Below are 288,328 nucleotides of genomic sequence, written 5' to 3'. Positions count from 1 at the left end.
TTCCTGTCTAGTGGAAATAAGGTCAGGCATTCCACCAATCTCTGTTGCTTTCTTTGGAAATGCTACTATAGTGTTAATGTTCTCATCTTTTTCGTCCTTTTGCTGTTCTCTGCCTTCTATTTCTGCAAATACCTTGTATCATGGTTCCTGGGGTTGACACAATTTGCAGACACAGACAGAATATCAATATATCAGAAAATAAATAAATACATAAGATACATTATACACAGTAAAATAAATGAACAAAATGATGAATAAATGATTATTCAAAGAGGAAATATAGACAATAGATTAATGAATGAAAATTCAATAGTAACTAACAATGGACTTACATTTTCTGTTTGCCTGTATTTCTTTTATATATCATATTAGGTGCATTTTCTTGGATATTGGATGATGTTTTTTTGAGTCATTAGTTGATGTATTGTTATTGCCAGTTTTGACAGGAACTTTTCTCCGCGTACCCTACAGACTTAAGATTTGCTGCCACCTAGAGGCTATTCTTTTAATAATTCAAGTTTGGTGGTCTTTTGCCTTTGCATATAGCTAGCTTTACATCTTTATATACCCATAGATATATAGATATAGATATAAACACACACACACACACACACACACACACACACACACACACACACACACACACACACACACACACACGCACAATTGTTTCACCTCTAACCGTTTATCAGAAACAAAAGAGGAGACTCCCTCACTATCAGCTGTCACAGCAGGGTTGGCGCTCTGTTATGCAGGAGGACATTAGGTGTGTCAGAGTTTGCCTGGAGGAGAGGAGACTGTGGTAGAGTGCATTACATGGTAAAGCGCTCATTACAGGCACCGCCAAGTCAACTGGATTAGATGTTGGGAGTCCCTGCAATTGATTTCAAAATAAAACACACGTATTTAGCTTTTCCATAATGTTTGACGTTTACGCAAATTGTTGGGGAGCCTCACAGTTTAATTAAAAAAAACAAACAAACAAATAAAAAAAAACAAAAAACAAATATTCTCTCCTCTTAGCATATTACATATACTTCACATGCACCTGTTAAGAGTTTATGATTATTGTCTGGCTGTATAAAATGTTAGCTGGCAATGAGAAAACCAGTTTTCAGTTCTAAATTTAATGTAATTTGTTTATAGATTTTATAGTGCTTAAAAAAGAAAAAACCGTACATATTCCGGTTATTTAAGCCATCGCGTTTATAAGTTGGAGCCATGACACCAGCATTTATTTTTCTGTGCATTTCTTATTGCATTTTATTCCGATATTAATTCTGCGTTGTCTGTTTTAATTTGAAGCAAGAAAAAAATTCTTTGTTAGACTAAAACATTTTGAGACTTGAGTCTTGTATAAATGCTGCTGTGCAAATATTATTTATTTGTTTGTTTGTTAGTTTATTGTTATATTATATTTTTATTTTTTAAATGTTATTTTGTAATTATTTATTTTTGCTTCCACTCTTTGGTCCCTCAGTAAAATGATTCATGGCTACTTTTATTCCGGAGGGGTGCGCACTTCCGCTCATGCCTTCGTTATTGGCCAGCTGCTTGACGCAGCTCGTCACAGACCACCAGGCGCACCGGCAGCCCCCGTCTCTGCTGACTCAGTGCCTTACCAGCAGTCCCTTCACCCCGAGATAGCATCCAGCAACTGACGCACACTCCTCCGGTCAACCCGCCCAGGCACTACCGTACAGAAATGGCTAAGACCGCGATCGGTGAGTTTTGCACTTTATTACGTGTGTGCGTTTTAGTGACATTACAGCGGATTCGCAGTTTGAGGAGGATGAGAGGCAGTGGCGACACCCATGGCACAAAAGGATGCTGAGGGTTGTTGGGAGGGAGCGGCCAGACTCCTCCGCAAGTCGCTACTAAATATGTGATGAAGTTGTAAATCCGATGCAGCATTTTGAAGATTCATTATTATTATTAAATATTATTTTGGTCTTTAAAAGTCTAATCGATTTTGTCTAATTGTAAATCCAGTTCGGTGTCAATCAGTGAGGGGAGTTTGAGGTTCAGTTTGCCGTGTGAATGACGCATATTTATTTATTCAGCTGAAAGAAAAAAAACATATACATAAATACTCCATAAATGCAAAAGCCGGGCTGTTTTCCCAGCCTGCACAGCATCATCTTGTCGATGCCTGCCTGCCGCACCTGCCTCTTGTTGCCTGACTCAGAGCCGTGCAGCATAATGCAGCGCCAGCGACCCCACCCAACATCTACGGTCCCTTCAAAGCAACCCAGCCGCTCTCCAAGGGTGTGAAATATTTCCCCGTGACAAATCTCATTATTAAAACTGGGCCATCCTATGTAGCTGCGCTGTCTAAAGCCCGCTGAACCAATTTTGTGGTTACCGCCAAAGACGTGAATCAAAGAGAGATAGAGAGGGGGAAGGAAAAAAAGAAAGAAAGAAAGAAAAGGAACTGCTTCGCATTCCAGGGAAGAATTTACAACAAGGACGGAAATATTAGACATCATTCCTGTTGGCAAGGTTATTGACAGTAATTATATTTGACAGCTATTATATTTGATAAGAGTTTTATGATCGGGCTGCAAATGATGCTTGAAGGCAAACATGACGGCATTTGGCATAAATATTCGGGGGGTGGGAGGGGATAAAATGGGATGCATGCTGTGGCAGGTGGAAGGCCTTGTGTCAGTAAATGCATCTCAACATCCCGGTTTCATTTGGGCTTTTTAACCCATCTCCTCTTCAGACCATAAACACTGCATGGGAGCTGCAGGGTTGCTAAAAAAGAAGCCCTGCCCACCACTAACGTGTGTGCGTGTGTGTTTGAGGAGAAAAAGAGCAGTGTGTGTGTGGTCAGTCTAGGGGGTGGTGTGTTTGTTTTCTGCATGGTTGACATGCTGATGGATGCAGGGGCACGCTGAGGGACAGCGGTAAGGGTCCTCGTGTCTGCACTCAGTGAAACCAGCAACTAAACCCTGGCTGTTACATTTATTCCCCCCCTCCTCCCCCTTCTCCTCTTCCTCCTTGTCCTCCTACGCCTTCTCTTTTTTCCTCCGTGATTTGAGCTGTGGACAGGCAGACAGGAAGGGATGGGCATGGAGCAGACACTCCGCCATCATGCCAGTCAGCTTTCATTGGGTCGCTGAGTTCATGTAGGTTGTGCAGAAGCGCAAGAATAGTCTTAATGTTTCAGAACCAAACTGCTGTTTCACGTTGAAAATTATACAACTATATGTAAGGACAGAAAGGGATGATAAATGCCACCAGAAACATGTGATTTTGTTGGTTATCTTAAATTCTTGACAGTATAATATAGATCAGGACCACTCCTGTGTGCTTTAAGGCTTCTAAGCACTCTTCCTGATCCCTATCAGGTCCACTTGTCATATCCAATTAGGTGTGGTTATTCAACTAGCTCCATAAAATCTGTGCACACAACAAAAGCAGCTCAGATAACGGCACATCCCAAATCTCATCTTCACATGTCTCTCAGGTTTGTTTGTCTGTCTCCATGTCTGCCTGCCTGCAAGATCACGCTAAAAACTGCTCTGCGAAAACCTGACGGGGAGGCGGAGCACAGCTAAAAGGAGAAGCCATTAAATTTTGATGCAGAGCCGAGTCACTTTCTTTAAAATTGCGAAATAGGGCACTGGCCTTGGAGGAGGATGCGCTCGCTCTGCCCTTTCCAGTTCATCCTGATTAATCACTCCATCGATCTATGCAGCACACTCCCATTACTGGTTCAGATGACTGTTGCTTTTTAAGATAGGCCGAGAGGAAGAGGTGACATCAGTCCAGTGGTGATCCATGATGTGGTCATAAAAATTTACATGTGGGTTAAAGACAGTTCAGACATTTTAACATCCTTGGCAAGTCTGGTTGTTCTCTACAGACTCAAGAGTATCTTATAGACACAACCTCATTATTTTAAACATGCATTAGAAACCGAATTTTCCCTTTTAATATTTCCTGGCACAGTATCCGCATATTCACCACCTTGATTTAAGCAGTTTGTTGATTAATGATAGTATTTGGTGTATGCAGTTAGTTTGGGTTTATATTACAGATATTAGAGCACACTAAATAACTACGTCACAGCCGTACAGCCTGTCATCATCACCTAGGGGAGCAGCATCTACCTACAAGTGATTTGTAGACATCCATCACACTGTCAGCTTAGCGAGATGTCTATGATCAGCTTTCAAATGACAACATTTTCTCCCACTTTGTATACTCATATACTCGGTTTCTGTATGTTCACGTGTCCATACCTCTTTCCTTCATTTCCAGGGAACAGTTGTCAGCATTTTTACTGATATTTTCGCGCATTTGAGCACAGACTGTCATGTTTCAAGCAAAAGTGCTAAAACATACTAAAATTGGGGGGATTTGATCCTCTTTGCTTGTGATGCTCAGCTGATGATATTAATTGTGGCTGTTAGCTGCAGGCTCACATATTGATAGCTATTAGAAATTTTCCCTACCTGCCCTTCATCGTCCGGCTGCTCTAATATTTCCCGTAATGGCTAATTTTGCTCTTAATAACCTTGTGATTTTATTGCTGATGGGCGATTTGACTGTAAAGGGCTGGTATGTGCCGAACAGGAGCGCCAAACTCGCACTGCTGTGACTCTACAGCACCCAAGAGGGCAGTGGAGATTTGATGCACAGGGTCATATTTTGTAGGGCAAGTTTTGTAGCCAATTTCCTCCTAGTGCTGCTAAGAGTGTCATTTCATTTGTTTTTCCACCCCGTGTGCCTTTTTACTCAACGTGACTATCCCATAAATTCTTGTAATGGTGTTTTTTAAGACTGCATGAAGAAGAAGGGAGGAAGAGTGTGGCTGAGGGGGGGGGGGAAAGGCTCCAGGAAAAATACCAAGTAGGGGTGTGGCGGTTTGTGGCAACGCACTCTCTCTGAGGAGATGCTGGGAGCGTGGGTGAAAAAATAGAGAAAGAGAGTGAGAGGGAGAGTGCACCAGCGACAGATGAGACGGAGGCTTGGGGATGCAGAAGGTGCTGGGGAAGAGGGATGCTTGCGGGGGTGGAGGTAGTGTGGATATTGATGATCTGCAGTCTTTCGGCTGATGGATTGGAAGAGGAAGTGCAGTTTGATGGCTGTGTCTGTGGTTGTGGGACGGGAGGAGCAGCTCTGACTGGTTGGAACCAGCCTGATGGATTGGAGTGGGAGCAGTAAAGTGTTGATGTCCCCGTCTGAAATTACTTCATCTCATCTTAAACTGACATATATCGCTTCAGCACGCCTGAAGCTCTGCCAGAAACCTTTGTTTGGAACGCCGTAGCTAGCCATTTTAATGTTTGTGATCCTCTGGGAATGACCATATTATTACACTGCTTACAGAAGGAATTCTCTCAGGAGGAATACAGTAGCACTTTAATGTTTCTACATAATAGTGACTCTCATATATTTTTGATTATGGAAATGAAAGGGGGGGGGGGGAAATGTGGGTTTCAGACATGGAGAGCTGTTTCAGTTCACAGCAAGCGGTTCTTCTTAAGAGAATCAATTTAATTTAACAGTCATAGAAAAGCAAAAAAAAGTTTTTGCACCTTTATTAATAACCAGGATAGAGCTGCAATCATGGGCGAATTTATCCACTCGTCCATCAATACAGATAAAGTCTCCTTTTTTATGTGATATGCTGCTTTTTTCCAGCTAAAATGAGATACCTAACAAGCTCCTCTTAACCAGAGACTTCAGTGATTAACCAATTTGTCAAGAAAATCACCATCGAATTAACAGATTATGAAAAAATCATTAGTTGCAGCCAGAACTGCAGAAACTGTAGATCCACAGGAAAAAAAAGGACCCGCCCAGACTCAGCAACCAGTAAAGAGGAATATCTACTGATCTGCTCCATTAACCCAAATTATCTGCTCCACTGAATTGTTAACTGTCTGAGTCTTTAGCTGTCAAGTGGAGTTGTACGTACGAGAACATGGCTGCTGGGCCTTGACATATACACAGCCCCGTAATGAGCCAGTGACACCCTCCCCCACCCCCATCAGCAGAAATGGTGCAGTCCAGTAATTATGAGTTTAAGTGGCATCCACCTGACTTGGCTCCTTCCATTTAGCTGTCCTGAGGGCAGTCAGCGGTGGAGGGAGCTGATAATCCTTCCGTCTGTGATTTCAGTTTAAGTCAGAAAGGCGTTGGCACCATCGCAGGGCTACACCTCACCACTCGAGTGTTTTCTCCCCCTCTCACCCCTTTTCACTCTCTCTCTCCTTTCATCTCATAGAAATTGCACTCTTTTCTGTTTCTTTCATCTTCATTCCTATTCTCTCTCTCTCCTTTCTTCCAATAATTCTCGTTTTTTTTATCAGCCTCCCTCCTGCTGTGCTCTTACTCTTTCCCTCTTCCTCCTCAGGGAAGGGGCTAACAAGGCCATCGGAGAATAGCAAGAGCTACATCTGAGAGTTTATCACATTACGGTGGCGTCTGCCCGTCTGCAGGGCAGAAAGTGAGACGCAGGGAGTGAGAGTGAGAGAGTGAGAAGGGAATGAGAGAAAAGAAGCGGCTTGTATTAATCACACTGTACCCCACCACAGAGAAGCTCTTTCCCAGTAAATCTAATTTCAGACGTTGGTACTGTGGCCTTCTGCAAATCATGAATCAATGTGCCACATTTCAGCCCTGAAGGCCTTGTGCTCTGGGTGATGGATTATGCCATACAATGACAGTTGGCATGCAAATCTGCCCCATGAGGCAGTGCACCTTGACAGATGTGCAAACGCAGAATATTTCACAACCTGCAGCGTGTTGCAGATACTTTTGCCTTCTCTCTGCTGGGACTGCTGCTGAACTTAAAGCACAAATTACAAAGGAGTAGGTGCCAAAAACACAAGAATGAAAAAAAAGAAAAAAGAACAAGGTTACACAAGGTTGTTCTTTTCATACTTTTATTTTCTGTCTGCCCTTCGGAGTATTTGTTCCTCCCTGCAGGGGCGTAGGTTGCCAAACACAGCAACTATGAATTGCTGCCAGCTTCACTTCAATGTTATTAAGTTTTTGGACTGTAAATGGACCATGGGATGGACAGCCATACGGCTGTGCTATGCTGATAAGCTAAACCAGTAGCTGTTAGCCTCCTCTATCCATAAGCCACAGTCTAAGAAGATAAAAAACCCAAAGATTATCTGGCTTCTAAAATTACCTGAAAACCATACAACTAATCGCTGATTACCTACAGAAAAGCTGTGGAGCACAAGGGCGTTGGTCTGCCGGCGTTAATAAATAATAGGCCGAAATAAATGCATAGCTAATGATGTGTGGAGAATCCTGTGGGGATGGAAGCATCTTGACTGTTGGGGAAATTAGGTCAAGTAAGGACACATCCGTCATGCTCCCCTCAGTGGAAACAAAAGCCTCAAAATGTCTGCAAAACCCTGAGCAGTTCAGCTGCAGCAGACATCCTTTGATGAGATTTCCTTTTGGACGTCTTGATGAATAATTATCCCTCCAAAAATGTTAATATTTACATCAAAGACCTCCCGTGGAAGTAGAAGTAGGTTACAGATGTTTCATCTTTTTTCTGTGTTACTGGGTTAATATTTTGCCTGTGTGCATGTTAGAGGCGCGGCCCTAAGTGTGCACGACAGCAAAGTAAGCAGAAGTAATATTTCACATTTGTATCCGCAGCTTACAAAGAGAAGATGAAGGAGATTTCAGTTCTCTCGCTCATCTGCTCCTGTCTGTATCCCGAGAGCCGCAAAAATATCATGGGCGACTATGAAGGTAGGGTGGATATAAGCCTCCTGTTTTATCCAAAAGCACCTGAAGGAAGAAAGAAAGGCAGAGAAAAGTGAGAATTGTCTTTCTTTTGTTCGTTTTTGTTGCACACGCATGCAGATATGGACATAAAGCCCATTAACAAGCGTGCCTCAGGCCAGGCCTTTGAGGTCATCCTGAAGCCGACCTCCCCTGTATCTGAAGTGGCCCACTGCATCACCAGTCCCCCAAAGAGGGACATTTCCCTGGAGGATATCCAAAAGAAGCTGGAGGCAGCTGAGGACCGAAGACGGGTAAGGATTTTCCCCCCACAGAGACACAAAAACATCAAGTGTAAGAAAACAAAATAATGCCAAACAAAAGCACAAAATCATCTTCGAGCTTACAAAATATTGCTGCTATGATGTTATAATCGGTTGGCTTCCCTTGAAATCTAATTTCACATAAATGTGCATCACATTGGCTGCTGCACCCTCAAGCCTGTCATGAAAAATCGAGGCTGACATCGGCTAATTCCTGCATCCCATTGATTCGAATGTCAATAGAGTGAGTCCAGCACCTGACGAATCCAACAAACCAGCACCAAATCAATCAACCAATCAATATCACTGATTTTTTTTTAACTCCGACTACCCAATACTGTCAGGAAATATAAATTATAATACATAGTAAATAATTCATTATAGTTTTTAAAAAAATTAAGCCAGTGAGGAAAGACCTTTTCCTAGATCGTTTAAACATCTGCATCTGTTGCACCATCTCTGACTCACTCTCAGAGACATAAATCAATGAGTGGTCAGATTTCAGTAAATCACATTTAAGAACAAATTTAGGAAGACATCTTCTCTCTTCTTTCTCCTTCTCCTCTTCCTCCTCCAGTGCCAGGAGGCGCATGTGCTTCAGACCTTGGCTGAGAAGCGAGAGCACGAGCGCGACGTGCTGATGAAGGCCATGGAGGAAAACAGCAACTTCAGCCGCATGGCTGAAGAGAAGCTCCAGATGAAGATGGAGCAAATCGAGGAGAACCGGATGGCTTACCTGGCCGCCATGATGGAGCGCCTGCAGGAGAAGGTGAGGAGCGGAGAGAGTCCCATCTGAAAATTATTCTTCTTATTATCCGGCTAATAATAAAAATTATGTCACTGTGAGACTTTGCAAACAGGCAAATAAATATTTTAGTTGTTACTTCATATTGTGTATAATACATACTGATGTCAGTGTGAATAAGAAACGGTCATTCTCGTTGTGTTGCTCCAACTACAAAATCCCCAGACAAAATATTGACGGTGTGACCTCAGAAAAGCTGAGAAATCTTAAAGAAAAGCTACCTTGTGTTGTGCTTGTATTCATAAATCTATCACTAAGTCAAAGTAGTATCTGCTATTTTCTGATTCGCACTATGAAAACTTAATAACATTTGTCTTTGCTATAAGAGTCCAAAACAAACAGCTGAACAAACTGAAAGTGACTCTGCCGTTACACACAGTGACATAATTACCATCAATGTTTTATTACAGTTATGAATCTGACAATGAAACAAACCAGTAAAGACAAATGTGTTTTAGAGCTGAAGTACTGGATAATATTCTCATGTTCATAAAGACAAGAATAAATAGGAACCATATTATTTAGCAAGCTAAGGACAGTCACCACCAGTTGGGAGTTAGTTGCTTATTCAGTACTCGTGTTCTCCACCATCATTTTGAAAAGTCTTGCACATTTATCAAGTTATCATTAGCAAAAGACAGAATGACATTTAAACTCAAAATTGCCTTTGGGTAGTAGGTCTGGAAATAGATTTTACTGCACAAACACACATTCGCACACACATACATGGACTCGAAAGAGGAAAACAATACAAGCCGTGCTGTCACGGCTGGTAAATATAGCAAGAGGGGAAATGAAGTCCAAGGGTCAGCATAGGGAAACTGTTGCTGTGAACAAGGGGGAAAAAATGTCAGGAAACGGCTGGCAGCAGAGAAAAACGTGACATCCTCAATGTGTGTGTTTATGTTTTTTCTAGGAGAAGCATGCACAGGAGGTGCGCAGGAACAAGGAATTGAGAGAAGCACTGACAGCGTGAGAAACCCCAACTGGTTCCATGTCCCACCTCCACACCCTCCACCGCCTTCCCCAGCCCTGAGGAACGCCCCACCCCGCTCCTTTCCCCACCCGTATCCCACATTTCCCCACCTCTCCACCCCCACCACCATACTCCCCCCTACACTAGTACAAACCACCACAGCCTGAGGTGCCACCCCGACACAGCGGGAGCTTCAAATGGAGTTGGGGGTGGGAAAAATGCAAAAATGATTAAAAACAAAAGAAAGATCAATGTATCCTGTCCACTCTTCCCAAAAAAAAGAATGTTTTCGCTCCGTTTCAAATGAGAGGAAAAGAAAAAAAAAATCAAATTGACAAGTGACAGTGGTTTTTGTAAATACTTCCTTTTTTTGTTATATACAGTACGATACAAGCAGCAAAAGTATTGATTGCAGTGTGCCATTTTTATATATAAGTTTCTTCTCCTTGCATATATGGATGTAATAATTTGTTCATTTTCATGTTTACTTTTTTTTGTTCATTTCAGCCTGAGAATGTTTTCTCTTTTAGATTTCTCTTGTGTGATTACAGGCTTAGGTGTTTGTTGTGAGTTTGCCAGCTAGCTGATGGTTGGCGGTGACTGCTTGCGTCCTCACACGGCCCGCATCCTGGCTCAGTTCCCTTCGCCCCTGCAAGTGGCCGCTTACTCATCTGACCCAGCAGATCTGCGAGGCAAAATTAGATCCATCCGGTTTATGCCAGTATTCAATCAGTGAGGAGCAAGTGCAGGAAAGCTGACAGAGGGCAAAGGGGGACAGTTTTGCGTTTATGTGAGGACCGCAAGCCGTCGTCGCACATCCACTCCTGTGAGGTAGGGTAGTGACTGTACCACAGGAGGCCACTTTAGCATTTAATGAGCCCATCCTCATCCTTCTTCCTTCCGTCTGCAAACTCTTCATCTCTCCACATACAACATATATATATATCTACTGTAAAAGCACTCACTCACATGCTCTCCACACAGGCAACCACAGAGCTCAGGCAGAGCGTGCTAATTTCTGTCCATCTGGCACCGGAAAGCTCATCCCTGACAAATGGCGGGCCTCTTATATTCCTCTGAAAACAGGCTTCCAGTCACATTTAAATCACATGTTACTGTAACGTACGACACCACTGGGGACAAAGTGCATCCTGAGAATGCTGAAGTGCAAAAACAAAATAATAATAATAAAACCTGCTACTGTGAAGCTTAATTTGGAGAAAAAAACAAAATAAATCCCAGTTTTCTCCATTTCACAAAGGCTAGAGTAGTCCGCGACATCGCCATCACCTACTGGGAACCATCGCACTTCACTCCGAGACACTTTAAATGCCACTGTAAGGTCAGCACAAGAAAGACTTCTAAGCCATAAAGACAGGTATCACTGCAGCAGCGATTCACAGTATTTCCATCTGTAAAGGTGTATATGAGTGTGATAAAGTATCCGAATGGTTTGTAACCAGGGTGTTGAAGCCTGAGGTTGAACCCTGTTGGTCACGCACGCACAGTTGACCCATAAATGTGTGTGAGTGTGTGTGTGTGCAAGTGTGTGTGTATTTCAGAAACGGCGGGTAGATAAACCAACCCTTGTGCCATATGATATTGATCCGGTTAAATATAAATAAACACCATTACAGTCAGAAGTTCAGCACAGACAGCGACTCTCCTACCTGCCTCTCTCACTCTCTCTCTTTGTCTCCTCTATCCATTTGTGTGTTTCCCCCTCTCCACATATATCTTTGTGAGCAAGCAGTGGTTAATAAAGATTTGGGGTTCAGTGAATGAAACCGGCTCTCAGACTGACTTCTTTCCTGCACGCTTGTGTTTCCAGTGGACTATTTTCTTTATGTAACTGAAACAAAATGTCAGGTCAGAACAATGCGTGGATAAACACGTCTGTAGGTGAATTATTCAGCTTCAATAACTCTTTGGACTGTACAACAATCACCACCTGGATTTAACTAAGCAAACATGTATGAGCCTTTCACTGGATAATTACTGCAATGATTAACCTGTTTCGGCTGCCAACAGGTTATTTAACCCTAACCGATGCAGTAATTAGTTTCTCATTTCTTAAACCAGAAGGTGCTAAATATTAACCGGCATCAAGCAAAGAAAACTACTAAGGAGACTGCTGAAACTGCTAAAGAACTGTACAATGCATTATGAAAATGTGGAAGGACAGAAGTGTGTTAGCGGATACCCACATGCTAAGTGCAAAGGGAACTCAGGGGATTGGGACTAAACAGCTTTTAGATTTAAGAAAACCACTTATCATTGAGGAAAACTGGGAAAAAAACATGCTTTAATTTGGTAGGGAGAATGAAGATTGGACTGGATGTTGAAGGAAAAAGGTCGTGTTCTCAGATGAATTCTGTTCCTGATGAGTGTATGAGGGTAAAAAGAGAGGTGGATAAGGTGGTGCACCCATCGTGCTTAGTGCCCCCAGTACAAGCCTGTGGGGCAGGCTTATAAGCTTGGGTTGCTTCAGTTAGTCCACTCCAGATTCTTCCATCAGTGTAGTTTTTCTTCCTTCATGCAGTGAGGATATTGCAAGGTGACAGCGTCAGGATTCATCGGGCTCAGACTGTGAAAGAGTGGTACATGGAGCACGAGGCAGACCATTAACCCCACTGAGACTGGAGAAGTCGTCTGACTCTCTCATCGTGAATACAAGATATCAGTGAAAAATGAATACAGCTGTGCAGGAAATAAATGCCATGAGGTTATCAAAATGCTGTGTTTTGTTTTATATACTTTTTAAAATTATTGTTGATTTTATTTTAAATATTTAGATATAAATAAGTAACAAAAAATACTGATTTTTACTGACTCTACCTGTATTATTTTAACATTTATCATGTATTTATTTGTTCTGCAAAACTTAGCATTAGTGTGAGCGAATCAGAGAACAGCTTTATATTGTAAGGTAGACCCTACAATAATAGATACAGAGAAAAACCCAACAATCAAATGACCCCTATGAGCAAGCACTTTGGCGACAGTGGGAAGGAAAAACTCCCTTTTAACAGGAAGAAACCTTGGGCAGATCCAGACTCAGGGAGGGGCGGCCATCTGCCCGACTGGTTGGGGTGAAAGATCAATACCTGAACCAGTTTAAGGCTACTAAAGTAACTTCTCTGGCATTTGTTATGGGCATAGTGCTGCAGTCAGCTGTTTTACACAAACACCAAAGAAAAAGAGACACAAAGTCATAAACATAGATAAAACATTACAGATTAGATGGTACCTAACTACACATAAAATCATGAAGAAAGAAAAAATCACAGCCTCTAATGATGAATTTGATTGAGCGCCTTTTGTTTTTTTAATAACTGTCTGCAGATTTTGAGTTAACGTTGTTATTTGATCACAAAAAAGCATAAAGTGAAAATCTGACATCAGCCCCAGTTATAAAAGGAAAGTGAGAATAATGAAGGCCGTATTTGCACATTAGCTTTTCCTGCTATGACAAGTAGAAGGGCAGTTTACGAGGCTTTAATTTGAGTTGTATGGTTCCAACTTGTTTATTATACATGACCAGCTTTTTAAAACGTTCATCAAGATTATATGGAGACATAGAAGTACAGCATAAATGCCTGTGCATTTCCATTACATCTATAGAGAGTGTTTATACTCTTATCTGTTTGTACTATTATCTGCTCTAAAACATTTTTAAAATAAACTTTGAAAATGTACTTTTTCAGTGGATTAATATAACAAGAAAACATTCTAATGCTATTAGAATAATGTGCATTTTTGCTGTATTGCTTTAACCTAAAAAATATAAGATTTCATTACGCATAATAGGTTTCCTTAACTTCTTTCAGTCCTTTTCCTTGTGAAATATTCCCATTTTGCTGTGATTAACAAAACATCCTTTGCCCGCGACGACTTGAAGCACCACTTATGACCAGTTGAGGGCGACAAAAGACAAGCTGTCTTCGCTCCACTTCACTGATCTTGCCTTTCGGCTGCACAGAGAGGCTTACATCACTACCTGGCTCTGCATCATCATCAGGAAATGAAAGGAGGATGACTAGACAGAAGCGGAGAGAGGCGACAGCAAAGAAATAAAAGAGTCAGAGTTACGCAGGCGACCGGGCCGACTATTTGGGCCACTGTGCTGAGAACAGAAGGTGCAGCTGGTGCAAGCTGAAATGATGGCAAAGAGACAAAAACCTTTGATGCACACTTCCTTTCTCACAGGTTCCTGCTCCCTCTCTCCTTTGACTCTGCCACCCCTCCCATTGCTTTCTTCGCCCTTTTCTCTTCATCTGCTACCCAATACTCCATCCCTCCTTACTTTCCTCCTTCATCCTCTTCCAACCTTTCCTCCCTCCTTTTTCCCTCCTCTAGTTCCCACGGAGCACATGGGGCCAGGCAGGCTGCTATTGTCCAGGATATCCCCTCCTTGTTAATGGTTTCCTGTGCACACACAGAGGACTGCTGAGAGAAACAAGCAGCCTCATCTGATACCAGGCGTCGCCATGTACTGCACACACACACACACACAAACAACTGGAGGCATCAACAAGCAAACACACGTACCATACCACACCAAAGCACATTCACACCGCAATGAATAAAATCCCAGCACACTTGAACAAATACGCAGGTGATTTATCAGAACTCTTTTTTTATTGCAAGGAACTTGTCGTTACCACCAGCAAGACCTTTGAAAAGCAGGCAAATCTGATTTGTCAGCGCTTGCTTGTGTTTTGTACAACCATGAAATGCACACAGTCACAGTGAGGTTTGCTAGGAGACACCAAAACATCACCTGGAAATAAAGCAATTGCATTTAGAAATCTGTCTACAGGCTTTGGAAATGTAATGATGTTATTTACTTTTTATTTACTACAACTGTTCTTACAGACGGAGATGAGCTTCCTGTTGGTAACTTCTGACTCTAAACGCTGATGCAAAAAAACTTTTGAGACTAGGTGATAAGAAGAAAAAAAACAGCCTAACATCTTTTACATTAGGAAGAAGCAGGAACTTTGCTATAGCTGTTAAAAAGCTGTTAATCAGTTGATTGTTAAGGACAGGATTTACTGTAGAGAGGAAGTTTAAGTTGAGGGAAGCGAGTTTAAATAACAACGCTTTACATGAACACTGGAGGCTGTGGGTAAATCACATTTAGCTTTGTTTTAACCAAGCTGGTAGCTGACGTCTGCTCCCACTATCAGTCAGACGAGCACCTGGTTTTGGTTATTCCACCCCATAAAATGTTGTAAATAGGGGGTGACTCTCAATCCCCTGTAACTGTGGTACCAACACCCGAGTTCCAGGGTGAAAGTGTCCCCCCCCCTTTCACCCAGGAACTCGACAGGCTGCTTGACCATCTGGAAAAGCCATTCCTGATAGACTGACTACAGTGGGTGAAACTTCTAAAAGGGGTGGGCAGGAACAGAGATCAATCAACATAGTAAATCACACTTGTTGCCTTTTAGTCACGGTCTCCCTCGTCACTGATTTTTTCTTCTCTTCTATACAAAGAACAACAACAAAAAAAAAAAAAACATTACAGATGATTAAAAAAAAAAAGAACTATAACTAGGTATATCCTCTGTGGGATGTCATCATCATCATCATCACCATCATAGAAAAAAATAGCACTTTCTTAGCAGGAAAATAAAGAATTTGAGTCCTTGAGTCCAGCTCAGCTGGGAAGTGAGTCGAGTCTGTGCGCAGATTGAGTTTTCATTTTAGTCAGAAAGCTCCTATCTCCATACCCCAGGGTCTGTAGGGTTTGGCCACGCCGGAGTTCTGGGTCGGGGGGCTGATGGCAGTAGTGGGTGAGATGAGGGGGAAGGTGCTGAAGGTGAAGGGGAACGCCGAGAGAGAGGAGAGGAGTGGAGGGGAGAGCTTGGAGGCCGACGAGGGGACCAGAGCAGGATGCAGGACGGTGGTGGGAGCGGCAGTGGTGGAGGGAATCCTGATCGGACCTTGATCGGAGTGTGGGGTGACGCTGCCGCTGCGCCTGCCCGGGATGTGAGTCTCTGCAACCAGCGCGGAGGATGACGGCGAGGAGGAGGACGGCGATGAATTGGAGGTGGATGACAGAGGAGTTTGTGGGCTGCTGGTGGTGCTGCGGGGTAGAGGCGCCAGCGGTGCACCCTGTTGGTGCTGGAGGAGGAGGGGGTGTGCGAGGTGGGCAGCGGGGGATCCGAAAGCAGAACCCCACGCCAGGTGACTCAGGCCGGAGTGAGCCTCACGCTGACTGGCGTAGTTGTTGAGGTGAGAGACTAGACGGATCCGCAGAGGGTCTGCGCTGTCCAAGCCTTCGATTATGCTCAGATAACGAGCCGTCTCAGCCAGGCACTCCCTGAAACCCAAACCACGGTAGTCCATCGCGAGGGCGTGGGCGTCAAAGTAACCTGAAGAAGACAGTAAATTAGATTCTATAACCGCCAACTCCTCTGAACTTTAAAAAAGAAACCGTTATGAACCATTGAGCCCTTGCTTTTGGGATAATGACATATCAGTCACACAAAAAGAGACTACTTCCACTGCTGATCTGGTCAGACCAGCTATGTGTGTCTCATTTAAACATGTTTAAAATTAATAAGTGTACCTTTGCCTCCAGCAGCATGAAGCATCTTCAGATGATCAACAGTCATCTGCAAAATCTCTGCTTTCTCCAGCTTGGCTGAACCCTTCAGGGAGGAAAGAAAATGGAAAAGATAAGATTTTAACAATCCAACAGATTTTAGGTAAACAGTGAGCTTTCCTGAGTGTTAACTGCTCATTAGGCTGGGAGACTTCGCGTACTTGTTTCTCGTAGGCGCTGGGAACCAGCCTGCGGAGCTCGCTGAGGCTGTTATTGATTCTGTCACGGCGTCGCTTCTCAATAATCTGAGAAAAGATCATTAAAGATTAGAGATGAGACCTGCTAAATGTGACATTTGGTGACAAACAAGGTCAAGAAAGATAAATTCACTTACTCCTCGACGCCTTTTCCTCGCCTGCACCTGAGTGGATGTTGAGGGAGACATGGAGCCGAGAGGGGAGCTCATATTCCTGAAAGAAGGTGGAACGGGGAGGTTTGGTCAATATCCGCACAGTAAAGTTTTACAGAGATATTCACAAACTTGAACCACTTCAGAGGAAGGAAACACTTCAGGGCCAAATGACTTACCCATTCTCATCTGCGCTCTCCTTCTCCACTTCAATAGTTTCATCCAGCTCGCTGTCCGAGGAGCTAAAATCGTGATTCCTCTTCATTTTGATTCGTGCGCAGTAGTTCCTTCAGTGCGTCAGCTTTGTGAGCCAAACTCGCTTCTGCCCAGGTTTGCCCGGAGCGCCTCTGTTTGAAGCGCTCAGCTTTCCCACGGTGTCATTTCAACGGTGCTGTCGGGCAACGGGGGCGGTGACCCGCGCCAAATCAGCCAATCACAAAGCTGTCTCGGGTTTGAAAGACAGCAGTTAGCCCAAGCACGTCTTCGTGCGCTTTGAGGGCTGGGGGAGAGTTAAGATCTCCCACTCTGAGGCTGTTTCGATGCCCTGAAAAACCTTCAATACTTTTCACCTGTAACGGAAGCTTATGTAAAAAAGAGCGGTGGGTCATGACTTATGAGCGTTTGCAAATTATGAGTACATTTTAATGACCATGACTGCGACTTTTACTTTTCACAATAAACAAAACTTTAAACCTTTTATGTATTTTAAAAATTTTATCTATTTAATTAATTTTTGAAGTTTAGTGATGTAAATGTGCCTGTGAACGTCTGTTGTTTAAGTGTGCTATATAGGCTATAAATTAAACAGACGTGACTGACAACATAAAAAGATTCAGATATTTTTCATAGTGCATGTTTGGGATATATTTTATATCGCAGAACAGTTCAGTCTGCTAAATATTGAAGATTTGGGCCGACCTGCCCTGGGACTACAGATGGAAATCAGCAGTTTAGTTATAATCTTTACATTTAATATGTTTGTTACACTGATGTCCATTAACACACGTTGTTCCTGTTGAATCGATTTAATAATATTTTTCTTTAAGACCACAGACAGCCTTTGTTACCACTTTATGTTCCCCTTCTTAAATACTTTCATGCTTTTTTCTTTTCATTCGGCGTCTTTTTTCTGAAATCACAGCTGAGTTTTTAAAGAAAAACAGGTTTCACGACGTGATTTGGGATTTTTTCCCCCCCTCAATTTCAGAGTGACTGATCTTGGCAAACACGGAGGATCTTTGGAGAAACTTTGACATCGGTCCAATGGACTTTCGGTCCATGACTGTCCACCCCCCGCCCCCAACCACCCTGCTCCCGCGAGTCCGCCCCCTCCTCCCCCGTGTGTGTCCCCGGTGGTGATGAGGAGTGGCTGGCCGGCTGTCAGCACGCGCTGGCCGTGGGAAAGTTCCCTAACCGGCGCTGATAACCAATCAGAGGCCGACGGCCGGCTCCAGCGCTGGAATGAATGGAGCAATTGGTCGGGGCGACGGGCGGTCTGCGAGCGAGCGTGTGAACCTGTAATCCAATACTAACTCAGCCCGGGAGGAGAGACAGGGAGCGCTGCCGCAACCAGAGGAAGCCACCAAGTCTAATCTTACCCCACAGAGAGACCTCATGCACGGTAAAGACTCCGTGGGCACTTCAAGGGCTTGTGAGAGCAGTCAGCGAGAGGCCCGTAATGCAATCAAAGCGGTTTGTCCGCTCTCCCTGGAGTTTCCATATCATCACCAGCGCACGACTGATGGCTCCTATAATGGTCACACTCCCCAAATAATTTGACAAGAGCTGCTGCTGTGTGTTTGTATATGCGTGCAGCACTCATGTAATGCATATGGAGCTGGAGCCCCTCAGGCGACGGTCTCCTGCAGGGACCGGTCTGCGGCATATTTAAACAACAGTGCGGTGTTTTAAAGAATAGTGCACAGTGATAGACATGAAAAACGCCTGAATCATTAACAGTATATAAGTAATCATCTCTCTCATAGGCTGCAGTGGCTTTTCACTTCTATTTCATTTCATTTGAGGAACATATTAAAGCCAAATTTTACTCCACGGTTTTATTGTTGTTCACATTTAACACCTCTTTCTAATAGTCTGTAAAGGGCATTAATAAAATGACACCACCTCAGTTTACATTAGGTCTAACCTGCCTGGTATAGTGTTAAACTCCTCAGCTATTAATGTTTCTGAGGCCTGATAATGATCCAGTAATATAATGGTTATCAAAGATGGGGCTCAATTTATTTAATGAGTATTTTTTCTCAGTATTTTACAAAATGAGTCTGCTATGACATCGAAGTCTGGTGATATAAGAGTTACAGCAGAGAAACAGAAAAGAACTAAGTTTATTTTGCATTCAGCAAAAAACTTAAAATAAATCTGTCGACCAAAACAGGCGAATCACAAAAGAGCTATTTGTTTAAAAAAAAAAGTTGCAGTGCCTTTGATCATTTCTGAGTAAGCTGTATTACATTTAATAAAAGCTCACCTATAATTAACAGAGTAAACAAAGAGCAACCTGACGTAAAATTAAATAATAAAGAATAAAAGAATAAAAATACTAAATTATGAAAAAGCACACTCCCACTGCCCAGTTTGCTCACTTTAAACACGATGATGTAATGTTTATGTTTCACTGCATTTATAAGATAATCCTCAAAGACTCCTGTGTGTGATGTCACTGCAGAGGTACAGCTGGAATTATGGGAACAAACTGGTGGCAAACTGACATTTTTATCCCGGCTCGCGTTAAAAAAAAGAGAAGCCAAAATTGTCACTGAAGGCAGTTTCATTTAATGCATCCTGCAAAATATCTGCACCAGGCAGCAACAATGAAGGGCTATGAATAAAGCGAGGAAATGTGCTCTGTGAGGATGTAATGAGGAAACATAAAACCTCAGTTCATCAGACTTTTTAAACATTTATTGTGATATATAAGATCGTAGTGCACCTCCACTCATTCTCCGAGGGGCTGTGGGATTGTCGTTTTAATCTTACGCTAATAAAGAGCAACAGAAAAATCAGTCATTAGGAGCATGCCTGCACAGACACACACACACGCACAGACACACACACACGCACTCAGGGTAATATGGAGATCCTTATCAGTGGGAGCCGAAGGCAACCCGAGGCGTAATAGTCATCTCAGAGAGAAGGCCTGCCTTGTTTGGTTTATATGAATGAGAGGAAGCACTTAGGGCTGTTTTCATCTTATTGTTGTTGTACAAGGCTACGCTTATATCAGCACACACACACACACACAGACAAGGTACAACCTTTTGCTGAGCTGATCAGCGGTGAGCTGGTGCCTGTGTGAGTGTGTGTGTTGGGAGTGGGCGAGCGAGTTGCGTTCACACACGTTCCGAGTGCATGCAACCTGAAGCTTTTGTCACAATAAACACAGGTGTGCGTCCACATTAGTTTCTGACTTTGTGTGTGTGTGTTTGTGTATTGAGCGTGGAGGGAGGAGGAGGTGGAGGCGGGGGGTGTGAGCCCTCTTGTTGTATTTCAAGTTCACCCAGAGTTCCCACGCTGTTATTTTCTGCCCGGCTGTCTTTGTTCTACCGGTCTCATCACATGTTGTGATTAGTAGGGCCTTTCAGAGGCCGCCCTTTGAAGGTGAGGGCCCGTAACACCACATCATCAAATCCACCCCTCCCCTCCCCTTCCCCACAGCCGCCCTCCTCTTCTCCCGCCGCGGATCAGGCCACCAAATCGAATTATACTCAGGCCCAGGACTCGGTGACGGCTCACCTCCGATGCCCTTTCTGTCTCGTATTCGCTTCTTTTCTCATTTCATGTCTAATTTCCTGTTTTCACATATTTTCCTCCGTCTCCTTTTCTCCAATGATAGCCCCGCTTTGCATGTCCTCTCCCTCAGACAGTCATTTGGTCTCTGCAAATGCTGCAGAGCTGCCAAATCCTCTCAAACGGCGAATATTGATGCACGTGGTGTGAGCTCAGTTCAAAATGTGAAACGTTAAAGCACTGATTTAGAAATTAACTTCTTGATTCCACGTCCTCTGCTGACTTCTACTGTACAATCATAAAGGGTTTTGAATTCCAGTTTATTAGTAAGCCACAAGGGTTTTTTTCCCTCTTTTTTTGGGCTGCAATTACATATAATCAGTGCAGACATAAATTGAGTCTAGACTGTCTTACCAGAAGGAAATGTTTGAAGTATTTGTGCACATTCGGGCTTTGAAGTTGTTTTAAAGGGAGATTTCACCAACAAATTCAGCTCGGTGCTGCATGCCGCCTGTATTTTCTGCATTACGCTACTTTGGCTGTAGATATTTATACAATGGTCCACATGTCATCGGGTTTTTAGTTGTATTGGTTTATTTAGATGTGACTTCCTGAACAGAGCTTATGTGGCTGGGAGCGTAAATCAAGCAGGACTGCAGCGCTGACAGACTGACTTTGATGAACGATGCTGAACTCGCATTCAGGAACTCTCGGTTACTCCTTAACAAAACAAAGTCACGAAAAACTGTTAATGTGCTAAAGTCTTCCCGATGTTCTGCTCGAACTTTGCCAGCAGATGCAACGGTGAAGGTGAGGTCTGTTTCCCACCAATTATATTAATGCGCACAAAAGTCATAAACACAATTAATTAACAAGGTTGAGTATGAAACAGTCGCGCTATTCGAAAAGGGACAAACTGAGATTACAAAGAAATCTCATGAGGTTTTGAGGAATTTACGAAAATATAAAATAAGAATCTCCTTTAAATCATAAAGCCGCAACAAATCATCACTTCTTAATTTAATTTCAAGCTGCTCATCATCTTCTCCTTTTGGGAAAAAGAATAAAAATAAAATCCTGACTCACTCAGCTGGTGGCTAATAATTTAATCTTTACGTCTTCTCTATCTCATCCCATCCCTGCGTTTATAAAGCCCTAAAATAAGCTTCATAAGTGGGAAGGTCCTGAGAAGAAACAGAGGAGCGATTGTTCTCGCAGGATTACTGGTTGTCTTGACTTGATTCACTGGAAGTGCTGTAAACATATTTAAAGCCTTAAAATGAAATAAATAAAAATGTTAAAAGATACACATACAATGTAACTTTACTGAGAGGAAGCAATCCCTCAACTAAGGCTGCGTCCTTGGAGTCAGCTCGAGTCATCAGAATGAATTTCTGTATAAAACTGTTGCTACCTAATGAACTTCACTGTTTATTTTTTAAACGTGGTCCTCCTAGAGACCTCCTGCCATTACCTAACCAAGTTATGGACGGGAACTGGCTGTGGCTCAGTGAAATTAGTCACACAGAAGGTGCGTCACCAAAAGCCTCTCAGTGATTGCTTTGGTTGCTATCAGATTGCTCCAGCAACCTGCTAGCAACTAAATCAATCTCAAAGCTTTAGGTGTGGCACCGTATACCAGTTTCACACAAGATCACTGCCAGCAACTTCCAGCAACCGCTTATAACCCATTTGTGAAATACACAATTTCACTGGCTGGGCTTGAGGTCTGCCTGACTGGGGCTCTGAAAATCAATCTCCCAAACTGTCAGTGAATACATATTTTCTACCCAGTGGCAAAGGGTTGCCAGACGGTTGTTGAAATGTCTAAAGACCGATGTGACTGAGGCCTTTGTTCAAAATGGGAATGAAATAATTCTAGTCTAATGTCAGGAATGGAGCTGGACAAAAAATGAAATTAGACACAAAAAGTAAAACAAAAATGCAAAAGATTTATTATTTCAGAAAATGTCTGAAAAACATCATTTTTGAAAGCAAATTCATTTTAGAAACAATATTTCCTTTACAAGTTAAACTGCTGGATGCACGGTGCTGTTCTGAATCAGAAGTTTGTGTAAGCTGCGTAGTCGACTATGACTGACTTCCATTTGTGATGTCACAAAATCCTGCTTACAAATTAAATGCCAGTGTTATTCTTTCCTCATTCGCAAGTACACGAGGGTCTGCTGTGGTCCGCGGGGTGTAAGGTTGTGTCACAGCTGCACATGTGCTGCACAGCAAGATTGGATGCTGAATCTGAGACTGTGGGGGGGAAAAGTCAGTCGCTACCCACATCTCTATAATTTATCTTTAAAATTATATAAAGGAAATTAAATTGAAATAAATCAGGAATGGAACTTGGCCGGACTTTGGGAAAAGAAGAATAAGCCTTTCTGTAGACGTGTGACACATCCTCAAAGCAGCCTGGAGAGCAGTATGAGAACACCTCGGTGTCTGTGCTGTCTACAAGAAAGGCTTACAGGAGCCTTAAACCCAAACTTTATGTGTGCCAGAGAAACCCTCAACACATGACAGCTGCAAACTTTATACGTTCATAATTCTAAATGGAGCTCAAGCATCCAAAAAAGTGGAGCTCTAAACGCGTTAACCTGCAGGACTTCTAGGTAAAACTAAGTGATAAAGTTTCTGAAGGTGTGCCCCTCACTGACTCAGAGCTGAGGATCTGCGGCGTCTGCACATTAGCCACAGACAGATGTTCATCCGCTCGAAACAATGCGTGGAGCTGCTCTCTGGTGAAGCCCTGCAGAGGGTGAGCCTTGTTATTGTTTATAAATAGAGCTGCGCGGAGCTCTGAGGAAGGCTAACTTTGTTTCTCCTGACAGGGAGAGGAAGCAACGGCTAATTCTGCTCCAGACATGTATGACACCCGACTATTGTCCCTTAGCGAGACAGGGGGTGAGAGCGAGAGAGACATTGTTAATGAATGTGAGTGTCTTTAAGAGGGTGGGCTGTTTGTAAGGCAGGGGTGAGGGCTGTGTGAGTGTGTGTGAAACCCTGGCATTGTCTTTCAGGAGGGTGGGGGTTTGAACGTGGTCGCATTGTTTGTGCGTGTCAATCATTGTTAGTTGCCCTGTGAGTTTTGTTGACGGGCCCTCTCGTTCACCCCTCTTGACTCGTATTCTTCTCCCCTTTCCGCAACGCACAACACATCAGTCAGCGTGTGTGCGGATTGAGGAAGTGAAGGATGTGTCAAAGTTGACCCACTGACACTCATCACTGTCTTGCTTCCCCATGGGAAGCGTTGGAGGGCCTCCCACACTCTCTCTGTCACACACACAGAAACCGAAACACACAGAAGGAGAGAAAAACAGAAAATTTCCTAATTCTTAAAAATTGTTCTTGAGGTCCATAAGATTGATTTTCTCTCAATCTGAATAAACACTTGTTTCAGATGTAGAGCACCACTCGTAGAGCAACATATTGAGCATTGCTGTGCAGCATCATTTATTTATATTATTACCTTATTTATGCGCTTAGTTCCAGGAGTTTTTGGACATTAAAATATAATTTTTTGTAGCTTTGATTCAGTGGATTTTAAATCACATGATTATTATGGGGTTCAGGTTGACTGAACAAAAGCAGCTGGGTAGTTGACTTTTTTATCTGGTTTTTTTGTTTCCCTGAATACTCAGTTTGAGGTCCAAAGTCATGTCGATGCAAGTGAGGGAGGCTATCATTAGGCTGAAAATAGCAGCATGATAGCAAAAGCTTTAGGAGTGGCCAACTTAACATTCTGGTTCATTCCTCAAAAGAATGAATGAACAGGCCAGCTAAGCAACACCGAGAGGCCTCGAAGACCACAGAAGACAACTAAAGTGGAAGATGACAGAATCTTTTTCCATGTTTGAGAGAAAACAGCTTCGCAACGTCTCACCAAGTCAAGCACACACTCAAGGAGGTAGATGTATCATTGTCAAAGTCTACCAACATCCAAAAGAGCATGAAGAAAACATTTGGACAGATGAAACCAAGATGAACTTGTACCAGAATGATGGAAGAGAAAAATATGTCGAAGGGGAGAAGCAGCTCAGGAAGCGAAGCAAACCACATCATCTGTCAAACATGGTGGAGGCAGTGTTATGGTATTGGATATAGAAGTTGCTGGAGGAACTCTGAAGAGTACAGAACTGTACTCTGTGCTCAGATTCAGCCAAAGTCTGCAAAAAGTCATGTCAGCCACCTGATCTCAGTCCAGTAGATTTACTGAGGACAAAACTGAAGCCAAACAAGCTGAAGGTGGCTTCAGTAAAAGTCTAGCAGAGCATCTCAAAGGGGGAAACACAGCATTTGATGTTGTTCATGGGTTCTAGACTTTAAGCAGTCCGTGATTTTTATCCAAGTATTTTAAGAAAACAACAACAACAATATATTAAAATATTGTGGTGCGTTTGTTTCCGGAAAACTTTCTACTCATACTCACTTAAGTGCAGTGGTTGGGGGCTTTTTTCAGCTGTAAAAAAATACATACTTGATGTTAGTGAATATGCACCAACATTTACATACATAGACATTAGCATGGGGTGGACTCACATGAAGAGCATAGCAGTGACAACGCAGCCGGAGAGTCAGTGACATACACATATCCACTAACCCACCACACTTCCCACGCAGCCCATCATCGTTCCTATTACAGCCAAACAAAGAATTCAAGACAGGCCGAAGTTCAGGTATTATATACTGATGTCTGCAAGCGGAGTACAAAGTGTAAAAGTGAGATTTCACCGATGAGTCTAAACATGTATTTTTGTTTCCTTATCCTCCTAGTAAGTGATTGATATTTGTGCATTAAGTCTATGTACTCTACGCTTTTAAACTTGTATGTGGTGTTGCTCTCATTTTTACAGCAAGAACGAGTTGCTGGTGGTGTTCCTCTCTTCCAGTGAATCTGAAAAATGAAGGCGGAAGAAGGAATAGCTGGAAATGTACAAGAGGAAATGGAAGCACGAAATTCCAAGTTGAAACTTTCTCCACAGTCATGATAGGAGGATTGGTCTTATTGTTAGTGCAATTGTTGGAAAAGTACAAATACAGCAACAATTCTTCTAAGAAATAGAAAACATGTAGGATATTCACTTGACTCGAGTAGTGAGTTTGTTCTGTTTTAGAAAGAGTTCCCGGAGAGCTTGAATGTGAAGGCACCTGCCTCAGATCGGGAGCTAGTGGACATATGTTACAAGGATCAAGTTTTTTTGCTCAGGAAACACAGACAACCTGAACACACCCCTTCATCTGCAGCTCTCTGATGTTCTAGCTGGTGCTCTAATCCTCAGTCTGGAACATTTGATATCTAAATTCAACAGGTGGGTGGGATGAAGAACTCCGTATATTTGACTCCCATTTGTTGCATCCTGTCAAGTCAAATCAAAAAGTACCTGCTGGTCACAATCGGCGCTGTGTGACTTTAATCTGGAGACAAAATGGGAAGTGGAGTGGCTGGGTTTTTTTTCTTGGGGGGGGGGTTGGGTGTGACTCATGTCTGGAATCAGTGAAACTCCTGGTGGGTGGTCACTGTGAGAGGAGACAGTGAGAAAGAAAGTCGAAGAGAACAAAGGCAGTTATTTAACTTTCATCTTGGCCTGAGGTGATTATTCGCTTTGAGTTTGACCCGGTCACACTTTCAAACGGGCCCTGTGCCCTTGGCAGACAGTTAATCTTGACCTGTTTTGACATTTCATACACTGTGGTAGCTATATATATTATAGGAATACGTACAAGAATGACAGCTGAGATCAGAGAAAGGACAGGCTGCTAGCATGTGACAGAAGTCGGGAGTAGCCTGAGAAGTTGATTGTTTGTGGCTGGATATGACTAAGATCTCATCCCCTGATGTGGCTCACATGAAGGTATGTTGAAATGTGAGGCGGTGAACAACACTGGCTTTCACACATTTCACACACACACTCGCACACACTCCTAATGCACACAGACTTCTAATCACTCATTTCTACTCGCTAATTCGATAACAAGCTCGAACAGTCGAAACATGTTTTAACGTTTGACATTTGACCCCGGGATGAGAAAGCGAGAGAACTAAATGGGCCCCCTCCTGTATGTTGGCAGTGTTTGGATGGAGCAATGGAGCAGAGCCCCCCCGCCTTCTCCTGCTGCAGCGAGGGGTTGCTGGTCCTCTGACCCCCCGTAATGATGGAGGGTCAGGAGTCAGGCTGTGTGAAGAAACCGTCTGGGTCTGCAGACCGCGTGAGCAGCGCCTGGGAACCGGAGCTCGCTGTGCGATCCTGTGAAATTGATCTCTCCAGAGGGGGCCGGCGGTGTGTAGTTATTTGTGTTGTGGTTGTGTGTTATGTGTGTAGGAGGGGAGCGACTGCGACAGGAGGCACGCCAACGGAAATGGTAGATCCCAGCGGTTGGGCGGTTGGGCTGTTGTGCTGCGACCAAGGAGTGCTGCCTGCCTGCCTTTCAGCATCAGCAGGGGAGAGCGTAGGGAAAAGACTCAGCTGAGATGACTCAACCCATCACTGGTAATAAAGAGAAATATATGAAGGGGCTCCTTATGCTTTTTTATGCCGGACACCTTTCCTGACGCATCCCCAAAGATCCCTAAACCAGGGATCTTTTGCTAGGTGAATGTGTAAAGTATGCCCTGTCATGCGTTTAGCATTATCGGCACATTTCTATTACACTTGATGGTGTAGGTGTGATTAAATCTTATTTCACTTCAGCTCCAAGCCCAGGAGAATCTGGCTCTCCACCGATGAAGAGCTCAGTCATTCAAGAGGGACTCTGAGTAGAGTCACTGCTACTCTACATTAAAACGAGCTAGTTGAGGTGCTCCGGGCATCTGACTGGGACATGCCCGAAACAAGACCTACCAGGAGGAGGCCCTGGGGCACACCCAGGACTTGCTGGAGTGATTTTATCGCTCGGCTGGCCTGTGAATGACTCCGTATACCCCTTGGTGATCAGGAAGAGACTTGTGCCCTCACAGCCAAACCTGGATAAGCAGTAGAAAATGGATGGATGGCAGCATAAGTGCAAAGCACCTAGGCTGTATCAATATAAGTGTATGACTGGTTAATTGAGACTTGCCACAGAAAATGCTTTGAGTGCTCACCTGTAGGGATGGGTATCGTTTAGGTTTTATCCGATACCGGTGCCAAATCGGTACTTTTGAAACGGTGCCGGTGCTTAAACGGTGCTCAAACCAGTGCTTAAAGAATGGAGAACACAAACTTTGTCCAAAAACCTCTCATGTTCAGCTGTTTTTTTTTGTAAAAAGATAACAATGTGTGCCTTTTCTGCAGCTATGTGGCATATATGGTATCACTCTTGGCTGGAAGCAGTGCTTAATCAATGGAAAAAACACAAACTTTGTCCAAAAACCTCTCATGTTTAACTGTTTTCCACTTTTTCTTTGGTCATTTTAGCCTTTTTGGCAGGGTGAAGGAAGTATCTGCCATCAAACAAGAAGACAGCCGCATGTAGCTATGATGATGTTTGCTAGTTCACCTTACCTGCATTAATGTAATAACATGGTTAGCCTACTCAACGTAAATTACACACGAACATTAAGCTACTCACGCAGAGAAGAACGGCTGCTGCGCATCATCATCCATCATCATTTCTGCTACACTGGCAGGGCTAGGGGCCAGGACTCTATTCTTCGGGTTTTTGGGGGATGTTGCTCCGGGTCCGATAACTGGCAACCCACCCGACGTGCACGGTGTGAGGTCTCGCAGCAAGCTATCAAATGCGGCGCATTTCTCGGCTTTTAAAAAAAACGCTATGCGTCGCCAGCTGTTTAATCGGATTCTTGGTGTTACCTCCTTTGACAGTATCACAGTATCAGCTTAAAGCACTTGTTGCAGGCTGCTGAGTTTGCATATTTTGCTGTGAAGTACAGCCAGGCTTTTGACCGCTTCGCCTTGGGCATTTTTAATCTGTAGCTCTGCTCTAATGGAACGTACGTACCTGGCCTACTATCCTCGGAAACGTAAAATGATTGGCTAGAAGTGTATCACAGCTCAGGAAAAAAAAGCACCGAAATAAAGCACCGAAATGTGCGCTGCTTTTCGGTCTGGTTACTACCGTTTATGTCAGACACCGGTACCCATCCCTACTCACCTGAGAGGAAAGGTGCTATGTAGGTACGAGCTGATTGTTGGTAAATGTTTAAGTAACACTTTAAATGAAGGCTTGCAGCATTCATTTTTCATTCTCACATTTGTAAGCCAAAAGAGATGAGAATGAGAAGGACTTACATGTTTTCAAGCAATTTAAATTTGTTCACACCATCATGGAAAGAAATTAGCTTGCAGATTTTTACCTTTTTTTCTAGACATCACATAAAAGACGGGCATGTAAGAAAACAGCATTGGGCATTAAGCTCCCAGCTCCCCACATCTGTAAGACGTGAGAGTCATGCATGATAACGGTCCAGTACTTTCACCGTTAGCAAGTGGCTGCCATGTGTGCCGCCTCCTGCGTGTTCTCTCGAGCTCCCATCAGCTAAACCTCACAGAGTTATCCGGCAGTGAGGTTTCGTTCCTGCTGTGTGTTACATGTGAGCAAGGAAAACTGTGGAAATTCTGACCGGGTTCTCTGAAACTGCTTTAAAGTTTTATGATTGAAAGCTACAAACGGGCTATGTGGTGAGATTGTTTTATCAAATGGTATTTCTGCATTTAATGATGCAGAGAATCGGCGTATTTGTTGCCGCACTCGAGTGGCTGCGCAGATCCGTTACGCGTGCTTTTATGTATGCTAGCGCATCGTCTCGTTCAATTTAAACAGACTTTAAACACATTTCAAGGGAGAAGGGTTTGCACTGAAGAAAGCAAAACTCATGCAGAGTGCGAGTGTGTATATGTCTCAGACAGACCCCCTCCAGTGAAGGCCTGGCGGTTCTTTCATCTTCAGCATCTGCTATTCTTCTTATAGCGCTCTCTCTCAGGCCAAACCTCCGCTGTCTGTCTGCTCGGCCTATTCAGATGCGACCACTTCAGTCATATCTGCAGGCTTGTTATGGCAGCTACAAAACCAATCCCTTCTTGTGCTTATTCAATCACAGAGGGATCTCGGGAGCTCTTTTGTCTGTCTGCCCACTCTCAGAGGCTTTGTGCAGACATTTTGAAACAATCACATCTATTAGTTGGGACTTGTGATGTCTGATCCCTTTGCTGTACATGGGGGCTGCATTAAAATGTGGCACACCCCATTCAGAAATTCCTTGAGGTCTGCTTTAAACGGAGAAGCATTTTTTTGAGAATCCGGTCACAACGTACCTTTGAAGACGTGCTATGAATGTCTCACAGAACTGATTGTGAAGGATGGTTACGGGGTTTCATATCAAGCGAACAGATCTTCACGTTGCTCTTAAATTAATCAAAGAGGCAGAGAGGTATGCGACGAGGCCGAGCGCTTATTTGGAGCCAGAATCTGTTCAGATTGGAAAGCTGGAAACACACAAAGGAAGTCAATTTAAACAAACCGTGTCTCACTTTTCACTGGCTTCTTATTATTTTTGCACATTTTGCAGTAAGTCCTTTTTTTTTTTTTTTTTTGTTTTTTTTTTTAAATGACATCAGAAACAGCAGTATGCGACATTACGTGATGGCAGAGCTTCAGTTCATCCTTTGTCATTTTTTTTTTTTTTTTTTTTTAATAAATAGGACAGGGGGAATGAATGAGAGAAAGAGGGGGAGAGAAAGAAAGAAAACCAAAGGGGAGAAGAGACGGTGAGAAGGGGGGGGAAGAGAGAGAGAGAAAAAAAAAAAGAACTCCTGGGTCACCTGTATGGAGAGAGAAAAAAAAAAAAAACAAACAAAAAAAAACAAACAGAGGAGACAGCAAACAACAAAGAGCAACATAATAATAGAGAAAACAAAGCACCATCACAATAAACTAGCTAGTCATAGATATCAATATTTACTAAATAATAAATGATATTGTGCAGCACGCAAGATAGACAGCGCACAGTGTGCTTTGAGGTAGCAGCCAAGAAAGCTTTAGTCCGCGTCTGTGAATACCCATGTGTGCATACCTGTGTGGATCAGCATGCTTGCATTCCAAAGGTTTCTCCATGTAATGATCTGCTAGGGAGTGTGGGGGGGCCACAGCCCCGTCCTCCAGGGTGTGAAGCGGGTATGGAGGAGATCAAAACTCCAGACATCCAGAGGCCCCCAGAACACAAGAGACCATGGAAGACCAACAGAGGGGCAGCCGCGCCACTGTTCCAGTAAGAGCTGAGGAGAGTCCCAGATGAGGGCTCGCCCAGCAGCCGCGGAGCAGAAGTCAGGGGGAGTTGCAGTGACGCGCCCGTGAGCTCCGCCGGCCCCCAGCTGTGCCTGAGTGACCGAGCCCCAGGCCGAGAGGCCGGGGGCACCCCACCTCCAAAGGGGCCCGAGCGAGCCCCAGGCCCCGACAAGCGGCCGCCAAGGAGTGAGCCGGTGTGTACCCGGACGCCCACCCCCAGACACAAAGAACCACCAACACACCGACACCTGAGGGAGTCCGCCACCGGCAGGGGAAGTGGTGGTGGGTGGAGATAGGCCTCCAAACCTTGGAGGGCCTGAGGTGTCCCCAGAGAGGTGGCGTCTGATACCCAACCTGACATATAGACACAGACATACAGGCACACACAGACACAAACATCCATTCCCACCCTCATGCTCTCATATGCACTCACTCCACACTCAACCAACGTGGAGACAGACATAAAGAGACGCTGTACACACAATCACACTCCCCAAGCGTACTCTACAAACCGGGTCTAGGTACCCTTGCCCCTGGAGGGGGGAATTGCACCCAGACCCAGGTGGTGTTACCCTTTTCCCTGCGGTGGGGAGAGGCAGACCGCCCCGACTCCGCAGCAGCAGGGAGGCCCCACACCCCAGACCGCAGTCGGACGGCCAACTCCTCCTACTAGCCCTCCCGCTCCAGCAGGCCGCAGAGAATGGGGGTGGGAGAAGACTCCAAACCTCCCTCCACCCGCTCATTGTAGTGTTGATGCATATGTGTTCTAAGGTGCAATTAAAACCCAGGAGGGCATGGAGCTACCTGCCAAGGAGCAGCAGGTAAGCGCATAGTCCCTCCTGCTAGCCCTCAATGACTAAGTGTATTTAAAATTGAGAGGTGGGCAACGACGTCAGGGGTGGGGTGTACACCCTGATGGTAATTTGGACTCCGTGATTGTGCCCACCCCCAAGATCCTATATGTATGTGTAATGAGAGTGTGAATAATGTGAATGTCTAAGTTGTGGGATAAAATTGAGGCAGAGGCAGCCAGAAGGGGACGGGGGGGGGGGGGGGGGGGGTAGCCTCCTCTGCACCCTGGTGACATACCCCCACTCCAAGGCCCTGCATGTGTGGGTGGTTGTGGAGGAGCGGGAAGAGGGAGGCAGCTGGAGATGGGGAGGGAAGGAAGGGAGGGGCAGGTAACCCCTCCCTGGGGCCAGCTCCCCCGCTGACCCCAGTAGGCACTCCCACCCTCCGCGACCCGCCAGGGAAGGGGGGCCCAGGCCCATCAGACCGGGGCCCAGTGCAGTAGCGCCCTCCGGCTCCACAGAGGACTTATTTTGCAGTGAGTCCTAACATTACTTAAACAGTACATTAGATTGCCATTTCTTGCACTGAGCCTAATATGATGCATATCATAAATAGAAAAATCGATCCACTCACTCAGGGACTGTTTTCGTTCTTTGATGACCTCAACCAGGTGAGGAAAGGTGAGTATAACTGGTAATTGTTTGAGATGGTGTGGTGTTTCATCTCTTTTGATCAGACAGTCGTTTACAATCAAAACTGTTGTCGCCTTTTCCACCATGCTACTATCCATTCATCATCTGGAGGCAGGATGTCCACTTCTGGGACTACTATAGCACTGTGTTAACACCAGAGATGGGCACTAACTAAAGTAATCCGATTACTTTTTAAAGTAATGAGTAAAGTAAGGGATTACTATTGAAAAAAGTAATTAGATTACTGTTACTCTGCGTTACTAAACCTTGATTTTGTTTGTGAGAGTGTCTCATTACAATGACGTGGCAGTACGACTGTGCAGCGTTTAAGGCTTGGACGTACTAACGTTACTTTGAGTTTGATTCGTAAAAAGTGACTGAACATTAGCATCTGATGTACACGCTGCGTGGGAAGAAAACGTCTTTCTACAGCGAAAAATTACGCTTTAAATCTGAGCAAGCACCGAGCACGCTGCCACAGGAATGTGAAATTCACAGAGAAACCCACGGATCCCCCCACTGACATGACTGCTGCGGCACCGAGCGAATCTCCACCGGCCTCACTCCTGTTGGTCTATTGCTTTATTACTTATTCAGGTTGTAAATCATGTTTTTAAAAAGTAACTAAGTAATAAAGTAACTAGTTAGTTTTGAAAATAAGTAATCTGTAAACTAACAGGATTACTTTCTTGGAGAAGTAATCAGAAATTAGTAACTATTTACTATTTTCAAGTAACTTAACCAACACTGGTTGTTTGTCTTCCTATAAAGTAAAAATAACCTGTATTATGCACGGGTGCACTGTGCCGACATACAGGTTTGTATTGTATTTCTCTAATTTCTTTATATTTTCACATTGTGCACCTGAAGTTACTTAATGTAAAATGGCAAAAGCAGTGATACTAAAGTGCATTGCAGTATTTCTCACTGACCTCTAGAGTCACACACAGACAGTAAGGTAGTGCAACCCACATGAAAGATAAGTGTCTCTTCTTGACAGAAAATCTGGATTATATAAACCAAAAATCTTAAAACCATAATTTTAATGTTTCTTTAACCACCTGCAGATTATCATGAATGTCGCAGGTGAGATGTTGTGGGTGTGTTGTACCCACTGGAAGTCAAATCCAGCTCTGTGGGAAGTCACACGCTCACTGTGCTGAGAGCCTATGACTGCATGACTTACGTGTTGTCATTACATCACTCAGAGGCCAGATTCAAAACATTAATTAGACAGACTTCCCCGGCTTGTTTGCTTTTGGCCTTGTGAGTGACGTGTGTATGCATTCGTGTGCATGCTTGTGCTCGTGTGGATTTGTGTGTGTGCACATAAGCATGCCCTTCTGTGCAATGCGTGTGGTTGCTGTGTTTGAGCATGGCTTCGCTCACCGAGCTGTACGGCTTGCAGTGTGTGCGTGTGCGTGCGTGTGTGTGTTTGTCACAGAGCAGTTAGCGCAACGCTGATTGCTGTTTATTTGGTCTGTGGGTTGACACAGAGCCTAGCAGTCAGGAGCACTCCTGACAGCTCTGTTTTTATTGGGTCCCTGTGGCAGCACCAACACTAACACTGGGGTCGCGCTCTTCCCTCTGTCCCCCACCCCGAAGACTCCCACACCAAGCTTCCCGTCTGTGCTGCGAAATAGCAAGCAGTTAATGGACATTACTGCAACAAGAAATGTGCAAAATGTAGAGTCGGGGTAGCAATGCTGAGACAGATGTGGTGTCAAAGGGAGATAAAAGCTGCTCTGCAACTACTATGAACACAACCATTTTTAGGCAATAATTGACCCCCAAAATCTGTATGGGGCTGCAAAACTTGCCCGAGCCTTAAAAGATCTACTTAGTCAAGCCTTAGCAGGGTGTTTGTCCTGCTTAACTTCCTTTTTTTTTCATTTGCCATGAGAAAATAATTACACAACGTTGTCATAAATGAGGCATATCTTCTCTAATCCTAGGATATCTTAATGAGGGATATAAAGCCTGTTAAGTACAAATTAGCCTATCAGTATTATAGCAGCAGGATATTGAGAATTATGCATTTATGAAAGAACTGTATATTATTATAGAACTAAAACAGTTTACTTAAGATTTACCAATAAAATGGATCAACTGTTAATGTGACAAGTAAAATTATCTATTAGTTTTTGTAGGCTTTCTTTTTGTGTGTGTGGAGTGTGCATGTTCCCTGCGTCTCTGTGGCTGTGGATGTGGGTGTGAGTGTGTTTGTCTGTCTCTCTGTTTTGGCCCTGTGATGGACAGGCAACCCACTGGGCTCCTTGAATTTAATACACGTTTACGAAGATGGATTGATGGGTAGCTATAAAATCATAAGCTGTCCAGGCCACTTTGAGGGCCCGTCCACATGTACACAGCTATTGTTTTGTCTGCGTTGTTTTTTTCCTGAGTTTTGGCCTGTTGTCCACACATAAACAGTTTTTGTATCACTGAAAACAGATCATTCGGAAAAGTCCAAAGATTCAAGAGGAGAAATTGAAGAAATTGAGAAAAATTCAAATTCTGTATTTAGGTGTGGACGAGGAAAACGGAGGGTTTGTGTTGCAACATCAAACGTCTGCACCTTTATCTCCTTCTTTGACGTCAGAGAGTGTGCTGTGTTGTTGTATGTGGGCTTTTGATTGGCCAATATTTCTATACACTCATGGTTGTATCGCCACCTGTTCCACTGACAAGCTGTTGATGGTACTCGAGATATTTTCATAGCAAATGTGGAAAAAATCCTCCTTTTATGTTTAACTCACTGGATTGTACAGGTGAGCAGGTGAGTCCTGCCCAAAGGCCATTTACTGTATGTTTTTCTCCAAGCTTTCCTGTCCCGAATCCTGTTTATTGCCAAAGTTATTTTAAAAATGGGAACGTGTTAATTTGATTTTGACTGAAGTCCCCTAACAACTCAACTATACCTGTAAGCAGCCAGCGGCACTGGCAGTGACAAAAAAGTCTGTGAAATTTCAAGAGGCCTCTTCTTTCTTCAGCTTTGAGCTTTTGGTTTTAATAAAGTTTAATTGTTTAATTAAAGTTTAAAGTAAAAGGTTTGACTTTACTTCCTCCTGAGTGTATTATCACCACCTGTTTGACTGTCTACTGGTGCTGCCCAAAAAAGACTTACAACTCAGAAACAATCAGACCGAAGAAATGCAAAACAAGAATCGAGAAAGAGAATAAATGTGACTTTTTTAAATTGTTGTCTAAACTTTGCTGACTGGACCCTGTATCTGTATGCTAGCTTTTTATCATCGTAGCTCATGGTGTTTCATGGTTGAACCCCTGCCCACACAGATGCAAGATAAATGTACACACACACACAAACACACACACACACACATGCTGACATGTACAAGATGGTAAATGGTACATGAACACTTAGTCAACCATGTAATGTGACCCTGTCTCAGCCAACACACCCACACATACACTTGGAAAGAGGTCACCGCTTTGCCGTCTGGTGGTCATACCCCCACCACACACACACACACGCTCGTACAATAACCCTTGAAGTCTGCAGCACCATTCTACATACAGGAGAACCATTTTTTTCCTCTTTACCCGACCTAACAAATGACCTGGTTACGTGTACACAAACGCACACATGTACACACACAGTGATCTCCTTGGTCCAGCTGACATCTCCCTTTACAGAGAAGAAGCAGTGATTAGAGTATTAGGGGAGGAGAGGGTGGGATAGAGTTGGATGTCGTGATGAGACGGCTGTGTGTGTGTGTGGGTCCTTGCTGTAACGGCTGCTCCCGGCCGTCCACACAGCTGTCCGCTAAACGCACTCACACACACCACACAAACGCGCGCACACTGAGCGGCTGTGAGAGATCCCCCCCACGACTGCTTCCCAGGCCTGTGACTGAGCGAAAGGAAAGTAGGGGAAACGGCTGGAGGGGATTACACACACAATCACACACTTGCACACCAACAAACCCACATGGAACATGCGCACGCAGCGGATTTGGAAAGCCCCCAGACCTCCAGATTTAATTTTAAACTGTGTTTTTCACTAGACTCAATAACCCTGATTGACAAAGTAAAAATATGCTTCGCAAAATGTTCACAAATTTTCTCAGGAAACTTGTCGGATCCATATTCAGGACGGTGAGGCGGAACCTTTGGCAGCCATTACAGCTTTGAGTCTTCTTGAGTATGAGTTTTGCACACTTGGATTTGGAGGTTTATCCCATCCTTCCTGCCAGATCCACTCAAGCTCCATCAGACTGGCCCTTGATGGCACTCTGGAGTTTGAGTCCAGGCTTTGGCTTGTCCTGGCTGAACGCTTTGGATCTTCAGCCTCTGATTGCTGAACTCCAGAGCAGATTTCCTTCAATGCTTTCTATGTCTTCACTGCATTCATCCTTGCTCAGTTCTGACCATCGATTCTGTTTTTTCTTTGAGGAGCACCCCGTGGTTCTGCTGCTACCATCCATTGAGCCTGGGATTAGCATTGGGGAACAAGTACCTGGAGATCTGCCCAAATATACTCATCATACATGGCCTCAATTTCTTGAGGACACCGTGCACGTTGTGTCTAGATACACCGAGCTTTTAGCTAATGGCTCTTTCAGAATCATATTGTCATGTTCGCGTACCGGCAGGCAAGGAGAGAAGGACCCAAAATGCAGGTTTCAGCGTGAGGCGAAGTAGAACTCAAAGTAACCGCTTTATTAGCAGGTTGTCGGTAAACAGTGGACCAACTAAACTGGGAAAATACAAACTAACAGGCAGATACACACAGGCGGAAAACAGAGTACAGAATGAAGGTGAGTAGACATTAACGATGCGACAGAGAACAAAGGTAACACAGGGCTAATATACACACGGCAGTAATCAAGGGATGAGGCACAGGAGGGGAACACACCTGGGAGAAATCGCAGCTGACGAGACAGGGGAATAGTAAACCGCACACACTGACACCAGACATGAACCTCTAAAGTAAAACAGGAAACCAGAAACAACTTACGAGGAGGCAGAAGACGCTGCACTTAATCTAGAATAATAATCAACACTATAGAAACATACCAAAATATAAAGAACTGAAGACGCTGGGTCAGAATTGTAGTATCAGGTAAATGTTAAGTGGTAGGAACGTTTCTGCTGGGTTGTTGTTGTAGGGGGGGATGGAAAATAATAAAGGACACTCATGGAGTAATGGCGCGTCTCGTGTGTCTGTGAGTTATGCCTCCAGTCAAATAACATCCATAACCTCAAATAACGGAACATGGTGTCAGAAGACAATTGGAAACGTTAGTTGGGCATAAGTGAAAGGTTTCGGCGTCGGTGCCAGGTTAAAGGTCGGCCATAGAGGAGCTGCGCGAAAAGAGACGTGGCGTCATGAGTCAGTTTCAAGTCACCCCGCCGGAGAAGTTCACTTTTAGGTCCGACGACTGGACCAAATGGATAAAGCGTTTTGACAGATTTCGCATCGCGTCTGGATTGGAGACGCAAGCGGACGAAAATCAAGTGAACGCCCTTATCTACACTATGGGCGAGGAGGCAGAGGACATATTGGTATCCCTGCACCTGACTCCCGAAGAGGCGAGCGATTATGAGACCGTTAAAAGGAGGTTGGATGCTCACTTCGTAGCCCGAAGAAACATCATATTTGAGCGAGCGAAGTTTAACCAGCGCCAACAAGAGACGGGTGAGTCAGTTGACAACTTCCATACTGCACTGCATTGTCTGGCAGAACATTGTGGATACGGGACTTTGCATGACGAAATGGTGCGAGACAGATTTGTCGTGGGTCTGAAAGACAAACGATTGTCAGAACAGCTACAAATGGATCCAGAACTAACGCTAGAGAAAGCGCTTAACAGAGCCCGACAAAGTGAGCTTGTAAAGAAGCAACAAGAGATGCTAAGCACTAACTTTAAAATGGATATTACCAACTCACAACTGAACCGCGTCCATGCTAAACGGCAAGAAGGGCCACGTCCCAAGCAGCTGACACCGCTACATAAACAAACCGCCAAAACACAGAAAGAAAAAAAGACACAATGCAGAAGATGTGGAGACATAAAAGGTCACAATCTTCAACAATGCCCTGCGAGGGAAGCCACATGTAATTACTGTAAGAAAAAAGGACATTTTGCCAGGATGTGCAGAAACAAAAAACTGTGTGAAGTCAATGCTGCAACAGTTTCAGAGAACAGCGATACAGATGATGAGGTCGCTTTCTTGGGTTCCCTCTCTGCGGACACCAAAGAGAGTCCATGGGTAACAGAGATACATGTGGACAAATGCAACACATTCTTTAAAATCGACACCGGAGCGGATGTCACAGCAGTCCCAGAGACTTTCTACACACAGCATCAGTTGGGGAGATTGGATAAGCCCAAAAGGGTTCTGCAGGGCCCAGGAGGAACACGTCTGAAGGTAAAAGGCATGTTCACAGCCACTCTCAGCAAGAACAACCACAAAACCAAAGAAGACATTTATGTCGTAAAGGGTTTATGCACACCGCTGCTGAGCGGGCATGCTGCAGTGGCACTACAGCTGGTTGCTAGAGTTAATCATATTAGCTTAGACTCTATTGACGCTGTCAAACAAGAATTCCCCAAGCTTTTCAACGGCTTAGGCAAAATGGAGGGGGAGTACAATATTGTTCTGAAACCAGAGGCACAGCCGTTTTCCCTCTCGACCCCTAGGCGAATCTCTCTTCCACTCTTACCAAAGGTTAAAGAAGAGCTGAACAGGATGGAGCAGCAGGGTGTCATTTCCAAGGTGGAGGAGCCCACTGATTGGTGCGCGCCTATGGTGGTGGTTCCTAAGCGCACAGGCAAAGTGAGAATATGCAGCGATCTCACTGAACTAAACAAATATGTCATGAGAGAGAAGCATCCACTCCCTTCAGTAGAACACACACTAGGACAGCTTGCAGGAGCAAAAGTGTTTTCAAAGCTGGATGCCAATGCAGGATTTTGGCAGATTCCCTTATCCAGGGACTCTTCTTTGCTCACGACCTTTATTACACCTTTTGGTCGGTATTGTTACAATCGTCTGTGCTTTGGAATCTCATCAGCCCCAGAACACTTCCAGAAACGGATGGCACGCATTCTTGAGGGTTTAGAAGGAGTCCTCTGCCAGATGGATGATGTGCTCATCTGGGGGACGTCACAAGCAGAGCATGATGAGAGACTTCAAAAAGCACTGGTTCGACTGCAGGAGGCTGGAGTAACATTGAACGACAAGTGTGAGTTCTCCAAGAACAGGATAAAGTTCCTGGGGCAGGTCATTGAGGCATCGGGGGTTAGCGCAGATCCTGACAAGACGCATGCCGTGAGTTCCATGGATGAGCCCAGCAACATAAGTGAGGTGAGACGCTTCCTGGGCATGGTGAATCACCTAGGAAAGTTTCTTCCTCACCTGGCGGAAAAAACGCGCCCCCTAAGAGATCTACTGAAGAAGTCCAACCTGTGGTCATGGGGGCCACAGCAGCAGCAGGCTTTCGACGGCATCAAAAAAGAACTGACAACACCCCCAGGGCTTGCTCTGTATGATCCAAATGCTGAAACGTGCGTATCAGCTGATTCATCTTCGTATGGCTTGGGAGCAGTGCTTCTCCAGCGGCACGCCGATCTAGGGTGGAAACCAGTAGCATACGCTTCAAAAGCTCTCAGCGCGACAGAGCAGCGATATGCTCAAATTGAGAAGGAGGCCCTCGCTTCAACATGGGCCTGTGAGAGGTTTGCAGAGTTCCTAATTGGGAAAACATTCCACATTGAAACAGACCACAAACCTCTGGTCTCGTTGCTTGGCTCCAAGGGCCTGGACGAGCTTCCACCTCGTATACAACGTCTACGCATGCGATTGATGAGGTTCTCTTATACCATATCTCATGTTCCTGGTAGAGACATTGCAACAGCAGATGTACTGTCCAGAGCTCCTGTATGTGACACAACTGAGGGTTTGCCGGAGGAAGAAATCAACTTGTATGTGGAGTCCGTCATAGCAAGCCTGCCAGCCACAGAGCCACGACTCAGAGAAATCCAGACACATCAGGACAATGACAGCATTCTAAGCCAGCTGAAGAAGTTCTGTGTGGAAGGATGGCCAGATAAGTACTCCATCGGAAGGGTTTTCCAGCCTTATCTGCCATTTTCAGGTGACCTCACAGTCCACAATGGTTTGCTTCTTTATGGGAGCAGAATAGTGATTCCCACATCGCTCAGAGCAGACATTCTGTCTAAACTACATGAGGGACACCTAGGAATAACGAAATGCAGAGAGAGAGCTAAACAATCTGTTTGGTGGCCAGGCCTGAGCAGTGAGCTGATAAAAGTGATTGGGACCTGTGACACTTGCTGCCGTGAGCGGACTAACCACAAAGAAACCATGCTACCTACCGGGTTCCCACAAAGACCGTGGGCCATGGTGGGAACTGATCTGTTCCAGATAGAGAATAAACAGTACCTGGTCATTGTGGATTACTTTTCCAGATTCTTCGAAGTTGCCAAACTGACATCTACAACATCAGAGGCAGTGATCGAGCACTGTAAATCAATCTTTGCACGTCATGGCATACCAGAGCGGGTTCGCTCTGATAATGGACCTTAGTTTTCGTCTGATTCCTTCAAAAGATTTGCACAAGAATGGGGTTTTAGCCATGAGACATCCAGTCCCCACTTCCCTCAGAGCAATGGGGAGGCCGAGAGGGCAGTCAGGACCATCAAAAGTCTTCTTAAAAAGTCTGGCGATCCCTATCTCGCCCTTATGGCATACCGGGCCACTCCATTGGCAAATGGCTACAGCCCAACGGAGCTTCTCATGGGTAGACGGATAAGGACAACTATTCCTGTCATCCCATCACAGCTACATCCAAGAGGTACGGACACAGACAAGCTCAAAGCTATAGAACAATCGTACAGACAAAAGCAAAGACAAAACTACAACCGCAGACACAGAGCACATGATATGCTACAGCTCAATCCTGGAGACAAAGTGTGGGTCTCAGACATGGATACTAGAGGGACAGTCGTGTCCATGGCAGGCTCACCGAGGTCCTACATCATCGAGACAGCAAAGGGCACGCTGAGAAGAAACCGTTACCATCTTACATGGACACCTGGGGCACCAGAGATTTCTGGCGATCCACCAGAGGCTTCACCTGAGAACTCTGTTCCAGCTGCACAGATTGTGTCGGTTCCAGACACTATCTCACAGGAGGCCAGCCAGCAGACTCCTGAAGCTGGGAGCCAAATCCAACCCAGGTCTAGGAGGCCTCCAGCATACCTAAAAGACTATGTTTGCTCATAGGGCTTGGAACTGAGTGAGCACTGGGGCAGAATAATCCCCACACTCAGGCTGAGGGCTGGGTAGTCTACCCCATCCCTCATAGAGACAATGAGAAATAAAGCAAATGGTTGCACTGTTTAAACATGTTGTTTGTAGCTGCACTGAATAGTTCAGAAATGTGCACTTATGCTTAGTGTTCAGAGTTGTATACTTTGAGAGTTTATTTTTGGACATTCTGAGTAGTCTGGTTTGAAACCAAGCGAGTTCAGTAAACAAGCTGTTACCAGATAAAGCACAAGGACATAGTAATAGTATACTTTAAAGCGTGCGGGTCTAATCTGTTTTCTTGGTTATATTCCAGCATCACATCCTATTTAGTAGGGGGGATGTAGTATCAGGTAAATGTTAAGTGGTAGGAACGTTTCTGCTGGGTTGTTGTTGTAGGGGGGGATGGAAAATAATAAAGGACACTCATGGAGTAATGGCGCGTCTCGTGTGTCTGTGAGTTATGCCTCCAGTCAAATAACATCCATAACCTCAAATAACGGAACAAGAATGACCCAGAACCGTGACACTTAATTTCCTGGTACAGAAATAACTTTTTAGGCTAGTCAAGTCAAGTTGACATTTTTTGTTGATTCAACCAAAGAAACTGAAACACATGATGTGTATTTGTGACATGCTAACAAATTCTGTTATGTGTAGACAAAACACTGGTTCATCCCTCGAGTTAGGAGCCTTTTTTATTCTCGAATGATTCATAGGTCAGCGGTAAGTAGCTTAACAAATTAACAATCCTTTGACCAGATTAAGGCGCCAAGCAGTGTTTTTGCCTTCTGTTCACATTTTCTGGACAGCCTCTGTCAGTTGAGTCAAATGAGGACAGAAAACAGTTGAGTCACCTCCACGTTTCCTAATAAAATAATACATCGATAGCTGTCCGGTGATTGCCAGCACAGAGTCAGTGGGCTCTCCGCTCTGTCACCAGGAAATTGTTCATAGTTAACAGGAAGGAGGACCATAGTCTCAACAGGAAGCAATGGGCAGCCACTTTGGAGAACCTAAACCTCTCCAGAGCCTAAAGGTGAAAGGTGCATTTTTGGAAAACATATGTCACTTGTACAAATCTTCTCCTCAGCGGATACGAAAATGTGTCAAACAGTATGTTTTCTTGAGTGTGTTTTGGTTCGCAGATGCGTGTTGTCCCAAAAAACACAGATTTGTTAAGTAAATGAACACTTCCTGTGCGAGAGTGTAGGTTTTTAGTCTCGAAATGTTTAGATTGAAGGAACTGTGCTATTTTAGTTATTTATCGAGGGCTTGATGGCATTTCGGACATGCCCTGCGAAAACACACGGCGGACTCAGGAATATTCCCCGTGTTTATGTTTTTATCAGGCGCTTGACGCTGTGTTTGTTATCCCTGCTGATGGAAATAGACAGAAGCTGGAGGTTCACAGGCACAGGAAAGGCTTTGTTGGCAACCAGAGCCCTCAGCGCTTGTCACTGCAGGCGTTAGCCTCTGGAAATCTCCACTGATACACTGTAGCCCGAGTCCTTGATGGTGGTCGGCTTCAGCTGAGGAGGTATTGTATGCATTTGGTGGGTTTTAATTAGAGACTACTGTTAGAAACAAAGACAATGAAAAAGACAGAAAAAAACAAATTCAAATGACTTGACAGGATGAGGAAAATCAAAGTTGTGACATCCCTGCAAATGACTGCAGACCCCAGATTCAAAGCCTGGCATTCACCACACATATTTGCTTTGTAGCTTTTTAGCGATTCTCATGAATATTTGCGAGCATGCTGTTTGGGCGACAGAGGGATCCGCTCTGTGTCTGTTTGCGTGTGTGTGGTGTGCGTGAGCACTGTTGTGGTTATTGATGCATGCTTCTTATGAGGCACGACATTATGAGGTGGCCAGAAGTTAAAAGGGTGGTGGTGTGTTTGTTGTGTGTGTCGAGAGTGTGGGAGCGAGACAGAGAGGAGAGACAAAGACACAGAGGGAAAAATAAGGAAGCAAGACATACTCGGAGTAAAATTAAAAGGGGTCAGAGGATGATAGAGAGAGAGGCACTCACGCCAAAACATATCGAAAGCATGTGTGGCTTTATGAGGGGAGGGGAGTCGTAAAAAAAAGAGTTGTGCAAACGGGGATAAAAGCAAGAAAAGTGTAAATGTGCATGCATGTGTGTGTGTGCGTGTGTGATACAGTGGCAACCTGATCCAGTGGGAACGTGGGTTAAACGTGGGCCGCATGGAGCCATAAGCATAACAACAGGAAACCCTGAGTACAATCATGGTCTTAACCCGAACTTAACCCAAACTGTTCCGTAGTGCAAGTAATATGCGTATGTTCGTACTGTGTATACATCTATTGTTATTCCTGATTATCACTTGCAGTTGCACGTAATCAACCCTGTCCCTGTTTACATGCAGCAAATTTGCAACATCAGGTAAGCAGAATTTTGGAGAATTAGCAATCACGCTTACGTGAAATAGTCACCCGCTTCGCTTTTTAATTTGATTTTGGAGATTTTGTTGACAACCAAAGTAATATTATGCCTTCTCATGGCCGTGGCAGTACTTGGCCAAGGTCGGGGGATGATTATGGTCTTTGTCAACACGCAAACCGAAGAGCTTTTGCCGCTTAAACTAAAAATCCCAGTCACTTAAGTCAAAGTCTTGTATTCTGTGCAGCCACGACACTGGGAAAGTTCACTGATGTAGGTAGGTGCTTCGCCATGCAAAGTCCTAGAGGTGAAAAGCAGAATTCTGAATTGAATAGGAAACCAGTTCAGTGAGATCAGCAGAGGTGTGACATGAGAACATCTGGAGGATCTGGTTAGGAGCCTAGCAGCAGCATTCTGTACAAGCTGCACATGATCCGAGTAGGTTTTACTGAGGCAGGTAAAGAGTGATTTACAATAATCCAGGCAAGATGAAATCAAAGCATGAACAACAATCTAAGGATTAATAATTTCTTTTTATCTCAAAATTTTCAAACTTTAGTCCACAAGCCAATGGTTTAGGTCAAGCTGGCCATATTGGTCTTTTGTACAATCGATGCCTCAGTTAAACTGTAGGCCTGCAAAATGCATATAATACTTACATAATCATGTATGATTGAGTAATAAATTATTACCAAACTTGTTTATTTTGGTCCATGTGGCAATAAAAAAAAGAAAGTAAGGGAAATAAGTGCAAAGAACAAATGAATCATCCAAACCTGATAAATATTGAATATTTTGAAGCTTTAGATCTACAAATGAAAGACCCTGACAGGACTCATGGGTTCAGACCAAAACAAGTTTTGTTTACTCTTTAATTCATTATTTGTCATATTTGTCAATAAATAAAGTGAAGATGAAAAGAATAATGGAATATGCACCATGTTCTCTCTCACTCACACTCACACACACGCTCATCCACACTGCAGATCTAAATCTTGTTCTCATACAGACATTTGGCCGTGAATCACCATTGCTAAAGAAATTATGTTCAATTTAGAAAATATGTTATTTTAACAAAGCGGACTGTTTTTAAAGCACATCTGGGTTCTCACACTGATTTGACAGTAACTCCTCTATGTGTGTGTGTGTGTGTGTGTGTGTGTGTGTGTGTGTGTGTGTGTGTGTGTGTGTGTGTGTTAATGGGTGTGGGATCTGCAGCAGCAGCTGGTGGATTATACAGAGCTGATGTATCCCTCATGTCCTTCAAAAGCTTTCGTCATGCTTCCTGTATTTTGGCCAGTGGTACATGATGTCACTTCCTGTGCTGGATAGCGTATGTGTTTGGGTGTTCGAGGGTGTGGACCATACTGAGACCCAGCTGTACTCGACTGTCCGTCTGTCCCAAATTGATTTTAATGACAGAACAAAGGGCAGATATGATTACAGGACTTGGAGTGAAATCAGGTAAATTTCTTATAAGCTGAAACTGTTTCTTCAGACTTAGGAAATAAATGTAACCACATACTTGTGTCGCAGCATTTCTAAACTCATATATGTAATGGAAGGTTTTTGAGCTTTAGTAAATGGACTGGTGCTCATATAATCCTGCTGTGCTCTAACTGAGCAAACAAAGCACTATTTACTACTTCATTCATTCCCACACAGCTTTATTTTGTCCCTTTAAGCACCTTTAAAGGCCTTTTAAAGATGAAAATATTTTATGCATTTAAAGTTTTTTCCAGACTGATCTATTCTGAATGCAGATGTTCACACCACTCACGTAATTTAGAAGGATACATTTGTGGCCTTTGTCATTTCAGATCAAGCTTGATTTTTCTGATTTTTCAGATGTGAATAAACAGATCTGACCAATCAGATCACTGCACCTGGCAACAACCATGCTTGTAGCTCAAAATGCTCACTGGTATCGAATACACAATGATATGGAAATAGTAAAATAATACTATTCTAACTCAGACACACTGATAGACGCTGCTCCGGGTCAATCAGTTTGCTGTAGTTATTCCTCTGGCTTCTCAGATGTAGCCCCAACTCTGCCAGCAAGAGCTCAAACTGTCCCACTGACATCCTGAAATATTTACGAAAGTGGTGGTGATCCAGTTTTGACTCAAACCATGAAGCTCTCTCTTCAGGACCAGCTCATCATCGCTTGATGTCAATTTGATTTTTTCACAGTACATTTTTTGAGGATGATTTTTCCGACTCTTTCAGTGAGTATTTACCTTACACGACAAATTCGCATCCAAAAAACTCCTTTGTGCCTTAACTATCACTCACACTGATGGATCCATTGAGGAAAACTTTGAGTTCAGGATTTTCCTGAAGGATACTTCAACTCAGGGGAGGCAGACGAGGGTTTAAACCACCAAAATGTCCAATTATTAGGAGACCTGCTCTACATACAGAGTTGCAGCCGCCTGGTTAGCTCAGCTTCTGGGTTAGCTGACAACACAGTTGATCCTCATCTTTGCAAAGTCTCCACCACACTTCCACCTTTCATGTTCATGTTCATGTTTACTTAATTGGGATCATGTCTGTTGTCACCGATGTCTGCTTGGTTTGTTTCTGGCCTCTCCAAAACAAAGCTTTGCCAACAAATAATAATGGTTGCAGATGAACTCACCCTCTTTTCATCACAGAGGTCTAATCTGAACTTTGATCTTTTCATTAAATGGGATACTAAACAAATAGAGTTTGCATATAAAACTCGAACATTGTTTGAACTCTGTGAACCTTGACTAGGAGCCGTGAATGCAGTGCACTGCGCGTGCTTGTCTGCACGGGTTTGTGTTCTGACAACGCAGCCCCGCTGAACCCAGTCTGCATGACCACTTGACGAAGTTTAACGAGCAAATCAGTGTAGAGCCTGATGGAAAACAACCCACATTTTAATGCAGATTGTACCCACTAGGCGTGACAAAACAAGTCAGTATGTCAGCCGCATTGGAAAATAATTTGAAATGTTACACGGAGCTGAAGCATCCACCCAGTCCTGGTAAATATCTGAAAGTGACTGATGACAAAAAAGAAATCATTACCAAAGAGCAGGACTATGGGCCAAGAGCCACACGAGTTTCTATAGAGATGAATTAGCGCTGTAAACCAATCTGTTTTTCATTTTTTTCTGCTTTATGACACATTGTTTAGTTAGTGAAGGCCATAGTTCGCATTTTCTTCATCGTAGAAAATGTGATGCATTACTTTTACAACAGCAGAATAAACGTGATATGATTACTTTAAGTTAAAATTCAAAATTATGAACACAGGCTGCGTGGAGTTTGCATGATCTCCCCGTGTCCAGGTACTTGGGCTTCCTCCAAAGACATGCAGTTAAGTGGGGTTAGGATAACTGGAGATTCTGATTGACCCTTGGTTTGAATGTGAGAGTGAATAGTTGTCTTCACTCTGTGTCAGCCCTGCAACACAGCAGGCTGGTGACCTGTCCAGGGTTTATCCCACCTCTTGCGCTATGGTAGCTGGGACAGGTTCCAGTCCTCCTTCAACCCTGAATTGGTTAAGTGGAAGAGAATGGACGGATGAACACTTGCTAGTTCATTTCAATTTTCCTCTCTTTGTAATCACATCTTCATCCATAGTTTCACGTTTACAAACCGTCCCCTGTGAATCCATCTATTCATTCCTCCATCTCCCTGCTCTTCTCATGTATGTTCCCTCCACTTCCCCTTTCATCTAACTGTTCTTGTTAGTGTGACCCCATTAAGGAGTCTATGGTTGGCAGCCCGGCTGCTGGGACACGTGGTTCATTGACTGGAACTGGCCTGGTCTGGCAACACACTCTGTCTTTTCTCTCACACCATTTATTATCTGTACTGGGATACTCCCAGGACCCAGGAACTTGTGCTCACATGAACGCTGACGCAAACACGCACACTGAGACAGACACTCGCACACACTGGAATATAAGCAGCTCTCTCGCTCTCAGTGTGAGAACTTCGGCAAGGTCTCTTCACCCGAGTCACACAGATGTTCCTCTTGGCACCTCAGCAGGTTGTGGTGTGGCGGCTCCGGGGGCCTTTCTGGGGTCTGGAGGGGGGGGGGGGGTTGCTGAGGGCCAAGCAGGGCCCCAGAGCCTGGATGATAGCTTCCTTTGTGGGACACAAAGCATTGTCTGTGCTGGGAAAGGCCATGGGGATGGGAACACCGCCCAGAGCTGGACACTGAGCAGCGATTTGAGCTTTCTGTGTGTGTGTTTATGTGAGAGTGAGACACAAGCAGTGAGTCTGAGTGTGGGAGTGAGAAAGTGTGTCCTCGCACATGACACGCAGTAAGAAGAGTGTGTGTGTGTGTGTGTGCATGTGAAAGCCTGTCTGAGAAGGTGAGAGAGCAGTTGGAAGGACAACATCAGAGTAGTTCACTACTTTTCTCTTTGGGGTCTCAGCTCAGCTGCCCCCTTTTTAAAAGATGTATTTCCAGAGACTTATTGTGTGTTGGGACACATAATAGACCGCTAAGAGCATTTGCTTTTTTTGCCTCACATTTAACTCTATTAGGATCACTCGACTGTCGACACTTTACATGTTAAAGATTGTAAACATTAAACTCAATTTAATTTAGTTCACTGGAGAAACATCTGTCTTAAGTCCACATACGAGGTGAGGAATCACACCAACATGAACTTCCTCATAAAAATATAACAACTTACACAATTTAAATGTGTTTAAAGGCAAGTCCCTCAAAACCACCAGTTACAAGTGTGTATTCCCCAAGTGCAAGTGTTTGCAGGAGGTTGCTGGCTGTTGTTAGGTGAAATCGGAGGATGCCGAATCAGAAACTTGCTTGAGATTGATTTGGTCGCCACAGACTGTCACGGCCACCCACAGTTTGAATGGATGACAACAGCTTTTCTGTTAACACTCACCATTTACTCTCTGAGCTGTAGTGAAGTTTGCAGTGAAGTGCAGAGCAGACTGGAAACAGAGAATGTTCACCTCAAAGTAAAAGTTCTTGCCTTTTACTTGAGCCTTGCAGCTGCAACCAACAGATCTGGAAAAAGTGCAACTTTGTCTCCGGTTTGCGTCACACGTCTCACAGGCGCACTACAGCTCGGAAAGTAGTTTGCAGGTGTTTGCAGACAAGTTGGCAACTTCTGTGCAAACTACTGGTGATCAACCAAACTGCTCGCAACCAAAGCAATGCCATGCAAGTTTTCAATACAGATATTTGTTGCTGGCAATTTTCATGCAACTGCTCATCCACCAGTTGCAAAATGCAAGCTTTTCTCTAACAATCGGTGGTTTCCAGAGCATCACTAACTGGACTCTTATCATCTTTGACTGAAGCCTTAGACATTCCTCTCAGACGGTACTTATTAGTGCTTATTTTAACTCAAACTCAATTCAAACTCAAACTCAAACTCAAACTCAAACTCAACTCAATTTTAACTAAAGTCCTACTCTGATCACTTTGATTAGTGTGTTTGTTATGCACACTGGATCCATTGCACCAAAACATCCAACCATCAAACTCAAATTTAATTTCTGGTAAAAGGAAGAAGAGGCCAAAAGACCAAGGGTTGTTTTTTAGTGTGGCCATAAAAAATCCACATCAACAGTCTTAATGTGGGGGACTAATTTATAGCAAGTACCACCATCTATCACCAAAATAAAAAAATACTTTTGCCTTCCTTGGGCTTGGACACCTCTCAGAACCAGTGATGATCCCTAACATGTAAGGCATTTGAGTTTAACACAGGAGTTGATGTCTGGACTAGTTTGAGGTTTTTGGTGAAACTGCAAACTCACAAGTGCTTCCAGTCTGATCTGAAAATAGAAACAGCACTCCAACTGATCCAAAGCTGCACAAGGAGACGGTTTTGAGAAATCGATAAATATTTTGATAGTTTTTATTATTCCATTGAAAACTAACACGTGCCATAAATAAATGTATCGTATTAAGAGTCATTTTTTCAAGTTTCATTTATAAAGTGACAAAAAAATAACTTTTACTGCCCTGTGAGCTTTGCAGGAGCGGGTGGATAAAAATGGGAGCAATACTGCGTTTTCAAACAGAAACAACATCAAGGCAGCATCAAATTAACCCAGGGATAAAGCTGTTACCATAACAACAGTCAGCCTGACAAGCAGTCCCACCCAGCTTTTCTTTCAAATATGATAAGATATGGTGCTGATGAAGGACCAGGAAGCATGGAGGCTATTTTAAGACTTTGGGAACTGTCGCTTGCAAAGTAAAAAGAGAAAGAGAAAAAAAAAAGCTGGCCTGAGCCAAAAGAGTGAGGTTGCATGTGTGCGTGAGCGTGAGTGGGGGTTTCGGGGACGGTGGGAATGGATGAGGAATGTCAGAAAGCCAAAGAAGGGGAAAGAATGAAAACAAAAAAGCAAAGAAGTGGTTTATGCCCACAGAACAAAGATGGAGAGAGGGGTTTTTTATAATTGGCCTTTTCCTTCGGGTCCCAGACTCACTGGCTGAGAGGAGGAGACAGGGGGACAGAGGAGTACTCTCTCTCTCCAACACACACACAGACACACACAGACCGCAAAGACAGCTCAAACTGTGGAGGAGTCCAGGAAGACACCAGGAGAGTTTGGGACCGAGGTGATGTGGAAACCTCGATAAACCATCGCCGTCTAATTACTGTCGCCACGGTTCTTTCCTTGGCCAAGCTCGTTACACCAAAACAAAACACGCACATGCACTGACTCACAAAACAACACACAACCACAGCTGTTAGAAAAGCTTCTGAAAACACACACACACACACTAAAACAGTACGCTCCACCGCTGCACATGTGACCATCAGAGCAACTTGGCCTCAGGCCATGACGCTCTCTGTGGGTAGCTGTGTTTTACATAAGACAAGCGTGACCCTAAAGCACCGCGAGGAACGTGTGTGTGTGTGTGTCCACTCTGCAAACCACCTCGGAAAGCCCCGCTCCTTAAAAGCCATGTGGGTCTACAAACCCTGCAGAGCTGCTGTCTCATAGTTTATTCAGTTATTTCGAGTAGCAGAAGATATTCCAGCATTTAAGAAAGAAGGAAACCTGAGATGATTTGTGTGGTGGTTTGTTCTCTCACAGGGAGGTGCAGGAAAATTGGAGGTTGGTGTTTTTGGTATTGTTCTCCGCTGTGTTGCTGGGATCCAAAATCCCAAATCCAACACTTGGACTTTGATGAAGTGTGCACAAATCATGTTTAACATAAAATAATGTTTAAAAAACATAATTTGAATGCACTGGGTGGTGAACAGATTTTTTAAAAAAAGTAAAAATCTGCCCTAGAAAAACAACAAACGTGATTTTTTCCACATTCTCGCACATGAAAAAACCTCAAAAGAGGAGGAGGAGGAAAAAAAGTGGGTGTTTTTTTTGTTTGCTTGTTTGTTTTTCCTAGACTTTATTCAAAAACAGCACTCAAAGTCTTGGCTGGTATTTTCTGCATCATTTCACAACAAATGTGATTGGTTGGTTTGGGTCTGATGATGAGTCGCACTGGGAGGAGTCTTGCAATGCGATCGAGAACCAGACTTTTGAGCTGGTGATCAAAAAGTGAACCTGAACAAGTAGATCGACGTGTAAAGGGATAAAGGTTTTCTTTTAAAAGCAAACCTTTCCCCAAACAGGAACATGTGTGAGTGCTGAACAGGTGCTCAAAGTTCCTGTTAACACAAAGGTTTGGTTACTTAAATTTAAGAAGGGAGACGAAATGCACATGATTGCCAATCAGACTGTGTGTCTTCACACACACTCAGGCAGTAGTTCGGTGGATGTTGGCAGCGAGCAGGCTGCAGTAGCTCTGGTCGCAGTGTCTAGTTTCCACATGATGAGTGCGTAATCCTTGCAGGTTCCTGCCTGCTGCTTTGTTTTTCCTCACTGTCTGACTCATCCCTCCAACCTGTGGGAAGGAGGGAGGGATGGACTATGTCACTGTCATAATATGGGATTACTGTCTACAATACACTTTCTCAAAAGGATGGGAAAGATGCCCGGGAGGCTTTTTTTTCTCTCTTCTGTCTTTCAATTGTTCTCAAATTGCAAATTTTGTTCAGTTTTTTGCTCTTTTCCTTCCTCCTTTATCCTCTCCTTTCTTCTGCAGTTTTCTGAGTTGCATTCAGTTTCTTAATAGACACACAGTTGGGTTTTATCCCTAAATATAAGATCGCCCAAATCATCTGGCGTCTTTCAGATTTTGTTCTTTAATCTTGTTTTATTTATGAATTCTTAATCCCCCCCCAAAAAAGACTGGTTTTAATTCCACTTTATCCCTTTAAAGCACACTATCACTTTTCACAGTGATTTAATAACACAGCCCTGGAAATTTAATGTCTTAGAATTATGTCAAAGTTGTTGATCACGCTGCAGGAACTAAATCTATCCGAGAGAGACCCTGCTTCAGGTTTCTGTCAGGACATTTAGTTTTGATAAAAGTGATTAACGGGGCTGATATGGGAAAAGGAAATGTGCTTGATTATGGAATAATTTGCTGAACAAGTAGTTTACAAATCACTTTGGCTGGTTGGATTTTAATTGAAGTAAATATTATAGTAGGAATTACACTTAGAGTGTTTTTAATGAAGTGAAGAGGCAACATTAAGACTTACTTAGTGCACGAGTAACTTTCCAAAGCAACTCTTAGGTGACTAAAATATCATTAACTCGTAGATGGAGTGAAGCGGCTTAACCTCGTCTAACTTCTGGGTATTTACGGAAAAGGAGACACAAATTATACTGTACGTAATTTTAAGTAGTGTGTAATTATCTGGTAACTTTGCAGAAAATCTATGTTTTCCCATCTTACATCATCTGTTCGCTGTACTTTTCAGGAGTCAGGCTGTATTATGGAGTGACTTAAGCTTGCATTTTTACATCTCTATATTTATATTGTTATTTAATATTCATTATTGTTCAGTTTCATTGGGGTTCTGTTTCACTTAGGCACAACGCATTTACCATCTAAGAAATGAGGAAATATATTTCCACTAAATTACCGGGAAATTATAAAGTACTTAAAATTACTTACAGTATAATTATTTCTTTGTTTTCTGTCGACCTGGTGTACCCTGCATCTCACCCCATGACAGCTGGGATAGCTCCGCACCTCCACAGCCCTGAATTGGATTATCGGAAAAGGATGGATGTTTACGGTAAAAGCCTGACTTGTTATCCTTTATTCTAGTGTACCTACCTGTAAGTATTTGTATGATGATTTAATTATAATGGAGAGCATACAAGATTTATAAGCTGTTTAGTAAGTGTTTATGCACCTTCATGTTTACAAAATTAGTTAGGAAATTATTAAATGCACATGTTTACACTTATCAAAGAGTTTTTGTGTATATGTGTGTGTTACCAGGTAATAGGAAACTGTCTGAAATGTAAAAAACAAGAAAAGAATCCTGGAAAAAGAAATTATGTGGCGCTGTGGAGAAATCATAATTTACTTTGGCCTTGAAAAGGTGGAAATTAATAGCAAGCCTAATAGTGCCAAAAGTGATATAACATAATGCAACTTTCTCTCGAGTCACTCCTACTCCTAGTCAGTCCCATCAATCCCAGGTCTTATCAGTCGGCACCTGCGCCACTGCTCAGCTTTAGCTAACTAAATCTATCTGGATCAGGGTTAAACTGTGTGGGATTACAGCTCCGTTTAACACTGACGCAGAGACTGAATGCCTCTCTGAGTCTACCTTCCAACACTTTAACAATCGTGCCTTTTCACACCCGTTTGATGTGAGGTGACCTGCCAAAAGCCATCTGTCTTTCAGCTTTTGATAATGTAACAAAGCATCCATTTAACCATGCACGCCCAAAACTTTTTTTTATTTCATACTGTATCAAAGAGCGCCCTGGCGGAGAGCAATGAAGCAAGTTTCATTTAATGACCCTAAAGCGGCCTGGGGCATTACATACATTTATATCAGAACGTTGACTTGAGTTTCAACAAATTGACAGTTCCAAGGAAAACAATTTCCACCTCTTTCAAGATCCTACATGCAGCTACAATGGATCTGAGATGCGTGCTGCAGAGGCTCGATGATTTGCCCTTTGGGTGGAGTAGCAACATCAAAAGCTTCACACACACTGCTTTCCTGGGTGCCAAACAGGCTTAAGAAAATACACTTGAGCTTAAAGCTCATCTTAGACAATGCTAGCATACGGCCGTCCACCTGGCAGGAAGCACAGAGCCAATAACGAAAGATCACCTGCACCTGTGCTTATTACCCAACCTCAATGTTTCAAAAAATCCACCCCAAACGAACGGAAGGAAAAGTCAAAAGACTTCAAGTGGTTCGTGTCAAGGCTGAGCTTGACGTGTGTTTTTGAACTTTGAGGTCTGAAATGATTTTTTTTTTCCGCCCCAGGAGTGGAGATGGGGCACCTAAACAAGGCTGGTAAGAAAAACAAATGAAGGTCGGGGTATTTTTGTCTGGAAGAAAAGGAGGAAGCTTTGAATTCCGAATGCCAACAGTTCAAAGAGCTGCACTGGTGGTTAGGAGCATATATGCACACACACACATCCATATACATGTAGCCATTCAGTTTAAAGAAACAGGGTGCCTCTTGGATCTTCACAAGGCCATGTTCATGGTTACCGTGGCTGCCAGTCACACACACATATAAGACAAACTTTCAAACTGAAACATCCACTTGAGCAGGTTGCATTAGGTTCACACATGGAGATGTGGGCCATCTTCTTCCCTTTAAGCCATCTTAGACCAGTAGTGCGTACAGACACACACACAGGATGGGCCTCGTGTGCGAGAACTTGCAGCAACTGTGGCGGTAGCTGCACAGTGACCTTTAATCCCTGACCGCATGGGAAAGTGGCTGCTCTCAGCTGTCGGGACCCTGGGGGACCCTCTATAATAGTTAAAGGATGATTAGGCATCAATGGAAAGACATCCACAACATGCAGCAAGGAATTCTGCATTCACAGTTTAACAGGGGTGTAAAATTGAGATGTTTTGCCAGACAAAGAGACCCATCTCCACTGCCACTGATGTACCAGACACATCAATTTTATAATAATTTCAAATCTAAAATGATATATCTATTAATATAGAATAAAATGAGATCATCGATGAGAGTTCACAGCCTTGTTTAAGAGCAAGAAAATTCAGGAAAGCAGTCAGGAGACAGGAGACAGGAGACGTGGTGTTAATCACAGGTTTGTCAGCCGGGAGCCTGCAGTGTGTATACTGTGTGAGACATTTGTGCTTTGTTTTGCCCCCTGTTTAGTTTGGCTTTGGCTCGCTGTTTAGTTAGAAGAAGAAGACGTACTCTGAGAAATTACTGTTATAGCAGCAAAACATGAGACACACTTGGCTCGATAAAGTCGATGCAAAATTACAGAAGATACAGCTCAGAAAGGTGAAAACTGCATTGAAGAAGAAGCTCAATAAATAGAAAAAAGAGAGAATAAATGAAGTGAAAAAAATCACTGAATTAAAAACTAACAAATAAGGGAGTTGAACTCTATGGACAAAGTACTGGGCAGCCTGCGGGAGCTGCTGAGCCACAATGTGAAGCTCCTGGAGAATAACTGTTGTGCTGATGTTAATGTCAGAGGAGGCTTGGAGGTCTGACGTTAGCTGAGATTCATCAACTTTTACTTGCAGTAATGAATGTTTAAAGTGTTCCTATTTCCAAAATACAGCCATTTATGTGCCTCAGTACCCCACTCTGTAATTTTACATGAGGTGATGTAAACGCTTCCACTTTGCAATAATGCCATTTGCAGTTGATTTGTGGAACTAAGAGGGAAGAAATTTCACAAACGTGGCTTGTTTCCCAAAATCAGTGAGCTCTTTAGAATGACCCTGTCTTTCACCAGTGTTTGCATAGGTAGACTGTGTGTATATACACTGTAAATCTAAAATGAATGCATGAATGCCCACCCACCAAAATCTGACAACACCAAATTCTGTTTTTTGTGTGCCACTGCAATATTTTTAGTGGGCCCCATACCGCCACCCCTATGGAAAAAATTCTAGAGGCTTCCCACTTATAGGCTCCACAGCCATCATGGCGAACAGAAACTGTCTTACACGATTGTTTTATTGTACTTTTTATATTTTACATTTATATTTATTATTGAATCTTGCACCAAGGGAGTGGCACTCCAATTTCGTTACACACAAGGTTACGAAACACGACCAACACTTTGCATGTCAAGAGTTTGGAGAGATGCTTCTGTTTTGTTTTTAACTCTTCAAAAGCAAAACAGAAACATTGTGGGGGTTTTTGCTTTCACACAAACTGCAATCATTATGATTTCCATTCAAATAACTTTATACACACACTTGTAACCAATTTACTTCAGAGGCTGAGGAGCACATTCTTAACTTACCACACTAGTTTTGGGGGTTATGTAGGAAAAAAATAAAGCTCAGTTTGATTCTCGCACTTCGACTGAGTGTCGTGAGGATGTGCAGAGGTCGCCCCAGGATGCTAACAGAGTTTGGGCTGCTCTCTCTTGGCTTTGGGCAATTTTTACACTCCAACAACAAGAGTCAACACTGCACACGATTATACAGGCATTACTACATTTAGACATCAGCATGCGTCTGCACGCACACACACACACGTACACACACAGCAGAATTTCTTTCCAGCCATTTAAGACCTAAGAATATTTCTTGCCATGTCTTTTGGTTCTCACAGTCCTCAGTCACTGTAGGAATGCTAAGTATCCAGGCACCCCCTCTCCGGTTGAGGGGACCAGTGGTTAGGCCCATGATTTAAAACAACTCGGGTTGTTCCCATGTCACACGCTGTGACAGGGGGCACCATCTATGCCACGGCCCTCAGCAGTCAACTCTCCATGTGCAAGCTACACATACTTGGAGTGTTTCTTCTGGGTGGAGCAGAGACATCCACCTACAGTAACTCCGTGTTGGTGAAATACAGCAATTTGTTTCTGTGCATTCAAGCTTTAGCCTGTTCAGCTAAAATTAAAGCATCATCTCCTTTTTAAGATGCAGATTTCATTTCATTTCTGGACATTTTTAAAGACACCTTGCATGACTTGCAGCAAAGCACCAAAATGCTTAAACGTCCCATAGGAATCCTTAACACCAACAAGTTTTTCATTGCTGTAAAAGGACATCTGATCAAAGCTGCTTTTGCCAAAGTTAAAACAGCTTTGACAGAAAGGTCTACCAAAAAAACCCAAAAAACAAAATGAAAAATAAATCTTAGTGATTAATTATTCTTCTAAAGGAAAAGCCCAAAGCGATGGCTCTGAGCAAGAGAGGAACAAAGCACTTATGGCTTCAGAAGATTTTATGAAATGGTTATCAGTTATATAAATAATGTGTAATTAGTGGTAAATAAGAAAAGCCTGCAGACCCATGAGATGGGTGTGGTTTAAATACCAATGAGTATTAACAAGCCTGTTCTGGTGCCAGAATAACTTCAGTGGTTAAGCACAAAGTAAACATAACTTCTCTGGATGCGGAGTTTTGCTTTTATTTTAATAAACACCGGGTGGTATTCATGTACATCATGAAATAAATGTGGTTTTAGTCCAATCAGATTAGCTATGAGTGGTCAATGACCATGCAGACCTCAAGAATCACCATCGATTGTTACAATCCCTCAGACAGCTGGGACCCCAGGATTCACAGATGCCCAGGCGAGAGAGGTTGGAGATGGGACCGTAATTGGGTTGGGGGTGGGGTGAGTGGGTGGGGGTCTGGAGCTGTTAAATATACACATGCAAATGTGTCCATGTCTGTGTGAGGCAAGTTTGACATGTCAGTGACCGCATGCGTGTTAAAAGTTTCGTGCTCTGAATCTTTTCATTGTCAGCTTGGCAGCTGATTGTGATTAATATTTTACAGCCGACAAATGGAGAGCACAGGCAGGAGTGTGTGTGTGGGTGTGTGTCCATATGACAGCAGTATAATTGACATAATTACCCACCCCGACAGACACCGTAACACATGCACATGAGCAGCGTCCTTCGCTTCTCAGCCCACATGTTTAAGAATCAGACATACGTGGAACCGGCTCATGCAGAGAAATGAGCACACTGTGCCACTGCGTACACACACGCTAATGTGGTGACTTTGAATCTGTGATGCTTTGTTACAGTTTGGTGAGTTTATTAACTGTACTTCAGCTTAGATAAAGCTTGGCTTCATTTGAAAGATGGATAACATTTCAGTTGTGGAGATAAGTTTACATCCACTCATCATGGGCATGAATGTTGTGGTAATTTGGGGCTTTTAAGGATTTCTTTCCATTATTCTTTATCCAGGGTTTAATGATTGTACTGCGTACATCTCTAATGTCTTTGAACAAGTTGGAATTTTCTTTATTCCACAAGATCAAAGCACAGCTGTCCTCAGAAACAGCTCTGTTACCATTAGTGGTGTGAATACTGCAAATTATGGCATCGATCTGATAGCAAGTAAATACAGGACCTATAAAGGCAACTCGTGTAAGGGAGCAGTGTGTCATGATTTATGAGATTAATTATCGTCAATCTACAAATTCACATTTATTGAACAGCAAACTCAGACGATAGAAACAAAGCATCGATCCAATACCAACACCAGCGTCGGTAAAGATACTATCGATATTTGGATTGATCCACCCACCTCTATAGACAGGGGTGCACATAAGTGGTCTGCAGGTTCGCATTCGCTGTCAAAATAAAAGACACGCACCAGACACGCGTTGCAACTTCTTATCTGGTGCGCGTCTTTTATTTTGACAGCAAATGCGAACCTGAGGACCACTTATGTGCACCCCTGTCTATAGCTACCATTGCTGCTGTGTTAAACAGTTAAATCCATTGTGTGGCTGCTCTGTGATGAAGGTTGGACAAAAACAAATGTCAACTCCTGCAGTGGTGGGGTTTTTTTCCAGTTGTTCAGCTTGTGGAGGATATTTCTCCATCCTCTTTGTAGTATTTAACCGAGCGAGTGAGCCAATCATACATATTTAGGGGAGCATTCGAGTTGTGGCTCCTTTGTACAGCTGTGCAAGCACTGGTATAATGGTGGCAAGTTTAGTCAAATATAACCAGCAGCAAGTCTTAGAGTGGTATGTATATTACTCAAAGCATGCAGTGATGTTGTGAACTTGCAAAACAGAACTTAGTAATTTATAACAATCTGTTGCTTTTTGGATCCTCCTCCAAAACATTCAGTGAACCAGACTATGAGAAAGCTTGACTGAGTGTCATCATGGTGTCCAACTTTGCTGCATTACACTTTGTCTTTCAGACACGTCGTTCATAACTAAGATGCTTCATGAGTCACTTTTTTCTTTTCTCTTCTTCACTAAAAAGCTTTGTGCATAAAGGTCCTGCTTGTGTCTCATTTTAATGACATAATGTATTTATGTGGTATACCCCTTTAACAGGCGCACAACATTGTCACACATACAGTTTTGATTTTACTTATTTTAAACATTTATTATAAATTTCAAAAATGCATTTATTTTAAAAAGAAAAGGCTAGCCAGAAAAAAAATGCCAAAAGTTTGATTCTTTGCTCTTTTTATTTTTTGCAAAGAGGGCAAAAAGCTTCCATCAGGCTACCTTGTTACTGGCTCTTTGGTTCCTCTGACCGTCGGCCTCTTTTTCTTTGGGTAGGTTGAGTTTCCACTTTCACTATGGCGGTTCCAGAGTCCACTACTCAAGTAACCTGTGCTAATCAAAAGCACTAACATTTGTTTTCCCAGGAAGCAGACAAAGAAAAGTAGCACTTTAAAGCAGTGGTGTCAAACATAAGACCCAGGGGCCAGAATCGGCCTGCCAAAGACTCCAATGTGGCCCAGTCATGGAAAATGTGAGCGAGGACATAAACTTTATACTTTTAACCCTATTTTCATAAGTTTTACAAGCCTCCCATATGGTCATTCAAACTACACTGAACTAAATAAGTAACAATACCAAAGATTTCCTGTTTCTTCATTATCTACTAAGAAATTTGTGATTTTTACAGTTGGTTCATATTTTTAAACAAGAACATATAACCTTCCAATCTTCCATTTTATCTACAGCACAGTCAACATAATGAGATAACAGAACTGTTTCTGTAATTTTACACATTTGTTTCTTACAATTTAAGCCCCAATCAGCATTTCTTTATCATGTAGAAAATTAAGGTGTATTGTTGAAAGTATACTTCTTGTTGTTACATTAAAATATCCCAATATCTCAAATATGTCTATTTGGACTATACATTTCTGTGCCTATGGTACGCAGCACTTTTATACCTTTGCTTGAATGGCACCTGTTTTGTGAACCAGACTATAAACATTTCACACCCATAATGCATAAAAAATAGCGTACGTGAAGAATAACAAACCTTCCAGCCCTTTAGTCTCTTTCTTCTCCAGCGAGTAATCGCTTTACAAATGAGGGCGTCACATGCTTCAAACAGCAGATAACTCATTTTGGAATGAAAATTAACGCCAAAGTTAAAACCGTTATCTGTGTTGTTTGCTGTTTTTGTACATGAAAACTTCAAAATAAAATCTTTATCCCATGTGAAAGTTGTCCCCGATGAGACTCCTTTGATGGGGGCTTTGAAGTGGAAGAGTCGTGGTAATAATGGCGATGATGGTAATTGATAACTGTGAGCTGAACAGTAAATGGCTGTTCATTGGGGATAGGAAGTGCTGAATGCGAGCCAGACTGGATGCTGCCTAGCCTCGGGCTGTGTGATAATAAAAGGGAGGAGCTGGAACAGTGATGATAAGGAAAAGTGGTGATTGCATGTGTGTACTTGTTTTTCTCTGTGTCACTGCATCTATGTGAGAGTATGTCCGTTTATGTGCTGAAAAGCATGTCCGTGTCCGTGTCGCCGTTCTGTGTACGTGGTGTCAGCTGGCGGTCGTACGGGCTTGTTAGGGGAGCGGGTGTAAAGGTCAAAGTTTATGTGTGGGGAGCAGATGGTAGACAAACCAATGCATGCTTTCATTCTGGGAAAGAAGAGATTAGCAGAGGTATTTAAAGAGAATATGATAACATGAAAATATGATTGAGTATTTCTGAAAGGTTTGAGTATTAAATGTATAACCCCGCCACGTCAGGGTGTCTGAAGAACACCACATATTGGTACTCTTGTGCTGAAGTGTCATTCCCAAGCTTTTATCAAAGCAAACAAAACAGTTGCTTGTGACTTTGTGTCTCAAATAATATATAAATGTTTTCTGTTCTCATGTACAGAACGACACAATTTGTCAGTCCTTCCAAAATCTGTACAAATCTCTTCAGGAGAAAGGAATAGGCAAGCAACTGCTTGGGTCCGGAGGCCCCCTGAGGGCTAACAAACTTCAAACTGCAGCAGTGGCAATGTGTAAAGTTTGCAATGACAAGGAGATACTTGACCCTCCTCAGGGACCCCACATGACTCCACTCACTTCACTTCAGCTGCAAGTGGCATGCATAATTCTGTTGAAACAAACCAAATGACAATAACAAACACCTCTCAGTGAAAAAGGAGGGGAGTTATCCATCTGGGAGTGAAAGTAACAAAAGAAGGAAGAAAAAGCAAGACAGTAGTAGTGCAGCAGATAATAATGATTTATCATAATGCTAAATACTTAAATGCTGTTTGTCAAGGCTTTACTGTGAGAGAGAAACATTTGAATAAAGCCCTTTAGCATCAAAGAATTCCTTGGGGGTTTTTTTACTTTAATTTTTAACATTAGTTATTTTCGTAACTAGAGTAGCATAGTGAGTCCAGGTCTGCTAACCGTGATGCTAGCAGACCTGTTAGAATAGCTAACAGGAAGCTATGTTAGTATAGCTGCCAAGAATAGGGGCAGGGATAGCTCAGTAAGTAAAGTGGTTACCCCATAATCGGAAGGTCGGCGGTTCGAATCCACTTAACGGCTACCCCGAGGTACCCCTGAGCAAGGTACCGTCCCTACACACTGCTCCCCGGGCGCCTGCTTAGTGGGCTGCCCACTGCTTCACTGAGTGAATGGGTCAAATGCAGAGAAAAACAAGTAATTTCCCCATGGGGATCAATAAAGTATCCATTATTATTATTATTAATAGAAGCTAGTAGTTACAGTAAAACTTCACAACCAGTCAGCTTAGCCTTGGTCCGTATTACAGCAATCAACATGGCCTCTTCCATTTTTAAGCCAATGTTTTATCTGTTGTTTTTTCTTTGGGTAATTTGGAGGGGAACTCAGCAAACTTGGGCAATACTTTTTGGTACTTAACTGCTGAATGTTATGTTTGGAGCAGGTTTGCATTTTTTTTCCCTGTCTTTCTCTCTCGCTCTCTCTCAGGTAGAGTTTTGTGCCAGAGCTTTCTAACTAGCAACTTTTGCTCAATAACCAGTCGACTTGTGGCATTTAAGGACCGCTAACTGCTGGTGCTGCTACTCTCTGCCAGATTGTTGTTGCCATAATGAAGGTAATTAGGCCTCCCTTGTTTCTTACAAGTTTTCGTGTTTTCCGCCCAGTAATTGCATCCTCTCCCCAGTTGTCATCTCGAACCTCAGCAGATCATCCGGTCACAAGCAAAAGGAAGAACCTACAACTCACCTGCCTGCACATTCTCCACCGGTTCTCTTTGTGCTACACTGGATTACCACCTGCCTGCCAACTGCCCCTCTGAAACACCTGTTCAAGAAATCTACAAGTAAGGCCTCAAACTGTAATTACAAACTTTGCAGACTCCACTTGTCTGCTGTTAACACCAACAGAAATGCCACCCCAGCTCCAGCACTGGTTATGTAGTCCATACCACTCACCTCTTGCCCCAATAACTCGTTAACATTTGTTATTAAACCTTTCAAAACCGCTGTAAGTTGCTTCCTAGCTCCAAATTGCAGTTACAAAGGACATAAGTTGACTTTTAGATGCAAAGCTATATTGACAAGAGTTCTATGTTTACATTGTGCCTATCAAATAAATGGATCCTATGCTATCCTGGTTGGAGGGGGAACCTATGAATTTATGAATAGAACTCCAGCAAACTCTAGAATTGCCACTGGGTGCTAGGTTTAGGTACAAAAACAATACTCGGGTAGAGAGTTATTCACGGTTACAGTATTGGAGCTGGGTTCTTACAACTTCTCAATAGGGAAGAACTCCCACTGTCAAAACTCTTCAGTGAACTGGGGCCTATGGAGCTGTGGAGTAAAAGAAAAACAATCTCAACTCCCGTTGTTTTTTCTTGGGGGGGGTTGGATAAAAGGTTTGGTTTAGATTTAACAGCAGTAAAACATCTTTAGGATATTAAGTATTAAGGCTATCACAGCACCAGAGCCACATTTGCTTTTTGATTTCACGCATCAGCAAGGCGCCACCGTGCAGCAGTCACCATCGACCATGACAACCGGCAGCTTCCCATACACAAAATGCTTCTGTTTTCCAGGAGCATGTTGTAGTTATCCTTTGAAAACTGGTGCCCCTGTAGGACGATATCCTGTTGTCATCAGTGGCAAATCCTTTGTTTTCTTTTTTATTTCAATTCTCACACTTAAGTCATACAATATTTAGGACACAAAAAGTAAAGATTGGGGTAATATCTTATCTACCAAACACTGAATATATTGTTGGTTCATTTTCATCTCAAAATTGCATGGGCAGTTTAGATGACGAGGAGCGGGTTTTCAAAAAAGGTATTGTTGGAAAAAAGGAAACAAACATACAAATGAGAGAAAGAGATATGAGAGGCAAAGACAAAAATAGTCTGAAAATAAACAAAGAATGTTAAAAAGGCAGCAGAGAGCTGTTCAGATAGCTTTTATCTCATCTTGTGAGTGTGTGTGTGGGTGTGAGAGTGTGTGCGTGCTGTAAACTCCTGGAGCCAGCAGGGCGGAGTCAGTTACTAACGAGTACAGATTTTCCCACAAGCTCCAGCTGGTTTGAACACGCTTGCTCCTGCACGCGTCTGTATATGTTTGTGTATATGTCTGTGGCAGTTATCGGTACATGTTTGTGTACATGATGGTTATCGCTATATGTTTGCATATGCAAATTTGTAGCTGTGTTGAAAAGTTAACTTTAGTCCTCACAATTTTGTTGTTCAACACCAGCTTTGTTAGTCATTTATTGATTTTAGGAAAAAAGACAAAGCTTTATTACTGGCTTTTTATTTTATTCAACAACACTTCATAAATAAATCAACACCACATGCAACACATGACGATACAGATGGCAAAAGAATGAGTTCCAAAACCACAAATTCTAACAGAGGGAGGAGGATTAGCAAGACAAAATGCAGATTATATTTCTGAAGACATTTTTTGACTGTAAGATTAGTGACTTTGCTCAAAATTAAGAAACGTCAACAAGACACTTGTTTTTTGCGGCGTAGGGGTGGAACAAAAAGTGATATATTTGGATAAGCATTAACATGTTATCAGCTAATACTAACAAGTCTGGTTAGCAAGCTATATCCATACACCACTTGACTGTCACAACGGACACATATATTTGTTTAACAGTTATAACAGCCTAAAAACAATTCAGTTTTTAGACTTAACAAACAGCTAACAGCTACTACTCGATATTTTAGCACACTTTTATAAACTGAGGTGACAATTTGGGCCAAAGGGAAGAGCAGTAGAGGTGTTACCTAATGTTAGCGCTGGTTAGCAACTAGCTTGTTTAGCATATTCTAATTCAGTGGGAGATTCTAATGTTTGTTGATCTTAAACATGTACTAAACAACGAACTCTGTGCTTTTTTTGTAAATGACCATGTCCTTATTACACATAACTTTAGCTACATATATAAGAGCACTTTTTTGTGGCCAGCTGTAAATTTATTTTTGTTTTTTATTTTAGGTTGTGTTTTTTAACACCAGTGCTAGCTAAAACTTATTAGCATATTGGCTTAGTATTGGTCATTTTAAACAAAATGGCACTTGCTTGGGTTGAAAAACAAAGTCATTGTAATGGAGTTTGACTTTATATGCAAAGCCAACATTGCAGAACCAGAGAGGTGGGCTGTCTAATTGGTTCAGCATATTGTGGAGATGGCTCTGCCTGTTAAACAGCTTAGCTTAGCTGTTGCCTCCACTGTTAGCTTAAAAGTGTAACATGCAAACCCACCATTCGACCTTTGTTCCTTTTGTATCGACTGCAACACAAATACCAAATAACTAAGCAATATTCCCACATTGAACAGGATGTGAAAAAGAAGCTTTTCAAGTGACTTGACTAGCCTCCACTTTTCAAGCTCCAGCATTGAAAATAAGTAGTCTTGGTATTGTACTTCAGCTCACTGCCATCTGGGCCTTAGGCCACCAAAACCAGCAGTAACCCTGCTTTAAAAAATGCAGCTCCCTCATTCATTTGAATACAACTGTGGCGCCAAGCTTATTCTGCAAACAAGTTGTACCTGGCTCTTTTCCTGCAATAAAACTCTTTCTAGTAGGAAACTGCACTGGTTAGCTATATTTATGTAACTGACACATTCCTTTTGGATTTATTTGTAATGAAAACTCTGTATTTATGCTGTTTACCTCATGATTGCTGTGATGAAAATTGAAATAGATGCCACTGTGATAACCCTCTGATAACTGACTATTACAGATCATTGGGAAGTGGGCTTTTTGGCTGATAAGCCTTTTAACTCTCTCCATAAGAGTCCTTAAATCTGAATTTCTTAATTTCTAAAAGACACAGAAGAAACTTCAGTCATATGTGTTCATGTCGTCTGTTCTGTTTGTTTCATTGTGAGAAAGCTCTCAGTCTCATGAACGGGGCGTGAGCACACTGTCGTATTGTTGTTTACTCATGCTTCCATTGTGTTAGTGTGTGTGTGTTTCAGCCCCATGCGTGCATGCTGTTGGCTCGTCTTTGATTGTTCTATTCAATATTTGAAAAAGTGTCTGCTATATTATACAGAACAACTGCAGCAGGAAGCAATGCCATGCACGATAACATCGGCCTCAATGTAGGGTTTGGTTACCCAGGGGATACCGAGCTAGTGACTAGTACACACACACACACACACACTCATTTGCACAACACCTACACCCACGATTGGGAGCCAATAAGGCTGGACAGCATTCTCTTCAGTGGGTCTTTCAAAAACCAATCAAGCAGACATCTTGGCTCTTGTCATTGTTGGCTGCTGCAGCACTGTCGCCTTTGTCACCGGATATAACTACAAGTAGCTCAAGACTGTGTAAATCTCAGGATGTAGGCTGTTGTGCCAAAGTTGTATACAGAGCGCAGGGAAGTCATTTTGTCTGAACACAAATATGCTGTGCAAAAGCATTTAAAACTGCCAGAGGTGGCAGTTAATACTCTTGGGTGTGTTTCTTTGAGTGCAATAAACATGTTAATCTATGATAAGAAACACAAAGCTGGTAGGTCAGTGAGTTTATTGATGACTATTGAATGATATGATAGCGCAGAGCTGCTGCAGATGATATGAGCCTCCCGTTCCACCACATCCCGAAGGTGGTGGAACAGCTCCCTTGATTTGAGTACAGTGAACTCATTGTCATGTTCAAGATGTCTTGAGCTTAGTGACATGGTGTGTTATCTTGCACACCACATCTTGTAAGCTGTTGCAGTCACTTAAATCACATTTCAACCCTGTGATGCTTAGTCTGAACTTAAATGATCTTGACTACGTCTGCATGCTCCAATGTTATTGGCTGATTAGAGATGTGTCCCAAAACCTAGGCCGCATCCTTCAGACGCCGCATTTGTTGACCAATTACTCACAGCCAGGCGACAAAGGCTGTACCAATTCGAAGGTTGCTCCAAACGCGTCCAACAAATACGTCATTCATTTCCCCGAATTTGAAGGATGGGTCAGGTGTGTCCTTTGTGGCCCATCATATCCCAGAATTCATAGCGTGGCCCAGCCACTTCCAGTTTCCAACAATGGCAGCAGCTGCTTAGTTTTAATATTACTCTTATTAATCTTTCTGGGTCACAAAATAATGTTTTAACATATTTTCAAGCGAGAATGTAGCTGTGTGAACTTCAAATATCTGCTCGGTTTATCAAAACATCGCATATTTGCAAAAGTGCTCCAACATTTTTGGAGATGTTACCCACCAGATCGATAGCTAGCCGGGGTTCTAGGGTCGCTAGAGCCGGCGAAAACAGCGGACTTCCAGCACATCGTTTTCAAACCCCCGTGGTCTTTCGCTACTCAGATTAAATATGATATATAAGTCACTCACTCATGTTGTTGTTTGTTTTTTTTCAGTGTTTCATTTGTTCCTGATTAAATCAGTTTGGCTGAGATAAAAGTTATTAGATTAGATTAGATTAGATTAGATTAGATTAGATTAGATTAGATAAAAATGTATTAATCCCTCTGGGCTTCCTCTGGGGTTTTCACACAGGTCAATAAACATCAAACAGAAAACTGATTAAACAGAAGTGTGAGACAGTCGAGAATTTACTCCAGTGTCCTGTTATATTTTAGATAGCAAGGAGCAGACGGCTGAGTTTATTCAACTCCACCGAGACAGCGGTGACGCAATTCTGAAGGTTAGACCGTCCAATTTCACAATCTCGCACTTCCGGCCTTCTCGGTCTTCGAAGGACCCGGCCCACGTAGACTGCGAAGGCCGGGTCGTCCGAAGGATGCAGCCTAGGTTGTGGGACACAGGTTAGATGTTTGCGTTAACCAACACTTAATAAAGTGACTGTTGCAATGTAATTAGAAGAGCTTTGTTTACCTAAATTCAGTTAACTGTTGGTATTACCTGGAGTTTGTCTATGAGTATGTATGTATGTATGTATGTATGTATGTATGGATGGATGGATGGATGGATGGATGGATGGATGGATGGATGGATAGATAGATAGATAGATAGATAGATAGATAGATAGATAGATAGATAGATAGATAGATAGATAGATAGATAGATAGATAGATAGATAGATAGATAGATAGATAGATAGATAGATAGATAGATAGATAGATCAGCATATATTATTCTACATACTGCTATATATTATTATATTATTACTCTAAATCAGGGGTGCCCAATCCCGGTCCTCGAGAGCTACCGTCCTGCAGCTTTTAGATGCATCCCTACTCCAACACAGCTGAATCAAATGGTTTGATTACCTCTTCAGCATGCCATCGTGTTTGGCAAAGGCCTGATAACAAGCCATTCATTTGATTCAGCTGTGTTGGAGTAGGGATGCATCTAAAAGCTGCAGGATAGTAGCTCTCGAGGACTGGGATTGGGCAGCCCTGCTCTAAATGATGTACCTAGAGCTTCTTTAGAAATGATTGAAAATGCACTTTGCAAAACAAGGACTTCTGTGTCGTTGTCATTCTTTGCCTTTCTTTGACCTTTGACATTTTCAGATGAAATAATGATTACTTGTTGCCACGTCCTGGGGTGAAAATGAAGTAAATTAAGGCCAACGGGGTAAAGTCTGAATAGCTGATGTCACAGTTCACTGGTCTGTGTGTTAATGTGTCAGCGGGCATTTTGTTGTGTTTGGTAGCGAGAGCCATCGTCTTGCGTAACAAGTAAAAAAGTGTGTGTGTGTGTGTGTGTGTGTGTGTGTGTGTGTGTGTGTGAGAATAACAGTGGAGTTGCTAACAAGACATCAGTAGCACCTTTAGCCACGGTAGGATCTCAACCCTCAGGGCTGAAATCACACACAAACACACACATTCCTTTTGCCTGGTGTACCAAACGCTATTCAGCCAGCGCACAATATGCACACACGCGCAAAGACATGCACACACACATGCATGAATACAATAACAAAGTGCTGAATGCACAGCAGTGACTGTATAAACACTTGGACATTAAAAGTCTCAGGGCACCAGCATTTGCATGAACAATGGCACACAAACACACACACTTTTGTTTTCACACAAACACTCCCACATGTTCTCAGCCGCTCCCACACACACACAGACACACACACACACCCTCCTGGCTGGCCTGATCCCTTATGATTTTTTTTTTTCTCCCAATGCTCACAAACGCAAACTCTCACACACACTCGGCGCTCCCACAGTCGTTCACATCTGTTCGGATTTGTTTTCTGTGTGAAGCACAATCCCACTCTTCTTCACTCCCTCCTTTCCTCGTTGCTCATCTCCGTACTTTGTTTCCTCTGTAGCCGCAGCAGGCCAAAGGAAACTTTGCACAGCTTACACTCTCTCAGCTGTTCTTGTGTGTTGGGCACAAGCATGTGTTTAAGGCACATACCCATAAATTTACCCCAGGCCTTTCAGCCTGACGGGTCTCTCGGCAACAAAAGTCACACGTCGGTTAATAAAAGGTATTGACAAGAGAGCGACAGTTTCATTCATTGTCTCTCTATTTTAAAATGGGTCCAGTAGAGTGTTTATAAAGGTCTGTGGGTTTTTTTTAATGTTTTAGCTCCTCTAGCTTTAAGACCCGCCCACATTCAAGGCAGCTTTCTTCTGATTGGCAGCCCCTCGCAAACAGAGAAAAGAGAAACCCCAAACTGTCTGAGCTGTAATCCTGTCTCACCTACATTTCACTCGTGTAATTTCCTGTGAGAAATTCTGCACTTTGGTGGTAATGTTATACTCCATTTCCGCATTTTCAGAGAGAAGAACGTAGAGACACAGCGTGATCACATTAATCTCTTAAAATGCTTTTTGTTCATCTCTCACACTTTCATTTCTAAATGTGTGATATGCTTGTTTCGATCAGCAGTGATTTATGATGCTTTTAGCACCAGTTTAGACACTCAGGTGAGCTGCTATGTGATATGCGAGTAGGAAACAGTGTCCGACTTCTAAGACAGCAGGCAGTTAGGTCACTTTGCATTCAGACGATTAAAAAAAAAAAGAAGACAATTCTGTGCAATATTTTCTCAAATAGATAAATAAATAAATGCATGAATAAAAATAAAAGATTTGCTCGTCAATATCGAATACTGAAACACGAGAAGCAGGTGAGTCTGCTGATAAGACTTTTATGAGGCGTTTGCTGTGAGTTTAATATCCTCATGCTGCTCTTAAATTGTTGGAAGGACATGCATTGTGTCTTAGCCCCCCGGAAAAACCAATGGCGATATGTACACAAACACACACACACACATGATCAGTGTCCCTTAACCTTCCAGATGTCTGAATGGTAGGTGTAGGGTGTCTGATTTGTATATGTGAGCGCGGGTTTGTGTGTGTGCGTGTGTGAATATGACTGCTGCTGCTGCTGCCGTCAAGCTCCTGGCGTTGACACAGTAAACTGATCCTATGGGGTCTGAAGGGAAATGTCTTCCCCACCCCACACACACACACACACACAGATGTATATACACTCACACACACGCACACACACACAGAGTCCAGAGGGAGAGGAGAGCACTGGAGGAGCGACACTCACACGGAGATTGAGTTACAGATGAATTAGATCTGAGCTGTGGGAACCAGCACCTTCTCTTAGACACACACACACACACACACACACACACACACACACACACACACACACACACACACGTGTTGTCACTTCTTGACACCATAGACGAGCTGGGACACACGCTGCGATGATACGGTATGAGTACACATTCTCACACACATGCTGTCGCACACACACACACACACCAACAGATGCTAATAAACAAACAGAGAGTCATGAACAGATGCAGGCGGACCCTCAGGAAGAATATGACATCAAAGAAAAACACTATGTCACTCGATAAATATACCGCAAGTACGAACATGAAATGACAGTGTGTGTGTGTGTGTGTGTGTGTGTGTGTGTGTGTGTGTGTGTGTGTGTGTGTGTGTGTGTGTGTGTGTGTGTGTGTGTGTGGATTATCAGACAAAATCACAAACAGAGATACTCATCTGTAACTATAACGGATTAAAAACACAAACACACATTTCTCTCACCCGTGCACCAGAGAAAGGGAAGCCTGAGGCAGCAATGTTATATCAGGCAGAAACACAGCCTAACACAGTTTTTGTGCGTGTGTGTGTGTGTATAAATGATGCAGGCCTTGACTTGGAGATGGTGGCCCTAAATAAAGCTCCACTGAAAAGAAAAGGACAGAAGAGAGGCCACAACACCACGAGCCAGTAAACTCTCCACGTCTTAATTGCCCTTTCGTTTTCACATGGTAATTCCTTTCCTTACGTGTGTGTGTCTGTGTGTGTGTTTATTTGTGCGCCCCTGCCAGGTTCACACAGCAAAGCCCGCCAGACCAACTGTGTGTGTGTGTCCTCCTGACATAAACACACACACTGTGTCGCCCCGAGCTCTATTGTGCACACAGCCGGATGGAAGGATGGATGGAGCATTTCCACCCACACATGCACACGTTTTAGTTCATCAACCAGTTTTTCCCACCACCACCACCACTGCTACCCGTCGGCTCAGAAATTTGAACAATTATTGGCGTTCTGAGTTTTTTCCCATTTCCTGAGAAAATATAATTAATAGATTTTTAACAGTCGACTTGATTTGCTGTGATTTACACGCTGTAACAAAGGTTTTTATTTATTTTTTTGCTACTCTAAAACATGAAGTTTTTTTAAAGCACATTTTACTTCCCGATTTTTTCCCAAACAATTGTGGGATATTTTCACCTTCTAGATGCTGCCACATACTTCATTACTCTAAATAGGATTTTCAGGTATCTGTACTTTACTTAAGTATTTATTTTTCAGATGAATTTTTGTTTTTCCTCCCTACATTTTCACACACATATCTGTACTTTCTACTCCTTACATCTTCAAAACAGGCTTGTTTTAAACTTTAGGTTTAATGCGTCTGAACGAAGGCTTTATTTCACATCACTGCGCACCAAACAGAGGGAACAATAACACATAAAAACCAGGATTACTGCATACAAAGAGCTGAAAGAGGTAAAAACATATAATTTATGCATCAGTTATAGCGCTATACTCAGGGGTCAAAGTGGGCCAGAATGATGGGGGACGGCGTTTTTGGTGCAGTGTTCATCATGCTGAACCACCAAAACCAATCTTGGGGTTCTCCCACCTTCTGAATCCCACTGTACTCATAATAATATTATTTTAATATAATGTTAATATAGCTTAAGGTTCAATTACATTTGCACAAAAATAGCTGGTAGAAACGTCCCTTTGAGACCTTTTTTACTTTCCTACTCTGAGTACATTCCAGAGCATGCACTTTTTTACTTTTACTGACTGTCAGTATCTGTCCTTCTACTTAAGTAAAGAATGGCTCTAAGTTTGCCAGCTCTTCAGGACACTGTGGAAGAAAGTGATCAAATAAATGTTTCATCCTTTTAAAAACAGCTAAATTATTGAATGTGATTGGTGCAAAATTCATAAAAACCTGCAACAGTTGGAAAATAAGCATTAAAATTTAAACCCTGTATCTCTAAAAACGGTACTCCAGTACTCTGACTGGAAAAGACTGGTTCCACAGAGGTTCAGATTCCACTTTTAGAATCTTGTTTCAAAGCTCCAGAAGCACCGAATCCTTTGTTTTCTATAACGAACATAAATCCAAATCATATCTTTCATTTCCTTGATAAATGATCTAACCCGACCAGGAGATACAATAAGTTCTTTCCATACAAGATCTTCATAATGAAAAGAAAAGATACTTGCTCCAAGACATCAAAGTGGTTCTGAAGCATCAGTGTAACTGCAGGTCACGAGCTGCACGGTGCTAAACTGTCCTGCACATGAGAACCCGATTCGTCCAGAGCAGGGTCACAGCAGGTCACAGAGGAGATAATGGTGATCAGGGAATAATCTTCTCCAATAATGTCTTTCCCCCCTTTGACCTATGAGAGGACAGCTATGGCCTGATACATCATGACGGTCAAAAACACACCCACATGCACACACATGAACACGCATGCACATTTCATGCCCACACAATGTGTGGCAGTGGGGTTCCCCTGCAGCTTGGACCCTATGATTATCGGCCGTTCCACTTTATTTTCATGTCCAAGCTACCACGCATGGGCTACACACACACACACATTATAAACATCCCCTTTACTCACACACACACACTTCCACTACGCTGCCATCCATTCAGCCACTGCCCTGTACACACAAGCTCCAGGAGCACCAGGGGAGAGAAAGGGGAGTGCAAACAAACTCTCCCCAGGTCCAGAGCTCCGGTTTCAGCCTTCCGTCCATCGTGGCTGGGAGGCCATGGGAACATGAAGCGCCAGGGGCCCTGTGTCAATAAGGAGCAGTGGTTCAACACAATGAGGGCCTGCCTGCAGACAACACTGCTGACAGATATACACACAAAAGAGCCTGTGAATGGGAAGGAGGCTTGTGCACACATTCACGCGCGTGAACACACACACACACAGGATAAAGAATAGGGCAGTGTGTGGTTGCCCACAATGCCAGTGTTTGATGATTACTTCTTTGTGTGTACACATCGCACAGCAAACAGCAGTCTTGATGCCCACGAGGAAATAAACACACTTATAATAAACGTTTGGCTCGGCATACACCGCAAAAAACGGCAACAATGCACTCTTTGCATTTTGTCCGTTTCAGCGTAAGCATCAAGTTTGTGGATTTTAGTGCTGATCGCGTCATTTTCATGTGGTCTAAAACATGCACACTGAATGACTGACATGTGCTAAAAACTTTGAGGGATATTAAAATGAGAAATTTAAAAAGGAATGATGCGTTAAAGCAGGGATGTCAAGATCATTGTACGCTGTGGACCACATGCAGCACACTTTGATTTTAAGTGGGCCGGATCATTTCACCAAACACTGAATCTCTGAGATTTTTTAATATAAAAAAAAGAAGAAAGGAAATATAGAAAGATAAAAAGAAGAATTTCAACAATACAGCTCAGTTTCTGTACACGATAAAAGTGTAAAAGAACAGAAAATGTTCTGGTAGCTCACTGTCCAGACTGTCCTGTAATTATAAAAGTTTTTTTTAAAGTAGACCCACAATAATGAAAACAGACACTTCTATAGTAGATAGAGGAAATCAAGGAACTTTTCTGTCATTGAGCTGTTTATTTATTGCTTAATTGCTTTAGCGTTGTGTGAATGGCAGTGGGGTGGGAGTCTTTATCAATAGGAAAAGCTCTAAATCCTGTGAAAATACAGCTAGAAGTTCTAAATCTATACTCTCTTTCACATTTTCCAAAGCCTTCCAGTGTGCCGGATTGGAGTCTGTGATCGATTCAGGCTCCCAGGCCTTATGTTTGGCACCTCTGCATTACAGACTCACTGCATCTCCTCACTCAGCAGCACAGCTACCGTGCTGTTCATGATCAGTATCACTGCGTAACTGGAACAGAAGGATGACTTTTGGCCAAGAAGGAAGAAATGCACAGAGAAGTGCTGCCACCTGGTGCCAGAGGGGGGAAAACTTAAACTTCATGCTCAACCGGATCCTACCAGCAGGTGGCAGCACTTCAACTTCAAAGGTCAGAACATTGCAGGATAAAACCATCTGTGTCCAGCCTCTGATAAGACTCCAGAGGACTTCTGGGCCGTGCTATCAGGCAGTAAAATTAAATAACACATGTTTTACTGATGATGGATTCTTCCAGGTATCAGCTGACCCCACTGTTTCCTGTCTTTAATGAAGACATTATTATATTGGGAGGAAAATGTGACAGAAATAAGCACACAGTAAACTGCTGACCGAACATGACCTGAAGCTGTGCAGGGATCAGTAAATCTCTGAAAATATCATGTGTTCACCAGAAAGGAGTTACCCTGACTGCCGGCTTTCTGTCAGCTGTTGTTATCCCTTAACCACAGGTGTGTCACTCCTGCTCAACCTGCTGGTGTTCAACAGTTAGAGGAAACTCATAGTTTCAACTGCTGAAGCATGCTATCTGAAACACTGACAAACCCGGCACAGCACAAGGAAAAACATAACATGTTTAAAACAAGGAAGGTCTTCCCCAGTCCCGGGCGTATTTTCCTCCCGTGTATGATCCCTCTATGATCATAACAATACTAATATCACCACAGGTGGTGCACAGTGTCCATTAAACAGTTTCTATCAGCTGTGACAATGCGCTTGGTTTCGTTTGCTCGCCTTGTGTGGGTGTCATCGTGACACACGTGTTCCTGGTGACACCTGCTGTGGGAACTACCACAGAGGCGGCTCTACCTGTCTCTGGATAGCTTTTGTTAACATGATGGCATCTCATCTGTGAAAAATACAGAGATAAACCTTGACGTGAAAGCTGGGTGTGGCTGACCCACGGCACTGGAGGTCATTGGCTCCTCCACTAAAGGCCACGGCCTGGTTCCATGTCGTTCTTGTTGTTTATTTATTTTTTATTCTTTTAATGCGTTTGTTATTTCCCAAATAAGTTATGTCATCATCTTATGTTTAAAAATACATTCACTGGCCACTTTGTTAGTTACATCTATTCAACTCCTCATGAACACAGATATTTAATCAGCCAATCAAATGACAGCAACTTTGATCACTTGCATCAATCCGGCGTGGTCACCATGCCAGATGGGCTGGTCTGAGTATTTTAGAAACTGCTGATCTATGGGGACTTTCCCACACAATCATCTCTGAAGTTTACAGAGAATAGTCTGAAAAAGAGAAAATATCCAGCGAGCAGCATGTCTCTGGGTGAAAGTGCCCTGTTGAAGCCAGATTGCTTTGAGTTGATAGGAAGATGTTTCTTTGTTGGAAGGCAACAGTAATCCAAATAAGCACTTATCACAACCAGAAAATCATCTCTGAATGCACAACATCAGAAACCTTGAAGAAGACGGGCTACAGCTGCAGAAGACCAACGGGTACCACTCCTGTCAGGTGAGAACAGAAAACTGAGGCTACAGTTTGACAACAGAAGGCATGTGGATGGCAGGGTTAGAATTTGGAGTTAAAAAATGTTTCCAGCATCTTGTTGAAAACCTAAAGCACAACTGTTGTACCTAATGAAGTAGTGAGTGCATGTTTGCTAGTGTAGCTGATACCGTTCATCTTGTGAGTCAGTCTGTGTGTGCACGATTATGCCACAGTGCGGTTCTGGGGAGCAGGATCTACCATAGAGGCTGTGCAGCTTGCTCTGGTACAGATTTTGTAAACACAATATTGTCACAACTGTACAAGATGATTCATTTAGAGGTAGTAATTAACATGAAAATTAAGCTTAAATTTGAGCGTGGGTGTAAGTCTGAGAACTCCAATGTATCCCACTGCAAGACGGTCCATCAATTCATGAAAACTAAGGTGAAGCAATCAGAAACTGATTTGGTTGGGCATGTTTGTCTTTGTTGTTCAGCGCTCTGGGTTTTGAATAGATGGAGTTCGGTTTATTTCTCCGAATAGAAAAAGGATTTGGGAGGCCATCATCAGAAAACCGTAGGGGGCCGCTGCAGGAAAGAGAAGCGCACAAAGAGGTTAAAGCAATATCAAAGTTTTATTCTTAAAATGTAGTATAGAGAGGAACAGTAGTACAATTCAGACAGAAAAAAGGAGAATGTAGTTCCATCTTTGAAAACCCTTGATAAAAACGTAAAAAGAGTAACCTGAATCTGCTTTGTGTTCGGAGGGCACTGAGGCGGCGGCCCGAGTTTTGCATCACTGTTAAAGTTCGAGAGAAATTGAAAAATACAACCTTTTGCAACAGCGTAAAAAAATACAGCTGGGGAAAAAAAACCTCTGCTTTACATCTGTAGTGTTTTTGCTCTGGTTTTTTTTTTCGTTTTTTTTCTCGTGTTTTTTTGGTGTGTGGTTTTTTTTTGTTTTTTTTTTTAATGTCCATATAACAAATACAGCATAAAATCTAAAATGATACATCATAGTTTTGAGTTTCATTCATTACAGTAAAATCAGTAGGATGGTAAATAGTATCAAAAGAACAAACAAGACAACAGGATGGTGTCATGAACAAGCACACGGCGTGAACAGAGCGCGCGACAGAAAGCGGAAGGTTAAAGTTCACGGAAATACATCGCCACAGCAGGTTTGTAGCCGACTGTTAATGTTCCATTAAGTAAATCCACTAGTTAAATAATATATTCTTCATATATATATTTATCTCATATATTCTCAACATTTTTTTATTTATATATATATATATATATATATATATATATATATATATATCCGTAATATATCCCCTCCCACAGTGATTTGAAGGTAAAAGTGACACGAAGAGTATGAATATCTCTAAAATATATCATCTTCCACTGAGTGTGAAGGGAAGTTACACATCTTCTGTATCATCAGCACTTCAGTACTATACTGTATATTCGACTGCATACGAACAGATACTGCTGTTCCAAGGTTTTAACCCGCAAACAATCCGTGTTTCTTTAGAAAGTATGTGCTTAAAGAAATAACCAAAAAAAAGGGAGAAAGCAAAAACATCTGTGGAAAGGAGTAAAATTAAAATATGTTTCTAGGGTAAAGTGAATGATTCTGTAGCATTAAAAACATTTTAAAAAAAATCTCAACAATTAACAGACACGAGCAAGGATTTTTTTTTTCTTCTACACTAAGCAAGTATTCACCTGGCTTTTCTCATACATTATATTTCATCAATAATTACAAACAACAATTTTGGTTGGACAAATAGAAATTAACAGTCTTGATTGCATTTTGGAGTCATATAATATTAAATAACAAAAAAAACCTAAAAAAAACCTAATAATAATAATAATAATTAAAAAAAAGTCGCACATTGGAAGAAAACAGTTCCATTCAGACCCGCTTTTGGGGAGAAAAAACAAAACAAAAAAAACAAAACAAAACACAGAAACATAAAAAGAAAATTATTTAATGAACGCAAAAGTAAGTGCATGTCTATGAGGCGCCATAGAGCTTCACTTTTTGTGGAACAAAGTGTTTTCTACCTGGCAGACCTTAACAAAAAAAAGACATCAAATTAAACGATGACATTTCTCTATCATATGAAAAAAAATGGAGTTCTTTTACACTTAAAAACATCACACACGATGATTTCTACACGCCTCCCTGACCCCCCCACCCTCACAACCAACGTTCAAGTGATTCAAAATATATAGATATACTGTATTTACTTTATACCTCAGTACCAAATATAAACAAACGGGTATGGATGTCCACTTAGGTCCTCAAAATGTCAATTGCAAGTACTGCCGGTAGTTCTACAAAAACGTTGTACATGTATGTGTGGATGTGTGTGCGCGTGTGTGCATTAAATAAATTTTTATTTTTTTTAAAAATAAGCTTAAAAACAATGGCAAAGCATACCTGATAGTCGCTGTAGCACAACAGTGTTTCTATAGTTTAAGCTGATTACATATGCATAACTGAGTCAGTTTAAGCTTTATGATTATAAACATCATATATAGCCTGTAGGTCCAGTATTCTGCAACAAGCATTACAGCACCAAACGTTTCGTCATTTGGCAAAATTCAAGCTTTAAGTGAAATTCAAATGCTTTTGTATTATAATAATAATAATAAAGTGTTACTGTGACGCCGTGATTTGTGTAAAGCTAGCAATAACATTTCCCCTTGTACTTTCTTTTTATTTGTTTTTTTTTTAAATCATCTTCCCCCACCCTGCCCGCTTAACAACAAACCTAACATCGTCTTTCTCTCACTCTCATCTTTTTTTTTTTCTCTTTTTTTGTTTAAATTCAGTAGTTTTTGTTTCCTGCTTAATCTTGGTGTGCGGTCTGTTTGGCACAATATCACAGCCCTCTTAAATTAATCATAAATATGGCTGTAATACATTAGAGTCGCAAAACAGATTTTTTGGTTCCAAGATTTTGTGCAGGGAAGGAAAAAAAACAAACAAACATAAAACACAGAAAAGAATAATATTTAGCGCATATAAGAAAAGAAAAAAAAAATCTACAGAGCAAGGTAAAATCTTCCTGTGGACAGTAATGCTCTTCTTCTGTGTACTTCTACAACGCACACTCAGACGCAGCAGAGAGCGACGGCTTACTACGGCTCTGCTCGCAGACAAGGAAAGAAACAATAGAACAAAACAAATTATAGAATCTGATAAGACCATAAAGACCTCTCTTCATAAATTAAATAATTAACATTTCTTTGTTTAGATGATTGGCCTAACTCAACTCAAAAACGACTTCACCCTACCAGACTCCCGCCCGCCCGTCCCGAAAACAAAAAACAAAACAGGAAATAAAATACATCACCAAAGACCTGATTCATCACGTTATTCGTCATTAAATCGTTCTCTTGTGGGCGCTGGGCCCAGAGTTGGACACATTTGAGCAATAATAAAATCTGTACATCTTGGAGTTCCCGCAAAGCTTTTCTTTAAAAAAAAAAAAAAAAAAAAATCAAACTCTTTGTCATATACTCGCACAATTAAGTAACCTCAAGGTTTGATAGCACTTTGGAGTTGATTGTTTACCAGCTAGATTTCTGTATACATATATATTAAACATCAACTGTTATTCATTTTTGTTTCTCAAGCTTGTTAAAAATGTATTTATTTTTTTTTTAGTCCTCTTCCGGGGCAGCACCAGCGTTGCCCTCGCCCCAATTTGATTGGTCGTTCTCAGCAGGTTCTTCGCCCTCCACTTCTTCCCCTTCCTCCCCGTCAAAGTCTTCGTCCCGAGGAAACTCGATGCCCTCCAGGCCCTCCTGAGTGGCCTGGTGCGAGTCGGCGCAGTCTGCACACACGCCGTAGCGCCGCGAGCCGTGGCGGATACCCACGCTTGCTGCGAGCATGAAGATCTTCTTGCATACCATGCACTTGTATTTTTTGTCCTTCTTGTGAACCTAGAAGGTAGACAGGGTCGATGACATGGAGTAATTCCAGTTAGTTGTTGTGTAAACGATGCGTTCACTGGTAAATCTAATGTGGACTTATGCTACTTTTCTTTAGTTTTAGTCACAATACAAGTATATTAAACATGAGCAAAGTTAATGTTCTCCTTGAGATCACCGTTGTTGCTAGGAGATAACCAAGGTTTCCCATAGGTCACAAGTGCAACATTCGCCTTCGAAGTAAAAGTTGTGGCTTACCACAAAAGTTTCAAAACTTTTACTTTGAAGGTGAATGGTCTCCGTTTCTGGTTTGAGCTGCACTTTTCATGACTCAGTGTCTTTGATGGAGACTAGGCAACTGCAGGAATCTGCCAGCTTGCTGCTAGCTGGACTAAAGCTAGCGCAAGGAGGTTTTCGGTGCAGTGGCATACATCTCAAGCAACCACTTGCCAACTGGTTGGGGAAACATTTTTCTCGGCCAGGAGGGCACTGACCCATCTTTAGGCCTTTGGGACTGGTGCCTTAGTGGCTCATTACACTTGCCACATTGGTCATGTTGTTCAGTGACGCCACTACAGCTCTGCGCTGTTTACAAAATCCTCCACATCAGCGCTTGTAGAGGAGGGGGAAAAAAAAGTGTCAAAACTGGAAGCAAAGACTTTACTGCAACATCTCCCTCTGTGTAACCTGCTACTCTGAGCTTCTGTACTGAGGATCATTAAAATGGTAGTAAAAACTGACACAATTGTAAACTTGTGTCTGGTCAGCACCGGCCACATCAAAAACACTGAGGTTGTGAAAATGAGGTGAGATGTGCACGCCTGGTGCCTCTAAACTGAGTTTCGGCCACTAATGTTCAATCACTTTTGCTGGACGTGACGACACAACAATGAGGATAATGGGAACTTTGAATGGAGAAAAGCTAAAACAGCTGAGGATCTGCACCCAGGCCAAGTTAAAAAGACTGATTATTTCTGAATTATGAGTCATGCAAAGCTCTTCTATTGGAAGCTATGAATAAAATATGGAGCTGAACCATCCACGTTAAGGAAAGTAATATTCTGGTAATCTCGGAGCTGATGGGAGGCTTCAGACTAATCTAGGTTAGACATTTATACGTTTCCAGTTTCTATGCTACGCTAAGCAGAGGTAAGCAGTAGCTCAAAATCTACTGTGATTAATTGGATGTTAGCAGAATCAATATTCCCATCGGACTTGAAGCAAGAAAGCAAACAGAAGTACACCCTTCAATGTCAAAGTCTTCGTCTCAGCCAGTGATTCTCAAACAGTACCCTGATGAAGGAAAAACAGACCAACACGTTTGCTGATTGTGCCATACTAGCCTTTATTTTACCAGTATTGAACTTGAATCCTTTTTTTTGTTGTTAATGATTGATAAAACCGGGGTGTGGGGTTTGGGCATTTATTTTCCAGCTACTAGGAGTGGCTCACCAGAATAACTGCTTTTACCACTAGTGGAACACAGAAACATTTCCCCTTCTTTTTTCACTACATGGAACTGGGATAATCTTTCTCAACTGACTAAGGAGTAAAGTAATTATGCTCCATCTTTAACGGGACGATGCCAGGACAATGATTAACTTGGCCTCCTTATCTTTAGATGCAGGAAATGAGGGACGATCCCACAATTCCATTTGTTTCGAATCACTTTGTGTTTGACCCTACAGTCCTCCCACCATTACAAAGTAAGATATGCAGCCAAAATGTTCTACTTCTGCACTCACTCCCTTTGAGCAAAAGCTACCAGACACAAAACACAAGGTGGAGGTGCACTGATGTGAGGGGGCGGCCAAAACGCTGTGGTGTTTGCCAGAAATTGGAGGGCGCACGTCACGTGGTAGCGCGAGAGGATCCAGTGCATATGCAAACTCACCAGGGAATGTCTCTTTACATGCTCACGGCGGGTGAACAGCTTGCCGCAGATGTCGCAGCTGAAAGAGCGCACACCTGAGTGGATGATCAGATGCCTCTTGAGTGTGCGACGGTGCTTGGCGATGTAGTTACAGTGGGGGCACTTGAGCTTATTGAGGGCTAGGTGTGAGGACTCGCCTGCGTAGAGAGAAAAACAGAAAACATGCAGATGCACAGGAAGGTCAGCAGGAGACAACATTTTGCTCAAGGAAAAGAAAGTTGCTTTAAACCAATAATGGTGAGATGGAGCAAGACAATTATCGTAAAAGCTGCATTTCCACCGAATGATGACAGAGGGGTGTGCCAGCAACCAACATCCTGTTTATCAAATCACTGAGTTAAAATGCATTACAAACCACAAACTGTAATGCAGACATAATTTAGGCAAAGCTACGCACACTGCTAAATGTGACAGATTCGCAATCCCTCTCTGTAGCTGCTGACTGGTCTGCAGGTTAACTTTACGACAGAGGTCACGCTATGGCGATGATACAAAGATCTACGTTAGGCATGAATGTAAAGCAGCACCATGGATCTATGGATCTACTGCTTGGCTCATGTAGTTCAGTCGGGGGAGTGGGTGGTGGGGTTTATACAATTACCAGAGCACTGCAATTGAAACGAGGAGGCAAGTGTTAGCGGGCTACTAAATTAATGAGTCTCTTTATTAAATAATAAACTGAATAACGGTATGGTAAGGATAGCTACACGCTAATAACGCTCGTTAGGAGCATTAAGGCAATCTGAATAATCCATAGACACTGATCTGCCTAATGATACAGAACACACGATTAGCAAGCTAAATAAATAAAGCCTGGCTATTTTATCACTCAAGGACAAAGTCTATGTATCAGCATGTTTATTTATTTCTTTATTATTTTTATTTCAGTGTGTAAATCAATAATAATGCAGATGTCCTTGCACCCTCATTTTCTTCATTAACCCTGTGGGTATGTTTACAAGCCAGCGAGGACAGCTGGGTTTGCAAATAAATAGACGATGTATTGATTTTGAAAAGGCTCCAAACGGGCTGTCTCCACTGAGAGTGGGGTAATAGGGCTGATCCTTTTGTTTGAGCCAAGGAGCGCACAACAGAGTCGTCGTCAAGGCAGGTTGCTAAGGGGAGGAGGGGACGATGGTTGATGAGAAGCAGGTCACCTGTGTATTCACTCGGCCTGCGTGTGTTAAACACAGCACAGAAGCACCTCGGGGAAGTGCAACACGCTGTGAATTTAAGCTGCACAGATTTTGTGTAAATTCACAAACTGCCCTAAAAGTGTACATTTAAATAAATGCATTTTAAATGCAGTGATTTTTTTTCTTTTAAGTGAAAGGTCACATTCAGTAAGGTTACATTAAAAAAAAAACAAAAAAAACAATCCCTATCACACCTTTTCAGCTGATGCCACCTGACTAACCTGCCTCTAAATCATTAATCATCTATTTAAAAACAAACAAACAATCAAAGCAAAATCAAAACAGAAGATCCGTCTCAACTTTGGGAGCAATGGGAAAGAATCTAATTTAGAGTGTGCTGTGGATTCAAGTCAATAACACACAGCTCCTATATGGAATCTGGACTCTGATCTAAACTCAGTTTAGAGTCAGACGAAGTTGAAGGGATGAAATGACGGCTTCAAAATGGCTTGACAATCTTTTCCAGTTTAAAGGGAACATTTAGGAAAATGCAAAAAAGTAGTGTATACCCACTGACCTACCATTTCACACCCGCTGTATGAACTATATATACACACACACTACACACCCTGTCACTTATGACTGTAAGCAGTACTCTCCCCTCCTACATGTATGTGACGATGTCAAGTTATTTTGCATGTGTTAACCGTTCTGTCGACTATTCTGGTTCTCAAGAATATACTGAAATCAATTACAGCTTGTTGTACCGTTGACTGTTCAGTACTGTTGAGTCGGAGCACTGGCCATTTTCATATCCTTTATAAATAGACTGAAAGTAACACATAACCTTGTCTAAATTTGTCTTCCCATCTCACGCCTTGTTGAACACTATCTTTTTTTTTTTTTTTTAATAATAAAAAAAAATAGAAAAAAAATTGTGCTCTCTGTGTCATTGTTATACATTACCGTTTTTAAAAAAAAAAAAAAAGCTTTGGTTATAGCTTTAATTTAGCAGCTTTATAGATATTAACCCAAAGGACCAAATTAAACACCAAACGTTGTTGCTCATTTTTACAGAGAAAGAAGCTACATGAGACAGTCTTGTTTTCCATATGTCAGTCTAATTTGCTTAAACTTGCCCCAGGCTTTCCACATACTGTGGAAACTCAAGTCCCAATTCGGTAGAGGAACTTTTACCCCTTGGAAAGTGCCTGGACATCAGCTGATTTGAAATTCCAGGAACTTTTGGTGGAAAAGCACCTCACAGAGATCACAGGTCAGCTGCACCTTCTAAAACCAGTTGAACAGGAGTTCCTAAATGAACCCGGTTGTTTGTCTTCTCACTTGTTAAAAGAAAACATGTTAAATAGACTTCCCACACTCATTTGAAATAATGGGCATTGCACAAGAGTCACTAAATTTGCCTAAGCTGGTAATTTAGCAGTAGTCTAGAGTGTGGCATCTTACCATTCTCCCAGGACTCCCCTTGTTGTAAGTCTTGCATGATGCTATACTGGATCTGATTGGCCAGCTCTGGGAAAGGGGGAAGGGACAAGAGAAGGGAAAAAGACAGATGAGAGGTGGTTGAGAGCTGGAGGGTGGGGTGGGGAGTGGGGGCGACGCACACCTCACAATGTCTTGTGTACACAACTAACCACCCCCACATGAAACAATGGAAGTTTCAGTGAACAACATAGGCAAACACAAAGACACAGGCCCCTACTGTATGTAAAGCAGTGTGTTTTCCACCAACCAGCGCAACAAGTTCAGGAGACTCCAGCAGGAAGGGGGTTAACTGGAGGATGACAGAGTCGAGCCCTCACACGGCTCATCTTACACTCAGCTTTTGTAAGCACTAGTGTGAGCACCTGTGTGTGTGTGTGTGTGTGTGTGTACGTGCACGTCCGGTTCGTAAAGCATCAACGCTTAGAGCCCATTAAAGACACACCCCTTTGTGTGAGTGAGTGAGTGAGTGAGTGAGTGAGTGAGTGAGTGAGAGAGAGAGAGAGAGAGAGAGAGAGTGTGTGTCTCCATTCTCCCTGGGTCAATATTTGGAATAGTGAGGACAGCCCCAGTGCATTAGAGTGGATTAGGGAGAGAAGGGACTGCCCCTTGCGGCTTTGCACCTCGCAGGGATTGGGGGTAGGGTGAGCAGTGGTGGGTTGTTTCTATGTGTGGGTGTGTATGGGTGTGCTACAACAGAGACCAGTGTGCATGCAAATACATTTCACCTGCTCTTTGTGCCTTTGCAGCACCCACCCTTTAAACAATCCAACAGTCTTGTTTGGCCAAAGAATTTACTGGCCATGAGTAATGGCTGTGGGCTTGGTGTAGGAAGAACAGGCAGCACCAGCAGAGTAACATAACCTTGAAACACTCTTCACTTTCAATTGCTCTTATCCTATTCAACACCAACCTTCCTTCAACATCAGCCGTCTTTACAACTGAACCACTGCCAAGAATTAATTGCTGCTTTTCTGAGCTTTCACAGCTCATAATTAAATATTTGAATAGTTTGGGACGTTACCTTTAACGCTAAAAAACTGACATATTTCACTAGTCAGCCCAATTTAAAGGCCAGACTAATTATGAAAAACAGGGAAATAATTGACAGTTGTTTGCAACAACGAATAATCTAAAGCACAACAAGAAGAAGACTGATAAAAAGTTACAGTTTTTATTATCCCTTTCAAAAACTGTAACAAACAAAGGCCTCCATTTGTGCTAAAATGTTTCCATCCTTGGAGCGCGACTACACAGATCAAAATGAAGCAAAATGAAAGCCAAGAGCGTGACATCACTGTGGGAAACTGGGACAGCTAGTATTGCTCGATGACTATTCACTCAAAGAGAAATATGCAAGGCAGCTAGTGCGAGAGAGCTGTGTAGTTTAAGCCAGCAGAAGAGTTTTTGTGGTGTGTACTTGTACTAATGACGGAAATGGATCATTCTAGTATTTTCTATCCAAGTATATGTAGATTTAGAAGATCATGTGACACACAAATCAAGACTGAATTACAACAATTGAGCACTGTATTCAGTACATGGCTAATCAAGGCTAGACTGTGGGAAATGCCGTCACCAACCGACCGCTCTGACAAGAAACTTTTTGTCCATAAATGGCGCTGGACAATCGAGGTGAAAAATTGTAATGGTACGGATCTTTCAATCAGACAACAGTGTATCTAAACCAATGCAGAATATCTACCATTGTGGCTGCTGCCTGTGTCTAAAATAACTCACTAGAACCACAATTTGCAAAATGCTGGCTCCAGAGATCTGATGAATTTTTTTTTAGTAATACATTTATAATAAAATGAGGGGGGGAAAAAAAACACACACAAAAAAAACCCAAAAAAAACTTGAGGAAGCCAAATCTACTTATATAGAATGAGGACAAAGGTTAGTGATCTTCTGCAGAGTGGAGAAGTACACTCAGGGTTTTTTTTTTTTAGCATCGTCACCTCCCCAGAGACAGAGGAAAACTCACCAGCTTTGTACCATTTATTAACCACTTTTAAAGATTACTCAGTAGTACAAGGTACCATTAAACAGTCAGAAATAACAGGGATATGGAGGTTTCTGTCAAATAATGTCTAACACACTTGTCTTTATGGCTCCCAGAGGTCAGTCTACAGTCGTTTTACCATTAGTACCTACCAGTGTTGGGTAAGTTACTTTAAATGAGTAACTTAGTTACATTACTAGTTACTTCTATCAAAAGTAACTCATTTACTTCAAGTTACTCATTACTTTCAAAGTAACTAGTTACTAGGGAAAGTAACTTTGGTTTTACTCAGAATTCTCTTGTTAATGTGTTGCTTCCATAACTTTGCCAGTCTTCTAGCTTGCTTACTTGCCACAAGTGCACTGTGCCACCTACCAATAGAAAGGAAAAAATAATGTGCATATTTCCACGAGAGAAATCCCACGCCTGGACCGTCATTGACTGCTGCCATGATTCTAGCCTACGTCACAGCGTCATGTGTGCTTTGTACATCCAACACGAAAACTGCAGTTGTGGTGCTTTCGATTGTACTCAGAACTCGGAAATTCTGCCTTCCGAATAGGAAGATGTAGGTAACACCAGACTGCAGATGAGCTGCCTGGGACAAAAAAATAAATAAATAAATTTTAAAAAAATTAAAAAAAATAAAATCGGTCCAGGCGTTTTGACTAGAGACCGGCCCACCATTATAGGAAAAATCATAAAGCCTTTGAATGAAAACAAATGCTATTGTGACAGTGATGTACACCGTTTTGATGGTATATATGCGTCAATCTATCAATCGTTTGTTGTAAGATTCAGATAATTTTTTTTTAAGAGCTAGATATTTTAAATGAGAATAAGAAAGAAAAGTATTTCTTTGTGCCCCCCTTTCCCTGTTAATGCCCTACCTGGCTCCCTGGCAAAACTTTGCTAGACCCGCCCCTGCACAGTTACCAGCTGTCAGCTACCTAAAAAAGGATCCTAGTGTTATTTGTCTCTCAGAAACAGTTCATAACTTCCCTTCAACTCATCCATGTCACCTAAAAGGCAAACCTGTTTCTCCATCACCTGTTCAGCTCTGATGATTCAGTAAGGACATCTCCTGGTTTCATCTTCATGCTTCCCTCTCACCACATATCCAAACCATATCATGATCAGCAGTGTTTATGGCTGTGGTTCCAGCAAACATCAGCTGATACTAGAAAGTAATATTAAATAAATTCTAACAACAGCTGATCAAGCTTAAACGTGCTGCTGTTGTTTAGCGCAACATTTCCTCTTTCTGGCACAAAGTGAGCGATAAACAAACGAGAGAGAAAAGCCGATCAGCTGATCATTGATCAGTTTCATGATTGAAGTAGCAACAGGAGAGTGAGGGAGAGAGAATGAGAGAAGAGACCGCTTTGTGTCTTTTTCATTGTAGCTGAAGTACCGGACAAACTGCATTCCTTTTCACCTCAATACGAAACGCGTAATATTTTCTCTGAATATGAGACGATTCCGTTTTTTTTAAACGGGATGGTTGGCAACTCTAATAATTAACCTTATGAATAAAATAAAGTTCAACATCAGAAACATCATAGCACCTACCCAGCTGTATAGAAACTCCGTCATGCTAGCTAGTACACTGTACGAAAAAGTCAGCATAACGAAAATAAACTCCACCTAAACTTGGTTTATATCTGACCCGGATAGACTGCAGGTCATAACTTCTTACCTGAAGTTCAGTTCACCTGACACCAGCGGCCGCCTCGGTCCGCCTCGCCCTTTCCCTCATCCACCTGCTGGCCTCCACCACTTGCTAATGCTACTGAATCTGTGGAAGCTCCACGATAGCCACCACACGAAGTAACGAATAACGACCCTATCTAAATCCCAGTAACGATTAACGCGTTCCTGATTTTGGCATAATAACTAGTTACTAGGGGTGGGGGAAAAAAATCGATACTGTGTAGTATCGTGATATTTTGTTTGCTAATAATGTATCGATACAGGGACAGCAGAAATCGATATTTTGTTACAAAAAAAAAAAAAAAGGTTTTTGTGCTCTGACTTCAGAGCATGTTGATCCTTTTTCTGAGCAAGAATCCTGACATTCCTTCACTGTCCAAATGTGTTTAACTTTTTTTTGGCAGCAATAAACATGACAGTTTACTTATTTTAACTTAATTAAAATAAAACATGTCTTAAATTAAGTTTAAAACTTTTTTATTTTATGTAAAATTATATTTTGTTTTAATTTACTTTCAAATTCTTCAGTTGCTGAAGGGGCTGCATAGTTTTCATATTGCATAGTTCAGAACAGCTATAATTGTACCAGATGGTTGCATTCAGTTAAGTTGGACTAGACTGTAATACAAACCGTTCAGTTTTTCAACAATAAAACTGACTGAAATGAGAGAAAGACTGAGTGCGAGACTTTGATATTAAATAAAATGAATATTGATAAAGTTTACCTTTATGTACAGAATCTGAATATCGCAAAATATTTTAAAAAATTGCAATAATATCGTATCGTGCGTTAAGTATTGTGATAATATCGTATCGTGGGATGTATGGTGAGTCCCACCTCTACTAGTTACCGTGCTCGTTACCACAATAATAACGTAGTTACTGTAACGCGTTACTTAATAACGTGTTAGTCCCAACACTGGTACCTACTCAGATCAGCTTGACGGGACTCGAGGCAGTACGACTCATTTTTCACCACAATTAAGTACCACCTTGCGTGGGGTCGTTATAGCAATGCGGCTGAACATCCTGTGACGTCATTTGTATGTGACACGAACACCACAAAGGTGGACGTTGAGATGACATATTTAGACTTGTTCAAAACAGCTGATGAGATCAGGATTCTTTGCCAAAACTTTTGTAGTTTCAACCTCAGCTCTAATCTTCAGAAGAAGAAAAAACCCTCAGCAACTTAACTTAGTCTGCACTCTGTAGCACTACTCCAAAATGGGAACTAACACTAATACACACACAAAACAAAAAACCCCCGCTTAGAATACACCAGAACCAGAGAAATACCACAAACGGTACAATTTAACCTTAAATGAACGTTGTATCACATGTTTAGCGCACAAGCGGGCTACATTTCTTATGACCTAAAAAGAGGTGAAGCGCCCTCCTCTCCAACATCAAACAGCAGCAGCATAATGTGCTGCACATTTTAGCCTTAAATTCTCTAGACACCACCACTCGCAGATATTTCACAAAAGGCCGGCCATTAGTTACAGACGTTCAAGGTTCTTGACTGTAGTAGTTAAAGGGTTTAAGCGTCTGGATGAGGAGGTGGTTATATTTTGGTGAGCCGATCATTATTTACATTGAAAACGCAGCACATACTGCTCGACTAAAAATCTGGTAGTTGAGGTAAATGTACTGTTGGACAGAAAATATAATTTAGGGGTAAACAGCTGCCTTAAAACCTTTTTCATGTGATTGATATCTTACACAAAGCCATAAACATCTCTTTATTTGGAAAAAAGCTGTATATACTGAACAGAGACATGGAGCACACATGTTAAAAACTAACAGCTTTAAGTGAACTCTCTCTAGGCCAACACCCAGCATCGCTACACGTACATTTTAAAAGAGGCCTTGGAGGCACAAAGAGCATTCAAGTGCATTTAGGGAGGTCTGCGGGAAGAAATACTTCCCCTGCTTTCTTCATTATCCCGCATCAGGGAGGGCTTCTGTCTCTCTCACACCACACGTACATAAAATGTAGTTCTCTACTTCTTCTACACACAGTCTTCACATCCTCTTCCCCCTATCCATACCACTCCACTTAATATGTGATATCATTATGGTTAGATGGAGAGCCATGCTTAATGGCAACAAGAGATGGAGAAGGCTGGATCTAAGAAGAGATTACTAAGAGTGCTACAACGTATGCGGACTGGATAGGGTGGATGAAGGAACAGACAGAGTACAAATGTAACCAGTGTTGAACAGAAGAGAAAAAGACTGAAAGGACAGAAGATTTCAAGAAATGGAATACATGAAAGTCTCTTACAGAAACAAAAACGACCTCAGCGTTAGAAGGACAGACCTGGCAACATTAACATATCTAGATCTCTCATCTCTTAACTTTTATGAGCCCAACGGTCTGGAGTATTTGGTGAAGCCCGAGTCCAGGATTGGCTTAATTATTGACCATTCATGGCAGGTTAGATGCTTGAAAAGCACAGATTGGACTGCTTTGGGTTCAATCTGTGCTTTTATTGGGTTAGCAAGTAGGAAAAGTTTGTTACTTGATGATAAAGCCAACTGAATGTTGCTTTTGAACCACTCATGTTTCAGGGCTCTACTCAGTAATCTTCACTATATTTTTTAAAACCTTTTTGGCCGACAAATGTGCAGCTACAGACTCCTTTCAAGGTTGGAATTACTTCTAAAGCACAGTGCGTTATTCTGCATTTGGACAAAAAAAGGGTTCGTTTACATTATTCACTTTAAATACAAGGTTTTAATGTGTCATGTGACTACCAAGAGTGCAGAGATGCTTTACAGCGGAGGACAAGAGCTCGGTCTGAGGCTCCACTGTGTGTTGTAGGAGTTTCTGACAGAAGGAGTTTGTCAGGCATGATGGGGGGAGGGGTAAAGGAAGAATATAAACACTTACACAAGAAACAAAATTTCTTATGCTAATTACTACTTAGCATTAGCTATAAAGGACAATCCACATATTCTCACATCTCATAGCAAGACTGTTGTAAAGTTGAAAAGGCGTGTTAAATGTGTGTCTTACCAGCATTTTCGGAGAGCGAGGAGAAGTCCTCTCTGGGGTAGGAGGCTGAAGGCTGGATGAGCATCCCCTCATCAAATCCCTCTTCAGGCTCTGGTGGGAAATTGTAGACAAACCGCCGTGTTGTAGCTTGTTTTTTCCTCCGTCCACTTCCAGCTGCAGCATCTGGTGCCTCTCGCTTTATTGCTGCGGGTGATGCGGCCGTGCCGCCTGTGGCTGGCTCGTTCCAGACGAAGACCCGCGTCTGGCCACTCGTCGCCCGCATTTCATTGGTCTCTGCTGAATCAGATGAGTTGTCGTGGTGGGTCCAGCTACCAGAGGCTCCGGGGGTTACCAGGGCACAGCCCTCACCCCCGACCACTGTCACCTCTATATCACTCGTCTCCTCTTTCACGCGGCCATTTTCGTCATCTTCTTCCATTGCCTCCTTCCCTTGATTGCTGCTGGCCTTGATTGATAGCTTTGACAGGATGCTTGTCGCCCAGAAGTTACTTGGCTTACGGTCTAGCCCCCTTTGCCCCTCTTTGGCCACCATCTGCCTCTTGTTGTAGTCCACCACCACGGAATCGGGAGCTTCTTGCTTGATGCTGATGTTCAGAGCATCCTTTATAAAAGCCCTACAAGAATGTACAACCTCTGTCATCTGGAGGTAACTAGCAACTGACATCACCTCAATGGCATTTTGGCTTGTGAGCAGCAGATTCCCAGAGTAGAGAAAGTCGAGGATGACCGAGAAGCCCTGCACAGCAGCAACATCTAGGTGTGTGACCGTGGTCTGGTCCTGGGTCTCGCTCTTGGTCAGACAGTAGAGGGTTTTGAAGTAGCGGCTGCCTGCGACCAGTATATTTTTGTGCGCGCGGAACACCTGGCCCGAGACGACAATGTTGACGTCACAGAGGATGCCACTTTTGCGTTGCTTGTCCAGCTCTTGTAGAAGCTGGTAACAGTAGGAGTTCTCGTTGGGCTTGTTGCGGTAGTCTTCCTCTGTGCAGTTAGTGGAGGGGCTGGTGTTGTCCGAGGGCCTCAGTGTCTCCTTTTAAGCAAGAAGGAAGAAGAAAAAAAAATTTTTTTTTTTAAAAACTGTGTGTGCCCACACAAGTAATTTGCAAGCGCAAGCATAAATGCAATCGTACACAAATGTTTTCCCTTCCTGTAAGTCCTGTCTTTACAAAAAACAAATACACCCACTGGGTTCCCAACGACACTGTTGCACCTGTCCTGGGGGTGAAACTGGTTTGACAGGCTGCTGTTAACGGGGAGGTGGGAATGACGGAAGGCAAGGTCCAGTACTTTAAGGCTAGGTAACACACTAATGTCAATGTGTTTTCTAAACCAAATTCCACAGCTGCAAATGTAAACATAAAACACAACCACATATTAATAAACACGAGAAATGACTGTATTCAACCATCACAAACAAAAGTAACACATCTTATTCTATGTACCAATAGAATGCCTGCAAAAACCTGAACATGACGCCATATTTGAGCACGATGGCATGTTTGTTCAGCTAAAGCAAGCGTTACAAAAACTTAACACGTTTCTGAGGTAAGCATTAGTGACCAATCAGGCACAGATCAAGTCAAATATCTGACTGATTCAACTCCTGCCAGATGTTGTGTTCCAAGTAAGCGGAAAACTCAAGGACTGAATGAAAGTGCAAATAGAGAATACAGTTCCTTGAATGGCCACTAAAGACTGGCTCAGTGAGAGAGACACACGTTAAATGCCTGTATTAAAATGTTGACATGTATGGAATGAATTTTCTTTTTAATAACTTGAATAATTTCATATTGATAAGGCTTAAAACCATGGTTATAGTCGCCATGACTCCCAGGTGTTAACAATACACCTCCTGAAGTTCCCCTCCTTAGGGTACGTCCCCACTAGCTAGCCCTGATAGATTTGAAAACTGTGTTTTCATCTGAAAAGGCTCCGCGTCCACACCAGCGTTTTCAGTCATTTTCACAGAGTTGTGCGTCCACATTGAAACGGCCCAAAACGCTTACGTTCCAGTCATGCGCAAAAGCCATTGAGAATTAAAGAACTTGAAGAAAAGCTATCTGGAGCAATCAAAACAACCGCTGTATAACGCACTCTGCTATCTTTGTTTATTTGGTCACGTGACTGCGTCACATGACTAAAATGCGTCATCGTTTTAGAAAGTCTGCGTTTTCGTGTGTCCACACTGCGACGGGACAGCTGCGTTTTGAAATGTATGCGTTTTTGAGAGTGTTTTCCCTTGAGGAAAGCGCCATCTTAGTGTGGACAGGAGGTCAAAGCGGAGAGAAAACTGGACGTAGCCTCAGTCTTTTCTCCTTTTGGAGATTCTCAATGCAGTCATTTCAAGAATTAACATGACTTACTTAACAAGTGTGTCTCAGTTTTGGTAAGCAAGATTCTACCCTTCTGTTGTAGGAGATGTGTCTCTGCAATGAACCTACACAATCTTTGAAATCAGCTTGCTAACTGTAGCATTAGCTGATAACTTATCAGTCCACCCTTTCACCTAAACACGGTCACTCCCGGCCTCAGAAAGAAAAAAAGATGGCGATGGCTATAAAAGAAAAAAGAAAAGTAGAGCCTTCAAAATGCAGAATCTACAAACCGATGGGTGAGATCACTGCTGCTACATTAGTCTTTTAGATACAGACCGTGGTTTCAAAAAGGGAAGAAAACAAACACATAACATTAACACTACACAGAATGAAACAAATGGACTTTCAGTGACCCCTATATACACTCGCATGGATAAGAATAATTCTGGATTAAGACCTCTATCCATTTGTATGTCCTGATAACACAGTTTGAGGCACCATTAAGAAACTAGCCATAACTGTGCTAGGAGCATTTTTGAAATGTCTCAATGTCTTGAGTTTGTTTTATTTTTTTCTCCCCCTTCATTAAAACATGTTTTCTTTCCATTTATATTCTTTAGTTAGTTTCTACTACAGATTCACAGGATTCAACGTTTTGCACATATTCTGTTTCTAAACAACTAAATTCTGTCACTTGATGAACAGGAAATAGGCCATAAATAGACCAGGAGGCCTGAGAAGTATCCAAAACAAGCATGGGAGGGGTACAGGCAAAGGCATCAAACCCCACTCACCTGGAAAGAGTTGAAGGGCAAAGAGCCCGACTAACACAGAGCAGGAGAAAGAGGTGTGTATAGAGATGTGCATGCATATGCTTAATGCAAACATCACATAACACACAGTCTGGGGTGAAGTAAATGCATATATACTCACAGACAAAATACAATGCGCCCCCCTCCCCCCAAAAAAGTATGTATGTATGTATGTATGTATGTATACACACAAAATCATAAACCCAGAACATGTATGTCAGTTTTCCCACATGATGTACACAAGCAGGGCATATATCTCTGGCTCATTTTAGAATTGCAGAGCAGATGTCCTAATCCAGAATAATTCACATTGCTCAAGCCCTGCATTTTTGCCCCCACCCATCACCATCTCGCCGGCGCGCGTGCACATCCACACACAAACACTGCCTACACGTACAGCTGGGGTTTCAGCTCGAGTAATTCAGATTAAATCCATTTCTCTGAGGTCCCCACCCAGCCCCCACCCACCACCCCTACTCGCTCCACACTGCAGCTCTTGTCCAGGGCAGCCTGGTCACAGTATAGGGGAGCTTATCATCCTCTGCCACAGCTGGAGGGAGAGAGATGGGATGGAATAAAACGAAAGGCAGAATGAGGGAGAGATAGGAGGGGTTGACTTTGCAGACCACATAAATAAATAGAGGATGCACAGATAGAGCACATTAGGAGACAAGAAAGCTGCACTGCACCATCCTGGTGGGGAAAAAAAAAGCAAAAACGTAGAAACAGAACTGACAGAAATATATGAAAAGAAGCTGAGAATGTGCTGATAACACACACTCCAAGAAAATGAATAAGAGGCTGAGCTTGAGAGAGCAGTGAGAGACAGGGCGGAGGAGAAAATGTCGAGCAGAGGGGGACAGAAAGCGAGCGTGATAGAGAAGGAGTTGGGTCACCCCATTTTAGCCTTCACAATAGCTCGTGTTCTCCCCTAGGCTTATTGTCCACTCACTGTGGGCCTTTGTGAAAAGGCTCGGCACTCACTCTCTTATTACACAGCAGCTCCCACTTGCAAGCATAGAAAGGAGCCATGGTGCATGTGGGTGAGGCTAAGAGGATGAGGAGAGAGGGAGAGAAATTATTCCATGATATACACATCAAAGCCTGTGGAGGGGCACGGTTATCATGTTGAGTACTATGGGTGGGGTGGGGGTTAATATAGCGTTGTGGTGACAGGCAGGAGAGCGATCGCAACAAGGGGAGTCGGATATGCTTTCAACTTAGGTTGTCAACACTCATGCTTGTTTGTTTTTGCCCAGAGTTTTCAATTTTCCACCTAACAGCATGAAATAAAATAACCTTAATGACAACTTCAGGGCTCAACAGACTCAGAAAATAAATAAATAAAAACAAATACATCTCAAATACCACAAATAAACCAACACCCACAAACTTGCAGACTGCTTATCATTTGCAGCAACTAACCATCCCGCTCCCAAACACCCTGACTCCTCTCAGCTTTTATCCGGGCTAAGTTGCTCCATACTGGCTTCATGAGCAGCATCATTCTTTCTCCAGATGTGCCATGTGTGAGATGGGAGCTTAAGAGAACCAGCAGATCAACCCTGCACAGCAGATGCTGGAGGCAAAACCAGCTTGAGCCAAAAGAGAATGTGGGGACAATATCAGCCTCCCCCAGTCATGACGTGGCTGGGTTTTTATTTGAGCCAGAGATGCCAGGGGTGGAAGAATAAAAGGCAGAAAGAGAGCACAGCATCCAAGAGGGTGCTTTGATCTAGGTCAAACATGAATGCTTCAAAATCTTACAGTGAAAAGCCAATAACTGCTGATTTACAGGTGGATTAAACAAACCAAGATGGTCATAAACCCGAGCCTTGATGCTCTGACTGCTTGTAGAAAAGAATACTTCAACAAACTCAACCACAAACCCAAACAAACCACAACGCCCCCAAGGCCAGCAGATCCATGGCAAACACTCAGACACACCTCCAACAGATCATGTCATACAACAAGGTCCCCTTGAAACATAATAACCCACTGGAGCCAGTTTTTGTTTACCTTTTATGCACACATGTTTGCCTCCGTCCCCTCACTTATACCCCACCACCCTCCATCTATCCAGTCCCATGACCAGCCCAACCCCGAGGCCATCTCCACCAGTCTTTCACTAACTCCCTCCATCTAGTGTATCCTTCACTCAGCCCCCCCTTTCCTCACCCAACCCGTCTGTCCCCAGATGCTAGAACAATACTGCAGTGTGCATTTGGCCCAAGGTGTGGGAGGGCTGCACTAAGCGAGTCCCTGCCTCCCAACAATGCTAAAGAGCCGGGGGTGTCACTGACAGACTCAACGAGAAGAATTCTCCCTCCGGCTCCTCCCCACCCATTCCCCTGACCTGCGTCCCCCAATAAACACCCCCCTCCCGCGTATCCACCCCGGTCTATCTGCTAGGCACCAGGCTGGCAATAGGCTGGACCCCTTATCCCTTGTGGGAACACTCAATCACAATGAATATGGTGTTTGTCTAGGGCTACAACAAGAATTAAAATCTGAATTTTTCAGGCCAATATTAATGTCATCATTTCTCAGACACTTTGGGAAAAAAGCATTTCCTTCAGCTTTAATTGCAATTCAACAGAAATTAAACAAATAATGAAAAGAGAAAGAAATACGACCCGAACTAAACGTGTCCCGGCCTGCAGGAAGGGAAAGTGGGCTTTTAGGGAGCAACAAAACTAAAAGAAAGTGTGTGCGGTTGAAACACAAGCACAAGAGAGACACTGTCAAATAATCATTTTATCTCCGCTCTTTATCTTATTTCAATAATCGTTAGAAGCCAAAATTATAACTGAAATTAAAGTTTGATTAATGATGCAGCCCTATGTTTGTCTCTACTAAAATGACAGGATGAAAATTACATATAAAAAAGAAGCCTAAACATATCTTAATTTCCCTTTTGGAGAATTAAGTGTAGTGATATCATCTTACACCCTCATTTAGACCAACACAGTAGTGTTTGTTTGGCCATCAAATCAAATGGGTCAACATACATCATCTGACCTGACTACAGCCGTATCCTGAGCTGGTTCGGGCACATATCGCTGATCTCTGGTGAACAGGCGAGATGGGGATTAAATTTGTCATTTATACTCAACAACAACAAAAAAAAACAAACAACGAAAACAAGGAAGTAAATGAGGGGTAAGAGAGAATGGCTGTCAAAAACTTGGTGTGACAAATGACAATTACACATCTCTCTGTGTCATCATGTTAAGAGGAATACCAGCCACATAGTCTCTGCACACAACCATGACAAGGAACTTTCTCTATCACTCTGTAACATCTAGAGTGGGTTTAACACACCCTCAGCCGCCCTCCTTTAAATACGTATTAAAAGAAGTGTATGGACTGCCCATTTTTCACCATAAAAAAATAAAACTTTTCTGAGAATTTAATTTAATTAAAATGGTCGTACATATGTGACTTCATATCTAATCTCAGAAAACCTTGTCTCCTTTTGCCTCCGTTTACCCTTTTTTTTCCCCCTCTAGTGAGCACGGGGAACAATCTGACCATAAGACAGCATCTAGAGAATTAAGGACAACGGCCCCCTTCTCCAAGGATACCCACATTTAACACAGCTGCCCTGGTGTGCTACAGATAATTGAATTAGGTTTAACAAATGCAGCAGAGGCCTGACTAACATCAGGAATGGGTGAATAGAACAAGACCTTGCCTCATAACACCGTAGTTCCCCTTTAATGTACTGCTTCATAATGCTGTCTCGCTTACACTGCTGCCTATTATTTCAGCAGTACTGTGTTTGCTGTTTTGTTTACTTTAAAAAGGCAGACCAAGTTGAGGAAGCATAAAAACAAAAGATAAATAGTTCAGAAAAAAAGAAAGAAGGCTTTAAGCTTTAATTCAATCTTTATCTACTCAGCTATAACCATTTATGAGGAAATGGCCTGAAAAACCTCTCAAGACAGCGTCTGGGGTCCTTGTTGCTAGGGAAAAGCCTCACCAAGCCCCTAATCCACTCCTAGTGCTCTCCTTACCAATTAGAGATGTGTACAAGTTAGTGGATCACTTTAAGTCATTCTGATTAGTGATTGCGTGTACAAAGGAAGGAACTAAATGTAGTAGTACAATCCTCTTCACTCACAAATCACAGACAAATAGCACCCCGCTCTTAATTCTCGTGACAGCCCAAGCCATTCTCTGAATATGAGGTAGGATGTGGCAATTTAAAAAGGAACTGAGCTCCCCCCCTACTGTAGGACTAATGAGAAAAATGTCCTTTGACACCGAACTGTACAGACAAATCTGCCCTCCCTGTTTTTATGAGGTCACTAAAAGAGTATTGTAGAAGTGTTGCTTAAACTGTAATAAAAAATGACGAAGCAATAAAAACATCTCATGGACATCAATAAAGGCAGTTCACATGCAATAAGACGTGAGTGTTTTGAATTTTAAAAAAAAAAAAAAGGCATTCAAGAAACTGATACCCAATTATACCTACATCGAGCTTTAGCTAACTACATACTCTTTAAGTGCCTATTAAATAAAGTGGAGTCATTTCCTGTAAGTATGACCCGTGGTTTCAGTCGTCTGCAAACAGGATAAGCCTTTAATCATAAGATATGCCCCAAAGTTATAGCCAGAGCCCAATAATCCAGAAATATGGATGACAGGCTCAGGTGATGCTGTGTCATCCTATTACTGACATCTATTTTCACTCTTTCAAACCTTTTCAAACGCTGCCTCTGGGCAAGCAAGATGTCACGCTCAGGGCAACCTGATTTACTCTCCCCTCCTTGTCCAGCACTGCAAGTGACACCATCTATGGATTTTGGGGGGTCATTCTCGCACAATGCCTCTAATTTAGCTCCCTAAAGGGAGGCGGAGGTGGAGGAGCAAGAAATGCGCCAGAGGTCACCCGGGACAGAGAGGCAGCAGAGCTGCATGAGAGGCGGGGGGTTGGGTAAGGGGTGCGGTTCCCCGAAGGCTGCCAGGGTCGAGCCCTTGCCATTGTGCGACCTCTAGCAAGCTAGCGATCAAGACTACTGCTGGTGAAAGGACTAGCTGCGATGTACAGTGAACATCTAAAAGTGCTCCACAACACCTTCACTGTCCGATATGTATCCCTTCATTTTCGGCAGTTATCGGTGATTAGCAGTTAATTGTGACATGCAATTAGTCACTTGACAACAAACAGCCTCCGGAGCGATATTAGCTAGCAGGTGTCAAACTGGAGCAGGTCTTTAACTTGCCCGGTGAGTGGGCACACAACAGTAACTTGCATAGTACAATATATTTTGAAGTGATTTTGTTTTTCAACTCTGTCACCCCTTAGCTTCGGTACAGGGGCTTTCCAATGCGGCCACTGGTCACCTACCTCCGGCTAAACAGTAAAGCCGCGGGCGGCTTGTGAAGCTAGGCTAGACATTAGCTGTGGTCGTTAGCGCACACCGATGCTAACTATTTAGCCGGGAGAAGGGATTGTGAAGCTTAGGTAAAAGCTCATTTTCCTGCCAGGCTGCGCTTTACAATTTGAAGTAACTTCTATTATGTGTGACAGAAAAGGGAAACAGGTAATGACATTAAGGTATACCGACGGTGTGACAGGTATTTCACGTTACGTAGTTAACTAAACGAAAGCGTCGTGGAGTTGGGCTAACGTTACCTGTTTGGTGGGATCGTTTCTCCCGTGCTCAGAAGACAGGTGATGTCTCAGCAGCAAGGCCCGCTTGTAGTTGCGACTGCCTTTGACGAGCTCGTCGCTGTTTTTAGTGGCAATGTTGTGACACCAGGAGCACGACATGAGTCCAGTCTCCTGGCAAAATTTGAGCCATGGAAATTCTTGCAACCACGAAGCGTGGAAAAGCGAGTGTTTCTGAAGCAGCGTCTGCGGTCTCATCTCTACCCCAGATTTCCTGGATCCCGTCTCGCCTCCCCTGGCAGTCTCCTGGCCGTCAGCGCTGTTGCTGTGACCGTTCCCCGCAACCCAGTTTTTCCCGTCCCCGGACCCGTCCTCCGCTTCCACCGAGTCGACACGATCGTCGCCCTCCGCAGCTGCCCGACTGCCCCCTTCCGGGTCCTCTTCTTCCTCCGCCTCGGGTTCCGTGCTATCGCTGACAGATCCAGCGCCCTCCACTCTCTTCTGCGATGGTCCTTTCGCCCCCAGATCCCTGTCCTCCTCTTGATCCGGCCTGTTCCCGTTAAAATGTCGATCTTGACAGGCCGGGGCCTCCCAGCTGTTACAGTTCCCCCCACCGATACCGCTGGAACCCGTTAACCCAGCTAATCCACCTCCTCGGAAAGCCAGCGACCTGCGGTTTCTCTCACCGGACATTTTTTTTCTTAATATATGTTAGAATCTTCACTTTCTCAACAGTATTCCCCCTCCTCCGATTAAAATGCTGTGTTTATAACCGATGTGTTTTCCGAAAGAGATGGACCGTCGTCGTTTCTGCGCTCCGCTCGGCCCTCCCGGTGAGAGTATGTAGGTTATGCGGAAATAAATAAAGGTTTTAAACGCATAATGAATTTCAGGGTTCTCGCTGCGTCCGCGCAGGCCCCGCAGAGGTCGAATGGCAACGACTTTCCTCCCCACAATGCACCTCGACCAGAGGGGGCGGGGGGGGGGGAACGCGTTGGTGGTAGTGGTGGTGGGGGGTGGCTTTTTAAAGGAAGATGACGGGGGGGTGTAGATCAGCATGGGGTCTTTTGTGCTTTAAAAAAAAGCACCCATTTTCCGCATGCTTTTCATCTGATATCTGTTTGTTTTATTAGACCGCAAATGTCAAATCACATTCCTCACGGCGGGGTGTCCCAACATTCACGAATGTCTGCAGTAGGAAACTTGTCGGGTGTCTTTTTTATATTATCTATTTATTTACTTTTTATTATAGTGAATATATGTATTATACATAAATAAATAAAGGTTGGCATTTGAATATAAAGAAGTGGGGCCAATAAATATACATAAAAGCATGTTAACCGAGATATTTATTCCAAACAAAATTGCTTACACTACACTAATATTAAGTCAAGATTCGACATTCAACACCACAATATTCCCTCTGAGCTTTATGTGGTGTGTGTAAGAATGATGCCTTATATTTTGTATGTGCTCGAAGTACATTTTCATTTGTGTTTTTTTCCAGACCTCCTTTGTTGAGTTTGCTGATGCATGTTGAACCCTAAAACAAAGGTGTTATTCATTAACTGAGATTTTGTATATATATTTTGAAACGCGCGTGTCTGAAATAAAGTCACGCAATGCGTTTGGACGCGAAGCGTCATTCTCTGGAGACTCCAGCCTTGTATTCTCGCGTATCTGCTCGTCTCCCACTCCTTGTGATCAAAACGAAATCCAGTAGGTGGCACTCTTTCATCTGAGCGTCTTTTCTCACCCTCAGTGTGTGTCACATTGCTTGGTGTATAGTTTCATTGCTTCCCAATTAAGAGCTTTGCACACACAGCGTGTGAACAAGAGTGGGAATTAACCCGGGTTTGGATGACAGTAACGTGGAGGATTGTATATCCCACAGGAGTGGGTAAATCCCCGAGAAGAAGACAAGGAATGTTTTGTATGGCTAGTGTGTGTGTTTATTCATCTAGCCCGTACACGCTATCAGCTGGAAAATAAAAATATAATGGAACTAAAAGGAAAAATAACTGAAATTCCTTCGATTCTGTCATACTAAAATGCAGTGTGTCATCTCGCATCAAATGAACAGCAGGCCTCGCAGGTGGCAGTGAATTCTGTCTCAGCAGAGCAATGACTGCTGTATCTTTAAAATTAGAAATAAATCTTGAGTTGACTTGATTGTAAATGGAGGTTAGTTTGAGCTTAAGAAAGATATGCTCAAAACAATATTTAGCCGAATATATATAACTCTTAAAAAGAAACAAAAAGAAGAAAAACAAAAAAGAAATAGAAACTAATATTTAAGGCAGCCATGATAAAAATTGATATTGATATATAATTTCATTCTTCCTGTATATGCTGGAGTTACATCATGTGGAGCAGCGGTATTTTCCTCACTATTAGTATTAAAAATAAAATGATAATGATTTAAAAGCCCGATTTAACTGGCTTTTCTTTAAACTGATTTAACTGGCACCAGAAGCAACAGGTTTGCATGTGTCATAGTCTTCTTCGCATTTTACCTGACACTGTATCTGTAAGAAAAAATAAAACAACATATATATACTACTACACTATTGCAGATATATATACATTTTACATATACATACTCTTGTTGTACAGTAAAAAACAAACAAACAAACAAACAAACAAAACAGAAACACAAGTAATGACGTGTCCTTGTTGCGCAGCTTTGCATTGTTGCTGGGCTAAAACTTGATCCACGTGCTTGCTTCTGTTTACACTGCTGCGTGCTGACGTCACCGCGAACCCCACCCCGCACGGCGGGCTGCCTGGCAACATGAGGCAGAGAACAGGAAGACCCACAGCAGGAAAGTGAACAACCTGAGGACCCTGAGTAGAAATCGACGAGAAACAACGCTTTGGACGGACAATGGAGGATGCAGACAAAGGTAATTAAATCATCGACGCGTGCCAGTGTCGTAATAGATGTTTTAAAACTACTTTTTCCTTAGAGAAAAGTTAGCGGACTAGCTAACTTTGTGCTGTGACTCAAGTTAGTTCGTTGAGAGCATATGCTACCTCTCGCCATACGAATAAAGTGAGTTATTTTTGCGACGGACAACAGTTTGAAGAATTTGAATAAGAAAATAACTTTTTTTCAGCAGCACCACTGCAACAGATTTCTAGAAAAATGACACGGAAGTGCGGTGTCACGCCACAATTTGTTTTTTAACCACCCATTAACTTATTAGGTGAAACCATAAACGCACATTTCAGTTTTTGTGTGAGTTAAAAACCTTGACAGGCAGTGAAGAAAAGCAGTAAAACACTAGTCAACAACATATTTTGTAACTGACGGCGTAGCCTGTAAAAATGGGTTACACCTGTTTGACAGCTCACTGCTATAACTAGTTCAGACAAGTCACGCTGTGCTCTTATGCTCTTTCAAATGGTTTTTTACACTGAAAAAAAGTTTTATTTTGAAATTTACGAACACTTATTCTGTGCCAAAGTGGTTGTGAGTTGTGGGTTTTGCTGATTTTTCTCGTGCCAAACTATAGCACAGTTCAGTTAACCACAGGTATCCTACCTGCATTTCTGTCTTTCACCTCGTTACTCTTCCTGCACGTTTGCTTTCCTATCAAGCAGCTGTTCTGCTCTCTTATGTACTTAAACACAACTGCTCCTGTCTCAAGTCCATATGTCTTTGCTGGAGTACAGAAAAGTCCACATTTGCACACAAAAAAGCTTGTATGTCCAACTTTTTGTGATTTTACTCATAAACAGCATGATCCATTCTTCTCTGATCTTTGTGTTATTTTATTCTACTTCATTTGCACTAAAGTGTTTGTGGAAAGAAGCAAAGCATCTGAGTTTTGTTCATTTAAAATGTCATGTTGGAATTTTTGACCAAATTTCCCTGCAGCACAAACAGCCTTCACCCTCCTCTGGGTTCTCAAAAGTAATTTTCTGATGGTTGAAAGTTGTTTTGTGTGGGGGGTTTTTTTGTTTTTTTTTCCCCTTCTTCTTCTTCTTCCCTTTTTAATAACGCAGAGCGAGAAAGCCAGAACAAATGTTGCGTATGAACACCAGAATTATTGATGTAACTGGTTCCTGATTGATAATTTGTGCTTCTCCATATCAGAAGAAATGAGGTGTGTTTCTGCATCACTTTCTGTGTTGCTGCCAGTGGACACAATAGAAAAGAATGCTTTACTTGGCTTTAAATGCCACGCTTGTGAAGCCCATTCCTGAATTAGAGTTGCAGGTCCTGAACACATCCTTAAGTAAATGGTATCTTAGTAACTGTTTGATCTGGGTTCTCTTTGCTCATAAAGGTTTCTTGTGGTATGCTTTGGAGGGTTTTCCCTTCCCACATGACATGTTTTTTCACTGTGTGCGTGCGGCGGATGCACCAGTTAGATATCTTGTCTTTTAGTGGTTTTATAAGTCATTGCATGTGACCTTAAAAAACACAGTTTGAAAAAAGGTGAATGCCAGATTTCTTTTAAGGCCGTGCACACTTGCACTACAGGCTATTGTTCATCAAAATCGCAATAAAACAGGCCTGTACCACAAGTAATCACAAGAAAGTGAAATTGCATAGTTATCAGATAAAGGGGAAACTCTTTGCCAATCTCTAACTTTACTGCAGCCTTGAGGTGGTGTCTGTTTACCTCTCTAGGCAGCAAAAGTAAATGATCTGCCTCTCGAGATGTAATTTTATCACCTTAAATATCATCATAGGAACTGCTGTGCTCTCTGAATTTATAGTCGCACTGCTGTACAGGCAGCCAAGTTTGTTTCAAGGTCAGACTTTTGGTATGGTAGCTGTATTTTACTACCATCTGTACCTGCATCCTCCTCGTAGAAGTTGAGACCGCTCAGTGACAAGTATTTGCTTGCTTCAATACAATAATCTCCTTTGACAGTAATTCAGGTAAAGCATTTGCAAATAACTTGGTGAACAGGTTTTTTGCAGGACCAAGGTCGGAGAGTGCTCTGACTGGTGCCTCTCAAAGGAGTCTGCTCTCCCCTGATTGTGTGTCTCTGTGCAGATGATCTTTGGATAACAAACTTGTCTGTTTGTGTCCTCCCTTTTTCTTGCAGTATAATGTTATTTTTTCCATAGTGAATGTTTTTTTCCCCTTAAACTCAGGTTCAGTGAAATCTGTGGTTGACTCAGATGTGCCTTATGATCTTGTTAATCTTGATTTGTTCATCAACATTTATAGAGCTTGAATAGACTACAAAGAGGTTATTGGTACTCTGATAGATGCCTGAACCTAAACGCCTTCTCACTCAGTCATATTGTTCCAGGTCAATGTCAAGGACTGTAGAAAGTTTTTGTACTCCAGACTAACTTTTATTGTTGTTTTGAATGTTGCCTGTTTCATTTTCTGCATACAAGCTTGTGGCTTGAATCAGTTCAGAAAGGACGTGGTCAGGTTCACCAGCCCGTGTTGTTTTTCAGCTACCGGTCTAATGAGATTGATCAGGAGCAGAAGCCAACATTTTTTGGCGTTATTAGATTTCTGCGATGCACAACTGTCTGCTTTCAGCTGTCAGAGGAAGTCTCTCACAAACAACATCCCCACCCCAGTAATGTAGATCCGGTCGTTTGAGCTGGAAATACATTCAGCACAGCCAAATCACACTTTAAAAGCTGCAAACACTGCATGTGTTTATGTAAAGGTTTGCTATGATTTTTTTCAGTCATGCCAATAAATGTCATATTGGGCTACAAGCTGTGTCAGTCTGGGCTGGACCTCCCATTTAGTGAAAACCAGATGTGTGTTTACCAAAACCATTAGTATTTGAAGTCTACTCAGAAATACACCTGTCAGCAGTCATGGCTGTCGTAGATCATTTTCAAAGGACTTTTGGAAGGGTTTGATGTATGCGAGAAGCTGTAGCCTTGAAAGCTGTAACTTTGAACGTTGGTGTCGCCAGGTTTGCACATTTCATTTCAAAGATTAAAGGGAACACCAGCTGTCTATTTGAAAACTTTGTATGTGGACCTGATAGTTGCCTGAAAGAAAACGTTGGCAAATATGGTATAAGATGCTTTATGCTGATCCAAAAAGTCTGAAGTTTGAGAGAATACTCAGGCAAAGGTGCTTTTAACCTAAATATATACATCACAATGCAATGCATTTAATATTTATCTGAATTGTTTGACATTTCAGCAGTAAAATGCAGTGATCAGGCTCTGTTAAACTGAACGAAAAAGAAACTCAAAGGTCAATAAATTCCACTACTTTCAGTACAGCTTTATGGAGAATTTTTCACCGACTTGTGAGATTTGGCCAAGCAGCACTCTCACCTAGTAGTTTATTTTCCAGTGAAAGACTGCAGACAGAAACTTTGATAAACTATTTAAAAGAAAGTTCAGTAGAGATATAAATTATTACTCCCAATTAACCAAAAGTTCTTTTTTATTTCAGGTTACTTCTGTCCCTGCTTTCATTATCTTTTAATCGGTACCTTACATGACAGTAGAAGGTTTGGCAGACCCTTTTTTCCTGTCCGATACCTGCTGTTTTCATCTAAACTCCATCACTTCAGTTATTTAAGGTTTTGTAACACAATCAGGGAAAAAACGTAAACTTTTAGCGTTTATTGGTATCATCTAAGATGTATAATGACTGCAGAAAGTTTTGGTTTCATTACTTTTTTAATGTGCTGTACTACCGTGCTGCTCTATACACCATGTCCTGTATTTGTAGTGCAAATAGAGTAAGATGGTGAATCTGTTTTGGAAGTAGGCCACACAACAACAGCTTTCCAATCTGTTGCCATACATTAGACCTTGTATTTGGAGAAACAACCCATTTTTAGTGTTTACCGTTGTTTGAAGGATGAGAGGATTAACACCCTTTTCCAGTTTGAATGGTTCATGTACAGTTGTGTTCTGGGTCGGTTAGCTGTTTCCAGTTGTTTCCAGTTGTGCGCTAACCATCTGCAAGCAGCTGCTTCACATTTAAGCAACAGATCGAGAGGAGATTTTTTTCCCCCCAGCCTGTCAGACTAACTTTAATCAGCTTTCATCTCCATGTTTGTCTTAAGTCGTGTAGCCAAGAGTCTAGATTGAATGCACATGTACGGTATCGGTGTCCATCTGAGGTATAGCCACTTCCCATCATGCACATCTCATGCTTTGTGGGCCTAGTTAAAGTATCCACAGTTATCCATGTCTCATGATTCCTGTTTAGGCTAATCGTGTGACAGGCCCTGCTTTGAATAGTAAGGTAATTGATCGTGCGCTGTGCTTCATTAGCCGCTCTAAAATGGCTGTTTGTTTGTGTTTACGGTCACAGTCGCGGCAGGGGTTGATTTGTGTTTCTGTTTGTCTTATAAATCAAATGGGATGTTTTAATGGCATGAACTTATTCTGTGAAAATGTCTGATTTGTGACCTTGACTTTCATCATTTTTAATAATATAGCTATACAAGCGTACTGGTTTGTGTGCACGTGTGTCTGTGTACGTTGTTTTAACAAGTATCACATGGATTAGGGGCTCCACTGATCAGGAGGGAGTTATGTTGAGTTCATCATGTTGGGAGGCCTGTCCAGTCTAGCTGAGAGAGATACTGTTTGCTAAGATAGAAAAATGAGTGTGCTGGTTTGATCCGTTTCAGTACAGAAGGATTCTTGTAGAAAAGTATTTGTGCTTGCATCTTAACGAGGACCTCTTGTATTCATATTTACCTCTATATTTGTATTCTGAGACTTCCCAGTTTAAGAAAAAATTTTTTCTGCTAAACCGAACCCTCATAGAGGCTTTCAGCTCATTCTGCCTGAAACAATCACTTTCAGCTCTTTCACATTTCCTTCTGATTACCCGTCCCTTGTCTGGCTTCCACAAAGTGAACCACAAAGTCTTTGTGAACACTACTTCCTCTTTTTGGGAGTATGCAAAGTCACAAAAACAAACCTGCCGAGGGACATAATTTCTTATTGTTTATGTTGTGGCTGACTTGTGGGGAATGTCATAAAATGCCAGTTGAGAGGGGAAAATATCTGTTGTCAGGAAATCCCAAAGTTACAGAAACCAGAGAAATATTACCTGCAGCCGCCAAGTGAATGTGTAATGACTGTCAGCACTGGAGGCTGTTTGTATGCTGGAGTACTTGAAAGAAGTGCCAGTAATACTAATCATTTAGACTGTTTTAAGAGAATGTGTTCGTACATTTACTGAGACGTTTATATTGGACTGTTGTTTGCACGTTGAGGCTTGATAGTTTGCCGTGAGCGACTGCAAACGCATTACTTCTGGGTTGACCTTGCTAAATAGAAAAGCTGTGTTGTGGAGCCTGTCTAGTGTAGCTGTAGTGTTATGCTATTTAGCCTTATATGACCAACAACTTGTTTTACAGACTTGTCATGTGTACTGTAGGGTTTGCTGTTACATTGAAACTCATCATCTCCCTGTCACCATCATTGTAATACCTCTGCTGCCATGGTGGGGGTTCTTTGATACTGAGTTACTCTTAGTCACCTGTTTTCCTCAAATGGAAAAAATGAACATGTTCATCACTTGGATGTACAGTTAAGTAGAAAAATAAGTAAGTCCCATTAAGATTATTGGCTTTTTCCACATTTCAGCTGGTTGGCATGTTTATGTCTTTGAAACATTGCTTACAGTTGAAAATGAGATCAGACCATAACTATGACCTGCTTATTCAGCAAGTGCTGTGTTTTTTATTTGTATTTTTCCTTTTTAAGGTGTGGGATGCCATCAGACCAAGAGCTTTAGGAAAAAAAAAATCTGGATTTGTTTTAGTCTGATGAGGATTTAAATAGGATCTCCAAATAGTTTGAAAGTGGAAAACGTGTCACTACTGCTGGTGCAGATTTCAACTGTTTTCCTATCTGCCCAACCAAACAGCAGACCAACCAAAAAACATCACCACAGTGTCTGCAGGTAGCTCAAAGCGCGTTCATCTACAGTGAGAACGAGAGGGCAAACATTCACATGGGAGGCTTTCCCACAAACCAGCCTTTGACTCTAAGAAGGCAGAATTTGAGTTTCCTTGTGAACATGCAGGAAACGGATCAGGCCTGTGGATTAAAAGGCGCAGAAGAACAGCATTGCAGAAGAACCTCGTATCTTACAGTAAGGTGCAAAATGTTGATTTGCTTTGCTGCCTCAGAAACTGAGCAACTCGATGAGTTCGATCTAATATCAAAGACTTTTTCTTTTTTTTTCAATAAGAGTTTCCTTGCTGTGTTTAACTTTATCCACAGGTACTGATTTAAAGAGACTCGAATGTTGAGTTGTGCAAAATATGTAGGAGGAAAAAATGTCAACTTTTTTTTTGACTCTAGTTAATCGTGGAATTTGTCCCCTAGTGTTTCAATACTTTCAGGAGAGCACCGCTCCTTCTCTCTAAATGTAAGGCATTTCCTGGAGAGGATCAAGCAGACATGCACGTCTGGCTTTCTGCACAGAAGAATGGTGGCTGCACAGGCCTGAAGGGAGCTCGTGATTTATGTACATAGTTTTTAAATTCTCCCTGTGAACATTTCTGTACTAATGTGCTAATTTTCCCCGCAGCGATACCTTTGCAGAGTTTAAATCTTTACCACTTCAATTTTAATGCTGCTCGATACCGGTGCTGCAGCACATCTTTCCAAAGTTATCGAGTAATTTTAGGGCAATTTTACATCCGTAGTTGAGTCTGCTGGGATTACTTATTATACATCAGGGAAGAAATAAAAAATCATAAATCTACTGAAGCGTTTTGGGCTTTCCCCAAAGGAAAATCATCAGGGTAGCAATTGAAATATATTTGAATGCATTTCTTTAAAGAGGGGTTTGATATAACCCTTTCTGTTTTCCCTGTGATTGCCTGGATAGCCCCCCCCCCCCCCCTGCACATTTGCTTAAATATAAAATACATTTTTGATTATTAAATGTCCAGACCTAACAGGAAAGCCTTCGTCTGACACGTCTGTTAACTAAAGGTAAATTACTAGGTGGGTAACTGAGCTGATAACCCCCAGACCTCAGTTTCAAACCAGTAAAAACTCAGTATATGATCTTGCTTTGAGTCGGCTTCACTCTGTTTAAACTAGCCGATGTTTGTTTTGTACCTCCTTCCACAATGCTCTCGAGCTCTTTCAGGGATTCTGTCTGTTCACCGTCATAAAACTTGTGCTGCTTTTCCTTTTCAACGCAACCTTGAAAGCTTCAGTGTCTAATATGTTGCCATCTACGCTGCTTTTTGCACATTTGATTGAAATGTGACAAGGATTGCACTTATGTTTTCCTCTCTTTGTGCAGCCTAAATACCTGCTTTATGTCACAGCTCTGTGCCGTGTCGTAATGCAAAAGAAAAAGTCTGCTTTCAGGCGAGGAAAAGCTCGATTAAAAGAGTTTGTTTTCATGTGATGAAGGTCTTGCATTACAGGAGCTTTCTAGTTCAGAGAATGCCATTGTGGCAAGCAGTTTGTGTGAGTACACAATCTAGCACTTGTTCCCTCTACCACTTCGCGTAGCCTCTGGCACCCTCTCTTCTCCTTTCTAGCTGACTAGCATTACCGCTGCTTCAAGCTGGACTGTCCACCCTGGATTAGAGCTTTGCTGTAATCTGGGACACTGCAGATTATGCTTTTCATCTAATGCGCCCCCACACAATCACATCGCATGACCGGCCCACACAAATGGGGTCGCTCTCATGTCCTCCTCGATTGACAGGCTGGGAAGCGAGGGAGGGCGGGAACTGGCGGCGGAACCCGAGAGTATTGGAACAGGAGTACCGTGCGGTATCGCAACAGCAGCTAGGCACACAAAAATGACAGCGATGGCGCTCACGGTCTGCGGGATGGACTAAGAACTGACCTTTGGGATTATAGTGGAGAGGAAGTGGGAGGGTGTGTTTTTTGTGTGTCTGTGTGTGTGAGCCGGCTACAACAGCTGCTTGAGGGGACAGGTAACTTATTAACAGCAAGACAGGAGCAAAGGGCTCACTACACCATGGCCCAAAACAGAAACCGATATTTAGAAATTGGCATCACTGTAGTCACTCTCACCTTGTGACTACCTGAGGGCCGATACAAAACCTCCTTCCTTGTGCGTGCACACACTTGGACACTCGAGTGTGTCTCCGCATGTCTAGTAAAGAAGGAAACGGACACAAGCAGCACGCGCCTGGGTCACATGCAAACAATCAGCAATAAGCACTCGGCTGGCTCTGCTTAGGTAGTGCTGGTAAAAAGGAGGTGGTAGTCGCTCCGGCCGGCAACACGCTGAGAGCTGTAAAGAATAAAGCATGGACCCTCTGGAGGAATACCGCTCTCCGTTTGACTTTGAACAAGGAGTCAACACCAGCTATCTCTACCTCTCCCCAGCCTTAAGCGACACACCGCCCAGCTCGCCAGCTGTCAAAACCAGAGGTAATCACAAGGAGAGAAGGGAGAGGCCGAGTGAAGGGTCTGTGTTTTTCGCGTGTGTGTGGGTGTGTGCGCTTGCTGGATAAAAAGACAAAACATGGGTTTGGTTCATTGAACAGGAAGAATTTGGGGTGGGGGCACAAACTGGAGGGGGAGGGAACAAATGATGATTGTCGGCGATGCGTATGACAGCATTCTCTCAATTTAGATGTTTCTAGATCTCAGACAGTGTTGATTTCAGACCATCATAACTCTTTAAACTTCAGTCATAATTATGCTGCTGTACCACACGGCGCGCCGCGTTTTCCTTCTTTTTCCTAGAAATGTAGAAAATAAGGATGCAATGACTGTAAAACTGTCCGTTTTTCTGTTTTGGGGAAAAAGAGACGTATTCGCTGCAGTAGTTTAAAGTTTTTCAGCTCTTTATCACGCTGTCTTTGAACATTTATCCAATTGAGTTAGATATAAACAGAAAAAGACAGAACAAGACGTACACAGTTTGTACCATAAGTTATTGGGTGACATTTTTGCAACGTCCAGTACAGACTGTCCATATCGAGTTATGCTTTGATTTTGTCTCATTTTTACAATTAAGCCTTTCCAACGAGTTCTCACAGGCAGCAGTGTTCATCATCTGTTCCCCAACCATCATTCCTCCCATTACAGACTCATTCAGCTGCGGTAGGAACCTCCTGTTGTCATGGTACCTGGGTCTGTGAGCCAGGATTTCAAGTTTTGTGTGAATTCATTATTCTTTCCTTTGCGTCATGAAGATGATTAAGAGTTTTAGTTTTGTACGGTTTAGTCTTGAGTTTGGTTCTTTCTAGAGTCTCTGAGTCTGATATTAGTTTCCTTTCATGTCTCGTCCCTGTGTTCTGTCCTCGGTGTCTCCTGTGGATGTCAGTCTTGTTGTCATGTCCCGTTGGTCATAGTCTGCGTCTCTATGTTCTGTCTCCTGTACCTGTTTCCACGTTCTTTGTCTCCCCACTCTGCCACGTGCTTCCGTGTCCGTTTACCTCCTGTCCTACTGTCAAGCTTTCATGTCCTCGTCTGGGTCGCCATGTGTATGTCACTTCCTGTTTTATTTTGACGGTGCCTCGTCTCATGTGTGTTATGCTCAGTTTTGCTTCTCCTGTTCTGTTACTCAGATTAGTTCCAGCTGTGTTTCCACCTGTTGTCACCTGTTGTTGTGAATTCAATTCCTCATCTTCCTCTGTTCCTTGCCACGACCCTGGCTGTGTGCGCGCTCCATGTGTCTTAGTGTTCCCAGGTCCTCGTAGTTTCTGTTCATGCTGAGGTTTTTATGCCTCATGTTCTTTAACGCTAGCACTGTTGAAAGTTGCAAATAACACAGAATGGGTTTAGTGCCTCGACGCAGCTGGATGCTTCTTTTAATACAAGCTCTAATTCTAAGTATTTCCTTAAGAGGAGAGTTTTGATTGTAGGTATCCGGATCGCTGACTGTCATATTTCCTGTTGTGTTCGCTTGCGTGTTGATTTACATAATAAGGTGGCCAATATTTTAGGCACCACAATGTCAGAGAAAATCGCACGTATCAGTCAAGTTGCCGCTTTTATATTAAATGTCATCATTTTACCCTGCTGAGCATTTATGCTAAATTTCCTTCTAATTGGTTATGGTTGACAGTGTGCTCGATGACCTTTAACCTTTGACTACCAGTATTAATTCACTCTTGAGTCCAATTAAATCTCTGTGCAAATTTGATGAAATTTCCATGAGGCATTTGAGGTAGGTCGTATTTATGAGAATAAGTTTGACAGAGAGAGAGAGATGGAAAATCTTAAAGGATGTTCCTCGTCATGTTGGGAGCTGTTTGTGTGCAGACACACACACAAAAGTGTGTAAGGATTGAGGTTGATATAACTCAAATGAGACAATAGAGCCCATTAAGGTGAACAAATAGCTTCCTATGCACACTGTCATTCTTATCTTATTCTTTCGTAACATTCTGGTTGTGTAATACAACTTTATTGATTTCCATGTTTATTGGTGTGTCGTCTGGCCCTTTATGAAAGCTGCATTAGCGTGGTTACCGCTATCCGATGACTAGGCGACCTCGCTGCTTATCGCTTATCACAGGAAAAGAGGGACAATCAAAAAGCTCGTGGTCTCTATTTAAGTGCACGTCTTCGTCGTTGCTACAGTACTGACAGACACACAGTTGGGTGCTCATAGGGCAGGATTGTTAAGAGGAAATGAACTCAAACCATAGAGGTTGGGCAGGGATGTGGGTGAGTATGCAGTTTGATGTCGCAAGCCAAACTTCTGCCTACACTCGCATATAAACTTCTCTATTTGTTTCTCTCTCTGACTCTCCCTTTGTTTCTTTTTTTTCCCTCTCATGCTCTTAGCACCTACTGATGGAAACACACCTACAAGACATTTACAGAGGTGCCCAGAATTTTACATAACCTGATGTGCTTGAAGAAAATGAGTTCCTGAGCAACATATTGTAGGTTATCAAAACATTATGTGTACTAAAATTTACAAAAAAAGGGTGGTGTCTTATTTTTTTCTTTATCTGGTGAAGCACAGCCGTTATAACAGGAAGTGTCTTTTGCAAAATTGTGATGTTGTAGTACGCAGGTTTGTCTGCATATATGGTGTCAGTGCTGTATCACTAGTAGAAAGAAGAGGGGGGTAAATTCAAAAGAGAGTGGAAAAGCGCTTAAGGGCAGATGAAGTGAAACACCCCACAGGAACAGAGGGGGTGGTTTCAGGACTGAGGGCTAAATGAGAATTTCCTCTGTGGTTCTTTTTGCCTGATTACCATAATGCCCATCTCCGTTTCCTCGTCGAAACGATTTGCCTCGGATTCACTTCTCTCGCCAAAGCGTGTTTTGACATATAAATATTTGCACTTGCGAGGTGTCCAATCCGCTCGCCTTGTCCCCTGGCGTTAATTAAATGTAAAAGGAGAAGCAATTAATGGCACAGCTCCCTCAGCTCGTGATAATAATGTGTGTTTTGAAGGCAGAGGAACGTTATTTCATTAACGGCTCTCCAGACGGCGTGAGGCAATCCCGCTGTCTTTGTGGGAGTGTGCACTGCTAGATTTATGTGATTTTTTTTTTTCTCCTCTTTTTTTCTGTCTCCGTCTCACGTCTTCACAGTGGTCCGCATTGAAAGAGAGAAAGGGTGTCCTCAGTATTTGGAATGAAGTGGGAGGAGGAGGCTGGAGATAAAGATGTATTTCAAGTACCATTCCTTTTGGCGAGATTGCGCGTTTCACCGCAGCTTCCGTGTGGAAACAAAATATATCACCGGCTAAAATGATGTTGTGCGTTTTGCTGTTTATGCCAAATCCTGACCCCAGCTGGGTGACAGCTTAGTCACTGAGAGGAACATTTCCTATATTCATGCAGTGAACAGGTCAAAATATAATGATTGGCTGCTTACGCGACCACCTTCAAATGCACTTTTTCTTTTTAAATCCTGAATAATAATAAGCAGCTGCAAATACACAGAAGCTGCACCTGATGTCTTCATTTCACTCTTGCACTATTACATATATTTCACTGTTATTACATAATTATTACAACCCCAGTCTGCTGAGAAAATTGCACATGGCCAAATTCTCTTACTCGTTAGGTTGAGCCAACGCTTTAATGAAACTTACACTCTTCTCTGTTTTGTGTGATGGTTCTGCCTCCATGCTGAGGTAACAACACTGTATGTGTATGAAGTTCACTCCAGCAGTTCCTTTTTCTTGTATTCTTCCCCTCACACTGAGTTATTCAGCTCTGGGGTTTCCCCTTTTTCCTTTATTTTTATTTTTTTCATACTCTCCTATTTTGGGTTTTGCGTCTATACTTTAACTTCCTTGAAATAATTTGACTAGATACCAAAAAAAAAAAAAAAAAGACCTCAGGGAGAGATTTTTGTTTCCCCTATTCCAGCTCACTTCTGGCCCAGAACATCCTTATTGGGTGTCGTACTTTTGTTTCACAGATCCCAACAACTCCTCCTCTCACACCGTCTGAGCCGAGGATATCTCCATCTAGAAAGTTTTTTGTATTATTGATGCGCTCTTGTTCCTGCTGAGCACAGCTCTGTCAGAGTCCTCAACATCCAAGACAAGCTTGTACTCTATATGCCGTGTGTGTGTGTGAGGGAGATGGTATAGCTGGTCTGTGCAGGAAGAATTGTGGAAAGCTTCACTCCTTAATCTCTGTCACATGTTAAATCACCAGACATGTCTGTTTATCTTTAAAAAGAGATCACTTCATTAAATTTTGCACTTCTTGCTGAGTCAAAAACATTGTTTTCTTTTCTTTCTTTCTTTTCTTTTTTTACCTCCAGGTTCCCAGGGCCATCCGGACTCGGCCCCAGAGGTGGGAGAGGATGCAGTGACGTCTGTTGGCGCTGCGTCCTCAACAACGCCCGACTTGACAGAGGAAGAGCGTCAGGAGCTGCAGGAGGAGCTGGCTAAGGTCAGGAGGGGTCAAAGATTTAATAGAAGAGATGTTGGTCTGAGCGAGGTAAACATTCACGCTCCCAGTTTGGGATAATCAGTTAACCTGACAGGATGGACTGTGGGAGGAAGCCAGAGTACCCAGAGAGAGCCCACGCATGGGGGAACATGCCATGCTCTTTAACCACTGAGAAGCTAAGTTCAGGCCTTTTCACTTAAAAAACGGTTCACAGCTATTTAAAACAGCTGAATGTTGTTGCTCCAGGACCTCACCTGGTGGCGCGTGTGACCCGTGTACTAACGGCTCGGTCCTCTCTGCAGCTGCCTGGGTTCGATTCAGCCTCAGGGCCTTTGCTGCGGCCTGTCACCCGCCCTCTCTGGCTCCATGCTGTCCTGTCCGCCTCTATCAGATAAAGGCTAAAAGGCTCAAATAATAATTTTTTTTTTAACGAGTTATTTGGAGAACAGTCATTCTGTTCAGTCGATTTAAAGTATTTTGATCAAACGGCTCATTTGTCGAATGTATTTACTGCGGATTTAATGAGATAATTTGTATTTGTAACAGCAGAACGTTGGTATTTGTGGGGACTGGCTCCAAATAAATTTGAAATGTCGCCACGGTCATGCGGTTAAACAATGGTGGAGTTTTATGACCTGGAAAAACTGTGTTTTGAATTTGGGTCTTTTTATAATGGCAAATACTGGATGAGCCAGACTTTACATGTTGGGGTACAGATTTATATGTAGAATCAAATATGACGTCTGTGTGCGTGCGCGTGTGTGTGTGTGTGTGTGTGTGTAGGTCGAAGATGAGATCCAGACTCTGTCCCAGGTGCTGGCATCCAAAGACAAGCAGCTGGCTGAAATTAAGAGGAAGCTGGGCATCACTCCTCTTAATGAGCTGAAACAGAACATCACCAAAACCTGGCAGGAGGTCACTACCTCCACTGCGTAAGTACTGAGCTGCGCGCTTTTCACGATGCCTTCATGTCAACCGGCTGAAAGCGTTTGCTAAAGACTTTTTGTAGTATTTTTGTCCTTTTCCCATCCTGATCGAGAGCTTTCTTATGCATCAACCCTGCACGTTTTCTCTAATTGCTCTGAAAATACGGATAACTGTCAGCGCTGTGGAGAAAACGCTCTTTTTGCGCTGAACGAGAAAGCTGTCAGTGCTCCTGACAGGCTGCCTGTGGCCTGTTTGAAATGGTTCGATGGGATTCACATTGAAGGAAATGAGCAGCATTCTGATGCTCTCCGGCTTTTCTTTAAAATGAAAAAGACACTGAAGTTTACTTCTGACCTTCACGTGTCTCTTCCGGCTTTGATCCTTCAGTCTCTTTTCATCACACTCATATCCTTTTTTTTTTTTTTTTTGGCCGCCCATCACTCCTCTTTCTCTCTCTCTGTTTCAGCTATAGGAGGACTTCTGAAACTCTGTCTCAGGCGAGTCTGAAGGCTACAGCAGCTTTCACAAATATGGGCTCAGCCATCACCCGGAAGCTCGAGGATGTCAGGTGAGTCAGACGGGGAGATGTCAGCGAATCATATTTTGTAATCTTTGAAAAGCCACAGTAAAAATGGCTCCGCTGTGCTGCACCTGTCCATCATATCACATGTGATAGAAATGTGTTCCTGTAGCGGGCTCTTTTCCTTCTGTCCTTCCTCAGCGTTTAAGAGACCACACTCCTGTCTTTCTTTACTAACCACTAACAAAACTCATTTTAACAAGATTCAGAGTCAGGACATGTTTTTAAGGTGACAACTTTAAAACTGGGGGCAGTGTGAGACTGCTCGCCTGCTTCCGTTCATAACGCACCCGCAGGCCCACATGAAACACATCTTTGTTTAAAGCATAAGCAGTGGCTTCCATATCTCCTGTATATTCATATTCTGCCTTTCTTTGTGTTAAACAAATGAGAAATGTGCGATAATCAGCATAGAAGCAGCAGAAGTGTTAGTAACTTACAGCATTGCTTGGCTTTTGCAGGTCACACTATACGTCTAATAAAGTTAGGTAAGACTGCTCACTTATTTAAGGCCAGTTAAAGGAGAAATTAATCTTATTTTTCTTTTCATACCATCTTTGTGAAATGTGTTTGAATGTGGGACTGCAGAGGTCGTTCTTCTGATCGATTTCAATTTGCATGAATAACTTGGACATTTTCCTGCATGTTTTTTTTTTTTTTTAAATCAAATTCTGCAGAATGAACTGAAATCAGCTGTGTTTTTATGCACTGATGTGTTTTATTCAAATCTAATTAGCCTGTTGCACCACTTTGACCAGCTTCTTATTAAAGGGCATATGTCCCGGTGGGTTAGGTGTCAAACTGTGCGTTCAGAGCACCAAACGCAGCACTTCCTGTGAATTATTCCTGATTAAACCCGGCTTTAAAAAAAAAAAGAAATCAACAGCAGATTGTTGCATTTGAGATGTATCTCTTGTTGATCCTCCCTCTCGTGTCTTAGTGTGTCTCCCCTCCCCTGTCATCCTTCTTCTCTCTGGATTACTGAGCCGCAAACAAGATTATTAGTCCTCTCAAAGCTGCAGTGTGCTGAGAAGAGCAGCCTCAAAGACTCCGGGCTGGTTGCCATGGGGGGGGGGGCTACTGAGGGCCTGACAGGGGTCAGAAGGGGGTGTGTGTGTGTGTGCATGTGTTGTCCTTTTGTGTGTGCGTGGGTTTGATGACATGATACTCACCCATAACTCGCAGGATTAACACGTACCCGCTGTGTTAATACACAATCAATCTTAATTGGATAAAGTGGGATTTATAGGATTTATGCACTCGGTAGAATAAACGAGGGTTTGTGCTGTATGTTGTGCTCTCTCGCTCTGTGCACGCTCTGCTGCTGCTGTGGTAACATGACCACTAACACTTCCTTCTTTTCTCCTCAATAACGCTGTCGGATAGCGTAAAGTCATTGCAGCACTCGGCTAGCATGCCCGTCATGAGGTAAGAGAACCCGAACCAGTTCGTGTGAATGTTGGAGGCTGCTCAGTGTCTGTGGGCGGCAGTAGACAGACAGAAGAGCGTGTTTCCTGTTAAATAAAATAAGGCCTGACAGCGTACCCTAATAATACCGAGAGACCGCTGGTGAAAGCCACTTTATCTGCTATCAGTGAAGCTGCAGCTTTAATAATCTCGCTCCGCCAGGCCGCTGCTGTTTCGTCAGGCTCAGAGGTTTAACAGAAATCTAAAAAAAAAAAAGAAGAAGGAAAATATGAAGATGCAGGGAAACGCCCACCTGCACAAACTGCTCGCCTGGTTTTTGTTTTTCTGCACTTGGAAAGAATGTTCTGCCCTAAATATGGCTCTGCTTTCACAAAACCTGGACACACACACACGTAACCAGGTTTTGAAAGAACTTTATTTCTTATTTGGTCTGTAAATATAATCAGAAATTTCTCCCGGTGAATCCGAAAGTTCAGCTCGAGAGCGCACACACACGAGAGGCTTTTCGGAAGACTGTCCTCTCGCCCTCTTCGCTCTGTATTCTCTTTGTGTGTTTGCATGAAAAACAAGCCCTCTTAGCACTTTCTCAGCTGAACAGAGAAGAATGGGGTCACTTTAGAAAATCCCGCATTGTGTGTATCGAGTATCAGATAACATGACCTTTAAAGGCTGTGCTTGCAGTGGGTGTCCTGCTCTATTTTCCTTTTGAAAGGAAGACGTGTCTGCATCTCGTCTGGGTGTGATTATGTCTGATAACTTCAGTCATCTTTTTTTTTTTTTCTCTCTCCTCTCTGTCTTCTGCCTTTTTTTCCTTTCACAGAAACGCACCAACCTTCAGGTCGTTTGAGGAGAAAGTAGAGACTCTGAAGGTAACGGCTGGATAAAGGACCTTGATGCCGTCTGCAGACGTGCCTGTGTGGATGTAGAATGGCTAGGAGTCAGAAACGCACCATTATTCTGCGCACAAACTGTATTCCACTGCATTTTGGCGTCACGCCGCAGTAATGAGGTCGCGTTCAGTTCGTCCTCTCTTTTCAGTGTTCGTGAAAAGAGGAATTCGGCTCTTAAATAACTTTTTAATCAAGATTTAAAGTGAGCCTTTGTGGCTTCTGAGAGCACGCGGTGTCCTTGGTTTCTTAGTTAGATCCATCTGTTGCTCCACGTGTCTGGTTTAAATAATAAAAATAAGATAGTGGATGTCAAAATGCTCAATTCGAGGCCTTAAAAACCAGTAAGTGATGTCAGATGCCCTCCCTGAATCAGTCCTGCCACTTATCCAGGCTTGGGCCCAGCACTAGCGGTACAGGAGCTTTATGAAGCTTTATTCAGTGTCCTTCATATCCTTAGTAGTGGAAGCTGTGACATTATTTGACTCATTCAGGTCACAAAAATGTTGTGCAATATAAGTTCCCAGAGTTATTTAAGGGTCATGTATCACTGTTTTCAGCCTGGTTGCGTGTGACTGAATGTCGATGTATCTCCTACCGCATGGCAGGAGTTTGATGAGACGGTGTGCAGGGTATCTGGTGATGTTAGTGGTCCTGTTTATGTAGCGGGCCTAGAAGATGTCAGTGACTGCAGGTAGCTGGATCCCAATTATCTCATCATCCCAATTAGTGACCCACTGTGCACTGGTCTAAGTTAGTGATGAGAAAAACACATTTCTGTGCTCTGGATGAGTCAGAAAATATCCCACCTTCCACTACAAAGGATATGAAGCACAGCTTCTGTGCACACTCACATAAAATGATCCCCCTGAGTGCCTCAAATCTGAGAAGTTGTCAGACGATGATCATAAAATGAGGGTTAAAAATATGCAGGGATTATAAAAATATAGCAGTAAAATGCAACATATTGCGTTAAATGTGACGAGTTTAATGCTGCAGAAAATCTTTGATCTTGGGATTTAGCGTGCAGAGCCGTAAAACAAACATTTTAAGTTGAGTTAATTATCTTAAAGCTGAGCGTGCTCTCAGTAATTCCATCAGAGTAAAACCTACGTTGTTTTCTTTCCTCCTGCCTCAGACCAAGATGACCCCATCACCATCCACCAGTGAGACCGGCATCCAGGACGGCGGGGATTCTCCAACCGCTGAGGCTTCACTCAATCAGCCAGACAACTCGCCCTCCCAGGAGGAGCCGATGCACTGAGAGGGCCTAACCACTCTTGAGCTCTCTCTGTCGACCCTCTAACCCCCCGGGCCATCTACACTCTCCCCCTAAACGCTGCGTGCCAGTTTCCCTTTATTGGAAACCAGTGACTCCCTTCCCCCCACACTCCCAGCCTTCCTTGTGATCTAATTGTCGGATCTTTTCTCATGACACGTGCTCTCACTTGTTAACCACCGCGGAAAGTGAAAGCATGGGATGGGCGCAGGCATGTGGTCTTTTGCTGTGTATCTTCGAGTCTCTTCAGGCTCACTGTGGGAGAAATCCTCCCTGCTGTGCCACTTTTCCTCTTCCCCTTCATCTTCTCCCTCTCGCACTCCTCATGCCTCTGCCTAACCTGCCAAACATGCTCCAATTTATCTTTTTTTTTTTCTGTAGAAACGTAACAGTTTTTGTGTTTTTGTGTTGTTGTTTTTTTTCTTTTCTGGAGAGTAGAAAATTGCACAAAGTTTTCACTCGTTTATGAAGGATTTACACATTGGTATGTGACCCAGGCAGTTGTAGGCTCCTAGCTTCTGCATGGCCCTGTGTTATGTGTTAGTTGTTATTATTAGAAGCACTCGTTTGCTCCGCTTCCATTTCGGGGTCTTTTTAAGTTTACCTTGTTTTGGGCTTCTTTTTTTTTTTTTCTTTAATTTTTCTTACAGCACGATTGCAAAGTAATTTAACACTGCGTTCAAAGAACAAATGTAAAAATGTATGCCTTTCAGTGTCATCGGGGTGTGACACCTGGTGCGAGTACTGTGGGTTAAATTAGTCAGTTTTTCCCAAGTGCAAACACCGACTCGAAAATAGGAATTTCAGAGCACAGGATGGGGGTGAAACACACACACAAAAAATTCCCCCCTTTCTTTGCCTTTGTGATGATGTTGTCAGAGAACGATCTCCACGCTCAGATAGTTACAGGAAAACTGCCAAGATCAGCGGAACAGAGATAGAGCAAACACAGCGTCAAGGTTCAGCCTTGACCCGAGGTGAAAGAGGGAAAAAAGAGCCAGAGTCAATATTTAAACACTTCATTGTTCCTGCGTGGGAGGTAACACCTAAACCTCCCCACACTGTGCGTGATAAAAGGCCTAGCAAGAGGATACTTCACTGATATGAAATAATATTGTAACAGAGAAGGTTTCCCTCCCTATTTTGAATATGCGCACTAAGCTTAACAGGCTTTTTCCTGCTTTTTGGGGGGAAGTTGCATAAATAATTGAAATTCTGGTGGTAGAGTTTTGGCATACTGAACAGGTACATACAGTATTGGGTAAAACAAATAAATGCTGCTTTCAGAGATCAATCACCATTTCTGAGTGTTGAAGGTAACTTAGTGGTGCATCTTCAGTGACCACTGTTTTCAGCTCACTATTGATCCTGCACATCCTAGAAACTATTGAACTGCTGAACAATGAATGAATCGAGTTGCGTGCTACCCACGGGTGACGATGGAGGCTCAATGAACCTCGAAGGGCGAACAGAGCCAGGGTGGAGTCAGCCAGGGCTTCCTCTGAGACGTGAGCGTAACTAAACTACTGATTTGTAACCCTTCCCCTCTTCTGGATGCACGACCAACCTTGTGCAAGTCTTCTCCTGCTGGTGGTCCAATCGTGCGTGTGATTCAGCTCGCCCTTCGCCGTTAACGTCGCCATGCAGACCAAGGGTCGGGAACACTGCTATCCAGCCATGAGCAAATTTGTTGCAGCCTTTTATCTGAGGCGCTTTTATTTGGAGCCGTTTACTCAACACACACACAAACACATTTGTTCATGAATGGAACCATGGAGACAAGAAATGCACTCTAATTAAAAGACTTTTGAAGTAACCTGACTCAGTGCTCATTGACTTTATGTGGGAGGAGTGGGGAGTCACTCAGGCAACATTGCTTACCCTACTGTGTTTATTCATTAGTTTCTATGACGTCATTTTACATTAAATACACAAATATTATAGAGGTGCAATACCTCAACTGAACACAAGAGGGCAGCCAAGATCAGAAGCTCTGCTTGTGGTGCTTTTACGTCTCAGTCCGGCCCAGACAGCCTGGAGCCTGCTGCTGAACTGACTCACAGTCATTACTGTTGCCTGACACAGTGAGGGGAGATGTAGGAGAAGTGAGGAAGTCAGAGGAGAGGATAGTTTGTAACTGGCTTCTAAATATATATAAACAGCAGTTTCAGTGACACTGGAGTTGGAAAAAGTTGAAAATACTGATCTGATCAGCGTTTAAATCAGACCTGAAGTCTGGGCTACAGCAGCGGTAAAATGAGAAGTATAAATTTAGAGTTGACTGCAATAATATGACTAACAAAGCAGTTGGTATTCGTATTTGATTGTTATTCCTACCACAGTACTGTGCAAAAGTCTCGAGTCACCCCTCATTTCTTTATATTTTGCTTCCAAGGAGCCAGACTTTCTTGTAAAGTGGTCTCGAGCAATAGTTCTCCAGGCTTTCAAAGGTTTTCTTTACACGTTGGCTGTTTTTTGTTTGTTTTTTTCACTAATTTTCAATCCAGTCCTCATGCCTGACCGTTTTCAGAGAAATATTTGTTTAAGCTACGTAAAACTGACCCAAGTCCACATAAAATATGGATGAAGCAATATTCAGTGTACAGACAACTTTGTAAAGAAGTTTAAATTGTATCTTTACACATTTTGTCACCAGCAGCTGGCTACAAAGACTTATTTGCTCCAATTTCTTTAGTGGAGTCATAGTTTCACTGCCATAAAACAGTATTTTTGAGCCATTAACTGAGAACTTATGTATCTCAGCACAGTGTGCACATTGTCCCCTAAAAAATTTGAGGAAACTGGACAAGTGGAGGACAAAAGAAGTATTGGTAGGCCTGATCTGCCTACAGCAGCTGAACAGTATCTGAAAGTCATGTCCTTAAGAAATGGGGAAGTGAAGGGAATCTTCTTCTGATCCACTATGTAATACTGGCATCAGGTCAGCAAAATCTTCATTTGTCAGCATGAGAATGATCCCAAACTCATGGCCAATACAGTAATAGCATAATTAGACAGAAAACCACATAATGACCATATCTGTCATGGACTGGTCTCCCCAGAGCTCGGGTCTCTACATTACCGAAGCAGTGTGGGATCAGACAACAGAACAAAAGGGAGCCAACATCTGAAGGTGCTTCAAGAAGCCTGGAAAACTATTCTTGAAGACTACTTAAAGAAATCACAAGAAACTCTTTTATCCAAGCAGTGTTGAAGAATAAAGGATGTCATACCAAATATTGAGCTTGTTAGAAATGTACTAACTCTAAAATTGATCTGTAGAATTGACCTACATTATTTCCAATAAACAATCTTAAGGAACGCTTTGTGTTATCAGAAAGCGTGTGGTTAAACTGCACTCACACAGAAGCGCCACATTCAGGAGAAACGACACACCGACAGCAGCTAACAAACAGCTGCCAAAAAATCTTTATTCAGTTATAACCAGACGCCTGCAGAAACTTGAAGTCACACAGATCGCTCTGGAGAAGGTCTAAACTCTACACCGAGTCAAACAACAACAGCACCAGAACGCACTTTGTCAGTAAACACAATTTTACAACAAGAACGATGGCGTTTTCTACACACACAGAGATCAGATAAGAAAAACAAAATGGTACAGGAGATTTAACAGTCAGTGTGCACCGATTCTTCTCAACCGGAGAAAAATCATATATATATATGTATGTATATATATATCGATAGAAGTCGTTTGATAATATCGTGGAAAAGAATGCCATTATAATAATAACATCACTGGTGCAATAGAGTACACATTTTGTGATAGATCTTTACTGCAAGTGCTTTGTGTCGTGTGTTGTGTTCACAAAGGATCCCGTGTAGACTCAGTGTGTGACACTGACAGCTGTTGTTGTCGTGCGAGTTATGAAGAAGCAGGCCGGTTTAAATGTGCAGAAAGAGAACATTCAGTCGAAACATGGCTTAGTGTGTGTAAGGTCCAGCAGGCAGAAGAAAAAAACAAACCTCCGGGAATCCCAAATGACAATTTGGACCGTTTTGGATTTTTCTTGTTTAGAGTTGAACGAGAAGATCGATACGCTGCTATGAAGGGAGGCATTAATGACACGTCCCACAGGGGACCCTGTAGTATATGTCATTATGTGGGCTCCATGATCCCGTTTCCCACCTGTGTGTAGCACAAAATGGGACTTACTATGCCGTGGGGTTTTGTGGGAGCTAGTCAAAGAAATGTGTGTCCAGCACTGGTTAAAGTTTTCAACTGAAAGAAAATAAAAAACAAACCAAAAAAAACAACAACTCTTAGTTAAATAGTTTAGAGCAGGGATGTCAAACTCATTTTCCATCGTGGGCCACATACAGCGGAACATCTTTCTGTCAGTGTGAAGAAGTTTAACCACACATTTAAAGAGCAAATCAGTTTTTCCACACGATAAAGTTTCTCTACTGTAGTAAGTGAAATGAAATCTGTCAGTGTGACTCTTTGGGCTCAAGCTGTAAGAAATTATAACTAAATCATAAAGTGGGCAGCTCATCGCTCACAGTATGATAGTATGGGGAAGGAAAAAGCTGTAAAACGTATGAAAACAGTTAAAAGACAATTTTTTTTTTGCCATTTTTCTTTCTTTTTCAGAGCCGTCCAGATTGGGGGTTTTCCCGGCCAATTCTAGCCCCCATGCCTCATGTTTGACACCCCTGGTTTAGAGGATGTGGGTAGGTCAGTCTTGCAGACACCAAAGCCAGCTTGTCTGTAAGTCGACTTGTTGCGGCACGTTGTTCTATAATTTTATAATAAACAAGCAGCTGGTATCGATCTTCTCTTCAAACTTCACGATAATGTAAATAAGCATATTCCTACCCTGCAAAGAGAGAAGTGGGGGGGGGGGGGGGGGATCAGACACGTGATCGGCCCCACGGACATCTGAGACCTTCTGTTGTGGCGCCAACATGCAGAACAGATTCCACCTTCAACCAGAAGAAAACCAGAGCCTGCGGTTGCACAAATCTCTTTGTCTCGGGTAAAACTGACCCATGTGTGTCTCCCCCCCCCCCCCAGCACCCTCACAGTAAAAGGCAAGCTACCGATTCCACGGACAGCAGCGATTCTTATCATCTAAGGTCACACATGGGGAGCCCTGCGTGCGTGCCCCGTTTCACATCGTCCTCGTCAATTATTCAAAGGATCGGACGCACGCGTACGCACAAACAGCAGCAGCTCCCCCCGCCCCCTCCCTCACGCGCTCCACCGATAACACCTAACATCGTCTGCGCTCTTGACTCAGAGAGGCCTCCGCGTCCTGTAAACGCGGAGTTACAGCTCATACTGGTTGCCTGATGGAAGGTGATGCTCCGCAGATGCCAGTGTGTGTGGTAATGAATCACGCAGGCGGCCGTTGGGCTGGTGTGAGCAGAAGTGTGTGTAGGGCGGTGAAAATTCATGAGGTACGACAGCTTGAACACTGAAATGTGCATTTATGGTTGCAGGAATGGCTTGACCAGGCTTTGTAGGGAGTAGAGGTGTACAAACACACACACACGCACACAAAATAAGCTTTTGTGGTCACTTGCACAACACAAACACAACAGGAGGAGGTATAAATGCTACATTGAGCAGATGGGACATACCTCGGGCGGTCGTTGGAAACACAGTCCATCATCTCTCTCTCTCTCACACACACACACACACACACACACGCCGATAACTCCTTAGCGGATCTGTGTTTTTGGACCAGCGGCCCGGTGAGACAGGAGCAAGCTCTTCGCATCGTCACATGATGAGATCTGAAGCCACGGGGACATACGCTGAGCAGCAGGGCCACATATCGCACCCATGATCTCACTCAGTGGGCTTTCACACCTCTTTCACTCATATTGTGTTTGCTTGCTTGCGTGTGTGGAGATGAGAGAGGTCTGTGTTGTGTTACATCACTGTTTAATGCGTGCAGTGACAGAGGCCCAAAGAAATAAAGGCGACAAATGTGTTGTCGCTGATGTACGGTTGCATATTATCCTAACAGATCCTGCTTGATACATGATGCCGACTGATATAAATGATGCGGTTGCTTGAGCGATGGATGAAAACGAGAGAGCATCGCCAGTTTGGAAACGGTTCGTACCGCCCCAAAATGGTCTGAGCTAAATCCCTACATCGGCCGCGTACCGCCCACCCCCGTCTTTAGACTTTTCCTCCCCCCGGCGCGAGACGCCGGCTTCGTGGGAACATAACGCTGCTACTCCTGATGGCACAGGAGGAAGGAGGCCTGTGTGACTGATACTGGAGCTCATCATGAGGTTTTAAGCGGCTTCCTAGGACTTATTTTCAGCACATATAGAAGGAGGAAGAGACTTTGGGAGACTAGTGTTTCTCTCAGAGCTGACGTGTTTGAGATGTCAGAGGGGGTGTTACAGGCTCATGTATGTTGACTGGAGGAGATACCAGAGGAAATCCTTTTGTCTGGTCTAAGGTGGCACTTGCAAAGATTAACTGATTTCCATCTGAAAACTATCTTAATCAGTCATCACAGCCTGCATCCAAATGCCAAAGGAATAGCTCATCAAGAAAGTCTTTGTTTGTTTTCTTGATGAGAGTCGAGAAAACCTCTGAAGCTTGTGGAGAAGTTAGCCTGTCAGCTTAGCTTAACCTCCAGACTGGGAAAAACAGAAGGAGCTCGGTACACTCTGCCACAGCAGCGCTCTGACGGCTCAGTCACACTAGAGCAAACACAGGACACGGCAACCTCCATGTAAATAGGTTTGAAAAAACCTTTAACGAGTTTGGAAAACTTTTTCCAAATTCATCGGATGATTGCAAGAAGGTGAGGTAACCAATATCACTTTTGATCGCAAGGTGAAACAATTAGTCTGACTCCAATCATTCGTGGGCAGATTGGAAGGTTTGCACATAACTGCCATGTAAAGTCTTGATTATACTCCACAGCAGGCAAGGCAAACTGCACACCCGAGGATTGAGCAGTCAATCTGACATCTGCTTGAAGTCTGTCACTTTGGCAGGGTGTGTAGATGGTGCTTTGTCGTGTTGACTCTGATCGGTCACAAAACTCAAGCAGGCACTCGGATGAACAGCTGATGCTTAAATTTACCTCACAGGGACTCAAGCGGGTCCATGCAAAGTCCCTGCTTAATTCAGAAACGCAGACAGATTTCTAGCACGCTGCAACCAACCTGAGCCTGTCTGCATCAATGACGCGTCTCTTTGCATTCGGGGTCTCACCTCAACTGGTTGCCATTGGGTGTATTCCTACTTGCAGGTTACTCAGCGCCTTTGTCATTTTGAAAATCGTTGTTCTGTCTTCATGTTTTCAATCTGTGAGGTTCGGACTGGACTTACAGATTGTGATATTCGCTGCTTCATCGGTGAATCGCTGCATCAACACAGATTGGATGTAACTTGGCCGTGTTCAATCGCAGATGGTTTCCGTCTTATTGCGGCTTTATCACAATCTTTACGAACCAAAGTCACATTGATGCAACCTTTTTGAAGTCAATGAGACCGCAGGTTCTTCGCACACGGCTGCAATAATATTGGTCACCCTCGGTCTCCACCCACTGTTTTCTCTAGTGCGACTGTTTTGCAGTGACTGAATTGATCTATAAATGGCATCCACCTGTTTAATGGTGCGGTGGAGCATTTCTTCACCCAGACTTGTTACTTTCTGCGGTGCTGGTGGGAGAGCTTGTAGCATCATAATTGCTTTTCTTTTCAGTTTGTTTACAGTTAGGCAACAAAGCTGATTCTGGTTTGGGTTGAAATACAAAACTTAGAACTAAGAAACAGTCTGGGCCACAACCCTGCTGACGCTGGCAAATTATTGCTTTTTATGCTTTGGTTTTTGTGCAGCTGAAACAAACAAATGGGTCATTTAATTTAAGATTCAAATACGCTGGAGGTGGATTTTGTTGCACACCAACTCAGCCTCCTTCTCCGTTTCTCCCAGTCTCTGTGTCACAGAGAGAAGCCGAGAGCCAAAAAGTGGACAATAGTGTGCCGCTCCAGGAGTTGTGGCATCTGCCAGCTGCTGCTGGGACTGCTCCATAGTACATGTACTGGACATGCAAACATTTCAACCACAAGGACACAAAGTGTCTGCAGCGATGAGCGCCGCGCCATTGGACACTTCCGGATATCGGCGTTGCTGACATTAGCTTCATGTACTTTCACTTCCTAGCTTCAACAGAGCAAAGATTTCTCAAAACGCCTTCGCTGCTTTAAGTTTGCTCGACGCCTGGCAGCTGCATCAAAAGCAGAACCGACCCCGTTCAAGAAATGACACCCTAAGCACGTCGGCGTAGAAGAAACGCTCCCAGCCGCGGTCGCCGGTGGTAACAGATGAGGAAGTGTTTGAGATTTTACAGCCCAACTGTGGCACCTGATGCACTGAACAGACTCTGGAGCAGGAAAATGTGTTGCATCTAGTTTACAGCCTGGAAACACATATCAAACATTTACATTTAGAGGCTTCAAAAGGATAGAAAAACGCAACATACCGTGGCGACCATGTCAGGGCGGAGAGCAGCCGCCGCCAAACAAAGTCCCCCTTGCAAAGTTACTTAAACATCTTAAAATCGGGGAAATTATGTTTTAAATAATCACCGTGTTTTAGGGAACTCGCGGTTAGACCTCTCAAATCATTTTGTACCGTGTGTGGTGTAAACAATTGATTCAATCAAGCACCACATGATTCAGGCCTCCTGTGACTGATGTCCACACATGGAAAACATCGGCCTTTTCAAAGGTTTGGGTGTCTTTTCAATCCAGCTTCCCAAGGGCGGTGCATGCAGGAGGAGGGACGACAAAGAATTCGTCCTCAGCATCCAACCAGCTGAGGAATCGGGTACTTTTAAAGAGATTTGCAAACAAAAGCAGGGGATTTTATTTTTAAGCTAAACTGTGACGCAGTTTAGCTACCGAGGACTGCACTGGCTGCTCTCGAGTCCCCGTCCTGGACGCCACAGCACAAGTAGAGCACATTTATATAAAGTCATCTTTTCCCATAATTTCCTTATTTGCATGCACATGCAGTATTAAAAATACAGTTAGACCAGAGCAGTGTGTATATATATATCTATATATAGATATATATAGATGTATATAATGTTTGAAAAAGGAGTGTAAAAATCCAGTGCGACAGTCATTGAGTTCTTGAGGTCTACATGATTGTAATCAAAATAAAACAGCCAGTGAGGTGATCCAGTTTGGAGAGAGGGCCGAGCTCTCTGTTGCATATTCGAGTTCAAACTGAGGAAGCTGCGGCACAAATACCCTGAAAACAAAGACTGAACGCCGTCTGGACTGTTTAGCGAATTTACATTCCGAATGATTAAAAATCCAATGATAGAATTCCGGCTGACGGAAAGTGAGTTTCTTCTCTCTACCTGATCGCCTCACCTTCACGCCGAACGCGAGCGATGCCCGTTGAGGTTTTCCCGTGGAAGCCGCTTAGCAGCTCAGCGCTAGAAATGGATCATCTCACCGACTGTTTCACATGCCGTTTGCTGAAAACGAGGCTTCCTTGATTTCCCAAACATATCGAGATTGCGCCACGACAGCGATTCTTCTTCATGTCAACATATATTTATCTACAAGCCCTTACACAAAGGGGAGAGGGGGTTCATGTTTGGGAAAGCAAAGAGAAGGAAAAACACATTGGAAACACAGTATCATCATCATTATCATCATCAGGTTTGGATCAAAAAAATAAGTTTACAGCAAAGAGTAGAAAAGTCACTCGCAGATATCTTGCAACATCTTTCTTTCTGGAGCTGAGACGGGGCTAAAGAGGCTCACAGGAGAACTCAGACTAGCCAGCACCAGAAACATTCCTCCAGAGTTTCTCAGAGCACAACGCTGCGACGGCTTGAGGTCCGATCTAGAAACTCCACGCTCATCAAGGCACATTCAAGACTCCTCCAAAAGGTAACCACCAGAAATGAGAGGTGGTGGTCGAGAGGGGGGAGCAACTCTTGGAAACACACACTCAGGACTTCTGAGCGTTTCCCAAAGCCATTTCACCCATCCTTCCACCGTCCTCCTCCTCCTTATTCACATTCCTGAATGAATGAAGGACGGACTCGAGAAGAGGGCCCCTACCCTTTTAAATCGACAACAACAACAACGCTGCCCCCTGCTGCTGCACTGGCAGCTGGAAAGAGGCAAAGACACCCCCCAAAAAATGCTGCCAGTTAGCACAGCAGCCATAAAAACCAGCCCAGAGAGTTGGAAGGCTCTGACACTGCAAACACACTTGTTCCCCAGTCTCAGCAGAGCGCCACCTGCTGTTAGCCTTGCAGAACACTGGAGGGTCTGTGAGGCAAACTGCAGGGCGCAGGGGCAGATAACAGCACCGTGGGCTCACGCACATTATCGCCCACTAGACGTGGGTGGGTGGCACGTCTGCAGACACAGCTGAGGTGGGGACCAAAGGCACAGCCCGTCACTTTAAATAAAAAAAAAGTAGGAATTTTGATCGTATTATAGTTAGAGATATCACATCAATGTACTGATACACACCGATACTGTAGCTTAGATATACTGTACTGTAGCATATATTGACCTCATAGGTGGATGATACAGGGTATATTAAGTGTCAGCCTCTTGTCACAAAAACAAGCGTCGTCACGTATGAAATATTGATCTGGTTAAGGGTCAGCTTACACAAACGAGGGGTCCTCATAAAACTGTCAACACGTGAACTGCTGTTAAAGCTGCCACCGTTCAGGAGCAGTGACAGCCCAAAGTGCAACACACACACACACACACAGGGTCCCTCATAGCTCATGAGAGTTGATGTTTATATCGTCCGTAAGTAGAATAATGCTGTCTTGTTTTACTCGGCTCATAAATCACAGCTCAGCCCTTTAATAGGCAGCAGCGAAGTAAACACGACAGAGAACAAAAGCCAGACCAGCCGCTGCCGCTCCGTGTGACAAGAAAACAAAAAACAAAACAAAGAAAGTCCTCATAAGTATTCATATGGCTCCCTCTCGAGCAACAAGTCCGCCTATCGTGGGCCTTTGATGCCACCGTTTTAATTAAGCTGTGTGAACACGTGTTTATAATGATAGCCCATTTCTGAACTCGTGTTTACGCCTCCACCCCCCAAAATCCCATCAGGTTTCAGGGCTGAGAGATCAGATTAATATGAATGAACAAGCTAGATTATCTGATCGGTGCGATGCTGCCATATGGTGTGCTGCACATCATTAACCTGTCAATTTGGGGGTAAAATGAACATCGTGATTTTTCCCCCCTGCTATTTTCATCTAAATGGGAGTAAATTATAAATTATTCTGCATCTCTGCAAATATCTCCATTTGATAGTTAAATAACAAGATGCTGCAGCCATATGTCTGCACGTTATGTCAAATTTCATCATGCTCGGTATACGGTAAGAAAAAACTGCCCGTTTACTCACTCCATCCAGAGCCTTTGAATGTCTTCATCAGCACTGATAAAAGGCAAATTTAAAAGGGGACCTATTTATTGTGCTACTTTCCTATAATGAGCCTTTTATTCTCTGGTTCTGCTAGAGTAGCTTTGCATGACTCACAGTTTGAAATAATCCTTATTTATATTACGGGCTACAGTACAAGCCTGATGAGTTCAGCCCCTTTCATTTTTAGCCAGCTTTCTACCTTGGCTGCCCCTCACAAGCAGCAGTTTTGAACAGCGGGTCTTCTGAAGCAGATGTTTCCGGTTGGCTGGGATCACATTTGTTAGTCTGATTATTTTAATATGAGTATAACTGCAATAGTATATGTGACAAAAATAAGAACAGAACACAACAACCCATTTTAAGCTACTTTACAACCCATAAGTATGTAACTTAGTTCCCATAGTCCTAATTTTACCAGCTGTGGTGATTATTAATGAACCAATTATTAGACTGTTATGAAACAAGCCCTCCTGCACGGTGAATATTTGATTCTTTTGAGTACGTTTTGAAGCTCAGACTCGAGCAGACCGAGACTGCACAGCTGAAAAGATCTGCAGTTCAATGAAAACCGAACCTGCTGATGAAGCCTGAAAGCTCAAGGACCAGTGAGTACATGGACTGTGATTCGATTTTCATCAGCTGTTATTCTGAAGCTCTTTGTTGTTACAGAAAATAACTTCCAAGCTTGAACATAAGAGTTCAGATTCAATGTGAAATAGAAAATAAGCCGATTTAATATTCTGCCGGTGTTTTCCATCTATTCACAGGGCTGAGCCGCAGACGCGAGGAAACAGTCATCAATAGAAGTCACCAAAATAAAAGCATTTAAAAAAAACAACCGTGTATTTTTGTTTGTTTGTTTTTTGGGTGGGTTTTTTTTATTTAATTTTTATTTTCATGTTCTACAGCAAAACAATGTTTACAAAATGGAGTTAATGGAGAAACAGCACTGCGTTGAGTGTTTAGCACCTCTGTTTCTCCCTCCGCCGAGGGCACCAGGACGCATGCAAAGACAAACCCTGGCACAGTGTCTCTGAAAGCACCGTCACGACGAGGCCATCTTTGGGCCATCGAGATGTTCTCAGATCAGGCCACGGTCCACAAAACAAATCCCATCGAGCTTCCCCACGATCCAAGAGAACATGGACGGGTTTCAGAAATATGGCAGCAAATATATCTTTGAAGTAATTTTTTTGGATCACCTCTAAGCGAGGGAGTGAGATGAGCTTATTTTGGCCAAATCTTATTGTCAACCGTGAGATCGGCTCGACAACCCAGAGAGAGGAAAAACTAGCTGCCTGGAAATGCTGCCACTGTAATTATCCAGTGCTCTGAATGATCTGAACAACTGAAGGGACTCGTTTCTGGACAGGATCCTGACTGAATCTGATTGGCTGCCAAATATATATAAATATATTTTAAACATCAGTGGAGGAAAACGATCCAAACGCTGAGACGGAGAAGCCCCGTTCAGCCTAAACTAAAACATCCTTAAACCCCAGTGCGGCCAAATCAGGAGTGGACGAGACAGAGAAACGCCACGGGCCGTTAGACGCTTCAGGGGAGTGCAGGAGCACCGAGCTTCAGCAGCAGCCCCCCTCCACACACACACGCGCTTTGCCCGGGGCTCCTTCAGAGTTCACACACAAGAGCCAGCGAGCGCAAACACACTGAGGTGTCAATCAAACTAATTGCAGGCGGGCCTGCGTGACACGGGCGGGGAACGATAGGGGGGCGGAGTGGCAGAATTGGAAATATGATAAAGGTTTTAATCAACTGCAGTTTTTGACGCAGCGCCGGCAGTGGAGAGCGTTAACGTGAAGGAGCTCCAGGCGGGAATGTGAGGGTCACGCTCACTCAAAAGAGCCTAACGAGCTTCGTTTATGAAGCCGATGACGCCACATAAGAGTCTCCCTCAGCAGAACATGAAAACAAAAATCATAAACACTTCATATATTCATATATATATATATATATATATATATATATATATATATATATATATATATATATATATGGATGTGTATATTCATATGTATGAACATTTAAATAACAAAAAAACAAATTAGTTTCATGTTTTTAGTTTTGAATGCAACTGTTTCTTTCCAGACAATAGATTTGACTTAAACAGTAACATGTTGACAAAACCTCACTGTAACAAGCACGATGGCCTTTCAAAGAGTGACTTGAAGGCTGCGCCTACAGCACGGCTCGTTCATAACGTGGCATTTGTGATGACAGAGGTTGGCGGTCATTAAAACAAAAAAAGGAGCATAAAAGGAAAACAAATATATACAGGATACAGGAACAAACTAGAAACAGCTGATCAAAAGTAAGAGAGCGCCACGACTTTCAGGCGCTTAAACTGGACGAGTGTGTGTGAGTTTATCAGCTGGTGTTGGTTTTTAGAAACTCTGATGAAGCCTGTTTGTGCGCGAGTGTGCGTGTGAGAGAGTGTGTTTGACAGAAACCCTCCCAAAAAAGGTCGAGGCTTTCAGGACGATCTTAGAAAGCAGATGGAAAGAGTTGGTCCGCGTTTGTAAACGCTCGGGCCTCGTGATTCTACTTCCTGGCTCTGAGGCGGAAGAAAGGAGGCTTTTCAACCTGCTCTCACCTCAGCAGCCAATCACACAGACTCTCGTGAGCCAAAGCTTTGCGTTCTGAGTGAATTAAGTTAAACGCCAAAGGAGTGACTTAATTAAGTGCCGCTTTGCTCTCCCAAAATGAAAACAAAAGCTTGCTGCAGAGAATTTAAGGGGGAGCAGCCGCAAGCGGGCGGACAAATATTATTACTCTTTCTGTAACGTCCAGTCAGGAGATGACGCGGAAACACTTCCAGCTTTTAAAAGGGACCGCAAAGGAACTGCGTTACACAAAAAGTATCTCACTTTGGGTTTTCAGCCCTCCCTTCTTTTGGATATCAGGTCATCGGGAGACGCCTTTGTGGCAGATGTAAACAAACTTAATTTGTTGGAGTAAAAGTTGGTGCAGGAGGGCGACTGCATTGAACGTTGCTGCTGACTTCCAGTGCTATGAGGAGGGTCTTTAACACACATCGTAGTAGCAGGTAGGTAAGCAGTCTTAGTTTCACCAAAAAAAAGAAAAAGAAATAAATGACACCGACTACACTAAACATGGCACCTTAACCAAAAAAACCAAAACAAAACGTGAAGGACAGGATAAAGTTTTGGAGTTTTCGGTTGCAAAGTTGTCATGCATTCCCTCGGTGCTGTCCGGGAGGCGTGAGGGACCGTGATAAAAGATCACCTCAAAGTCCAGAATTGGATACAAAGGGACGAACAAGTCGAAGGAAGAACAAAAACTGCGAGCTTTACCTCCACGTGCTTTTTCATAGCTTTCTTAAAACGGACTTCAGAGAGTTCCCTTCTTCTTTTGAATAAAAAAGTGTTTTTTACTCTAATCTTTTGAGAAAACACACACTTTAAAAAAAAAAAAAAAAAAATCATTTGGCCTTTTTCTCAACCCCCTTCTTTGACAAGACTTTCATTTAAAAACCAGAGCTGTACAAAACATAGAAAGATGCAACACTGAACCCAACATTAAAAAAAGAAAACAAAAAAACTGCAGAAATCTTTTTTTTTTCTTTACACTGTTTAGCTGCACCGAGGTTTTCCCAAAAACTGGGAAAGAAGGGAATGGCGAGCCCACGCTGGGAATCCCGGACGGCGATGTGAAAGGTGACTCTGCCGTCCTGCGGTTGCTTCCACAGCTGGAATGGTTCAGTGGAGCTGATGAGGTTGGGTGGGGTGTGGGACGGAGCCGGAGAACGAGGGCGGGGCCATAGCTGACAGACAGTTGCGATGTTGATCTGAAGAAAACCGAATGCATGCAGGATGACGCCCCCCCCCCCCTTTTCCCCTTGTTTTCCTCAGCTGGAAAACTGCATGGCTTGTTTGTCTGGCGAGCTGCGGGGGACGATCAGTCAGTGAATCTCTGGCAGGCCTTCTTCCAGCGGCACGCGGTGCACCACATGTCGCGGTTCTCCATCCCGTACACCTTACGGCACTTCTTCCCCTCGCCACGCACCTTCCGACTGGAGGAGAGATGAAGACCAACAGCACATGAAGCTGTTATATATTAACGACATAACAAACAACAGCACAACGCTTATAACACTGGGCGTTATTATTCCTGGACTCTTATTCGTCTTGCCCAGATGCCCACTGCAACTAACTGATTAGCTCTTGTCCCTTTAAGGCCAGCCTCCCTGGAAGAAAGCTTTTTTCTCACTGGTTGCCCCTCAAAGCCGCAGGAGGGTGGAGCTACTTAGGGACATCATCTAAGATGTCATAACCGAGCAAAAAGAGCAATCACGAGTTTTCAGCTCACAGAGATTACTCGTGTTTACACTGACCTCACTATTTGAAACTTTGTCCGCCATAAAAGCATACATTTGAAAACCAAAACCAGAAAACCATGAAGAGTACAACATGTTAGAGGTTAACATGAACACAAATCTATCTGACATGTTCCACATGTTTGCAGATGAAGTTGCTGTCTCAGCTTGTGTGTATCTTCTTCCTGACAACAGCGCATAGTTCCTCTGTGGGGTTCAGGTCAATGGCCAATCAGGTACAGCAATAACACGGTCAGCAAAATATTTGGCAGTTTTGGTACTGTGGGGAGGTCCCAAGTCCTCCCCACAGTACTCCAATCCTCCACTACAGCTGTCTGCAAACAGCCAGCCTTTACAGCAGTGACCTTCTGCGGCTCACTCTCCCTGTGTGGGCTGTAGATGATCGTAGAGGATCGTCATCTGGAGGACCGTAAAGCATGTAGTCTTCCCCATGATTGTGGCTGTGTTCGCTGCACTAGACTGACAGGCACACACTATTTAAACCGTGTTCATAGCAGTTTACTCAAACTCAAAATGAAATATTCTAATAACGTGAGATATGTTTATTTTTTAGCTGTAGGCCACAATTATCAAAGTTAAAACAGAAATGCTGAAGCATGATGGTTTCTATGTAATGAGTTTAAAATAGATTAAAATTTCACTTTCTTAAATAACTGATGGAACATATTCAACTTTTTACATTCTAATTTTTTGAGGTGCGTCCATATGTTGGAAGAAATTTCCTTTTTGCTAAGAAAAACATGACATCTGTCTCCTCCCAGTCCCACCATTGTGCTAAGCTAACTGGTTCTTTTTAATTACGCCACTGACTGCAGAGTAGGGCTGAACGATTATGGAAAATAATCTAATTGCGATTTTTTGCCCCAATATTGCGATTGCGATGCGATATGCGATTATTTTTTAAGGTCTTTGTCTTCTGTATTATTAAACAAAGACAAGCAATACATCATATAGTATGGCCAATACTATATTACATTAATTTTAAACTGTTCTTTCCTGGAAGACAGACCTCTGTTATGATGACATGAGGTGATGCATGAATTGATGACTGACATTTTTATTTAACTTCTTCAATCACAACAGTATATTTGAACATACACAATAGTTTATTTTTAGCTTACAAACATCTGAGCATAAAGTGCTGACAAGGAACCCTGGTGTAAACATTAAAATGAAAGTCAGTACAATGTGCAGATTGCAGAAATATACATAAAAAAAATCAGTGGCTTTACCACACTCAGTTTTTCGACATCTGTGAACTACTAGACAGTCATTAAATTAAAAAATAATATTAAATAAATAAAACTAATAAATAAAAAATACACACATCTTACTGATCTTTGCAGTCAGTAACATTACACATAAAGTGCAAACATAATAGCAATTGTATAAACACACACACAAACACGCCTTTAAAATTTAAAGGCGTGAAATTGGACGGTCTAGCCTTCTGAATCAGAAGGCTAGTTCTGATTAGCGTCACCGCTGTCTCGGTGGAGTTTAATAAACTCGGCCGTCTGCTTCTTGCTATCTAAAATATAACCAGACACTGGTGTAAATTCTCGACTGTCTCATACTTCTGTTTAATAAGTTTTCTGTTTGACGTTTAGTCAGCTGTGTGAAAACCAAGGAGGAACCCACCCGGGGGATTAATAAAGTTTTATTTTATCTAATCTAATAACTTTAATCTCAGCCAAACCGATTTACTCACGAACAAACAAAACACTGAAAAAAGCCCAACAATAACATTTTTAGGTTGTCTAAGTGACTTATATATTACGTTTAACCCGAGCAGCGAAACTCCGCGGTGATCTGAAAATGATGTGCCGGGAGTTGTGCCGCTCTCGGCCGCATCAGTAATCCTCGAGCTCCCGGCTAGCTGTCGAGCTGGTGGGTAGCAGACGTCTCTGAAAACGTCGAAGCACTTTTGCAAATATGGGATATCTTGATAAACCGAGCAGATATTTGATGTTTACACAACTACTTTCTCGCCTGAAAATATGTTAAAAGTTTATTTTGTGACCCAGAAAGATTAGTATGAGTAATTTTAAAACTTAGTAGCGGCCGCCATTGCTGGAAACTGGAGTTTGGCTGGGCCGCATGAATTCTGGGATATGGTAGTAATTTGGACAGCCTTCGGCACGTCGCTGTGACGTAATCGGTCTACAAATGCGGCCTCAGGAGGATGCAGCCCATGAATTTGGACATGTCCAGAGTATAATCGCAGCCTTTGCGGTTAGAAAATTGCACTTGATCATGTCGCGATATTATCGCAAATGCGATATATCGTTCAGCCCTACTGCAGAGATAGATAAACACATATCAGAGCCTTATTCCATTTTTCAGGTTGCACCAAACAAGCTGAAAGAGAAAGGTTTAATTCGACCTTTAACTGAAGCTATAACCAGTCATAAGGTGAGACTCTGTGAGAGTCCAGTACCTGAGGGCAGCGGTGGCTCTGGGAGGGGACGAAAGCACTGCAATGGTCTGGGAACGTTGGTCACCAAATCCTTGGCTTTTACTGGGAGACACCTGGAGAACGAGAGCAGATCATGAATAAGAGAAAGACGAGCTGCGTGAAAGCAAAGGCTGAGCCAGGCTTTCTCACCGTGGTCCCGGTGAAAGTGACGGGTGGCGACTGCCAAGAGATGCTGAAACTGGAGCTGTTGGTGGGAGTGAAGCTGGTGGACGCCGAGCCGGCCGAGTTGTTGTTGCTGCTGGACGGGATGGACACTGGAGCCGTGGCCTGAAGGCAGAGGTCAAAGGTCACTATTTTTAACTTTTATTTAAATTCAGCATATTGGAATACTTTTATTTATTTTAGTATTTGTTAATTGATGCAGAGCTTCTTTGTATTGGGATGTCAGACAGTGGTTAGTGAAATCCTCTTACAAAGCCTAAAGCTGAACATTTTTTTCTGCTTTGAAACTCGATTTAATGATCAAGCGCCCTGAAGCATACCTTGCTTTAATCTCTTTTTTTGCTTCCAATTAAAGCCATAATTTATAAAATTATCATTTTGTGCTCAAGACCATAAACTAATCAGAAAAGTGTTAATGATGTCACAACCAACAGAGCTGAGGGTCTGTTCCCCATAGACTTAGTATCAACTGGAACCAGGGGAGTCTCCCCCTGCTGGCCATTAGAAAGAAAGCAGGTGAATGACTTCCCTTTTTTTTTTTACCCAGAAACTACACCTGTCCTTTACATGTTTATACTGCAGGCTACTGATTGGCTGGAGATGGGACTTTTCCATCTTTTCTGACACCGAGTTTACCCAGAGGAGGTTTCTTTTTTTGGGTCAGATTTCTCTTTCTATTACATTTTTTTGTTAAAAAAAACCCTCTTTTGTTATTTTCTAGGTGAGGTAGATTTTAATGGTCGGATAAATATACTTTATTCAAAGAAGGTTTTTTTCAAGGCAGATTTTTGGCCTTTATCAGAAACATAACTACTCATGTCAGACCTCAAGCGTGCAGCTCTGCATTAATATTAGATGCACAGATATTAATGGAAAGCTAATGGCGGTTATTCTTCAAACAATAATCTGAAAACCGAGGCTAAAATAGATAAATTGTGTCATTTTTCAACCTTTAATTAATTATTCAAACCTGCTGCTTGTGTGTTGATAGACCGCAACTGTTAGCACAGCTGCTATAGGGAGGGAGGGACCACAAGTCGCTGCGAGGTCTTTAGTGTGTTTACGAACACTGTGACACATCGTCAGCGTAACAAGGACCTCGATAGTAATGTGTGAGAAACTGAGGGACGTATACAGAGCACATAAGTCTTCATCACCTGGTAGGCATGGTCTGTGTGGATGAGGTAGAGAGCGCTGGGTGCAGAGCGGCTGAGCGGCGTGGTGCCGCCGGCGTGGGGCTCCTTGGTGTCAGAGGGTTGAGTCGGTTTATGGGAGTCTGGCAGCTGGCTGACCGAGGGGAGAGGAGACGGGGGAGGAGGCGGGGGAGACAGGACAGAGGGCGAAGCTGGGGACAGGCTGCTCAGCCCGTCGGCCACCGAATCCGTGTTCAGCTTAATCTCCGTGTAGTAGAAGTCCTCCTCACCGTCGCTGAGGTCTGAGTCACAGTTACGACTGGGAGACGAGCGCAGGGGCAGGACAGACAGAAATACATCATGAATGTAAATCTCCACCTAAAGGTCAGGTTAGCCATCTATCCAGTATCACTGGGACATATTACTATGCTGATAACCTGTAAGTCATCAACCAGAGGCAGGATATGAGCAGCAGAGCCGTTTTTGAGGCTTCGAGTGGACTTTATCTCAGGTGTGTATGCAGACCGTCTGTGTCTTACCCCAGGTGGATGGTGCGGATGTGTCTCTGAATGCCAGCGGCAGTACTCAGCACCTTGCCACAGTTCTTCCACAGGCACTTGAACATCACCTTCATGGAGTTCTGCAGGAGACACACAGCACATCAGTGTTTCGCTGGCGCTCTGATGCCAACTTCAGAGAGTCACACGCAACAACTGCAGGGTACATAACAAGAAATCGTACACATGAAAGCTTCTTTTCTCTGAAGGATGTGTTTTTTAATATCTGCCATTAACACGGAAAAAGTTTATCCGCACCACAGACATGTTCAGATAAAGGTTACAGAAAAATATTTTTTTAGGTTATAGAAAAACTCTCATTTTCATTAACGAGCAGGTGTACCTAATCAAGTGGACAATGTACAGTATAAAGTCACTGATAACATTACAGTTCGTTTAAGACTGCACAGAAATGAAAATTCGCTCAGGTAGCAAAGTAGGTACAAAAAAATATATCCACTGTACTATTATAATCCATTTAAAAAGTGTAAAATTTAAATTGCAACTTGCTCTTTTTTTGCACATCACATGCCATTTTATTTTAAACGAACAAACACATACATAGAAATTACAACATTCTGATGTAGGGGCTGTTTTTAGAGTAAAATAACCATAATTTACTAAATTAAGGCGATATATGGAGATAAATGAAATTTCTCAGATTAAACATGCTGCTGCACTGCCTCACTAACACCCTGCTAGTATTCATTGTTCAACGTCATACCTGTCCTAGATTAAAATGCAGATATGCCATGTTTACGTTGGGAATTTAAAGGATTTAAAGGACTTTAAAAATGCAGTCTCCTTCAGAGTGATCAGTTTATGATACCATATTTAAAGTCTTTGCGTTACACTATAAAGTGTCACTTTGAAATGATGTAGATTAAAACTAGGGAGGAAAACAAAATAGACACACAGCTTTAATGCAGCATCTATCTCTGGTGTTACCGTGGACACAATGGCGGTGATGCTCCAGTGTCTCTGATCTGCCTAATGTAATTAAACCACCGGCGTCCTACAGAGACCGTGTATTGTTTTCATGGAGTAAAAGAGCCCCGTGAACTTCCTCCCTGCCCTCCTGCACTCTCGCTCCGAGCTATTATAAACGGTCTTATAGCCACGTCTGTCAAGCTATTGTTAAGCAGGCTGATTTAACTTTGACAACATGTTTTATTTCTAATTTTCTCTCTCTTTCAGAAACACTCTCACACATACACACAGCAATCACGTGCCCCCCTTCCCCGATTGCATTGTTTTGTCTTTGCGTAACAAAAGCCGATTTTGTGTGTTGGCGAGCGTGTGCGCCCCTTTAAAGCAACATTTCACAGTTAATTAAATGGGGAGCCTCAAACGGTGCGGCGCTGCCAGGAGAAAAACAAGAGCACGCGAGTAGCATGTAGATAAGTTCACGAGGAAGCCTGGCATCTGCACGTATAGATTGTATGAGTGCGACTTGTTAAGCCAACATTATAGGAGCTTTCGGAGACGCTGTTCAAGCCTCCGTCTGCGCTCTCTTCCTTTTTCATGTAATTCCTGTTAGTCACTCTTTAATTTTTCATCCACAACCTTCATCTCTCTTCCTGTTTCTCCCTCTCTTTCTCCTCCCTCCACGCCCTTCTTTGTGATCTTCCCAATTATCCGAGTACACTGCGCCAACGTGGAGCTCACTAAAGAGTCTATCGATTTCCCCCCCCCCTTTTCTTTTCTTTTTTTTTTAGGCCAGCAGAATCTTTTCTGTTTGCCGTTGAGGGAATTCAAATCATTACTGTGTTTTTGAGAGGAGCTACACGTGAAGGCTGAGGAAGTAATTATTAAGGACAAATGTCTGGGGAGGACACACTCAAGCAGCGAGAACGGAAGAGAGAGGGGAGAAAACAGAGGCGAGAGCAGGGGAGAGGAAAGAATGAAAGGAGGGGGAGATGGATGATACCGTCGGCAAACTGGCACACAGGAGCGCTGATAAGCAGAGGAGAGCCCCGAGATGAAGGCAGAGAGAGAGAGAGAGCGACGCAATATACGTCGGACAAAATAACGAGTGGCAGCGTGGTGTAGATGTGATGAGCTGTCAGTGGCGCGTAGTGATGAGACGAGGTGAAATGATTAGTGTGAAAGAAAGTGTGTGTGTGGCCAGGACGCGTGACACGAAACTCAAGACCGGAGCAAAAAAGGCTTTGTGTCCTTTCCTGTCCAATTTCCCTCTCCGCCTATCAATCAGAAACTAAATTACATCAGTAACCTCACAGGTTAATATTGCAGAAGAGAAATCAACCAGCTCATGTACATGTGGCGGGATCTCAAAGACAAGTTCACGACCTTTATTCTTACCTCCAGATATGCCTGCTATCAGGATCAGTGCGACTGTTTCCTTCAAAAAAAGCTTTTAATGCACCACACGGTAATAAAAGTGAAGCCACAAGTGGGACAAAAGCACCTGGGAAACATATCATCATATCTCCTTCCCTTAACCCCGTGATGATTAACTACTAACAGTGCCGATGTTTAACAATGAAAAACTGCTACCATGTTAATATGGTTGTATCAGAAATAATCCAGTGCTGATAACTCCCTGATTGACAGTCATTCTTATTTCTCTTGATGCTGCATTGATGGCAGATGTTTACCAGGTAACTTGGCTGCTGATTGTTATCCATGAAGCATAACTGCTTTTGTACAGTTAAAGTTCTTCAACAGTATTTTGAGTCTAAAAACACACACTAACAAAAATTAAGTTTAACCATTGAGTTTGGCTCAAATCTTTATTGGCTTCGTCTCTTTTCTGCTAAATTTACAGAACCATCGAGATGATATTAGCATAAATTCAACTGACTCGAAAAATCGTGTTGGGAAAACACAGCGTGCAGTGGTTTTCATCATTTTGAAGGGGCATTTGATGCTCGTCCTTGTTTTCTGTGTATATGATTTTCCCTGTACAGCAGTGATACTCGCTTTAAAGATTTCAAATAACGAGGTCAACGCATGTACAAGTAATCCCTCACAGGGAGTCGGCTCAGTCTGCTATAAACACTCCGTTTCATGTGTTTTTTGTCCTACTCTTGGCTCTGTCATTGAGTAAGGATATAGCTAATATGATCACCTCAGTGGCCTCACCCTCCTCCACCCTCTCTTTAAAAGAAATGTGCCTTAAAAAGACCATCTGTGTCAGACAGGGGAAGCGCATCAAGATCACAAGGCGAGAGGCAGGGTACACCCTGGACAGGTCGCCAGTCTGTCACAGGGCTAACACAGAGAGACAGACGACCATTCAGACTCACATTCACATGGATAATCTAGAATCACCAATTAACCAAACCCCACTAAACTCATGTCTTTGGACTGAAGCCGGAGTATCCAGAGAACCCACACAGGATTTTTACCCAGCTAAACTCTATTCACCTTGCGCTTGCGAGGGATGGGCTCATCAAAGAGCAGGCTGCTCCCGTCCTGCTCATCCAGAATGGGGTCTTCAGGTCCTGCGGGGCCAGGCCCCACCCCTCCCAGGCTGGGTACACGGAAGGGCTTGAAGCTGTCTGCAGAGAGCGGTGGGGATGGTGTGGAGGGGTTGGACTGATCGCTCGGAGCAGACCAGCTCCAGTAGCCCCCCGAGGAGCTGTTGCTCGATGGGGTGAAGGGTCCGGCCGAGCCGTTGTCTTTCCACGATCCACTCAGACCCTCTGAAGACACAGAGGAACAGGAGATGGAGAGTTTATCTAACAGAAGCTCAAACTTCTTTAGTTATATCTGTAAATGCTACAAACACAACAAAGGATGAGATCAAGACATCCAATTAGGTTCAGACAGCTATATTTGCACTTCACAAAAAAAGAGCCTCCCAGAAGCAGTCTTCACTATGACACAAGAAAATAAAGGTTACTCTCCTGTTGTGTGATTCCACCGAGACACTTCCAAGGTCTTCTTTTTTTTAAGATCAAAGAAGAGTTTCTTTTGAATATCAGCCACAAAAGGCATTTCACTTAGTGAAGCAGGGGAAAACTTTGCAGTGATTGTACATGTGTGTGTGAGAGAGACAGAGACCCAGTTTGGTTTAGTGAAGCTGCTTCCTGGCAGGGTGCCTCTCTCTTCTCTCTTCACTCGTTTCTTCGGCAGAACATTTAACATAAAAGAGGATGTGGCTCAGCAGCAGCACAGGCTCTGAGTGGTCAGAACAACAAGACTACTGGTTCATTTGAGAGATATCAGCAGTGCTCTGTGTTCCGTGCACGCTGTGTGATCTCAAACTACATGACTACATTTAGATAAAAAGTGTACAGTTAGCATTTAAAGCCCAGTTTGTTCATCTGTGCATGATGTACGGCAGTGACACCACGTGCACGGTGGTTGGCTGCGCGTCTGCTCGGCTGGAAGGACAGCAGGCTGGTTACAAAGACCGCCTAAATGGTTTCACGAGATTGCAGTTGTGGGGCATTTTGGACTTCCGCCACTTTGCCGAGTGGCAGAGATCCAGACTCATTGTGCTTTTCTTTGGATTTCCACAGCTCATTGATGAGATGATCCTACAGCACAGCAGGTGGCAGTAATTTATCAACCTTAAGCTTCCACATGCATTCACAAGATAACAGCTGTGAGGGAATGAAACACAGCGTACAGGAAAACACACAAATTATTGGCTCAGCGACTTGTTTTAGTTCGCTTTTCATAAAACTTCTGCTATGTTATTAGAAAAATAGCCAAGTGACGCATAAAAAGGAAATATTTATTTACGGCTGTTTATTTAGTACTAATGATGCTTACCACTGACTCTCACAGGTGGGCTCCTCACCAGCGGGCTGGTAGAGAGGCTCGTCAGCACCATAGCGGCCGTCACTTTGTCCATATCCACTTCCTCCTCCGACCGCCTGTGGAAACAGAAACAAAAGAAAACTTTACTGAGCTGCTTCCAATCAGTTAAAGAGAAAGACCTGATAACTCTCTTCTTCACAAATAAGTCCAGACTATTACACTTTTTTCTTTTTAAAACGGATAACAATAAACACACTACAGGCACATTACCATTTACAGGAAGCTCGAGAGCTCAGCATGTGTTTGTCTTCTTCGCTGCTCGGCCCGGTGTTTTTAGAGGGAAAGCAGATGTTGAGGTTTCCATGCTGCTGCGATGACTGCAGCAAAAACTGCTAATTACATTCAAGTTGGGTTTTTTTGTTTGACTGATGCAATCACCCAGACACCATTAAGAAAAATAAACAGCTAACAGAATAAAATACAAATAGAAACTAGGAAACTGATTTACTGCACAGGATGTTGCAGGCTGCAGAGATGACACACTTCACCCCTGTTGTTAAAAAACAACAACAACAACAATAACAACAACACCCAGCATCATTACTGATGCATGCAAAAAAATAATAATAATGAAGAAATACCAGGAAGTCACATAAAAAAAAATTCAATATTGATCGTCTCTGCAGTGTTGCAGTATTCTGCTTTGTGCACGATCCTACTGATAAAAAACATAAAACAACAGGGCAGGAAGGAAAAATGAGAGAGCGGGGACATGTAATAACATTCACCGCCTCTTCTAATGGACAGAACAAAGCACCGCTGTCACACCCACCGCTGAATACCACAGTCAAAGGCTAGATGTCGTTCTCAGTGTTTATTTTTGGAAGGGTTTTGAGGCGCACACGCTCGGTTTCAAGTTGACTCAGTTTAAGAAGCCAATAAACACAGCTGACATTGAAACTTAAGGTTACTAAATGCATCCGTTTTGTGTGTAGATACAGAGAGGAAAGAAAATGTGAGTCTAGCTTTATCTGCTAAAAGTTTTCCAGAGTGGAACCAGCCTGCAGAGAAGAACAAGGTGCGGTTTTGCTGCTTTGGCAGCAGGAACAGGAGAAAGAAATTTTAGGTCAGTGTTTGGATAATTGACAGCTCTCCTAAAATGTTTATACACGGAGAAAGACGACTGGTTATTTGCTAAAAGAAGAGTGCAGCTGTTTAATGACTGCATGCTGATGAGCCACTGACAGGGTCACGTCCATGCAGCGGTGAAAACACTCAAACACATAAAGATGATCTCTACCGGGAATGCTTGCTGGAAGGTAATAAGTAAATCTGCGGTCTCAGGTGAAACGGTAACTAAATGTTAATTAAAAGCGGGTTTCATTGCCCAGAACAGCGTTCTTGCTGACTCAGAGTGGGCCTCTGGGAAGCAACAAGAGAGGAAGTGTGATCGATCAGCAATGTGTCAGCCACACTGGCCTAGAGACCAGTCAGGGTAGGGAAACGTGTATGTCCTGACAGGTTGGTGAGTGTTTGCTGGAGGCTGCTCCCTGTTACCAGGTGAAAGTGGTCACAGTGAGGGTGGAGCGCCAAAAAAGTTCCTTGTGAGCTCTTTGGTCCCTAGCAGATTGACACGGTCGCCAAGGGTTTGCATTGAAGACACCAAGTGATCGGCAAAGACTCGCCATTTACTCTCTGAGCTTTAGTAAAAAAGTGTGAAACGAACTGGAAACGGAGAACGTTCACCTTAAAACTTTTAAAGCTATGCCTCAGCAAAAGATGCAGCTTTTACTTTGAAGGTGAGTGTTCACAGTTTCTGGTTTGCGTCACACCTTTTCAAAGTTCACTGAAGCTCAGTGACTAGTTTGCAAGCATTTGCAGTCTTTCTTGCACACCGTCTACTCCTGACTGAAGCGATTGTGGGGAGGATTTCGTTCCAGCGTGGTATTCCTTCTTATGACCAATTTCATGCTGGCAGCAACTTCACCAGTGACAGGTGGTCTCTAGGACGGCGTGACCAGGACTTTAGCAATCTACTTCAGTCATTTCCCTAAAATGGATCCAGCACTGGGTCGAATGTACACAATTCTGATAAAAAAAAACTTTTACTGATCAGATCTGAGGAGCAGTTTTCACAAACATAAAACAGGTGAAGCTTTATTTAAAAGACATTTCGTGACTTTTCATTGGAAAAAGAAGAAAAGAAGTTAAATATAAATGCAACGACAGGTTTACGTTGTAGAGAGGCTCTTTAATGCCAGCATCTTCTTGTCAGTAGTTTCGCTGTGAATAAACGACACTTTAAAATTTATGTGAAAGTAATTAAAAGCGTATTTACTTCACAGGGGAAAAGAAAAGAGCGATGTGAGCAGAGAACAGGAGCGCGCTAACAAAGGAAGAGCCTAAGCCTCCATTAGCTGATATCTAATTTATTACCCTTTCGGCTGTTGAATATGATGTCATTACAGCCTCCACATAAATCAAGAAAAGGAGCTGCACGCACAAATGCCACTTTTACCCCTGACCCCCCCATCTCCCCCAACCAGCCACCCAACATCACCATTAGAAAAACCCACTTCCTGGTCACCTTGGGAGGCCATCATGTGACTGTAGATATTATATCCACGGTAACAACGACAGACAGTAATTGCTGGGCGCTTTGTCAATCTTGAAATATGAAAGAGTAAATCCCAGGAAAACACATTAGGAAGACTCATAATTAAGATGTGATGTATGAGATGACGAGGACGAAGCTGAGAGAGCGGGAAAAGGGAATTTCCCAAATCGCATTTGTCATTAGTGGCCTTATCAAACTTAGTTTCCATCCAAGTGCTTATTATGGCTGTAATTAAACACACGGGGAGAGCATGCATGCACGCGTGTGTGTGTGTGTGTGTGTGTGTGTTAGAGAGAGGCCCGTTAAAACACATGATACATGTGACACAGGGTGGGATGGTTAATGGATCGGTAAGTGAATTCTGAGAAATGAACTTTATACCCTGGCATGTTTGTGTGCGTCTCTGTGCGCTTTAATATTCTTACTTCACTTTATTTGTAATAAAACATCTTCTCATATCCGATCCCTGGAGCTTCCTAAAGGGAACATTATCTTGGATGTATAGCTTCATCAACAGAAAACTAGACAGGAGGTAAAGGGCTTGTTTACTAATGCAGATTACATGAAATGGATCCATGTAATTTTATCTTGCTGCTGGCTATTCATAAATGGAAAATGAGTTTACACTATAGATGCTGTTAATGCTGCTAAACCTTTAGAGACTGATAAGGTTTTTTTTTTTGTTTTGTTTTTTTAAAATGACCTGAACAAAGGCCGCGGACGCTTTAACCGATGCTTCTGTTCAAGCAGCGTTACCAAATCGAATTACCTCTCTTCACTTTACAGCTGCCCCCGAGCTCTTTTACTCTAAAAATGCAAATATGTCACTGTTCATGGACAACCCTCCCACAAGATGATTTCACATTTACATACACTCAATACACAAACCCAATCAGCCAATCACATGACAGCAACTCAACATACTGATGCCAATGAGATCTGCTGAAGTTCAACCAGAGCATCAGGATGAGGAGGAAAAGTGATTTAAGTGATTTTGGCTGGTATTTATTTTAGAAACTAAATAAGAGTGTACATCACTGTCCACTGACAACAGACCCATGAGATTATAAAGACACTTACAGTATCACACTTTATTTTAAAGGCAGCAGAGTAATTATAAACCTGCATGCTGCTTTTTGTTTTTCTTACCCCTTCCTGCCCTCAGCTCTAAATTTAAATGCATGCGGTAGTGCTAAAGAAAATAAAGTTTTCATTAAAAATAGAAAGACAGCACAAAAGATAACACAACTGTGGCTGTGTATAAATTTTTATAAACATAAATAAATAAGCTGCTGTAACTTTCTAAATTATAAAATCTAATTATTTTGGTCTGTATGTTTTTAAAATACTAACAATGTTTTTAAAAATGTAAAATGTCAAACAGACTGTGTGCAATCACATATTGGAAAATCTGTAAGGACAATCCAATGAAGCAAGTGAAATATGCACCTTTCTGCGCTCTCACTGGAGCTGGAGTCTTCAAGCTGCAGACCAATAAGGTGCAACGCCAAACCAACAGGAGGATCAGGCCGGTCTCAAAATACACACAGTCCACAATCTGAAGACTCGCTTTAGTTTTTGTTGTGTTTTGATGCAGTTTACACACCTAACAGCTTGGTTAGGTTAAGAAGAATTTCATATTCTTTCAACACCGAACAAGTCAGCGAGAGCGACTCTGACGGAAAGGCTTGAGGGCAGAATTTTCCCCATATGTGCCCACTCCCACACAGACCTAAGGCAAGGTTTTATCCTATCTTTTTTCTTTTAATTATTCACCTTATATTATTAGACGAGCTTAGACTGGTTAATGGGCTGAAGAGAACATAAAGCAAAAACAGAAAAGAAGTTGATTCGGGCTATTCGCCGTCTCACAAAGACCTGCAGATCACTGCCCGACTGCAGGGAAAATCATGAACATATGTTGGAAATGACAGATTAGAAACTAAAGAAGTTAAAATTAGAAGTAGGGATAAGACTGTGTTAACCCTCTGTGGGAATGGAGGCACAAATAAAACAACAGCTCCCTCTTCAGGGGACTGTGATGAGCTTGGATGAAGATGTGGCGGTTTGCCAGTGTGTGTGTGTGTGTGTGTGTGTGTGTGTGTGTGTGTGTGTGTGTGTGTGTGTGCGCAACAAGTGGTGAAACTTGTACTTCCACAGCCAGATGTGCCTACTCTTTTTAAGGCAGTGAATACAACAAAACAAAGGGCCTCCATGAGAACAAATGAGACAGGAAGCGGGGTCACGTTCTTCTTCTTTTTTTTCATGTGTAAAGTCAGGTCGCCACCATAGAGGGGGGACGTGGAGGGTTTGGTTTCAAACAAAACACCGGGCAGGAGGAGAAGGGGGGGGGAGAGACAATAACAGGGGGCTCATGTTACCGTGGCCACCGTGGTTTGACAGGTAGATGGAAGACAAAGAAATGGAGGCCTGTCTTTGTTTTTCATCACATTTTTTAAATTTTAAATGAAAGAAAATACGTGGAAGGTGGAAAATATATAAACGTCTTACGAACGGGTTAAGTTTGCTGTTTTATCTCAGTATTTAAGGTAAACGCCGCCATGTGAGTCCAACAGACTTTCCCTTTATTCCACTGGATAGTTACAGGGAGTTCATACGCCAAATATACCAAATAAAAGCTCAAACGCTCCTGATCACTCGTTATCCCAGAATTTGACCACGCACACTCAATTCAACAATCCTCCTTTTTACAGTTAATGAGAAAAAAAACCTCTGGTCAGAGTGAATAACAAGATCCCGTCAGAGACACAGACTCTTTAAAATCTCTAATCTTTGTTTTCTCTTTCTCCACACTCCCTTTTTCTTTTCCTCCCAAATGCCTTCAAACTAACTGGGCCAAGGTCAGTCTGTGCACGCACACACACACACACACACACACACACACACACACACACACACACACACACACACACACACACACACAAACATGCACAAATGCCTGGTAGCTTTACTTTATATATCACCCCAAAACTATCAGTCATTTTTAATGAAGGCAGCTGAAAGGTGTGGTGGGTTACAGGAATTCCCCTGAAACACAGGCCAGCGCTGGCAAGCACACTCGCCGCCCCCCCGACTCCTACACTCTTCCGTCTCCTCGCCTTCCCTTCGCCCCTGCTGGACTCTGTCTCTCTCACTTTTCACTCCTGCACTTTGAGCTTCTCTGACTTTCTTTTGCCGTGGATCACAGTGGGAGCGAAGTTAAAAGTGTGTGTGTGTTTTATGCACGCGTTCGCTTTGGATCCTCTTCTTTGATGCCACGTGGCGTGTGGTGGTCTCCTCCTTTATAACAAGCACTGGACTATGAAGACTATTTCCTCTTCAATGCACTCTTATAAATCAGAGAGCTCCTCCTCTGTTATCTGCTTATCTGATTTTCTCCCCGCTCTCCAACACACACAAACTGCCAAAAGGCATCTGCGAATGACACGGAGCTAACATGCATGAAGGACACAGCTTTTGATTGGCAGGTGTGTATGAAGGGAGACGCTCAGGAATTTCTTTGACATGCTTGTGTGCATCGCTCAGAGATGTTTCTGATAGCGGTTCTTTGTTGGTAAACACGCATAAACAAAACAAAACAAAAAAACACTGTATTTCCATAAAAGCTGAGACGCAGCGGGGTCAGACTAAAGCAGAGCATCGCCTGTTCAATTTCCTGAAGCACACTTGGGCCCGGGCTATTCACAAGGTGGGCATAATTGTGTCTGTGGGGCTAGTACACATCCTGCCAACAGCTGCGAGACAGTGTTTACCTCTTTGCAAAGTCAAACGTGGCTCGTAAGCAGCATCAGTTTTTATGGCTGCAAAAGGAATTCAACAGCACATAGAGAGCGTGTCCAAAATAAATAATCTCCCTTTAGTGTTGTCCGTTTGCTTATTTATAGACTTGGAGCATGAGGTATACTGGCAGTTAGGTTTATGCATTTTTGGATGCTGGCACGACTTAGCTTTAATTGCAAGCCTTGACCTAAATGCTGCTTTCAAGTTTCACAGTCATTTCAGTGCACAGCCACCTGTTTGCAGTAGCTCATGTGAAATGCTCGCCTTTAACTGTTTTGCGCATACTTTGCGACACCCAGAAACTCTCGTCTGAAGCCCGCGGACAACAAGAGCTGATATGTTGTTTCCAAGACTTTATGTCTTTAGTTGGGACTTCAGCATACAGTGAATTCACCATCAGCTTGACATCGTGACGTGTATAATAATCCACTTCTTTACCTTTAAAAACATTAGAGTTGCTCTCACCATCTATTCAGGTCAGTGTCCATGTAGACCAGCAACGGCCGGCCAACTTGGCTTCGTGTTGTGAGCAGAAAGCGTTGCACTTTATTTGCGCTTCACAATTCGACTGGAGTATTTTGTCTTCAGTCAGTAAAACAGGTGACTTACTGCAACTGTAAACCAGGCATGCGGCACATCTAAAGTAAACACTGCAAATGCAGCAGAACCTGTGAAACGATATATTAAAATGGCTGAAGTTGAAAGTGTGTAAAGTAAAGCAAGTATTTATCTTTAATCTGTAATTTGAATGTTTTTGATACATGGCTGCCCGTTTACTACTGCAAATACATCTGAGGTAAACGTTATTAAAGCTGATTCTGCTTCTTTATTGATTTAATACTTTATTCCATCACATAATCACAAGTATTTGGAACTTATTCACTTGCAATTTAGAGATTAATGTGATTAGTTCAAATACGAATTTTAATTATTTCGTTTTACATTTTCCGACTTAATAGATTAAACGACTGATGAAGAAAACAATCACATTTTTTCACAGTGAAAATATCCATCAGTGGCAGCTGTAGCTTGTCTAATGATGTGTGGATTCATATCTTCTTCTTTAAAAAAAGAAAAAATTCTGATCAATGTCTCTAAAGCCAGTTTGAGATCAACAGATGGTCTGAAGCGATGCGGACGCTGTGCATCAAGATAAAGTTGTTAAAGCGGTCAGTCTACATTTCTGCCCTCACCTACACCCTGGAGGATTAGGCAGTGGCTCAAAGAATGCGATCGCAGATTCAACTGGCAGAAATGAGCTTTTTCTAAATGGTATTTTGGCTACTCTTCCGAATCGAAAGGAACCAGTCGAGGTGGTTTGTGTAGTTTAGAATGAGGCATTTCAGGGATGTCTCAGAGATTATGTCTCTCAGGTGCCCTGAGGACATCCCCCCAGAGGAGCCACAGGTGGTGGATGGATTTTGACAATCTTTTAATCATTTAAACGCTATTATCAAAGAAAAAGATCCAATTTAATCACGGAAGCGGACGGCATCTGTTTATATATCACTGTAATCTGAGCATGTCTGAGTTTTGGTCTGCCTGTCGGATAAACTGAGGCATGTGACGACCTCAACTCGGCCAACAACCAGTCAAGAATTATGAGCTGTTGCACAGTTTGCTGATATTTCACAGTACACCAACTGATTAATCCCATTAAAGCATTGCCACATTAGTTTATTTCATTTACAATAATGTTTCTGAGCTGCACATCTGTTTTGGGAGCGACACAAACACACACATAAACAAGCCATATAATCAAAGGACCTAGTCATCTTTCTAGCCATAACAACATATGCACTGGCCTCGCAGCCAGCTTCTTGAAATAGGAGCCGTGGGCATCCTTCCTTTCACGCAGACTCTGCTTCAGTCCTCAGAGCTGAAGTGCCAAACCTCCATCTGATTCACTGTAACGCGGGTTTCATGGTGAACTTCAGTCCAGATCCTTGGGGCCCTCTTCTTAGAAATGTCAAGATGCCCACATTTAGTGTGGAAACATCACAATGGAAAAATGGAAAAAGCAGATGGTGTTAAATTACAAGCTGCCTTCTTTCTAGATTTGGAGAGGAGAGACCTTGACTGAACCCATGAGACTACACGCAAACGAATAACAATGCCACGCTTAGTCATGATTGTTGTAATCTCGCATGGACGTGGCATTTCTGACACAACATCGCGGTTCTCTGGTTGATAAACGAAATAACTGTAGTAAATACAGAGTTCTAATCCGTCTCCTATTTTTATAAATGAAGCTTAAGATCGAGTTAAAACTTCACAGCTGTTTTTTTTTCTTTTTTGAATGGCACTGGCCTGAATCGAATTTGACAAACTACACACTAATTGAAAGCACAGCAGCCTCAAAAGTGCAACCCCAACACTGCAGCAACACCTTACCTCTCATATATCTGTGTAATGAGAGCCGACAGTCGTTCCTTTTTAATCATAAAACGGGGATTTCACGTTAAGGGGTAAAACACACAAAGACGGAACGAGACGACTTCTTCTGATTTGGAAAGTCAAAAAATTAAAAAAAATCAGACCCTGAGAAAATTCTCGTGCTGCGAAGCCTCTCGAATTCACTGCCCCTAATGAAGTGAGGCCAAGACATAATTATGAGTGACTGCTGACTTTCAAAGCTTCAAAGATCAAACAAGGAGACGGGACCGTGTTCGAGAAAGTGCTTTACATGATTAATATCAATCAAACCCCGAGAGGCAGAGCAAAGTGTTTCTGGTTTGTGAAAAATCAAATATGTTGAACGAGAGCCTGAAAAATCTGCCCGACCACGCCAACACCATCACCTCCTTAAGCCCAGAAAATCCTGCACACAATCTAAAGTAAACAGTGCAGAGAATGGCTCACTGGATGTAGAGGGCTGGTCACGTATAGATTAGTGAAGATGATGAAACCATTAAGACTCAACGATAATATTGCTGAGAGCCACAAAGTGTCTAATCATTGGCTTTCGGTGGCAGCTAATTAGTTGATTACACATTAGCATGTTTTAGTTGTCGGCCTCTCTCTCTCTCTGTCCTCCAAACACGCAAAGTCAAACACACAAAGCAAAGCGGGCATGCTTACACATGACAATCTGTGCAGATGGAGACGGACACGCACCGTTTGCTAGGTTTTAAACAACAAAAGCAGCACTCAGAGACACTTTTCTCATAGCTACAGCTCTCCCCTAAGTGAAAAACAGGGCGTGGCATTAGCTGGGCAAGTAGCCAAAGCCCTGTGTGTGTCTGTGTGTGTTGCTTCCATGTGCACCCAGCCAGTCACAACTGTACAGTGTAACTATTTGCAGATCAACAGAGGAAGTTGCACGCCTTTGTCCTTCTCTGCCTCTAATGTACCGAGAGCAGATGTGGCATGTTTTCACGTGGCGATTCGGCCTCTTTCTCGGGCAGTATCCCCTCAGAGTGCACTTTGTTACAGGTACACAATGCCAGCTCTTCTGTGGCTCGATCTCATTCTTTGTTGGAGTACAGCTGATCTTTAGTATCACAGAAAACACGGCCTCTTACTACACACTACACCGCTGGGACAGAGAGTGTGCACACAAAGACGAGAAGAAATTAGATCACAGATGTAAACAGGCACACACGTGTGTGTGTGTGTGTGTGTGTGTGTGTGTGTGTGTGTGTGTGTGTGTGTGTGTGTGTGTGTGTGTGTGTGTGTGTGTGTGTGGACAGGGTTAAAACAATTATTTGCACTTAGATATATGAGTTTGCTTGACAAACGAGCAGATAAATGTGGCTTAAGAAGCCCTCAAGCTTCAATTTTCATTCTGACAGCTGAAATTATAATGATTTTAACATCATCTGGACCAAACAGTCTTTGAGCTGCAGATCACTCACAGCCACTCACAGAGTCAGTGAAGCTGAAAACCTGCTTATTAAAATATCCGAAAGACATTCATATGCTACTCGTCATTGTTGACTCATAATCCCCCCCCCCCAAAAAAAAAAAAACCCTCCTCAGTGTCAGATCAATTTCTGGCATGACGGCCGCAAATGTTAAGCAGCAGCTGTCTTTCATGATTTTTATGTATTACCGTTAAAGAGGCAAGTCTCCTTTTCTCGGAAATCACCAGACTCTTACAACCGAGCTTAAATAAGAAAAACATTATAACTGCTGCCTGCAACAGCCAACAAGTCGGGAAAATCAGAGACATCACCATTAGAAACGATAATAAAACGTTTAAATGTTGCTTTAGGTCTTGGAAAAAAGTGGAGACACGCAGTATCGGCGCAAACTAGTGATAAGCAGCAGCTTGTGTTGAGTAAATTGAGTGCCTGCTTGAAAAATTAGCCAAGCTCCAGAAAATTTGTCAGTATTCCTTATCGCTTTCCTTCTCCTCTCGCTTTTCTATTAAAATGAGGAACTCCAGGAACAGCAGCCATCCAGAACAGCTTTGTTTATGACCCACCGGCAGACTGTTTTTGTGAGACAGGATTAGGTTTGAACTCGAATGTAAATATGTAGTGACAAAGGCGAGTCAGGGGTGGTTAAGTGCACGAAAGAATGTTTTTTTTCTCTTTTGAGGTAGTGTGTGCCTGTGTTTATAGAATGAAAGTGCTGCAGGGTCAAGAAATGCGCCTTTCTTATCCCTGTATATGTGTGGTATATGGTATATGAGTGTGTATGTGTGTATGCATGTGTCAGTTTGATGTATATAAGCTCTGATTCGTTCATATTTCATATCCACAGAGACGGTTAATCCGTGAGCAACTGAAATGAGTGCAAGTGATCATCCGCTCTCCCTGCTGCCCTTTTGACTTTTAATATGCCTTTTGACTGGCACGCACACACACTTCAGGAGTGCGCCCTAGATTTACAATTTGCAATGGCGATTCTATTTAGATCCTAGCATATAGGATATGTACCAGCCTCTGGGTGAAGCCTATACACACACATACACAATACAGCGCATGCACACCTTCATCACTAACAAAAGGTTTCTATTATCTAATATTATGGTAGCAGCTGTTTTGTTTGACTGGAAGTAAAAAGACACTTAATGGCTAATAAATAAGAGTTTCTAAGCTGCTGCATTAACCTGGCATCACAGTATAACATGAAATAGTCACAAAAAAGTGATCCGTGTGTTCACGTTTATGGACATGAGAGCTCACTTTTTTATGACAGTCAGTGAGACTTTCTCAGTAATATATCGAAATAGCAAGTCTAATTGTGCCTGCAGCGTGCATTTTGTCCAGAATAAGCAAGGATGTCTCACCATGGCAACCATGAAAACAGAAAAGAAGTGGTAACAGTTGAATTTTTACCAAAGCATGGTATTTTTTTTCCCCTAAACCTAACTGAGAAGCTTTTTATATCCCAGCCACTTATGAAGATGTTCCATGAAAGTGAATAATATACACTCACCAGCTTCTTTATTATGCACACTTCACTAGTATCAAGTTGGAACACCTTTTGCCTTCCGACTGCTTTAACTCTTTGTTGCACAAATTCAACAAGGTGCTAGGAGCAGTCATCGGATACCTTGCTTCATATTAGGGCTGCCACGATTTGTTGACTAGTCACGATTACGTCGACTGTCGTTTGAAGCTTTGTAAGATCGCAAAAGACGCAGGAATAATAGCAGGATTTAAGAGTGTAATAACGGACTGAAACAGAAGATGGCAGCACTGCATGTACAAGGATTCCAGCTGCCGTTAAACCCCGAAGAAGAAGAAGCAGCTGTGTCCCAGAATTCATAGCGCGGCCCAGCTTAGTTTCCAACAATGGCGGTAGCTAGTTAGTTTTAATATTACTCTTATTATTCTTTCTGGGTCACAAAATAAACGTTTAACATATTTTCAGGCGAGAATGTAGCTGTGTAAACCTCAAATATCTGCTCAGTTTTCGGAGACGTCTGTTACCCACTAGCTCGATAGCTAGCCGGGGACTAGGTCACTAGCGCCGTGAGAACACCGGACTCCCGGCAAATTGTTTTCAAACCCACCGCCGTCTTTCGCGACTCAGGTTAAATATATATGAGTCACTTAGATAAATTAAAAATGTTGTTGTTTGGCCTTTTTTTTTTTTTTTTTTTTTTAGTATTTTATTTGTTCCTGAGTAAATCGGTTTGGCTGAGATTAAAGTTATAGTTTTTACACAGCTGAATAAACGTCAAGCAGACAGCTGATTATCAGAAGTGTGAGATGCTGGAGAATATACCCCGGTGTCCTGTTATATTTTAGATAGCAAGGAGTTTATTAAACTTTACCGAAACAATCTGCAAATTTCATTAAAATTGAATAAACTATCATCTTGTCTTTATTTTTAGTTAGCACCTTAAAAGCTTAAAGCTGTAAGCTAATGATAGTTATATAAGCTGTAGTTTTACGTCCAGTGGATGATGATCTGATTAGTCGACTAATCGCAAAAATAATCGGTGACTAGTCGACTATCAAAATAATCGTTTGTGGCAGCCCTACTTCATATTGACACGAGAGCATCACACAGTTGCACAGACTTGTCAGCTGTTGTGTTCCACCACAACCCAAACATACTCTACTGGACTAAAATCTGGTGATTGTGGAGGCCATTTGACTACAGTGAACTCATTGTCGTTTTCGAGAAACCAGCTTGAAATGATTCGAGCTTTGTGACACGGTGTGTTATTATGCTGGAAGCAGATGGGTACACTGTGGTCATGAAGGGATGGACACAGTCAGCAAAAATACTCAGGTAGGCTGTGGGATTTAAACACTGTTGATTTGGTACTAAGGAAAAGTGTGCCAAAAGAAATCCCCCCACGCCCTTACACCACCACCACCAGTCTGAACTGGTAAATGACCACCAGTGGTGGTAAAAATGTAGCAACAGATAAATATAAGCCTATGCTTGCTAACAGGAGTGTCACCCAGGGTGGTCTTCTTCTGCCGTAGATCATCTGCTTTAGTCTTTATGCATCCAGAGATGCTCTTCTGCATACCTTGGCAGTCACTGATGGTTATTTGACTTCCTCTCAGCTCAAAGCAGTCTGGTCATTCTCTTGTGACATCAACACTGCATTTTCGTCCAGACAACTGGTGATCACTGGATATAGAGTTAGAGATATGGGAAAATCCCAGTGGGTCAGCAGTTCCTGAAATACACAGAGCAGCCTGTCTGGCACTAACGATCATTTCACGTTCAAAGCCACTTAATCACTATCATCAATTTGAACTTTAGTATGTTGCCTTAATCGTGTCTACATACTTAACCGCACTTAATTGCTGCCATGTGATTTGCTGATTAAATATTTGTCTTAATGAGCAGTTCAACAGGGGTAACTAACAAAGTGGCCAGTGAGCGTATGCAACAAACGGCATGATTACTCATGATTACTGATGGCTCTCTAAGAACTGTTGTTTCTGCATTCTAACAAAGGATTAGATCATTTTTGTCCTGTCTGCTCTAATTTATTGTTTTGGTCAGCGTGTTAATGAATGTCGCACACCAGTGGGGGATCCAGCGATTGTTTTGACCAGGGGTCCCCAGTCCCAGTCCACGAGGGCCGGTGTCCCTGCAGGTTTTAGATGTGTCCTTGATCCATCCCAGCTGATTTAAATGGATAAATTACCGTCTCAATTGTCTTGAAGTTCTCCAGAAGCCTGGTAATGAACTAATCATGTGATTCAGGTGTGTTGACCCAGGGCGAGATCTAAAACCTGCAGGGACACCAGCCCTCGTGGACTGGGATTGGGGACCCCTGGTTTGAAATTCAGCAGGTTGTCTTGACCAAGTCCACATGCCTCAGATACACTGAGTTGCTGCCATATGACTGGCTGATTAGATAACTGTGCTAGCGAGCAGATGAGCGGGTGGACCTATGGATGTAAATGTACAGTTATGCTTTTTATACTGTAGAATCTGCAGGCATGAATTGTTCAGTTAAGATTCATGAACTACTGTTTTTTTGCATTTATTGGCTTTTTTCTGGGGGGGGGGGGGGTATCGACTTAAATCTTGACGTACTGAACTGCTCCCTCGTGACAATGCTATCAGTGCATCTCTGTGTGCTTTCTTCAGAGCTGAATCTACACTTGAATCAAATAAGCACCCTGACAAACACGCGGCTGAATAACAAGAACAACAAAAGCACTCTGTCTCCTCTTTTTTAGGCAAAACAAGAAGAATACACAAAACACACATCAGCAACTCTGGAAAGCTGTGATCTGAATGTGTTTGCAAGTTGAACTTTTGCACCCAGAAACCATGACAATCCGTTGTCAGCCGACTGCACACAAACATTATCAGGATTACCAACCATGTGAAGCGCGAGGAGACTGTGAGGTATCATTGTACAGTGTTTCATCTTTTCCTGTCTACAGATTTTCAGCTAAAAACCAACCACATGGAGCGTCCTGATATCAAGGGGTTTCAGACAGTGGCAGGTGATCCTTAGTTAAAAGTCACTACTTTATCGATCTGTCTCTACTTTAACCTGTATTATAGAATAAACACATTTCCCATTTCCAAAAGAACAATTAGGGAAAAATAAGAAAGCATAAACCTTTGACAAAAAATCAAAAATTATAAAGAGAAACCCTCTTATTCAAAAAACAAAAGATTGTAATATTTCTAACAATACAAAGATAACAAGGGATGTAAAAGATGAAGGAAGAAAGAAAGGTAAAGAGGTGGGACATGGGATAAGCAATCTTAGCAAATACACACACGCACGCACACACACACACACGCACACACGCACACACACACGCACACACACACACGCACACACACACGCACACACACACGCACACACACACACACACACACACACACACACGGAGAGTGATGGGCTTTCCCTGAATAGATGTTGCTGAATGCCGTAATGAGCAGAGCGAATACAAGTGGATCTCACTGCTCCGAGCTATTCATTTGGTTTCTTCGTGTGTTCATGTGACAACATATGTGTGTGTGCATAAGAGTGTATGAATAAATGTGTTCTGAGAGATGTTTATGTTTTTGCGCCGCAGTATGTGCGTCTGAACACAGGGCAGCCGTGTGACTGTATGTGACGCCGTAGAGAAAGAGTTTCCACCTCATTCTCCTTCCCAACATGTTTTTTTTTTTTAAATTTTAAAAGCAAATTATTTAAATTATGTTTGCAAATTAATAAAATCCTTTTTTTTTTTACTATTATCTGTTAAATAAAGGCAACCTGTCAAATATTAAAACAGACATTTAATTCATGATTATTATTATTACTTTTTTTTTTTTTCTTTTAATAGACGATCATTTTGACTTTGCTGCAGGGGCAAGCTTACCACTGTGTTGCATCACCTCCTTTAACAACACTCTGTAAGCATCTGGGCACTAAGGAGACCAGCTGCTGTAGTTTTAGCACTGAAATGCTTCCCTATTCATGCTTGCTGTAGGATTTCACCTGCTTTACACTTTGGAGCCTCCTTTGTTGTAATTTTTATTTCCGTAATGTGCTAAATGCTTTCGACAGGTGACAGGTCTGAACATGCTGTTGCAATAAGTGCCGAATGTGGTTTGGCTCCTTTCTGAGATCAGCAGCATGTCAAACTCTAAAACCTCTATTATACAATTAATAATCTGATGCCTGTAGGCTGCAACAGACACCGATCAGAGATGCTGGATTTGAAAACTGTATTCTGATAACATCACATCTCCCTGTTAAACTGTGAAATGTGACGAGAATAGTTTACAAAAAGAATTTCAGAACACTTGAGCTCACCTTAAAGGATTCTCATTTAAGATGAAATGAGTGTTTTTTGTGTGTGTTTGAGCCCATGCAGTGATTTCCACTGGAGAATCAGGTCTGTTTTTAATGCAAGGCCACCTGAGGAGCATCTCAACCATTCAGCGCTGGTTTTTAAGTCGTGTTCCTTCTGTAAAAATTTCTTTGAGAGATTCTTTTTAAAGATATTATGAATTGAAAGTAATAAAATTCCTGAAGTTGTGAAAGTAATTTCATGTTTAGAAACATTATTCTCCAACTGCTGCAATAAACACCCTAGCAGTCTTTGACAGAGCGGTCAACTCCTGCCAATCTTAACCTCTGAAAGGCTCTTCGGGATGTTTTTCAAAACTGAATGTTATCATTTAATAACTTTTTTTTGTTTGTTTATAGGCCATTAAAAGCTACAGATACCATAACTATTGCTAAAAAATGATGCAGGAATGCTTTTATGCACAAAACATTAGGCCATAGAAAGAATCTTTTAGTCAGTACAAACGCAATACTGGACAACACAACTTCTATAGAGGCTTCAAGGCAAAAGTGCAGAGCAGCAGCTTCCATGCTTCGCTGATTGCTACGCATGCTTAGGCACAGTTCTGAGAGCTGGTCATCATTTTGGCATCAGTTAGAGCCCAAACAACAGCAAGACTTATAAGTGTCTTACCGTGATTGCAACTCAGTTATAACAGAGTTAGCTGGCATCCAAGCTTTTACAAAGACGGCCCGTTTCCTGTCCATTTGCTTTATTAAAACTATTAATATTGGAAAAAGGCAAGTACTACCCAAGTCCAATCTGATATCAAACTTCCTGTTTCCTTTAAGCACTGAGTATATTTACTCCTGCAGCTACCTCTCACCTCATCAGTGTTTGCGTTAGCGTTGAGTGTTGAGAGCAGTGGTGATTATGGGGGTCGTAAGAGCAGCTGGTATTAGCTCAAAGTGTTCTTTCTCTCCACCTGCCCTCTGGACACCTGCCACTAAGTCGCATAAACCACGGACACATGGAAAAACAAGAAATCCACACGAGCACCCTTTTATCACTGCCGAGCTCGATTATAAACACCTTGGCTGTAACCAGAGCAGATGCAGACAGGCACATGCCCACACTTTCATACGTACACCTCTAGCGCTTCAGCTCCCCAGAGAGCAATACACACATCGGAGAAAGGAGCCTCTTTCCCAATTACACTTTGTGAGAGATGGGTTCTGTGTGTCACAGTGTGCAAGTGAGTTTGTGTGTGTGCGGGCATGCTGAAGGTGCTCGTAAAACCTCTGGAGATTGAGTTGATGGAGAGCATTAAAACAGGCCTATCAGCTGGTTCAATCACTTCACCCAGCCTCCAGGCAGGACAAAGGATCTGCCCGCCACTTCAACATCTACCTAAAAGCCTTTTACTTTTACCCCCCCCAATCCCCTTCTCATTCTTTCTCTCTAGCTCTTCCTTCCCGAATTTATTTGCTAATTGTGCAACATTTAACCTTTTGTAAAGGATAAGTTGACTGCACGGCTTCAGTATTTAAAGAGCTCCTTGCCCACTGGTAAAGGAAAACAGACACAAAAAAAGAAAAGAAAAGAGAGAGAAAAAAATCACTCATTGGCAGCGAGACAATCAATGCAGGATGCAAGCACGTTTGGATGACCTTTCTGTTCCATCTTTCTTTGGTGCAGAAAAAGAAAAAGAGAGAAAAAAAAGGGACAGAGAGAAGCGAAGGGTGTGTCTTTGGGGAAAAGTCTGCATTAGGCGAGCATCACCTCTGATTAATTTACTCCTGTGTGGTGAGTGTGTGACACCGCCCAAGAGGAGACAGCTGCGACGAAAATAAAAAAAAAATGAAAACACAAAGCAAAAGAGGGAGCGAGGGAGCTCGAATAAGAGAGAGAGCCCACCCCTTCCTTCTTACTTCCCAACATGTCAACAAGTCCACACAAAGACCCCGCCATTATCCAATATAGATCTATACAGATACATGCGCACATTAGTAAGAAAAACCTCTCTCCAGTCGGCACTTCTGCTTATTTTGTTCCCACACAAAAATAAAAGTATAACATGAGAACTGCTTTGTATGTTTGCAGCGTAATTCTATTTTCTACTACAAAAGTAGAAAATAGAATTTTAATCAATTATTTCATGACAAAACAGTCCTGAACTGTCCTGGCTTTTATGTTCAATTGTCTCTGGCACCTTTATAAGAACACAGTTACTTTTACTCCGCTGTACCATTTGACGAGTTGGGGTAGCCTAAACACAGCCCAAGAAAGCAATTCTCTTAAACTGTTAGCGGTTGGATGGGGAATACAAAGCAGCAATATTTGAAAGTATCGGCAGTAAAATTAAATAAATAAATAAAAATAACTCCATTGTCTAAAATAAAAACTCTAAGAAAGAGTACCCCAGCGAATTGGTCCACTTTTAAAGCAGAGGGGGGGACGGATGGTTCACAAGAAATCCCGCTTTTACGTAGGTTACTGCAGATGCACAACATCGGAATATTTGCAGAAAACAAGAATCTGTAAGTCCCACAAACAAAGAGAAATGCTCCACATCCCTGCTGCATTATTAATAACTGTGTAGGATATCTGCATTCTTCAAAGCACAGCCCGCGTCGCGCCATGTAGAATGAATTCACCCGATGAGAGGATTTATTAAATCGCATCCGAATGCAAGTGTGGCAGAAATGACAATAAAACCGGCAGAAAGGAAAACCTACAGGCTACGTGAATGTGACTGCACTCCCGAGCTGCACTCCCGCACCTGTGTGTATGTCATCATGCCGCTCACGTCCTCAGCGCTAACGCTCTAAGCAGCCGCGAGCGAGGCCACAAATTGATGGACGCTTTCAACCAGCCAACGTGCCAATTGTCACTTAGCATTTGGGTCAACGCTGCGTCCCTTAGCTTATAGTAGTCTGCAATCAAAAGGTAAACAAGGAAAAAAAAACAATGTCTCTTTGCTGTCTACCTCTCTCTGATACTGTTATCAGTTTCAGATGGGTGATGGTTCTGATTATTAGTTACTTAACCTTTTCTATAGGGGAGCAACTACAAATGACTGGCATATTTGCATAGCTAATTTGAGGTGTGCATATGTGTGTTTGTCTCCAGTGGACCTCTGTATACATGTTGAGTACACTGCATGTTAATTTATGTGTACATTATTAATTAAAGCTAAAACATTTAAAGTTTGCATGTGAGAACGTCCAAACGAACAGCGGGTAGCTCTAAAATTCGTGGACACATTTGAAATTTTGAAAACGCTCCAGGTTGCCAGAATTCGACACGGCTCCTTGTCGTCGAACGCTCGGACAAACAACGTGTATCCGCCTCTGTGTGTTCCGTACGCTGCTGTAATTCTGCCACGCTGCCTCTTCTAGAGCTCAGCAGCAGGAGAACATCTCTCTTGTCAGTCAGAGGAAAAATACAGTCACATACACACACACACAAAGCAGGCAGAAAAGAGAGAGAAGACAAAGGAAGAGAGGGAGGGCTGGACTGTGGGAGGGTGGGAGAGACACGGATCATGGGGGAGCGAAGAGGGGGAAAGAGCGGAAAAGCAGAGATGGAGAAAGTAAGACAGAATATCTCCGGTGAGGGAGGTAAAAGCAGGAGGGGAAGAAAGAGATGGAAAGCTCATGCAGTGACAGTGGAAGAGAGATGAATGTAATAAAAAAAAAACAAAGGGACACGATTGGCCAGCAAGAGTACAAAGTGTACTGTAAGTGGGAAAAACAGGAGGGAGGTTAAAGGAGTAAGGGGAGCAACAGTTTTCTCTTTGTTTTAGTGAAGATCAGTGAGACATCATCTCCCACACAGCAGGATACATTCAACCCAGAAAACACATTCACCTCTGAGTTAATCCAATATATAAAACCAGCTGTCAAGTCTGATTTAGCACCAGTACAACTTTATCCAGGTTAGTGAAGGCCGTGGCTTTGACTGGCAATGCAATAAGTTGTTACTGGAAGAAGGCGTGTGCGTGGCTTATGCGTAAGTTGATTTGAAGTTAAAGCGGTCACCAACACTCCCCACAAAGACCATACTGCAGGGAAGCACCCGTGTTTACACTGATATCAATGAGGGGTCGTGAATTATTCATGCTATATGGAGTACGGCTACGCAACATGGTTTACGTGCATGTTTGCAGACCTAAGCTGGAGAAAATGCTTTGGTGTGACTGTCTAATGTGTTATGTTGCCCTCCATCAAGGCTGGAGGAGCGAAAATAAGAGAGGGTGCTTTAAAAGAGAGACCAAGAGAAGGGGAGAGAGAAACCCCTGGTAAACACATCCATTTTCGGCTCATAGTGAGACAGTGCTGCCAAAGCTGCTACGATACACGCACACAAGTACACACTCAGGCATACATGCAAAAACACACGCACAACATCTGCAGCTCTGCAGCTCTCTGGTTTGGCAGAACATTGGAGTCCCACCCGACCCAAACCCATAAAGTGATTGCACACACACACACACACACACACACACTCAGACTATCCCGCTCACATGGGAGTCAAGTCGAGCATGTGGAACCCAAATCAAAACAATAACAACCTCGCCTGCAGAGCTGGTAGTCCACGTGACCGAAGCCACGGGCTCCCATTGTTTACAGGGGGACATGATACAGAAAGCATGTGGGAGGGAGGGTAATGAATCTATAGTTGGGGGAAACAGTCGCATCGCTGATATTAAGAACGCGCCGTCGGTGGGGCTGATGTTTGTCTATGAAAACAGGAGATGGTGCGAACAATCTTTCCAAATAGGGGAGCTGAGGGGGCAACTGTACCAGCTGCCTTCTGAATTCCAGCACCACCCTGAAAGTGTACACCCCACACAAAGATACTCCTATAATCTACCTCAAAGCAAGACGTGCCACTGCTGGCTGTTTAATTACTTACAAGCTGTTTTGTACAGCTACGAGCGACAACCTGAAGAAGAGCAGCGCTGTAAGAAAAAAAGAAAAAAAGAAAAAATTAACCTTTTACCTTCAGGGGTTGTGTGTCTGTGAGTCTACAGTAAGCATGTCTGCTGGCCTGCAGGTGAAGCTAATGAAGCTAATGACAAATGTCTTTAAAGAACAAAGGACGGTGGAGGAAAAGAGAGAGAGTGAGACAAAGAAGAGAAAGTGTGAGTGGATAAAAGAGAGACAGGGAGAATATTGCACTGGACCCCTACAGAGAGGAGACGCGCCAATCAGAAGCTTTATCTTATTTGAAGGTTGGGTGGTGTGTGGCCATGGCCAATTATGATCTGGCGCTTTTATGATACAGCTGAGGTCCACCATTTAGAAGTTTTAGCACCACCAAAAGCAGGTTTACAGATTTTAAATGTCACGATGATTTCTGAGAGACAATCACAAGGACAATAATTAGGAGCAAAGGCAGCCGTCCTCCATGTCCTTTTGTCTTCTTCCACTGAATGTAAATCTGTCCAAGTCAGTTAACCGAAACCTGGCAGATGACAGTTTAAAATCTATTTTGGAAGTGCCTGCTCACTTATTTACAGTCCTGCTCTGCTGCCTCCTCGCAGCTTTAGATCTTATTGGAGACACCAAAGACCAGGGAGGCCCCTTATTGGATTATGGAGTAAAAGGATATTCCACTGTTGTCCTATTTGGGAACAATTTATGTAGATCTTCCTCAGCAGATGGTTGTTAGATGTCAGACTCGCCAATGGCTAACTTTCAATTAACTTTATCGCTCCCCTCCTCGCAGCATAAGGCCTCTTTGTTGAGGAAGACATCTGTGGGATAGTTTTGGCTAAATGCAGAAGATTTAACAGCACTGAACTCAATTCAAAGAAGGCTGCACAGCAGTGGGCTTTCTAGCTTTCCTAATAGTTATTTCATCGCTAAACATAACAATACCAAAAAAAACCTGAGAGCAAATCAAGCACATCTGCACCGAAAGATCCCCGATACACGCTGCGCTGTCACAACATTTAGCGTGTATGGTTGCTGCTTATATGAAGAAATATCTTATTGCTCCCTTTGAGGTGAAATTACATGCAACAGTTCTAAATGCATTATAGCCTCTCCCACGGTGTAAATATCTTTGATGCATCTGTTAGCCCAGAAGGTGCATTCATCTCACATCTGGATATTAACACTCATGTAGACATAATGGTTTTGGCTCGTTACATAAGTCAGGATCGGATGAAGGCCCTGTTTAATCTACAAATTTGTTACTGTACTTTTATTTTTACTGCAAATGAACAGAAAAGTGCTTTTACAGACTGCTTTTTTTTTCTTTTCTTTTTTTACAGCTTGGCTGTAACCCAGGCGGTAACTGACAATCGCTTTCAACATCAGTTCTTTAAACACTAAAACGTATTCCTGTGGTTAAAACTCAGTTCTCTATCAACATGATGGTGTGTAATGTTGTTTCAAACAGCTAATTAGCAGGTAATGTGTCCTCCTCTGATCAATACTCAACTGTCATTGGATTAATACAAAAACCTTTGATACCATTAGTAGAGGATTATGGGGTCAAAGCTCTTCTAAAGGAGGAAAGGAAAAATTGAAAAATGTGAGATTTGTCCATCCAACCACAAGTGTTGGGGGGGGGGGGGGGGGGGGGGATTATTGCACTCAAGATATTTTGCTGCACAGCAAAGGGTTTTTGAAACAGAGCCAAAGGAAAATGACTAGTAAAATAATCATAGATTATAGAAGGCATGTCACGATACCAGAAAATCAGTAGTCAGAGCCAAAGCCAGCAAACATGCAGGATTCTCCATACCCAAATTAAAACCAAAACAATCTCATGTACTTAAATTTAAACTTAAACAAACTCCTTTATTTAAAAGTAATTTTAAAATCAAAATCAACAAATATTATCATTATATTTTGTAGACAGGACAGACTGAAATGTTAGAATAGTGGCTGATTAGCCTACTAAGGTTACGATGAGGTATAATGTTAGTTACATCACAGAATGCCATGGAAGTCTATTGGATTATGGATTTTGGTCTATGGATTTCGCTACAGCAATGCCAGCTGTCTCAAACAAAATGGTAATGTGTATTTCAGGTTAAAAACCAAAGTACTTTCATACCTGACTCTTACTGCCTTGTCAACAAGTTGGGGCGGCGCCATCGTGGAAGCTACACTAATCTTTCATGTTGTTTTGTGAGCCATGTGGGCGTCCTTCTTCAGCACAAAACGATAGACTAGAACACTTCGAGGTGTCTGATGCCTGGATGAATTGCTGCTGCGGAGGGCTGGAGAATATCCCAGCTGTCATAGGGCGTGAGGCAGCATACACTAGGGCTGCACGATTTTGCATAAAATGAGAATCACAATTTTTTGGTTTAGAATTGAGATCACGATTCTCTCACGATTTTCTTTTCCAGTATAAATATTTATTGCACTTATTAACTGCACATCAACTTCGTAACAGTTGAAACTGAACATAAAAACAATAAATAAACATAAAAACAAATGTCTCACGTTTTGTGGTTGCCGCAAAATGTTGTACTGCTTGAAATTCCGTGTCCACCGTTGCTCGACGCTGCGTGTATAGAGCAGGTAGTGCAACAATAGAAAAATAGTTGCGGGACGGCACTGTGTAGCGTTTGTCTAGGGTATTGATCATTTTCCTAAATCCCTCTTTTTGCACAGTGTTGATGGGAGCCATATCTTTGGTCAGGTGATAAGTGATAGCCTCCGTAATTTCTTTGTGCCTGCGGGAGTTCGACGGGTATAGGGAAGCGCTGTATAAGGTTCCCGTTATTGATGTTTGGGTGGTTGACCGGGACGGATTTTCTCCTGTCACTTTCTCGTCATCCCTGACGTGCTCTCCGTTGTTTTTTTCCCTGCTAATGTTAGCATCACACGGCACAGCTTCTGTACCACGTGGTATAAGGCTCCGCCCTTGTCATTTGTTGAGCAGGAAGAGTGAGCGCTTGTTTTCATGCAGATTACGTCCCGGATCAAAATGCGGTACAGTCGTTGTCGTCTTTTTTTTTTTTTTTTTTAAATCGTTGTCATTTGGAAATGAGATCGCACATAAGTATGAATCGAGATCGCGATTTTCTAACGATTAATCGTGCAGCCCTAGCATACACCCTGGACAGCCTATCACAGGGCTAACACAGAGAGACAGACAGCCATTCACATTCACACCTACGGCGAATTCTGACTCACCAAGTATTCCTTTGAACTTTTGGAAGAATGTAGAGCACATGGAGAGAAACCACAGGGAGAACATTCAAACTCAACACAGAGAAACCCCGGTCGCCCAGTGGATTCAAACCCATGACTTCCTCGCTGTGAGGCAAAATTGCTAACCAGTTTACCAGGACCTATGGCATATTTGCGTTTTCTGAATTTTGCTATCAAAAGGTATCAACAGCTTTGGTACTGATGACATCCCTAACTTAGAAACCTTTGTTGTGACCTGAAATAACCCGATATAAGAAAAACGCTGTTGGTGAGTAATATGGTAGGATTGAAACAATAAAAAGGAATTACAACATCCTTACCACACGTATATTAATGTCCCTGAAAATATATACTAGCCATAAAAGAACATGCACAGACACACAATTAATTTGATAAAAAAAATATGCACTGAACCATGCTAAGCAAGTCTCACAGCAATTTACACATTTCATTCAAAGATCTGAGAGACTAATTGAAAGATGTTCCTGCATAATACCAAGATAAGTTACTGAAGACAGCACACCAAACAGTTTTTATATGGTGCCTCAGTCCAGCGTCTCAGCAGATTAAAAATACAATTAAGGGCCCCGCAATAAAACATATGGCGAGCAGTTTATAGGAGGAACTACCACGGGTATGCCGTTGACTTTAATTTGCACTTATCTGCTGAGATTATAACGAAGAATAACGGATGTTTCCATGCAAACACCACAAACAAAGTAAGAAAACCATTACAACATCTGGTCTATAAAGCGGACGATGCTAGCATTCCGCATAGTGACAACTCAAAAGTAGAAGAGTAAACACATACACACATGCAGATTAATGAAACACAATCAAACCAGGGTACCTCCACCCTGCCTTCACCGCCACTTCGACATGCCTCGCCCACTCTGCCAAACCGCGATAAAACTGATGTGCGACACTCAAATTAAAAGGTGGCTGCAGTTAAGACACCCTCATGTGGTGCTCTTAATTAGTACATCTCCATTTTAATTAATAAAGCCTGTCAGCCTGACAGACATCAATAATTTAAAACAGACAGGTCAGTGAAGCTTTACAATTGATGGCCCTAATTAGAAATAATGTGTGCAGGTGGGAGGGACTTCAGCAGCGCCGGGTTTATGTTTGGGTTAGACTTGCAAATTCCTAATGGTACCACAATATTTTTGTGCCCCTGGGTCAGTGTAATAGTACTGATATCAAATTATGACAGAAATTGTAAAATCTGTGAGACATCACTTTGAGTTCTCTGTGTTTTTTAGAGCATTTTTTCTACAGCATGCGAGACATGAAACACACAGAAACTGGGAAACAAGGTAGTAGACTGCAGCTTAATTCCCAAAAAAAATCGAACAAACGTGCTTAAACAACAAGCTGCAATATATATTCCAAACCTGTAAGCACATTCTTAAAATGTCTTAGTATGGCAGAGCAGCACACAAATGCTTCACTATTTGAATATTTGTTTAATGGGTTTTCTGCTGAAAAGTCACACATGCATAGACTGGTCGGCAATCCCCTTGAAACCACTGGTTGCTAGGGAAAAATATGTATTCCTTATTTGGTTGCTGGAGGTGACTGACACCAAAAGTATTGACTTCCTTTCACACACATGAACATCCCATTCTTAATCCATAGGGGTTCAGGATGATGTCAGCCCACCCTTTACAGCTATAACCCCTCAAACCTTCTGGGAAGGCTTTTCACAAGGTTTAGGAGTGTGTGTATTGGAATTTTTGACCATTCTTCCAGAAGCACATTTGTGAGGTCAGATACTGATGTTGAACGAGAAAGCCTGGTTCACAGTCTCTGCTCTAATTCATCCCAAAGGTGTTCTGTCGGGTTGAGGTCAGGACTCTGTGCAGGCCAGTCAAGTTCTTCCACACCAAACTCACTCATTCATGTTTTTATGGACCTCGCTTTGTGCACTGGTGCACAGACATGTTGGAACAGGAAGAGGCCATCCCCAAACTGTTCCCACAAAGTAGGTAGGATGAAATTGTCCAACATGTCTTTGTATGCTGAAGAGTTCCTGAAACTAAGGGGCACGGGTGAGTGAATACTTTTGGCAATATAGTGTATCTATTGAGATTTGTGGGGTATTTTGGGAGCCTCTACAGTATTGGCATGCATGTCAATAATGCTATATGTAAGACTTTGCTGTAGCTTCAAACAAATATTACACACATATTGTCATTTCAAAAGCACAGCAGCCCACGTAATCCACCCTGTTGCTTTTCTTGCTTTTGTTCAGCATCTGTTCACTAGTTAAATGTTTGAGCTTTGAGGAAATCTAAGTAAAATCCACATTAACTTTAGGTCATCATTAGTTCTTATGTTTGAATACGATGTGTGCCACTTGATAATGCTGTTAATTAGTACTACCTTATATACACACACACACACCACAGATGAGAATAATGCACATGCGTCAATAGGATCAATGGGTGCTTTTCTTTTCCTACAGCACTCAGCAATCAGTCCATTAAAAATGGGGACTATAGATTAGTCCACTGCAGCAGCGGAGGGCCCACAGAGCTAACGTCACACAAACACTGGGTTTTAACCACTGCTGTATACATTTCAGGCATATGACAACTGAATACAAAACCACTTGATGGAAAACAGTGATAGAACAAATGAGCAAATTTCTGGTATTTTCCGAGAGGCTTTAATTCATTGATAAATTGTGATTCTGTGCTGTCACGTCAAAGCATTTAGTCACCCTCCCCTGACAGTAATAGTGAACATTATTGCCACGTTATCTTTATTTACGGCCTCAATACCTGTTTTACCCAAGTTTTTGCTGATGGCTTCAAAACAAATGTGGGCTATAATGAGTCAATTACACTGATAGACATCAATAGTGGACATCTTGAGTTTCAAATACATTATTTAGACCAAGTCAATCAAACCACATGCAGTGAACCTTCAAATTAAGACAGGAGATCATTAATGTTTGTAATTAGTGTGCCAGATGTATGCTGGTGCTTTCAAATCTCCATCGTTAATGTCAGTGTAAATCCCGGACTACACGGATGTTCAGAGCAGAGTTTTTAATAACTGCGCCATCCAATTATGAAATCAATTGAAATGAACCACTCAAACCCAACCTGACCAACAACTCCACTGCAAGACAGCTTATCCATAATTCTACAATTTTACAGCCACAATCCAGGCTATAAGCTAAAGCCCAACCAATACTACATATTTAGGTGCTAAAGACCACAGCAGGTGTTACTCCTGTCAGCAAAGAACAGGAAAGTGAGAATACAATTCACACACAAAATTTGGGCAAAAATAATCTCAAACTGGTTTGAGATTATAGACAAGAAATAATGCAGTACTGACAGTAAATGTGGTTCCAAACAGGTACTAGCAACGTGTATCTGACAAATTGTTTAAGAAGTTATATATATTATTATGTTCGGGTACTCATATATTTGTGATAGACAGAAACCTGCCAGTAATATCAGTCATGCCGAGCCTTTTAAGTTACAGGATATTGAATTATGTATAAATGTAGCTGGAGTGCAGTCTGTGCAGGGGGAAGAATAGGTGTAAGGTATACTAGCAATCACAGCCCAGCCAATAGCATAAAATATTTTTTTGATTTATTCAGCCTATAACAGTCTTTGTCGCTTTTTGACCCTGACCTGCTCGAACTTATATTATTTTTTATATTAAGCTTACCCAGACCCATGGGTTAGAGGTCAACTTGCACATAACTCACTATGAGAGCCCAACAATAACACACACCTTGCCTGCACACTTCCTGCGTCCAGCGCTTTGGCAAAAGTTCATATTGGATTCAGGCCAGCCGACTAATCCATAGCTACCTATTCCCCCATGTACACTAGCAGCACACTTAATTAAAAACCCATTTGCATATAAATTTAAACTCACAATTATACTCCTGTCAGGTTTGTTGTTCTCGGGAGCGAGATCCTTTCAAATGTCCTGGCAGACCAACTCAGTGTGGCTCTCACTTGCGTGCCTCAGATATTGAGAGGAGGAAGAGGAGTTTGCCTTTGATTAGTCTACGTGTAATAAATCTAAAGCTTCATTAACAGCAGGGTGAGGTTGATCTGTGAATACTGTATTTGAGATTAGATGGCGGCAGCAAATCCTGCTGAACAGAGTTAGCCAATTTAACCTACTTTCTTCACTTATCAACAACATGTCACCAACTTGTGGAGGCAGAACCCCCGAGAAACAACAGGCATGATATTTAAGTAATCCATGCAGGCCTCTGTTTAATAAGATGCGCTCCACGAAAAAAAAAAATCCTTCATGCGCGAAAGCTCCAACGACACCCTGCGGCACATGCGCTGCTTTTTTGTCTCAGCTGGGTTTCACGTCTCCTGTGCATTTATTCTTTATCCCCACAGAGAAGATCTAATTTGGGCTCATTACGCTGAGTTATATTTTACTGAGACACCAAAGATGTAAAATGGGAGGTTAGAGAGAAAGGGTGTGGTATTGCACTGATGCACGTGATAGTTACCGCACAACCCTGACACTAATTAGATTGTATCAGTCTAATTTGGGCATGTTTACACTGGTTAGCTGATCCTCTCAGAATTGATTTTAAGATTCTGCTGATCCATTATAAAAAAAAACATACACAAAAAAAAACCCATATGCACCTGGTACCGAGATATGATCAGAGACCTTTTAACCCCACATAAGCCAGAGCCAACACCTTGAGACGATCCCTAGTGGCTGCTGGGGCTTCTTCTATCAGGGCTCCACGACAATAAAGCATAAAAATAAAGCTGTTTTTATCCTACTCTAAGGCTAAGGCAAGATAAAAAAATCTAAGAGTGATTTAATCGGGATGCAATGAATGTGAAATCCTGAGCTGATATCGATGTTTAAAACGATTTGGCCAACAGATGATACAGACGTCATTATTTATCTCCCCTCGTGTTCAAGAGAAACAAAGAAATCTTTGTTTTAAGCTCCTTCAGCTCTGAGTCACATGCTCTTTAACCCTTTAGCCTGTACAAACTGTAGTGACACAACAGATGAATATCGGCCACTGACGTTCAATTAAAAGTTATTTATACAGCACCAAATCAAGCATCTTTAAAGTTTTCTGATCAGTGTTCAGGTTTTATTCACCACAGGACATCCAGTGGTGTTTGGGGTGGGAGCTACTGGGTGGCCTGTAAACACACTGCATCCAAATGTGTTTTTTTCCTTCTTTTCTTTTGTTCTCTCCATTTTCCATTTGCTTGTATTTAAGGAATGTGCTAAAGGAAAAAAACTTTTTCCTTTAGCTTTAAATAAAAAAAAAAAAACTAAATAAATAAATTAAAAAATCCCAGCTAAGGCTGCCATCAAAATAAATCACAACATTCGTATTTTCAGAAGCCGTTTTTATGGTTCAAAAGCAGGAACGCTGATTTACACATGCTGAACAATGTTCCTTTTATATGAATACAAACACGTTTCTGTTATTTTTAGCTGTGTGTGGTAAAGCCAATCAGATTGTCGGAATATTTGCCTCAGCACACCTGGTTTGGTCAAACTGTTGTGAGGAGAAAAAAAAACCCCCATCAACATCCAATCAGATAAAGGCCCACTGAGATTAGGAAAGTTAGACAGTGGAGGAGAAGGAATGATTTGTCTTTTCAGATATTAATCTTCTGGTTTCTAAACTCCACTGGCATCCAAACCAAGAAAACTGTTTTCTTTGGCAAATGCACAGTGCGCTTTTTCCCTCCCTCTCTCGCTTTCCCTCTATGTCACTCACTCTTTCGAAAACCCACGCCGCTCCCCTACTTTCTCTTATTTCGAAACTCGAGCGCCGGCGCTCACCGCAAACACAAACACGTTGTGCAAAAGCAGCGAGAGCTGCAGCGGTGTTTCCAAAAAGGTAAGAAAACTCCATAAACACAAACAAAACCACCGAACAGCAGGAAAACAAACTGATTACAGGCCGTGCCACTTTATCAAAAGACAAACGATAATTTGAGAGTCCCTCTGGGCCTCTTTTTGTCTTTGGCCTTGTTCCATGCCTGAGTTGGCTGATGCAGGCGGCTCTGAGAGTGGAGCACATGGTTGGCTCAGCGCACTAAACTGGGTGATCTGCAAGCACACTGATCAACAATAAAAAAAATGACAATAACAAAATGCTCTTGGCAACAATGCTGGTTTTGAAGTTGGTCCCCTCCCAAATTCCAGTCCACCCCACCAGACTCCTTGTCATCAGTTACCATAATTAAATTACATGTGTAACTTTGTTGAGCTTTTATGTATTAAAAAAAGAAACAAGGAAAGAAAAAACATCATGGAGGAACAGCAAGGGGTCCAGTCATTTAGAAATACATGAATAACCTCTGTTAATGCTAGACAGATTTGGGGTGGGGTGGGGGGGTTGCTGGCTTTCTGAAGAGAAGAGGATATAAACCCTCAGATCTGCTGTTTTGGGATTTTGTAATAACAAGCAAAGCACTCTTGATTTTGCCTTCATCTAGGGTTATACTTCACTTCCCCTGCTAGCAATTAGTCTCCTGAATGCTATTTGTCAAGAGCCAAGCCATTCGTTTTCCACTGGTCTGGCCCCACTAGCTCTTGTTACAATTGGCCGTTTCCTGAATAAAGAAAACATAAGCCCTTGGAGGAAGGAGCAGACCCAGCAGCTGGCTGAGACTACAGTCTGACAATGTTTAACCATGTCTGATAATTCAGCAAAGACAAACATGGCAATAAACAAATCAGAACCTGCCGCAGTGAGCAAATCTTTCTACTCTTAATGTGCAGAATAAATCTTTTTTTTAAAGACAAAAAAAGGAAATCATTTCTGAGCGTTTGAGGGTTGTAGTGATGGAAAAAAATATCAGTCAACACATGTCAATCATGCAATGCCATCGATTTCTGTTTGCAGGACTCATAAAAAGTTGCCAAAGCAAGCATCCTGCAAACAAAAGCAATGTACGCAGCTACTCGATAAAGCACAGAGAGTTGGACAAGCTGGCAGAAGCATGAAATGTAGTTACAAAAAGCCCCCCGAGGTCCAACATCTTATATGGCACACTGTCATTTTTCCTCTAGTTTCCCAATGATTGCAGAAGAGGCATTTGGGTACTTCACTGAATCCCAGCGAGGGAGGGAACCTATTGTATTCTAGGTTGCAAGGGATCTGGAGAGCCATCAAACAGCCAGACATTTTCTTGGTAAATCACAAGTTGAGAGGGAACTTTTTTTTTTCAGAGCGCAATTAACAACCTCAAGGTCAGACTTCTCTGGAGAGTTCTCTCTGACAAAAATCCTCAGGCATTTTCTCCCTTTCCTCTCTCTTTTGCTGTTAACTTAATAGCTACACATGCTCTCTCAGCTCCGTTACCTTCTTCCCCTCCGCTGTATGCACAAATTTCCCCTCGGTGCTTGGGCTTCCTTGGGCTCCCTCGTCCCTTTGCCACCAGTGGGGCGATCGTGGCTCAAGAGTTGGGAGTTCGCCTTGTAATCGGAAGGTTGCCGGTTCGAGCCTCGGCTTGGACAGTCTCGGTCGTTGTGTCCTTGGGCAAGACACTTCACCCGTTGCCTACTGGTGGTGGTCAGAGGGCCCGGTGGCGCCAGTGTCCGGCAGCCTCGCCTCTGTCAGTGCGCCCCAGGGTGGCTGTGGCTACAATGTAGCTTGCCATCACCAGTGTGTGAATGTGTGTGTGAATGGGTGGATGACTGGATATGTAAAGCGCTTTGGGGTCCTTAGGGACTAGTAAAGCGCTATATAAATACAGGCCATTTACCATTACTCCTCGCCACCTCCCTCCCTCTCGTCTCTTTGCCCCTTTGTCTTCATTACAGATAAACGTTACTCTGTGGTCAGCGGCGACACAATTTCTTCCCCAGTGTGGGAGCAGGTTTAAAATTGGTCGCAGGTGTGCAGCGGATGAGACCTTTGGATCTTAATCTTGAGGCAATAATGGAGCTGTATACCGACGAGGTCACTGTGGGGATATCTAAAGAAAGAGCTTAGAATCATACCTGCTCTCAGGGGCAGCAACAATGAACTTTCCATCTTCTTGATTGTGCAAGCACACTTTATGAATTGGGCTGAAAATTGATTTTCTTTTTTTTTTTTTTTGGGGGGGGGGGGGGGGGGGGGAGTCTGCTTTTGCACAATTATAATCCACAATTATTCTTCTTCAATGCTGAAACTTTATTAAGGGGCAAACAAGTCATCTGCACATATAGACATTTGCTTTATCTTCCCATGTCTCCTGTCTCTGTCATTACTGTGTCTGCCGAATGAAGGCAGAAAAATAATGTTCAGAAACAGAAGAGAGGTGTCTTTCAGGTATAAATGAAAGTAGAGTACTGTACAGAAGTTCATTTGTTTAAATTTATTGCGATGAAAATAGGAAGGTGGTGCAGCGATTTATTGAAAAATGGAAAAATCTATGGAAAAGTGGCTTATGACTTCAAATGGTATTTATGTGACTTTCATTTTTTGGCTCACGAAGTGAAATAACTAACAAATCCCTAATAATGACAAAGTTGCTGATGTGCAAAAAGGCAGTAACACAAACAACCCCAGAAAAGACTTAAAAATACAAGATCTGATAAGGCCAGAGCATTTCAGCATGTTTGACTGTTTTTGCTTTTTTAGCAGCTTTTGGTTCAGATGCAGATGGAAATTGTCAAGCTAAAAAAAACAAAAAAAGTGAAGTGTAACCTTGACTTGTCAAATGAAGATAACACTTGCTATCATTTCACAAAAGTCTGTACACAGAATTGGTTTCAAGGACTTCTTCTTAAATGTTCGTATTAGTGTTTCAACAAGTGGCAGCCAGAGCTTCATTAGAACAAAGCAGGGAAAAAAACCAAAACATAATTACAGGGTTCTTTCCAAGTTTACTGTGAAAGATCTGCTGCCCTTCATTAGAGTGGATAGTGGGTTTAGGTACCATATCCTAACCTCTAACCATGAGATTGGAATTAGTGCGATCTATTCTGACAATCTGACACGACTAGTTTTTGTTATAGCACAGCCCCCGACTCCAGAAGCACATTGCAAAACGCCATCATGCCATGGCAATGTGCTAAAAGTAGCCATGGCAGCCATTGTTAGCTTTTCATTTCACACCCAAATACGCAAAGGTGTTCATAGTTTAAAACCAAATCTAACTTTAGTCATTGGTTGCTTCTATATACACACGTATTTAAGAAGTATTGCACACAGTGCTCATGTTTTTGGTACCTTAGAGATGTCTGCACAGTCTAAATAAGATCACAGCATACATAATCCAGTTGGAATTCTGGCTGGAGAGCCAATTTGGATTTTCGGAGTGCTGTGTGTGAGAGGGAACTTTTTCTGAATGTGACTTATAAGACATCTCCCCGTGGCTACAATGTTTTTAGCTGGCCTCAGCGGGAGGAGGTGCAATCACTAGACAACATGAAGTTGGTCTAGTGATTGCACATAAACTTGAGCAGCAAGATAATCAATAAGACATCCAACCATAAACACATAAATATCAATATTTTTGCAATCCCCATCCAAAGGACAAGTATGAAATTCCAGTCTAATCTATGCGATAGACCTTTCTTCCTTCTTAATGGGCCATAAGGCAGCTTCTAATCAATGACTCATCAACAAATAACAGTTAAATTTAAGGCAATAGCTCAGGATGGAGTGATAAAGTTGCACAAATGGGAAACTTTTGCTGTACTTTTCAGCAAGTTGCCATCGATTGGACTCCAGCAGCAGAGTGAAGGCAGGTAATGAGGAGTGATGTCCAATAACAGCAAAGTGCTTTACAAGGTATTAGGGTTTCACATTTAATTGAGAAAGAGTGTTGTTCCTTTATTAGATAGAACTTCACTGTCGTGCACTGCTGCCCACCAATGGTTAACTGCTCTATTGTGGAAATGGCTTATGTGGGGAATTAGTCTGGTGGTCTAAAATAATATTTGTGTGCACGTGTGTGTGCACGTGTGTGTGCACGTGTGTGTGTGCAGTGTAAAGAGAACCACCGAATGAGTAAAGAAATAACTAATGCATCATAACATAATAATTATTTCCAGTTGTATAGGGTTATGTTCTGCATGTAGGATCAGTTTGGAATATGTGCCACAATGTTTATACCACATGAAAGCAACAACTGTACACGCGGGCTATAAGGGCAAAGTATTCTGCAAGGCCACGGTGTCTTTGCTGTGTAGCAGGAAAGACGCTCAACAGGGTAACTGTTGAGAAACCACCAGAGAGGCATGCCGTTTAAATAACAATACCCATAAATGCTTCTGCAAGTTAAAGAAACAGCATCCAAAAGCAACATTTTGCTGAAAACCTTTTAATATTCAGAACACGGATAGAATCCTAAATCAACAAAATGTCTGGATCGGTTTATAGAGGACCTATTATGCTCATTTCCGCCTCCATATTTTTACTCTTGGATTCTACTAAACTAGCTTTATGTGAGTCACGATTCATAATAATCCACATTTATCTTATAGTAGACACTGGTGTAGTTCACGCTATGTCAGGAAGCAGTTTTAGCTACCCTCTCCCTCCCTTGAAGTCAACTTTCTTGTCTCGATCACAAGGAGAAGGTTTGAAAAGCAGTTCTTTGAGGCATGTTCTCAGACAGCTGTCTGCCCGAGATGACATCATCCACATTAACAGTAGAAAAAAAACAAACAAACTGTTGAGTGTTTACATCAGTCTGAAGCCTTACTTGCACATACACATCTATGCAACTATATATCTATCTATTTATAATAAACACACACACACACAACACTGTATGTTGGAAGAGTGTAGCATGTGTGAGGCCATATAATAAAATATTTATGTAATGGAGTAAAGCAGACTCTTGCCAAATTATCTTGTAAACTATGTGCTGCAAAATTGGCTTCGAGGATCAAATAAAATACAGGATGTCAGCCCACATAAGGTCTGTCCTATTTGTGAGATGACATATCTATGTCATAAACTTTTCGTGAACTTTGCCTGTACCACTCTAGCCAAGCTGCCTGCAGGATAGGAATCAGACTGTCACTGCTAGAGAATTTCATATACACAGTCCTACCTAGCGTGGGGGACGTCAATGCTGGAGGAGACTACTTTGCGTTTCTGCTCCAGCAGGGACACCGATCGGGTGTCAGAGTCCCGGCTAACACGTTTTCCGTCCGTTGAACGCTGCTCCTCCGCTGGCTCTGGGCTCAGACAGCTGCCCTCCACCTTCTGGCCATCTGGAGCTCCGTTACTGGAGCTCTGCTGTAGAGAGGCGAAAAAAAGAAATAATTCAGTGCTTGTGCAGAAATACCACATAAATAAGTTGGAAGAAATGATGAAGTAGCAATCAGCTCCTTCAAATGGCCTCTTTTTTTATTTAACAAGGTCATAATGATAAATATCTTTTGCAATTCTGTTACTGGTGAAGAACACATCTACAGAATGAGTCCATTTCAATTTATTATTAAAGAGAGTAACCAAAAGTAAAAATAGACAGAAAATAAGGTCTGGGCATTGGCTGCCTCAAAACCTGGCAGCTAAAATTTGAATTTGAATGTTTACATTTCAAATGTGATAGAACACAGTCTAAATACGGTTTAAGAAAATTTCCACATTCTTGGGCCTAAAAAAAGTCTTTGCCAAAACACACTGGACAGAGTAAAAAATGAACAGTGGTCAGTCACAAAACCAGTCTATTATTCTTCCTGCAGACGTTTTGGAGGGATGAGGTTTTCCACAAAAGACTGCACTGTCATGAGCAAAAATATAATAAAACATTACATAATAGCACCACACTTGCTTTTAAAGTAATTTGTTTAAAAAAAAAAGAAAATTCATTTTTAAAAACAGCATCATCTGTACTTTCACAAACACCATCAGGTTTTAGTGGAAGAAATGTGAGCAATTTATTGATAAGGCCAGAGAGTGAAAGAAGGGTTTGCATGTATGTATGTATCACAGCCACCTTATTAGGAACATCTGCTTAACTCCTTGGTAACACAAATATCTAGTCAACCAATAACATTTCAGCAAGTTGATGCATTTAGCCATGCAGACATGCTGAAGTTCAAACTGACCATGAGAATGGCGAGGAAAGGTCATTTAAGTAACTTTGAATGGGGCATGGTTGTTGGTGCCCAAAAGGCTGGGTGAGGATTTCAGAAACTGCTGATCTACTGGGATTTTTCCCCACATAACCATCTCTATGGTTTACAAAGAAAGGTCTTAAAAAGAGACAACATCCAGAAAACTGCCAGACCGGTTCAAGCGGACAGGACACTGGTTACAACCAGTGTGTGCAGACGATATGGTCAGAATTTGGCATAAACAACAGTAAAGTGTAAATCTGTCCTTACTAGGCCTTACTTGAAATTGATGGCCTTTCCGGCTTTTTAATGCTTAAAAAAAACAAATTATATATATTATTATCCTAAGTCTTTGGTCCCAGACATTCTTATACACAGAAAAAACCCTATCATTGTATTTTAAACAAATACATAGAGAGGAAGTATATTTCACTGGTTTCACTACATCATCACATTGGTTACTTATCTCCCATAGCCAAGCCTCAAACAGAGTGGCTTTGTCAGATATAAGAAGCAAGGGTTGGATCAGACTGAGAAACTTGGGGACACTGCACACTTATTCAGTAACTTCTCAAGAAATAAGAATATAGGTCAACCCTGCTGCATTGCATTGGTTTTACTTAGAGCTGGGCAATATAAGATTTTTTCATATCACGATATGTTTTTTTCGTTTCAGGCGATAACGATATATATCACGATATAAGCCAAATAACTATATTTGTAAGATTTAAATGTGCCGTTGCTCACAAGTAAAATGTGAAATAATCAGCAGCTTGTTTTTATTTAAATATTTATTTCCCATAATAAGTTCAACAGGGTAGATGTACTTAAGGAACATGAGACTTTTTCAGATAAATAAAGGCAAATATTGCAAACTACACAAAAGGCAGCCGCTAAAGCGTTTAAGTTTCAAAATAGAACAAACAAAACAGACTAAATTGTCAATTCCACTTAGAAACAAAATATTAATTCTAAAAATAAATCTTAGTTTGTTTTACAGAAGAACAGACAAAATTGACTAACTTTTGTCAATATCAAATAAACTGAGAACTAAAAGGAAATTCTCAATCTCTCCTTGTTGTATAGCTTAGCTTTTCAAACAGTTTTAACAGGTACTTTAGTCTGACAAAAGCCGAATGACGAATTAGCGCTTCCAGTCAGAGATTGAGCATGCACCGCTTTATTGTATTTCCAGACTTGTTTTCGGCACAATTTACAGTGCGTGCTATTCTGTTTTTTGTCAGACTTGAAATAGCCAAAATACTTTCACACTAAGGAACTTCTATGGCTCTTCCGTTCGACAACCATCATCTGTTTTCTCTTCGGTAACCTTCGGTCACGCTCTCGGTTGATTTTTCTCTAGTCGGCGCACTCTTTTCCTCCATTACCCGGGCGGCACGGCGGCTGGCTGCTTCCCAAACAAATACACATGTGCGGCTTGGCACTTGTGCTGTACGTAACAAGTCACGTGATGTGACGCTGCGGCTGTGATTGGTTCGGCTCTGCGCTACTTAATTTGGATTGGCTGTTCTTTTTTTTTTTTTTTTTTTAAGAGGACGAGCGGTGAGGTCTATTGCAATAGTTAAATTTTTCTATCGAGAAAAAGTTATTTCGCAGTACATATCGTTATCGTGCTATCGCCCAGCTCTAGTTTTACTGTAAGACTACAGATTTCATAACGTAAACATTGTGTTTTATTAAATAAGAATCAAACTGTCAACAGAGACTATAAAATGTTGACTAACATCATAGTTCACGGAAGCCAAGGAGCATTTTCACATAAATAGTCATCTTTTATGTACAGTCTATTGCCACAACCAAAGTAATGGTGTTTATTAATTAAATAAATCCTTAAAGGGTAATAAAAACAACATTTTTTTTTGTTACGGCAAAATAAAGTCTCAGATAAACTGCCTGTTTTATCTCACAGACATACTGATTCATCTTGCTACGATTCGGGCAACATTGCAGAAGCAATAAAAAAGCAGAATGAAGTTCAAGGTAGACTGGGGTAACCAGCAACAATGGCTTTCTTTGTTTCAGGGCTTCAGCCATTAAGGTGACCTGCTCTGGCAAGATTGTCGGATCAAAAAACAAGCGCAAATGCACCCACCAACACAGACACACAAATACACACGCACCTCTGTTTGTAGCTAAAGCCACGGTGATCTTAGAAAAACACACTGAGAAAATGGCAAAACAAAAGCAGAGTGACACACACAGCCGCCCACACCGAGCGCTGAGGAGAATGGCATTCAGGCCAGTGTGTGTCTGTTCGTGTGTGTGAACTAGATCATTATCTTAAAGCAGTGCAACAGGATTAGTCTTTACTGTGGAAAAGTCAACACACACACACAGAATGCACACGCCTAACACACAACACCATTCATTTCGATTAATGAGACAGAAAAAAAACATGACGAATGGATATCAAATATCATTCATGATATAGTCTCGTCACAAAAAATGCCCAGTGCTGTGCAAAATACACAATGAAAACACAAACTTGAGCAAAACAACAAGATGGATTACACCGGCTGGGAGAAGATTAGGTGTTGTGTGTAAGATGAGTGTATTCCTCGGATAAAACCAACCGTAATTCCTTCCTTTCACCGGGCTTATGAATTATAGCGTTGCAGAGAGCCAGGAAATTGTGAATCATGCCAAATCGGTGGTGAAATGTGAGTTGCATATGTCAAAGCTGGTGTGTGTGTGTGCGTGCGTGCGTGAGTGCCTGTGCAGAGAACAAATACCCGGAGTGTCCCTCCTCTCCTCATCTATCATTCTCGTTCTGTGTCCCACTCAAAGAGACACAAATTAAAACTCGTAACCTACTTACAGCAGTTTGTGAAGCGTAAAGATTCTTCTACCTGTGCAGGTCAAAGGTCATAATAAAGAATTTCAGTGGAAACCACGTCTGTTAGCTCATGTGGGTCTTTGTTGCTGGGAGGAATTTCTATTATGACTATTAAAAATAGTTCTGATAAAGACAGTTAATGGCTTACTCATAATCTCAGTTTTTCCAATATGGCATTCCTGGACTGAACCACATCCTGACCACAAGTTTAAAAAAAAATGCAAACAAACATTGGCTTTTTTTAAAACACAATTTCATTCAAAAAAAGTGTAGCAATATATTTTTTGGATGTTTTAAATATTAAATTAAGGGGGAAAAGTGTATCATCCTCATACAAAAATATCCTGGCACATGGCAATAACATCACTTTTTTTTTTTTAATTAAAATTAACTTACAATATGAATACTTTGTCAAAATGACCCTTTGGCATGGTGCCTGGTGAGCCAATCTAATCAGGCTGGGCCAAATATCCTGAGCATAACATGTGCCAAACTGTGGGCTATAGCTGCCTGTAGGGTGTTATGTACAAATTGAAAAATCTACATTTTAATTACACAGCCCAAGGTGTCTAACTAATTTAAAAATAAAAGACAGATTTAAATGACTGTGTTTAGTTTGATTATTTTAGCTGGGCTCCAAATGATCTCAGCTGGATGCACTGTATACATTAAGGTTTAGTGAGTGGATGAAGTTATCACCTTTTTTATCCTTTTACTTATGATGTACGGGTTCCTTGACTTGAGAACATGTCGGTAACGCACAATAGCTTTAGCAGCTAAGGATGTTTGCTGGTGTCATCTTCTTTTATATTCAGAGTATTACTGACACACACAATAGACTGTGTATGAAAAATGAAAGTCGCTTCAAGGTCTGAAAAGGGAAGCCAGTGCAGAAGAGTCTAACCAATACGGGATTTTTAAGACCAATTTCGACAGACATTTGGTGATTAAAAAAAATCGTATATTCTGATATTGCCAATATTTTTTTCTTTCAGACACACGAGACATACACAGATTTCTCTAATATTTGTAACGTGTATTTACTCGTGTACACTCTGACCGACTCCACTCAGGTCAGCTGGTTGTTGTGTAGGTAGCTTCCAAACCCGGTTTCGGAACAGAAAAATTGTGGAGTGCCCTCTGGTGGACAAACTATGCATCATCAACAATCATAACATCAGTGAAGGGCTCTTTCTCTGATTTCTTTTTCTTTTTTTTCCATCTGTCTTTATAAACGTCAATACCAACAGTTCAATAGATAACTAATAATGGCTGAAAATATCGGCCCACCGATAAATCGGTCGGGCTCCACTTAAGCCTGCATTCTTTTCAATGGCCAGCAGGCTGCAAATTTTTCAAACTCTATAACTGCCCCAATGTGTGATCTCATTAACAGTTTCTTAATGAGTTTATGAGCTCCATCACTACTTTTAAAATCATACTGAATACATTAGTGTCAAAAAAAGAGGCTAAAACCAACTCACTGTGTACCTGTCGATCACAAGTTGTAAACCAGTGAGTGTGTGGTGTCCCTGAGTCCACTTCTGATTGGTTACATCTTAATACCAAGATGATACTGGTAAAAATACTCAGCTCGAAGCTTCACAGCAGAACTTCACTAACCCGCCATTGCCATCTTAAATAGTCTATAAAATGGACACAGCTGGAGAGTCTTATCAGTATAACAAGTGGATGTAACACCTTGTAGACATAGTCCATAGTCTAGTATGGTCAATGTCAAACACTCAGAAGCAAATGATGGTAAATGAGCCTTTATGTACAAATTATTATTATTATTATTAGTAATACTTTTTTTGTAGATAGGTTACCACTTATATATATATATATATATATATATATATATATATATAAACTCATAACCTTCCTTCACCCTCAAAGGATTACTCATCCATTTCCACATGGGTGCCAGCATCCAGACTGACTGTAGTTCCTGCTGATGTTGCTCAGCGAACCAATAAGCTCAGCCAGCGACGGGCCCGCCTGAGATCACCGCCTTAGAACAAAGAGTCACAGCCTCTGTCAACAAGCTTGCTTCATTGACTCCCGCATCGGTGTGCAACAAACACAAACAACGACAGCTCCGGCCCAACAAGAAGTGAGTGAGATCTCTTTGTTAGCAGCTGGAGAAATCACCGTAACTTAGTTCTCACACAACATACATTTGCACAAAACAGCAAGTCAACAAGTGGCATCGCGCCCCCCCACTCCCGCCCCATGCAAAACAGGGACCATTCGTTCGCCATTCTGGGCACAGAGCCAAGCATCCAGATTCTTTGGAGCACGCCACCCGTTGCCAACCTGGGGGCGCCCACTTTGTCGGCCGTACAGCTGCTGCTGTTCAAACGGGGTGGCATGCTCTCACAAACAGCTCCTGTTCCAGGATTTAAAGCAGTCACATCTCACTCGTTAAAGATCCAAAACACACAACAGATGAAAATCACATTTATATTAGCGCCCTAATGCACACAAAAAGCAACACAGATGCACATGTGAATGCATACACACACAGACACACACGCACATACAGAGCATACCCCTCCTCCTCATTTTATGGCTTGTTTTCGACATCAGCGGGAATTGAGTCGTGCTGAAAGAGAATTGACCATTGTGCTGACAGGAATACGTTCTCACCCTCAGCTGCACTTCTCCAGCCTGCGCTGGGGACTGTAACAGAATTGTGCAACAGCTTTTGTGTTGATCACTGCATGCACAACTGCAAAACGGGAGACCTAAGTTCACACTGCATTTCCCATCACTCACAGATCTAACAAGTCCCCCCGAAGAGCGGGTTTATCTTTGGGAAGATCTGGCATCTGTTTGTAACGATTTAAATAACAGTTTACGAGATTTATGTGCATTTTCAGGCAGAAGAGTACAATTTACTGCTGCAGGAACTGTGACAGATCCACAAACTGTGGCTCAACATTTCAGCTTTGGTCATAGAAATAAGACTGAAGATTACAGCCTGCAAGTTTCTGCATCAACAACATGAAAACACACACACAAGAAATGCAATCAAAATCACAGCATCAAAAAAAGTTGTTATTCAGCCACAAGCATTCCTCAGTCACTCCCTCGCTATAAAAAGGATGAACACAATACCCCACACACACACACTTCCCCTATGTTAGAAACAGTGTGCTCATCCAAGCGCTGAATTGGCCTTTTCTTCCTCGCACAATCTTTATTTGGGGCCACGTGACAGAAAAGCATTCAAGTTGGATTGCAAGGCAATCAGATCATCGCTTGTTAGGCCTACATCAGGACTGCAGATTTGGACACCGTCACAACTTACTATCTTGACTCTAATGCAACAAGAAGTGCGCGTGATCTCTTTTATAATAGCTCTTAAAACAATAACACCCTTGAGCAGAATGAGTGCACACAGAGACGATCGATTTTAAACTGTGTAACATGCATTAATATATGAATGAGAGAAAAATAAACAACAACAAAAAAAACCTAAATGTAATTAAGTCTTTAACCAAATGTGCAATTAAATGCCGGTTGCGCAAAATTATCTGTAAGAAATGTCACATTCACATACATATATGTATAAAATATAAGGCGGCGAGCATGCAAAAACCTTTACATCTTTACATTTACATCAATCTAAAACGCTGCAGTCAGAGCGTGTTTGTTTGCCTCATCTTACCCACCCACTAGCCCACATAAACATTGCGCAGGCCCCATCAAGCCCTTTGTCCTATATATCTGATGTCGCCAAATGTCATGACAGTCCGTTATATGCTTCAATATGCAAACGACTCATTATAGCAATAACAGCATAATGCATTTTTTAAAATCCCAGCCGGTTAAATCTCTCGTCCGCGGCGGCGGGAACGGCGGCGGTGACACCGTTAAATCCGCTCCGTGCAGGAAGCGGTTAAACGCTGCAAAACACCGCACAACAACAACAGTGAAGCGTCGCCTGCCGGTCGGACCCACGTACCTTCAGGCTGGACTTGAGTGGTCCTTTGGCTGCGGTGTGGTTGAAGCCCGAGGCTATCTCCTCCTCGGAGAACTCCTTGAGGCTCCCGTCTTGCATGAGCACGGTGTAGACGCTTCGCCGGGCTCCCGCAGCCGACAAGTCTCTGTTTTCCTGCTTGACAGCCTGGACCACTCCTGTCACCGGGGCACCGTCCCCCGTCGGACTCGGCGCATAAACGCGGCTGCCGAGGACCGAGCGCTTCACCAGGCGCCTCGTGTGCATCTCTAAAAACTGTTTCACTGTATTCAAAGCCGGCGAGCCGGTAAAATTAAATCATTAAGCGTCGAATTATAGCCGGTAAACAGCGTCGTGAAAAACACAAAACTGCAGCGGGTAGACTACGCGCTCCAACAGCCCTGACAAAATGTTAGAAAGGGGCAACATACTCGGAGGAGGGGGAAACTCCAAACAGCGTCCGGAATGCACCGCGCACAAGCACCCCGTAAAAAAAGAAACAAGAAACCGACCAGCTCTGAATTAGTAGCCGACGACTACGATTCATTCGCCGCTAAACAACCTCTACATCCAACCGGCTACCAATCTTCCTCCGTTCGACCTGTTTGTTTTCCTCTCTGCTCCCTGCGAGCTGAAGGGGCGGCGGGAAAACGCGGACTAATCGCCGTAGTCGTGAGCCGAGGCGACACTTATACACGATTATGTAAAAATGGTGGCTAATACAGGGCAAACAGCTTGAGCATAGAGGCACGGGAGCCAGCACGTCGAATTTTTCCGCCCCACACGGCTCTGTACCCCGACACCTCGCCGTATGTGTTACAAAAGATTGAAATTTGACCGTTAACCGGCTCCGGTTCCAACTACTGCCGCATCCAGTCCGCCGTCACCTCAGACCGAGCGGGGACTCTACCGGCGGAATGCTGCCTGTAAACATGTGCGGTCCGGCGGCCACGGCGGTCTCTAATTGGTCGGCGCTGCACACGCCTCCACAAGCCCCCACCGCTCCCCTTCTCCTCCGAAAGAAGGTAATGCAACCGGGGAGGATGCTCCATTGAAAACAATGACGCAAGGAGAGATTGGAAGCGAGAAGGGAGGGGGTTATGGCAGAGGGAAGAAAGGAAAAAGGCGGGAATTTAGGCTGTGGAAGAGAGAAGATTTGGACCAGGCAGCAAAGCTTCATGCTTTAACCTACTTGTACAGCCTACTTTTCAGGTGCCGTGGGACCTCTGAATTACTATGATCTGGTTAAAAATAAATAAATAAAATGAGCTGAACTGGTCTGCGTTTTTGCTTATAAAAACAACAGGTTATTTCCCTTTTTTTAACATGCCAGTTTTGTTCTGGTAAAACTGGTTGTCGAACATAAGGTCCGGGGACCATAATCGCCCTGGCAAAGACTTTAACCGGTCCCACAGTTTTATAACAAATAAAGGAGGGTATAACTTTGGACTCTTGAATATATTTTCACAACTTTTACTGCTGTTTTGTTTTTTATAGATGGATAGATAGATACAATTGCATTGTTTTTTATCATTTTTCATCTTTATACCAGCACAGTGGATTTTACACCAAGTGCAAACTTTCACTTTGAATTCAAGGGGTTGCATTCATACAGTCATTTTCATACAGATGCTCAAAAGTAATTGGAGAGTTAACCAAAGGACGATGATGTGGCTACTGATAGAAGTAGCAGGATAAACAGCAGGATGTGAAGTGTACAGGGCTACACTCTCCGGATAATGTCTCAAAGCATGCTGCAAAAGCAACCCAAAAGTTTCTCAAATCAAAGAAATTGGATATTTTTCAATTGCCAGGTCAGTCACCTAATCCCAGCCCAATAGAGCATGCTTTTCAGTCCCTGAAGAAAAAACTGAAACCAGAGAGAACCCCACAAACAAGCAAAGAGGCAATACAAATAAAAAAATGTGCTGCTGTATACTAATGGACCTAATTGTACAGAACATCGTAGAGCAGGGATGTCAAACTCATTTTACATACTGGATCATATAAAGCCCATTGTCATCTTAATTGGGCCTGACCAGTGAAATTTGCTTTTTAGTCAGTGCAAAGAAGTTGATTAAAATGATTAAAATATAGTTAAAAGACCAAAATTTATGCTGTTCTTCACATTTTCCAAAGATGTCCAATAGGCCAGATTGGAGGCTTTTTTGGTCAATTCTGACCCCTGGGCCTTATTTTTGACAACCCTGCAATTGAGCCTGAAAAGGAGGGAAAGGAGTAGAAGAAGCAGAAAGACACAAAGAACCGAAAGGGGAGCAGAGGAGGACAGGAGGGAGACAACAACAGGTGTGAGGACCCTTCGATTAAACAGCATTATCCTTATAGGAAGAAGAAAAAAAAATACTTTACATACTTAGGGATGAATTTATATCATCATAAATACATTTTAATTTTCCAAGGATAGACAGCGCCCTCCATAACGTTTTAGAACTGTAAGAAAAAAGTCAGCAGGGTCTTATTAAACACTTGTGCCCAGGGGTCTCTAACTTGATGACCGGGGTAGTCCCCTTCCTTCAAATAATCTTAAAGCCGCCTCAGAGGGCTGTTAACTCTCATATAGCTGGCATCACGTACTAAATGAGACATTTAAAAGTGTGATTTCACAAGCTATCGCTCTCTGAGAACCAAAAAAGTCCCGGGATAAATCTCTCTCTTTTGAAAAGAAAGTTCAGTTTGATAAATCAAGTGTGTCAGCACGCTGATTCATCGTAATTATCACCCAGCGTGGCAGAGAAAATACACCAAAGAATGTTATCACAGAAACAAATGACCTAATTAATGTCAAACGTTAATGTTTTTGGAAACTCTTACCCAGCGTACAATCCTTCTACAAGACATCGCCCCAGAGAATTAAAAGACAAAATGGCACCATTTATTATACTTATATATTTAATAGAACAATTCATGTCATAAAATATTTACATGCACAGAATGGAAATTGGACAGAGTGGAGTGACAGATGTGGCTATAACCGCCAAACCAGGCTTTGCCCTTTAATCAAAGGCGGGTGTCACCATAGAGTTGTCTGATGGTCGTGAGCGGGAGGAGGGGGAGGAGAAGGGAGGGGGCGGGGGGCAAATCATCTCATTTAGTGAGGGTGCTTCTCCACTCCCCCCCAATCCCTATAAGGAAATATGTGTTTATCTGACCAACAGCTTGAGAGAATAATCTTTTGGTGCAAGTAAGCATCTTTTAGCGGTGTGTTTAAGTTTTGTCCTGATTAGATTTGGCACCAACACCCCCCCCAACTTTGGCAGATCTTCCTTCCTAGTGAAAAAGAAAACAACAAAACTGATAATTAAAGATGTTTTTCTCATAAAATACTGGGAGGTGGGTGTGTGGGGGGGGGGGGGGGGGGAGTGGCATTTAAAATCCTCTTTCACAGTAGCAACACTGGGAGATACAACAGCATTTCAAATGTATATAATTTATTAATCCGATAGCAGTCAGAGCAGGCCGTATGAAACCACGGGCGAGCTCCAGCATGTCTAATGAAACACAAACCCGATGCTGGAGATACTGTAACGCTGTAATATTCTGATGTGGGTGGAAACAGATGACACCGATTTTTCTGCTAAGAGGTTACATACTGTAGCAATGATAAAAATAATAATGATGACAAAAAAAAGATATTTACAGCACAAAGCAGAGGCAGTATTCATTTAAAAATAAACAGTAACGAGGCAATTTCTTTTTTGTGTTTAATAAAAGTACCACAGGTTTCTTAATATGCATGTACCAAAGGGAGCTGTACCATATGTCTGGCATTTCAATGGATATTCTCAGATATGAAACGCCATCAACTTTGAGTTAAAATAACATGAAAACATGGTTGAAGTTGTTGTTTTTTTCTTAAAACAAGTCATACAATCAGTGCTTTTAATCTTATTTTAAAACTATATGACTCTGGACATTGTACAAATAAGTAAAAGCTCACATTAAATTTTCCAGCGAGTAACAGTTGATTAAAATACTCCTCTAACTACAAGCCTCGATTGGCACTGTCGTCAGTTCAAGCTACACAGAGACAGGCATGGTTTCCTGTATTTAAAAGAAAAAAAGAAGCGCTAGATGTTGAAAAGTGTGCAGCGATGTTAACTGCTTTCGATAATCTGTACTTGTGCTTTAATGCCGACAGAAGACTGTACCAAGAATAGACTCGAGGAAACATACGAAGTACAATAATACAAGCTCGTCGCGTCATTTCATCACAATATGTCATCTGAACTTGTTTGACCAAAGTGTGCAAAATGACAATATACACTGACACATTCATTTTTCTTTCTTTCTTTCATTTGTTTGTTGTTTTTTTAAAAACAATGAACTCTTTAAATGCTCTGGGGGGAACACGTACCTAACTGCCACAATCCTCGCAACTCATTTTCATTTAGTATCTCAGTAAAAACGCTAGAAATTTAATTTTTTTTATAAATGCCTATTCGCTTTTTTCTCTCACAGACATACTTTAACATTTCACAATTACACAACAATAATCGTCTTCAAATAAATATGAAATTCACAAAAAAAACCCTTTGACATCGACTGTAGCTCTTCTAAAAGAACAACAACAAAAAAAAGCTTTAAAAACGTGTTGCGACACTTCCCTTCTTCCTTCACTCCTCGTTTTCCGTTTTTTTGGCTCGCCACCGATGACTAGCGTCAACCTGCGACACGCTAAGCCCACACACATGCGCCGTGTAGTCTGAGCAATGACACGTGTGCGCGGCAGGGAATTCATCAGCTGTGTTAAATGGTGAAAATCTACTGAATGCAACCTCTGTCTCTGCTAACCGTTTGGCAGCAAAACTGAGAGGGGTGGGAGAATGCACAGTGGAGGTGTTGCCGACCTGACAGGAAAAAAGCCTAAAAATACACCACCTGACACCTCAATAAAACATGACACTGAGTCACTCGGAAGAAACTAGAAAGACTAGCAGCTGCAGAGAGAGCACACAAATAATATAACCTTCACGTGTGTAAGTGCATGAATTTCACCATCACTTTATGGCACTGAATTACTTTTTTCTTTTTCTTAGATAGTGTCGTTAGCTAACTATTAAAATGCTGCATGAGTGTTGCGATTGGATATTTATTTGGTAGTTTAACTATTGAATATTTTTCTTCCACAATCAAGTGTTGTTAAGGCCCACCAGTACCGATGACATTCACCATGACTGATGAACTAAAGGAGTCAAGTTTGGATATGATAAACCGTACCCAGGCTATAAGGAGGATGCTCGTGCACGGCTGGGTGGATGCTGCGGCGAGCTGTTTTCTGTTCACAAGTCATGCGCCCAAAGCATCCTTGATAGCAAGCTTAAAGCACTTCAGCGAAGTCTGTTAGATGCATCCAGGCGATACGAGGAGGGGAGCGGGGACGATGACTTAAAGGCGGGACATTTCTGGGCCCAGACCCAGCTCTCCGACGCTTTCATAGTCGGGCTCCGCCTTGCCCACGTCTGACCCCTCGGCTCGGTGCTCGTCCTCTGAGCTATTAGTCTTTGGGATGCGGATGGTTTCGTAGCCTGGGTCTGTGCTGTCGGCGGGGCCGGGCTCATCGGGTTGGCTGTAGATATCTCGAACGGTGGCGTAGAGGTCACCGGAGGAGGAGGCCGGGACCAGACCTTTAATCTCCGCTATGCTGCTGTAGTCGTGCTCTTTGTCCTCCTCGTTAACAGCGTCGTCACAGTTTGTTTTGTTGACTGTGGAGTACACCGCTGACTGAAAGGCACAGAGAGAGAGAGAGAAAGACAAAAATGACACAAACCGTTAACCACAATCGTGTTGTTTTTCTTCTTCTTCTTTAGTTGGGTTATTACTCATCTAATATCGCCAAAAAAGCTGCACGTCAAAAACGGCACAACAGTGGAGATAATAAGATTGTTAAAACACTGACGCATTCATACTCAAGGACCCCTGCTACGTCCCCCCCCCCCCCCTCCCCAAGCACATTGTGTGATGTTATCTGACTATTTTTCCACTGTGTTCTATTTTTTTTTTCTCGGGTGCTCGGAGCATTTGCATTCGCACAGCAGAGGAGCTGCTGTCTCGGGACCGGAGACGTCAGTTTTGGGAATAAGGGAGTTTAACACACACTTACCTCATTGTCTGACAGAACGTGGTTGTCGAACTTCGGTGCAGGAGACGGAGGGGAGTGTAACTGGAGGAGAAAAGAACAAAAAAAACAAAAAGAACATTTAGATATGGGAGTCGGTGTATAAAAGGAAAAGAGTGAGGTTTTAAAAGCTTCCACGGTTGCTTAAATCACCCAACAGCGTCCGTTAAAAGAATCTGAAGGTATGTTACACATTTTCATTTTCAGGAATTTAGATGTAAAAAAAACCTCTTTTTAATATATATCAAAGCAAGGCAAACCCAATACAGCAAACAGAGCTGATCCAAACGCCTTTGAAGGAATTAAATGAAGACATAGTGGACTTCATATCGAGCTTTATTATTAAAACATGCTGGCAAACTATCGACAAGTTCTCAGAAACAGTACCCAGCAGAAACAGTACCCAGCAGAAAAGCACCATGAGTATGAAAGAACGCCTGGTAGCTGATCGATAGTGAAATTCTAAAGTGTTCCCAGCAGTGGGAGGAAAACACGCTCTGCATTTTCGCTTTAAACAGTCGAGCACGCGAAGCTACAGCTCGCAACAGGCACTCGTTCATTAAAAAAATTAATAAATAATGGAGTGAAAGTCGGTAGGCAGCGACGGAGAATGCGATGCTTTTGTGCAGTCTCTGTCCACTCCGTCTTATGATCAATGAGAGGGCCATTAATCAAAAAAGCACATCTGACAGCAGCACAAAACACCTCAGGAGCCTAATAAGAATCTCAATAACCCCGCCAGCACTGACTAAAGAGTTTATGTCTAGTGGAAAATAAGGGAAAATATTGTTAGGTTTTTTTAAATTCAGATGTAGTCCTTGGACAATCCAAGGTTAACGGTAATACACTTAAAAAGAAAAAGGGGAAATGTGCTCCCTGCTGAGGCACAGCACTCGATGCCTCACGCGAGCTACAACGTTAGGTACTGAATGAAAACCTGAGCCCATCCATCAAACTGTCCACCGCAGCTGTACAGCCGAGTATCTTCATGCAGACACATGTTTCTCCAGCGTTTTCTCCAAGCACTTAAATCAATATGATGACTTTATGGTTAATGCATGTTTGGAGACATGATTACTTTTATAGATCCAACATACACTCGTGATGCAGCTGACGCCTTTTACGTTTCACTTTAATTAGCCAACCAATTAGGCAGAATGCCCCCAGAGGAGTGTTTGCACGAAACAAGGACGTAGGTGACATGACCCAGACACCGCACCTCCAAGTTTGTTAATCTAATGTGAAGCTCGCCTCAAGTATTATTGCAAATTAGAGTGGAATTTTTCATTTAGTCGGACGCGCATCAAGCATCTAAACTGCAGATGGGTGTTAAAATTTGAGTCGTAAAAACTCAATTGTGTCCGCGTGAAACATTTCTTTTATTAAACGAAGAACCGCGACAGGACGGGTGCTTGTTTTGTGTCGATACACATCAGGACATTACGTCTGACAGATTAATATTTTGCTGTGTTGCAGTAAGGTGGTATGCTTATGTCTGTGGGTATAAGGGAGGATTATGGGAGCTTGTTTATGTGCACGTAGGTGACACAGTGATATACGGGGCAACAGGTTTGACTGTAAGCTGATTATAGCTGTCTCAGAGGATGGGCGAGTCAGGTGTCAGTGTGTCCATCACAGTGACGCGCATGTTAAGACACATATATATTATATGAGCATGAATAGACCAGTTCAGGGTGTTGGAGCTGCATGTAGTTGGTCAAGTACATACGGTTAGGTTTTGCCTCTGTGAACAGTTGAGATATAATTTGAAGGAAGACTTTCAGCTTCAATTTAAGGGGTTCAGCAAAAGAAATGCATTAAATGCAGGCCTTTTTATTTCTGCAGCCACCTGTAGTTGCAACTTGTTTGTGGGTCTTTCTGCCTTCAGTAACTTAGAAGCTGCTTTAGTGGGCAGGAAATCAGGTGACTGACTTCAAGAGTATCACATTTCTTTGAGAAACTTTTGGGTTGCTTTTTCACTTCACTTTGAATCATTATCCATTTTTGCAGTGACGCATGTTCCAATCAGTTTAGCAGCATTTGTCTGAATCTGATAAGGGAGTATAGCCCTGTACACTTCACAATTCATCCTGCTGCTTCTATCAGCGTTCACATCATCAATAAACACCAGTATCCCAGTTTTACATGCTCATACCATAACATTGTCTGCAGCATGTTTGTTCATCTCTATTTGGTCCTAAGAATTTTTTAGTGCGGGCAAAGTCTAAGCTGGACTTCATGTTCTTGAGTGTAACCAGTGGTTTGCACCTCTTTTAAGCTCTCTCTGTTTCTCCATACCTTGTAGACCAGGGGTGTCAAACACGATGCCCGGGGATTAGAATCAGATTCCATTCCAGCCTACTGGATGTAAAGAAGGGAATAAATTTGGACGTTTAACTGCATTTTCAAAGTTTACAGCTTTATCTCGACTGATAAAGAGAACCCCCATGGCCATTCATGCTTACACCAAAGTAATTAGACCTCATTTTGACAGTTCCATTGAACAGCTATGCTAACACTTTGAGAAGAACCTTCACACAACACTGAAAATGCTTCAGTTGAGCCTTTGAAAATGGGGTACTATGTACAAAAATGGCTAAAATTCCTAAAAAGTTAATGCAATAATTTTGTGAGACCACTTCAATTAAAGCTGAAAGTCTGCACTTCAATCACATCTTGACTGTTTGATGTTCACCACCAACTGCGATGGCGTACAGCCGCAAACTTGTAAACTACATTAAGACTAATATATATTCTCTCCCATGCCACAAAAGCCATCAATAGTGATTCTCTTTAGCAACAGCTCAGCAGTGCTGACACGCCACATATCACAGTTCACCTGGACCGTGCCCCCCCAATGTATACCCCGGCAGCCCAGAGGCTGGGTCAAATTCATTTCCTGCACCTTGCATGAAAAGCCTGCAGGCGACACACAAGCAAATGATTGCAAACAAGTGTTAGTGCTGTTTATGGCAGTTCAATCACTGTTCAGTGCACACAATCACAGAAGCCGCGAAGAAAAGGTCACAAAGGCTGCGGACGTGTGTTTCAGTGTAGCTGCAGCAAATATTACAATAATAATAAGCAGGTGTGTGTGTGTGTGTGTATGGAAATTTACTGCATATAAGAAAAAAGTGCCACTGTGTGTGTGTGTGGGTGTGTGTGTGTGTGTGTGAGAGAGAGAGCAGCATTTACTGAGCTGCTACCTGGGGGGATTCCTTTCAGACATTTACATTCATGCACCTCTGAGATTGCCTGTGTGTGTGCGTAAGAGACAGAGACGGAGAGAGAGTTTCTATAGTCCATATCATCCATCATGAAGCCAGACTAACTGTCGTAGAGATGGTGGCCAGCTGGTGCTCACTAGGCGCGCGCATACTCACACACACTTGGTCAGACAAGACAAATCACAGACGACTCCTGGTCATACATGGGCGTAAACCACAGGGAGCCAAGAACATTCATGCTTAACCTTAAATACGCCCCAGGGTGTCTATGCGTAGCAGAATATATGTAAACACACACACATCATAAAACCTGCATATGTGTTTGGTGTGTGTGTGTGTGTGTTTAACTTGAGGGGATGGGGGAAACTAATATATATGCGGGTGGATGTTAAATTCTGTGTATTTTAAAAATGTGCAAGTGTGTGTGTGTGTGTGGGTGTATGGTTTCCAGAGCTGTGTGAAGATACATTTGGAATTTGCAAGATTAAGATTTTATCACAGATATGGGGGTTAGACGAGGCCATGCCTGCTGTCCAAACGAGCAGCAGTGATGAACTAATTGGCTACAAAAACACCAGAGACAAAGGAACAAAGACGTGTGAATAAAGTAAAAAGATACATCAACACAGAAAAGAGGGACCCAAACCTAAAGTTCAGAAAAATACAGAATAGTTCCGGTTTATAACAACATGGGTCTTCTTGTTGCTTAGTGCTGTTATTTGTATCAGTTGCAACAACTTACAACATTACTAAGAGGAAAGCAGCAGTTAGACAAACGAGCAACCAGACAGATTATCATAAAGAGCGTATTTAAAGCAAGGACAGTAAAAACATAAATAAATGGATTTACCTTCCGAGTTGGAAAAGCAAAGCCAATGTGGAGGTGCCTCAAACCTGCATTCTATCTGATGGCCACCAGATGGCGACAGCTGTGGTTGCAGAAAGACTTTTACTCCTATAAAAGGCTAATCCGCTTTCCCTTCGAATTTCCTTTCATCCACTCATTTTCGATGATATTAAATAAAAATTTTAGTCTATTTTGAAAGTTTTGGTCTTGGTTTGTATTTTAAACGGAGGATTATCTGAAGTATGATATTGCACGCTCATTGGCTAATAAGTTATCTGTCACAAGTTGCAGTCAGATGTCTTTTTACAACCAAGATGGCGATGGCAGAAACACTCATCTCCGGGTACTGCACCTCCCTCCCACATTTTAAAGACATGTGTAGGGTTAGTTTAACTGGTTACTGTAATGTTTACCGCTATAACCACTTTAATCTAGTTGGCTAACCGACAAATATTCACTAAATAGAAACACAAAGCATAACAGAGCATCAGTGTATTTAATTAGAAAGTAAAGCAAGTTATTGACCTGACGCTAACTTATCTTAAGAGGAACAAGAACACCTGTGCTAAAATGCAATGGACCAACAACACCACAAACTCGTATATCTTTTTACACTGCCCCCTGGTGACAGCACACTGGCACAACACTGTAAACAAATGTATGTAAAAAGTGCTGTAACATTAGAAGTATAATTTAAAAGTACTTTAAGTTAAGAGATGATCTCTGTGGCAGGCTGATAATGTGATTCTTTGTCTGATGCAATTCTTTGAGCTGAGAGTGTGTTGGTTCTCTGATGGATCTCAGCATGCTGTAAGCAGCAGCAGCAGCTCTGCCCTGCCTTGTTCAGTCCACGATAATGAACTGCTATGCTTCTCTTTTTACCTTTTCTTTTACTCTTCCTCCATCTCTTCTTCTACACATCTCCACATCTCACCCTCTGTAGCAGTTTTCTTCTCCCTCATCCTTTTTTTCTCGCCGCCTCCTTGTCGATGACTTCGTTTGTATGCTCCTGGCTTTCTTTCTTTCTTTTTTTTCCCTCCTTGTCTCTCACTCCTCTCTTTCCTCCTCACCCGTCATGCCTGCCAGTCCTTTCCGAGTTTTTTCAACTCTCCCATCATCTCTCTGTCACTATCTCCATTTCATCTATTACTCTCTCCTGCTCTTCTCACTTCGGCTCCCATTTTCATTTTTTTCTCTCCTCCCTTCACTCCCACACCGTGTTTTTTTTGTGGTTTTTTTCCCTTCTCACCATCAAATTTCTTTCTTCGGTCTGCCAGTCTCCATAAAGCAGCACGAGATGTCAGCTTAGCGGATAATAATTGTAGCGGAGAGACACATCTCTCTTTTTCTTTCTTCTCCGTGGTCTTTATCTCAAGCCAGGCATGATGTTGAGAAGATGACCGACATCAGCTATATATTGGTATAAATTGTGTTATTAAGATGGGGAGAATGAAAGAGTGAATCCCTATCATTACCGTAGGATGATAAGTTTCAGCCTTTTTATGCGTGTGGGTTTGTCAAATGGAAATCTTATATTAAGACTAAACTGACTCAACTTTTTCCAACAACGTTCCGTTTTTCCTCGTGGAATAATGCCACAATTAAAGCCCATTTGTTCAAGAGAAGCTTTGCTGTGTTTGTGGTTGTTGTGCTTCGAGAAAAAACCTCGGCATCCCCTTCAGTAGCAGTGCAACATTTTTTGGGTGGTGCATCAAGTGCCATGATGCTACCCACTTCTACTGCTCTTACCCATTTATGTGATATCTGCTAATTTAACAAAAGTTTAAGAGCAGTTTGCAGTTTAAGAGCTCCAGGGTCACAGCGTAACTGAAGATTACAACTCTACTTATTATTCTTGTTGTTAAAAATGTAAAAATTAATTTAGTTTCTCCCCTTTTTTCCCTGCACAGCTCCATTAAAAGCTTTTCATTTCTCTGTTCCATCAAATTAACAATGTTCATTATGCAGATTCTAGCTGATTAAATCTACATGCAGGAGACGCATAACACACGCTGGGCACCGCACTCAGTGGAAGCTGAGAAGCGGCGAACACGTCTTTCTCGACCGCACGACTGAATCAAACAAAAGAAAGTAAAATGCAATGTTATATTTTTAGGGTGACATCATCGTATCAAAGATTTATTTGGGTGTTGTAAAATATTTGTAAAGATTTTATGACATCCAGTGCTTAACAAATTTATTAGACCACCACTCAATATATAAGGTTCGAGCCACACTTGATGAAAATTAACATTATTGGTAATTACCAAATTGTTTTCTTAATTTAATCAAAATGGACTTGATTTGATTTTCTGATTAAAATATAATTGTTTTTAGCTGAGAATTTTCAAATTGACCACTTTAAAAAAAAACGTAATTTTCAGTGTTATTTTAGCATTATATTTTATATTTTAACATTATGTTTTTAATGCGACAATATAATTATTGTTATCCATGAATTTTCAAATGTGCTGTTTTACAAAAAAGTAAAAAATGTTAAAGTACATTATTTTTTTTTTCTACTTACATCCCTGAACAGAAAAAATAGTTTTATGTCTACAAAAAAAACACATTTAAACAATTTTTTGACTGATTTGTAAAATTGAAAGGTGATCTAATAAGTTTGTTAAGCGCTCTAAACGACAAACGTTTTTTTACTATAATGTCTAGAACTGCATTGCATTGCTGTATTTTTCTTTTTTGTTTCATTCTACATAATCTTAACAACAATAGCTGCTTCATTCCTCCCCTCCATGTAACCTGTCCTCCCTGGCCTTTAAACACCCTCATGCTCTCTCTGAATGCATTATAGCGAATACGAATGAAATACTATCACTATCACTTTCTTTTCAAAGCAGTGTTTTGTCAAGATGGTCGAGAATGGATTCATAGTTTTTACCGATCTGAGTATTTTATGCCAAGGGAAATTGAAAAATGACTTTCCCTGTCATATAGTTTCATCATCTGACTAATGCTCATTTTCCCCGTCGTCACAGGTTACTTTTCTTCTTTCCTGCCACGCTTCCTCTCGCTCACGATGACACATTGAATGAAAGTTGACTCTAATAAAACTGCTCGCTCTTTAATCAGACGCCGCCTGTAATAAGCAACTGCGGTTATACAGTACAAATATTCAATCACTGGAACGCTCCTACATGCAGCACAGCATAAATGAGACCTTACTTACAATTCACGTGGGGCTTTCTCACAAACATAAGCTAATAAGCACACCCACGAGCACCATCTTTGGTTGCTGGTTGATTCAGAGTGTGTGGAATCATCTAGCGTCCCCTTAGTTATAGTTAATGGATTGGAAAATGGAATTTATCCAAATTTCATCAAAAATGTTTGTTTTCAGTTCTTGTTTTAAAGTTGTTGTTTTTTTTAGTAGAAATAAAACCAAATTATGATCCATTCACAAAAACACATAACGTTACCTTTTCACATCTGTATGTAAGTATACGGAGAGAAATTTGCCTCAAAAGTGTTGAAAATGTGAACGATGTCATATCAAGTATAAACTAAGATTTCCAACCGCGTTCGGTGATTTGTGCGTAACTCACACGAGCATGCTTCATTCCATGCACAAAAACGATGCAATTATTTTACACATGCACACATCCAAACCTGAATAAATACAAATCATTTATGCACAATTTATTAAGTTCTCCTCATCAATCTAATAATTTTACCTTTCAAAAACCTTTCTGTGCGTACAAATGTCGAAAACTACACATATTGATGCCCACGTAGGGTTTTGAGACAAATTCAACACTGCCAGCTTCACATAGATCAACAAATGTAAGATGCATTTAAGTCCCATAAATACTTTGAAATCTGTTACAGTATTCATTACTGCTGTCACTGCAACGTTTATAGAATATTTATGAGCCTTTAGTACACAAGATCAGAAAGACCTCTCATTTATCTGAAATATAAATGAGAGGTCCCCCCCCCTGAACATTTATGCAGTAGATCAGCTGTGTCTGTTTGTTGGCTGAGGGAGCCACACCTGATGTGCGGATCAAGTCCATCCCAGCTTCGGCTCAGCACTGTGCACGATGCAGACGGCAACAGATTTGTAACAGACGGCAAAAGATTTGCAATGTATCACAGTTAATTGCCGCATTACTGCAAACAGATTAATGTAACTGCCAACTTGACCTCACTCACTCAAAACCTGACCGCAGACTGACTCCGTCTTATTGCTGTTTCTCCCATTTTATTGCCGTCTTGATGCACCAAAGACGGTTTGAGGACGCCAATTCACTCTAGTAGTAGTAGTAGTTTCAGACCACGACCCCGTTTCAGTGTTATTCTACTTCAAAGGCATAAAGATCATGAGCTGATTGCACATGTTCACAGCAATGTTGGTGGCGCTGTGGTCTCTAACCAGTGTTTCCGCCAGTGTGACTGTAGACTTGGTTTGCGTTCGTTTTTACATTGAAACAGGTGTTTGATGGCATCGTGAAATCTGGAGCATGCCTTAGTGAAGTCATCAAACTGACATAATGCTTTCTCTAACCTCAAAAATGCCAATTTTTGGTCCTCACAAAGATGTTTAAACAAGTAGACACACACACACACACACACAAACACAGTACCCTATAGTCACTCAAAAAAAATCTCCCAATAAGTCCTAGAGACACACACTCAAACAAGCTTACCTCTCCATTGTGCAGCCCAGCCTCCGCGAGCCCGTTCATCATCAGCGCTGGCTGGTTGTCATTTTCATCCAGAACCTTCTCCGGTACCGGTGGCGGTAAATCCTCCTCTGGCTCCTCCTGAGGCTTTTGTTGAGGAACGGCAGCATTACCAGAGCGCCTTTTGGCCTCCATGTCTGCGCTGTGACGGCTCTTCTTATTCAGGTTGACAGAGGCGTACTCCGCCCCGGCGAAGATGGGCCCCCGCTCAGGTGTGCTTGGGCTGATGTGGCCGTTAAGAAGAGCGGGAGGATGAGGCGGAGGTTCGTCTGGACTCGGCTGGATGGTACCGTTTGGGAGGCCAGCCTCTGCAGGACCGTCTTTGAGCTCCTTGACCGTCTCGTACAGGGATTCATCGGCACTGACGTCACGTGAGGCCACGGCCATCTCCTTCACCACCTTAACATCAGAAACACACACTGGTCTTACGTGCATTCAAAAACAAGAAATAACTTTTTGATGTTTCTGCCTCCTGGCTCGAAAATCACTCAATTCACCAGCCACTTGTGAAAAGATCCCTAGGCGTAATCAATCAATCAGTCATTTACTCAGTCAAGCAGCATTCAACATTACAAGCTTTAATCTCCTCCAGTGAGCATGTCCGAACTTACTATGAGTAAAGAAAAAAACCATCATTCTGCTGTTTAAAGGTGACTTTTAAACACTGACCTCATAAGTGCTGTCTCCTGAGGGTGGGGGTCCGTTCCCGATAAGGGCGTTGTTGGGAGGGATGCTGGGAAGCTGGCGGGCCTGAGGGCACTTGGAGGACCTGAGCTCTGATTGGCTGGAGAGCATCTCCTCTGACAACTGGGGACTGGTGTCCTGTGTGTCCGTGAGAACTGGAGGGAAGAAGAAAAGAGTCAGGGCGAGGAGGAAACAGCATCTTTTTACGACTGCATTTAACATTGACTATAACACGAACCAAAGCTGACCAGCAAACACGCTTCATAACAGCCATCACGTGTCAGGAAAAAACACACTGCATGGATGTTGTATCACGCGGTCTAAATATTAACTACGCAGACAACAATGGCAGGACATGACGAGCTGATAGGAACTCTATCGGCTTACTTGTACCGCTGGTGAGAGGCCCATTGTGAGAGGTGCTGACCGCCGCGTCAGTCGCTGGACTGTCTGCTGATTGGCTGATGTCTCTCTCTGAAACCTGCACAACAAAGGATAAGCTCTTTGTCACTGCTGCACCACAGCTCGCAGGCTTGGAGGCTTCAAGCAAATAAAACCTCAGTCTCAGATTCTTTAAATTACAAAAACCTACAGAAATGAATTTGCACGTCTTCCTTATGTTGCACGGGATGGACATCCGTCACACCTCCGTGCAATCGAAAAGCCATATGTGCGGTGCATTACCTTCAGGATCCTTGAAGCCCAAATTTAAATTTTCATGCTTTCCTGACTCTTTATCTCGCTTCGTCTAAGCTTTTCCAAACACATTATTTATTACTTTAAGGTAATTATAAAACCGTTATGCATTCCTAATTAAGTGTAGCTTATTTTTACCTACCAAGAAAAGACATCTAAAGACAGCTAACAGCTTCTACGAGTATGAGTAACAGGCAGCTCTTGTTTTATGCAGCTGATTTCATATTAATTCATTTATAAGAGGCACTAAAATTGAATCAAGCATAAGCAACACATCAAGCCGAACAGGGTAAAAGGACGGCGTCTGTAGTGTCACATTAATAATTATAATAACAATAGGAAGACGCTACCTTAAGGATACCCACAGGGTAATTTGTCTCCCTGCTTGTCTCAATAGGAGGCTAAAGAACAACAGCTGTGAAGCTGGCAGGGACTCAGTTGTGTTGCAGTCGGGTTTAAACCATGCTCTGACAGTTTCTGTGCTTGCAACATCATATAAGCATGGAAAAAATCTGCATCTCTAACTCAACTAGCACAGTACAAAAAAAGCAGAAGAAGAAGAAGAAGAAGAAGAAGGGTTTAAAAAAAGCTCAAGTTTCCTGTTTTATCAGCCTAAGCTGAGCAGAATCAACTCTGAGAGTGAGCAAACACTCAGATCAACAGTGAGAAGAAACTAGTAATTAACAGAGGACGATTTATCAACATGCACTTCATGCATAAACTGTAATGCTTTAGTTTCCATGACGATTGCTCAGTCAGTCACTAATGAGAGAGCAGAGAAAGTCAAAACCTTTCAAAGAGTGCACGCCAAGACTGCTCTTTGTCTGGGGTTTGCGGTTTTTCCTTGTGTGAGCAGAGGGACATGCATCAGAAGCTCCATAACTCCACCTAGTGGTCACGCACTCTCATAGCTGTCGGTGCCAATGACGTAATCTTTAGCTGTTTTATGAAACCACTAATTTTATGCTGTCGTTTCGTGATTTAGGCACACGTTACATCCATCTTTCTTTTTATAGTCCATTAATCTTGTGTCATCCGTCCCAATGAGAATATCTTGTGTACACCACAGATGCAATAACTCACAACTTCACCACCACTCAGGAATCACAGAGGAGTGTAACGCTGTTTTGTGACTCGGACATGTCATCTTTGTTCTTATTAACCCCAGGCAGTGACAAAAGAAGCGTAAAATAAAGCATAAAGTTATAATACTCTCCAAAAATGAAAGCTAAACAAGAACCAGCGTCACTCTGATCCAAGCCGTCAAGGACGATAATCACTGTAATTCTCTTTTTTTGCAAATTCTGTTACAATCCCATGACAATGTCTCATTAATTGCTCTCCCCAGACATTCACATTCTTTTACAGTTTCAACACAGCTAACATTAACATCTCCTTGCTGGTGTGTCAAATTATTTTTTTGTAGGTCACTAACTGTAAAAAATCTGAGTGACACAAAGTATTGACAGCACAGATTCAACAAGGTGCTGGAAACATTCCTCAGAGGTTTTGGTTGGACTTGTTTGCTGTACATCTGTGACGTGAATCTCCCGTTGCACTGGTTCCAGCGTCAAGAAACCAGTTTGAGATGATGTGAGATTTGTGACATGCTGTTATCCTGCTGGAAGCAGCCAACAGAAGCTAACTGTGGTCATAAAGAGATGGACAAGGTCAGCAACGACACTCAGGTAGGCTGCGGTGTTTAATCAATCCTCAGCCGGTACTACGATGTGTCCCAGGAAAATATTACACCACATTGCATCATTGTATCACCAGCCTGAAATGTTGAAACAAGGCAGGAGGAATCTAGAACATTGCTTTCACCTTATTCTGACCCTACCATCCGAGTATCACATCAGCTACAGAGTCTTATAAAACCAGGTAATGTTTTTCCAATCTTCTACTCTCCAATTTGGGTGAGCCTCGTTTTCCTTTTGTCAGCTGAGTAACGTACACTCAGCGTGGTGTGTTGTGTGTTTAGAGATGGTTTTCAGCATCCCTTTGTTGTAAGATATGAAGCGGCCATTCTCCTCTGACCTCGGGCATCGACCCAGAGGACTCACTCTCATCACCATCTTCTGTAAACTCTAGAGATGGTTGTGTGGGAAAATCCCCGCTGATCGGCAGTTTCAGAAATACTCAGACCAGCACGTCTGAAACCGACAATCATGCCAAAGTCACTGAACTCTTTCTTCCTCATTCTGATGCTCAGTTTGAACTTCAGCAGGTCGTCTCGGCTTGCTGCCTTGCTGTAATGTGACTGCCTGATTAGATATTTGCATTAATCAGCAACTGAACAGATTGAACCTGTTGATGTGTTTGTCCTACACTGTGTCGCAGACACTCTTTGCATTTGTGATCAAACTGATTGAGCAACTGCTAAACAATCACAGAGGCTGGTCTTTAATCCTCTTAGAACAAAACGGATCACTTTGCCCTGCTTCTGATGGACCTCCACGGGGTGCTTCCTGTATCTAAACTGACTTAAATACTAATTTTGGTTAATCTGCACCCTGTGAGTTTAAAACACTTGAACTCTCTAACGATGGGGAGAAACAGGAGGGACAGCGTTCACTGATGCTGGCTGCAGGAGAGACAGACAGATTGCAGCTCAGCGAGGAAGAGTTAATCTACTCAACCACGAAGACAAAAACCCCCATTTAACCTGTCAGGCTACGACACGGTCCGTCGTACAAATGGGTCCCTCTTGAAACAATTTGATCACCTGGCAATTGGGCTAATGCTTAAAGGTTGCAGTGAAGATATCAATCAAATGCAAAAAGGCTCTGAAGAACGAACACACACACACACACACACACACACACACACACACACACACACACACACACACACACACACAAACGCATATAAACACACAAACCCCCAGAGGGGAAGTCAGAATAAGAAAGTAAGTGGATGTCACACTTAAGTGGTGCTTGGTTACTGAAGCATCAATATTATAGTAGTTTGTAATGACTACCTCTGCCCATTACACAGTCTTCAAAAGGACATAGCGGACGTTCGCCACGCATCATTATGAGCGTCGCATAGCACGGGGTAAAAGGTCAACTCTACAAATAATAATAATCTTTTGTTTTTCTTAATAGTATCCCTCTTATTTCTGTTTTAAGGCAGCACGACATTAAAATAAGTGACATGTGACGAGCAGGCAGTGGAGTTTCCCACGTGTTTTCTTAGCGGGAGAAACCACTTCCCTGTTGGCAGCCGTGAGCCGTTCAGAAACAACCTCTCGCTAACAACTGGAGGCTGTCAATCAGCCGTACGCAGGGAGGCTTTGTTCTCTGTATGTTTCTGTGTCAGCGTGATCGACGTGGGTTACGACGCAAAGAGTCGGAGGGTGTGTTCTAGTGTCACAGGATGTCACGTAAGGGCGGAGATGTGTGTCAGTGTGCACGCGTGTTACTGAGGAGGCACGCAGCTAAACTCTATCCACAGCTCCACTTGCCGATCGCTCCAGCGCCTGACTAAAGATACACACTCTCCCACACTTGGACTAATGAGAAGAGTATGCGTGGGTGCTTTTGTTTAAGGCTCTGAGTCGATATTTTGACAGAGTTTAAACCAAATGGCTGATCTTTGACTGCAAGAGCTGACGGTTTCTTAAACTTCCTGAAATCTGACCTGATGTATCTTTTAAAAAAACAATTATGTTTAGAGAAAATATTTTTTATGCAAAAAAAAGTGCCTTTCAGTGTATGAGTGTAATCACACTATGATTAAGCCTGAAAACATTCAGCTGTTCGCTCTACTTGTTCTTCTTTCAGCTGCTCCCGTTAGGGGTCGCCACAGCGCATCGGCACCCTATCCCCAGTTTCCTCCCCTGTCACACCAGCCCTCTGCATGTCCTTCACTACATTCATGAATCTCCTCTGCGGTCTTGTTTTCCTCCTGCCTGTGAGCTCCATATTCAGCATCATCTCATCCAAATCATCTAAACTTTGTCTCCAAACCCTCATCTCTCTTCAACCTGCTCCCTACTCTTACAGACACCAATGCCGTCTGCGAACATCATAGAGACACGCCTGCCTGAATTCATTTAACAAAAACAAACTTTATCAACTTTTCATTCACTGTCATTAACCCCCTCCCCCAGGGGGTTGGTGTTAGCTGGTGCTGCAAAACAGCAAAGTGTGAAACCATTTTTGATTAGTTGTCTTTCAGAGGTAATACCCACAGACCTCAAATATCTGCCTTAGAGCTTCCTATGTTAAGGCTAAAATAATGGACCTTGCAGATTAAAAACCAAACCACAGACAGGTTTTGCAAATAAACTGTGCCTTGAAGTCCTGCATACACACCGCTTGACTTTTTAAAAATGTAACAGTGTTAGTATGCATCCTTGCTATTAAAAATAAACAAATAAAACATTATTATTTCATTCCTCTTCAGGACTGTAGCTTTGATATATTGAGAGAAAAGGCTGTGGAAACCTGAAGGAAAAACTCACTCCATTCACCAGGCTCTGATGATCTCCCGCTGGGTGTCCATTCACCGCTTTCTTCTGCCTGAAGAGAAGAAGAAAGGAGAGATGAGAAAACAGAGCAACACATCAAGTGTTAGAGCAGCCTGCACAGCTAAACACGGGGGCTCAGCTGTGCATGCAAAGAACTGTGAAAGCAAAGCGTGCCTCCAGATTAGGGACCAAAAACCTGTTTTATAATTGTACAACTCTTCCACATATTATGCTTTCAACCCAACCATCAAATAAATCCAAGAAAATTCTAATCTTGAATCTTCTGACAAATTAAAAAAAACACAGAAATCAAATATTAATTTGCAAATATGAGTTTTATTTATTACATTTGTTGCGTTATAGCTTTTTTAAATAGCACTCCTTTTTCTTCTGTTAGAGTAATCTAAAATTAAATCAAACATTCAAACAAAAACAACTGAACTGGGATCAGTAAAATGTAATAATAACCATCACTAATAAATATTACATTCCTTCAGACACGTCCGCTTTAACCTCCTAAAACCTGAACTCTTTCATGGAATGGCTTTATAAATTTCTCTTTGCTATTTGGGTTGATTGGGACCTGATGAATGTAAAAACAAAGAATTACCTGATTTTTTTGTTTCTGAGAAAAATAAGATCCACATAAGGGGACATCTGTTTTAAATTTCGATAAAACAGTGGCAGTATAATGTCCTCGTCAGTGGATATCAGGCCCTTGTAGAGCAAAATTTAGTATTTTGGTCTAGACAACCCAAAATGTGATGTCTATATATGTGGAGGCCAGGTCCTAGGAGGTTAAGGCAGACCTGCTGTGAGCAGGTAAACCCTGTGAGGCTCAGCCTTCAGCCTGCTCAGAAACACTCCATTTCAGACATTTTTGTTCTACTCTGGCTCTCTGTGATGTCACTGAGAACAGATAATCTAACTGTGGGCATCTAAAGATAGACAACTGTCTATCTTTAGCTCCACCTCGAAACTCCTGTTCTAATCAGATGAAGAAGTTGCTCTAAAGGAGGAGGAGCTATGTCGAGGGACAAATAAAGACTGCATGTATATGCATGTGCAACACTGCTTTCATGCTGCTGTGACACTTAGTTTTTCATTCACGGGTTAATCAAATTTGACTTTATGTCATAAAACAGGCTGCGGCGAGCTGATGCATATCTAACTGCATTATACTTGTTTCGAATGTTCTGCTCTCATCTACATGAGAAGAAAAGTGACATCTTCTTTATTTACCTCTGCAAATCTGAAAACTTCAAAACCGGCCACCTGCCAAACGTCTCCCTGCGGGACATTAACATTCAACTCAGCTCTCTGCAGGGCGAAGAAAAACTCATTTCTCTTAGCTCCTGGGGGCTACATATAAAAACAATTACAATCCCACACGTTGGAACCGCTGCGTAAGAGGTGGGCGTTTGTGTTGAATATACAGCCCGTCACGTCACGCCGCAAAGTAAATGCCTCATTAATCTCTTAGCCATTACTTCAGTGCAATCCCAATGAGACAAAACAAAGCTTTACGCACTATAGCGAAGTTCGCAGCGTAGACTCGTTAACATTAAATCTTCATTACGCGCTGGGTCGTTAAGTCGGTCAAATTAACTTTTAGTTTCAGTTGTGCTGCTTTATTTGGAGTCTGCTTGCATCAGCTCTTTACGGGGATTACACGAAAGGAAAGTTAAATGACAAGGAAACGTGTTTCTCTTTTATATATATAGATAGATGGGAGTGTGTACGGCTGCTTAGAGACAGCACATGCTTCCATTCATAATTATTAATTAAATAATTATGGCCTACTACCCTAGAGGGCATTTTTAGTGTTACTCAGCAGCACTGCTCTGTACTGCTGCTGTACCTATAATTACTGTAGCTAAGAACGGCCTCTCAGGTATTTGTGCACTGTCTGCATTTCCCAGCAGAGCAGATCTGCTTTGGATAGCTGACACAGCAGGAAGTGAAGCTTTTTTTGATATGTGAGCGTGCCCTAACAGCGATGACAATAACACCAGTACACGGCATATATGGGTGTGTTTGCTTGGTGATGGCGCTCACCCCTGGCAGCTAGCGCAGAGCAGCAGCAGCACCGACACCAGCAGCAAAGCGGTGAGGATGCTGAGGGTGACGATCAAGATCAGCTGCCCGCTCCCCAGCCACGACGCCACACCAGTAGAAGCTGCCGTCCCCGACCCGACGACGCCTGCCTCCGGCCCCCACCACACTCCACTCAGCACCGGAGCCATGGCACATCACACTGTGGGGGAAGAGGACATCGGACTGGTACCAGCTGGGGAAACACGAGAAAAACAAAACTTTTTTTGTAGATGTGAAATTACAATCACATTTAAACCGAAGCAAAACTATTTATTTTTTACAGTTTTACCAGGAATGACGTATATTGTAGATTTTTTTATGTTTTTAAATGTGAAAAAAAACTTGTGCAGCGTTTTTTTTTTAACTTTTCAGCAGATACTGAGAGATCGCCGTTGGCTGAGGAGGAGCAACGTTTACTGAAGGATACAGTCAGCCAAACCGTGCAAGCTGTGCTCTGTTTGTTAGGAAAACATACTGAGAGGAGAATTTGAATTCAGCAGCCACCTTAAAGCTCTATCATGGAAACCTAAAGGCGAATCATGCTCGTCAGACAATCACTGTTTATAAACACCTTATGAATCTTTCAAACCCAGGTTGACTCGAATGCAGACAGAAACAGAAATAATGACTTTTTATTGTTTGCTATTATAAAGAAATCTGAAGTTTTCCAAAATATGACCTGCAGGCAAAAAACGGCTTCGCCAAGTGTCCACTGGGTGACTTCTTCTTCTTTTCTTTTCTTTTTTAAATAAAATAGAGTGAAAATGTGTAACTTTAGATTTGAAAAGCTAAAAAGGGACACTTTGCCACTGCTGGGTTGGAACCTCCTTTTTTTTCTTCAACAATGTGCCAGAAACACTTCTCAGTGTTTGGTCCATGTTAACATGATGGCATCACACAGCTGCACATTTGTATATCCATGATGGGAATCTCCCATTCCGCCACATCCCAAAGGTGCTCTATTAGACTGAGATCTGGTGCCTGTGGGAAGCCATATGAATACAGTGAACTCATTGTCAGCAACTCATGTTCAGCAACAGTCACCATCTGAGGATTATTTCCTTGTTATTGCGTGATGTAATGGAAGGTGATTATGATACACACCCTAAAAATATTCAACATTGCTTATGCTTTTCAAAGAAATGACACACCTTAATAGAGGAAACCCTCCATATTTCCTGGCTATGCTGCCCAGCACGCTGTAGGAAATGTTTTCATCTCAAATCTCGTCTAAACTCCTTTAATATCAGCTCTAAAATGTAAAAATATGTTTGGCTTTCTTTGGTAGAAAAACCGAACCTCTACACTCGCTTTTGTTTTGTCACTTTGACTGCACAGGTCAGCTGTCCCAGTTCTTCATGTATAGATTCAACAAGATTTTGGTCCATGTTGACATGAGAGCTTCACACAGTTGCTACAGATTTGTCGGCTGCACATCCACGACGAGAATCTCCTGTTCTACCTGAACCCAAAGAGGCTCTATCGGACTGCAATCTGATTACTCTGGAGGCATTTCCTCCCGCAGATCTGCCATTAACTGGTTATTTTCTCTTTTTCAGACCATTCTCTATAAACCCTAGAGGTGGTTGATAGATCAGCAATTTATGAAACACTCAGACCAACAACCATGTCACAAAAAAAGTAATGTCACGTCACTGACATTACTTTTTCCCCCATTCTGATGCTCAGTTTGAACTTCGGCCGGTCGTCTTGTTTACACATCTAAATGCACTGAGTTGCTGTCATGAGATTGGCACATTGGTACATTGAAATGCACATGTAAACTACTGGACTATTTTCTTAATTATCTGTGAGAGTGACTTAAATAAGCTACTACACCAACGCCTAGTGGAACAGAGGACACCAGGTGCATTAGCTGTTTTGTGTCTTGGACACCTGTGAAGCTCCAACTACAGAGACGCATACTACAATAAATGAATTGCTGTTTTTGGCTAATTCATTTAGATTCTTTAACATTCCTTATAAATATTTGAACTGCACACACTGACTAGACATGACCAGCAGGTGGCAGAAGCGAGCAGTGTGAGACCGCAGTGCAGACAGCGATCTGCCTCAGTCTGCTGCAGTGGCCCTCACAACAGTGCCTCCAACAACTGGTGTCTGGGCTCTGCGCACAGCATCAGAAACCTCATCACGTCTCCGTCTAACAGCTAAAGTTGGGTTTAGCTGAACTGATGGAACCCCTGATTTTATCACGGATGATTTATGGGGGCTGTGTGGAGCTGCGGGTGAGTCACAAAAGGGTGGGGAGGGATTGTGAGCCTAAAATAATAAAAATAAATAAATGTGGAGAGGGTGGTTTGTATCCCACTGTGTGTGTGCAGGGAGGGGATGTCGTGCACTCCCGTGACTAAGATAGAGAAATAGTTCAGGGCAGACAGTGTGGAGAAGGAGTGAAACCGCACAATGAAAAATGGGAGCGAAAATAAACCGCACACACTCTTTCTCCTTTCAGTCACAGCACAACAGAGAGCTACAGCAGACCTGGTGGCAAGTGGCAGTGACAAAAACATGACAACCTATCTTCCCTTGTCTTTTTTCTTGGAGAGTGCAGGAGCCAAACTCCTGTCTGGAGTGTATGTGTGTGCGAAGAATGTGTGTACTCTGTGCCGGCGGTGAAAAACTCCATTGTGTCTCTCTGCTCGCCTATGCTAATGTGACTGGGGAGTGTGGGAGCTGATGTAGCACTCGTCGTATTCGAGCAGCATGGAAGTTTTGTTTGCAAATCAGATGGAGCTGCAGAGCGCAGTTTTAATTTCGCCTTCGTCTTCTTCAAGAAGACGCTGAGGAATTCCCGCCTTTGTCAGAAAGCCGATTGTGTTTATCCCTGTACAAAAACACACAGGTGCGCCTGGTACGAGACACCAACAGACTTAACAAAGCCTTACCTTGACACCTTGGATGATTAGTCAGGTCGGCCTTGCCTGGAAGAGAGCAGATAACAAAAAAGGGGGGGGGGGGGTTAGATGAGTTAATGTTATCATTGGAGGGTGGTGTTGTCCTGCGAGTGTGTGTGCGTGCACAGATGTAGGCTGGGCAGGCATGTGAGTGGGAGAGCAGCGAGGCTATTGAGTGTTTGTTTTTTAATGCCCATAGCAAATACATATTGGACAACAGGCTGCTTGCAACCTCTCATGCACAAACACACACTAGCTGTATGCAGTACACACAATAAGCACTGCATCTTTCACACATGCGATGTATTGATCAGTCAGCCCATGTAACCGAGAAGATAATAACCAGGTGACATCATCACTCAACTGTGTCCCATAACATGTAACGTGCGCAGTATGCACTGCAGTATTTTACATTGTACACGTACAGGGTGCAGGTTCAGTTATACACTCTGATTTTGCTTGAAATGACTTAAAAATAGTCCGAATGCTTTGGGGTCCCCAGGGACAGTTACCTCACAGACGCCGTATCTGACCTCGCCTGAGAGGCTCGTGTCCAGGTGTCACTATCTGCCGCTGCGTGCCAGCTCGCCCGCGGCTCGCGCTGGCACTTAAACCAGAATAATTACCGGCTGCCACGGCGCTGTGTCGCCATGGCAACATTTCCTTCTACCCATCGCCGCTATTTATGGTGGTTGAGTGGAAAAAAAGGGAGGAATAAATAAATAAATCTCCGCAGGGATGTTTTGTGAAAGAAACTCGTAGGAGATCACGAGTCTGTAACTGGTGGTTTTGGCGTGTTCAGCACGGTAGGGTATCCTGCTCGACTCAATTTAGCTTCTGTGGATCAAAACTAATCCTGGAACCACTAAGCCAAACTTATGAAATGTCCTTCAGTACTTCAGTGTGTCATGGCAGATTTCAGGCGGTGTTTTCTTGAAAAAGTCAGCAACAGGTTGTAAGGATAGTTTGAGGTTTGAGGAATGAAAGACAGTTCAGACCTCTGTTTTTGGATGCGTGAGTGGTGTGTCAGGAGTGTTAACCAGCCTCTAGACACATGTAAGCAAACCCCACTTTAACACTTAACTTTGGATTTCTCAGATAAGATTTTTCAGTATGACAGGAGCATAAAATTAAAAATACGAAAAGCAAAACACAATAACACAATAGTTTGAAAAGTTCTGAATGTATCCTAGTAAAACGTTACAGGGGTATAGCCTGAGGTCATCTTTAACTGTCATTTAAATTTGGCTTACATACACCAAGGTCTTCAAGGTCACGAGTGATTTCACTCAGAAACCAAAGGACGCTGCACACATGCGTAACTGCACCTTGTCAATAACAAAGCAGTGAAAGGACAAAGTGTACTCTGTCTATTTTACTCTATATTGGACCATAAATGACAAAATAAACATCATACTGAATGAAATGAATCTTAAAACCAGTAAATGAGACCATGACCTCACCACGAGCCTGTCTACTGAGGTCATAGATCGAGTGATGAGTAGGAGCATTTTCTCATAGACTTCTATACAATCGACACTTTTCCCCAACCAGAGCAGTCACCCCCTGCTGGCCATTAGAAAGACTGCAGATAGCAAGCTTACAACATAAATATAAAACGCCTTTAAGGCACTCCTTCACTCACTTATACAGTCTTAATATTTAGACTTAGAGTAAATTCCTGGCACATGAGGCCATTCCCATACTTTCCACTATTCCAAGGCACCAAACTCTCTCTGCAAAAGTCTTACATTTATCATCTTACTCCCAGAGCAAAAGAAGTTGGATACCACTTTGGGTACCCTGCTGTGTACAAAATATGCGTAGAATAAACCATCCGCTCTGTCATCAAAGCATACTTTTCTTTCCTTAATGCTTCATAAACACTACACATTAAAGCTCCGAGTATCTTTTTCACAGCGGAAAGCTCTCCACAGGCCACCGTTATGTGATACAAGACTTCAAGCCAACGACTACAACTGTGCTTTCTTTTGCTGTCACTCTTCTTTCTCCAAGTGCTCCCTGGCTTTGATGAAAGAAAGCAGAAGCCTTGGAACGGAGACAATCAGTGTGGATGTCTTCTGTTTACACATAATAACTGACTGGAAAAGTCATTTTAGAAGGAATGTGTTTGGAAATTCGAAGGTAAAAGCCCAAATTTTACCCTCACCCAGCTGTCCACACACACTGAGACCTGACATAATCATAAGACAGACCACTGCAGGACTTTATATGCAAGACACCAGAGCCAAAAAGCCACGGCATCTAATCTGAGCTGTGCTGCTCTACAGGAAGAGCGTTTCCCTGACTCTGAGTGTGGGTGTGTGGGAGTTTTGTCTACTGGACAGGTCACTGGCAGGGAAATGCAGAGAAGAAAAATTAGCATCCACAGGCGAAAGCGGCGCTTCGGTTTCCATGTATACTCTCGCAGCACGTGTGACACCTCCCTCTGCAGGGTCCTCTGGGTGCACGCAGATGGGGAAGGTTTACAGCTGGATGTCTGCAGCGAAATGAGCCCAGGGAAAGCTTCTGAAAGGACAGCCAGAGGCATTTCCACAATAATAAATAATCGAGTTTTCGGGAGAGAAAGAGCCTCCACTTTCTTCAAGAAGTCGTGCTCATGTGGAGCTCTGCAGGAAACCCAAGTAACCTTTCAAACATCATAAAAGGAGCTAGAGAGGGGTTTATTGCAAACAATGAGGACTTCTGCTTCTGAACATCATTCTCCACTGATGGGAGTGGGGGTCATTATGCAGAATCCATCTTTACAATAGGAGTATATAAAAAAGATGATAATTTTCGGTGACCTTTCTGACCAGTAGGATTACAACAATGCACTTTGGGGCAGGGGCTAAACATAATCCAAAGATATATATATATATATTTTAACCACGAGAATACAGTTGGTGTGGGAATCACAGAGTAAAGCCCCATTCCTACAGGATTAGTATCCCCAGGGGACTTCATGTGATTTAGAAATTACCCCTAACGTCTGTGCTTCGTGCAGCACATTTGCACGGGAAAAAACAAAGGCTGCATTTTACTCAGATTTACTGACATCTGTGTTTGCTACCCACAGACTCTAATCTGATATGAACAGGCTGCCACATAATAGCTTTTAAACATGCTGAATGCTGCCTTGCACGTCCGCCTGCATAGTGCCACACGCCCTCCTCCTGCCATCCAAACTTTAATTTCATGGAGCAGTCACACCAGATTATGATCACCGGTAGCTTTCACAGCTAATAGACGTTGCTAGAGGTAAGTAACGCTATGCAAATACTGCAAAACATAATAATTAACATAAACATTTTTTTTAAACATCTGGCACATGGCAGTGATTTAAATCAAACTGTTTTAACTGTGCAGACGTGAACACGGTAGTCACATGGCTAGAAAATGATCTGAACCTGATTTATGCTGCAAGTCTGAGCTAAACGTGGTATACAGACACACTCAAAAAAAGGGATTCTTCACCCAAAAGTAGCAGCTGGAGCTTTTCTATGTAAAGTTATGCAACTGTATGGTTTTCCTCCAGGTCCTACGTGTAATTAATGACTCTAAATTAGCTGTAGGTGTAAGGCACTTAAAATGTCATTAAGCAATAAACATAAATATTTCTCATTCCATTCCTGCTGTATAATACACTGTCTGTGCATTAATGTTAGTCTACTTCAGTAATCTGGGCATTTGATTTGCTCTGACTTGCTGTCCACGTTTTTTTCCCGTGTGAGTTTTGTCCTCGCTTACTTTCAGTTCATGCCATCCTCATTCACTTGATAAGCACTGATAAGAGGAGTCACAGAGACTCTGCTAAGTCGAATCCCTTTGGAGCGCCTTCATGATTTAATAAAAAACGTCGATACTTCGTGCCAGCGTATCGATTATTCAGCTCTAAGAGGATGTGATGCGACATTGCCATGCTTCTTTTGTCTCACCCCTGAAATACTGTGTTTACCAAATGTGCTCTAAAGCCATCTCGATAAAGTGGAAAGCAGCAATATGCTTGCAATGCCTCCCTTTGCTGGCATAATAGCATCAGAGTAATGTGGACATGGTTAAGGGAAACTGATGACCTCCTAGTCTTCCCAATCAGTGCAAATGACATTTGCATGCACGCACACACACATTAGTATACAGAAGCACACATAGGCAGCATTATCATGATAAACACAGAGATGCATGCAGACACTCCTGCAGGCTGTGTCAAAGCAGAAAAAAAAATGCTCCATGAAATCCAAACACACTACTGAGCATCTTGTGACTTGACTGGAGGGCCATTTGCTCGGTGGAGGGGGTGAGATAGATGGGGGAGGGGAGGAGAAGGATGGGGGACTGATGTCAAGGGTTAAGAATTGAAGATGAAAAAGGGAAAAAGAAGCAAAACAAGTGTACGGTGTAGAAAAAAGAAAAAGATGTAGAAAAACCACAGCTACTAGAAGAAATAAAGAAGGGGGAGGAGTAAAATAAAAGCCGAGACAAAAATACATGGCGAGAAAAAGCAGAAAGACCGCATAGGCAAGCAGTAGTTCACTGTGACACACACACACACCCATCCCCAGAGAGGGTAGATGAAATACAACTCCCCGACAGGATGCAGTGCAACAAGGGACCCTGCCCCTGACTGAGACAATGCAATTAAATGCACGCACACATGCACAGAAACGCCTGCAGGTGCTGCAGGATCTGCTTACTCAAATCCATCACTGCAACTGAAGAAACCGTCAAGTTTCAGTTCAGGAAAGTGAGTGTGTGTGTGTGTGTGTGTGTGTGTGTGTGTGTGTGTGTGTGTGTGTGTGTGTGTGTGTGTGTGTGTGTGTGTGTGCAATCCAGGCCTCGCACAGTCTAACTCACTGATCGCTGCATACGCCCGCATGAGCCAAAGCAATGGTGCGTCCCCATGAAAACAGGTGCTTGCGATCAAGAGACATAAGAGTGTTGCCATGGCAACACCAGCCATCCTAAGGGTTAATGGTTTTAGTCTGAGAAATTGATCTATCCTCCCTAAATGGGGAAATTGAAACTGCATAATTTAGCAAGGCTGCCTCATTTTCTCTCTCTCATATTACAAATTTGCGTGCGTGCGTGTGTATTTGTTATAGATTCACCCACAAGATGACGACCCTCCTTCTTACAAGCTGCAGTAACTATATCTGCTGGCGGTAGCATTCACAATCATTTCCCACCGGGGACATGTAAGTGAAATATGAAGCATGTAAACGTTTTGTAATGATCCAAAGAGATTAAAGGAAATGCACAAAGGTGCAAAACCAACCAATCTTACATCGTCTAAGTCCACAGGGTTACATTTACACATGTATCTTCTTTTTTAACTTTCGTATAAAGAATCTTAAGAAAAAAGGGGGCTAATTTTAACAGTTCACTGCCAACTCCCTTCTTCCTGAATCCCAAACAGCTGCAGGGCTACAGAAACAGCAACATGTGTCTTAAGCTTTCACCAGAAATGACACATCTTCTCTCTCCCAAAGCTTTTCCCTGACCTGTCCTGACCTCGCGGAGCCACTGCAGTACACAGAGGCTCTGGGCATATGTGCGAGGATTGTGTAAACATGCGTGCGCGTCTGTAAAATCTGCCTCCACTTAATGTCACACTACCCCATGGGAAAAGCCACATTTCCTGCCTTCCTGTGCCAGTTTTCCGTGGTGACCCCAAAGTCTTTTTAGAGGCCCAGGGAGATTTCTTTCAAACGCACTCGGAAATGCAGCTGAACCAGAAGCTGCCGGGCTCTAATTGGATGGGCAATAAGCATTGATTTGATTGCCTGGCTGGATAACCTCTGGCATTCTGGGAGCTAACAAAACATGTTTTCTTTGCGGCAAAGGGAAGATCTCAGGTTCACAAACTGTATCCTGAGCAAAATTCACACATTTTTGCCATCAGAGGTAGACTATCCTCCCCTTCTTCTTACTTTATCTGCTCCTTTATCTTCTTCTTCTCCTTTTCTTGCCAAAGCCCCAGGCAGCTGCTCTGCATGTAAATCATTAGGACTTGAGTCCGTGAGCGTTTGTTCAATTAACCTCAACAATGTTTGTCTGTGTGCAGCACGGAAAACACAAACTATTAAAAGAATATTCACTCACAAATACTGCAAGCATCTCGATTTCACTTCTGCTTCGTTTCCTCCCTTTCCTTCCCTTCTTTCCTCCTCATGGTGAACAGCTTTCTCGACCTCGCTCAGTTGCCTCCTCCTACTTGCGATTAATCTTTAGCTTTCCACTGTTTTTCTCTCACACACACACACTCCCTCCGCTGAAAAGCAGAAGTGTACTCTTGCTGTCAAAAACATCACCTATCTACAACATATACTGTAACTGTCTGCTGCCCTAAACTCCCCTCTGAATGTGACAAACGCGTGCTTGTGGTTTTTTTGCTTCTCTGCAGGAAAAAGCAAACTGAAATTTCAAGAAGCAAGCTACGATCTGCACCACAAGCCTCCACGCGTGCCTCGACAAAGCAACTTTTATTATCCCCGCTCGGGCATTAAAGACGTCTGCCGTTGTTTCAAATTGATTAGCTCGGTGTCGGCGGCGCTGCGCGCCTAATAATAAGATGCTGAAGCACAAAAACAACTTTAGTAATTGTGCAGCCGACCAGCTTACAGCAATTAAACAAACCAGCCGGGCATGTCATCCAAATATGTAAATGGAGGCATGCTGCCTTTAATGAAAAGAAAAAAAGGAGATGGATTGTTTTAACGATTTCAGGGATTGTCACTCACATCGTAAGTGACCTTCTTGGCAAACACTGACGGTGGGCTGGAGGGGCAGAAGGAGGGTGGGGGGATTGAACTCTGGGAATTTGAGGAGGGACAGCCTGGATGTGGGCTGTAAAGTGTGCCTGTTTTTGTGTGTGCAAACATGTGCCGTGGCTTGTTTTGACTCCTGCTCCCGGCCCAGAAATTAGGAAATCAGATTTATTCAACTCCGAACGACCGCATGCATAAAATTTCTCCATCACTGTCATCCCCAGATGAAGATTATCACCGGGGGCGAGCGAGGAGTAGATATGACCGCATCATTATTCAGTGGCATTGGCCCTTTATGTGTTGAATAGCTGCCAAGATAAAGGGATTATCAGGGTGGATGGAATAGGATGAAGGGTGCTCTGTGTGTGTGTGTGTGTGTGTGTGTGTGTGTGTGTGTGTGTGTGGGGGGGGGGGGGGGGGGGGGGGGGAAATCCACTGAGGTAATTCATTCTAAAAGCTGCTAATGATATGCAACAGATGCCTGTTCTCGCTCCGGCGAACGTGCGCACACACAAACCCATGCACATTTATCACACTGAGGTGACACATGGACAACCCAGACGCACACTTTCACTGTCAGAGATGCAAGCAGCCACAGATGTAATTCTTTCTTCTTCAAATCCTTGAAACCACCCTCCGAAGCTGCCGCTGCTTCTGCTCTGAAAATTGCCACATGCCACTTCATTTATCTCCCCTTGTGACACCAACCCTTTTGGACAAAAGACACAGGCCAAAAAAAGGATTAACGGAGGTGTGCGCCTGCGACTGAAATGGAAATGTGATCCATCTTTACGAGGCTCGGACAACAGCAGGGGCGGGTTTATTAGATGACCCAGACGGTGCCATTGGTGGTGGTGGGGTGGGTCTGAGCCTCTCGAAAGGCTTCTATAACACATTGGGGCTTAAGTAGAAAGTCTGCTTTGCTAATTGGTGTACGTGTGCGCTTTTAAAGGAGTACTAGGAGGCGTGCTGTCATGGCCTCTGACCTTTAAGAGCAACACATTTTTCAGACATGCTTTAACAGGCTGGTAATTTTCACACAAATGCACGTACGAGCCTTATCCAACCCTTTCCGGCTCTGCTGGTTTTACCCCCTCTTCCACATCCTATGTTTTGTCTTTTTCCCCCCCAGTTTCCTGCCATTTATATCCCTGCTCTTGTCCAATCTCAGTCCCATTTGTCAACCCTGGCTTTTAACAATCTGCAGTTAAACCTTTTCGGCTGCACTTTCAGAAGCCTCGTCCCTCTTTGGAGCTCGCCATCGCATATTCAACACGTCTTCTAGCTGGACCATAAAGATATGGTAAAATATGGAAGCCTGCAGGAACTCAAAGGGCACATCTACAATCAGGAGCAGCCGGCAGGTGGGGAGTGGGGGGTGGAAACAAATGGCAACCCCCATCCTACCCCCCATGCCAAGCAGGGGGGTAGGATGCTGCAAGACGTGGCAACCTTCAGACGGCTATCTTCAGATTTCTGGTTAAATTCAAGCAGCACACGCCTGAGCAACACACGGAGATTGCAACAGCACAGATGAAGCTCTGCCTTCACCGTTTTCACAATTCCATTTGATTTCTCATTTCACAGACCAGAGGTTATTCCATTTTTCATAGCGGTGAGCGGAGAGGGGACTTCCAAACAGAGAGTAGGAAAATCAAAAGCAGATATGGAGAGAATATGCACAAAATTATTGTTTTTGTTAACAAAGTCTATATTTTTTGACTTTTGGGAAATATGCTTATTCACTTGTGACTCTTGAGTCTTTATGGTAAACATACACTTTCAACCTGACACTGCCGGAGGTTTCTTCCTGTTAAAAGGAAGTTCTTCCTTTCCATTGTCGCCAAAGTGCTTACCTTACAATATTAAATGGCCTGTATTTATATAGCGCTTTTACTAGTCCCTAAGGACCCCAAAGCGCTTTACATATCCAGTCATCCACCCATTGGTGATGGCAGCTACATTGTAGCCACAGCCACCCTGGGGCGCACTGACAGAGGCGAGGCTGCCGGACACTGGCGCCACCAGGCCCTCTGACCACCACCAGTAGGCAACGGGTGAAGTGTCTTGCCCAAGGACACAAGGACCGAGACTGTCCGAGCCGGGGCTCGAACCGGCAACCTTGCGATTACAAGGCGAACTCCCAACTCTTGAGCCACGATCGTCCCACCTTGAGACAACTGCTGTTGTGAAATCTGTTTGTAATTCAGTCAAAAGACTGAGACACAGCTACCTGCTGAGTGTTTAACATGATGCCGCTTGTCTACGAACCGGTTGAGGAGATGATGATGACAGGGTGTTTGTAGGCCCCGTGAAGCTCTTTAATACACTACTCACAATGAAACTTTATAAAATATGCACAGTGTAATCAAAACAGGAACCTTTGTTGAGACTTTGAGGTTTTAAAACGCTTTTACTTACCAATATTTCTAACCTAGGTAGCTGCAGCAGGCTGCCTGCAGCCTCCAGCAGAGACTTAATTATGCTCTGAACGTAACAGGCACAACTGAAGCCAAAAACTGCATAATCCCACTGCTGAACCCTGTGTCGTCAACACACTATTGCTCAGCTACATGAACTAGAGGGCCAAAGCGTGTATAATAAATATGTAACATGGTAGAATATTTATTTACAAAGCAGCAGTGGCTGCCACAGCCCTTCTCAAATCAGTTAATGGGGGCGGCTCTGTGTGTCCCCAGGGAGGGCTGAAAACCAAATGAACCAGCTGAATGTGCATCAGAGCAGTAAACAGGATGCCGGCTGGTGGCAGAAAATCTGCTGTCAGTCACACACACACACACACACACACACACACACACACACACACACACACACACACACACACACAAAGCCACACTCGGGAATTTAGACTCAAAAAATACACCGAAAATGGTCACGCACACAGAGTCATTGGAATAGAGATGAACCAATTAGCAAGTGGCAGACATCAGCGTGACAGAACGAGGTGGAGGCAGAGAGGAGTGAGTGATGAGAAAGAATATATTAGCGCGCGCTCAGTGTGCGGGCAGCCGGCCGAGAGGAAAATGCAAGTGAGGCACCTTCACACTCTGACACTTTCAAGGAAGCTGAGGTGGCCAGTGGCAAATCCACCCTGCCGCAGTGGGTGGATAATGTGGCAAGATGTGATGTGAGCAGAGAGCAGGACACACACAGAGGTGACACTCACTGATATTATTCACAGACGTGTACGGACATAGAAAGGTGAAACGTGGAGGAAAAACCTGTTTTATACCATCAGAACTGCTTAGTGGAGGGTCCCTAGCTTACAAAACTACACCTCCCACACCTTTCTTACTTTGCCTCAGGGCGGTGCTTCATATAGGAATGCAGAGCCTGCAGACTTTAAGTCAAATCAGGCCGTATAAACTGTACCTTAACTCGAAATCACGGCAGTATCTGTTTAGGGAGGCCAACAAATTTTGATGATAATTATTATGGAGAAAAAAGAATATTAAATGTATGTTTTTAGCACGGTGATGCAGACACCTTCTTGCCTCACAGGAAGAAGATCCTGTGAGGCCGGTTTCTCTATGCTTGTGTGGGTTGTCTCCACGTACTCTAGCAGTCCAAAGAGATGCACGGGTCAGGTTAATTGTCTGCTGAGTGTCAGCATGAATGGTTGTCTGTCCTTCCAGGGTCTACCCTGCCTTTAGTCCTATGACAGCTGGGAACGTTTCCGTCCACCTGCAACTTGACTTGAATATGAAGATGGATGGATATTTTTATACCAAATGAAGCACTTATTGTTTATCTACTCAGCTGTGATAGTTTTCTGCCACAGGTGCTCAGAATGATCTAAAAAACAAAGCCAAAGGTGGGGCTTAACGGACACCATTTTTTCTGAGGGGCAGTTACACATTACATCTTTTATTTATGTAGTGATGTATCCAGGTTTCTCCTGGTATGTGGAACGGAAAATGACTTGACTAGTTCTTTCTTTTAGAGGACGTGTGGATGTTTTATCACTAAGCTGATGTTGATTTTTAGCACACCTGACATGTTCACCAGGTAATATTCCCTAATTGATGGATGATCGAATGCTACCTGAAGTAAACGTTTGTAAAATTGTGTGTGGGTGATAATATGAAAATTGTTTTGTACCTGATAAAGGTGAGCTAATCTGAAGCTTTGTGACTCAATAAAATAGTGGTAAGTGGGAGAATGTGCAGAAGTTAAAGTTCTAAGACTTGTGCAAACTCCTCTGCGCGCACAGACGTCAGAATGCACACTCCTCTCGAGTGCCCCTTAAAATCAAGAGCCCTTACAATACAGCGTTTGTAAACGACCTCTCAACGCTCCTGACCGCCAACTCATATTAGACCATTAGCAGTGCCCTGGAGACTTAACACACTGCACAACAGAACCACTCTACATCGCCCTGACCCCACCAGTGCTGCTGATGGAGATTTTATTTCTTGTTGACATCACCCGGGGTGAAACGCGTAATACATACGACACGGTATGGTGCTAAAGCTTTATGACTTCCTGAGTGTCTAGCAGTTATTGTAAGCCAGACTATCAGGACAGACAGGATGCTTAGTGTAGCTCTGAAGGTTTTCCCAAAGGAGGAAGTCAATTAAAGAAAAGCCAACACGATCTCCTTAAAGAGAAGCTGAGTGAACGAAAGCATCTCTTGGATTTCTTTATCTCCTGCAGACTTTAAAAACAAAAGACCCTAAATACCATGAAAAGAAAGCATGCGATCTGAAGATTAAGAGGGAGATAGAAAAGGCACCCAGTCTGCCGTAAGCTGACGCAGCAAGGAGCACAAAATCATCTCTTGAGGAGGAATTAACAGCGTGAACAAGGCCATAGACGAGATTGCAGATAAGCTGCTTTGGGTACAAAAATGACATTTGCAATCCCCTGACTTCCTACAACAAATTTGTTGTGTAATACTTTCCTAGAAGCCTCCATTAGTAGACCGAGCATGGAAGGATGACAAATCAAGAACTTTAATTCCAAATGTCATTTTTAAATAAACCCCTATGCTACAAATAAACACCACATTCCCAGAATTCAGTTAAAGAGTCCATCGGGATGTGCGCTCGGTTGTGTGTAAGTAGGGCTTCACTTTCCAAATGTTTTCCAGAGAGACCTCTGAGAATATCACAGACGCCAATGCCTTCCCAGGCGCTCCAGCACAGGATCCGAAGAAACAGAGAGAGGGATTCCCGTGAGGAATGCCTGGAATGTAAACAGGCCACCCACGCAAAATGAAATCACACATCCTTTTCTCTGCATCAGAGGCCGTGAGATGACGGCCTCAGCTGGAAAAAGATGCCCCAGAGAGCAGTGCAGTTTGTCCTTCTGGTTTACCCCTTTCATCCGCACACATCCCTCCAAAAAAGAAAAAAAAAATCCCATGAGAGGCTCCAGGAATGCAAATGCATGCTGGGAAATGTGTCGACCTTCATCCTTTCATTGCAGCAAACACCCTCTGTGCAAAGTGTTGCAGAGTTATGGTCTTAGAAGAAGAGCTCTCGTAATCTCGCCTACACACAAACTATATACACACAAGAGGCAGCTGTAATTAGAGTGTAGTGGTCAGCCGTCAAAATTTGAAGCTTTCTTTATGAACCCTCCCTGGTTTTAACACCTTCTCAGCCATATGACACCGCTGCTGTTATTAGTCCTATGGCCCACATAACCACCTGCTCCAGAAATGACTTTCTGGGTCGCCGGGGGATTACTGTAGGGCTAATGCAGCAGCACACCAGCAGTCCTGGGGGCCACAAATGGGTCAAATACTGCTTGCTTCATTTCAACAGCATCATAAACAATAAAACGTGCAACAGTGACACTCAGAGCTCCTTCCTTTGAGACCTGAAATCCACCAGGGGGCTCTGTGCAATTAATTAGTAGGAGCGAATGTAGGCAAGCGAAAGTAAACAGTGGCTAATTTCCTGTGTTTTAACTGCTCGTGGCCTTGCTCGGTGGCTATTCCTGCTGTTTAGCCGAGTGGCGTTAGCCACCGCCCCGCCCCCCGTGCATGTGGCCGCGACAGTTATTGTTCTGCTGCAAGGCCGCTAACAAACAGCCAGCTGGAGCCCGTGTTGTTGTGGCTAAATGAGCCACAACTGCCTTTAAAAAAAATCCACAACAACCCGGCAAGCGTTTGAAGTCGCCCGCCTGCGAAAGGGTGGATTCCTTATTGTTTAAAACTGGAGATTCCTTCTTTAGCAAGGAGGGAAACCATGTTTTCATTTCAGCTTTCATGTCCTTTTTATAGAGTGTTTTGTCTGCTATGAAAGTGCTGACACATTTGTTTTTAAAAAGAAAAAAAAACCTCAGGGGTGAGGAACAAGGAACAACATCTGAGGAAATACAAAAGGCGGAGACAATCGCATGAAGGCAGGGAAAGTAAAACCTATTTTTAACTTTAAACAGTTCATCTGGAGTGGAAAAACATGGCAGACTTACAGTGTGTAATGTTTAAGGTTTACTTAAAAGCTCCCTTTTCACTGGTTCCTATTTAGCACTAATTAAAAGGAGACTGGAGAAGTAAGCAACACGATAAAACAACACACATCCTATGGTAATAAAGGCCTTTACTGCATGGTCATCGAGGACCATTAAATTATCCAGCCTGCATTAGTAAAAGCGTCCAGCTGAGAGGCCTTTCATGTCAAGCTCTCTTAAGGTAAAAGAAGTTAGAACAGATGTCTGGAGTTATTCCAAAAGGCCACCAGCTGATCTTCAAAGATGAACTGACTACTGAGCTGCTGAGCACCTCAATCTATAACGCCCCTCGAAGGAAAGTGTAGACTTTAAAGCTGCAAGAAAAACACTGGATGCTTTACACACTTAGAAAAACACAAGTGAACACAGACAAACTCGTGATGACTGAATAACTGGTTGACACATTGAGCTGTTGGTCCACATGATGGTTTGGTAATGAGCTCCGTGGCCTGATTCGGAGATTTAGTGACTGGAGCGTGACACCGTTTCTGAGGGAATGTGGATTTTATTGATTTTGAAGTTTGAAGTCAAAGCAAAGACGAGGAAGTCCTCGAGTGGAAACTGATGTGTGACATATGTTACAACCTGGACTCGAACACGCAAGAAAATGAGATTCATTAAACCAGTGACCCACGAAGAGGCGCCGCCGGAGATGCAACTGCACTCACTAGTCCATGAGCCACCCGTCTTACTGTTGACTGTCATTAAACTTTCATGGGTTTTTCCCCATTTTAATCTTTTTAAAATGATTTCTTATGAGCTATTTGGTGTTATCTTAATGTGGTTATTATATCTTTCTATTTTTAAACTTGTGCTTTCTGTTCTGTATGTTTTTATAATGTTACTCCATCTACATCGACTCCTTTTTAAATGTGCTGTTTGAATAAAAGTGACTACCATTAAATACTGAATATGCTATCTGCAAGTGTTATTCTCAGCTTTAATGGCTAAACATCTGTCAGCGTCTAGCCTTACACAGACTAAATTATTGAACTGAACTGGAAAAATAATAATAGGTAATGACAATAATGCAATTAGTTACAGTCCTTTAAACAACGGAAAAAATCCACAATGGACATTAAGAATGAATGCAAAACAAAAAAAGTGCAGTTTGTACTTCAGAACATTAATGTTTTCAATATACCAATATACTCGTTCTTTATATTTGGAGAGAAATACGAGTGAGGTGGAGTGATTTATTGAAACGTGCAAACATACGGAGTTTGTACAATTTTAACAACTCTCTTTGGCTTCCTGAAGGACTTTTAAAGATCTTTTTTTGATGTTGGCTAACTTTTGTTTCATTTTCTATCAAAATGATCCCACGCTGCTTCAATAATCTCGAGGTCCGGGCTCTGGGGAGGTCAATCCCACTGTGCATTTTTTTCTACCTAGGTATGCTTTTAATGCACAGGCAGTGTGTTTGGGATCATTGTCATGCTGAAAAATTAAGCTGTTGCCAATCAGACATTGTTCCAGCCCCAAACCATGACAGCCTCCACCGTGTTTTACAGTTTCAGACCTCTTCCGTACACACAGATGGTGATCTTCAGTCCAGTTCTTGTAATTTGGAATACCGGTTTTCCTTCTTTAAGAATTGCTTCTTGACAGCCACCCTTCCACTGAGACTATTTCAGATCAACTAAATGTCCAGATCTCACAGGGATGTCAGATACTGTTGATCTGCCTAGATAGTTTTTTTAAAGCCTGACACTTCTTCTTTTGTCCTCCACTTCTCCAGTTTTTTAAGGACACACTGTGCCGAGAATTCAGAATATCACTCTGAAAGTCACCGTGTTGGTGCAAAGAATTCTCTTTTCTATCTGTCAAACTGTGGATCTTTATCATTTTCATAGATTCAACTAAAGGAATAGGAACATAGTGTGTTTCGTGACAGGCTGCTAATAACAAGGTGACTAAAGATACTATTTAAAATTGGTTCTTTGGTAAATTGTCTGTGACGTGTAGACATTACACCAGCTCTTTGAGGCAGGTGCCTTCGCTATTCATAGGTCAGAAGACTTTTGCATAGTATTGTGTGTTATGTGAAAAAATCTTCATCAGTTAAACATAGTATGACACATTTAAGTCTCCTAAGATTTATATATGAAACAAAAACATTCACAATTGGATGGAAGGAAAAATTCTCCTCCGCAGGGATCAGCTGAGTGATGTAATCAAGTACTACACCCCGTGTGCAGTCACATATGTGTGAACATGCACGCTGCATAACAAACAACCAGGGATCAAGAATAGCTTGTTAACATCCCATCTTATGTTCAGAGGTCGAAAAAAACAACACTCTCCCCGGGTCTTATTATCGCCTGGCACGCTGCCTTGCACCAAAGCAGCGTTTCCCAATAACAGGCTATAAAAATGACAATGCGCATCGACGGCCTCAGAGACACTCGGGGAGACGCTCCAGAGGATATAAAGCAACTTTGAAGTGTGACGCTGTGGCGCATGAGAGATGACACATCCACAAGCGCGTACATGCTCCCGCAGACGCAATACATATCGATAATCCCAGACGACTGGCTGGCGTGTGTGTTTATGTCTAAGTGCGGGGTTGGCCGCATGACAAATCTGCAAAGAGCAGAACGTATGAACGTCGTGAGAGTTACAGGTCACTAGAAGAGCATTAGCATAATCCTATGATAAGTCACGAGTAACTACATAGTAATTATGTAATTATTAGAAGGTTTAAACCTATGTTTAGCCACAATATGACGTGCATTCAATTATCTGTCATGTGCAAACACAGGCAGCTTGGTCAGTATCTGTGAGGCTTACCTAAGTAAACAACTCTCTATGCAGGGTTTATCTCCAGGACAAAACATTAAATGCTGCTAACATTTGGTGTAATCAAAAGAAGGCTTTCATGAAGCAACACTCATGTTGTGTAGTAAAGGCTTTTGTGTTGTTTGTGTCTGTCACCAGGTAGACTGTGACTAAAGAGGTACCAGTTGCTTTGAATGCCGCAGGAACGAGTCACTGACTGCAACTGAGCAATGAAGTTTCGCTGGCTCTCTAAATCACAGATACACACACAATATAGAAGCAAAGTTATGTGTGTACGCGTGGGGTGTGTGTGTGTGTGTGTGTTGGTCATCCTGCTCATTCGTTGTAATTCTCCCATAATCCTTTACTCTGCAAAATGACACAGCTGCCAGACATATCCTCTTTGCTGGCGCCTCAAACCTCCACTTCTTTCCTCTCTCTCCCACTCTCTTTATATGACACACACACACACACACACACACACACACACTGTGACACACACGTATTTTACAACCATCAACCATGCACAGAGATTATCTTGACGATTACATGATCAGCATCATGTTAACTCGTGCACTTTACAGTAAAAGCATGACACAACTATTTCTGTGATTCGCAGCGCACAAAGACGTGCCTCCGTCACCATGACAACACTATTCCTGGAAACAAACAGGATCTCCATTCCCGATGCATTTATGATTCCTCGTCTGCTAATTGTTAAAAGAAAAGGCACCAGTTGGGGAAGGATGATAAAACAGCGCGCTGGCTTCCTGTTTGTGAGGACAGAACACACCCTGTTTACACAGCGAGCGCACAAAACTGCTTCCTAATCCCCCACATGGCTCGGTGCTGGACTCGGTTGGTGGAGTGGGTTTTTGAGAAGCACCTGCTGGGGACTTATCAGCTCAGTTTAGAGGAGTTTAAAAAAATAATCTCACCTGATTTTGAAATCGGGTTGCATCACGCTCAAAAGGAGACAATTCTACAAGATGTCGAAATAATGGTGCAACACACACGTACTTTAAGAAATCTTTAAGATGATCCTAGCAGAGGGAGAAAAGCAGCATCTTATGTGCGGATGAAAAAGAAAACTGCGGTGCAACAGCTTGCAGCTTAGCAATGAGCAAAAAAGCAGAAGGTTGAAGCTAAATGAAAGGTGCTAGAGAAATGCGGTCAGCCTATTCTAACCTAGTCTATTTAGAAGGGAGAATTTAGCTTCTGTATTACATATATATCTCTAGCAGCATTGCTAAGTAGCAGTAGTTAACGATATGAGCCTCAGGGGCTAGAATGGCAACGGCTGTACTTCCATCTCAGCTGACTAACGCACCGGTAGGCCCTGTGGTAGTTTCAGATCTCATTCTCGTTGTAGGCTCTCCATCTCGATCTCAGTGGCTGCTTTGAAAGTGATGATGTTATAATAATCACAATCGACTGAATTTTAATTTCTTGTGACACCCTGATAAATATAGGAGCAGTTTGAGATGTTTTAGACTTGCGCAGAAATGGATAATCAAAGCCAAAAAAAAAAACAAAACAAAAAAAGAAATCCAAAGAAAATGTAACTACCAAAGGTCCTGGACCCGATTTATCGCACTGAAAGTGCTGGTGGCTAAAGTGACCTTAAAATCCTAAAAGCCCAGCACAAGAAAGCTTCTTAGTTTGTATGACGTGGTCAGAAAAGCGATCCTATCGCTGCTTTTCACCTGGCAAAATTAATTTACAGCCTCTCTGATATAAGACAAAAGGGAACATATCAAACAAAAAGAGCAGACCAGAGATGTGGAGCACCCCACATGCCGCGCTGGCACTTTGGTGATGCCAGTCTGTCCATCTATTCCCTAGCAACCCTGTAACCCGGGGCGACAGGGCCTCCGCAACAAACAGACAGACCAGAACTCCGCTTGCTTGTTGCCAAGAGGCTGATAATGCAGAACTTTTCAGATCTGCATACAACCACACACAATAGGAACACAAAGACAGGAACCTCCAGCATATACATACAATATTACCATCATACTTCATCTATTCGCACTTGCATGCAATCACACACAGTGTAAAGCAGGAATAGAGACATTATACATAAGCTATATCCTGCTTAGCAGCATAGCATGTTTTTCCTGGCTTAATACATCCACAATATTAATGATGATGGCATTTGTTAAGTTGAATTGATAGAGACAGAGACATGCTCATGTCACGCATTCTGGTTTGAATTATTAAAGCTGTCAAACTTTGCACATCCACACATAAAAAAAACATTTTTGGGGAAAACTTTTTGCAGGAAAGAGTCTAATGTCTCCATCTCTGAGCATTCACACAGATTCTTTGCCTGCACTGTGTGGGAAGGGTGGAGGTAGGGAGGTAGAGGGGTTAGCGAGAAGTCTGCTAATTGGCAGGGCTTACCATTCTTCGAATGACTGAGTAACTGAAACAGTTAATATCCTACCTCAAGAGAGAAATGGATGAGTCTCGTCATTCATCACCTGTAAAACAAAAACAAGAGAAGACCGTGTTTGAGAGTCAACGCACACGTCTGCCGGTAACATAATAAGGAAAAATAACCCCAGAATATGCAGAGAGCTCAGGAAAAGAGCAAGCACACTGTGTGATTCACGCAGGGATTCAACATCCACTCGAATGGCCTCCTCGCAAATTCTTGTTGATCGAATCTAAGCATGCTCGGTTGACAACGTCAAGTTAGGGAAGCACGAGGGGGATAACCCTGCTATAGAGGATAATGTGTTATATGCTCGCTTCCAGCCCTTAGTGGATGCAACATAACAGGAGCAGGGGGGAGAAAGTGCTGAAAAAGCTCCCGTGTGAGGCGGCAGCGCAGACATCAGAGCAAATGGGATGTGAAGTTTCTGGAACAGCGTCTGTATTGTTGGGGGAACGCAGCAGGGGGGTTAAGCTCATGCAGCTTCTGTTTACTGACAGAATATAGGAAAGCACAGCGCTCACCTGCACCTATTAACTGATATTGCGTCGCAAGCACCCGTATCCAGCACAACTACAGAGCTTACAGATATTCTGCCATTAAGTCTGAAAGAACTGTGTGTGTAACAAGTATTGCAGAGTCATTAATAGTGTTCCTTTCACTGTTACAGCCTGTTTAATGAGAGGCCACAACCACGCTGTCTGAGTGATTAGTTACTGTGGCGGCTGACGGCCAGCACTTGTCTTTGTATGCTCAAAATATTTGGAGGGAAAAGGAGGTCTAACTGCGCGCCACGTACCTTCAATCATTCCAATACCAGCTTCTAGTCTACTTCCAGCCCCCTTTATATCGTCTAAAATGCTATAAAAACAAAACATTTACAGGATTTCAAAATCAAAGAGTAACCTACACCCACAGGCACAGAGCGAATATGTGTTCAGAAGCCAAACCCTACTAGCGTTGTTATTTTATGAGGTATTGTGTAGATGACAAGAGTCTAAAAATAACCTTCATAACGTGGCTGAAAAGAAGCTAATGTCCCAGCTTCATTTGTTGCTCTGAGTCAGGCTTTTAAATTCCCAGTTAATGACCTGTTTTTGAGCTCTTGAGTTTCTCTTTCTCTCTCTGTCTCATATACCGTGTACATGTACATACCCATACATATACATACATATATATAGCATATTTATAATGATGTGTATAGGATCAATGATGGAAAGTGACTAATTATAGTGTGAATCGTCCCGTCCTGCGTCTCTCCTGCTGAAGGAGCCACCGCAGCTTGCTCTTTATCGAAACCGACATAGCTGCTTTAAAAAACAAAACAGACCATGTCACATTCTTTCTTACTGGTAGTGACAGGTTAGGAGGAAACAAATCTCTGAACATTTATTTAAATCTGACAAACAATGCAGAAGCTGAACACAATGGCATGAAGGGAATGAAGGGAGGATGTAAATAAAATAGCTGTAGGGGCAGATTAGTAAGCAGATTATTTTAGTGACCTTTGCGGTCAAACGGCAACACGATACTCTCTGTAACTTTTAGAGATGATGACATGGAGAGAGGTGAATTAAAGTATTAATGCCTAGAGATCACCGGTTTCTTGGTAAAATTTATATTCCCCAACCGGTTGGTGAGTGGTTGCTGGAGGTTGATGGCAGCTGCTGTGAAATTTATTGCATAAGTCCAAATCACACAGGTCTAGAGAGAAGTCAATGACTCCCTGGCAACACCTGGTTGCTAGGGGAAAATGAATCTTCCCCAACCAGTTTGCAAGTGATTAATGAAGGTTACTGTCAGTTACGGTAAAGAGGTATGTGGTGCTGCACTGATAACCTCCCTGTGATTGCATTGGTTGCAAGCAGACTGCTGCAGTCACTTATTGCTAGAATGGAAGATGCAAACACTGAAAACTAGCTAAGTGGCTGCGGAACTTGAAGTTTTGAATGCAAATTGGAAACATTAAACGTTCATCTTCAAAGTAAAAGCTGTGCCTTTTGTAACATTGTTGTAGTTGCTGAGTTTTTGCTGACAAGCCTCCATCTTACACACAAATTAAGGGGAACTGCAGCACTGTGGAGGTGGTAAATCATAAGGAGGTTTTTTGGGTGCAGTGCCTTCTTTGTGATCAGTATCACCCAGCGTTAGCCTGCAACCTCCAGCAACCACTCTCCAACTGGTTGGGGAATACAAATTTTCCTTAGCAACCACAGGTTCCCAAGAGGTTGCCAACGGTTCTCTAAGCCTGTGTGACTGAAACCTAAAGTAAAATCCTGAATAAATAAGCGGAGAAACACAACAAATGCAGAAGCATCCACATCCATAAATTGTAATATCTTACATAAAAAATAAAATGCTGTTACTCATTTCACTAATTTGTGCTTTCCTTGTGTCCCCTGCCCTTAGTATGCTCTGTTAAAGGATGTCTAAATTGCTAAAATGCATCTGGAGCACAGAATACAGCAAGCCTGTATTACTACACAGAGTTTTTACGTTCAGCTCATAAAAGAGGCGTGGCACACAGCTGGGACATCCGAACTGATTGGAGGACTGCTCTTTGAACAACTATTAGCGTTTTTAAGGTAGTCAAACTTTCTGCTCTTCACGACACGTGTGTGTCACACTAATTAAATGGTAAATGGTTTGTATTTGTATAGCGCTTTTACTAGTCCCTAAGGACCCCAAAGCACTTTACACAACCAGTCATCCACCCATTCACATACTGGTGATGGCAAGCTACGTTGTAGCCACAGCCACCCTGGGGCGCACTGACATCATCATCTGCCTTGACTCTTCTATCCACAGGTTTCTGCCGGACACTGGCGCCACCAGGCCCTCTGAGGCAACGGGTGAAGTGTCTTGCCCAAGGACACAACGACCGAGACTGTCCAAGCTGGGGCTCGAACCGGCAACCTTCCGATTACAAGGCGAACTCCCAACTCTTGAGCCACGATCGCCCCATAATTAAGTGTGACCCTGAGTACAAAACATAAAAAATGTCTTAAACACTTTTACACCTGAGATCATAAATCGATGTCGCTGTGTCAAACTACACAACTACAAAACAAGTCTGTCTCATCATCTGTCTCGACTCTTCTATCCACAGGTTTCTGTCTTACTCTAGGGTCTCTCGTGAGTCAAGGAAAGGAATTGAGAAAGTGCAATTTGGGAAATGAGAAAAGGTTCAGATGGCAGGAGAAAAAGGTCAAAGTAAGTTCAATGCGGGGGCACAAATGGAGAGTTTCAGTCACCAGAGCTTTCCAGATGGCTTCAACGGGAGTAAAGATTGGTCTCAGAAAGACATCGTGGTCAACGGCACACAGTAAATGACCGTGATTCTTGTGCACTATTACAGGTCGGCATCAGATGTGATCACACTGTCAGCAGTAACAACAACAACTTCAACAACTAGACAAAGAGGGTCATTTTTATTCCACATTACAAAGACGACTGCACATTTGAGAGCTCAGTAGGGGAAACACCATAAATACTGATATGGAAAAAAAGGTGATATGATCAGATAAGTTGTACTTTATGGTATTCACAACAAATGGGTGAATGGAAGTGTGGTGTACACCCAAAAATTAGGACAGGCCTGAATGCTTGACCTTTACATCTGGTGGCTTTGATACCCTGTAGGCACATTTAGCTGGTTTGTTTCATATCACTGCAAACTATGCTGAGCTGTGCCGAGTGCTCACCTTTAAACTCGGTTAAACCTTTCTATCCTTGCTGGACTGGTTTCTTCCAGCATAATAATCATGCACAGTCATCTTCACTAGATATCAACTGAACTGAACCTGAGGGAGGTTTTGAATCCAAGGTGTTAGACAGCACTTTAGCACCTTACGAGGAAATGTTCATTGAAATAATGGTATTTTATCCCTCCAGAGACTTGCAGAACCAACGAAAAGACACAAGCAGACTACACAAAAGTAAGGTAAGGTTGATGACTAAAAGGATAGGATAGTATAAACCAAAGGATGTAACGTTGTACAAAAAGGAATATCGATCACATAAAGAGACCTGTCTCTGACCCAGAGTCGGCACGCCCCCCTTTTTCAGCAGAAAAGGAATTTTCCCAAGTGAAGAGAAGTGACAGGTTTCGTATCTGTACCAGCGCTGTGCTAGTCTGGTGTGGGGAAGAGAGACAAATTACCCATCGACCGGTCGAACTCTGCATAGTGACCAAATAATAATGAGATGGTAGATACAAGCAGTGAAAATGAGCTTCTTCTGCAGGGTAGCTGGACTCACCCTTAACAACAGATTGAGAAGTTTTATCAAGCCAAAGTGAGTAGACCAGCAGCTCCTTCACACTAAAAGGAGCCAGTTGATGTGGTTCAGGCATCTACATAAGCCTAGAAGGCCTCAAAGCAGACCCAGGAAACACTGGAGACACTAAAACTCTCAGGAACGCTGTGGTATTCCTGGATTTCTCTGCCTAGACTGCTGTCCTGACAACCTGGATGGACGGACATGGATGGATGGATGGATGGATGGATGGAGGGATTGAACTCCTATTATATTCCAGTCTGATCAAAAGTTGAGGTTCAACCGGGTCATGTACAGTTCTGGTACTTGCTTTGTTCTGTCTACCAGTTTTTCACCACCAGCTCCTCTGTACACTGACTAAATCTCTACAAGCTATAAAAGGTTGGAGCCTCACTTCAGGATTAGGAAAATTTTCCAGAAGGACAACGTCAGACTGAAAACATTTTCATCAGTGTGCTAGAAATTTCTAAGAATTGTTATGTCTAGCAAATCTGTCTCGTTTGGCCCATCTGAGAGTTGCCACTGGCTCTTATCCCCAGCTATAGTCTTTCATTCCTAAATTCCTCTGGATCAGCGAACACTCTTGAATTCATTTCTGAATGAGTCATACGCAAAGCTCCACCTAAATTGCACCCTCTAATAAATTTCCACTGTTATCCCAAAGGGAGTCTTCATGTTTGAATTCCCTCCTTTGTTTAAGAGTGGTTGTAGGTTTCGTTTTTTCTTACAGGAACGGTGTCCCCTGGAGAATTGTTGTTCTGTTTTAGAAATTACTTCTCATTCCACAGCTTCATCCCGTACTCTGTCAAGTTGAAAGAAGACTGTGGAAAGCACTTTCCTTTACGTCTCTACCCAGGTTTCATCTTTTTCGCCTCTTTGCCGTCCTCTCCGCGCCCATTTTCCTCTTTCCTCTTCAGTACTTGCAACTCTTTTCATCTTCACCCCTCCTGTCTAATCCTCCCTTTTCTTAAACTTTCCTATCCTCCCATCATTTCCTCTCTTTTTTTTCTCCTCTCCTCAGTCCCTCAGTATCTGTATAGCTAAGGGGCCTGGCTCAAGTTCAAAACCTTTTTCATGTTGCTCTTTAGCGCAGCTCAGCAGAGCACCCTGCTGTGGTGGGTCTCCTTGCCTTTTTTCAAGCTCACATCCCACATCTATTCCTCTCTTTGCCTCTCACTGGCACTCAGATCACTTCCTTTACCAGGAGCTAGAAGGTACACTGCCTTCATCTTCCCCTCCTTCTTTTTCCTGCTCTTGTCAAAACTTCTACTTCCACTGTCTGAAGAAAAAGTGCTGCTTCTGCAACGCAGCCCAAGCGTTTAAGCTTTGCTGGGATTTTTTTTAAGTGCTACTCCCTAGGCCAAGCATGCTGTCTTTGCAATGTCACTGATCTATAGAAGAAAAAAAAATTGCACAAGTAAATGATCAGCAAACTGTCAACTGTCAAGTTGCTGCACATGACCACTGATTTTGGTTTTATACTCAGCTTCATGTCTTGTGATTGAAATACACAGTTTGCTTAAAAGTTTTCAAGATAACAACGATTTGGGTCGAGGTTACCTTAGAACTATTAACAACTGAAGGACTTATTATTCAAATTATTGAAAACATTTCCAGTGCAAACAGCTGATTCGCACAACCAAAATAACACTTCAACATCAAACAGGTTTCCTATTCTTCTATAAAATCCTAACGATGTTTAACCCAATCACACAAAATCTTCCAATAAAAAGACAAAAATTAATTTTGATAAAGCGTTGTGATGATGGTTGATGATATCAGTGATAGATGACAGCCAAAGTGATGGGCGAAAGCTCTCCCATGGAGGCTATTTTTAGCTCTTTTTCTTACTAATGCATTCAAATAATATCATTACTATGAGGTTCATGATGAATTGAATCTGCGTCGCTATAGTTTCATGTTGCACCGCGCCATGCAACTGATGCTTGCAACACAGACATGTCCAGGCATGCACGGGCAGATACCTTCTGCGAGCTTTTAGGTGTAGCGTGTGGCGCATCATCATCATCATCATTATCAAAAATCACAGCTTCTCAGAATGTTGTGCAGGTCATGTCTTTACACACCACTTTGCATTTAAACATTATTTTTTATTGATCTCTGGCTCTCTTCCACAGTGTTTTGTCCTGTTTCTACCAGAGGGTTCTTCCTGTTAAAAGCAAGTTTTTCCTTCCCACTGTCGCTAAGTCCTTGCTCATAGGGGATCGTCAGATTGTTGGGGTTATCTTTGTATTATTGCAATGTCATTACCGTGCATTATAAAGCACATTGAGGTGATTTAGCGGTACACAAATAAAACTTGAATTACAGTAAGTTACTAATCAGAAAGTTGTTGGTTCAAACCCTGGCTGCACCAGTCTGCATGAAAGATACTAAATCCAATACACTTATTAGAAAATGAATGGGTGTTAATATTAGATAGAAAGCGCCTAAGAGTAGAAGTAAAGTGCTTGCATGTGAATAAGTGAATGAAGTGTATTGTATAAATTGCTTTGACTGCTCAAGTTGAGTAGAAAAGCGCTTTATAAGAACCACAGCGCTGAGTTATGAAAATAAACCAGGATTAAGTGATGGTAATAGAATCAGTAGCAGGAAAGAACTCACAGACTTGTGATGGCACTCACATCTGAGACATTTTGTAATAATAAAAAAAAAAACATATCAAAAGTTACTTTTTCTTAACAAGTACCATAGAATTAAACTACCAACCGAGTGGACCTGCTGAATCCTGTAACTTCTCCTCAGAGAATCTAAGACAAACATCAGGGACCAACTGTCCAGGAACTGAAAGGCCCCTCAGTTTACTGCGACAATCAGCTCTTTGTCCCTCCACTTGGCTCCAACATCTTTCCTCCAGTTCTATTTACTCATTCATTCAGCACTAATTCTCTGTCTGTGTCACTCTGTCTCTCTGCATCTTTCTCTTCTTTCTTCTTTCCTTTATGTCTTATCATTGCCATTGTCTCATCCTGGACACAGAAGCATATTTGCCAGGAGCCAGCAGAGGCAAACAGGGAGCCTATTCAAAGAGCTCATCACGGACACGAGAAGGGTTAGAGAAGGAGGAGGAGGATGGAGTGGAAAAAGCAGAAGGAGACAGAGAGTAAATTCCCTGGATGTCTTGATATCAATAAGCAATTTCTTCAAGAGAAAACATTGGAGGGAAAAATAACTAATGGCTTTAATTGCATCCTTTTCAAACCTTCTAGCAATTCTCACGTTGCACACTGTTGCACTCAATCCAAACCACACAAACAATATTTGCCTTGCTCTTTATCATCCCCCCACATACACACACCCCACGCTCTCTGAGGACATAATGCCCTGAAGTCCATTAACAAATACAGTCCCTGCTGACAGACAGTCATTTGCAATCAGTCTGAAAGAGAAAAATGCATAGTTGCTCATATCCTCTGTAGCAGATGATAGCCTCAAACAATTACACACTCTGAGCCAAGACAGAAGTCAGAACTGATCACTTCCTTTATTGCTTATTGCTACTGCTTGGGCGGTGAGCGAAACGCAGTGATCAAACAGACATTGTCTCACAAATATTGGCTGTTTCTCTGATGAAGGAAAGATCAATAGGATTGCAAGACGTGCCCTCTAATCGCTGTTGTTTTATGCTCGTCATTTGATCCCTGATCTAATGTGTTTTACATGCCACAGAATTTCTGTCACAGACATAAATGGCTGACGTTAGCTGCAGTTTCAATATTCAGCCTGCTTGTAAATGAAGCATTTTCACACGTGCATTTGAAAAGAGGAAAAAGTGATTTATTTGAAATCCAACTCGCCGTGCTGACTCTCAAAGGAACAGAAAGCAGCTTTTTAGCTGAGTTGGCAACAAGTCAACAAAAGAGGAATGGAAGACAGACAGTTACGACAGATGGGTGGATGGTACAGCTTTTTAAATAAACCGTGTGAACCTACTGTTAGCAACAAAGTAAACAGACACTAAACAAGGGAACACATTTGCTAAGTGTTTGGCAACAAACATGTTGAGGTTTTAGGGCTTTTTTTTTGTGCCTCATAATAAAAAGTTTAGTTTTAGTTTAAAAGAGAACAAATTGGACAGTTGATGAGCACCGGCTGCCTGGAGTCAATCTTCTAGCCCAGTGGATGAACTTTCCTCTAACTGTGAGGCTGTTCCATTGATTCAAGTATTCAGGTTGTGAAATATCAAAATTCAGTGTGTGGTGTAACATATTTCTGGAAGGATCTAGACCTTCAAAGCTGAACCAATTCACAGACAGTTGATGTGGGACATCGAGTAGGAAGGCAGGTGTGTGTGTTTGACGGGGTTTTCTGAGATTTTGTTGGAAGGATTTTTTTTTAATTTAATAAAATAAAACAAAATATGAAATGTAGTCACCCTTCAAGATCTCCATCACCACTGGTTGACTTGAATTGTGGAGCGGAGACCGGCCCTTATTCAAAAAGCAAGTACACAATAGAAATAATAGAAATCTCACATCATGTTAAGATTGTAATAAAATATAATTCTTCTTTTTTGCACAAGAATAACACCACATAAAACCATAAAAGTGGAACTAAATACAGCCCAACTCATGCAATCATCCATTTAATACATTGTGAACTTGAGTCTGCCCCCCAGCTCCCACCCCCTCGAGTCTTTTCCCTCCACACTCAGCTATGTCTCCATCCAATCAACCCCCCAAAAATTCCACATCACACTCAAGAATTATTATTTCGCCCTGGAGAGCTCCACACTTCACTTCATTTCCCACATTTCTCCCTTTTCCTTTCTTGCTTATCTGTCCGGCACCTTTCTGTGCCCCATTACCACGCTGATGAGCACAAAACCGTTGGAGAGGTTTGACCATGAAATATCAGCCTGGAGCATAGCAGAGCACGTACCCACACCTTGTTTGTCTGCGGCTTATATTAATAACGCTGGTACGCGACGAGATAACAAGGGCATTTCCTATTATGAGCCTGCTTGGGAAAAGGGAAGAGGGAGGTACGCTTTAATTGTAAGCAGAACAGACCGTCAATGTAAGTGTGTGTGCGTGTGCGAGCGTGAAGCCAAGAAAGAAAAATAAGTCGTCAAAGGGAGGCAAAAGGGATAGACGATAAATACAGAGGAATTTAAAGCAGGCAAACTGAAGAAAAATAGGATTGAGTGAGATATGGAGAAGAGGAAGAAGAGTGGTATGCAAAAAAAAAAAAGATGACGACGGAGAAAGAAGAAAAAAAAGTAGACTGGAGAAAAGATGGAAAAAGTAGTGCACATAGCCAAAGAAACAAAGAGAAGGGATGTGAGCAGGGGAACGGCAGACAGAGAAGAATAAGAAAGCGTAAAAATGGCCCGAAGGCTTTGCTGATGGATGAAAACCAATCCACTGCCCATCCCATCCGTCACCTGACTGCACATAAATGAAGCAAACAACCACCCTGTGGAGCACAAAACCTCATCACAACATCACCTGCATGTGTGCACCTTGTAGCTTTACTTGTGAACACACTGGGAGACATCAGAGAACCAGCAGATAATCATCTCTTTGTGGTTTATCTTTTCATTTAATCGCCAATAAGCTTCATTCAGCTCCAGCTGTAAAGTAGCCGTGAACAGATATTTTAGCTCTCCACGAAAACCTGACGTTGAACAATGGACCACACAAACCAGCAGCTAGCATGGTTTTAGGCCAATGCAGGGGGAGTGCCACGTTATCCAGTTGTACTCCATTTGTGGTAAGAAAATGACAAATGATGAATAAGAAAATGACAAATATTTCAGTATGTTTAACGCTTGCACCTGTCTTGTAAGTGCAGTGAAGCTAAAGTAGCTAATAAAGCACTTAGCATGGGTTTGAATCCCACCTGTGGTCCTTGTTTTTCTCCGTTTTCCTGTCTGTCTCCACGATCTCTATCAAATTAAGGCAACACGGCAAAAACAAGAGCACTCAGCACTGCAGGTCTGTCTGAAGACCAAGGGCTTTACTAAAACTTTGGATTTTGATGGTGTTTTTATAACCACATATTACAATGTTAGCCTGCTATGGTGTCCCTGTAACCTCATAGGGCTTCATATTACAAAAACAGTGTCTTGTACAGCCCTCTCCGTGCCCTTTCATATGATATATTACTCGATATAGTTTCTTCATATTTTGTTTTTCAAGGTCATCTTTGACCTTGGGCGCTAACGATCAAGGTCAAGGTAAAATGCTTAGTCAACTTAAGTACTCCCCCCAGGTATAGTATACTGTTGTAAAGTTTGAAGATGGTCTGTGAAAAAAATATTGTGGGTAATATGAAGTTTTTACTGATTTCCACATTTGGTGTGAACTTACCCTTGACTCAAATTTCACACAAATTAAATCAGCTCGAGTTGTTTCGTGTTTCTTCCTTAACAACGGCAGAAACAAAGCAGAAAATTACTTTGCAAAATATAACGATTTTGTTCTCACAAAGGCAAAAATGAAAAAGGCTGTACAGAATATAGATAAGACTCTGTATGTGCGTGTAGGAGTGTGCATGCAGGCCTTTGTATACAAGTCATGTACGTGTGTGTGTGTGTGTGTGTGCGCCCTCCCTGGAGTGCCTCAGCCAGCGGAGCGTGAGATGAGGCGGCTCCCTTCGAGCGACATTATAGCGTCCCAGCCCTGCAGTGTGTGACTGTGTGCGTACACGTCTACACCCGCCGCATCAGCAGCTCTTTACACCAAGTAGGTACACGCGCTGCGTTCACTCACCCATCTCTGCTGTCCGTCACCTCCTCTCACCTCAGCCCTTCACACTCAGCATGCTGGTAATCATTTGTTGCCACTTGTTTACAGTTCACGCATACATAACACTCGAAGGTGTTACGAGTTGGAGTGGTGATCAAAAACACAGCCGCACTTCCCCACAGATCCCGCTGCTGTTATTACTTAAAGGACGCTGCCGCCCGTCCCCTGCCCGTCGCTTGCATCGCTCCGTGAGGTTGAAAAATGCATGAGGCCTCAAAAGATGGAAACATGGCATCTACTCATACTGGAATAAAACTGCAGGAGAGGAGTTCTTCAGTTTTAAAGTTGTGACACCAACCTGACCAACTCAAGGTCTGCCTGCTGTGGATTTTTTATGAGGTAGCAAGGCTGTCATGGAGACAGATTTGTAGGCATACAAAACTTTATTTGGTTTTAAAGGTGAACAAACCAGGAGATTATTTGAAACTCTGATCGAACGTCCACTGTTCTAATTGTACGTTTTTAGGCTGGAGTTAAATTGGAAGACCTCTCTTCAATACATCTGAACCTGTCACAAAACACAGCACACACACACACACACACACACCAACCACAGAGAACCAGTCTTGTCAAATTCACACTCTAACAACAGGGGGCGAATGCATAACAATGCGCTACCCACAATTCTTGAGAAGTGGGACTCTGATTTCCCATTAGACTTTCCTCTTAGGCAATCTCAATTAATTGCATCCACAGTGTTTACTTGCCATTAACACACAACACCCTCTGTCTTCTGTAGCCCAGAGGTGAGTTAGGTTTAGTGGGTTGTTTTTTAAAGCCTTTTCATTTTCGCACTACAGGAAAGAGACTTGGTGCACAACACAAACACAGAGCAGCAGAATAGTCTAGCGCAAGCTGAAGCGCCCTGTTATCTTTGAGAAAATTGCTGAGGGCCAGTGTGATTTGATAGCAGCATGTGTTTCTTTGCGCATGAAAGAGATAAATAGTATGTGTCTAAGTGGAAACCGGTGCATTGTCAAGTGTGTGTGAAACATAGGAGGGAGTATATCTAAATTCTGCATGTGTACCCGTGTACTGTAAACGGGTTCATACATGTGTGTGCACTTGAACACATTCATGTTCTGTATGTCTGTTGTGAGTCGAGAGTGAGTGTTCCCGCTGTGATTTGGCTGCTTAGAGTGAGTATCTCTGGGCATGATCAGGCTGGATTCCAAATACTGTATGTCAGGACAAACAAGTCTAGCTCCAGCAATGAGTGACATACTAGGTTGCAAACACACACATACACACACACACACACCTACGTTTGGTATGCTTACCTAATGAGCTCAGAGGCTACGTATCTCCAAATATTTTGCTTCTTTCTAGAACTCACTTTCACAGAAACATACAAGGTGATGGAAGAAATGCAACAAGTTTTCTAAGCCACGCCACTATATTCTATTCTGCAGTCACAGTTAATACAGATGAGGCTGGCAAACATCTACCAGCTAGTCTTAATGGGTGATAAATTGGTCCAAATCTGCAGGTTTTTCTAACCCCAGGTGATGGCGCTCATCATGGTTCAACATTTTAGATTACCAGAACATTCGGTGCTTTCCCTGCTTTAAATGTCTCGCTACAAGCATTTCCTGGTCTTACTGAGATGTGAAACAAGACTTTTAAATTTTAACACCTGTCTGCTTTCTTTAGGTACGTGGTTTGGTGGTGAGAATTTCTGAGCAACACCTGCTAAACATCCATAGACTGTCTTGGAAACTGTGTACTTGTGTTTCTTTATAACAAAAAATATGCTCAGCAAGTCCCCCTGACATTGTAGGAAACAAATTCAATTCTTGCAAGGGTCAGCAGTGTTTAGGAGACGTAGAGGAGCATGAGTGATAACCAGACTCACGCACCGTAGATCAATATCCTCTTTTTATTATTAGAATTGCTCTCTCGTTTTTTATTCACCTCATCTGTCAAAGTCTCCGTCTAATAGGTTTTTTTCCCTCCAGTTTCTCGATTCTGTCTTCATTCTCTGTCCGGATCTGTCCCATTTCTCACCATGAGCCTCCTAATCTTTACAAGGAGTGGACCCGATACATTTTCAGCGACTAATTTGACCAGGGTGAACAACCACAACGGCAATGGTCTTTTCTCCATGAACACCTCTCTTCATTTGAGAAATGACAGGCCTCACATAGTCAAATTACAGATTAAGGTGTGAGATGCGTGCAGCACTGAATCAAAGGCACACAGTTCCAGAAAAGGTGGAATGGAAACCTAATTATATCAGATCTGCCCACCAAGCTCCGGACATGGGCGTGTACTTGACAGTTTTTGCTAGTACGTTCTCAGGCCACAGCGGCTTCCCTCAACCAGAATGTGTTGACCACATGAGCGGCTCTTGTGTGCGTTTCCTCTTCCTCAAAGAAAAACTCAAGAAAAATTTCTAAAAAGCCACACCTTCTGTAGCTGTAGCTAACTTTTGGCTGAGAAATGGAAGAAAAAAACCCCCAAAACAACCAACCTGCGACATGGCAAGTTCTGTTTTTCTATTCGTGTGAAAATATTCACATGTTGAACATGTGGAGTTCAAATAAAAGCCACTTCTGTGATGTTGTGATGTCTACACAGCTGACCGTCAAAGGTTTTACAAACAAAATTCAACAAATACTTGCAATAGCTCAATAAAACTACGGATAACTGTTGAAATTATTAGCTAATAGTGTGTAATAGTGTTTGTTTTGGTTGTTATGTGACTTAACAGAGATCTATGAGTCATTCAAACATAAAAAGGCACCTAAGTCAAGGAATAAAGCAGTGTTGTGTCTACATAAGATAAGATAAGATAAGATAAGATAAGATAACCTTTATTAGTCCCACACGTGGGAAATTTGTTTTGTCACAGCAGGAGTGGACAGTGCAAAAGTTATGAGGCAAAAATTAGAATACAATAAGAATAAATACAGTACACAACTGTACAGAATAGAATAAAATAAAATACTATATACAGTAGAATAAAATAAAATAAATATACAATAAGATAAAAATAGAATACAAATACAAATACTATATACAACTGAGTAAAAATACAACGATGACAGAAAGGATTATTGCACTTAGAGACAATAAGAGACAAGAAATAACCAATTTAAAAATTTAACTTAAAGCATTTTATTACTAATAGTGCATTCAAAAATATCATTTGTTCTATTTCCTTTATTTGAATCTGCAAAAATGCCAGTGATAACACAATTTGACTTGAAATAAAATACTATTTTTGCACTAAGAAGGTGATTCCCAAAGCTCAAATTTGGTATTTCTCAGCATGGTGTGCACTGTATCCTTAAAAAAAATCTGAGGGCATTGGACAAATAGAGGATAAAAGAAGTGCTAGGCCTAAAAATCTTTCAACAGCTGATGAAAAGTATCTGAAAGTTATGTCCATAAGAAAAAGAAAGAGAAAACCCCAGAAAAACTGTGACACTGGACCTGAAAAATACATTTGTACTTCCATCTACTGATCACTGAAACGTCATCAGAAGTGGTCTCAGTGGAAGGGTGGCTGACAGAAGCCATTCTGAAGGAAAGAAAACCGGGAGACAAGGCTGAGGTATCCCAAATTACAAAAGAGCTGGGCTGAAAATCAGTGATAATTTTCTTATGGAGTGATGAATCCAGATTTTACTATTTTGGTACAATATGTATGTACAGCTATCTGCAGAACACAGTGAAGGCTCGTTCATGGTTTAGGGTTGCATTTCAGCTACTGGTTTTGGAAAGTTTCTCAAAATTGATGAAATGATAAATATAGAAAAGTACCATCAGTTTTTGATCCACCGAGGAATAAAAATTCGAAAATCAACGTCATGGATTGGCCTCCCCAAAACCCGGATTTAACAATGCTGCAGCAGTGTGGGATTTGAATGTCCTTCAAGGAGACTGGACACTCCTGAAGACTATTTCAAGAAATTACAAGAATGCTTGTCTAGGAGAGTTCAGGCTGCGTTGAAGAATAAAGGCGGTCATACGAAATGTTGACTTTCAAGCTCGTTAGAACCGTAGATCCTCTGCCATGTATTTCCATGTATGTTTGCTTATGTTTCTGCTGCACCTTTTTTTCATTTTCCTCGCAAACAAAAAAGAGAAATGAGATGTTGCCCAAGTACCGCAAACTCATGTAGCAACCTAAATTATTAATAAATATGGGTAAGATGTGTAATAAAATACAGCTAGCGGTTTATCTGTTGGGTAACAACTGAAGTTGCGAGTAAAGATTAGCCAAAGATGATGGATAAACAGTTAGAGAACAGTGTCAAGCAAAAATTATAAATAAAATAAATTACAAATTATTTAGCTAAAAGTATGACTAGCAGTTAAATTATTAGCTAACAGTGGATTAGCAGTGCTAGCTAACTGTAAGAATGCATTTTTTAGCTACATGTAGTGGTTAAACAGATTCAGCCGGACAGTAATAGCTAATAGATACAGAAGTAGCTGAAAGCACTGGATTGAAAAGTATGTTAATATTAAACCACAGCTGACAGAGTTGTTTGAAACAAATTTCCGAAGTCCCTCTGACATGGCTGTGAGGGTGGGCAGCTAAAAAGTGGACACAGCTGTTCTAATCTTTCACGTTGCTTTTATCTCCTGCAGACCAGTACAGCAGAAACTGCGTGGAGAGGGACAATAATTACATTTAGCTCTTCCATTTCTCCGTTCCAGATCAATGATGGAAAGAAATGCTCTTTGCAACAACACCACATAATAGCATTTTCCATTTTCATAAGAGCAGAAACTACTCAATTCAAAGCAAGCTTGACATTAAACAAAAACACTCGCACACAACAACACGCACTTCCTCCAGACTCAAGCCTGCATATTTTTTTCCCCTCAGGGCAAATGCAGGGTAATTGTAAAATCTGAGGTGCACATCCAAACGCTCCACTGTTTGCCTACCAATGATGGGGCTGATGTCCTTGCTTGTTAAAGCCTAACTGACTGTGAAATGTGTGTAGTCTGCTAAACGACATCTTGACAGCCTATGATGAAACAATAGTCGCGCAGCAATCAGACAGAGAGTGATTATGCTTTATCCTTTCAGCAGGAGGACCTTCAGGCCCGGGGCAGCAGCAGCATCACTGGGCTCTCTATCAGACCATACACATTATGGCCAGTTTTAATGAGCGCCGACCCGCCTGCAGCTGCTCAGCCTCCACCCCTCTAGAATACAGAACCATTTTCTGATGCAAATGACTTTCTACAAAGTCATTTTACTAACATGTGTTACAACTTGAAGTCACAGTTTTACCGTGCATTTATTTCTATTTCCTGGAAGCACCTGCTTAACAGGTATCATTTATAAGCCTGTATCCAAACCACTAGACTAACTTGTGAGCTAGGAGGTGACAAAGCACAGTGTAGTTGACTATTGCGATGTTGCTGAGCCAACCAGTAAGAAAAAGAAGCAATAAAAGGTTCAAAATTGCTTAAAAATGACAAAGAACTTGTGTGGAAACCTGTTGGATTCTTGCGTTATAGAGTAAAAGCACCAGGCCGAAAAATTTCCAAACCTTGCAACTCTTTCGGGAACACTCACTCATTTCCCTTCTTCCATACAACAGCTGCACATACCCAGCCCCTCATCTCCATTCAAATTCCAGCATTAGCAGCAAGGCTATGAATACTCTAGAGTTAAAAGTGTCACAAAGCATTCAGCTTGCCCTCCCATTCGCCCAACACAGTTGCTTTTACAGTGACAGAGATTTAATCATACGCAGACATCCCGCTCTGACCCGTCTGACATGTGCATGTTATAAGCTGCAAACGCCCGCCAGCTACTTTCTATAAACATAATATTACATGATCGTACCTCATCAGGCTGAGCATTTCAACGTTTTTAAAGCATCGTTCCCAATCCTCTGATTTCCATAAAGGCTTAAAGGCCTGAATGGCAGTCATTGTTGCTGTATGGAAAACAAATAAACAAATTAAGGATCAGTTTTGTCACAGAGGTGGGAATTCATCCATAGGGCTCTTATCAAGTGATGTCACAGGAAAGAGGAAAAGGAGGACAAAAAAACCAAAAACACAAAAAAACAAATTTGTTAATGTTTAGCACGTGACAGGCAGAACTCAGAGAGAAGCTGAAACAAAGCACAAACTGTGTTTGCTGAAGTGAAGTGAATGTCAACTTCTGTGAAAAGCCAGACCGCTGCAGGGTGAATGGTCTGCCAACATATCGTATTCAACTGAGCACAGACGGAGGGAGGATGGGGGTGTTTTTTTGGGTGGCATTTGGCTCTGTTTGCCTGTGTGAGTGTGTGTGCCAACGTGTGCAGGAGAGGGGGAGACTTGGGGGGCAAATCTGGGAGAAGTGACAGAGAGTGAAAAGGGGGGTGTTTATTTATCCGGCAGGTGAGCTGAGGGAAAATTCGTATTCACGATTACAGGGAGGGAAAGCTGTCTGAGGTTCATCTGCAACTTGCTGTATATGCATGTGCATGCAGTAGGGCATGCATGGCTGCTTGGAGCTATGAAGAGGGAGGAAAGACGGCCCATACTTGTTAGTGTCAATGAGGAGGGGCGGTGGGGGGGATCCACAGAGCTCAACATCCACGCACATGACCATATCCGTGTGTATGGTAAAGTTAATATGCATCTTTAAAAAAACAGATAATGATCTCGTGATCCTTAAAAGAATCACCAGGAATTTCCTAAAAACATCATAAGCTATGAGCTCGTGCAAAACTTAAGCAATAGATGTTATGCGGGAGGTTGCATCCTTTAAAGCGCATGCACTGTTTTTCATTTTAAAGCTCGATGTACTGCAGCAGCCCTAAACCGTACACAAAGTGTGCAGGGGAAAAAACGAGATTTAAGACACAGACAGCTCGCCACTCTTGGAAATCAACAGGAAAGACGAAACGCTCAGCGGAGGGCAACAAGTCCTTGTCTCAGCGTGACTGTCACCGCTTCTTAAATTTGGTTTCACTGCGAACACCGAGGCTGCCTCTCTGCCTGCCGCAGTGACAACTCTCAGTACACTCAGCCTGTGCGTGAAGTTTCCCAATGCAGCCGTCCACACACAGACAGTCACTCACAAAGAGAGGCATAACACTGGATATACCGACTACATATTAAAAAAACAACAACAACGAATAAAAACACAACTTCTACACACAGATGTGAAGATGCACTCACCGGAGCTGAGAAGACAGTCTAAAAAACCCAGCATTCAGCGGCCGCTCTGAATAGAAAAGTGCGCCTGGCTTTTCCCGCTGAGCTCTTAACCTCTGTCCACGCCGTCCACGCGCTGCATGAAGCCGGTGTGAGAGTGATCGGTGTCCGCACACGGAGCGATGCGGCTCGTCCTTCAGCCTGCGCGCATTTCAGGACGCTCACTTCAGTCTGCTTCGCCGTTCCAGCCAGGACGCTGCTGTGAGGAGGAGGCGGCGGAGGAGGAGTGCCAGAGAGCTGCCCCCGCAGGGCTTCACGGGAAATGTAGTCGGCCATTCCTATGAGTGGCCTTGACCGTCTCCCAGTAGCTTGCGAAGATGTGCAGCAGAGTCACTTCTTCTGCAGGGCACTGAACCCTGTTCATTTAATTCAAATATAAGCTTTAAGAGGGATTATGGGATGTGTAGTCAATTTGGATCCTTTACCTGGCTGCTATGTGGACATTTTTGAGTGTTCAGAAGTGAAGTAACTGTGTGTGAAGTTTATTAAATCTCTCTCACGGTGAAGAAAACCCACAAATTAGGTATCATTTATTTTTTACGATGCCTAAAACATTATAACTAATTACCATAATTAGTTCAATCCAGACCATTACATGCAATGCACTGAACAGTGTAACAGTTCCAGGCTGTAGTGCAATACTCTCTCATACTTGTAGCTTTGTACTTTGCACAGTTTGCTGGAAGGAACTCAGCAGGAATCGTTTTTTGTTATTTACTGATTTATGAGTTTTTGTGCTTAATTTATATTTAATAGGTTTACAGAGAGGCATTGAAACAGGGAGCACTCACTAATGAGTAAGAGCACTCAGTGTGTTTGATTTCTTTCCATTTTGTCAGCAGTACGATGATTCTGTGTTACAGATACGCCCTTGTGATTCCTCTCAGTGGTGGGGCCCTTTGCCACAATCCTCCACCTTTCCTCAGAAGTGAATTCATCTCTATTACCCATCAGCCATTCATTTGGAGGCTGTTACAGTCACTTCTGATTCATTCTTTCATACTACAGCCTCTTTGGTTTACACTCATACCTAACTTGGGTGTCATTTTCAAGGAGGAAACAACAATTCAAAACAGGGTTTTGGCACCAGAGCATGAATTTCTTTCGACATGTTGCAGAAACAGCAATGATGGAGCCTTGTGGCAAAGAAGAACATGGCAGCTCATGTTAAACACCACAGCTTCCCAGGGGGACCATCTCATAAGTTCATATTGTGTTTAGGCTGAGGCCTTCATAGATGAACTCCAACATCAAGACAATACCCTTTTCTTTCTGAGGTCAACATCCCCTGGAGCATTTATTGTTTCTGACCGCCCTCTCCCCAACTTTCTTACAGTAAGCCTCCGACAAATACTTATTGTGTGTGAGTGTGTGCATGGGTGCGCGCGTGTGTGGTGGGAGGTGTATAGGAAATGCTTCGGCCTCTCGGTAGCCTTAATGTTTAAATTTAGAGCCCTCGTGCCTCTGCTGACTGTCACAGGCTGGGTCAGGCTGTCGCTCACAGGAAAGAGACTTGAGGCGTGTTAGAGCTGGGATAAACAGCACACACTCTGGCGTACTGATCTGAGAACAACACATTTGTTCTGCTCAGGCCCTGACACCAGGGGTGTCTATAAATAACCGGCTGCAGCGAGCAGAGGTCAAGAAAGGCCTTGATAAAGTTTAGATGAGGTAATTAGTATGTGCAAGGTTTCTTCTTCTTCTTCTTTTTTAAGTCACAGGAAAACAAACTGTTCAATGAGAGGAATGTATCTGATCCCCAAAAATATTTTTAAGTATTACTCTTGAGAAGTATTAAAGGGGTCACGCCCAAAATGTGCCAAAAAAAAAAAGTGTTAGATTGTCTATTTGAACAGTAGCACCTCCTTTATTGAATTATTTCCTCACAGACCCCCTTCTCCAACGTCCTGATGATTGCACGCCTGAAGGTGCCCCAGTCACTTTTCCTCTGAATTTGTCACTTTGATTGGGGATGTTGGTGTTTACATAACAGTCACTTTTTTGTATAAAAGCCGTGTCGCAACTTGTGTTGTTATCAGTGAACTGCTTCCACTGGTGAAGCTATCACTGGGAGTACTACAGCAATATTACACCAATAATTTACTCTGTCAAGTCACAGGAAACGCTGATATTAAACAGACAGTGCCTAACTAAGTAGACAATGTTACAAGTTAATGTCACAAGTTAATGCATAATATCCTAGAGGGGAAAACATTTGTTGGTGTGTCCCTGCTTTGCTTATAAATGATCTTATGAATGATTTTTTGATCTGTAGCAGAAGACTGCAAAGATAGGAAAACACCTGCTTTAATAACTATGAAGCTAAAAAAAAATCATGATCACCTCCCATTCTTTATAAAGTAACAGCTCCATGTCGTGTTGAATAATAATTACCTTTGTATGGACCTGTTAGTGAGGCAGCTACTGGAATCCTTAATCCTGTGGCGCCCTCTCGTGGCCCATGTGAGAAACCCCATTCTGGCGAGGTTAGAGGTCATTAAATCGAAAACATGGCGGCTCCCAGCAAAGCGACCGTGGTATTGAAGGCTGTGAAGAAAATAACCGTTCAGTTTTGTCCGTTCGAGTCCAATGTCCGGTCCACACGGTAAGAAAGGCGCGTTTGACGCTGCTGTTGTGTCGGAGAGCCGTTCAGTGTGCCTGAAAGGCGGGTAACGGTCGTAATTTGACAATAAGGCTGTTGGCGACAGCCAGCAGCCGCCAACCGCAACGTCATTTCATGTTTTATGTAGCGTATAGCTCGTTGATGCTTGTCGGAATAGACTGTGGTTATGCTGGCTTTCATGCTTAGTAAAGACACCCTTAAAACATTCAACATTTGGTTAATGTTAGTTGAAGAAACCCTCCATAAATTCATAGCAACACTATATGACATGCTGCACGAAGTCTCGTCTAAACTCTTTTAATGGAAGGTTTAAAAGTAAGTTTTGCTTGAAGTAATCTCAGCACTTACGTTTGTTTTGTTATCTAGATTGCACATGACATTATACGGTCATTATACACCGGCCACTTTATTATTGGGTAGTGATTTTCCACGTTTCCGTGTGTTTTTATTAGGGCTGAACGATTATGGAAAATAATCTAATTGCGATTTTTTGCCCCAATATTGCGATTGCAATGCGATATGCGATTATTTTTTAAGGTCTTTGTCTTCTGTATTATTAAACAAAGACAAGCAATACATCATATAGTATGGCCAATACTATATTACATTAATTTTAAACTGTTCTTTCCTGGAAGACAGACCTCTGTTATGATGACATGAGGTGATGCATGAATTGATGACTGACATTTTTATTTAACTTCTTCAATCACAACAGTATATTTGAACATACACAATAGTTTATTTTTAGCTTACAAACATCTGAGCATAAAGTGCTGACAAGGAACCCTGGTGTAAACATTAAAATGAAAGTCAGTACAATGCAGATTGCAGAAATATACATAAAAAAAATCAGTGGCTTTACCACACTCAGTTTTTCGACATCTGTGAACTACTAGACAGTCATTAAATTAAAAAATAATATTAAATAAATAAAACTAATAAATAAAAAATACACACATCTTACTGATCTCTGCAGTCAGTAACATTACACATAAAGTGCAAACATAATAGCAATTGTATAAACACACACACAAACACGCCTTTAAAATTTAAAGGCGTGAAATTGGACGGTCTAGTTCTGATTAGCGTCACCGCTGTCTCGGTGGAGTTTAATAAACTCGGCCGTCTGCTTCTTGCTATCTAAAATATAACCAGACACTGGTGTAAATTCTCGACTGTCTCATACTTCTGTTTAATAAGTTTTCTGTTTGACGTTTAGTCAGCTGTGTGAAAACCAAGGAGGAACCCACCCGGGGGATTAATAGTTTTATTTTATCTAATCTAATAACTTTAATCTCAGCCAAACCGATTTACTCACGAACAAACAAAACACTGAAAAAAGCCCAACAATAACATTTTTAGGTTGTCTAAGTGACTTATATATTACGTTTAACCCGAGCAGCGAAACTCCGCGGTGATCTGAAAATGATGTGCCGGGAGTTGTGCCGTTCTCGGCCGCATCAGTAACCCTCGAGCTCCCGGCTAGCTGTCGAGCTGGTGGGTAGCAGACGCCTCTGAAAACGTCGAAGCACTTTTGCAAATATGGGATATCTTGATAAACCGAGCAGATATTTGATGTTTACACAACTACTTTCTCGCCTGAAAATATGTTAAAAGTTTATTTTGTGACCCAGAAAGATTAGTATGAGTAATTTTAAAACTTAGTAGCGGCCGCCATTGTTGGAAACTGGAGTTTGGCTGGGCCGCGCTATGAATTCTGGGATATGGTAGTAATTTGGACAGCCTTCGGCGCGTCGCTGTGACGTAATCGGTCTACAAATGCGGCCTCAGGAGGATGCAGCCCATGAATTTGGACATGTCCAGAGTATAATCGCAGCCTTTGCGGTTAGAAAATTGCACTTGATCATGTCGCGATATTATCGCAAATGCGATATATCGTTCAGCCCTAGTTTTTATGTTTCTCTGTGTTTATACTGTGCAAATGTCACTGCAGAAATTGAGAAATTCAGAGCATGCAATGTTTTCCCAACCTGCTGTGTGAATATTAGCCTCAGTTTCCTGTTGTTAGCTAACTTGAATCCCAGAGCGGTCTTCTGCTGCCAAAGTCCCACCGACTTCAAGCTTTGACACACTGTGTTCAGACATGCTCTTCTGCATCTGCATGGTGGTAATGAGTGGTTGTTTCATTTACTCTTGACTACCTGTTAGCTTGAAGCAGTGTTACCATTCTATTCTGATCTATGACCTCAAAAAGGCATTTTAACCCAGATGACTGCGGCTGGATATTTTCTCCCAGAGATGGTTGTGCGGGAAATTCCCAGCAGATCAGCAGTTTGCGAAGTACTCAGACCAGCTTGTCTGGCACCAATAACCATGCCATGCTCAAAGTCACTCGGTTGATGCTTGGTTTGAACTTCATCAGGCCGTCTTGACCACTTGTCTACACACCCAGTTTAGATACTTGTGTTAACAAGCATTTGAAGAGGTGTAACTATTAAAGTGGCCTTAGAGTGTACATTACTGCCTAAATCAACGGTTCACAAATATTTTGAGAAAATACCCAAAATGTCAAAGCTAAAGGGAAATCTATATTACTGATGTTTAAACACTATTTTAATGTGTAGATTTCAAGCCTATTTCGTCTAACTTCAAAGCAGATTGCCGGTTTGGTGTCAACTTTACTTTGAATCTGTAGAGTAACTAGTGATTACTGCTGTAAAATCAGTGCAATGGAGCTAAGTGTGTCATACTCGATGTCCCCACTGTGGAAATACTCACATCTACTACAGCATCTCGAGGGTTGTTCAGTCTGACGTCACTAGCCGTGTCTGGGTCTAAACTCCGCTGCAGGTCCATATATCAAACGATCACTATGGCATTACTGAGAGTTGAAAAACTGTCTAAAGTCTTTCATCTTTAATAAAATGATCAGCGTTCTGCTCTACCAGGTGTAACAATTGAGTTTAACACCCAGGCATCCATGAAAACGGAATTTATGACATTTAACGGAGTTAGAAGTTAGCAGGGAGTTAGCTCGCTAGCTTCTATCTAAATACAATATAGCATGTCCTGACTGCGGGGTTTTGGAAACAAATTAAAACGTACAGCTCTGCTATCACTTCCAGCATAAATGAAGACAGAAAACTAAACAGCAGTGACGTTTGTAGGGTTACTGAAGTTGGGCTAGCTGGTATATAATGATGTGCTACGTGACCGCTAGCGACACAGCTATGTTATCATAATATAAACAAGCTAACTGTTTTTCCACTCGATAAAAGTTACCGTGAGTGTTCTCGGTGGTCAGGAACAAATGTAATCGCATGGCAGGATGCTGTAAAAGGACCAAACTTCAGCCAGGAGAACAACTGAGATAATCCATCCACAATACGAGGTTAGTCATTCATATACTGCTGCATGGGCTGGGCTGTAGTTACATCCTAAGGTTTTAAAAACTGAGCTTAAATAAATGATTAGCGGTAATAAAAGCCAAGGGAGGTCAACAGGGATCACTGACTGTTTTAGGAGCTTTTTGAGATCAAATAAGAGAAAATACAAAACATTAAACATGTTAACAACACAAAAGCCATATTAAACGCAGACTACTTTAGACCCGGAAGTAGGATTCGTCGCGTCATCACTGAACAACCGGATAAGAAATGTACTTAGTCACTTTAATGCGTTATAAGGTAAATCTAAAAAAGCTTTTCTTTTTCCTGTCCCACAGGGAGTTTCTGACCTTAGTGGGTTCAGAGAAGGCCAGAGCTACCAACATGAACTGTGAGGTGATACCAGTGGTGAAACATGACAAGTCTGAGCCCGTAGTGGATATCACTTATGGTAAGTATGACGTGAGCACATTAGAATGAGTGGGGGAGGCAGAGTTTGGTCCATTAGTTGTTGTTTTTTCTCTAGTTTTATCTTAGTACTCCACCACAGTGGATTTTAAATTAAACAATCAAGATGTCACTCGAGGGGTTTAACAAAATGATTGCATTAACTCTGTAGAAATTACAGGTATTTTTATACACAGTCCACTATTTTCAGTTGTTGAAGAGGAATAAAATGTGATTTATGTAGTTTTATAGGTGGGGAGGCCTGCTAACTTGTTATTTCACGAGAACTTAAGGAGATCAATCTGGAGACGGTTGTTGAGCTGTCAGTATGAGGTCCAGTTACATGCTCATATCATTACAATTCAAGACTTCATGGGAGTGTTCTCATGGGTGGAGTTATTTTGGATGAGATCGTTGCCGTCGTTCCCTCAGCTGTCTGAAGTGATGTGTAGTTTCATAACTGGCTCGTCTAGCACTTATGAAATGTTAATAATGCCTACAAAAGTAGCTGTCTGACTTTTGTAACCTGCTGCTAAGACAGAATATGTCATTTTATACAGGTGTGTTCATTTTCCGTCAAGAACTTGTATTTGTGCATAAAGTCTTTCTCAATGTGGGGTTAAGGTGGTGTCCAATTCATACTGTCTCCACCACTCTCCCACAGTTTGAGCCTGGTGGCTCCATCTTATGCATCTTCCCTGTCAGGGAAGATTTTTTTTCAAAGAAAAATTTGGCCATTCAGTTTTTTCAGAGATGTCAGCTGATCTCGGTTTGTGGTCAGAAATTGTTGCCTAACGTCAACCTGACCAGCTGAAGTAATCCCTGATCATAACGCCGCCCGCACAGAGTTTTACACTAGGCATCACTTCATCCATCTGTCTTCTTACCCTGATGCATCCATCACTCTGGAGCACCAAATCATAACTACAATCACCTCCAGGCACAACAATGATAAGGCAACTAAGACGTTCACTTTAACCTTTGACTCAAGACAGTCGTAACCTGTTTTAATTTTCTCTTTTTCTGGTTATGTTTTTAAAAAGCCCATTCCAGATATGTCACGGGAGCCAAAGATGATAAAAAAAAAAATCTAAAAACTCAAAAATAGGATAAAGTCCTGGAAATGGTGCATATGTGAAGTTCATACACTCAGAAACATATGACCCAGTCTTGGAATTTCATACAATTAGCATCACTCACGCAGTGAGTCAGGCTTTTACAAAGCTGGAGATGTCTGCCACAGGTCAGCAGAGCCGCAGCGTGTCTTACTCGACTTTTGTGCAGAGTGAACTTTTGAACATTTCCTTTCTGTACTCCTTAAGCATGTTGTTCTTATGAGTCATCTCATTGTGTTTTTGTCCTTCTTTTCCGCAGTAGACGGAGAGAAGCTGCTGATGAAGGGAGCAAATTTGACCAGCAGTGAGATGCTGAGTGCTTTTCAATCCCGCTGCGTCGCCAAGGACCCGCAGGCAAAAGTTGGAGAGAAGAAATAATCATGAGCTTGGCAGATGTGTATTTATCTGTGAATATTGTTGAACATGTACAGTAAAACTATTCCATTTCATACACATGGTGTTGACTGGCTTTAATCTAAAATGTTGTGTTGGTTAAATATTTAATAGTCAAATTCTTTTGTGCCCTTTTAACTAAACAGTAAAAAATAAAGAGAACTGTATCGTTTTTGTCACTTGGCCAAATAGTTTCTCTCAGCTGGGTTATTTCCCAACAACATTCGCCAGATCAATTAAAATGCTTTAACTGCTAAAAAAAAAAAAAGGTGCTGCGATCAGTACGGGGTCACGGTGTGTCCTTGCATAATGTGTCATTTTCCTGATAAAGGAGACCATTCCAGTGTTTGAGAGAGCGTCATGCAAGCTCCAACCTTTGACACAGCAAAGCTGTAATTTGGCACAGAGTTTTACATCCAGCCCATCTGAAAAGGAGAAAAAAGCCTTTCACCCAGTCACAGATAAGTGAAATCCCACCCTCTCACATAGTCAACCTCTGTCCCGTTACCATCTGTGACTTAATGTTTTATTAATGGATCATTATTGCATCCACACACTTATTTTTTGGCAGGTTTCCTGAAAAGAACTGTAACATAAATGACTTCAAATGACTTTTCTTTAACTGACAAGCAAAATGATGGTAGGAGACCAAATTTATTGTGACTGTGTGCAACTGTGTCGATCTCGTTGCCTTTGAAATTGTTGCTTCGAAGATGAGGACCGGGTCTCCGACCTCGCGGCGTCCCTTGCTGTCTAGTTGTTTCAAGACAGGCTGCCTCCGACCAGGAAACCTATGCAGTTGCCTGGTAATCAGTAAGCAGAGGTGCAGCATGATCAGGGACCAGCTGGTTGCTGCAACTACCTTAAATAGGTCACTGGGTGTGAAAAAACTGCAAAAACCAGTCAGTCACTGATTTTTTCTAATCACATTCAAGCCTGTAGTTGAAATTACACATTACAGTTTTGCCAGTCTTTAACAAGACAAGGATCCAAAGTGAATTTAACTGAAGTAAAGGTCATCACAATATCAACAGAGCCCCTGTTTGTATTTCCTCAAAATGAAATCAGTCAGCAAACTAATAATAAACTCAATTTGACTTAATGTTCACCTACAAAGGCCTAATAATAATAATACTATTGTGCTGGAGCCTTTCTCAGCTGTCACAGGGCAAGAAGGATGTAATGGATTTGAACTCAGGACCTTCTTTTTTTCCAACTATTTATTTATAAGTGACTTATGTATGTATGTATATATATGTATATATTGTACTATTCTTAGTTAGCGTATTGTCTGTCTTGTCTTAATGTTGGTTTAAAATGGAGCACTGTAACAAAAAATAATTTCCCCCAGGGATCAATAAAGTATTCTGATTCTGATTCTTGCGTTGAGAGCACAGTGTTAACCACCATGCTACTGTTATTTGTACCATGACAGTATCATGGTAAAAGTGTTGTTCCAGCAGATCCCAGGAACAACATCTTAGATCTCAGTCCAGAAGAGCGCAGTCCTAGGAACAGCAAAGATACTGCACAGGACCCTCAAACTCCGAGGCCTCTGGTAGACGACCTGAGCTTGAAGGATACTGCCTGCAGGGGGGAAAGGGGGATTAAGCCTAAAACTAGGAGGGCAATTTTTCACCTGTTAAGAGGAATGGCTTCTTATCAGCAGATCACTACAGAATGACGGCTCATAACCAAGCTGAAAACAAATATGTCATTTTTGGCCTGTTTGGCCCACCATATAAAGTGACATCTCTGGAACCAGAGAAACACTTGATATTAAACTGTAACAAAGAAAAATATTGTTTATTCTGTATAAAATTACCGTGTTTGAAGATTAATTTTGATAAATACACATGTAGCTTAGAATATAAAACTATTGCCACGACTATGTCACGGATTAAAATAAATAAATAAGTGGGTGAAAAGGGAAAAACTCACAAGAGGAGGGATTTCAACAATTCGTTATATGACGTTGCAGGCTGTGATTGGCTCCTATCGCGTTGCTGAAAAAAAGGACTGTCCCTTTAAAACGGCCACACTGCTCCCACACTGGAAGAGTGCTGAACCCAGAGTCGCTGCACACTTTGTTGTTGAGGATAAAGAGGAAAAAATTTTCAAGGATTGCAAAATGGTCGAGAAATTTGTTGGAACATGGAAGATGATTTCCAGCGACAATTTTGACGACTACATGAAAGCAATCGGTAAGAACGTCTGTGGTTGGAGCTAAATTTAGGGGGGGGAAACATTTTAATCTTAATTGTAATTAATTTTATTGTCTCAAGTTTTCACAATAGTTTTTTTTAACGTTTTAATTAAAAAGCGTCTCTACATCTGACACATTTCCTGACACCTCGCGCTCTGCAGGTGTGGGATTTGCAACCCGGCAGGTGGGCAACCGGACCAAGCCCAATTTAATAGTGACGATGGACGACGAAGGGACTATATGCCTGAAGTCTCAGAGCACCTTCAAAACCACCGAAATCAAGTTCAAACTCAACGAACCTTTTGATGAGACGACCGCAGACGACAGAAAGACCAGGGTTAGAAAGACAGAACAAGCATTTACACAGCCTGACTTTTAGATGATTGATCATTGATTTAATCTGTGCTGGACGTGACCACTTGTCTGTTTTGTGCCCTGCAGACCGTGGTGACTCTGGAGAACGGCAAACTTGTGCAGAAACAGAGCTGGGATGGCAAAGAAACGAATATCGAGAGAGAGATCACAGATGGGAAATTGATAGCGGTGTGACTTTTTTTTTTTTTTTTTTAAATCCTCAAACTATCTGTTTAGAAGTTCTGCGTAAAGTTATTTTACTTCCCCTGTTCTATATGTTATATAGTAGATTTAGTATGTTAATGTGTGTTAAAATGTACTGTTTATACTCAATGATCCTGTTAGGATGATAAGAAAAAAGGTATTTGTCTTAAAGTGAGGAGTTTTACAGGAAATAAAAACATCACAACATACCTGAGGAAGATTTATATAATTAAAATTTTTTTAATAAATAAGTCTGGCAGTGACTTCTTATATGATTGTATGCTCTGCTTGATGTTTGCCAGAGTTGATGCACATGCAGATTTCTTCTAATCACCTGACGTCTCCTTTCCACACAGAAATGCATCATGGGAGACGTGATCGCAGTGAGGACATACGTAAAGGAGGCATGATGGAGGGAGTTTTTCTCTTCTTTTTCAATTTTCAGCCCACTTGTTGGATGCACTGCTGGATGACAGGCTCAGTTCAATGAGCGCAATACCAAACTAAAGTACCGGCGTACTCTGCTTTTCTTATTCGCTGTGTTGATAAAAATCACTCTTCCGTGCCTGTGTTCTCCAACATGATGCATTTGGTTTCATTTGGACTTGTTGTGGTGATTTGAATAAAAATGAATGGAAAAAAAACTGTCGTGTGTGTGCCTCTGAGTTTGTCAAATGTTGGTCAGCAAGTGAGTTCGCCTTGTGCGTTTTGGATAATATCTTGATTTAATTGTGACCTACTTGAAAGCATTCATCCACTGGGCCGTGCTGAGGAATGTCTTAATAATTTTTTTTAAAAGTGCTCTAATGGGAACATGCCTCCTAATCTGGCAGTCTGACTTTAATGGGATCCCATTCATGGTGATTACAGCAGTTATTCTACATGCAGTGGCTTCTTAAATCTGCGTCGCTTTATGTAGTTCTTTGTTCTTAAGTTCTGAAGAGAAAAACAAAGATTTGAACATACCACCCCCACTTAAAGTTCAATCAGGAAGCAATCCTGCCTTTCTCATGATGTATAATGTGTGTTGGCAGGGACTCTTTGAGGCATGTGAACTCATTTTTAGAAGTATTGAGAGGTCCGTTGGGAACTAAAGCCCCTTTTCCGTTTTGGGAGGTTGAACATTGCACATGTACTGGCAGCTGTACATGAACATGGAGTACATGGAAAACACAAAACATTACGGGTCTTCCCAACAGGCGCTCCCACCCTTTGGCCACTTGTCAAGTTTTTGTATGTTGGGGAGATTGTTCGAGAGCCGACCGCCACTTTCCCATGACAGGAAAGGGAGACGATAGAACTGATTGGCTCTAATGGTCAAAACAGCTGAACCAGGTGGAACTGCAGCCCAGTGCTCTCGTTCCCTTCAGCCTGGACAATAGAACTGACAGCAGCCAAGGACGTACAGTGTCTGAACTTCTGGGAGACTGCCAAGAGAAGGGTAGTATCACAGTGGACAGCTAGCAAAGGTCAAGTGGAGTTGTGTTGGTGTGTTAAGAGCTTTTTTTAAACATTGTTTTCCTTTTTTAAAAAGAGGAAAGCATAAATCTACCAGAGCAACTGCAAAACAGCATCCAGCACGAGTCTGAATGAATTGTCTGAGGTTCAAATTTACACTTAACTTGTTTTCAGTACAGAAAAAAAAGAAACTCTTCATCAAACAGCTTACATTGTATTGACATCAGGTTTCCTCTTAAGCCCCTCGGATCACTGTACAAGTCTTTTTGTTTGTGTTTTTGGACATTTGATAGCAAGCAAGTTTGTCAGGAAATTGATGCCTTTTGCTTTTGGGGGGAAACTCCCACTGGGTTTAAATCTGGGACTCTCCACCATTTGACCTTAGAACTGAAGAAGCTTCTCGGATAAGAGGTGAAACGTCTTCAAGCAACTTAAAGAAGTCCAGACGCTTTTCTTTCCAAGCTCCTTAGACTACGATGACCTGGATGACTGAGAACCTTCACAAACACGCCACTGAATTAAACCGGTTCTTTCAATTTATGAATTCATTTTTTAAAATGCAAGTTTTCACTGAAATATGTAGGGCTTCAGCTAGCTGCAACGGTTATTGTAAATATGGTGGAAGCACCATAAACAGGATAATATGTGCCTCGTACCTTCAAAACTAGAAGCAACAAAGGCCTAACGGGGAGTTTCAAATTACAAATGATGGATTTTATTTTGTCTTTGTTGAACATCATAAAAGAAGATCTGGGCTAAAAGAAAAAAAACATCAGATCTCTGTGGGTTTCCTGGACTGTCTGGCACGGACGGTAATGTGAAGAATGCCAGGAAGCAACTCTCCAGAAGTATAATTACATCTTTTGTCCATTTTGATAAATGAGGGTTTAGTGCAACAAAAATAGCCAACAACACAAATGACGCAACACAGTTAGACAGCAATAAATCCTTCAAAACATTCTTTCTTTTATTGTATTAGTGCGGACTGGTGGCACACTGGAGGAGTGCCACGCACTATTGTTGATTGCATTACGGTGTGCGGACTCGAGACGGGTCAAGTGAGTGGGCAGGAAGGCTAGAAAAAGTCTACATAGATGCTGGTACTTTATTTATGCCTTTTCGATTGGCTTTTTTGTAGCACTTTGCCTTATTGATCTTAAAATTGAGCTATCACTGTTTCAGACTTTCAACAGTAACCCAAACTTGCATCATCTTTGCTGTTATAAACAAAAAAAGCCTGACTGAATTCACCTGAGGAGTTGCTGCTTTTATATCCTCTTCATGTGAATACTATTTAAAGCGGTGCATTCTGTGAGAACATTATTAAAAAAGTGCGTTTTCAGAGTCAGAGAAGGCAGAACACATCTGCTATGGATTGACTTACAGGTGCACCGCTTGTTATCTGCACCATTTTTGTTTGGATAACTGCAGGAACTGGAGAGTGGATCTCCACCTCTTTGTTTTTATCTCTCGCATCTTTCCCCAAATGAAAATGAGAATCTCATTCTGCAACTCGACCCGGTGGAAGGTGTACGCAGATACAGACACAGTGCAGGCGTAAACATGAACTCAGTGAATGAAGCAGAGATTCCAGCTGACCATCTGAAATAATAGTGTTTCAGCCCACGGCCAAGCAGGACAGAAAGGGAGGTGTTCCACTGAAGAGGAAAGGTCCTGATCTCGCAGCTGCCTACTGCTGACAGAGGTGAACCTTGCAGCAACGCGGAGCAATTAGGAAACTGCTCAGGAAGGAGGAAGATAGTTGGAAGCCCACAGAGAGAGTGGACTGGCAGCGAAGGAAGTAAAGAAAAAGAACCTAAGGAAAAAGGTCAATGTGGCATATACTGTATGTCGTGTTGCTGAAAGTGACTCATGCACTAAACAAACACTGTGGCACTGCTTGTGTGTGTATGCTTCACCCAGTGTGCGCTCTCATACACGAGAGACAAAGGTAACTTGTTGACATTGGGGTTGTTTTGTGTTAAGAAAGATTGTCTTGGACTTTAAGAGAATGAACTCACATCCTCTGTATAACATCTGGAAAGCTCCACTTGACTTCTGACGCTGACACCCTTCCTGTGTCTGTCCTTCACTTTTAAACACAGCACTCTGAGACATAAACACCTTTTATGTCCAAGCAAACCCATGGGATCAAAGATACATGATATGGCCTACAGTATGAGTTCGTACTTGCTAAACGCGCTGACGTATAGGGATGCTGAGGCATGTGGAATCGCACGAAGTACGAGCTGCAATCTGCAAAACGGGGAGCAGATTCAGCTGCTTGTTTGTTTTCCTGTGTGTTTTAATATCTGAAGCAGTGTGAAGATAAGGAGGATTAGACAGATAACAGTTCTAAAAAAGCAAAAGATCATTTTGTTTTCCTTTAATGTCTTTGCACGACTTCGATGTCTAAATTTAAGAGAAGAAATCAGCAACGAGAAAGAGGAAGTTCCAAGGAAAAGAAAGACAGGTGACCTGACTAAATGCCCCATCACCTCCAAAAGCCTTCTGTTCATTTCCCCATCACAAGCTGCACATCGAAAATAGAGGGACTGTTCCCTAATGAGCTTTTTTAAATGGCAAAGCATTTGACATTGACTTGTTTCATTCTGGCAGCTTTCTCGCTGCTGCTTCTTGTTGAGTCTGACTGCATTGTTTTCAGGAAACCTGAGGTAAAAACAGAATGAGCAGGCTATCTCTGTTGCACCTGGAGGGCGGGGATGGCCTTGAGGTCGACATCCACCTGCTTTTCAAGGGTAACTCCTGTGAACGGCGCCTCCTTGCTGGCTAAAAACCTTGATTACACGATCCCCTCCCTGTACATCTTCTCCATGGGATTTATATATGTAGCCTACACTGGCTTGTTTCCAGGGCAACCAAACAGCTGAGCAGAAATATGTCCGCTGAGGCCCCTCGGAGCTGTCGGGGAGGCTGGCTGCCATGCAACGAGGCTTTTTTTCCACTGAAACTCGCAAGCTCTGATTTCTTCAACAAGTGTGAGAATGTTATGCAAGCTGTTCTGTCTAGGCGCGCAGGCTATCATCTCTCCAGAGACTGCGGCAGAGACGCTTGGATTAAACTCAAAAATCTTTAAAATACCAGATCTTTTCACACAGCATGTCTTTGATTTTAATTCTGAATCTGACAATCATAAGGAGTTCATACTTTGTTATGTATGCCAGTTCAATCGCTCATTAACATTAATATCTAATCAGCCAATCACATGGCAGCTCCTCAATGGATTTAGGCACATAGACATGGTCAAGGTGACCAGCTGAAGTTCAAACTTTACATAAGAATGATGAAGAAAAGTGATTTACGTGATTTTCAAAGAGGGATGGTTGTTGGTGACAAGTTGAATAAGTATGAGCATTTCACAAACTGCTGATCTGCTGGATATTCCTGCACAGCCGACTTTAGAGTTCACAGAGAGAAAAAAGAGAAACTAGTGAGTGACAGCTCTCAGGGCCAGGGACTCAAAATAACCTCTCATTACAATCAGGGTATGCAGAAGAGCATCTGTGAATGCACAACACATTGAACCTTGCAGCAGATGGCCACACTGAGGCTACAGTTTGCACAGCCTCACCAAAATCGCACGACAGAAGGTTGGAAAAATGTTGAGCTAAATTTCCACTGCAACATTTGAATGGCGAGGTCAGAAGCCACATGAAAATATAAATCCATCCTGCCTCGTATCAACAATTCAGGCTTTTGGTGGCACACTTTGCACTCATCTTCTGATGACTGCTTCCAGCAGAATGGATTCCTCCAAAGCTGCTGCTTTCAGGACCTTGTTGAATCGATGTCATGAAGAATTAAGGCATACTACTAGAGAACAGAGAGGCTTAGCTAATCCCATACTGTTGACTAAGTTCAGTAATTTAGTTATGATATATTTTGGATTTTAACAGGTTCAGTTATTCATACTTAGTCTCAGTCTTTCTGAAAGGAAACAGACTGTCCATATTCTCACTGTTTAATCTTTAAATTATATACTTCTTTAAGATGATGCTGTTAAACTGCTTTATATTTAGAGGCAGCTCAAAATATAACTTCTGATGGGCCTCTGTACTGTATACGAGGAAACACTATTACACCCTTGAGAACACAACAAATAATCTATGTTTTTCTAGTCATCTCAACAAGAGTTCCTGTCCGAGTTTACCTCAGAATAACAGCCCCATGAGTGATTGTACAGCTGAAAGGAGGAAGGATGGTGGAAATCTTTAAAGCGAGACTATGCAAACCAGTCTCTACACAATGGGTACCCCTGGGAACACTGCAGCTCAGACCTCAAGCTCTATAGAAATGTAATTACCTGCTTACTATTTTGTCTATTTTTGTGATCAAAGACATATAAATGAATGGAAAGCCAACTCTCCTGATGGCCTACTTTAGAAAAAGTCAATAAACAGAAGTGGCTGTATTTTCTGCTCTGAATCCTCCACCAGTTGTCACAGTTTTTGGCTTATCCACTCGAAAGACTACTGTGTGACAGGACATGTGATCTATAATCTGTTTTTTTTTTTTTTTTTTGGCCTGTCCCGTTTGGCTCTTTTGCCATCAGAATTGTTGTCTAAAGGCAAAGAAAGTTGCCCAACGGATTTACTTTACCAAACTGACCATCCCAGCCTTGCCGTAATGGTCCATTTGATTCACCTTTTATTGTTTATTTTATTTTCACTTACTGAATACGGGACAGACTTGACTGGGGGAAAGAAGGGGAGAAAGAAAGAGGGAAAGAGAAACAGCTGAGAAGAGGGACGGGGGAGAAGGGCAAAAGACAAAAACCAACAGAACGGGCAGAGAAAAAAAATGCATATATCAATCACCTGGATCACCTGCTGAGAAAGAAAAAAGAAAGCAAGCAGAAGAGAACAAGAGTAATAGAATAAACAACATCACAATGATATATGGGAATATGACAGTAAATACTAAATGTTAAACATTATTGTGCAGCACATAAGATCAACAGAACACAGTGTGCTTTGAGGTAGGAGCCAAAAAGGGTGTAGTTTGTGGGTGTGATCACCCGTGTGTACACCTGTGAGCATGGACGCGCTTGTTTTTTGTTTTTTTTTAAAGGTTCCTTCATGTAATAATCTGCTAGAGGGTGTGGGGGGGCCACAGCCCCGTCCTCCAGGGCGTGAAGCAGGTGTGGAGGAGATCAAAACTCCAGACATCCAGAGGCCCGCAGAACACAAGAGACCAAGGAAGACCAACAGAGGGGCAGCTGCGCCACTGTCCCGGAAAGAGCTGAGGAGAGTCCCAGATGAGGGCTCACTCAGCAGCCGCGGAGCAGAAGCCAGGGGGAGTTGCAGTGACGCGCCCGTGAGCTCCGCCGGCAGCCAGCTGCGCCTGAGTGACCGAGCCCCAGGCCGAGAGGCCGGGGGCACCCCACCTCCGAAGTGGCCCGAGCGAGCCCCAGGCTCCAGGCCCCGATAAGCGGCCGCCAAGGAGTGAGCCGGTGTGTACCTGGACGCCCATCCCCGGACACAAAGAACCACCAACGCACCGATGTCTGAGGGGGTCCGCCACTGGCAGGGGAAGTGGTGGTAGGGGGAGATAGGCCTCCAAACCTTGGAGGGCCTGAGATGTCCCCAGAGAGGTGGCGCCTGACACCCAACCTGACATATAGACACAGACATACAGGCACACACAGATACAAACATCCATTCCCACCCTCATGCTCTCATATGGACTTACTCCACACTCAACCAACGTGGAGACAGACATAAAGAGACGTTGTACACACGATCACACTCCCCAAGCGTACTCTACAAACCGGGTCTAGGTGCCCCCGCCCCTGGAGGGGGGAACTGCACCCAGACCCAGGTGGTGTTTCCCTTTTCCCTGCGGTGGGGGGAGGCAGACCGCCCCGACTCCGCAGCAGCAGGAAGGCTCCACACTCCAGACCGCAGTCGGACGGCCAACTCCTCCTCCTAGTCCTAGCCCCCCTGCTCCAGCAGGTCGCAGAGAACGGGGTGAGAGAAGACTCCGAACCTCCCTCCACCCACTCATTGTAATGTTGATGCATGTGTGTTCTAAGGTGCATTTAAAACCCAGGAGGGCTTGGAGCTACCTGCCAGAGAGCAGCAGGTAAGCGCATGGTCCCTCCTGCTAGCCCTCAATGTCTATGTGTATTTAAAATTGAGAGGTGGGCAACGATGCCAGGGGTGGGGTGTACACCCTGATGGTACTTTGGACTCCGTGTATCGTGCCCACCCCCAAGATCCTATATGTATGTGTAATGAGAGTGTGAGTAATGTGAATGTCTAAGTTGTGGGATAAAATTGAGGCAGAGGCAGCCAGAAGGGGACAGAGGGGGGGGGGGGGGTAGCCTCCTCTGCACCCTGGTGACATACCCCTACTCCAAGGCCCTGCATGTGTGGGTGGTTGTGGTGGAGCGGGAAGAGGGAGGCAGCTGGAGATGGGGAGGGAAGGAAGGGAGGGGCAAGTGACCCCTCCCTGGGGCCAGCTCCCCCGCTGACCCCAGTAGGCACCCCCATACTCCGCGACCCGCCAGGGAAAGGGGGCCCAGGCCCATCCAGACCGGGCCCAGTGCAGCAGCGCCGCCCGGCCCCACAGAGCCCGGGACAGTCCACCCAACCCCACCACAGAGAAAACTGCACCCACCCCACCATCCACTCATCTTCCAGACTACATAAGACAATAAACACCCAGGCTGAGATCTTCCTCCACCTCTCCTGTATCTCCCCCTCCTGCAGAGGCAGCTCCTGAGGAGAGGAAAGCTCCTGCAAGATGTGACAATCTCCCCCACCAGTTGAAGAGCCCCCCAGGTGGCTCGACGCACCGGCGGCACCCTGCTCTCGGAGCTGTCGGGGAGGCTGGCTGCCATGCAACGAGGCTTTTTTTCCACTGAAACTCGCAAGCTCTGATTTCTTCAACAAGTGTGAGAATGTTATGCAAGCTGTTCTGTCTAGGCGCGCAGGCTATCATCTCTCCAGAGACTGCGGCAGAGACGCTTGGATTAAACTCAAAAATCTTTAAAATACCAGATCTTTTCACACAGCATGTCTTTGATTTTAATTCTGAATCTGACAATCATAAGGAGTTCATACTTTGTTATGTATGCCAGTTCAATCGCTCATTAACATTAATATCTAATCAGCCAATCACATGGCAGCTCCTCAATGGATTTAGGCACATAGACATGGTCAAGGTGACCAGCTGAAGTTCAAACTTTACATAAGAATGATGAAGAAAAGTGATTTACGTGATTTTCAAAGAGGGATGGTTGTTGGTGACAAGTTGAATAAGTATGAGCATTTCACAAACTGCTGATCTGCTGGATATACTACTAGAGAACAGAGAGGCTTAGCTAATCCCATACTGTTGACTAAGTTCAGTAATTTAGTTATGATATATTTTGGATTTTAACAGGTTCAGTTATTCATACTTAGTCTCAGTCTTTCTGAAAGGAAACAGACTGTCCATATTCTCACTGTTTAATCTTTAAATTATATACTTCTTTAAGATGATGCTGTTAAACTGCTTTATATTTAGAGGCAGCTCAAAATATAACTTCTGATGGGCCTCTGTACTGTATACGAGGAAACACTATTACACCCTTGAGAACACAACAAATAATCTATGTTTTTCTAGTCATCTCAACAAAAGTTCCTGTCCGAGTTTACCTCAGAATAACAGCCCCATGAGTGATTGTACAGCTGAAAGGAGGAAGGATGGTGGAAGCGAGACTATGCAAACCAGTCTCTACACAATGGGTACCCCTGGGAACACTGCAGCTCAGACCTCAAGCTCTATAGAAATGTAATTACCTGCTTACTATTTTGTCTATTTTTGTGATCAAAGACATATAAATGAATGGAAAGCCAACTCTCCTGATGGCCTACTTTAGAAAAAGTCAATAAACAGAAGTGGCTGTATTTTCTGCTCTGAATCCTCCACCAGTTGTCACAGTTTTTGGCTTATCCACTCGAAAGACTACTGTGTGACAGGACATGTGATCTATAATCTGGAGGGGGTGATCCAGAGAGGGGGGAGCGAGGACTAACAAGTGTGGGACCACAATGAGCCAGATGGGAAGAACCATTTCAGGTCCACACGAGGCTTTCTTCACGCTGCGACCTCTGAGAGCACTCAGTGACTTTACAACACGCAGAGCAGTTTATTTTATGGCCACAGCATGAAGAGCTTAAGCGGAACTTCTGTGAGGGAAAACCAACTTCAAACGCCAAAAGAGTACACAATCCAACCGGCAAAAACAAGAGGTGTATACACTATACATACAGAGGAAGTCGCTGAATAAAGAAATATGTTTGCAGAAATTAGAAAGCTTAATGAAAACAAAGCAAACATCAAACCAATGCTTCAACATCATCATTGGTATAATTTACCAGCCTGACGATTTGAGCAGCAGACATTCCAGTCTGAAAACTGATTGCTTTCTTCCAGAACAGATATTTGCCCCGTTGTTGCAGACAATACAGCAGGCTCTCCGTCGCACTGCTTACAATAGCAAAAATGTGTGAATCTAAGTGGCTAGAGCAGCGGATAAGTGATGCACGGGGACGCACTGACCTTCTGCTGCAGGTGGCACGGCCGAACGGAGCTGATATTTTAAAGGTCAGGCTATGCGGTTTGTCTGACGAAGATTCAACAGTTTCACTGTTTTTTAATCAAACCATTTAACTTCAGGAAAAAGCAGAGGAGGTTAAAATACGAGACCGACGCTCAGAATTGAACATTTCAGACATTGATTTTATTCCTTTGAGTTTAGCAGAGTTTGTGTATGTTTGCATCTTTATCATCTCTTAAGAGGATTTATTATCACACTGGCTGCGTTTGTGTCAGTTTGCCTTATTACTCCTAGTAAGTACATTCAGTATGTGATGTTAGTTTTCATCAGTGACAGAATGCAGGTAGTTTAGACTTTCATAGGAAAGCTTTGCTAAAAGCAAAACAAAACAATAGGTCATCAGGAAAGTTGGCTTGATGGACACATTGCAACGTGCTGTAGGCAACAGGCACTTCCCCACAATGCTGCGGAGAGATAACGGCAGCCTCTGATAGGCGGGAGGAAAACGGAAGCCATTAGTCACAGACTGACCTTTCTCTAAGTGGACTGTAAACAGCTCCTTCTGCACCATAAACCCAAACCTTTCAAGCAAGACTTATTTAACATCCATCCAAAAAGCTCATTTATAAAAACAGCACAGTTGCTTTTTTATTTCACGTGTAACATCTACACACTCTATTCTATTCTATTCTATTCTATTCTATTCTATTCTATTCTACTCTGAGGCCTGTGGGTTTACAGCTGTTTGAGTTAAAGTCCGTGTGAAACTCACTGGGAAACAGCTTGGCCGCCTTCCCTGCAATGCACAGCTGCACATTAAACAAACATGCACTCTGTGCCGGTCAACTCTTTTGTTTTAGCTGTTTGCCTCGTCAGGCACTTTTGATTATGAAAAAGTGAAATGGAGCATGTGACTGTAAGTCTGGATCGAGACACCGGTGTAATGAAATAAGAGTGGGTGGCGGTGGCGGTGAAGATTACAAGTGAGATATTGCAAAACGTCTATTGGGGGTTTTTGCTCTGATTTTAGAATTCGTCATCATTTTGTCTGCTGAGCCAGCAGCGCTTCATTACACTGGAGGAAACAGACATTTTATAATGATATCTGATTAACTCAAATATTGATTTAGAGCCATAAAAATGACAATATTTGTTCTTTGAGGCAAATATAAAGGCGATTTAAGTGACTTTGAACGTGATATGGTTCCTGGTGCCAGACTGGATTGTGCAAAGATCCCAGAAACTGATGATCTGCTGGGATTTTCCCACAAAACCTTCTGTAAGGTTGGCCGGGAATGGTCTGAAAATATCCAGTGAGCAGTAGTTCTCTGGGAGAAAATGCCTCGTTCATGCCAGAGGTCAGAGGAGAGCAGTCAGACTGCTCGGTGGTGATAGGAGGATAACAGTAATTCAAACTGAAACTGAGGCTACAGTTCACATGGCCTCACCAAAATTGAGCAACAGAAGATTGAAAAAATGTCGCCTCGTCTGATGAGTCTTGATTTCTGCTGTGACATTCAGATTGTAGGGTCAGAATGTGGATCCATCCGGCCTTGTATCAGTAGTTCAAGCTGCTGGAGGATATTTTCTTGGCACACTTTCTGGACTTAGAGCGCTAATATTGACTCTTTTTTTGTATCTATGAGTTTCTGATGGAAACATCTGGATCTTGAGACCTTAAATGCTCCACTATGTACACCACCAAGTGTTGATTTTGTCTGGCTGGTGCTGAGCAGAAAGGACTCAGTTAGATGAAAGCGGTGAGAGTAAACCACGACAGCAACCTACTAGCTTTCTCCATTGGGCGCATGCAAGCTGCAACATCTGCAATTTCTGCAGGAATTCTACTCTTTGACGTTCCACCGTAACTAAATGCAATGTGACGATCAAACACTGATTAGAGCACATTTAAAATGAGCACCCCCCCCCCCCCCCCAAAAAAAAAAACCCCAAACAAAAACAAAAACCAATGAAGGTGTGGAATGAATGAATATGAACAAAGTGCTGTACGGAATGAGCGAGGAAAAACAAAACAAAACAGGGGAGTGTGATATGTAAAAGGGAAGAGGAAGGGGAGGTTTGTTACTGTTACGTGAGCTAACCTCTCACCTCCTCACCGCTGTGTACTAACAGTGGGAGAAAGGTGAATACAGGCCGGGACATTAAAGCTGCAGGAAACTGCAGAGAATTAGGCGAGGGAAGCGATGAGAAGGAGGACGATGATGAGAGGGAATTTGCTCGAAACTGAAGCTGGTGGGAGAGCGGTTGTGCTCTCGTTCTCCCCTTGGGTGTTCCTGTCAAGGCTCTGGGGATGCAGACATAATTTACTTAATTGGTTCTCACTGATACATATAAGACTAAGAGGGGATTTTTCCCCCTGTTCTTTGGGGCAAAGGTAGCAAGGACTTCCCTCTGCTGCCTCAGCAGATGAAGTTGTTCCTCTTCAGCGCTCTCGCTTTTTGAAGTTTCGACTGCACAAACATATATTTAGTACGACAAAATTGCTCATTTTCTTTAAAAAGAGTCTCTGATCCCTGCATGAAATTAGGGAAGGATATTAAAGGCATTAATCTGATTTGAAGCTGTGAGAACTGACTTTAAACTACATGAAACATTAAATGCCACGTGGATTTTGGCCAGTCTGAGTAATGTATACACAAATCACATGCTGCACTCTCTCCACCCTCTAAAAACAATACGGGTGACCCCTTACCCCACATTCTCTGGATGACTGAATGCCTGAAATCACAGACGCACTCCAAATCTAACCTTTGTGTCCAGTAAGAACTTAAAGCAGTGCGTGGTTTATGACACAACGTGCAAGGACAAAAAGCCTGCAGACTCCCAGATCTTGAGTTCACACATGACCATGAGAGGAATTTCTCAAACTAGGGTTTTTTTTTTTTTGACAAACTCATGATACTTTTTGATACATTTGAAAACCCCAGAGTTATGACCTTTTGTAACGGGCTCCACACCAGAGATATGGTATTATCTGAGGAACTTTAACATAAACTATTCCACATGTTTGAAACTGACACAACCAAAGAGCCCGAGACATTTCTCAAGCAGGGACTGGACTAAAAAAAACAAATAAAACACAACAGTGAACATTTTTTATAATGTCTGCTGTAAAAAAAAATAAAAAATTACATTTTGAAATGCATTGGACTCGAGTATAGACAGCATAAATAGATAGACATAGCTATTATGACGTGCCTTATTGGTTAGGTATTGTATTACCCTTATCAAACCTGGAGCTGAGCTGTTTGGTATTTTTATTCTAGATGTGATGAAAATAATAATTATGAAAATTCCATTTTTTCAGTGTGACCTGAAACTAGCCCCACAACGCATTAGCAAACTGTTTGAGGTCACACGTCAAAGCCTTTTAGCAACCAGGTTAGTCGCCCCATGCTGGCCATTATAAACAGTTTAAAAGTTTAAGACACTTTTGTGTCAGCTTCACTGGGCTGGGACTCGTGCTTTAAAGTTTGAGACTTCAAATGTTGTTGTTTTATATGATCCGTTTGGTTTGCCTTTTTGCTTTCATGTCTATTGAACTGTCTTTAGTTCCCATTTCTATTCGTGTGAAAGTTAAGTTGTTTCTCGTGGTTTGATTGATTTTTATTCAGGATCTTCATGGTTTCCTGGTTCCAGGTGTTTTGTAAGTATTTCCTTATATTCTGAGCTCTTAGTTCACTTTAGGTTTCTAGTCTTGGTTATAGTTTATCTGTGACCTTTTGTGCCTTTTGCTCTCCCTTCTGTGTCACGTCCCGGTCTCTGTGTTAGATGTTTCTCTGTTTGGCTGCTTCCTGTTTTATTTTGAGTCCCTTTTGCTTGGCCTTTATTTTTGCTTCCTGTGGCTTCTGTCACCTTGATTATGCTCAGGTGTGCCTTTCTCTCCAGGTGTTTCCTATCTCCCCGACTGCCTTGTGTGTATCTATAACCTTAATCTTCCCTTTGTCAGTGTCTCTTAATCCTTCCTGTTATCCTGCTTGGTGTGCTCCTTGTCTGTTTTTAGATTCTGCTGACTGCTCCATATGTTTCCCAGTTCATCTCTTGGATTCTAATTGCTTTCTTTGTGGATTCTTTGCACCTTATAGACTTTGGTTTTGTACCTAAATACAAAATGAGTCTTCTGTTTACCCATTTTGCAACAGTGCTCCATGATGACAGTGGCCTCCCTCAATAAAATATCCTCACATGTTCCCTCGCATCAAAAAACTGCTCTAGAACACAACAAAGAGCCCGAGGCACTGACCCTGTCTGCAAACTGTTAATCTGAATATGAGGAAACACTTGGTGGATTCCCTGGAACAAACCCAATCTGTGAAGTGTGATGCCCTGCAATCCACTGAACCCAAAAACCACAATCTATGATTTTAGCAACACAAGAGACCAAAAATACCAGACAGGTGCTTTTAATGCTGTGGATGATTAGTGTAGATTCCTTTAGGATGGTTAGTATAATAAACTGCCAATAATTACTTAATTATCAATCAATTATCAGTCAAATTCTCCTGTATTTCAATGATAGAATTGCCATATTGATAAGTTTATTAACAGCTGAGTTTTACTGACTAAAGTGCACATGTTTACGGTTCAGTGCTGATTCTCTGATGCTTTCAGTGTTCTGTGTTTAACTCTTCCTAATTGATAAAGACCAGCTGTTTTTGCTAAGCTAAACCCTGTAATTGCCTGGTGACGCTGTATTCTGAGTATGTCAGAGTGTTATCAGTGTTAAATTTAATTAGAACTATGCCAAGTTCTTATCTGCTATCCTCCTTTGTGGATTGTAAATATCCCACAGAGAGACGCCGGGGCGGGTGCCGGTTTTCATCCATCAAAGCCACTCAAAGAGAAGAAACATGTTTATATTTAAGAACTCAAATATGCCAGAAATGAGACTGAATCTTTGACCGCTGAAGACCAAATACACAAAGAATTCAGCTCATATCGCGCACTTCAGAGCAGTTAAGGTTATTTGGTGACCTTGTTCCCTTTAAGTGTGTCTGGAAGAACTGTCCATATCCTTTATAGACACAGCAAGCCCTCTCAGCTATGAACACTCTGTGTTGCGCACAGATACTTTCAGTGGCTCAGACAACAAAAGGAATAATCAAAATGAAGGGGCCTGTCTTCCATGTAGGGCAGTGAGTGTGCGCACCAGCAAAAGCTAAACAATCAGAGTGCAAAAGGAAGAAATATTTTCCTTGTGAAATACCCAATTAAGAAGCTGCCTCAGATAAAAGGAGAGAGGCTGCTCTAAGTGCCATTAGTGTTCCTCTACAGCAAAGTTGACTTTACAAGGAGAACATGTGTCTTCACACACACTCGAGGAGTCCAAGTGCCTCCCTTATCTCACCTTGACAATATAGGGGTCTAATAAGGGCACAGGCAGATTCAGCGGTTTTAAAATGGGCGCTCACTGTGATCTAATTCTCTCCAAATCCGAGCAATGGTGACATCCCAGCAGGATGAGCATTATAGGCAGTACCGTGAAAAAGTCTTGAGCCACTCTTCGTTTCTTTATAAATTCCTTACAAGGAGTCGAACTCTTGTTGAACAAAACTTCTCCAGGCTTTGTGAAGGTCTTTTAATTTTTTTTATTCAGACAGTGTCATTGTGTGCTGTGTGGCAGGCAGGATGCAGGACTCAAACATGGGAATTGTAACTGAAAGCGGCAGTTTTATTGGTGAAAAACAGTACAAAACAAAACTAGAAACCAAAAACTCAAACTAAAGCATGAGAAAATAAACCAGGAACTGGGAACTATAATTACTTGGAACACAGAGGGAGGAAACACAGCAGACCGAGGGTACGGCATGACAACTGACAGAGAGAAACACAGATTTAAATACAGAGGCAGGACAACAAGAGGATGGGGAACAGGTGGCAACGCAGCTGGGACACATCAGACCTAACAAGACAAAGAGAAGCTAAACCAGACACACACCACACAGGACAGGGACTATCAAAATAAAACAGGAAATACACGACATGCACAGAGGCATGACCTTGACACTGAACAGAGGGAATAAGGAGCACAGGGACAGGAGTAACAAACTGCGACATGAGACACGACTGGAGAACAAGAAAATAAACATGAAGACAGAACTAAACCTACGCGAAATGTGAGGGGCCCAGGAACAAAACCCAAGAACTAGAAATCACAAAGCAAAGAAGAACTAGAGCTAGAAATACCGAATCAAGAACTGGACTGAAAATCAGTATGCGTAGAGGAGGTTTGGAGAGAGGTTCAACAGTGTCAGCAGCTATCTGCAAAACATGGTGGAGGCTGTGTCATGGCTTCCAGCTGCTTTTCAGTCAGTGGTGTGTGGCATCTTCTTAAAATTGATGGAATTATCAACACAGAAAATACCATCAGACTTTGATCCATGCACTCAGACTCTGATTGGCAATAGCTTCAAACAAAATGCCAATGCAGTAAGTAAGCATACCTAGACAGAAAATCACAATATGTAACGTTATCGGTTGTGGATTGGCCTCCCCAGAGCCTGGACTTCAACATGATTGAAGTGGGGGATCATATTGACAGAGATCAACATCCAAAGAAGACAGTTAAATGTCCTTCAAGAAGCCTGGAAAACTATTCCTGAAGACTACTTAGAGAAATTACAAGAAAGCTTGTCGAAGAGAGTTCAGGCTGTGTTGAAGAATAAAAGTGGTCACACCAAATATCAACTTTTAAGCTCGTTAGAATCCTACAAACTCTGTTTCTGCCTTATGTACCATATTTCCATGTGTGCTCACATAGTACACAGTAACTGACTGCACTGAAGTCCTATTTTCCAAGCAAAAAACCCCAGAATAAGTGATGACTCAAAACTTTTGCACAGTACCGTAATATTTGGTGTTATTGCCAATATGATTGCAGTAGCAGAAACACACAATCCAACGAAGCTTTTATTTGTGGTTTCTTTGAAGATTTTTTTAAAAAACAGGCTGTGTAATAATTTTAGTTACTCTTCATGTTTCTAAAGTTTTGACAGTCTTCAGATGTCGTGGACAACATTATAGCACATCCACAAATGGAAACTTATAAATAAATTTTACACAATAAAATTACAGATTCTTCCTTATCTGGGTGATACATAGCCCACCACTAACCAGATCACCAAACCTCTCTTGCTCATTCATTTCTTTTCTAGCACACACACTCACTCAGACACACCTCCACAGCAGTAATCCCACCAGGTTGTTGGGTTTCTATGGGGGTCAGCGTTTGCCAGACACTGCTTTTATTTGGACCTGATTACTTTTGGGCACAGTCATCGTATGGTTTCTGTCGACTGGGATAACGCTCATTGGGGGCGGATTGGCATTCGCCTCACTGGCTCCATTCACTAGGCCCGGCACAATCATGTGGATCTGGCAGACCTAACACCTAACCCAAAGAGTCGGGCCAGCCCAGTCAGCAAATACAATGCCCTCACTTCCCCGGTAATCAGAGAGGAGGGGGAGTAAAACGATAGCCAGCGAAGACACACAAAAAAAGAGACTGATGTGAGTGAGTAAGTTAAACATTTAGGAGGGGAGAGAGGCGTGTGCAACATCTGTAAAGTGGGGTTAAAAAGAAAGAGAGGGAAAGAGTTTGTGAGAGCGAAAGCAGCACAGCTTTCCATCAGCTGACTAGCCAGTTTTAGACTTTTTGACCCCAGTGACCTCAGCGGCAGACCACTTTGCAGAAATCACTCAGTTAAGATGTTTGTGAGCTCTTAATGTGGTAGGAGGTGGGAATGTACATGGTCAAAAAAGTTCTGTGAGGAATCATTTTATTTTGAAAAGCCCAGAAAATGCACCTGAATTAAAGCAGACAACATAAAAACTGCAATAAGCCTAACTGTAATAGACATCATCATCAGTCACTGTTGATAAAAGTGTACAAATACAGGGTAGGTAATGCTGTTGTTTGTATTTGGTATTGTTGAACGTGCATAAACAGACCTCTGCTGCTCTCTTGTGGTGCAGTCTTAGAGTAATGTTGCACGTGCTATACATATACTGTAGACATCAAGTATAACATTATGACTATGTGTCTAATATTGTATTGGTCCCCCTTTTGCTGCCAAAACAGCCCGACTCATCAAGGCGTAGACTCCACTCGAGCCCTGAAGGTGCGCTGTGGTGTTTCGCACCAGGTTGTTAACATTTCATGAAGTCCTTTAAGTTGCAAGGTGGCCTTGTGTGTCTGGCATATCCTACAGATGCTCACTTGGATTAATATCTGGGGGCTTTGGAGGCAATGTGAACACTTCAAACTTGTTGCTGTGTTCCTCAAACTATTCCTGAACCACTTTTGCTTTGTGGCAGGGAAGATTATCCTGCTGAAAGAGGCCACAGCCATCAGGGAATACAGTTTCCATGAAGGATGTAACAGAGTATTGTAACAAACACTGTGAAGGTTGCAGACCCATGCTCTAGACGGATGCTGTGGATTTCCTGCCCTTCTCCAAAGGAGCTAAGATGTGAGGAAGAGATGCCAGTAGTGGAAGCAAGTAGACACAGCACACTAACACAAATCACACTACAACTGGAAACTAGCGGTAAACATTTAAAACTTGTGCTGTGAACTTGTGGAAAATTAACAGCTCAATAAAGGGCATAATTTTAAAAATCAAAAGCAGTAAATGTTTGCTATGGCTGCCAAAGGTGGAAGAAATGTACTTTTCAAAGTATGACAAGTATCCACAGGAACCTGAATAAAATAACAACAAACAAAAAACCCCCAGAATGATCCTTTAAATGGCTCATACCATTAATGACAGCAGGGGGATAGAGTTTCTTGCCATTGTGATTACACGGTGTTTATTTATGATAAATGAAGCACTGATAGAGTAGATAGTATTGTTTTAAAGACACACAAGTCTTTAATTTGAGCTTCATAAATATTATAAAACGACACAGACTCAGGGCGCGGCGTATAGCAGTGAGTGGTCCCGGAAGTCCCCGTATTTACAAACACATTTAGCCGGGGCTTCCTTGCACCAGCCGGGAGCTAATGAACGGGGCACCGGGAGGATTACCTGAGGGCTAAACGCGTTTTAAACGGTTTTCCTGCCAAATTCAGGCAAGCCTGTGAGGACGCTGAGGTATATTTGCGGCTATGACGGACGAAAAAAGCAGCAGCGGTCCTGAAAGTGACGCACAGCAGCCTCGGAGCACCGCTACAGCGGAATACTGCGCAAACTTGCAGCAGTGGATGTGGCAGTATTACTGGGGGTACGCCAGCTGGCAGAGCTGGGTGGCTCTGTCAGCTTTCCCCTTCCCTCCGCCGGGGATAAGCGCTCAGACGCCGCCGGGTACACCCGTCAGTGGGCAGCAAGCATTTGACACAAGGAGCTGGTACAGCTACTATCCTGTCACATCCCCCGCAGCTTCCTTTCCTCACCTGGCTGCCGGGACCGAGCTGGGCTCAGCCACCAACCCGCTCCCGGGTGCCGATGCTCGTCCTGGTCAGCAGCAGAACGGGAACCCGCCTCAGGCAGGTAGGGCTCAGGTTTGGCAGCGCGAATCAGTTACTAAGTGCTAATTACAACACATGCTGCCCAGTCTACATGAATACTTTTACATTACTTCAGTATTAAACATATTTAAACAACTCACAAATGTAAGTTTCTCTTTAAACGTTTTTAAATTACCCTCATAAGAACTGCACAAGAGGTGCACATACTAAATATATATTACTGTTTATGAATTGAAAGCATTATGATTAGTAAAAGTTTAATAAGAATTTATGGAAGTAATCAAAATGTAATCTTTAAAGCAGGATAATCATCCGGGCTGATTATTGTTGCTTATTTGTTGTAATCTGATTAGTAACAATTGAATGTAAGACCCAGCTCTGTGTTAAAGCTAGGTCATGAGTCTGACCAGGCTTAAGTAAATGACCTAGAGGAAACGAGCTTATATGCTTAAGAGTCTTTCAAGGTTTTTCCTCGTCCTCTGTTTTCTCTTGTGACTGTCAGCAGTGTCTGTTCACTGATTATATGTGAATGATTATGAGTTTATGAAGCTTTGAGTTGCCACGGTAATGAAAACGGCTGTTCTGTTGTCTTTTCATCTGCCATGCAGGACAAGAGTACACCATCCCCTCTCCTCTCCAGAGGTTCCTCGCAGAGACTGTGGACTTCTTCATCCTGTTTTGTGTGAAAGCCACCATCGTGTTATGGATCATGTATCTGAGTGGTATGAAGTGAGTAAAAAACACCAGGATAAACGGGCAAAGACTCAACTTTAAATGAGGCCTCTCAATCTGCTTGAATTCCAAGTTATGCCGCTTTGCACAGACAAACTGTCTCTCTTCTTTAAAGGGACATTGCCAAATTTATCACCCACTTCATTGTGGAGGAGATAGATGAGAACACGTCCCTGGAGGACCTGCAGAAGATGATGGCTGTTGCTCTGGTCTACAGGGTACTGGTGTGTGTCTACGAGGTGAGTCTCATTTCTCATTGCCTTGATAAATGCTCGGCTAAGTGATGTGCAGAAGTATATTAATATTGAAAATTTGCATGCTAGCGTGTGTTTATCTTCACCCAAACTAAGCTTTCTGTTTTATAACATTTAATAACATTTTAGAGTGTACAAGGTTTTCCTTGTGCAACTGCGAATTAAAGCAGAACACCTGTTAGAGTATAAATAACATTTCGCACTGTTCTCATTTACACCCAATAGCAGCAGCACGTTCTCTTGTTTAATGAGAACAGGCAGCGTCAGAGTTCTTTGCGGCGCCCACAGAGAACAGTGATGCAACGTTGCATTCATAGTTGCCTGCGATTAAGTCACTTATCCCGTCTCTTGTTAGAATTACGATATTGTCTTGTTTTCCCAGGTGGGAGCCAGCTCTGGGATATTCATGCACCTCTGCTCAGACTCACACCATATGGCATGTTTCCTTCTCTGCCTCTGAGCTTGTTTGTGCTATACTGAAAACAAATTTCTTGTCCTGTTAATGTTTTGGGCCGGGATTAGTTATGCAATAAATAAAAGCTTGAGTAATTTATTTTCATGGCCATGTGTATTGCACTGCGAAATATTGGGCAATAAAAACTTGAGCCTAGCATTAGTTCATTTAACGCTTCACACATTAAAATAGGCACATTTTCTGAAAAGTGCAAGCTTATCTAAATATTCCCCTTCAACTGGTCTCTGACTGTGGTTGTTGTGCATGGGGCTGATCAAAAGCTGGAATTATACTCTTGATTAATTCACTAATTGTTACTATATACTGTTATTTTTGTTTGTGCATCTGCTGGCTGCTTTGCAACCCATCTGACACCAACTGTGACTTAATCAATATTATCTATCACCACTGATGCCTGCTCTGTTCTGTGGGCCTTGCTGCTGTTCTTCCAGCCTCCACCTTTTCATGTATGCACACTGAGGGCGAGGGTAGTTCCCAGAACAGCGCAGCTAAATATACGTTGCAAGACATGGAAATGAAAGTCTTTCGTAATTCTCCTACCGAACGACATTCGGTGACAAGCGGTGTGATGTTTGTTGTTCTCGTCCAATCAGATCATCTGTATTTGGGGCGCTGGTGGAGCTACGCCAGGAAAGTTCCTGCTCGGCTTGCGGGTGGTGACGTGCGATACGTCCACCCTTATACGACCCAACTGTGTTCTTGTGGTCCCAGCATCCAACGTGTCCTTCTCAGCGTGAGTCTTCACACTTTTTATGTTGGTTTTTTTCCCTGTTGAGTTATTTTTATATTTATTAAAAAGTTTTTAAAAAAAGTATATTATTTGTTGTTTCCAGTTCTTTTAGAGCATCTGTGTGGGATTCAGTAAGTCCCTGTTTGAGCTCATATTTTGCCTCGTCTCTCTCGATTTTCACAGCTCTACTGTGCGGGCGTTGAACAAGAACTTCTCCATTGCCTTCCTCTTCCCTGTCTTTATCACCCTCCTCTTCTTCCAGCACAACAGGACTGTGTACGACATTGTGGCGGGGACCATAGTTGTTCAGCGCAGAGGAGGCAGATAGCAGTATTAGACTTCTGTTTAAAGAGTATCTAGAAAATTTTATCGAACTCAGATTTACTAACACAGAGGAGAGTGACTTTGCTGGGAAAAACTTGGAACGCTCTATAAAATGAAACGTATACAGACGTAGACCTGGTACAGTGGGATGAGAAACATCTCCTGCTGTAAGGGATTTAAAGGTGCAATATGTAAGATGTTTAATTAAAAACATTTAAAAGTTAAGTGGAATCGTCAGCACAATGTGATGAAATCCTTCAAAGTTTCTGAAGTTATGTCAGATTCTACATTTTATGTTGTAGAGATGAAATTATAAATGCAGTGGTGGACGGGGTTGGACAAAAGCGCTGGACGGTTTCGGTTTCAGCCTACAACTGACCTTACAGTGTGTCCTGTGTGCGTTAATGGCAGTAGGTGACACAGACAGCTGGAGGCTTGGATCCTACAACATGATGTTAGCTAGCTTTATAATATATCAATGCTGCAACAGCATCTGTGATAGCAAACACAAACAGTTGTTGATCTGCTGTTAAAATAAATAACAATAAAAAGTCCAGTGCAAACAAAAATCTATATAAGTTAAATCTTCACATATCAGCATTTTGGTGATTGCATGATTATCAGTCGTGCAATCCAGCACAGTTAGACACTGCATTAGTCTTTTTCCCTGGCTCAGTTGGTCTTTACCTGCCAACAGGCTCATCAGTACTGCACGAACACTACTGCTGTTACTGTGTCCCAAAGCTAGAAGGTCTAAAGCTGAGATTGGTGGAGAGGGAAAGCCAGGGAGAAGTCCTGATTGGACACTGGCTGTCTGTGTATTTTAGGCAGCCCGGCCGACCTATTATATGGATTTCTAAAGCCGATAGCTCGTGTGTGTCTCCATGTGAAACAGAGCACAGGAAAGCAGCAAAGTAAGTGCAAACAAGTAGACGTGAGTTAGCTAAACAACATCAGTGTTGTTTTTTTTCAGTGTCATATGTTTATGAAAAAAGAATAAGAGCAATATTATGAAGTGAGGTGCTCTAACATGCACTTTCATAAAAGAGCGACACATTCAGGAAACTTTAAAGGAGCAGTTAAAAAAACACATTTTGTTGGTGTGCTTTGCTTTTTATTTAAGAGCAATTTTGTTCCGTTTTACCTTTTAAAATTAAATGACAGAACATGACTGTTTTTGTCAGCCTCTGCAGAAAATTTTTATATTCAAATTAACAAACTTTGCAAGTAAAAAGGTTTGAGTCATCCGTCACTCTTTTTCTATGCACAACTGGTATATGCAAAGCAAGATGGCATGCGAGGCTCCTGAATGGCCTACTGTCCCCAAAATAAAACTGGAGGAAAAGTCCATCTGCAGTCCTGAGTCAGGCTGAGAAACAGAACACTCTTTACAAATTGCACCTTTAATTCTCACCACTGTATCGCTCTAAATAAGCTCAGAGGACAAAACTAAAGTATTGTGAGGTTTTTGCTCATCGCAGAGTGTGTAAAGTTGGAAAGCTTGTTGTCGTGGAATAATCCCGCAGCTCATGTGAATTTTAATAAGTGCGCTACTGTATGACACAATCTACTGTTTCCTTTTTTTTTTTTTGGTGACCCTGAAAGGATTTGATAACTTTTACCTTTTGTGATTATGTAGTTGCAGTATGCAAGATTTTTGTACCACTAAAGTGCATGTCCACTATTGTGTGATTGTTTCATTTTTCTACAAACTGAAGCTAACTGTTCTTTAATACTTTGTAAGAAAAAGTTATAAATAATTTAACGTATTGGCAACTTGCAAACACATGGGCAGCATTGTTATTAGAGTACGACACTTTGCAGCCTCTTTCTTTCTTTAAGCCAACAATGATCAGTCAAATGTCTAACATGCTGATAGTTTCTTTGTGATTTATTAATGCTGAAAAAGAACATTTAAGAGTTGTTTTTATGTGCCCACGGACCATTTAATGAAGTGTTTTTTTCTGATGTGGTGACATAAAGTTGTCCAATTTCTTGGGGGGGGTACGGAGTGCAAATAGATTTCTAAATTCTCTGCTCATGTTTTCTCTCGTCAGTCTTGTAGCTTTTGTGACTCAGGGCAGCTTTTATTTTGAAAGGACCCGCGTTCGTATGACCGCTGTTACTCTTCAATTGTAAAGACTCGTTTTGTTAGATTACCCGTTGGACTGTTTTCTAACACAGACATCTAATCAGCCAATCACAGGGCAGCAATTCAGACAAGTAGACATAGTTAAGACGACCTGCTAGAAGTTCAAATCGATCTTGAGAACAGAGCATAAATAATGTAATCTAAGTGATTTTAAGGGTGGTATTTCAGAAACTGCTGATCACCTGGGATTTCCCCTCGCAACCAGAAACTTAACAGAAGTTTCTGTTTTTTATAATAAAAATACATTAAAGCATCTATTCTTTAAAAATATGAATAAAACATTTTAGTAGCCATAATGAAAGTTTACATTTGCTATTAACACAGGAGATTACGCTCTCCACAGTAAAAATGACTTCTCAGCCTTCAGAGGAAAAACAAGTTCAAACACTGATGAAACTGGTTACAATTCATCGAATGGAAAAAGACATTTCAGATTTTAAACAGTTATTACGTCATATTTAATGTTATTTAGGCTGTGGAAAGAGGAAGGGTTGAAGATGTACTGCGGTAATAAAATAACAGCAGAAAAGTTTGCTTTTTACTACAGAGTCTGATACATTTGTTCCAGTCATAAAAGCAACTAACAAAAGGGCCCTTAAGAGACCAAAGGGTAAAAGAAAGAAAAGACAACAACACTGACAGACAATCTTCAGAATACATTTATGAATCAGTTTCACTTGGGTGTGCACGTCATGACAATGTTTGCACTTTACCACAAAAGGCACTTTGAATTAAAGTAAAGTATAGTTCCAGTCGGAACAACAGCAACAGTCCTTCCAACAAAGCACTCAGTCAGGTTGTTTCCCATCACATGTCTGCACACTATTAGTTCCTGTTTTCATAGAGCTGTTAATACTGACGTCTTTACGTTGAGAACTGACATCCTTTAACTGCTGCACACTTGGGACCAGGCCACATGAGGGCAGCAGAGAATGACACAGGCTGAGGCGCAGATGCTAGAAATACGAACCATCTTGCTTATTGTGCCTAACATCCTGTTGTATCATCTTTGTAAACGAAGCAGCGCTTCTATTGTGCTTTTCTACTCTGAGCACTCAGATTGCTTTCTACTGTGAGGCCCATTCACCCATTCATACAAGCACTTTATCCTCTGACATTCATACACATACAGTGAACAAACCATCAATATTCCCATCAGTAGATGACCCGCTCTACCTCCTGAGCCACAGCCACTCCCTCAATTCCTGTCCTGTAGGCCACAGGTGTGTGTCAGACATGAACCCTGAACAGGTAGCAGTCTTACATTCATGACAGACAAGAGAAATCAAAAGGCTTTTGCATAGGACAGTGAAACATTTCCCTTTGATTTTAAAAAATAAAGTTAATTATATAAAGACAGGCTGAATTATGTCGCGTGGGGATACTTTGTTTGTGTATATGGTTTTATGTATTCAGTACAGGGGACATTATGGTCTATGTTTAGAAAAAAAGAAGTGAAGAAGTGTAACTTTGCAGCCCCATTAAACAAGTGGGAAGAGGACAGTGATTCTTTAAGCCTTTAAACCTGCAGTAGGTGATGCCCATGGACACTTGGGGGCAGCAGAAACCAGCTGTGAACACAATCGACCACCTTTTAAGTAGATGAACTTGTAAGAAAACATTTGCTGATTTACACCTCCAGTGCCATTAGCATTAATTCTGTGTCGTGTTTAATTTGGGGGATGACTGTCTGTCTGTCTCTGTTGGCTCTGTATTTAACTTTTCCAGGGTGCGCTGTACCTCATGACCTGTCACAGCTGGGATAGGCCCCAGATAAGTAATTAAGAAAATGGATTGGTTAGTATATTCCACTACAGGTGGTGTTACTGTGCATAGCACTGCTCTTTTGTAATACTACAGTGACTTGGAATTAAGACTCATTAACCATAATGGTACAGCACTGGTTCTAGTTGAATCAGTCATAACTGAACAAAACGTTTGGATTCTACTTACTGTGCAAAACTCTTGATCCACCTGTCATTTCCTTATTTTGTTTCCAAAGAGCCAGACAAGTGGTCTCGAGTAGCTTTCTGAAGGTCTTCAGTTATTTATCTGTTGTTTACTCATTTTTAGTGCAGTCTTTGTGCCTGACCAAAGACTGGGCCACTTATTACTGACCTAACAAATAACTTTGCAAGGAACCAATTTAACAGATTTTTAGCAAAACATCATTTGCTCCCATTTCTTTAGTTGAATCTACCAAAGATTCTGAATTTAACACAGTTTGACAGACATAAAACAGTATTTTTGCAACAACAAGGTAATTCCCAAAGAGCTACTATCTAAAGTCTTATATCTTACATTACAAAATATGAGGAAACTGGACAAAGAAGTGTGTGTAAAAAGCTATCTACAGCAGATGAATGAAATCTGAAAGT

At 42.5% G+C, this 288,328-nt stretch overlaps 9 protein-coding genes across 17 annotated transcripts; 5 read left to right on the top strand and 4 right to left on the bottom strand.

Moving 5' to 3' along the window:
* Positions 1-1,555: 1,555 nt before the first annotated feature.
* stmn2b (stathmin 2b) lies at positions 1,556-11,604 on the top strand. The gene is made up of 5 exons (XM_085261883.1): positions 1,556-1,724; positions 7,645-7,740; positions 7,855-8,027; positions 8,614-8,805; positions 9,758-11,604. The coding sequence occupies exons 1-5, from the start codon at positions 1,706-1,708 to the stop codon at positions 9,815-9,817; spliced, it is 540 nt and encodes a 179-aa protein (XP_085118009.1). The 5' UTR covers positions 1,556-1,705; the 3' UTR covers positions 9,818-11,604.
* A 2,835-nt stretch (positions 11,605-14,439) lies between these two features.
* Positions 14,440-17,145, bottom strand: hey1 (hes-related family bHLH transcription factor with YRPW motif 1). The gene is made up of 5 exons (XM_085263143.1): positions 16,962-17,145; positions 16,768-16,843; positions 16,595-16,678; positions 16,398-16,479; positions 14,440-16,200 (listed from the first exon to the last, which is right to left on the bottom strand). The coding sequence occupies exons 1-5, from the start codon at positions 17,045-17,047 to the stop codon at positions 15,533-15,535; spliced, it is 996 nt and encodes a 331-aa protein (XP_085119269.1). The 5' UTR covers positions 17,048-17,145; the 3' UTR covers positions 14,440-15,532.
* A 61,973-nt stretch (positions 17,146-79,118) lies between these two features.
* zbtb10 (zinc finger and BTB domain containing 10) lies at positions 79,119-100,581 on the bottom strand. Of its 2 annotated transcripts, XM_085262384.1 has the most exons (5): positions 99,658-100,581; positions 90,884-91,913; positions 84,105-84,170; positions 81,463-81,638; positions 79,119-79,580 (listed from the first exon to the last, which is right to left on the bottom strand). In XM_085262384.1, exons 1-5 carry the CDS (start codon positions 100,324-100,326, stop codon positions 79,299-79,301), a joined length of 2,223 nt encoding a protein of 740 aa, XP_085118510.1. In that variant the 5' UTR covers positions 100,327-100,581; the 3' UTR covers positions 79,119-79,298. The 2 variants fall into 2 exon arrangements, with proteins under 2 accessions (XP_085118510.1, XP_085118511.1); XM_085262385.1 differs by lacking the exon at positions 84,105-84,170.
* A 1,790-nt stretch (positions 100,582-102,371) lies between these two features.
* tpd52 (tumor protein D52) lies at positions 102,372-122,361 on the top strand. 4 transcript variants are annotated; one of them, XM_085262391.1, is made up of 7 exons: positions 102,372-102,539; positions 115,314-115,444; positions 116,228-116,376; positions 116,838-116,939; positions 118,338-118,379; positions 119,200-119,248; positions 120,405-122,361. In XM_085262391.1, the coding sequence occupies exons 1-7, from the start codon at positions 102,521-102,523 to the stop codon at positions 120,528-120,530; spliced, it is 618 nt and encodes a 205-aa protein (XP_085118517.1). In that variant the 5' UTR covers positions 102,372-102,520; the 3' UTR covers positions 120,531-122,361. The 4 variants fall into 4 exon arrangements, with proteins under 4 accessions (XP_085118517.1, XP_085118514.1, XP_085118515.1 ...); XM_085262388.1 differs by lacking the exon at positions 102,372-102,539 and adding an exon at positions 110,286-110,992; XM_085262389.1 differs by lacking the exons at positions 102,372-102,539; positions 118,338-118,379 and adding exons at positions 110,286-110,992; positions 117,413-117,439.
* A 1,590-nt stretch (positions 122,362-123,951) lies between these two features.
* znf704 (zinc finger protein 704) lies at positions 123,952-189,621 on the bottom strand. Of its 2 annotated transcripts, none has more exons than XM_085262387.1 (9): positions 188,595-189,621; positions 180,753-180,937; positions 145,436-145,539; positions 144,080-144,357; positions 140,669-140,769; positions 140,154-140,448; positions 138,964-139,101; positions 138,796-138,887; positions 123,952-136,031 (listed from the first exon to the last, which is right to left on the bottom strand). In XM_085262387.1, exons 1-9 carry the CDS (start codon positions 188,853-188,855, stop codon positions 135,917-135,919), a joined length of 1,569 nt encoding a protein of 522 aa, XP_085118513.1. In that variant the 5' UTR covers positions 188,856-189,621; the 3' UTR covers positions 123,952-135,916. The 2 variants fall into 2 exon arrangements, with proteins under 2 accessions (XP_085118513.1, XP_085118512.1); XM_085262386.1 differs by having other exon boundaries at positions 180,753-180,940; positions 188,595-189,618.
* A 1,859-nt stretch (positions 189,622-191,480) lies between these two features.
* pag1 (phosphoprotein membrane anchor with glycosphingolipid microdomains 1) lies at positions 191,481-251,264 on the bottom strand. Of its 4 annotated transcripts, none has more exons than XM_085262283.1 (10): positions 251,042-251,264; positions 232,851-232,887; positions 214,362-214,397; positions 211,414-211,645; positions 209,350-209,407; positions 204,573-204,666; positions 204,171-204,340; positions 203,466-203,900; positions 194,710-194,769; positions 191,481-194,330 (listed from the first exon to the last, which is right to left on the bottom strand). In XM_085262283.1, exons 4-10 carry the CDS (start codon positions 211,599-211,601, stop codon positions 193,995-193,997), a joined length of 1,341 nt encoding a protein of 446 aa, XP_085118409.1. In that variant the 5' UTR covers positions 211,602-211,645; positions 214,362-214,397; positions 232,851-232,887; positions 251,042-251,264; the 3' UTR covers positions 191,481-193,994. The 4 variants fall into 4 exon arrangements, with proteins under 4 accessions (XP_085118409.1, XP_085118412.1, XP_085118410.1 ...); XM_085262286.1 differs by having other exon boundaries at positions 209,359-209,407; XM_085262284.1 differs by lacking the exon at positions 232,851-232,887.
* Positions 251,265-253,528: 2,264 nt separating this feature from the next.
* Positions 253,529-259,191, top strand: mrpl53 (mitochondrial ribosomal protein L53). The gene is made up of 3 exons (XM_085262929.1): positions 253,529-253,682; positions 257,386-257,498; positions 258,869-259,191. The coding sequence occupies exons 1-3, from the start codon at positions 253,588-253,590 to the stop codon at positions 258,985-258,987; spliced, it is 327 nt and encodes a 108-aa protein (XP_085119055.1). The 5' UTR covers positions 253,529-253,587; the 3' UTR covers positions 258,988-259,191.
* Positions 259,192-261,047: 1,856 nt separating this feature from the next.
* fabp4a (fatty acid binding protein 4a) lies at positions 261,048-262,412 on the top strand. Its single transcript, XM_085261772.1, has 4 exons — positions 261,048-261,206; positions 261,370-261,545; positions 261,650-261,751; positions 262,123-262,412. Exons 1-4 carry the CDS (start codon positions 261,134-261,136, stop codon positions 262,174-262,176), a joined length of 405 nt encoding a protein of 134 aa, XP_085117898.1. The 5' UTR covers positions 261,048-261,133; the 3' UTR covers positions 262,177-262,412.
* An 18,373-nt stretch (positions 262,413-280,785) lies between these two features.
* Positions 280,786-285,766, top strand: fam8a1a (family with sequence similarity 8 member A1a). Its single transcript, XM_085263091.1, has 5 exons — positions 280,786-281,305; positions 281,892-282,012; positions 282,131-282,254; positions 283,338-283,477; positions 283,658-285,766. Exons 1-5 carry the CDS (start codon positions 280,924-280,926, stop codon positions 283,800-283,802), a joined length of 912 nt encoding a protein of 303 aa, XP_085119217.1. The 5' UTR covers positions 280,786-280,923; the 3' UTR covers positions 283,803-285,766.
* Positions 285,767-288,328: the final 2,562 nt, after the last annotated feature.

This window comes from Mchenga conophoros, linkage group LG22, assembly GCF_057382185.1.
Source record: "Mchenga conophoros isolate Kocher_MC1m ecotype Shallow Benthic linkage group LG22, M_conophoros_male_GT1.1, whole genome shotgun sequence".
NCBI classification, from domain to species: Eukaryota; Metazoa; Chordata; class Actinopteri; order Cichliformes; family Cichlidae; genus Mchenga; species Mchenga conophoros.
The sequence above is the reverse complement of the archived record's forward strand: the minus strand, read 5'-3'. Positions and strand labels throughout refer to the sequence as shown.

Excerpts from the sequence above, each read along its gene's own strand:
- zbtb10 (XM_085262384.1), bottom strand. The coding sequence starts at position 100,326 with ATGTCCGGTGAGAGAAACCGCAGGTCGCTGGCTTTCCGAGGAGGTGGA. Across the intron at positions 91,914-99,657 it reads GAAACGATCCCACCAAACAG|GAGACACTGAGGCCCTCGGA; the intron begins GTAACGTTAGCC and ends CTTGCTTAAAAG. Across the intron at positions 84,171-90,883 it reads CTCGCTCTCCGAAAATGCTG|AGCTGGCCAATCAGATCCAG; the intron begins GTAAGACACACA and ends CCCCTTTCCCAG.
- hey1 (XM_085263143.1), bottom strand. The coding sequence starts at position 17,047 with ATGAAGAGGAATCACGATTTTAGCTCCTCGGACAGCGAGCTGGATGAA. Across the intron at positions 16,844-16,961 it reads GAGAGCGCAGATGAGAATGG|GAATATGAGCTCCCCTCTCG; the intron begins GTAAGTCATTTG and ends ACCTTCTTTCAG. Across the intron at positions 16,679-16,767 it reads CGAGGAAAAGGCGTCGAGGA|ATTATTGAGAAGCGACGCCG; the intron begins GTAAGTGAATTT and ends ATCTTTTCTCAG.
- stmn2b (XM_085261883.1), top strand. Across the intron at positions 8,028-8,613 it reads CAGCTGAGGACCGAAGACGG|TGCCAGGAGGCGCATGTGCT; the intron begins GTAAGGATTTTC and ends TTCCTCCTCCAG. Across the intron at positions 8,806-9,757 it reads TGGAGCGCCTGCAGGAGAAG|GAGAAGCATGCACAGGAGGT; the intron begins GTGAGGAGCGGA and ends TGTTTTTTCTAG.
- fabp4a (XM_085261772.1), top strand. The coding sequence starts at position 261,134 with ATGGTCGAGAAATTTGTTGGAACATGGAAGATGATTTCCAGCGACAAT. Across the intron at positions 261,546-261,649 it reads CAGACGACAGAAAGACCAGG|ACCGTGGTGACTCTGGAGAA; the intron begins GTTAGAAAGACA and ends TGTGCCCTGCAG. Across the intron at positions 261,752-262,122 it reads CAGATGGGAAATTGATAGCG|AAATGCATCATGGGAGACGT; the intron begins GTGTGACTTTTT and ends CTTTCCACACAG.
- pag1 (XM_085262283.1), bottom strand. The coding sequence starts at position 211,601 with ATGGCTCCGGTGCTGAGTGGAGTGTGGTGGGGGCCGGAGGCAGGCGTC. Across the intron at positions 204,667-209,349 it reads ATCAGAGCCTGGTGAATGGA|GTTTCAGAGAGAGACATCAG; the intron begins GTGAGTTTTTCC and ends TTTGTTGTGCAG. Across the intron at positions 204,341-204,572 it reads GCCTCTCACCAGCGGTACAA|TTCTCACGGACACACAGGAC; the intron begins GTAAGCCGATAG and ends TCTTCCCTCCAG.
- mrpl53 (XM_085262929.1), top strand. The coding sequence starts at position 253,588 with ATGGCGGCTCCCAGCAAAGCGACCGTGGTATTGAAGGCTGTGAAGAAA. Across the intron at positions 253,683-257,385 it reads TCCAATGTCCGGTCCACACG|GGAGTTTCTGACCTTAGTGG; the intron begins GTAAGAAAGGCG and ends CCTGTCCCACAG. Across the intron at positions 257,499-258,868 it reads CGTAGTGGATATCACTTATG|TAGACGGAGAGAAGCTGCTG; the intron begins GTAAGTATGACG and ends TCTTTTCCGCAG.
- tpd52 (XM_085262388.1), top strand. The coding sequence starts at position 110,869 with ATGGACCCTCTGGAGGAATACCGCTCTCCGTTTGACTTTGAACAAGGA. Across the intron at positions 110,993-115,313 it reads GCCAGCTGTCAAAACCAGAG|GTTCCCAGGGCCATCCGGAC; the intron begins GTAATCACAAGG and ends TTTTACCTCCAG. Across the intron at positions 119,249-120,404 it reads AGAAAGTAGAGACTCTGAAG|ACCAAGATGACCCCATCACC; the intron begins GTAACGGCTGGA and ends CTCCTGCCTCAG.
- fam8a1a (XM_085263091.1), top strand. The coding sequence starts at position 280,924 with ATGACGGACGAAAAAAGCAGCAGCGGTCCTGAAAGTGACGCACAGCAG. Across the intron at positions 282,013-282,130 it reads ATGTATCTGAGTGGTATGAA|GGACATTGCCAAATTTATCA; the intron begins GTGAGTAAAAAA and ends TCTTCTTTAAAG. Across the intron at positions 283,478-283,657 it reads TCCAACGTGTCCTTCTCAGC|CTCTACTGTGCGGGCGTTGA; the intron begins GTGAGTCTTCAC and ends CGATTTTCACAG.
- znf704 (XM_085262386.1), bottom strand. The coding sequence starts at position 188,855 with ATGCACACGAGGCGCCTGGTGAAGCGCTCGGTCCTCGGCAGCCGCGTT. Across the intron at positions 140,449-140,668 it reads ATCCGCACCATCCACCTGGG|TCGTAACTGTGACTCAGACC; the intron begins GTAAGACACAGA and ends CTCGTCTCCCAG. Across the intron at positions 138,888-138,963 it reads TCACTTTCACCGGGACCACG|GTGTCTCCCAGTAAAAGCCA; the intron begins GTGAGAAAGCCT and ends CTCGTTCTCCAG.